Here is a 288,358-nt window from a genome sequence, read left to right on the forward strand (position 1 = left end):
CTAAAAAATGATCAGAAAAACTGAGGCTGATATATCTTTTTTTGTGATCTTTTTGAGAGAACTTTTCTGACAAATTCCAAGTTATTTGAGTCCTAAAAATTACCCTTGGGCTGGGAGTTTCTGAGCTTTTAAGCAGAAACTTTTTGTGGCAGATTCTTTATCTGGAAAATGGGTTTAATGATACTTTTTCTCTCCCTTTTCTTTCAGTTCTGCTATTTAAATGTTTACGTGATGGTTCATATTAAATCACTGGGACAGGATCAGCCTCTTGTGAGGCAAATAATAAGGCATGTCTTTACTAAGTGACCAGGTCAGAGTGTTATCTTTCCTCCTGAATGATCTTCTAATTATTATTTTTTTAAAAACGCGCTTAATGGAAAAGGGGAACAAATGTTTCAGCATTGGGAATCTCATCTCAAGGTTGCACATTGCACAAAAGTGCATTATGAAAACTCTTTTGTACCAACTGTAATTAGAGATAATTGCCAGCTGCCTGGCTGTTCATTTTCAGGAACTAGGCACAGGTTATCTCTGCTCAAAATGTCCATTTCATTGTGTCTGCTCTTGTATTTTCATAGCAAGGACCTCTCCAGTTTTACTTCAGGATGTGAAGGGATAATTTATAACCTGGCTGAACACAGGGCACTTAAAAATGTGCAATGTGGAGAGCCCACTCCAGCTCTGCTGCTCGGGAGGTGAGAGTGGTGCTGCTGCATAAAATTAGATTGTGCCTGATCAAATGAATCCAGCTATTGATTCTATTTCATGGGGTCTGTCCTGGGTTGTAGGATATGGTTTGGGGTGTGTATTCTATTGTGGGGCAGTTCTCTCTGTCCATGGGGCAGTTTTTTCTTTCTCTCTCCCACAGCCCATCCTCCCTCCAGCAGATCTCTGCTGTCCATGGCCAGTGAGTGTCCCTGCAGGGCTGATCAAATTCCATCATCCCATGGGGAGATGCTCTGCCCAGGGGAGGAGCCAAGCATTCCTACCTGGATACAATCTGCCCTGGAACAGCACAGCAGCCTTTGCCCCCTGCATTCCCAGAGGAGCAGCTTTCTCCTGCCCTGCATTCCCAGAGGGAGAGCAGGCCCATCTCCAGCAGCCCTGGAGCTGCAGAGGAAAACTCCCCCCTTGTGCAGGATCCTGCTGCAGCAGAGCCACAGCTGGCACTGCAGGAGGGCTGAGCCCCCCTGGGATGGGGCTGTGCCCCCACCCTGACACACTGGGGACAGGGCAGGGTCTGGCTCTGGCAGTGTTTGTTTTCTTTTTTGTACTATTGCATTTGTATTTTTAATTTTCCTATTAAAGAACTGTCATTCCTATTCTCATATCTTTTGGGAATAGGAATAACAGTTGCCTGAGAGCCCCTTAATTTCAAAATTATCGTAATTCAGAAGGAGGGGGTTTACATTTTCCATTTCAAGGGACACTCCTGCCTTCCTTAGCAGACACCTGTCTTTGCAGACCAAGACAGGACTGTTGCTCTGATTAGGAGAATGTCTTCACTGAGTCTGGAGCAGAAGTTCATATTCTGCATCTTCCCTGACCTTCAGGGAAGGAATTTTGGTACTGCTCACAACTCAACACTGCCTATTTATCCACAGAACCTGCGGAGATCCACAAAGTATCTTGGACTAATTAAACCACCCCGTTTGGGTAGTGCCCATCCCACTTACACACATCTCAAAGTCTCAGCAAAATATCTACCTCTCCCTTCTGTCACTAGCTGGTTTTGTTAAATTTCCTGTAAGCTGCTATAAATTATTAATTAGGAAAACAGCCTCGTGTCTGACAAGACTGGTTCTGCCATTTTGTCAGACACGTTAACCTTGTTAGAGGTGCATGTGTCTTCTGTCCCATTATCCAGCAAACTCTAACATCAAGATAAACCAGATTATCTGTCCCTTGCCTGCAGGAATATTTTACAGCTTTTTGCACTGCTGAGTGTTTCCTAAAACTCCTGTGAAAACAAGAAATGCAGATTTTGGCTGCCTCTGCCTGGTCCCTCCTTTCCCATGACACTGCTGTTTTGGGACCATATGATGGAAACAGTAGAACACAGAGAAAACCTTATTTGAAGATTATTTCATTTCTACAGCGGTTATTAGTCATTATTAAATATCAGTAGCAAGGCTAATGACCCCCAGCTGACCGGACTAACAAAATATTTGCAGGTGTCTGTGAAAAGAACATTTATGGCAAGATAACGAGATACTCTGGATCCTTACAAGAACTTTTTTCCAAGCACAACAGAGAGCCCAAGCAAAAGATCACAGGGGGAGGTCACTGTAAATCTTTATGAATATTCATCACTTCTGGGTGATGGCCTCCACATGTTAATTTTGGAGATCAAGTTCACTCTCTTTCTTCGAAAACCAGACTTTTGATTCCCTTTGCAGAATAAGTTGATGGATTTTAAGACCTTACTGTCCCAGAGGTTGGATTTATAATTATGACCATATAACAAGAGCTCCTGCTTATATTATTTCTCCTCTCCCTTTCTTCCTCTGTTTTTCCCTGGTCTAAAAAGAAAAAATAATTTTGGTCATACCTTTACAGAGTATTTTCAATTTATCAGACATCTTTCTCTCATGAAAAGTTCATACTATGGCTGTCAACACTATTTCCCTTTAAAAGGAACATTTACCTGAAAATATTTTCTGGTATTTAGGATTCTGTGCTTAAAAAAAGGTGACTTTTCAACCAGAGAAGTTTGTAAACCTCATCCAGAAGTGAGTGCTTTTATTCAGTCCATGCTGGGCACAACATTTTTATTGGGAACGAACAGGTGCAGAACAGATATCAAATCAAATGAGCTGGAAGTTTGTTGGAAGGAAATGGCTTTTGTGGTTTCATATTTGTTCATTAAAATGCCAATAACTTGACAGCACAGTGCTTAGTTATGGTCAGCACTCCAGACACCCCTGTGCTCTATAAATAACAATTATATTGCCAACTTCTTCACATGCACAGGAAGTTTTTATTGTCATCATCTTGGTTCCTGTCTCTACCTTCTGGCAGGTTGTTGCTGCTTTCCCTGAAGAACTTCCTCTTACTTCTGTCTTCTTTTCAAATTCTAGCCCTGTTCTGGAAGAAAATAAGATTTTCAAAAGGTTTGTCTAATACACAGAGCCCTTGAGCACACCCTCTTTAAATACAGTTTTCCAGTCTGCCCTAATTTTGAATTTTTAACTTGTCAATAATTTTCATTTTTATTATTTTTTTCTTAAGCCCTTCTGATCAGGCTCTTCATTAGACTAACAAACAATTTTTTTTCTAAAAGTTAAATACCTTTAACACACATTTAATTCCCAGAGCTTTATTCCTAATGCAATATTCCAATGGTTTTTCAGCACCCTGGGTTATTTGGGATGTACATCCTCACGGAATTTGGGATCATCATGATCATCATTACATTTTAAAAATAAAAAAAAAAATAAATAATATCATGACCCTTCTTGAAATAATTGAAGGATAAAGAATGAAAATCCAACTGTTTGGTAGAATTTATAGGGTCCTTAAGTAGAAGTGAATTTCAGTGTTGTCTATGGGATTTTTGTGCTTATCAGGGAACCTTGTTGAAATTGCCGGGAAGTTTGATTTAATCTTCCTATGAGGTTTTCCTAAGGTGTTCACTAAAGTAAATATCAGTATTTTAAGATGTTGCTTGAAAGTATTTTCTTGTAATGCACTTAATATCTCATTCCCATGACAAGCAAATGACTCAGTGTGTTATAAAAATATGAAATTATTATCTAGAAAGACAAAGAAACAAATAACTCCCCTCTCCCCCCATTTTATGGAAAAAAAAATGTTTCTAGGAAGGAAATGGAAGCTGGTTAGAATTGTACCACTGACTAATTTTTCACCAAGAATTCATTCAATTATTCAGATGAAAAAGTTTTTCCAATAGACAATAAAACTACCAGCTCTTCCAACATATTAATCACATTTGTCATTGTTAATTTTTAAGCTTATTTTCATTTAGGGAATGGAATAAAGTCATGTCTTGAACAAAGAGCAATTTTTTTGTCTCTTCTGACAAAACAGGAATTTTATTCCAATGCTGTGGGGACTGATCAGAAACACAGCCAGGAATGGGAATGAATGAGTGAGTCCATGTGGGTAAGATTTATCCTGACAGACTTTAGGGGAGAGATCCATTTATTTGCCTTTTTGGAAGTGCCTGTTGGCATTGGGGATGCTCACCTGTTGTGGGTACCAGATATCCACAGAGACCTGGCAAACCTGGCAGGACGTGGAGGAATTTTATGCCCTTCTGGAGCACAGCTGTGAAGCTGACAAGAAATTTGGTTTAGGAATGAGAAGCCTGTGCTAGGTCTGGTGCCCACCCCAGAGTGAAATGTCTCTAAGTGTTAATTTTTACTGAGCTGGATCCTGCTCATCCCCAACTTCCAACTGTGCAAAACATCATCTGAAGGTGATGGAGCAGATTCCTCTGTAGCTTTGGCCCTTTCAGGCTGCAGCTTTGGCACAGAGGATGAGGCCACTTCATCTGAGAATTCTTCACCTCAGGGAGGCAATTTTCTGGTGTGAAATAAATGTGCTGTGCTCCAATGCTTCTCTTTCCCTTCTTATCAGGAAAGAATGTTGTTGCTACTTTCTCCATGGTGTTCCAAACGGAAAAAGGTGAGATTTTGTAGAGTCAAAGGATTATTTAGGTTGGAAGGGACCTATAAAATCACTGAGTTCAAATGATAACCCAGCACTGCCAGGTCCACCACTAAACCCTGTCCCCAAGTGCCACATCCACACATCTTTTAAATCCCTCCAGGGATGGTGACTTCATCACTTCCATGGGCAGTCTGTTCCAATGTCTGACCACTCTTTCTGTGAAGAAATATTTCCTAAAATCCAATCTAAACCTCCCCTGGTGCAACTTGAGATCATTTCTTCTCGTTCTGTCTCTTGATACCTGGGGGGAAAAGATCAATCCCACATCATTCCAGCCTTCTTTCAGGAAGATGAGGAGCTCCCTTTCCAGGCTGAGCTGCACTTCATGACTTTTTTTTGGGTCTCCAACAGCCTTTGAGGGCTACATGCCAGCTGGGACTAGAAAGTTCCACAGAATCCTCCAATCTTCATCAACAGCAGCATCCACAACCCATGCTGGTTCTGAATAAATATTTGGACCGTGCAAGGTGAGTTAAGCATCAAGCCACACTGGGAGACAAAGCCACTTGTCACCATGAGCTGTTTTCTGTCAGGCACAGGTTTGGCTGCTCAGTAGGGACTAAAGAGATGAGCAAAATCAGCTTTTGTTGTGCTGTGTGCAATGTCAATCCATTTTCCATGCCCCACGGTGGTGACCTGGAGGTTTGCTGCACACAATTTTTTGTTCCATCTGGCTTGCTTGAAGGCTGGGAGGGGAAAAATGTGACTGGATGGGAGGGTTGGAGTGGATACATGCAGTCCTAAGTGTTTTCAATAGAGCATTAATTGAAATGTTGTAGATGCTGTTTGCCTCAGCTGTAGCTGTTCATAATAATTAGGTTGATGGATTCAGAGAGGAACAAAAAAAAAATGTCTCTCTTCTCAGAGAGAAGGACATTTAAGCACTGGGTTGGGGATCTGGGAGTCTAGTAAAACCCTGCTCCTGGTAAATTGGACATGTACAAGTGCTGCAGCTGGATGGGATGTATCCAGCAGGGAGCTGGCTGACACAATACTGCCACTTCCCATCTCCACTGAAAGTCTGCTGTGCTAAAGAGGTGTCACAAGTGTAAATAAAATTAAAAAAAAAAAAAAAAACCAAAAAACAAAGAGAGTTTAGAGAGCTGTGTGGCACTTGCCTTACTGCAATCCCTGGGAATGAAGCAAACACTCCCATGATCACTGCACAAGAAGAAGTTCTTCCTCATGTCCAGGGGGAACTGCCTGGGATCATTCCTGCCCATTCCTCTGGTGCCTCTGGAGCAGGGCCAGGTCTCTGCAGACAGAGACACACAGGGATGGCCCCTCTCAGTCATCTCTTCTTGAGGCTGAGCAGCCCCAGCTGTCTCAGCCTTTGCTCATCACTGGGATGCTCCAGCCCCTTCAGCATCTTCATAGTCCTCTTCTGGACCTGCTCCAGGAGATCCACAGTTCTAGTTTACCCCTCTCCTCCAGGGAAATCCTTGTTTCTCCAAGTTCTCCTGTCTTAAAATATGCACAGGCTACAAAACCCAGCTGTGATGAGAGGAAACACAGTCTGGCCACCTCATTTATGCTGTCTTAGACTGGACAATGCAGCACTGCAAACCTGTTTCTGTTTCTCATTGTTCTTGATTTCTTTCTCCTTGACTTTGCTTTGCTGAAGCTTTTGAGTGTTTTGTAATTAACCACCCCTTGCCTCCACTCTGCCAGACTTCCTTCAGCAGCTCAGGATGATGCCATCTGAAGGCTGCCCTAGAGCAGAGACTGGACAGAGCTAAAGAATAAAGCAGGGATTTATCCAAAGGATCTCCTCCATGGATGCACCTTGGGCAGCACCAGAGCCCAGCCAGGGCTGCACCCAAGATGAACCAAAATGGCCCCAAAATGCACATGGGGCACGGGGTCTCTCCCTGGGATCAGCTCTGCTCCATTTGCACCTTGCAGTTCATTGTCCCATCCCAGCTTTAGCCCCTGCAGTCCCACCCTGCTTGTTTTTCTCTCTCCAGCCCACGGGGTTTGTGCTCCTGGCCTGAGATTTGGCTCATTTGTCCTTGGTGCCCAGCTGGAGCAGGAATTGTTTTGTCTCCCTGCTCTGTGCACAGAGCTCAGCATCCCCTGATGTGAAGCTCAGACCCACACACTAAAGCAGCACAGAATGTGAAAATATAAAAGCCAAAACCTGAGGCATCAAGGAGAGGTGTGGCATTCTCAAGGGTCTTTTGCTTGGTCTGTCAAGCTCATGAATTTGGATGGAAACATGGATGGAAAGTTTGGGAGCTGAGAAATGAGCACAGCCCATTCTCTGAGGAGTGCCCACGGTCTCTGGTCCGCAGACCCACACAAAATCTGAACTGGGGAACCCCTTAACAGCCGAGAAGTGACGATGGGAGATGTGTCCAGCCTTAATTCCTGCAAATTCAAAGTAAAATGGGACATCTTTGGTCCTGAGGTGGCCGATTTGGGCTGCACATCCCTGGAGTGACAGCAAGCACAGCCAGCTGTGCCACAGAGTGTGGTAACTTCTCCAACCACAGGCAATTACAGTTAATTTTTTTTTTCTCTCTTCACATTGACACAGGAACTGGCACTTTAAGGAGAACAAATATATAATTTGGGCATTCATTTAAATTTAGTCCTTCATATTACAGGATAAATTTATATTATTTATAAGGTGTCTAGGTAAAATCACAACCTGGAGAAGCCTTTTTTCTTTTAGTCACTGTGGAGGGAGCTGAGGAAGGTGGTTTGGATGCTTTTGTGGAGTTCAGTGAAATGAATTTCACTCTCCTTTTTAGGACTTACAATAAATAACACAACAACTGGGAGCACTCTAGTTTCCTCACCCATGGCAAGCAGTATTTTTTCCTTCATTGTCATTCTGGTGAAATGTTAGAATGATATTTTTAAATTTTTTTATTAGACCTTTCATCTCTAATAAATGTTTGGCACCAACATCATAACTTACCCCTTCCAGACCATATCAGAAAATAAACTGGATTAAAAACATTCCATACTGATGGAGGATTATCCTTTGTTTTCCTGCTTATTTGAACAAGAAGCCCACCTTTAAATTTCAAGTTAATATTTTAGGATTTAAGAGGTTTTTTTTTTTTTTTCCAGAGTCTACTGAGTTATAGATTTTTAGTAGCAAGGATAAGTAAGAAAACATTTATTCACTCAGGCTGACACTGGAGTCATTCCTCTTGAATAAAACAGGACAAGGGATGCTCAAAAACTCTGAAAAGGAGAGCAGACTGTACCTCTGCTTCTGCTGCTGATTTTTCAGCTGAAATAACAACTCTTTGTTTGAGAATTTCCATTGGTTGCTGTGGAAATAATGATGAGTCCTGGAAAAAAAAAGGCATTTCTAGGTGGGGATATGGAAAAGAAAGAGAGAAATTCCCAAAGTAACAGGTCTTGTGTATAGTTTTTTAATAATAATTAAAAAAAAAAAAAAAAGAGGAAAAAATGGGGGAAAAAAGGCAAATAGAAGGTTCTGGCCTAAAAAGCTTATTTTGGGTATCTGTGTGATAAAAAAGGAGACAAGATCTATTACAAAGGATTTACTTTTAGTATGCATAAGCACCTGAATAAAATAGACATTTCTGCCTGAGCTGCTCCCATGGGGCTCCTTGAGAAGGTCTGATCAATTCAGTCAATGGGCAGTGAGATCCAATCCTCTCATCCTCAATTAGACATCCAGGGTAGGTGACATAAGCCAGGCTGAAAAACTGCCTGGGTTTGTCCACTGATGGTCAGGGAAGCCCTGGGGGATGAAATTCCCACCCACATCTGTGCCTCAGGCATCCCAGGAGAGGGGAGGAAAATCCCACCAGGGCAAAGAGGGCAGGGTCAGCCAATTAACACTTTATAAACCAGGGTTATCAGGGCCACTCTGCTGGAGCCCTGGCTGCTGAGAATTTCAGATTTCTGTGCTGCCAGGCACTGACCCCCCCAGAGAACACTGCATTGACCTGGGGCTGTGGAGAAGCTTCCAGAATGGAATGGCAGAACTGGGATTGTGGGTGTGGAGTTTGGATAGAAGTGTGTGATATCACAGGGTGGGAAACTCAGAGTTTAAGGGTTTAGAATATATAAAATATATATAAAGCCAGATGGAGGTTTTAGGGTGGAGGCTGGTCATTCTTCTTCACCTTCCTCTCCGTAGATTTGGGTGGTTTTGGGTAATTGGATAAAAAAGTCCCCATTGCGGCCACAGGCAGTTGGTTATTGAATTAAAAGTAAAAATAATTTAAGTATAATTTCTCATTTGGACAGATTTTCCTTAGAAGACCTTGTAAAGATAGACAGGAGGCCATCCTGTCTTGTAGCTTGTTAGTGAAATGCTTGTTAGTGAAATGCTGTAGAACTCAGGCTTGGTAAGACTGTGATATAGACAAGAATTCATAAACATCTGAGTCTGAACACAAAATATTGTCTCAAGTGCTTTAATCCCAACCCTGACCAGGCAGAAAAAGAAGATAAAAACGTGATACCACCTCTCCTCATGCCTCATGTTTCATGGAGTCCCAGAATGGTTTGGTTGGAAGGGACCTCCAGGACCATCCACTTCCACTCCTGCCATGGTCAGGGACACTTTCCCCTGGACCAGGCTGCTCCAAGCCCTGGCAAAGGTGTCTGGAAAGATGACCAGAATATGACCCTATCATAAAATTGCCTTGTTTTGAATGCTGCAACACACAGAAGTTGGCCCAAGGATGGAATTATTTCATTCCAAGACATTTGAGCTTTAGAGTGCTAAGCTCCAGATCAAATCTCAGCTGCTCAGGGAAGGGAAAGGAGGACTCTCCTCTCCCCTGACAGGACTGTCTCCTCCTCTCCTTCTTCTCCCCCTCAAAAAAGATATTTTTGACCTTTTCTTCTTGAATCAGGCTTTGTGATTTATTTTTCTCAGATTTATATTCACATTTTACAAGCTTCTCCTCTGGAAAATTTGTCTTTCTTGTAAAAGCAAAATTAAAACCAGTAATTTGGGTGTAATATACATCAATTAGCAAATGCTTCTGCATTTTCCCAACTCTTTATCAACCCAGCTGCCCTTTGCAGGATAAGGAGCTGGGAATTTTGAGGAAAACATTGATAACAGAGTTCCAGGAAAAAAGGTCAGGACCTCTTTGAACAATTGAAACTGTGCTACATTTGTCAGCTTCAGATTTTCTTGCACTTTTGTCTGAAATATTTGATTCTGAGCATTCCAGCACAGACAAAGCTGATCAGACTGGGTAAAACTATGAACCATTTTCATCTTCCAGCAGAGAGTGTGTTCAGGGCTTTTTTTATCAACCATTTGTTTCACCATGGGGATTTATTTGATATGTATTAGCTGAATTCTTCTGAAGTTATTAGGCTTTTTTCACAGAAACAATGAGCAATTTGTAGAAGTAATTCCCTGGTGTCCTTGGTCAAGCCTAAAGTGTTGTATCAGGAAGAAAAACCTGACACATTAACCTTTGTTGCCTTAAATGTTTGCAAAAAAAACCAAGAGGCTTTAATAAGCTGTGAAAGAACATATTTAATTAAAAAAAAAAAAAAAAAAAAAAGAGCCAAGGCAACAAGAGACCACAAACTGCTAAAGGAAGAAGAAGAAATCAGGGCAGGCCAAATTCTCAGAGTAAATTGGTGACATTCCACTCAAGTCAGTGGTGCTGGGTCAAACTAATCCGAGTTGAGGATCTGGACTGAAGAGGGTAAGTATGTGAGAGCACTGCTGAATCAAAGGCAGATGAAAACACTGCTGAACTGAACTAAGTATTCCCATTGCCCTCCAGAATAGAGAAGAAAAAGAAAACCAGGTCATGTTTCAGCTGTCTTTCCACAGCTCCCAAAATAATCACGGTTTACTCCTAATACTGCTGTAATTTAGCACTATGCACTGCTTTATTTACACACACAGCACCATTTTAATCCACGTTTTCCTCTTCTTTCCATTCTCCCAAATTAAATTATAGCCTTGATGGCTCTGGGTAATGCACAATGAAAATACTCTCCTTGAGCTGTGATTCTAAATCCCCAAATGGATTTGTATAAATAAACTGCTGAGGTATCATTCCTCTGTCATTTGATATATTAAAAATTAGGATGTATTTTTCCCTCCATGCTGCTCTGAAGCAGGAAATAATTTTCATTTTCCTTTGCTGTACCACAATCAAAGTTTGTAGGCAGCAGTTTAGCTTAATCATACTTATGCAATTACTGTCAGAGCCTGACATTTTCCTTTCACCTTTACTATTCCCAGGAGATTAAGCTATCAACCCTTCAAGATCATTACAGTTGTTTACATGCAGGTGGCAAAAGGAGTCTCAAACAGCAGGAAATCTTTATCTCTGCCTATGGCATGAACCAAATTCTTTGTATTTTGGTTTTTTTTTTATTTAGTGGAATGGAATGGAAACCATATCCACACGTGAGAAAGGGACTAAACAGGGAAACACAAACATTTTTTGAGACAGCAGTATAGGAATTCTAACAGAATGGCTGTTCCACAGACATCCCAGGATGTGTGCTTCCATGCTGAAATGATGGGAACCACCTGGATATCAGATAATCCTTTCCATTTTTCTTCTCCTCTTAAGCCAACCTGCCAAGGTCGACACGGCTGCTGCACTGAGAGGAAACTTTGCAGGAGCGTCGAGTAGCTGAGGAGGAGGAAGGAGCAGCAGATGTGTCTGACAGGTTTTGATTCTCCACTCCATTTTGTTTTGTGTTTTTTCCTTTTTTATGCCCGTTAAACAGAACCTTCTGCAGGTGTTCCTGCCCCTGGGGAGGCTGCTCACAGCAGCTGCTCTTGGGCTGCCCAGCACCGGGGCTGTGTGAGCTCTGAAATGTCAGGGCTTGAAAGCAGCAGCTGCTTCTGCAGGGCTCCTGTGGCTGAAAGGAGCTGGCAGAGACTTAAAAACCTGTCTGGCTTCTCAGCCATCCCCTCCCTTGGCCTTTAGGAAGCAGCTCTTGCTCAGGTGAGATGTTCTTGCAGGTGCACACACTCTAGACAGTCCCTGTAAGCAAAGCCATAGCATCAAAACAAAGACTGGTTGGGGTTGGAAGGGACCTCAAACACCACCCAGCTCCCTCCCCCTGCCCTGGGCAAGGACACTTTCCCCTAGACCAGGTTGCTGGCCTGCAGCTCTTCCACACAACTCTGGACACCTCTTCTCTCTCAGATGCCATAGCAAACTTTGCTCCCTGTCCCATTTTCACCTGCCCAGCGCCACCAGCACATAAAATGCAAGGCACAAACAAAGCCTTCATCATTTTTTAATTGATTTCCTAAGGGAAAGGAAGTTTCTGCAACCCTGCTGCACGTCTGCCAGTCCCCACTATTCATCAAATACCTTGGCTGGGTTCAGTCATCATTAGACAAGGGGTGAATGCTTCAAGGATATTAAAGTCTGCTAAGGATGGTTCTGAAGAAAGAGGAGATGGGCAACAGCTGGTGTTGCAATTATAAGAATTGGATATTCAGGATTTTAATCATAATATTTGACACCAGACAATCTTCAGAATGGAAAATAAACCAGATTTTGCAAGGCCTTCTGCTAACAAAGATCTTTATTCTTTTCTTTTTAAATCCCCTGGGCAACCAGCACAATCTGGCGAACATTTCTGTGGTTAAACTTGTTGTTGTTTTTCATTTTGTATAAATAAAGTTATTTGTTTAATTACTCTGTTCCCTCAAGTTGTTAAAACCACATCAAGATACTTTTAATTTCTCAGTATATTATATTCCTCATTTCATTAAACTGAAGCAGTTACTTAAGGCTCACAATGTTCACTCCTCCAGCATAGACAAAGAAATCAGAATTACCTCAAAGGCTCTCCTTATTTCTCCAGCTATATAATCTCCCCTTTCTTTAAAGGGTAGGTCTAAGTCTTCTATTATTGCTATGGAATATTTAAAACCCATTCAAAGTGCTATCAAGGTTGTTTCCAAAGACATTTGGAATGAAAATCATTAAGAAAGCCATTTTCAGTCATTTCATGAACTCCATTTCTTCCCTGAATTTATATTTTAGTGTGAAAGGTAATAGTATGGTCGTGTAAGTAAAAATTACCATAAATTTAATTAACTGCATTGCTTAGCACAATAAAAACTCCTATCTGTTTAGCAGAGGATTTCTTAATTTTAAAAGAAAAAAAGATGATTGTATATTTTTTTAACTGCTCTTTCCAGTGACAAGAATGCAGCAAATATTTCACTTGGCTGAATGAGGAAATTAAATGATGAAGGGATTGCTTTCCACATGGGATTCCTCAGGCCACCACAACCTGTGTGCAGCCTCAAGCCAATGCACAACCAGACTTTAGGCACTTGCTCAGTAGATTATCCTTCCTTTTGAGCCAGAGTCACAAATTCTGCTCTGTGCTGCAGTTTTCAACCTCCTCCTGCAGCTGAACTTCAAGCACAAGTTAGAAATCCAACTGGATAATTAGTGTCTTACTAAAGCTTTCATTAAGCAACCTTTTCATGTATCGAGGGTGGATGGGATTTCAAGATCTGATATTTCTCACAGAAAGGGGGCTAATGGACAAAAATAATCCTTTCCAAGCACAAATGAATAGCTGGGCTGACTGCAGAATAAAGCAGAGGAGCAGCAAAAGGTTCCCCATGTCACAGGAGAGGGAGGCAGACACAGATAATTTTGCTCTATCAGTATTTGCCATGTTAAATAAATGAGATTCTTCAGCTTCTTTGCACAAATGTTACTGATTCTCTCTGACTGCAAGGACTATAAATTTCAGGTTGCATTTCGCCCCGCGCTGTGCAACACCTTGCAAAAAACTGAATTATCCACTGTCAGTGTTGAACCAGCTTGAACCTCAAGGACATTCCCAGCAGAAGGCAGTTCATTTAAGGATCTTTAATTAATTAAAGACAGGAATCAGGACCTGTCTGTCTTATAAGCTTCCAGGAGTGTTGTACCCTGAAAGTCATGAATGCAAGAACTCTTGCACATCAATCTTGGGGCTTAATTTTTTAGGCTCTCACTTCTTAAACATCTTATGCAAAGAAATTCTAAATAATGTGCTCATTTTCTGTTTAATTACTGCTTTTTTTGGCTACTGTCCCTGTGCAATAATATGGTAAAGAATTTGTCCTGAGGACCAAGAACTGTTTCATAAAGAGATTAAAAAGCATGGACAAAATTATCATGAGCAATGTGTTGAGTGGACTCAGCCCAGCTCCCAAAGGGCTCTAACACCTCATTAGGCAAAATATTTGTACAACTTATAAAGCTGTGAGCATGAATAAAATTACATGAACTCCCTTTGATCTTTCCTAAGGGCAAAGATAAAAGGATACTTACAAAGGGATGTGAAATTTCACCTTTCTGTTGCCAATACCTTGTAAGTCGCAGGCTGTGTCTACATTTCTCATTCCAGTCACTGAGCTCTTCATTTCCTGAGCACTCATTTGTAATAGATTTTTTTTCTCAAGATAACATTATAACTTTTTTATTAATATGTTTTGATTTGTTATTAATTTTAGATTATTTTATTATTTTTAAGATTTTTTTATTTTTAAATTTTTAAATATTTTTTAGCTTAAAATAAAGCTCACAGGAAACAGTAGTTCCTCCTCCAAAGTAAAGCAAACAAATTTCAACCAGAATAAGGATTCCATGATTTGCCTGTTCAAGTTCTTTAAGGTTGCTACTTTTTTTTCATTTTTGCAACTGTAAGAGATTGATCTGAAATTTAATTACATTGAAGAGCCAGTGAAAGCAGAAAACCAAGGTGTAGTATTGTGTTTGTAAGTAGACATGGCCACATTTTTAGATGTGGTGCTTAGAGACATGGGTTAGTGGTAGGGCTTGGCAGGGCAAGGTTAATGCCTGGACTCAGTGATCCTGGAGGGTTTTTCCAACATTCATGACTCCAGGATTCAATGATTCTATACCCAGGTAGAGATGTAAAAAACAGGTAAAAATGTATTTTACATTTGCACTTTCAGGTTGTGTTAATGGTTTTGTTTTTATAGAGAGACTGGCAGGAAAAACAGCTAATATTCTGCTGGAGGTTGTTATGATAGTTATATATCACTATATAACTGTATGATTGTTATCTCCTAATCATCATAATCTCAAAATCCTCAATCACAATTATCCCCACAAGATGTCCAGGAGGTACAACCTGACTTTTCCATTGCATGCAAAGTAATACTGCCAGATTTGAATAGCTTTATTCAAGTTGCACAAAGAGCAAAGTTCCTTTCCTGAGACCCTGTCTTGGTTTGAAAAGGCAGGCGTCTGCTAAGGAAGGCAGGAGCCTTCTGTGAAATGGAAAATGTAAACCCCCTCCCTCTGAATTGTTATTATTTTAGAGTTAAGGGGCTCTCAGACAAAGATATGGGAATAGGAACAACAGTTCTTTAACAGGAAAATTAAAAATACAAATGCAATAGTACCAAAAAAAGAAAACAAACCCTGCCAGAGCCAGAGCAGTGCCTGTCCCCAGTGTGTCAGGGTGGGGGCACAGCCCCATCCCAGGGGGGCTCAGCCCTCCTGCAGTGCCAGCTGTGGCTCTGCTGCAGCAGGATCCTGCACAAGGGGGGAGTTTTCCTCTGCAGCTCCAGGGCTGCTGGAGATGGGCCTGCTCTCCCTCTGGGAATGCAGGGCAGGAGAAAGCTGCTCCTCTGGGAATGCAGGGGGCAAAGGCTGCTGTGCTGTTCCAGGGCAGATTGTATCCAGGTAGGAATGCTTGGCTCCTGCCCTGGGCGCAGCATCTCCCCATGGGATGGTGGAATTTGATCAGCCCTGCAGGGACACTCACTGGCCATGGACAGCAGAGATCTGCTGGAGGGAGGATGGGCTGTGGGAGAGACAAAGAAAACTGCCCCATGGACAGAGATAACTGCCCCAGCTCTGACAGATGGTGATAGAATGCACAGCCCCATTTCCAACCTAAGACGAATCCCTAAAGTTTTGGCAGATTTTGTGGCAACCACTAAATCTGCCAAATACACAGCATGTGAAGTTCATATTTCTTATTGTCCTTTTAAAATGTGTGATCTCTGAACTATGTAGAGAATAAGAGCCTGCTGAAGTGAAGGGATTCAGTTCTCTCTAAACCTACGCTATAAAGTCTTTTATTTGCTTTTAGTTTCTTCTGATTATTGTTACATCCCATGGTTTAATATATATATATATTAAAAAAATCCCCAAATCCAGAAATAAAACCAAAAATAAAACAACTATTCATGACAACTTCTTGTAAATTAAGAAAAGACATTTTCTATGAATAAGCAAAATGACCTGACCCATTTCTGTTACACACCATGTAAAGAAAGAGAGAAGAAGGATGAGGAAGAACAAAAGGTGGGAAAAAAACCTCAATCACCTTTATCTCAGGTAACAGTATTTGGCAAAGTTAGAGACAGATTAAAGAGGAAATGTAACACATTGATTTTTAACCTTGACCACAGGAGAACGACACAGAAGAAGGGACTCAAGGGGGACCTTCTGGCTCTGTGCAACTCCCTGACAGGAGGAGGCAGCCAGGGGTGGGTCTGGCTCTGCTCCCAGGGAACGAGTGATAAAACAAAAGCAAATGGCCCCAAGTTGCACCAGGGGAGGTTTAGTTTGAATATTAGGAAAAATTTCTCCCTGGAAAGAGTTGTCATGCATTGGAAGAGGCTGCTCAGGGCAATGGTGGTGATGCCTCAGGTTTCAGCTTTTATATTTTCACATTCTGTGCTGCTTTAGTGTGTGGGTCTGGGCTCACATCAGGGGATGGTGAGCTCTGTGCACAGAGCAGGGAGACAAAACAATTCCTGCTCCAGCTGGGCACCAAGGACAAATGAGCCAAATCTCAGGCCAGGAGCACAAACCCCGTGGGCTGGAGAGAGAAAAACAAGCAGGGTGGGACTGCAGGGGCTAAAGCTGGGATGGGACAATGAACTGCAAGGTGCAAATGGAGCAGAGCTGATCCCAGGGAGAGACCCCGTGCCCGGCCGTGCATTTTGGGGCCATTTTGGTTCATCCTGGGTGCAGCCCTGGCTGGGCTCTGCTGCTGCCCAAGGTGCATCCATGGAGGAGATCCTTTGGATAAATCCCTGTTTTATTCTCTGGCTCTGCCCAGTCTCTGTTCTAGGGCAGCCTGCTCAAGGCATCAGTTCAGTGACAATCCCTGCAGGGATTTGAGGAAGGTGTGGATGTGGCACGTGGGGACCTGGCTCAGTGATGGGCTTGGCACTCTTAAGTTCATGCCCAGCCTCAGAAATCTTGGGGGTCTTCTCAAAACTTAATAATTCTGTAATTCTTTGTCATTCCACCCACACTGAGCCTGTGCTCACTGTTTTGTCCTGGCTGAAGCATCTCGTTCAGAAAGACATTCTGTGTTTATTTGAAGGCATCAGAAAGGAAGAATATATGACTCAACTTGAAGTTGTTTACTGAGTACTAATCTAATGTGAACTAATCTGGCTTCAAGTTCCAGTCACTCTTCCTCTGTATTTTCCAATTAGGTTAAAGAGTTTATCAGGAGGCCTTATTTCCTTCCAAGATGTTATATTCATATATTATCTGACCATTATCAATCTGATCTATGTCATGTTGTGACAACCTAAATGGACTTCTTTTATTTTTTTTTCTTGTTTGTCTTTTAAACCATGATTTATACAACTAAATACGATTTTTTTTCAATAGAAATATCCCCACTGGAGTTACTCCCTCTTGGTTATTCCCTCTTGACTCTTTGCAGCCACTGAAGAGCCAGTGAAAAGAGTCAGTGGAAATCAGGACACGATTGATATATATACCTTAAAATAAATACCTGAAATATCTTCACACCTGAAAAGGGCCTATTCCTTCCCACTGACTGTAAAATGAGCTGGGTCTGACCTGTTCAGCAGCAAATGCCAGTTTTGCAGACAAATAGTGCTAAACATGTTCTGTATCTTTAGAATTTTTTTTTTTTTTCAGCAGCAGCATACAAGGACATGCAGTTTTCCTGGATGAATTCCACAGGAACAGTATAGAGAGCAAAAATAACACATTATTCTCCTCTTCACACAGCCAATAACCACTCCCACTCTTTTTTTTTTTTTTTTATGCACAGACAGACAAAGAGCATTACAATGAATCTTCTCTCTCTCTGCAACCTTTTTTAAATAACTGCTTGTCAAAATGCACACATACACAGAGTCTTCTTCCATTCCTGATTCTCAGGTGTTAAACTCTCCAAATTACAAGGAGCCATTGCACTGATCCTCTTGGATTCAAGTGCCTCATTTGCTGTTATTTGATTATTTGCTGGGAAAGAAACCACATTTAGAAGTAACTCTTCTTCCCTCTTTCCATGAAAGCACAGATTTAATAATGGCCAGCGTCATTGGTAATGCTGGTCATTAGAGTTATCTTGTTCCATCTGTCTCTGGGCCTGCACTTCATCTTCCATCAGCTCTTATCAGGATGCTGCAGCTGTCAATTAACCTCATTATCTGCCAGGGGAAGACAGACCCAGAACTGCTGGCTCATGAGATATCTGCAGTGGTGATTGAAAGAAGATTTGGCCATGTGAAAACAACTTTGTTTGCAAGTCAAGAGTCTGCATTTTGTATTGCAGTCCTGAGCTCCCTCCCTAATCAATCCTTTTGTGTGAGGCTGGGGATACCTCTGTGCTGTTTGAAATCATGTCCACATTTATCATCAGTGAGAGGAGAGGAGCTTTCCAACCCTCCCTCTTCAAGACCTTTTATTTGTTGGCTTATGAACTGAAATGCTTTCCACATCCTTAATCTCCTTTAATAGATTTTTAAGGCTGCCTGCTGCCAGTTAGGATAGACAGTTGCAATATTTTAATATTTATTATATTTAGAATAACATCCCCTTTTTGCTTTAATGGGAATGACGTCTTTGAGTCCTTCCAGACGTCACCCTTACATCACTGGACCTCTAAATACAGCAAATAAATGCTGCTACTATTCATGAATGATGTGAAAAAGGAAAAAAAAAACCACCAGAGCCACAAACTGAAACTATCTGGGGCTTGGGGGCCCCAGGCAGCATTTTTGTGCCATTGTTGCTCTGCCCTTCCTCACCCTGATCTGCACAAGCTCAGGATGGCCAGGTAGAGATAACAAGCCCAGCTTGAAACTGCCAGGAACCAGACAAGCAAAACCCTCTGTAACAAATCCCAGGTGCTCAGGGACAGCCCAGCTTCCATTTGCTGTGTGTCAGAGCTGTTGGCTGTTCCAGAGTGGCTGCAGAGATAATTCCCTGATTTTAGGGGTGATGTTTTTCACAGTGAGGGTGGGAAGACCCTGGAACAGAGTGCCCAGAGAAGCTGTGTCTGCCCTTGGATCCCTGGAAGTGTCCTAGGCCAGGTTAGAGCACCCTGGTCCAGTGGAGGTGGACCATACCCATGGCAAAGATTTGGATGAGATCATCCTCAAAGCCCAAATTCTTCCATGATTTCCATTATTCTTTCTCCATCCATCAGCTGCCTTATAGAAAAGAGGCTTTTGTGATATTGGAGACATTTACCAGGCCCTTGGAGGACAAGGGGATATTTTTCATATTCTCCTGATGCAGGTGCAGGTGCACATGTCCTTTGCTTACAGTCTCACCTCCACCCACCTCAGGAAGGGTTTAGCTGTGGGTGAGGAGTTACTGCCCAGCAAGGTACAGCTGGATGTCACAAATTGTTCTGTAAAATATCCTGGGAAGAGGTGAAGATTCTCAGGCTTGACTGGGAGACTGAAACACTCCTTGAAAAAGAAATTTGCCAGAATAAGAGGTTTAGAATCATAGAAACATTGGGGTTGGAAGAGATCTCTGAGATCATTGAGTCCAATGGCTAATCCAACACCATATCCAGCACTAAACCCTGTCCCCAAGTGCCACATCCATATGTCTTTTGAACACTTCCAGAGATGATGGTTCCACCACAGCCTTGTGCAGCCTGGTCCAATGCCTGACCATCCTTTCAGAGAGGTATTTTTTTGGAATATCCAATTTAAACCTCCCATGATGCAACTTGAGGCCATTTCCTCTCCTCCTGACACTTCTTACCTGGGAGAAGAGACTGACTCCCACCTTACTACAACCTCCTTTAGGTACTTTATTACATGGTAGGAAACTAAACCTATTTGATTGGCATTTCTTTGAGATCAGTACGTTCAGAATGCTCAGAAAAGAGAGGCTGTAGGAAAATATGTTTTGAAGGAGCTGTTTTTCCAATGAAGAGATGAAGTTGGGTCCCTAAGTTACACTACTGGGCAAATGTTACTTGATAAGACATATTTTTTCCCAGAGAAAATTTGCTATTCTCAAAAGCTGTCTCAAATGTTCTGTATCCCCTCAATGACTTGGGTTCTGGAGTTTTCTCTCCCCCCACCACCTTTTAATTAGCTAATGTTCAGATTATGCTGCTCTTTCCTCCCAGTCTGAATGTGATTAATTTGAAAATGCAACTTAATTGTCCCTTGGACACACCAGCCACAGCCATTACACTGAACAGTGCTTGAGCCCAGAGGATTTGCTAGCATTGAGCCAGAATGAAGGGAGGGATGCTCCTGATGCCTTCAGGGTCACCTCTGGTCCAGGAGATTATTGGAGTCCAGGTTTATGCATCTGGAGGAACCAAAGTCTCTTGGTAAATCCTTTCTGTTATCTGGAGGTGGCAAAGAAAAATGAAAAAAACCAACCAGACAGTCTTCCTCCCTCCTTTCCTGGTCTTCCTGATAATTTTTCCCTTGGGAAAAAATACTCAACTGTTTTGAAGGGGTGTTTTCCATGCACATGGACCTGAGAGACCTTTGAAGGGCTGGCACAGGGGCTGACACCATCATTTTCCGGTCTAGTCTTCATCCCTTCCCAATTTTCCACTTCTTAAATGACTGCTCCTTCCACTCTCCGTGCAGCCATGAATATACAGTTCCCAATTTCCACACAAAATGTGACTTTGAACAGAGTTAAATCCATCTCTGGTTTGTTGGCCTCCCTGTCCTGAAGGTGGGGTTGGTACCATTGCACTCTTCCTTTCCTGCCTCTGCAGTTTTCCAGTGGCCTGGAAAGTAATAATTTTGAATTACTCTAAAATTACTTCTCCCCCATTTTCCCTGATTGTGGCAATTACACAGCTGAGATGCTTTTTAGGCTTAAATTTGCCACATAGCACTGGAGAGGGAAAAAATGCCCAGGGGTTCACAGATGATCAGATGCTGAAAATCACTGTTGAAGGAACACACTGAAGGAAACAAGAAAATTGGCAAACTACTTTCTTGGGTTTTCTAGGCTCATTCCTGATGAAAATTAAACATGGGCAGCATTACTTCTGGTTTTCAAGGCTGGGCTACTTAGGAAATTCTAGGCCTCTAAATGCCTTTTCCAAAAGGAAATGGCCTTCAGCTGTTCCCTGGGAGGTTCAGGTGGGATTTCAAGGAGAATTTCTGCCTTGAAAAGGTGGCCAGGCACTGGAAGGGGCTGCCAGGGAAGGGGTGGAGTCCCCATCCCTGGAAGTGTTCAGGAAAAAATTAGACATGGCACTCTGCTAGGGTTTGGTTGGCAAAGGGGTGTTTGGTCAAAGACTGGATTTGATCTTGGAGGTCTTTTCCAACCTTAAAAATTCTATGAATCTTTAAAATCCTTTTCTGACCATCAGCAGTCTCAAATCCATAAAGCACTCCCTTCTCCTGCTGTTTTCATTCTCTACCACATTGACATTTATACTCATCTGTGCAGGAAAAGTGCTTTTGTATCTGGCATGAATCAAAGCACAAAGGAAAGAGGGTGTGGGGCTGTCAGAGCTCCACCTCGACCCTCTATCCCTTCTCTAACACTGAACCATCCCTCTGCTGAAGTGCTGCTTGCAGCTGCTGTGCTTCTCTTCCCAGACACAACCCTGCTCTGGCTGCCTGAGGCACTGCAGGGCTCTGTGCTGAACCATCTCCCAGGCACTCAGGGTAATAATTATTATTTCACCAACACTTTGTTTGCTATTCAGGAATCCCCAGGCTGTTTTGCTTCCCCCATAGAGCCAATTCCCACTCATATTGCAAATTTCTGCCTAGGATTTCTGAGGAGATGCTCTGAAGTGCTTCAAATGAGGATGATCACTGGCAATTTTACTAGGAGACAATTCCATGCAATCTAAATGATTGTGTTAAGCTAGCCTGCTTGCCTGTCATGATTTGGAAAGCTGTTTAAAAAAAAATAAACCTGAAAGAGATGCCTAGAAAAATTGCAGCTCTAAGGCTTATACTGGGTATTACCAGTGCTGACTTTTCTGATTGTTTTTTTTTTTTTCCTAGATTTCCAATCCTTGTTCATTCAGAGCACTTCATTATGGTCCTAAAGTGTAAAACAGCAGAATTGATAGAATGATGGTTTTTATTGCTCTTAAGAAAAGAACTAGAAATGAATAAAAGGAACATTCAGAGGCTCTGTAGCTGAGTTGAGTTTGTGTAGCTCATAGCTGAAAGCTGGCTCCATGGTTCATGGAAATGTCTTTCAGCAGAAAAGATCCTTCAGAATTATCTGGGATAGTCACAAACGTATAGAAAACCAACTTCAACTTTGGCTTCTCCATGCTCATGGCAAAGCCTTAATTAAATGTGGGTGACCCTGGGCTGGAGTGTCCTGGGAAAACATCTGTACCCAGGGATTGTGCAGTTAAAAGTTATCTGTGTGTCAGCATCTTCTTCCCAGAGATGGAGGAAAAACACTCTGGAGTTCAGAGTTGTGTTGTTGGTGCTCTCCAGGGGAGACCAGTTCCACCATTGCCATTTATAAATGGGGAAACTGAGGAAGAGAGGGAGAAATGACATCACACACCACCCCTGTCACACCTTCAGCTCAGCTTTTCTATTCATCAGCACAGCCACCACTTAGGAAAAGGAACAACCTCAGCTTTATTCTCGATGTATTTTCAGGATGTATATTTATTGCTTTAAAAAAAAAATCACATGGAGGAGTTGTTTTGAGAGATGAAATGGTGCTATAGCAATTTTGCAATATGTAAATTCCTGCTGCCTGTAGATCTAATGGTATTAAGTCTGCACGTACTTGGTGAAAAGCCAAGGATGTCATGGGAGACATCTGAGGGATGTACTTTATCTTTGGCTGTAAAAGCACTTAAAATCAGCATGAGCAATGTGTATTATTACAGGAATTATTGACCTTATTTGCACTGGGTGGATGTACATATGGAAGAGGAGGCTGTAGTGATAGTCCTTCCACATTTATAAATGTAAACATTTATATTGCAGACATCTTCACTTGGTGGAATAAACTCATATTTTTACTTTCAGCAGAGATGAGCTATTTTAAGAATCTCTTCACTAAGAGAAAATGGGTTGAATCCCAGACTTGTATCTTTGCCAACATCTCTAAACCTTTCATTCACCACTTGTAAGGAAGGAGTAAATTTGCTCCTGAGGGTTGTGAGGCACACAGTTACCATGGAATCATAGAAACACAGAATGGTTTGGGTTGGGAGGGACCTGAAAAAACATCCAGTGCCACCCTCTGCCATGGACAGGGACACCTTCCACTGTCCCAGGCTGCTCCCAGCCCCATCCAACCTGGCCTTGGGCACTTCCAGAATCCAGGGACAGCCACAGCTGCTCTGGGCACCTGTGCCAGGGCATCACCAACTCCCAGGGAAAAATTTATTCATAATATCCCATCTAAATCTATCCTATTTAAGTCCATTTTATCATTATTGCCCATGTAAAAAATCTGATTAAATTACAAAACCAGCATCTTCAAAACAGCAGCACAGGTGGGGAGAAGCCATAGAAATGAAAAAGAGAAATGGCAATGGCTGTGATTGGATGAAGTGCAAAGATCAGAGCTGACTTGAGAAATGATGCTGCAACCTTTGTACAAGGGTTTAGACTAAATTGGGTAGGAGAGGAATTAGGTTTTAAGTGAATTCGTGTTATGCTGATGGGATAAAATAAAAAGACAAAAAAGTTCTTGTCTTGGGTATAAGCAGATCTGACTCTTGCTAATCTTGCTAGTGCCGGGGGAAAAAAACAACAACTCATAAACCACCAATTTTTGAATGAGGATGTGTTATATCCACCTTCTGTCGTGTCAGCATCTTAGAATCAGACAATGCTTTGATTGAACAGAGAGCAGAAACCAAGCTGGTATTTAAAATAAGCAATGTGTGAGGAACTATTAATTTCAAATGTAAAATATGCGCGGAGTTGCTGTGAATTCTGAGACAGTCTTGCTGTGACAAAAGTACAAAAGAAGTTATATTAAACCCGTTGAATTTATTCACTGTTTATTGTAAGGCTATGTAAAGCAAGTATAAATGATTAATAGAAATGGAAGTGAGACAGTTCCAAGATAAAAGAAAGTGCTAAAGAATCATTTTTGGGGAGCTTTTCCCTGAAGTGACACTGCACCATGTCTTTCTGCCACGTGAAATACGAGGCCTTTTGTTCTGCATGACTTTGATTTTTGTAATTAACTCATTCTCTGATTTGCTTTCTGTAACAGGTATTTCTCTGTGTAACTCTTAATAATGATCCTTGTTCCTGTTGAAGAACTGCCAAAATCAGGTTATCTACCACCTGCTTAAAAAAAACATAAGAAACTCAAAAAGTGAAGTGATAAATTTCAGAATAGAGTGGAAATCCAGATCCAAATAAGAAGAGAGGGTGATGGTTTTGTTTATTTGCCTCTTTGAATATTATAAATTACCTCAAAAAATAGGATGAATGGATATTCTTTTTCATATTTTGAGAATAGAGGATATTGTTGGGAATATAGGAATGTACCTATATTCATCAGATCATTTTCTTGTCTAGTCCCATCTTCTCTTTGTCCAGAAAAGTTAAATTAGATGAAAAGATAAGAATCTTTTGTCTAGGGTAATTTATTTTGTTATTTTTGCCTTGACCTTCAGCAATTGCAGACTGATTAAAGCTGTCAAGTTGCAACATACCCTACTGAATTTATTTCAATATTATAAATGTTTCCTCTGGATAATCTTGACTTTTTTTTTTTTAATTTTCCTATTCCTTTGGTTTTAAACTGTACTCTTGCTCTCTGTCATTTTTTATGGAAATGCGTTCCATCACTGAGAATTGTCTCATGAAGTATTTCCCTTTATCAGGGTGAAGTTCCACACCTTCATGTTCATCTGGAATCATTATTCATATTACAATTTGTTCATTTATTGAAGTCAGTGATTTATTTTTGAATAAAGCATCTCCTTTAATTGGGAGACTTGTCTTGGAGACATCCAGAGTGGGATTCACCTCGCCCACCTTTAGATGTTGACAACACAGGTTCCTTTGAAGCCAGTGGAGACAAACAGCACTTTTAGGATATGATTTTTTCCCATTTATTTTGCATGCCTGCCTTAGGTTGCTGCCATTCCTGCTCCAGTTTCTGGTGACTAAAGGAGATTTCTGTGACCAGGAAGGGAAACAAGGATCAGCTCAGCTGCAGGAACCTCCACTGCAGATATATCCAGCCTTTGATTAGGTGAATCCCTTAGAAATTACAAACCTTCCTTTTTCTCTGGTACTTTATTGCAGTCGTTACTTTTCCTTCTTCTTTAAGAAGATTCTTCTTCTTCTTCTTCTTCTTCTTCTTCTTCTTCTTCTTCTTCTTCTTCTTCTTCTTCTTCTTCTTCTCCTTCTTCTTCTTCTTCTTCTTCTTCTCCTTCTTCTTCTTCTTCTTCTTCTTCTTCTTCTTCTTCTTCTTCTTCTTCTTCTTCTCCTTCTTCTTCTCCTTCTCCTTCTCCTTCTCCTTCTCCTTCTCCTTCTCCTTCTCCTTCTCCTTCTCCTTCTCCTTCTCCTTCTCCTTCTCCTTCTCCTTCTCCTTCTCCTTCTCCTTCTCCTTCTCCTTCTCCTTCTCCTTCTCCTTCTCCTTCTCCTTCTCCTTCTCCTTCTCCTCCTCCTTAAGATTTTTTATTTCTGTAATGCTTGGCCTTCACTTCCTAACTTAGGGCTTTTGCTTTTCTCTTCTAGGTTTGACAGAGCCAGAGGAGAAAGTGTTCTTCTGTTGGGAATATTTTCTCTAATTTCATGTTTTTGTTATGTTCATGTTAGAGGAGATGAAGACAGAGATTTTGGATGAACCTGCCTTTGGTTGTTTGCACAGAATTTTGTGGCTGCCCCATCCCTGGAAATGTCCAAGGTCAGGTTGGATAGGGCTTGGAGCAACCTAGGATAGTGAAAGGTGTCCCTGCTCATGGCAGGGACATGAATGATCTTTAATGTCCTTTCAAACCCCAAACATTCAGTAATGTTGTGATTTTCAGGCTCAGAGAAGGGAAGGGAGGCCACAGTCTGCTGTAGATCAGATTTTATATCAATGCAAAGGGGTTTGTGCAGCATGGGAACAGCAGAAGAGATTTCTACAAGAGAAGGAAAATGATTTTTAGCTTTGTCATATTACATTTAAGAAAGCTGGCTTTCAGCCAGGTGCAGGGGAAGAAAATTTGCACAAAAAATAAAAAATACACGGAAAAAGCAGGGAAAAAAAGAACATATCTGAATGCAATTAGCAGTTACACTCCAGTGACAAAGCATATTCCTTTTTTTGCAGTCTGGCTTACTAAATGATGATAAACTACCAGCAGCAGCAGACACAGCTACTCCCTTTCTGTAAGCACAAGTAGGAGATATTTTGTAATGGCTAAAGCTGCATTTTTAAACACTGACTTATCCTGGGAGTTTATATTTCACATATAAATTCTATATACATGCAGCACCCAGGACCCAAGACAATATATTAAGGAAAAAACATAAATAATAAAAGAAGTAAAAAATTGAGACAATGAAGTTCTGAGAGAAATAAGAAACAAAGAAAATTTTCTCTCTAGATAAAAGATTATTCCCTCATTCCACATAAAGAATTGCAGCAGGTAAAACAGCAGAGGCACCAGTTCCTCAAGAGAAAACACCATGAGTTGCATTTGCAAATGTAGCCATGAGTTCCTTCTATTAAAACCTCTTTGTGATGGTTTGGCTAACCCATACTTGATGCTCAGGCCAAGTCTGAGTATCAAGTCCTCACTGGAGAGTCATTTGCTTCCATTTGAAGGAAAAGAGATTTTTTTTTTTTTGTTCTTCTATAGCTGAAAATTTTCCCACTTCTCCTCCTACAGCAGTGGAGAATCTCCCTCCAAAGTTTTTTGTGCAAGAAGAGAAGACCAGATGTAAAACTGAAGGTGTTTTGAGAATCAAAGACTCTGAGCTGCTGGATAATCCTCACCTGGCAAGGAATGCAGCAAGGAATGAACTCAAGACATCCTGTCAGAGAAATTAAAAGAAAAACACTTGACTTCAGGGTTAAGGGAGCAATCTGTCTGTACCTGCAAATAAAGGAAGGTGGAACTGTCCCAAGGGGAAAAAACAGTTCATAAATCAAGGGAGTTCAGATGGGGAGAGTGACCTTTGAATTTAGCCAAAAGTTGGTCATTAGTAATTTTAGTGGGAACTGTCTAAGGAGGACATACTGCATCTTCCAGCTGCTGTAGACAAGCCTGGAGACCCTTTAATTTTGGTTACATTGCATTATATACTTTTCTTTGCTGAGCATCCTAATACAGTAGAACCAATCTATACCTTAATTTTTACCTATAGCCTGTCATAACTACTATAATTACCATATTCATGTTACCATTCTCCAGTCACTAAAAGTCAGTACATTACAGTTTAAGCTCAGTGGAAAATTCTGAGACATTTTTTCTACTTGCAACATTTGATGACTTGTTCACCTGTGGAATCGTTTTGCTTGGTAAAAACATCTTGTTTGGGGTGGGTTTATCCTTTGCTCTAAGTCATAAAAACCCCTTCTAACTCACACACTCTTTGCCTCCTTGGTTATCCACTAAGACTGGCTCAGCAATTCTTTTCTTCTGTATCAAAACTTGCTTCAAACTCTATTCCTTCATCAGACTCCACATTCAAAAATCTTTCAGCCAAGCAGACATATCTGTGAGACTTTGTCAAACTTTCATCCTTCCCAACAAGCTGCTGAAAAAGGTGGCTGGAAGATGAGGGAAGGCATGTGAGTGAGTTGGAGGTGGGAGCTGGAGAGATCAGTGACCCTTTCCTCAAATCTGCTTCATTCCTGTCTTTATCATGCTTTCATTGAGGAGAAATTGTCTCGGCCAGGACTTGGGCCACAAACCCTCAGAGATCAATCTGCAGCACAAGAATTCTCAGGTGGAATCCCCTTCAATCATCTTCAACATTTGAAAGTGAGTATTTTATTGGGTGGCTTTTAAAGTAAGATTTAATAGATTCTGATAGGCATCCACACTCTTTGGACAGATTAATGCACCTGAAAGGAGACTTCTGCTCATCAGTCACATTCAGATAATTATTCAGGAATGTCTGAATGCTTGGTGGAAGGATTTTTAAGGGAACCCCAAGACAGGAACCACAGACAATTGTCAGCCTTCAGAGAACATTTATTTCTTCAAAAATTTCTAGTTTAAGCTCCTTATCTCACAACAATCTATATCCATATCTCACTACAATCAATATCCATCATTCTAAGAACTGATAAGGAGTACTGCTTAGGCCTGTATTTATTTATGGTTTCTTTTCTTTAGAAACAATCAAAAATTCTTATTTGTAAAAGCTTTGTGTATATTGAGCTTCTTTATAGTTGTAGGGGGGAATTCAGAGTAATCAATCAATCCTTTTGAAGATCACTCATTACAGATATTTGGATTATCAGAGAAGGCACAGATTTACATTCCTTGATATTTTAATGCTGTTTTTTCCAATTCTTTCTACAGAGTGTCAACAACTTTGGTTGAGAAATAAATCTACGTAGTAAAATTTTTAGAGAAAAAAAGGTTTTGAAATTCTTTTCTGAGAAATAAAAAACAATATGTTGGTAAGTGTGGCACTTTTTAAGTTAAATATCTGTTTGTGAATTTGGAAACATCCCTGATCAAATCACTGACTTTTGGTGCTATTTAAGGACATGCCTCTCATTGGGCTATTTCACCACTCCTCCTGCAACCACCAGCCCCTAACAAACAAAACAAGGCAAGAACAACAAGAAGACAACAATATTTCACTGGAAATTTCAATTTTCTCTTTCAAACCTCCTGCTGACCCTTAGGGGGACATAAGTGACAGCTCAGAGCTTGTCCCTTAGAGCTTCTCAGCACTTTGTTGTGCTTTCCATTCCTGGCCACTGCTGCCAACACCCAGTCCATCTTCTCCTCTGTGTTCCTATAGATTGCCCAGAAAAGTGGTGGAGCCACCATTCCTGGAATTGTCCAAAAATCATGTGTATTGGCAATGGAGGACAAGGTTCAGTGGAGAACACGGTGTTGAGTTGGCAACTGTGATTGGTGATTTTGAAGGTCTTTTCCAACCTCAATGATTCCTAGAAGGCAGAAGGCTTCACTCAGCAGTGATTGTTTGTTCTTGGAGGTGAATGGTTGGAGAACTGGACTTCCAGGAACAAAGCAGCTGGAGAGAGAGCAGTGGGCTGGCTCTCACCTCAGCTGGGGGAGTAGTTGGTGTCTTCCATGTGAAATTTAATATCACTTCAGATATGAAAACAGGAGGTTCACAGGCCCCTCATGATAAATCCAGAGCCCCAGCATGAGCTTAAAGTGCAGTTTGAACAGCAGACTCCTTCCACACTCCCGTGGAACTGGAAGTTCTCATCGTCAGCTTTATTTTCTGTCAGACATAAAGAACCTTTTTGTGCTCTTTGAGACTCTGCACGTCTTTCCCTCCTGATAAAGAGGTGCTGTCAGATAACAATATACAATTCCTTCAATGAGTGCCAAGTATGTAAACACAGTGTAAACGTTGTTGGTCTCCCTTCCAATTTCAGTTTTATCCAGATTTTGGAAGGAGAGAAATTCCCAGATGTTTCTGAAATCCCCTGGTGGTCACAGGAGGCCTCAATCCTCAGAAACAGAGGACATAGAACACAGAAGCCCCTTGAAAATTCATCCATCTAAACATCTAAAGTGTGGTAAGATGAATCTTGGCCATGTAGCAATAGAGGAGTTATAAGCAGAACTGCAAGAATGCTGCAGATTTTGGCTCAGATCGAAATAAAAATTTATATAATAAATTACATAACACGTTTTTAAGGGTATATTCATAAAATATATTCCTTAAATTACTTATTTATCTGACAGTCAAGTGAAGTCCTTAGTGAATGGGAAGTCCCTTGGAATGGGAAAATGGGAAACTTGTAAGAATTCTTAAAAAAGGTAGAAAGTAGGATGCTGGGAACTCCTGACCTGTCAGCCTCACCTCTGTGCCTGGGAAGATCACAGAACAGATCCTCCTGGAAGCTGTGCTGAGGCTCCTGGAGAACATGGAAGTGATTCAGGACAGCTTCAGGACAGGCACATCCTGCCTGACCAGCCCAGTGTCCTTCTCTGATAGGGTGACTCAATCAGCGGACAAGGGGAGGGCTGCAGACATCATTTATCTGTAATTCTGTACAGCCTTTGGCACATCTTCTCCCCAACATCCTTCTCAATAAATTAGAAAGAGGCGGAATTGGTGAGTGGATAAGGAATTGACCACATCCAGAGGGTTGTGGTCAGTGGTTCAGTGTTCAAATGGACATCAGTGGTGTCCCCCAGTGGTTTTATTGGGGTCAGCACTGATTAAAATCTCCATTAATGACACAGACAGTGACACGGAGCACAACCCCAGCTAATTTGCAGCTGGCACCAAGCTGAGGCTGCAGTGACCTTCCTGAAGGATGGGGTGATCCAGGGGACCTGGACAAGCTCCAGAATCACAAGGTTGGAAGAGACCTTCAAGATCATCCAGTCCAACCTGTTCCCTGACACCTCAACTCAGCCCTGGCACCCAGCGCCACATCCAGGCTTTGTTAAACACACCCAGGGATGGGGACTGCACCACCTCCCTGGGCAGCCATTCCAGAACTTTATCACTCTTTCTGTGAAAAACTTTTCCCTGCTATCCAGCCTGTATTTCCCTTGGTGCAGCTGGAGGCTGTGTGCTCTGGTTGTGTCAGTGCTGCTGCAGACAGAGCCCAGCCCAGCTGAGCACAGGCACCTTTCAGGAGCTGTGAGAGTGATGAGGGCAGCCCTGAGTCTCCTTTTCTGCAGGCTGAGCACCCCCAGCTCCCTCAGGGCTCCTCTCAGGGTTTGTGTTCCCAGCCCCTCTCCAGCCTCGCTGTCCCCTCTGGATGGGCTCAGTGTCCCAAGGTCCTTCCCAAGCTGAGGGGCCAGAGCTGGGCACAGCACTCCAGGTGTGACCCCAGCAGTGCCCAGGGCAGGGCAGAGTGACCTCCCTGCTCCTGTGGCCGCTCCATTCCTGCCCCAGGTAAGGAGCCATCGCCTCCTTGGCCCCCAGGGCACACTGAGTGACCCACATGGACCTCATGAGGTCCAGCAAGGCCAAGTGTAAGGTCCTGCAGGTGTTTGAGGCAACCCCTGGTATCAACACAGGCTGGCAGGAGAATGGATTGGGAGCTGCCCTGTGGAGAAGGACCTGAAGGTGCTGGAGGGTGACAACACAAAATGTAAGAATGTCTGCTCTGAGTTGGACCAGAAATCAGCAAGTCTAGCAAGGTCCTATGGAGAATATTAGCAAGGGGAAAGAATTAAGATAGAACTGCCCTAAATTATCTCCCAGAATCTACTGAAGAGTGCTTCAGAAACTTTCTGAGCCAGAAGTGGTCTCGTGATACTTAATTGCCTTTATGGACTCTGTGAAGTAGCTTTGGAAGTTTATAACATCTGTCAGGTCAAGTCATATTTTTAGTTTAAGACTTTTTTGTTGCTTTGAACTAGTCCTCCCTGATTTTTTTTTTCTTTTCTGGCATCTTTCCATCTTTGCATTTGGAAGGACAGTGGATGCTTTTTTCCTTATTTGCCTTCTCAACACCATTTGTATATGTTCACACCATTTTCTGTCCCAGTTGTCCCCATTGAAAGTTGAAGGCTCCTAATCCAGAACAATTCCACAGGTATAATTCCCACAGTGACCTTCTGATGGGTCTTGTTGATCACTACTTTGCCTGTTTTTACCCTCTCAGAGGAGCTCACACACATTCTCTTCTGCTGACTCCCTTCAGTGGGGATGTGACTTCCATTGGAAGGATGATTCACACAATGTAATTTCTTTAAACAGCTGATCATGAATCACAGGGGGTTGTCAAAGGGCATCTGTAGCTTATTTACCTGAGGAGAGGAAAGAACAAATTCTGTCTTCATGCCAAGCTGGAGCTCCAGAAAGAGGAGGGAGGTCAGGTAGGGAAAAGAATCCTGAATTTATTCGTGACTGTACTCTTGACTTCAAGAGCAGTGGGACACTGGAGCCTTACACCTGAACTATTCACTCTTTCACTAGATTTTGTGGATCTAAAACATTCCTAGAGGAGCTGCAGGAGATGAATGATTGGATACAGGAATCAAGGGGGTTGTTTCAAATAAATTCCTTTTGAGGGTATTGAGTTCAAGAGCCTTCTGTCCAGTGAGCTAGGATGGAATTTCCAGCACTCAGCTCTCACTGGTGGCTGTTCTGACACCTTCCAGCGTCCTGAGGTGCACAGCTCTGTGGGATAAGCAACTTTATATTTGCTAAAAAGTAAAAGTAGTCACCCAATAGGTGGAGAATAGGATACCTGCTGCTCTTCAGGTTCAGGGTTTGAGTCACTGCCTTTTAACACAGTGGTGCAAACCTTTGTGTACCCACCAGAAATGTCCCAGGGGACCACAGCAGGTGAGGGATTTAGAATACTGCATCCCCTGGCTGTGGACACAGTTCCAGGAGCAGAAATGTCTTCAAAGAGTGCAGCTCGTTTACATGGCTGAACAGAGAACAAGTGACTGCACTGTGTGCATAATTCTCCCAGCAGCTCTTGTCCTCAGGAACCAGGAAATGTCTCTGACTGTTGGGAATCTTCTGTTTGGTGGAAAGTGACTGAAGAATATGCAGACCAGAGGGTCCCACCTGTCACGAGGTATTTTTCAACCTCACACTGCACAAGAGAATTTTACTTTCCTCCTTTGGATGCCCAGCACAGCTTGGCCATCCCAGCAGAGGATCTGTCAGGCCTGGCAGGAGGATCTCAGCGTGCGTGGGAGGCTGTGGCACTCTCTGGGGGCAGTTCTTGTCCAGCAGAGCAGAACAAACCACGTGGGTGAGCCTCAACATTCCAGGCTTGTCAAACCTGATAGTGAAAGAGGGATTAATCTCATTAACCCTTAGAGGTCTAGAGTGGAGAGAAACAGGCACATCTAGGACACAGTTCCTTGGAGCTGCTTCCAAGGATCTCCTTGGTATCTCCTTGGGATGGGATGGATTGTGCCTCATATTCCAGTGGCTGCACTGATAACACCTGACCTTTAAACAAAGGCAGAGGTGCTTGGCTAGCTCAGACCCGGTTGTCCAGTTAATTAAATCACAACTCAGCTGTCAAAATAAAAGAACAAGAACCTCAAATAATAAATAAAATATCTTTAACCCAGTCTCAGCAAATATTCCTGCAACCAATTACCTGTGTAGGAGGATGGATGGATGGATGATGGATGGATGGATGGATGGATGGATGGATGGATGGATGGATGGATGATGGATGGATGGATGGATGGATGGATGGATGGATGGATGGATGATGGATGGATGATGGATGGATGGATGGATGGATGGATGGATGGATGGATGGATGATGAATGGATGGATGGGTGATGGATGGATGGATGGATGGATGGATGGATGGATGATGGATGGATGGATGATGGATGGATGGATGGATGGATGGATGGATGGATGGATGGATGGATGGAAGGAAGGATGGATGGAAGGATGGATGGATGGATGGATGGATGGATGGATGGATGGATGGATGGATGGATGGAGGGATGGATGGATGGAGGGATGGATGGATGGATGGATGGATGGATGGATGGATGGATGGATGGATGATGGATGGATGATGGATGGATGGATGGATGGATGGATGGATGGATGGATGGATGGATGATGGATGGATGGATGGATAATGGATGGATGGATGGATGGATGGATGGATGGATGGATGGATGGATGTCAAGGTCATCATAGGAACTCGCACTTGCCCTCAGGAAGCCTCCTCCTGCCCCCTTCACTGCCTCACAACAGCCAAAACAGGTTATTTATACACACTTAAATAATAAAGACCTATTTAACAGACTGCTCAGGAGGATAACAATAAAACACCACTTGCCTGTGAGTGGCTTAATTGTTTTTCTACTCATAAAAATGAACTTCTTTGGGGAACAAAGTTCTTGGACAGCCTTTCCTCACTACTTCAGTCGGAAACCTGATACTAAAATCAGCTGAGATCATCTGAGGCAGTCCAACTGCTGCTGGATATGGGCCACTAGATGATTCTCTTGGCCCACTGCCCTTCTCCTGGGAAAGATAGGGAGCAGATGTTGGATCAGTACATAATAATTGAACACCTGGGAGTCTTCTTCCCTGCTTAGCAAGCTAAGGCAGCATCTCACTGCGGGGCTTTTGAGGTAGGACTGCCATAAATTCTGGAAGTTTGGAGAGAACACAGATAGGGTTTTGTTTTTGCTTTCTTGTGGGGTTTTTGGAGCAAGGGAAGACATTCTTTAGGCCTGCAGAATGAACACAGATGGCTTTTTGTGGGAAGAACAAACATTTTGCTGTGAAGTTTTTTCTGTCCTATATCATCTAATGCCCTCATAATTATAGAGTGCATCCTCAGGAATTTGGCCAGTGACAGTGAGCTGGTGGTGTGGTGGACATGTAGGAGGGAAGGGAAGTCCAAAGGACAAGCTGGAGAGGTGGGACTGTGCAAACCTCGTGGAGGGCAACAATGTCAAGTGCAGGGTGCTGTACCAGGATTGGGGCAATCCCAAACATAAAACAAAAGGTTGGGCAGGGAATGGATTGAAAGCAGCCCTGAGAAGACCTGAGAAGTGGTGAGAGGCTGGGCAGGACCCAGCACTGAGCACTCCCATCCCAGAAAGTCAGTTGTGCCCTGGCTGCATCAAAATAAGGGGAGACAGCAAGTCGAGGGAGGTAATTCTGTCCCTCCACTCTGCTCTGGAGAATCCCCACCTGCAGTGCTGGTTCCAGCCCTGGGATCTCCAGCTTAAGGAGGACATGGACCTGTTGGAGACAGTCCAGGGGAGCACACAAATTTGATCTAAGGGCTGGAGCCCCTCTGCTCTGGAAACAGGCTGGGAGAGCTGAGGATGTTCACTTGGAGAAGAGATGGATCCAGAGAGAGCTCAGAGCTCCTTCCAGGGCATAAAGGGGCTCCAGGAGAACTGGAGAGGGACTTTGGAAAACAACTGGAGTGACAGGACAGAGGGAATGGCTTTAAACTAAAAAAGGACAGGGTTAGAGGGGATATTAGGAAGAAATTTTTTACTATGGGGGTAGTGAGGCCCTGGCACATGTTGCCAACAGAAGCTGTGGCTATCCCTGAATCCCTGGAAGTGTCCAAGGCCAGGTTGGATGGGGCTTGGAGCAACCTGAGATAGTGGAAGTTGTCCCTGCTCATGGCAGGGGGTTGGAACTGGATGATTTCTAAGGTCTCTACCAACATAAATCATTCTATTATTCCATAATCTTTAATTTATTTTCTTTGTGAGATGCGACTAGAGAAGACTACAGACCTGCAGGAAAATCCACAAAGCAAAGCTTTGGAAGTTCTAGTTGATTTTTTAGCCTGCTGGAACAAAACCAGAGCTGAGTGCAGTCACAGCATGTCTGTACAAGGTTTTCCCCAGAGGAGGCATCTGTGCAGCCATGGGGCCGTGGCTGTGCCAAGGCTGGCTGGGCTGCTGCTCTGCTGTGGGGCTGTGCCCCCAGGCTCCTGCACGTGGGCTCAGAGCCATGGGACAGCAACTGGCACAGGCTTTTCATGCTGGACACACCATGGATTTAATTCATTTTATGACAAAATTGCCTTTTTTTTTCTCCTTTGTTTAAAGGAAGTAGGGTGTGTTGGTTTTCTTAGCTTTTACAGAGATGGGGTAACTGAGAGGCATTTTAAAAGATTTTATTCTATTATCAGTTTCGAGGAATAGTGAGACACAAGAGATGTAAAACAACACTATTGTATCAGAAGCTGATTAATTTCTTGGTTATAATACCTTATAAATGCTTTTCAGCCTCTTAGCTTTTGCTACACGATGCTGCTATTACTCCTAACACCAATTATTTATATTTTTTCTCCACATAGTCCTGCTTCAATGCATCTTTCACAGTTCTAATTCTCTAAAATATCTAATCTCTTTACAAAGTCATATTTTGAAACTTGTTGAAACTTATTTCTAGTTCAGTCTCTCTCTCAACAATGTCATCTCTATTCCACAGTCTTCTTAAGTCAACACACCTTATCCCAGTGTTTACATACAGATGTAAAAGGCTGTGTGAACTTTCCATCAAGTTTTAAAAATTCTTTACAAATCCATTTCTCACCAGGGTGAAGGCAAGGAGGATTTGAAATTAATTTACATGCCATGGGAAATAGAGGATGGGAGGTGAAGAAACTGAAGGAGAAGGGATAAAAACCTGGAGAAAAGGAGTCTCAGGAGAAACCTTATCACTCTCAACAACTCGCTGAATAAAGGTTGTAGCCAGGTGGAGATTGGTCTCTTCTCCCTAGCAACAAGCCCCTGGACAGGAGGAAAAGGCCTCAAGGTGTGCCAGGGGAGGTTCAGGTTGGAGATCAGAAAGAATTTCTTCACTGAAAGTGTGGTCAAGCACTGGAAGGGGTGCTCAGAGAAGTGGTGGACTCTCCTTCCCTGGAGGTGTCCAAGGAAGGACTGGATGTGGCACTCAGTTCTGTTTAGTTGACAGTGGGGTGTTTGGTCAGAAGTTGGCATCAACGATCTTGAGGTCTTTTCCAACTTTAATGATTCTGTGATCCTATGAAAAGATAAGCAGAGGAAAGGGCTTCCATAGCAGGAAGAGCCTATGCATACAGGTGTCATGGAATTTCAGGGTATTTAGAAGAACCTCGTTAGCAGGCAGCTGCTCTTTCAGCGCATCTCACAGGATTTGGGTAAGGATGTGGGCATTCAGCACCTCAAAACCTTGACACAGATTTGAGAGCAGCAAAATCAGTGTGGGGCCAAGTGTCTCCATGGGATATCCTGGCAGAGAACTCCTCTGGGCTTGCTGTGACTGCTCAGGCTCCTTGGGTGTCATTTTCCAGGTCAGGAGAGCCTTCTCTCGAGCCCTGTGCAGCAGGGAGCAGTGCCTAGGTGCTCTTGTGCAGGGGACAGAAGCCACCCTGCTCTTCTGCAGATACTGGACACAGAATCACAGAATGATCATGTTGGAAGAGACCTTCAAGATCATTGAGTCCAGCCCAGCCCCAACAGCTCAACTCAGCCCTGGCACCCAGTGCCACATCCAGGCTTTGTTAAACACACCCAGGATGGGGACTCCACCACCTCCCCGGGCAGCCATTCCAGAACTTTATCACTCTTTCTGGGAAAAACTTTCTCCTCATATCCAACTTGTATTTCCCTTGACTCAGCTTCAGACTGGACACCTTTTCCCCTCTCTCCAACCCCTCCCTACAGCTCCCTTCCAATCATTTTCCAGCAACAGGTGCCACTCCTGCATGGCTTTTCCAGGGATCCTGTGGATCTATGGCACTGCAGGACAGTGCAGATGCTGCTGTTCTGTGCTGTCATTTCCTTCCCTGGGTGTGCATCTCCTGTAGAAGATGAGAGAATCCTCTCTCGGGGCTCAAAGGGCTCAGCCTGGACATAGGACACCAGCCCATCTGCACACATCATCTGCAAAATGCTTTTTCCAGCTGAAATTCCTGCTTTGCTCCCCCTCAGTTCCCCTCCCTGACAACTCCAGCTACTTTATCGCTTCTCTTTTCAATCAACTCTGCAGGTCCGGGAGAAATTGGCTCCTTTCATCCTCCCTCGCACAGCCCCCGCTCGTTCCCAGCAGCGAGGCCATCCTCCTTCCCATCGCCGTGTGCTGCTGACCCTGCCACAGTAATGAAATAAGAAATAAAAATTTCTGGGACAACAAAAACGGGGCTAAGGCGACAGGGAGAAGGCAGATTTGGGGTACGTGGGAAAAGGAAAGAGAAAAAAGGGGGAAAGGGTGTTCGATTCGGGAAATTTGATTTGAATAAATCCCTCCTCCCGCTCCTCCCCATTGGTTTCTTTTTCTCCTCCATATTAATGAGAGCAGCCAAGGAGAAGCTATTGGTTCCATATCGCTTTCCCTTTGCTCAGGCACTCGGGGGAGGAGGTGTTTGCATTTCTCCGCAGGACCAGCTCGCTTTGCAGAGCATTGTCTGGGTATGAGAATCACACACAGGCACAGGGGCAGGGGCGAGCGCACCGGAGCATCTCAGCCCGGCACAGCATCTCAGCCAGCCTGAGCACCCCTCTCGTCCCCCGCCCCGAGCACAGACAGCCCCCTTAAAAAAAAGAAAATAAAAAATAGAGAGGGGGAAAAAGAAAGTTTTAAAATATCCCACCTCCCTTCTTGCTTTTATTTTGTTGTTGTTTTTGTTTGGGTTTTGTTTTTTTGGTTTGTTAGGGTTTTTTTTTTGTTGGTTTTTTTTTTCCGATTTAGCGATGGCAAATTCCTTCACGGCCAGGAGCTGGCCCATCCCCTGAGCAAAGGCAGCCTGGACATGACCGGCAGGCGAGGGAGGAGGAATTTGGATTCCCTTCGGAGGCGCCGACCCCTCCTGCGGCCGGGGGCAGCGCGGCCGCGGCCGCTCGGAGCCAGCGGGGCTGGACCGCTCCCCGCGGCCACTGTCCCCCCGCGGGGATGCGGCATCGCCAGCGCCGGGACGGAGCCCTGCTGCAATGGTGAGTCCTTCCCCGGCCTCCCCCAGCTCCTCCGGGGCAGCCCCATCCCCCGAGCCCGGGGATGCCGCGGCGGAACCGCCGGCTTGTCTGCCAGTGGCATTGATCACTGATTTACCGGCTCGTCCCTCCGCGTCCCCAGCTCCCGGGGACACTTCTCCAGGGCGGGATTGCATGCGGGCTTCCTGCCTCCGGCAGGCTCGGAGGATGCGTCCTCCAGACGGATTTGGTTCTCTGCAAACAAATCAATCTCCCTTTGCTGGCGGTGACAGGTTGAGGCGCTCGGTATGGGAATCACGTCTGGTTTTAACACAATATGGCTGGTAAATAAAACCTGATTGCTAACAGCCCCGCCGCTGCTGTCGGCGTTTCCCGATGCAGCTCTGCATCCTCACCTGCCGCAGAAACTCTGATTCACCCTCCGAGCAGTGCAGCAGGACTTGCTTGTTTTTCCTGTGGGGTAGTAGGGAGAAACTGCGGTTCGTGTGCCTTTGACCTCTGCTCGTGTGCCTCTGGGCACTTCTCCTTATCAGTGTTTGAGCAGCTGGCTCTAATAATACCATCTTCATGCCGAGCACATCTCCAGTCAGGGGGATGGCACGCAGGACGGGCTCTTTCCCGCTGTGCTCTGAATTTAGGATGGGAAGCCTTCAGGTATGTGTTGGAATCTGAGGAGTTTGCAGCCAGAACGTGATAATGCAGCTCGCTGTGCAGAACTGGAAAACGCATGGAAAAAAAGGGAGATTTGATTAGTGGCATACTGGTCTACATGATCATCCCACTTACACAGCAGCAGATCTGGAAGAACTCCCTGGAAGTCAGTGGATTTCTTCTGCATCTGATCTGCAGGTAAACAGAATCTGGCCTTTAGCTTGAAGGATGTATTGGAGTAGCACTGGAGGTAGCTATAATAAGGAGAAAATCTTAACTAAAGTGAATAAGGTAGCAAAGTGATGTGATTCTTTCTCAGGGAATTATCAATTACCATCCGTCTGGTGCATGTTAATTACAGTGTGTGTGGTGGACTGGTACAGCAATATGTAACTGAAGCAGCATGCTGGATTTTTCTATTTCATCTGTTGGAGTAAAAAAAAACCCAAAAACAAAAAAAAAAAAGGATTTGCACTTGCTGTTATCAACCCCCTCACTGCTCTGCCCAGCCTATGCAGCACTGGTCAGGTACAGCAGGGAAACGCTTCCGTGGCTAATCCAAGGGAATGTTTGATTGCTGGAGGTTAATGATAGCACAGAGGCAAACTCCTGAAAGTGCTCCTGGTGTAGCTGCAGAGAAAGAACGTGTTATACAAGCATCTCTCTTTGGCTAATGCCAAACACCCTGGAGCTGGCTTGGAGGAAGTTGTCCTGTAGGATGGGTAAGGCATCATCGGAATTTGGTGAATAATTAAGGAATGCTGGTCAGGGCAATAAGGGGAGTCAGATTAGAGTTGATGGATTAGACTTTATGTGTCTGCTTGTGTGTGGGTTGTGGTTTTCCACTTTTATTCCCACCTGTTTCCATGTGCTGTGGGCCAGGGTTGCTGCTTTGCTGTCATTCAGGACAGCTCCAACTGATCTTGTTTTGTCCCGGGCATTTATCTCAAGATTTCCGCTGTTTTGTTCTCTCCAACCAAAGACGTGTGAATGGCTGGGAGGAAAACCACAGCCTTCAAGGTCACGAGGAGGGGGCTTTTTGTGTCATAAATACACTTATTTCTCTTTAAACAGCCTTTGTGCTCGCTCCTGGGCTTTAGCTTTTCCACCATCCATAGGGATCCCTGCAGGAAACTGGAGGGCTCTTTCCTCCCTGTAGGTTTAGGAATTCTGCTGCTGGGGCTCTTTCCTCACTGTGGGTTTAGGAATTCTGCTGCTGGGGTTCTTTCCTCACTGTGGATTTAGGAATTCTGCTGCTGGGGCTCTTTCCTCACTGTGGGTTTAGGAATTCTGCTGCTGGGGCTCTTTCCTCCCTGTGGGTTTAGGAATTCTGCTGCTGGGGCTCTTTCCTCCCTGTGGGTTTAGGAATTCTGCTGCTGGCACGGTGGTGCCTCAGCCCCACGGAGCTGCCCAGACCTGCTGCTGCTGTTTGTGAGGCTCACAAACACAGAGGCAGGAGCTCTGTTGTGGGATGCTACCAGGGAGAGAAAACCTGAGATTTCTGAGCTTGTGGGCTGCGCTGCTGAGCACATTCAGACCTTTGTTCATCACATCTCTCCTTGTTTGGCTGACTGAGACAGCATCCTGGAGATATTTTTTTCCTGGGGTTGAGTTCCATATGTGCCTGTGCCTTTGCTAAGTTGAGCCCCGTGTCCCCGAGCTGATTCATTCCAATGTAGCAGATTTTGTTTGCCTTTCCTTCCTTCTGAGCACACTTAGTACAAACAGTCTAATTCCTAAATTAGCTCAGATTATCTTTTAATGAAAGCAGAGTATCTGAGTTAAGAAGTGCCGAGAAAAAGTGAACTCAGGGCAGAATCATGCTGCAGCTCATGCTTGGTGGAGAAACCTGCAGAAATATCAGGTCTTGCAGTTGGTCCTGATTTTAACAGAGAAGTTGCTTATTTGCCACTGCTCTCAGGAGAGGAAATCTGATCTGAGGATGTGGAAGTCAGTGGAGATGCTCAATTTTATTTCGCCCCTTTCCTTGGCCCAGAGAGTGCAGCCGCACTCTTTAAGTCGAAGAGGGAAATTTTTGTTGGCTTGTGTTTCCTTGTTTCCATTTCCTCTGCTCCTGTCACGTCCAGCCAATCCCATACCATCTGTGCTTCGGCACACACTGCAGTCAACAGGATTTTGGAGTGAATTTTCCACATCAGGACAGAAGTGGAACAGCTCTGCTGAAAGGGCTGTAAATGCAGCAGTGAGGAACTCCCTCTTTTTTTTTTTTTTGCTATCCTCAACTTGAAAGTCATCTTTGCTGACAGTGTCTGGTCAGGGTGAGCTGTGGCACCACTGAAAGAGGCTGCTCAGAGTATCCCTGAGGAGGCTTTCCCAGTTCCCTTGGTGCTGAACTTGTTCTGTTCTTAGGGAATGCTTTGCATACAGAAAGGTGTTTGGTACTTTTCCACAGCACTAACAAGTTCTAGAATTCCCTTGTCTGTCGTGGCTGCTGAAACGCTGTTTGGATTGTAATTGAGTGGGCACAAATATATGGGAAAAAAAGGCAGATTTTTTTGTTTTTTTTCAGAAGCTTCATGGCAGAATATCCACCCATCACCCCACTGCTTTGCTGGTGTTTTATCCTCTGACCATCTTTTGCTCTCTCAATTTATTATCTGTCTCCTTAGGCTTGCACTTTTAACTGCACAAGGCAAACTAGGAATGAGTATCAAACTCTCTGGGTTGTTCAAGCCTTGTTTATGTAACTCACTGCAAGCTCATCTCCAGAGTAGCCAGATTAATAATTTCAGGGCTGAACTTCTCAGCACAAGCTAAACCGTTCCATCTCCTAAAGAAAAGGTGGAAGCATCACCACACAGAGGATTTAAAGCCAGTGTGGCTGTGGTGCTGAGGAATATTTCCTCAGAAAGGGTCCTGCAGAAATAGGCAGCTGCAGGGACTCTTGTTTGTGCTCTATTAAATACAAATCCTTCAGTTTATCTGCCTTGGAGAGACCCTGACTGTCTCATCCCTGCTCATTCAGGTGTTATATCTTACTCCTTGATAGAGAGCTACAATCTGAAACTCCTTTGATCTATTTCACTGCCATAGTTTGTTTTTTTTTTTAAAGTTTTTCAAGGAGGAAAAACCTCTGCTTAATGCCATTGTTAAAAAAACCCAAACTAAAACAAGCAGCAAAATACCCAACAAATAACTTAATAATTCTAGTTTTTGTTAATGTAATTCATAATTCACTCTAAAACTGAGAGAAAAGAGGACGAGTATGTATATGGTCAAATTCTTCTTAATAATAATTATGGCAATAGCAATAATAATAATTATTTATTTTGTAACACATTTGGAGTATTGACATCTAAGAGCTCCTTACTGAACATACATTAAACATCTGCCAGGTCTGTTTTCAGGTTTGTCCATTCAGTTTGAGACATTTCACAAGAAATGTGCCTCAATCACCGTGGCTTTTGCACTCCGTTAGAGATGCTTGGGTCACGATTCTTGGGAGCTGCAAATGGAAGGATAATTATGGTCTGTTATCTATGATTTGTTGCTTTGCTAAATGGAGCTGAGGGTTAGGGCAGGAAAAGATGTTTTAATCTGCGTGGTGGGTTAATAGCCTGGGTTTTTTTTTTTTTTTTTTTAATTCATTTGTTGCTCAGAATCAGGCAAATTTTGCTACTTTCTGTCCCTGCATTGTCCAGTCTGATTCTGTGAGGATTCTTAAGGGGGGAAAAAAATAATTGGTTTGAATGGAAATGTGACTGAATTAAGTTCTTGGTTTCTGGGGAGCAGATTGATCATTAGGTCCATCTCTGAGAGCTAGAGGATGTATAAATTCACTCATTCTCAAGAGGAAACTTGTCCCCAAAGGATCCCCTGGCAAAACCATTGCTCATTTCATGTGGAAGGAAGGATTTCTCACTCGGAAATGTTTGGCTGCCTGGAGGATGCTCATCTACTCTCTGAAAGCATCTAAAGCCTGAATTCTCACATCCAAGCCAAGCACCCTAATTCAGTGTGTTAGGAATGAGCAGAGTGGTTCATGCCATCCTGGAGGGGGTCAGATGAATCAGCCCGTGGAGGTTCTTGCAGCAGCTGACTCAGACACACATCCACAATCAGCCAGATGGAGCCTTCCATGGTATCTCAGAGGCATCCCCAGGAAATTAAATGCCTTTTCCCCCCATCTTTCTTTGGAGGGGAAGGCTGGTGATGTTTTGCTAGCTTACAAATTTTGATAGCTGGCAAGTTTTATGAAAAGCCCAAGACTGCTGTGGTGGACCCCACATCTTCCTCACCTACATCTTCCCTTTATCCCATGAAGGGCAGACAGCTGCTGGAGAATTCATGCCCCATGTCCCAGACAATATCCTACCTAGTTGATTTTTTTTTTTAATTATTCCTTGATTTTTGAGATCTGATAGGCTTCCTTGGTGCATCAACACTTTCTTCCTTTGTCCAGTTACTCAGAGGGATTTTTCAGCCGAAGCTGGGATGTGATTTTGTGGATACACCAGCACAGGGACACATCTAGGACAGTGACATGATTTTCTGCCGGCACACACAAGCTGGCTCTGCCTGTTCCTTGAGCCAGGCAGGAGCTGTGAGAGCTCCAGATTCATCTCCTCCACCCTGCATGGGAATGGCTGCACTGGAAGCTGCACGGAGCTGGAGATGAATGCTGACCAGACCTCATTAGCTCAGGGTTGGCACCTTGTGAAATACATTTTGACCAGCTTGGAGCCCTTGTGCTCAGAACTAGGTGACCTAAAAGGCATCTTTTTGCCATGTATCAATAGCTCAGTGCTTTTTTATTCTAATGCTTTCACCCTCTGTCCTAAGCTAACAAAGTCCACTGATAAATAGATTTAACTATCTTCCTCCTTCGCTATTGCCTTTAAAATTATTCACTGAAAACCAAATAATGCAAAAAATAAAAACATAAACCTCTCAGAACACATTGATACATAGACTGGAGTTAAAGTTGTAGCAGTGAGGGATACATTTCTCCACAGCAGAAATAAATTATATATGTTTGGAAAGGGAGTTTAAAATAGCTAAGATATCTTTAACTCTGAATTCCTTTTCCTGGAATGGAAAGACTTTATTAAATCACAACATTTCTGTTTCTGCTCTTACTGTCACATTTTTGAAGCAGGTTTAGAGAAGGTACCTTTTATTTCTAGCAAAAACAGAAAGCGACATGGTCACGGTCAAAAGTAAAAAACATTTCCTTTTAAAACAAAATATTTGTAATAATGACATTTTACATGCAACTGCATTCTTAAGTTGATGCAATTAGTACCAAAAGCCAAACATGAGCTTGGGCTTAATTTGCATCTAAGATTTTGGACACACAACAGAACTTTCTCTTGGCCTAGAAACAACTTCTATAAAGAAGCCAGCACAAGTGCATTATTTAAAGACCCAAGTTAAAGTTAGTGAAGTTACTCATTTCCTGTGTTTTAGAGAGCTGGATCTTTGGATTCCTTCCAGGAGTTTTGTGCTCTAGCTTAAAATGCAGAGGAGATGAGAGAGCATCCGAAATACCGCAGATGCTTGAGCTCTTCATGACTAAGGCTGGGAATGTGTCACAGCTGTCACTGCAGCCTTGGATGGCACAAGCCACGCTCATTCATGGGGGTTTCGTGGCTTTTGACAGCCTGGATGGGGTTTTTGTGCTGCTGAATGGGTCTGTGAGCTGAGATGATTACGTACAGTGGGCGAACAGCTGGAACAAACTTCATTAGAGAATAGTTCTTGGTGGCTGCAGGGAGGGAGCGGAGGGGAAAGCCAATATCAGCCATGTGGAAGTTGTTTCTCTGCATCATCCAAGCCTCTGGATGCTGCTCTATGTTCTCCAGCTCTTTGTTCTCTGGCCTGTTGCTTGTTCCACAGCTGGATGTAGCAATGATTGTCATGGAAAAGAGATTTCACAAGCTACCAAAGTCTGAATTTCATTCAGAAGAGGGGAAGAAAAGCAAATCACAGCTTTTTTGGCGCCTCCAGCAAGTGTATCCCTGGTAGATTTTCACCTCCAGTACTCAACTCATTCCCTTTTCTCTGTACAGAACTTGCAGGTCCCTTTTGCTAAGATAATTTTTATGATGCTGACCCAAAATGGGATCCAGCTCTCAGATCGAGACAAGTGTGGGTTTTGAAGTGTCTGCTGTATCTGAGTGCAGAAACTCCCGTTAAAATAAAAGGAGATTTAGGACATGATTCAGCCAGTTAAACAGAGGTGTTAAGTGCCATTTGAGATCCCCTGGGGTATCTAACATCCATCAGGGATTTGTCAGTGTGGTGTTTATCTACAGCACATCATTTCCCCTCTTCCTGAGGGCAGGTTAAATACCCTGGGGTGTTGCTGCACCAAACATCAGCATTTCAGCTACTGATTCTGGCCTCTGGCCAGTGCCCAGTCAATGTGGATAAATACAATTATCTACTACAGACTGAGCTCTTTAGCCCCAAAAGTCTTCCATAAATGCCACTGAGATGGTTTCATTTGCTGTTTGAGACCTGTCCTGGCTTTCTGATCCCTCCTCCTGGTGGTGTCGAATGAGACTGATCAAATCTTGGCCTCAGTGCTCTCACCAAACACACAAAGAATGGGTTGATTTTCATATCATGCAGGGCTGGAAAATACCTTTTTGAATTTCTGTACTGAATCACAGTTAAGATACTGGGCCCCAAAAAAACCCAAAAAACCAAACCAAAAAAACCCAAACCAAAAAAACCAAAAAAAACCCAAACAAAAACCAAACCAACCAAACAAACAAAACCCCAAAAGACAAACAAACAACCCCCCCCCAAAAAAAAAATCTACATTTTAGGTGTATCTATTAGCTCCAAATCATCCCTGGAATCATTTTTTCGTGAGCCAACCTTGAGACTACATTTGACTTTCTCCAGATTCAGCTACCACTGACAGCTCCTGGCTTTTGTTGGCCAGGTTGCTCTCTCCATCTAGGGTGAGAAAGAACTTCTGGATTCTTTGAATGTTTGTCATTCACCAGCTCCACTCTGGAGTTTTTCCTTGCAGCTCCTTTTCCCAGCTGCCTTGAGATGTAGGTTCCATCTGCACCTAGTTTTGCATTTTTTAAGTGAAAAGACCTTTCTGTCCAGGTTCCAAAGTGCTGCTGGCTTTACTACCAGTTTGTTTCAGTTTCTCCAAAATCTCCTGTTTGGAATGAATAATGCCAACCTCACACTTTCTCTGGGGAAGGTTTGTGTGGCTTTTGCCTGCTTTCATTTTTCTGGCATGTTTTCTGTCTCCAGAAAACACAGAGGTGGGTCCAAGGTAATTAAAGCAAAACATAACCTATTTAGAGCAAAACTCTTCAAAGCACCAGGCTTTAATATTCTTCTGATAGACTCAGCATCTCCCAGGTCCTCTGGGAACTTTATGTGCATCAGTTTGGAAAACTTCTCATGATACTCTCCCTGAAAGAAAAATGTTTTTTTATCTTCCCAGGATCCATCTGGAAAAGTAAGTCTCACATCTTCATAGCAGAAACAAAAATGGTTTCTCCAAACTAAAAGTCTTCTTTTGACATAATATTATGTCAAATTATTAATATTTTTTCTCCTGATGGATCATTACATCGACCTCTTGCTTTCCTTCCCATTGTCCCTACTGAATTAGAGCAAGGACATAATTTAGTTACTCTGTTATTTCCAAAGAGCTTCTGAGGCAGACCTCAATAAATAGATTATGCATATTTTCATGTACTCTGTATTATGCAGTACAACGAGTGTGACCCTTTGCCAAATCCATTCACAGCCAGAAGAAGTTTAGTGTGCAAAATGTCATGAAAAATATGGATATGAAACCAGCAAGATGATATCTCAACCAGACCACTTAGGTAATTTGGAGCTCACAGTTATTTTCTAAAAGGGTGAGAAGGAAGTTCACCTGAACATTAACATGCAGTTCATTTCTTCACTGACTGCAGAAACTCTAACCTGATATTCTGCTTAATGAACTGACAGACTGTTCCATAATGAATGTCATTCACTGAAATGCTGAAGTTTAAAAATGCTTTCGTTTAAACCAAGGGTTGTCTGAATTTTCTGGCAATCATATATAATTTTATGTAATTTCCTTTTTGCTTCTTTTATAACTACTTGCTGTAAACTGCAACCTTTTTATGTGTGCAGATGTCTGGGTGGAACTAAATGATGTTTATTAAATGTTGTCTTTACAACAATGGAACCTGTGGAATACAGATTTAAATTATTTTGATCCTAAATCTGGGTTCTAAAATAATTTATTGGATTGGACATCCTTTTAACCTCCATTGACCATGGGGGAATACTGGGCAGTGAGTGCTGTGGAAGAGCCAGATAAGCCAGATACGATGATCTGAAAAAAGAAAAATTAGCAGATCTCCCCATTCCATGTAGATTGGCCAGGCTGGAAGGATACTGTGTCTGAGTGCATGGCCAGGATAATCCATATCACTCTCTTCAGCAGCATGTTCAGACTGGCATTTTATAAATCAGCTCTGAGAGCTTTAACCCAAAATATTACAGCTTCTGATTCACGGGCTGGTTTCAACATGCCAAATTTTTCTGTACTTGTGCCACGTCCTTGCCATTTCCAAAATGCATCCCTGTAATGTGCTGCTGCTCCTGTGGGACTGAAAAATCACCACCTCTAGTGGCTCTGTGTTTGCATTTAGCCTGCAACAGGCAGAAGATCAGACCACAAAGCAAGACCTGCATTTATCATTTTAGGGCATTTTTATCAGGAATGGCAAAGATAAAGAAGACAGACTTGAGAGTGGCTGAGTTCACCTTGTTCTTTCATGTCTCTGCAACTGCCTTCAACATAGAATCAAAGAATCAGTCACAGAATCAGAGATTCATGGAATGGTTTGGGATGGAAGGGAGCTCAAAGCCCATCCAATTTCACCCCTGTCATGGGCAGGGACACCTTCCACTGTCCCAGGTTGCTCCAAGCCCCATCCAACCTGGCCTTGGACACTTCCAGAGAAAGGGAAGCCACAACTTCTCTGGGCAGCCTGTTCCAGTGCCCCACTACCCTCTGAGTAAAGAAGGCAATTAATGTTTAGGGATTTCTTAACTTAAAGAAAGTAATAATTTCCATCTTTCCTCAAAATGCATCTCAGGACTTTGCTTCCTTTGCTGCTGGAGGAACATAGACCAACGTGCTGTCCCAACATCCTCCTGCCTTTATTTTCAGCCCTTCTAAATTAATCTTTGAGGTAATCTTTTTGTCCTCTAAGTTTAAGAAGGCTAAGAAAATCACTGATGCAAAGGAACATGAAGGAAGAAAAAATACTAATGTGCTCTAAATTGGACAGGTAGTATTGACACCATCTGAAGCTGGACTTAGCCTTCAACAAAGTTCTCATCTCTAAGACATAAACTCCTCCCCTCTCAGCAAAAGGAACCACACTGATTTGCCTGTCCATTTAATAATGAAATGTGCAAAAGAATAAAACAATGCACATCCCTCCCAGTGCCTTCCACTCCCCTCTGTGCCATCATCATCCTCCACCCTCTTCTGCTGTGTTCCCTCTTTGTCCAGCTGGGATTCAGGCTGTTCTTACCATGACTTCAGCCAGCATCACCAGGACCTCCATGGCTGGAAGCTCTGTATTTTCAAGCCTGGTTTTATAAAATCTTCTCTAGGATCCCACACTTTGTTCTTTATTGCCTCTCTCAGCAGACTGCTGCCTGCAGTGACCCATGAATTACAATACAAAGCAGGAGGAGCACAGTGTGACCTACACCTTTCTCCATCTGCTGTTTTGAGTTTTCCCCTCTGAGTTTCCTGTGAGCAGCTCTGGAAGAGCTCCTACTCGGTGTTGTGCAATGAGCTCAGGGAAGGAACCCATGTTATTAATGCCAGCAGTGCTGAAATGTTTGTCAGGTATATTTGTCCTGCTTGTTGCAACTTGGCCTTTCAACAATATCATGGGATAAAAAAGACATGACCCCAAGTTCTTAATATGTCTCTTAGCAAATATTCTACTGACGTTCCTTGAATTCTTTTAGAATAAATCATTTAGAGGAATCAGTCTAAGTAGTGAAACTTGTTTGTTCATTTGGGGATTTATTCAACGTGCTGCTCCAGTAGCAATGAAAGTCCACTGCAAAATCACAACAGCCTGCACGAGGACCCTGACCCTGGAGAGGCACACTTGGAGTAAATTCTACAATATATCACTGTCATGGAATCATAGAATGGTTTGGGTTGGAAGAAACCTTGAAGATCATCCCCTTACACCCCCTGCCATAGGCAGGGACACCTCCCGCTATCCCAGGTTGCTCTGAGCCCCATGCAACCTGGCTTTGGACACTTCTAGGAATGGGACATCCCCAATTTCTTTGAGAAACCTGTTCCAGCACCTCACCACCCTCGAGGGAACAATGTCTTCCTGATAGCCACTCTAAACCTGTCATTCCATATAAAATCATTCCCCCTTGTCCTAGCACTACATGCCCTTTGTAAATAGACTCTTTCCATCACAGCTACATAAACATAAATTCTAGACTATATCTACAGATCATAAGAATATAAAGTTCAATAAATTCCTTTTTTGCTGAAGCAAAAGTTTTAAATAAATCAGATGTCTTGTGCTGCATAATAGCTTCCCCTCCCCTTCCCCTTGCCACTGTCCATTACAGGAGTCTGGGATGACTTGGTTATCTATAAACATCCACAAAATACACATCTGAAACTACTGCAGGAAAATCCACTTTGATTTGTAAAGCACTCTCTTAACTCCCCTTATGGATTTACAAAACAAAGGCTTTCCATGTCAAGGATGGGACATAGGGTTAATAGATTTGAAGTAAAAAAGAGATATCAAAATATTTCCTTCAGGAGTTTATAGAATTTAAAAGCGTACACTTACTCTTCTCCCAAAAGATTTCTTAAAAGTGTCGCTGTCATTATCCTAAATTGGTAGTTAAGGAATTATCTGAGGAAAACTCACGTCAGAGTTCTTGTGTGCTCAGACAGGCACAGACTCGTCGTCAAACATTTTTCTATTGCTTGGGTTTTGCATTTGTGCCTTTTTTATCTCCACTCTGCACAGTGACAGAAATTTCTGTTGTCTTCTCGAGATGAAAGGAATCTCCCTAGATGAGGGGAAACTGTTTTCATTAAGATCTCTTCAGCAGAGGTGCTTTTGCTTGACAGCCCTGGCATGAATACCAATGAGACTGGAAATGGTGAGCGAGGCAGATAATCATTTGCAGGTCTCTGATGGGAGGGAAACAGCAAGAATCTGCAGTAGCCTGGGAGAATCTGATCTCTATGCAATATCTAAATAAGGTACTTAATGAAGGCATGAAGGTGTTTAAATGAAGGCAAATAGGAGTTGCAGACATTGTGGGCCAGAGAGTGTTTCCACAGGCACTTGGGATGAGGCTATTCTGGTTGGTGAAGCAGTTTGGCAGGGTGAGCAAGAGTGATGGCAAAGGCATTGCTTGACCTCAAGGCCAAGGAAGGTTCCAAACCCGGTGTATTTCACATTGTAGTTACAATATTAAAGCCAATCTCTTGCCTCTGATTTGAAACCACCGCTGGTGGTTGTTGGCTACACCTTGAGCTCCCTCTTGTTCACAAAGAGGCAGCTGAGAAATCACTTCTGGCCCAAAGGTGGGTGATGAGTTTAACATAAAAGCAAAGGCTCCTTGCTGGCTGCACAGAGATTTTTACCCTGGTAGGGGATTGCTCTGTGGTTATTGATTTGTTGCCATTGGCAGATGGATTCACTGAGGTCCAGCTGTTGGCTCAGACAGAAAAGCTTTGCTTTTACACCTTTTAAGCACTTTTGGTCTACATAGCTCAGAAAGGAGAGCTATAGAGGACCAGATTACCCTTTTACACAAGGAGAGGGGGAATAGATGACTAAAGACTGCAAGAAGATAAGGACACTCTAGAAATAAACTTGTCTACAAAGACATGTTCTGCTTCTTGGATAAAAGTGCTTTGGTCCTCCAAGGAGCCTTTGAAGTCAGATCTGACACGGACACCTGTCCATGGTAATGAGAAAATATTTTCAAACTTCAAAATGCTCTGAAATGATTTGATATTAGTGAAGCCTTTACACAGATTCTATTTAACCAGTTTTCTTTACATCTTGGCTTAGTCTCCAGTAATTAAAAAAAATATTCTGTTCCTTAGTTGCTGCCTGCTCTGTGCTGTCTCTTTTCAATTAATTTAGCCACTATTTGCTCCTTAGTCTGCAGCAGAACTGGTGACAGGAAATATCTGCTCTGCATCCCTTATTGGAATGTATTCCAGCAGAATTTGTTATCAAGCTTTTTGGGATATGAGGGACTCTACAACTCAGGAAAACATTGGCTGTGCTGATGCTGGGAAATGGAACACCACTAGGGAACATCCTAAACTCTGGGAATTTGGTCACGAAACTGTCATTAAATTATTATTAAATGAGTGATAAATAATTTGCATGTTGAATGGGTTTGCAGGTCAGCTGAGATTTTTCTTTACAATGCCTGTGCTCAAATCAGAGATGTTCTAATCTTGTCCATCATTCCCAACAGGCAGTGTGCAGATAGCCAGGCTGCTTGAAGGGCTGAAGAGGTTAAACAATTTCTACAAACCCATTTGCCTCAATCCAAACCCAGCACACATCTCAGTCACTTTGTGTGTGTGGGGGTGTGTGAAGCGTGGCTGAAAAAACCACCCCAAATGAACAGACAGAAAAAAATTCTGCCTTGTGCCTCCCACATTCCCCAGCTCCTGTGCTATTCTAGCTCTCCTGGCAGTGCTGTTGGATTGCAGAAGTATCTTAAGGCAAAATCCCCCAGTTTAGTCATGGCTCTGTGCTTTGATATTGTGTGTTGTGGCAAGTCTGGATTATGGCTTTTCTGGAGCATCAGTGTTCAAACCCTGCACAAAGTGAGGTCTCAGCTGAGACAGGGCAAGAGAAATCTCCCTTGGGTGGACAGACCTGATTCACCAGAGCTTGGGAAGTGTGCTGGAAGAGAGAGCTGGCTGCACATCAGAGAGCCTGTATACTCAACTTGCAGATTCCTGGGAAGTTGTTTCCTTAGTGACAATAACAAGAGCAATTTTAGAGCATTTTCTTCATGTCTGTTTTTAGTGCTTTGGAGGTGTTCAGAAGTCAGAGTACAACTGGCACTTCTCTTCAGAAGGGTTGTTTTTTTCACTCTGTTGTCTTTCTTTTCTCTTTTTGTAGCTCACATTGACATATCAGCATTTTTGTTTATCACAGGCATCTGTCTTAAAACTGTTGGCATTTTTAAATCCACAGACGCCCTGGGAGCTGAAGGAACAGACCTTGCAGGAGTTTTAATATGTCCAGTAAATGGTAGCAAGCTGCGAGGTTATTCCTGTCACATCAGTGCTGGGGGGGCGTGGAGGGTGGACACTCTTTAAAGCCAACCCCACTGCCATGGAAGGGAATCACCAACCCCCAAAACTAGACTTGTCAAAGGAAAAAATTAAGGCTGTGAAATGGAAAAAAAACCCCAACAGAAAATCATGCTTAAGACACAAATCTTGACAGAAGTCATCAACCTCCGTACTTGTCAACATCCACAGTAAATAAAAAGAAATTGTAACATCTGTCTGGGGGGTGGAGGGAAGAGAATTCCACAGAATCCCAGAATGGTTTGGGTTGAAAGGGACCTTAAAGTTCATCTCATGCCAAACCCCTGCCATGGGCAGGGACATCTCCCACTATCCCACTGTCTCCAAGCCCTGTCCAACATGGCCTTGGATGCTTCCAGGGATGGGCTGTCCTTGCAAGAGAATGACCTGGAATGAGCTGGAAAACGGGACTGTTGTAGCAATAAGACCAATTTTTCAGTCTTTCCTGAAGAAACTATGCAGAGTGAACACCACTCTTCATCCTGGCAATTAAAGGCCCTGAGCACACTCACAGGAATTTAGGTTTGATTTCCAAGAAACCAAGGCTGACTGAAACCCTCGTGAAAATACGCAATCTGGAAGCTGGGAGAACATTTAGAGGTCACGACGTGTTGCGAAACTGAGGCAGAACATGGGAAAAAAAAAGTACAAACTCTATTATTTCTGAATTAGAAGGGCAGTCAGTACAGGCTTCCTCTTTAACCAAAGAGACCAAAGAGTGACTGAAGTCAAAATATGATTCATGCCACGGAGGTGTCAGGCTCTTTTTATTAACAGCAGAAAGAGACTAAAATATCTCTGCTTATAATTTAAATGCTAATAATTAACTGGGAAGAACTCTTTGTCCAGGAGCAGTACAGTCAATTCACTAACACCACGATTCTTTCTTTGTTCAGAGCATCACATAATTCTCAATAAATTTCAATGTCATGAGCAACTTTGTTTTCCCTTCCTCATTCAGGGCAGGGAGGCTTAGAACATCGTGTGTGTGCATTTCCAAATGTGCTTTTAATTTCTTTTCAATTCTTAGACAGTGATTCTTAATTAAATTATGAATTGCTAAAAACTAAATCAGAATGAACCATATGGTATGGTCCAATATGGAAAAATCAATGAAAAAACAGAAATTAAAATGTATATCTACTTAAACTATTTCTGAAATACCTTCCCTAGTTATAAAAAAAAAAAAAAAAAGCCAAACTCTGTCTCCCAACTCAGTTATCATCAATCTTTTTTCAGAGTGGGGAAAATAAAAGCTAAAAATGTAAATGACAAACAGAAATAGCATTTATGGTTAAATATAGATTGTCCATTTGCTATTTTAACACTTTCATTTGGATCATTAATTTAAATGGAGATCCCTAATAATGAAGCTGCAAGGTTAATTAAGTTCTAAGTTCTGCTTTGGACAGCTTGTGCTGGTGTCCACATTTCACACCAGTGCTTTGGAGCCAAATTTCAGTCTCTCTTGTGAACTGCTCCTTGCTGTTATGCAACAGGATTTTCTTCAGTATCTCACCATTATTAAGTGGTTCTAGCCTAGACTTGAATCTTTATCCCTTCATCAAAAACCTGATCAGGTTTGACTCAGCTCTGCAACACGTGGCTGATAAAATCTGAGATCACAAACTGTGCACTGCATGTGTATTTTACATTAAACCACTCGATAGTATCTGAGAAAATGAAAGTGATTTTTCTTAGCTCCAGCCTTCCGGGCTCTTTTCACGGGTGAATCTATTAGAGCAGAATACTGAATTAGGAATTAAAAGATTTACTAGGTTAAAGCAGAGAAATCCCACACGGGATGCAAAATGATACGTTGGTTATGTACCGGGGAGGGGGGAAGCAAGGAGGGGTGAAAACAAGTAGCACAACAAGAGTTGAACAAATTAAACTGACAGTGCCCCATTTACTGAGCATGATGTGAACACGTCGATTAAATGGCAGATTAAAGAGCAGGAGAATCTGTTGCATATTTTATTACTGGAAAATGTTTCCAGTCAGAGAATTAGAATATATGCATTGCTAAGACCCAGCTTCACCTGCTCTGTTAAGAATGACAAAATGAATCTGCTGTTTGAGAGTTAAAATTGTAAACATCAAGAGTAAGAAATAGCACATACAAGAAAAAAGGGGGAAAAAAATCCCTCAGGATCATAGGCAGAACTTAGGTCCATGACTTTTGAAGTGGGAAGTCCATGAAGTTTTGCAGCTCCCTGAAGACACCAGGACCTCCAGCCAGCTGCACCATCTCATCATCACCTCTTGAACCTCCCCACTGAGCTGCTGAGGAGAGTTCCCTGACCTGATTGTATCTCACTGGCCTTGGCTGGCAAAGATTTATTATTTCATAGAATCACAAAATCACAGAATCACAGAATATTTTGGGTTGGAGGGGACCTCAAAGATCATCCAGTTCCAGCTTCTGCCATGGGCAGGGACATCTTCCACTATCCCGGTTTGTTCCAAGCCCCATCCAACCTGGCCTTGGGCACTTCCAGGGATCCAGGAGCAGCCACAGCTGCTCTGGGCACCTGTGCCAGAGCATCATCACCCTCTGAGTAAAGAATTTCTTCCTAATATCCAATCAAAATCAACCCAATATTTAAACCAACTTACCTGGAATAACCTGGGTATCTTGGTTGGAAAAGACAGGTGACTGCTAAGGAAGGCAGGAGCCTCCCTTGAAATGGAAAATGTAAACCCCCTCCTTCTGAAGGCTCTCAAGCAAAGATATGGGAATAGGAATAGTAGCTCCTTAATAGGAAAATTAAAAATACAAATGCAATGACACAAAAAAAAAAAAAGTCTGCCAGAGCCAGAGCAGTGCCTGTCCCCAGTGTGTCAGGGTGGGGGCACAGCCCCATCCCAGGGGGGCTCAGCCCTCCTGCAGTGCCAGCTGTGGCTCTGCTGCAGCAGGATCCTGCACAAGGGGGGAGTTTTCCTCTGCAGCTGCAGGGCTGCTGGAGATGGGCCTGCTCTCCCTCTGGGAATGCAGGGCAGGAGAAAGCTGCTCCTCTGGGAATGCAGGGGGCAAAGGCTGCTGTGCTGTTCCAGGGCAGATTGTATCCAGGTAGGAATGCTTGGCTCCTGCCCTGGGCGCAGCATCTCCCCATGGGATGGTGGAATTTGATCAGCCCTGCAGGGACACTGACTGGCCATGGACAGCAGAGATCTGCTGGAGGGAGGATGGGCTGTGGGAGAGAGAAAGAAAAAACTGCCCCATGGACAGAGATAACTGCCCCACCTCTGACAGATGGTGACAGAATATCCAGTCCCAGCTACTTCTTTCAACCCAGGACATTGGGTCAGGCAGTGATCCTACAGGGAGCTTGATGGGGTCAGGGAGCAGTGCTGCACAGATTGGTGCCTCTAGGCTGACTGGGGGTAATGTCATTTCTAGCACAGCCAGAGCTGGGGACAGGGGTGTGTATAGCCCCCTTGAGGTATTTGAAGCATTCCTATGGAATTTGTACCCAGTGGTGGACACCTCATTTCTACAGACGGTCAGCAGAAGGAAAGAATTCACATGTCTAACGAAGAAATTTCAGTTTTCTCTCAGCTAATGCAAGTAAACACCATTAACTTAAAAACAGTTGAAAAGAAAAACACTGTGAAAGAGTAAAAAATAGAATTTGGTGTTATTCCCTTTGCTGGGGATCAGAGGAGGTACAGCAGGTACTCAGAGCTAAATTAATCCTGTGTGGATCTGAAATACTGAGGTTCCCTAGGTGTGAAGTACTCAATGTCCTCCTTTCTCACTCAAGGCACTCTGCAGAAGTTGTTGCTTTTGTCTTCAGAGATGAAGATTGCCTTGAGGAGGCCTCTACATGTGGGAGCAAGCTGGGGCATTTGCCTTGCTTTGGGAAACACATTAAAAAGGCAGGAGAAAGAGAAAAACACATTAATTTCCATTTTAGAGAGATGCTAATCATGGTCTTTTGGACTGGAGCTGGATGACTGTCACTGAATAACTATTAGGTTTTATTCACCTGCCTATTCATGACCTGTAAGCCCTAATGTCCTGGTTTGGATTTGGGATTTGTTTATTAATTTGATTTGCTTTTTGGAAGGGTTGTTTTCAAGTTATCCTACGTTATTTTGATTTAAAAGCTGTCATTATTTTCATTGCTGACTTGAAGATAACACAGAATACCACACTCCTTTGCACAACATGAGCCAGAATTATTTTTATAAAACCTGTGATTATTGTCCATCAATGAGGATTTGGTGATCAATTAGAGTCAAGCAGTGCTAGACAGAATTAAACAATCCAAAAGACATCTAAATCCATGCCACAGCATTTCGGTTTCATCTAAGTGGGAGACCTACACACACCCAAAATGTGCAAGGTCTTACTGGAAAAATTACTCTCTGCCTCACACAGCCTTTCCATTTCGTGTCTGTTTCTGAATAAAAAAATCTTCAATAAAATACCCAATTCTCTGGACATGTCTAATGGCAGCCAAGCTGTGCCCTGGAGAGTCCTCTGTGCCCCATCCTATCCAGACTCCAGCACAAAATTTATTCTGCTTGTCCAAAAGAGGCTCCCACTGTGCTGACTCCAGGTTATCACACATTTCATTTTATTTGCTGAGAGAAGATCATTCTCTTCCTTTCCTTTCTGTGTCCCTACCCTGCTTTCCCCAGTGAGTTACATGTTCAGAAAAACATACAAACTCATCCCATGCCTCATTTGCTGCAGCTGGCAACAAGCTCCAGGGACAGAAGTGAACTCTGGGATATGAGGGAGGAAATAACATAAAATGCAGATTCACCTTTTCTGGGGTTTGCTTTGGGGTGGGGGTTTTTGGGGTTTTTGGTTGTTTGTGGGGGTTTTTTTTGGTGGTCTTTTTTTGTTGTTGTTGTTTGTTTTTTTCATTTGGTTGGTTGGTTTTGGGTGTTTTATTTGAGTGGTGCCTTAAAAGAAAAGCTGGTCTTTGGTGCAGAATAAATTCCCAGGGAACAACAAGAAAAGACTGAGATGCCTGAACCAGAAAATGTTGTGAAGATAACTACAAGTTATTCTGTGCTACTAGTACCTAATTCCTAGGATTGCTCCCATGTTTAAACACAAGGATATTACCAAGGTCAGTCAAAGCACGGATAAACCATTAAAATTTGCCCCAGGTTTTGCCAGCTGATTCTCACGTACCATTGGTGGTTTCTCCTGTATTTTCTGGTCCTGGTCCACCTTTTATCCTCTCTTTAATCCCCTATTTGGATGAGGAAGCCCAAGGAGGCACCTGAATGTAGCTCTGTGCAATCTGCAGCCATGAGGGTCATCAATAATGCAGCCTGCAGAAATGAGGGCTTTGGGACAGCTGGGTTTCTTGTCTTAATAAATTGCATCCTTTGGAGGCTGCTGAAGTGGATCTCCCAGTGCTGGAGATCAATTAAGCTCTCTCTTCCTTAGGTTGCAATTCTTTAGATTGGATATTAGGAAGTGTTTTGATAATTTTTAAAAGTTTTTGTCAAATGCTGGCCAGAGTGGTCCAGTCCTGTGTTTCCATGAGAAACCAGCCTGGGCAGTTATCCCTGCCTACAGCACTGCTCTCATAGTTATTCCAAGAGCTGAGAAGAAACTCTCTCCACAGAGTACCCAAGGAAATAGGGGAATAATGTGGAACTGATAAATTATACATCATGATGAAATTGTGAAATCCCTTGTCCTGAAGAGTTTCTAAAGGATCAAACCTTCATTACCTGACGTGCTGGAAAGGCACATGGTGATGATCACGTTTTTTTGGTCCCATTTCAGCTGAGCTTAAATTACATATTGAGCTCAAGGTGGGTGCAAATCAAGACCAGAACAGAATTTACGTTTTATCTGATGTGAGGAAAGAAAGGGAGGAGGTTGGAGCAACAAGAAAAAAACTTTTGCTAAACACATCATTTAACCTTAATTTGCTGCCCACTATAAGATGCTACTCATCAGCTGAGTGTAGCTTTGGCAACTTTTAATGTTTGGACTGAATCTTTTAATGTTGTTTGTCAAATCCTTCTCTTTCATTCCCTTGCTCCTGATAGAAAATATAGAGAAATAGGATGTAATTAATCTGTTACTTTGAAATACATAATTTAGGATAATCTAACATATGCTGTGAACTCTCTGGGATGTGCTGATTACATCTCAGGGACTATACAAGGAATGTGGGGAAATTATCTCGGATTTAGAGGTACACATTTTAATTGGATAACTCTCACCCAGGGTTCTGAAGGACCCCCCATGGGGAGGGAGGCATTTTCACTGAGTCTTTGAGATGTGAGTCAACCTATTTCAAACTGAGCAGTGGGCACGTTGGAGAAGAAGGGATTTCAGCTTGATTGGATTTACGTGTTTATATCCTGGGTTTTGCTGGGATGCGTGGCAATAAAATGACAAAGCTATCCAGTGGAAAGGAATAGCACTTTGATTGTTTTCTGGGCCACAGGGGACATTCCAGTTCCACATGGCACCTAACAGAAAATGTGAATCATAGCAAGCTGGGCTGAGTCTGATTCGATGGCCATCCTGTCAGTTTGTAAACTTCCTCATCAGACAGCTTAATATCTATAATCAGGATTTCCAGCTTTCACTACAAGAGGGGAAAATTACCCAGTTTTTTTTTTTTTGTTTCCCTTGTCTCCTGTTCACACAGGATCTGTAGATAAGATTGTTGCTGTAGTAGCTTTGAATTGGATGGAAGTATAAAGAATGCTGTAATGGATACAACTGACATCTTCTAGTTGTGTTTTGATGAGTTTTTTTGGGGGATTTATTGACACCTCTAGAATCGATAAAGTAAGGGAATACATCATTTATTGGCCAATGAGTTCTGCATGTACTGATGTCTGTGTGTGTGCATTCATATGAAATTGTTTTGGTCCTGCATTGTTCTGACCTTAGGGCCATATTCTGCCACCCTATAGAGCACCATAGGGCCAGCTCATCTTCTAGAACTCTCATATGGAGCTCCATGAGCAGATAATGAAGATGAATATAGAGGTAGTCTTAATCACTATCTGAAAAGATGGTTGCATGGAAATGAATCACTTCTGCTCATTTATATTTGCCTTTTTTTTTCTAGAAGTGGTAAAGCTGCTTTATTCATAATAATAGTGAAATGGTGGTGTATGAATTAAGCTGAATATTTATATTATCTAGAGGAAGGAAGGAAGGAAGGAAGGAAGGAAGGAAGGAAGGAAGGAAGGAAGGAAGGAAGGAAGGAAGGAAGGAAGGAAGGAAGGAAGGAAGGAAGGAAGGAAGGAAGGAAGGAAGGAAGGAAGGAAGGAAGGAAGGAAGGAAGGAAGGAAGGAAGGAAGGAAGGAAGGAAGGAAGGAAGGAAGGAAGGAAGGAAGGAAGGAAGGAAGGAAGGAAGGAAGGAAGGAAGGAAGGAAGGAAGGAAGGAAGGAAGGAAGGAAGGAAGGAAGGAAGGAAGGAAGGAAGGAAGGAAGGAAGGAAGGAAGGAAGGAAGGAAGGAAGGAAGGAAGGAAGGAAGGAAGGAAGGAGAAAAATTTTTCTCTGGACTCTTTTGTCTAGACAATATTTTCTCTAGACTCATTTCTTTCTGTTTCAGGCAATGACTGCCATTTGTGTCAGAGCTTTTAGACTTTTAATCTGGAAAAGACCTCCAAGATCATCCAGTCCAACCATTAACTCAGCATCACAGGTTCATCACTAAAATCTGTCCTCAAGTGCCACATCCATACACCCTTGAAACACCTCCAGGGATGCAATTTTCCTTATCAAAGTTTTCCTCATTGCAGAGACATGAGCTTACTCCGTGATTTCAGGTGAAAGGTGGAATCCAGCTCTGAGGCAGAGCCATGTGGTTGAGAATCTGTATCTATTAACACTGCAGTGTCTTCATATGTCAGAGAAATTGGTTTGCAAAGTATTCACATTATATGGAGTCCTGTCAAAATTGTAAGTTTATTTTAACTTTCCTTCTTCTCTCTGGAAGGCACTTTCAGCTCTCTTTTCTGCTGATGGTCAAAGTGTTCTTCCAATTCCCAGCTTAACCTCTTGACCCAACGGTGACTTTGATTTCAATCACTTTTCTTCCTCTTTAGTTTGATGCCTCTGCCATTCTCAGGGCTGTGCCTACTCCACACAGGCTCTCCTGAGCTAATCAAACTGATTTTGTGCTTTATTACCCCTGTTTGCCAAGATGAGCAGCACATTGTCCGGGAGCAAGGCAAAGCCATGTGCTGCTGAGGGCAATTACTCCTTTTCCATCTACTGTGGAATCAGGTCAGAGAAGCCAGCGTGGGTAGAGATGGTTCCCTTTCAGACAGCCACATTTATGTGCCTTGGATTCCATCCCTGGTGTTGCAAGAACACGTGCTGTGGAAGGTCCTAATAATGTCCAAATGTAATGAGTTTATTAAGCACAATATGGGACACAGCTGGGAGCCCGGGCTGTCAGAAATGCAATAGAAAAGGAAGACAATAGGAAATGTGGAGGGGAAAAAATTACAGTTTCCAAGTGCTCATGCAGTGTCTTAACCTTGTATTTCAGTGTAGTAGAAAAGAGTGAAACTGTTAAAACAAAAAAATGTAATTTTCACTTCCCTAAGAATGGAAAAGACAGGATTGTAGCCCCAGGCCTGCTCTGGGATACATTTCCTTCACAATATTTGCTTGAGGAATCACAATAGTAGAGGTATCTTTTTCCCTACCCAGTGAGAAGTTGGGAAATACATTTAATCTGTCCCTTTATCAAGGTGGGCTGGAGTCTGGCCCATGAAAGGTTTTGATGTTGATTAGAAGTGGATGAAGGAGCCTGGATGTTCATCTGGGCCCCCACCACAGATTGTCAGCTCAGAATGCTCAGTGAAGTCCGAGCTGTTGTGTTCAGAATGCCTCTGACTTTGCACTGGAAGATAACAAGGAATTGTACACCTGAGGCAAAGAAAGATCATTTGATCCTCCTCTCTGAACAACTTGGCAATTTCTCCACACTCCCAAGCACCCTTTTCTCAATACCAAGGTTGTATCAGACTGGTTTCTTCACACCATCTTGTATTTATTCCCTCGGCATCAGGAAATACAACCAGCTGCTCGTTGTATTCACCACCTTCCAATCCATTTCCTATTTTATTACTTTTTCCTGCTCTGAAACAGGAAGGGTAGTCTTGCTTCCCAGGGGTGGTAAGAGTTTGCTGTGCTGTTTCTGGAGCTCCAAGACTGGAGTCTTGCCCTTGGGTCCATCACCAGCTACAGGAACACTCCTATGGAGTCTGCCCATGCTAGAAAAAGAGTAAATAAAGTGTTTTGTTAAAGATACCCCTGGCATTTCCTCACAGCTGAGAGCACCTTGCATGGAGCCTGGCACAGGTCTGGGGAGCAATGGTGGCTTTATCATGGCAGTTTGATCTTAAGATAATCAGCTCAGCACATCAAGAGGGCTAATTGAGGGTGTTAACAGTGGCATCAGACTGTGATAAACAGAATATTTTGAGTTAAGGAATTGTTTTGAAGGTACTATCCAAGTACTGCACTTGGGGAGATCCTCAGAGACAATGGGAATAAAAGGCTTTGGTCCAGAGCTGCATTTTCTGCTCTGCTCTTACTCTTTTCTCTGCCTGTGAGAGATGTTTGCTCCACATATGATGGGCAGGTCCAAGGCAGAGCTTGATGGACAGGTTACATCAAAAACAATATTTACATCTACAACCAGGGAAGAAAACACAAACCACCAGCCAAGGAAAGCCAGTTAATCAGGGAGCTCTTGCAAAACATTGATATGCTGGGTAGAGAATGTGTTTTCCTGGTTGTGGAGCAATAATTCTGAATTCCTAGCCAAGCAGCACTTAAAGCCCTGCTGGAATGGAGCAGCACATCGTTATCTTTATGATCCCAGTATTAATTTCATATTAGCAATGAAGTATCACATGCACCACAGATGCTTATAAAGGATAATTGATCTGCTGTGAAAAGGGAATCTTCTCACATGATTTTTTTTTTCTTTGCCTAATGCCTCCTGAATGTGTGGTAGTTTGCAGTTATTTCCCTGCATTGGAGTGTCTGTGGTCTTTAGTTAAGAAGTTTTGCCATTTCACCAGGCCTCTGGGGACATCAATAGCATAAGGGCACAATAAATCTGATGGATAATGCAATAGGGAAAATAATGCCAATCAAGGCAAGAATTTTATTGATGGTGTTATGTAGGAGACCTGCCAAGAAAAGCAATTCTGTGCCCAGGGAGGGATGAATTGGGTTCCATAGCCTCTGCTATCATGAGTCTATCACTGCAAAGATAAGCTGGAAAATCTTGACCTCTGGATGTATGATGCACTCATGTCCACTTGAATTTTCAGAGAGCCTGAAGAAGCACCTCCATCAAACAGACATTCAAAGTGATTACAATGTCAAAATACCCCGATATCCAGAATTGAGATGTCATTAACCTTCAATGTTTCATCATATCTGTACTGGTGAAGCAGCATAATATCAAGGAGAAGAATTGGTATGTTGTGAGAATTTCTTTTATTTATAAAATTCAGGCATTTTAAATGGAGTTTGTTTTAAAAATATGTCAAGTCTTGTTTAGTTTTATACATATGTCCCAGAAAATCATAAACTTTCAAAGCTCAGGAAAGGCTGAGCTTTGTGACCACAACTAGGAAGGAATGAGATATTGAAGATTAGGACTTTCAAAGAGTTTTTGATAATCTGCAGATATTCAAGAAATTAATCAGATCTTGATATAGTGTAAATATGAATATCTTTCTTGAATTGGCTGAGCAATACTTACTAAAATCTGTTTTGGAATAGCTGTAGATAGTTTTTTTTATTTTATATGTTAGGAAAATTCTGTGAAACTAGAGCACTACGAAATGCAGGAGCTGTCAGGTTACACAGAAGTGATAAAGAGTGTACTTTGTAAGGACAAATTATAATGCTCATATCTTCAGGGAATTTCAATTTAATTGAAACCACTCAAAGGAAAATAATAAAAAAAACCAAAAACCAACACTCCAACAAAATTGTAATGGGGGACAGATGAAGTAAATCATAGGTGGGAGTTATTAGGCTGTGTTAATAAAAGGAAGCAAGATAATACTGAAAGTAAGAAAAGGCTGCAACATAGAGGGAAGTTAGGGCTCTGTTTTGCTTACCATTAATGCTTTGGTGTCTTGAACTTTGGGAATGGAATTTTCTCTGTTTGCCCTCATCAGGCCTGAACAAACAGAGGAAAAGAAAATTGGTTTTTGCAAAGCAGTAATTCACTTTGTCCACAATTAGATAGAATGTCACAGAACCATAGAATGGTTTGAGGTGGAGGGGATCTCTCAAAAGTCACCCAGTCCAAGCCCCTGCCATAGCAGGGGCACTTTCCACTAGACCAGGTCCCTCCTATCTATATTTAGGAGATAGAAATTGCTCCTTGAGGTCACCTGCATCTCCAATGACTGTAGAGAGAGCCTGGGCAGGCTGGGCTGAACTATAAAGATCTTTTTGATGTGGCAATGCTGGTTAATGCCTTCACTAATGATCAGGATGATGGGACAGAGTGCACCTGCAAGAAGGTTGAAGGTTACAGAAATTTAAGAAGAGTGGTTGATAGACCAAGAGGTTGATTGTGCTGCTGCTCAGAGGGAACCAGAGAGGTTTGAGAAACAGGCAGAAAGATGAAAAAGAACAAGACATGCAAAGTCCTGCACAGAGAGGTTTGAAAAATAGGCAGAAAGATGAAAAAGAACAAGACATGCAAAGTCCTGCATTGGGAGAGGAATAACTCCATGCACAAGGGCAGGCTGGGAATCAGCTGCTGGGAAGCAGTTCCACAGAGAAGGACCTAAAGCTCTGGGTGGACACAAAGTGGATCCTGAGCCAGCAAAGTGCCCTTGCAGCAGTGAAATCCAAAAGCATCATCAGCTGCATGAGGAAGAGCCTTGGCAGCACGTCAAGGGAGGTGATAATTCCTCTCTCTCAGCCCTGGAGTGCCTGGTCCAGGGCTGGGCTGCTGAGAGCACGAAGACAGTGGGTTCTGTGAGGAGCCACAAAGATGATTAAGGAATTACAGCATGAGATTTGGGGGGATTTTATCAGTATGTAGAAATCCCTGATGAGAGGGTGCAAAGGAGATGGACCCAGGCTCTTCTCAGTGCTGACAAGAGGCAACAAGCACAGACACACAGGAAGTTCAGCTGTAAGATAACACTTTGTTATTGTTAGAATGGTCAAATACTGAAAGAGGTTGATCAGATAAATTGTTGAGTCTCAACATTTGAGATATTCAGAAACTGATTGAGAATGGGTTTTGAATAACCTGCTGTTGGACTAGACAATCTGCAGAGGTCCTTCCTACTCCCAGTTCTGTGTATCCTCTTTAGCAGTCATTCTTCTTGCAAAACCACATTGATTTATTTCCCACACAAGTCCTCATGGAAGTAAATGAATTTGATAATTCTTCTTCATATAGAAGTATTTGGCCACCTAAGCTCTCGTTTGCATATGAGAGTCTCAGCGTCTGCAGTTTACAATTTTCTACTTTTGTAATCACGCCTTTATCTTCACTTTTAGAGAGTTCTAGTAAAATTCACAGGTGTTTTCTCAGTTTTATGCAAGGAAAAAATATATCAAAATCCTATTCCTCCGGGAAGTAAAAGGATTATTACTGAGTATTGCTAACAGACTTGGATATTCATTAACTAGGCATATTCTTATATGCCTAAGGCAGGCAGCAGCTGAATCTATTTCTTTCAAATATATCCATGCAAAATTGTTTTAGTGCTGTATCAGCTCCCTTTCAAATGTTGTTTTCTTAAGCAGCAATTTTCCTGCATAGTGAAAAAACTGGATACCAGCAGAGTCTACCTGAATATATCTGTCATGAATGGATATTTTTCAGCCTGTGATTCCCATACCAGCTCACATGTTAGAACAATGGGCAGCCTGCATCCTTCCTTGTGAGCCATTCTGTGAAAAAATTCCATGTTTTTTGTTGACAACTCTTCCAGGCAAAGGTGTGCCATTTTTGCCTGAGACCCTCAAGACATTCATGTGCAGCTGAAAAGGGTTTTGTCCTTTGTAGCAGTAAATCCTTTTTGGAAATCCACCTCTTAGACCTCCTGAAGTAATGACCTTTTGAGTCCTGTTTTGTCATTGACAACAGACTTGGTGGGTGTGAACAAGGACTTGAGGGACTTTCCCAGTGAAGTACATAAAGGGAGAATAAAAGTCTTCTTGGTTTACAAAAGAAAGTAGAGCCAGGCCCTTGGCTGCTGTGACCCCATGAAGAAGCTTTAATTTCAGCAAATTTAGAAAGTAGGCAAAAAAAAAAAAATCAACCCAAAATATTTAAACTTCAAGAAATAATAACTACTCTATTAAAGATAGTGGAAAGATCCTGATGTTCTTTTCCTTTGCCTTAGTAGGGTTGCTCTTTGTGGAGTGTTTTCCATGGAAAGCTTTAGAGCTCTTGCTGTCTGGTGTTAAATCTTCTTTTATCTTTTCTGTGGCCTTAAATATGTCAGCATCAATTTATTGACACCCAAAACAATCCAATTCCTTCTCAATCCTTGGTGGTAGGTGAAACTCCACTGTTTTGGGTTTCGTATTGCTGATCCCTATATTTCAGACTGGAGGTGGGATTATTCTGTCCAGAGTTAGATACCCACAGTGTAGATGTCAACAAACAAGCTGGCTGCTCAGAATTCCTTTGCACTCTGGGAGAGGAGCTAGAAGTTTAAAGGAGATGGTTAAAATAGGTCAGACAAAACACTTCCTTCACATGTCTGCTTCTCTCTGTTGATATAAAAAGAAACTTGACAATGAGCTCATGTGTGAGGATGTCTCTCCCAGGTTTCTAAAATTAGGAGACATGTCCTAGGTCACTGAGGGGTTGATTTCCCAATTCTGCTCATAGCTGGTGAGCAGGAACGTGAGGAAGGGGCACTGTGCCTTTTCAATAAATGATGTAGCTGGAATACCACAATTAGGGACTTTTGGGAGGGCAATCATAAAATGCAGTGTGTTATTGAGAGCCTAAAGGTAGAAAAATATTGGGTGCATAATGAAAAGTGTTCCAGCCCTCAGGAGAGCTGGTCAGGGGGCTGGAACAACTCTGCTGTGAATTCAGGCTGAGAGCTGGGACTGTTCATCCTGGAGAAGAGAAGGCTCCAGCGAGACCTTAGGGCCCCTTCCAGTGCCTAATGGGGGCTAAAAGAAGTGTGGAGAGGAACTTTTTGTGTCCTGAAAGTCCAAGGGGGAATGGCCTTAAATTGAAGGAAGGTTGATTGAGATTAGGAAGAAATTCTTTACTGTGGTGTTGGTGAGGCACTGAAACAGGCTCCAGAGAGGTTGTGGTGCCCAAGGCCAGAAGTCTGCTCTAGTGGAAGGTGGCACTGTGCGTGGCAGGAGGTTGGAATGGTGATCTTTGAGGTTCCTTCCAACCTCCAGCCATCCTAGGATTTCACAATAATTACCTGCTCATATATTTTGTATCCAGTAATTCTTCACCTGTGTCGATTTTTCATAGGGAAATGTTCTTCATGTCTCTAAGAAGCACTGGAGTAACTGTGCATGGGGTGCTTGACTTTTCTGAAATGTGTTCAGTCTGCAAAACCTCAGTTTCTCCTGCATGTTGTCAGAAGCTTTCAGATTTCCTCACCTGGGCAGGAGCTTGGTCATGGGGCGGGAAGAGGATGGGGTGGGAGGCTCAGCCTGGACACTGAAGTGAGATGAATTGAGTGATGAATTCCCATGTGATCATCACTGGTCTAAACCACTGTGGGTCAGCTTTGAAATCTGTTGGTTTCCTTTCAAACCACTGGCACACATCCCAGAGGACCACAGCCAGGAGCCCAGCAGATCAGGGGGTTTCTTTTGGGTGAGATCTCAGTAAGAGCTTGTAACTGCCTTGGAAAGCCACAAAAAAAATCCTCTTTCTTTCATCAAAAAAATTCCTCAACTTCATTCATCCAATGGGTGCACTCTGTGATGCTGTATAACAATTGCACCCATATTTGATCCTTTTGGACTTTTTATCCTTTTGAGCAGTGATTTATTACCTTTTTATGCCTCCTGGGAGTGCTCCCATTGTACACTCAGACAAAGCCACTGTGTGGTTTTGTTCATTATTGATATCAGGTTGTGCACTTGGCACTTGTGGGCTTCTCATGGAGGAATTGTCCTCAGCAGCCTCCAGAGACCTTTTTAGATGGAGAAAGAAGTGGGGACTTGCAGCAGAACAAGTTTTGACAGAGCTTTTCCAGCCTGCCCTTGAAGCAACTCATATGCTTTCATAAAGAATCTGCTGTGGCACTGAAAGTGTTTCCAGGGGACAAATTCACCTTCAGAGGGGATGAATTATTTTCTTAAGTCACTAGGTGAACAAAACAATGTTCTTTTTCTTTTTTCTTCTTCCTGTATATCAGCCATGCTTGAAATAAACCCCTGAAACCCGTTCTGTTTTAGCAACAATCAGCTGATTTTCAGAGTCTCAGACACTTCTACAGCCCTTCTGTTTCACCAGAGATAACTGAAGATTATTTTGAGGAACTGTTTATCCATAACTGAAAGGTGCAACCCCTCTGTTATTGGCTCTTCTGACTTCACTAATTTTAATTACAGTGGCAGATGCAGATAAAACAACCACATGAAGCATCAGTAATGAAATTATTGGATTTATCAGCCAGTGACATCAGAAGAAAATTTAATCATTCCAGCTTCCCTTCCAAATCCAATACTGATATAATTATTTCTTTTTCTCAATACTGAGTGGTAATGCTTTATCAGCTATATATTTTTTAAAAATGTTTATTTTTCTAGTATAACATAGGTGATAGTAGTTATTGGGGAAGTAGCTGGGCTTTAATTGGTGATAGAGATAATAAATCTCTACCTTTAAGAGATAATAGTGATAAGTAGCACTTAATAGGTAATAGGTGGAATGTGGCTGTATGTATAATATACATGCCAGGAACAGCTCAGCAGTGTAAAAGGTTCTGCTGCAGGTCCAGGGCAGAAGTTCTGGTAGCTGTTATTCCCTAAGAACCACTCCAGTTTCCCTGGATGACACGAAGGCCTCAGCCCAGTATTTGGTGCAGGTTTCCATGACTACCTTGAAGGCAAAAAATGAAGTAGAGTCTTTTATTTTTCCCTGCGATGTATGAGAGAAAAGCCATGGAATGGTTTGCAGATGTTCTTGTTGTCTGTTTAGAGGCTCCTTGGACACTCAGACAAGACAGAAAACAGCCACCCACCACTTTTCAAATCTAGGGATTGCCAGGTTAAAGTAAAAAGGTGTCCTAAAGGTCACTCCTTTTTCCTCAGGGCGTTTGTACGTGCCCATCTCTCAGTCAGGCATCTCCCACCCTTCCACTGCATTTTGATCATTTCCTGATGCCTTACAGGGACAGAATGAAAGGACAGAATCCAACCTCCACGCCCCTCTCTGGCTTTTCTGGACTGAGCTGCACACAGGAGTGCAAATGGTCAGGAAATAATTTCAAATCCAGGGGCTGCTAATGCGTCTGTCTGGTTTTGTCTCGCTGCTGTTAATGGAATTCCAAGTCCTCACGGCTGAATGTCACCAGGGATGTTTGCTGTCCTCCTCAGCTGAGATCTTATCAATTGCTCATTATTTGATAAGCCATCAGAAATACAGTTAAGTAATTAAATTCAGTGCCAGGACAGAGCGTGAGTGACTGATCAAGTGAGGACAGAAGAAAACAGATCAGTTTAGAGTGAATTTCATGAATCATTGTTCTCCCAAAATTTAGAGAGAGATTAATTTTCCTGTTTTATATTTTAATTGAAAGACTCTCTCCTTTCTAAATGCTGATGTCCTGGCAGTGTGTTGCAGTCAGTATAAAACCTAAGTGTCCTTTGGTTCTAAAAGTTATTTTACAAATCATTCCTTTACAAATCAAAGTAGGATAATGAGAAATAAATCCAAATCTTAAAAGATCTTCCCCCCTAGTCCTCAGTTCTTTCAGGGCAGAGGCCAAGCAATGGCAGTCACAGATATGGATGAAATTGTTGTTCATATAAATCATTCCTGATTATGTCCTGGGTGAATCCTTAGCCTGAGACTACAATTCATTCTTTTGTCCCCCCTGCTGCCAAGTTCTCAGAAAGGTTTTTAACAAGTTTATTAAAAGATTGCTAACAAGTCTGGGAATGGATTTTATTATCTGGACAAACTATATTGGGAACTAGACCCCTAAAAAGCCCCCAGACAGTTTTGTTTTTAAGGCACTACTGAAAATCATGAAGTGCAAACCACAACTTCAGAGATGAAGCAGAAAGTTCTTTTTTTCTTGTTCAAAATAATCCACCCTTTCTCCTCCTCTGGGTACAATTTAGGTGTTTGCAGCTACAGAACCTGTTCCAGCATTTGACACAAGTTACTGATCACACCAAGTCCTTTGCCTTTAAATTAGATATCCAAGACCACCTTTAACATCTGCAAAAGCCTGGTTGATCTCTAATAAGTGCCAGCTGCAGTTCAAGTGTTGGGTTCTTTGTTTTCTGTCTCTTTCTTTTTCATTTTCTCCGTGGTTTACATATGCATAATAATTTTTCTCTTTTGTTGCAGAGATCTTGATGTGAAGACCTCAAAATATCAGCAGAGCCTGTGCTTCAGCCCTAATCTCAGTGTTAATGAACAAAACTTGTCCAAACTTAGGAGAGAAGATGGCCATCAACTGGAAGATCTGCTTCTTCAGCCTTGTATTGCTTCCTGTGGTAAGGAAAAATGATTTTATTTGCATTGTTCTGATATAAATACATGTTCTCCAGGCCAGCACTTGCCAAGAGGGAAGGAATCTGCTGCTGACGCTGGTTCTGGATTTTTCTGGGGGGTCTCATAGTTTGGGTTAAGACTTTTCCAGCCTCCTTTGTTAATGAATTAGGACTGTGATCATTGCTCATCCTGAAAAGGGCAAGCCCATCCCTTGAGGGCATTTGTTCACTGTTTTTAACCGGGATTCAAAATAAAATAAAGTAATAATTAGGAAAAAAAAAATATTGTGTCTTCTGTTTCAAATCCATTGGTTTAAAAATATTTTTTTTTCCAGACAGAGGGATAAAATGAAATATCCCCTTTCATCCCCCCCTATGAAACATAAACCTTGAGATATTCCAGGCAGTGCTTTTGGAGGCCTCCCTTTTCAGAGGAGCAATTTTGAGAAACAGTAAAAGTGGGCCTCTAAAGATACTAAAGGCACTTAAAGTCATCCATCATCTTTCTGAAGATATTCAACTCTTTATGAAGATGACAGGGATTAATTTTCCCCACAAGCCTTTACTTACTAAACAACGTGCTCTTCCATTAATAACTCTGTGTTAACACATCTGGGCATTGTAGCTCTCCCTCTCCATTGTCCCCACACACAGTGACTGCACCTCTCCTCACACAACAGCCACAAAAACACTGAAAAAAGAGATTTTTGTTTCCCTTTGTAGCTGTGAGGAGTCGTGCACAAGCCCTGCAAGAACCTCTTGTTGCATTCAGCACAATTCTGAGTTAAACCATTGCTCACAAATGTGCTTTTCAGCTCTTCTCCAGGAGCAGTGACAAACAGCACCAGGATTTCAATCCCCCAGCTCATTCCCCTGAAGAGCCTTCTACAACTTCCACACAAATGCTTTACACTTGCTCAATACACAGAATATTTTCACATTAGTGAACTTTAATAGTCAGTGACTGAAAGAATTCATGACATTTAGTTAGTTTTATTTTTAAATGGCAGCTGTTGCTTGTGATGCTGGTGTGACCAGAGCATCTTTTAGCAGTTTTTGCAGAACTTTTTGCTTTTGTGTATCCATTATGTCTTCTACAATGCATAGCAGGCAGCACAGAGAACTTGGTTTTACTTTGGCACCCTAAAATATATTTTCTTTCCTTTTGGCTCTTACTTAGAGTCCATTTCACTGCACATCTGAAATCTGGCATAATTCAGCTAAATTCTGTAGAGTTGGGTTGGAACTGGTCCCATGGTTGTGTTCATCCAAAGAATTCAGTCCTTTACATATAAATATATGGTCTTGGGATTTTTACCTAGAGCATGGCTCCTGTGACTCTTCTTTAGATTTCCTGCTCAGGTAGAAATGATTACTTATTAAAAACTGAGTATGTTTGATTTTTATAACACATCTCTAAAATTACTCCTGTAAACTTCCTCTAAGCTAATGGGGAGGGGGAAAAAACCCCAAATTTAAACTGATTTAGGTACTGTGAGATTTCTGTCTGTAAAAAAAGTTTAGCTCAAACTCAGATGCTGGTTTTGGACATAGAAATGTTGATGACATGGATCCTGCCCTGGGAGAAACTGGAAAGCTGAATTCCTGGCCATGCAAGCATATTTTTCACACTGCAACCAAAATAATTAAATGATCAAAAGACAAAAGGAATTTCTGTTAAATGGCCAACAACCTTCAATATTTCAAGATTTTTGGTGCTCTGCTCGAGACCCTTGGAAGGTGTCTTGCTATTTAGAGGTGAACAGTTTTTAATTAAGGGAAATAAATGAACAAATTTCTTGATGGGTGACCTTCCTGGCAGATGGGGAAGGACAGCAAATTCCCAATTGCTCACGTTTCAGGACATAACTGTGGTTGCTGAGCTGGATAATTAGTGATCAGCTCCAGCTTGTGGAAAGAACAGTTCTTAATGAAATACCAAATAGCAAACCAGAGCTAATAAGAAAAAAACTGGTTTTTTTTTTTTTTTGCTGCTGCTTCTGTGAAGTTTGTGATCTTCTTTATGATTATAAGGTTTTACTGCAGTCTTTTGCAGGAATCCAGACACTGAAGTTACCCATTTAACACACATGAATTTGTGTGTTTGCACACACAGAGCCCACCACAGAGATTATACAATAATTTGTGTATAAGTATTCATTTCACATTAAATCCCTACATTTCTTTTCACAGATCAAATTTCAGGAATGATATAATGTTATTTATGTTTCTTCCCTCGCTGTCATTCTTTTGCAGTTCTTGTGGTAACACTGGGGCACACCCTTTCCCTGTGAGCCATCTGTAATCTGCTGCGCTCCTGACCTCAAATTGGCACTTTTCTGTCATGCAGATTTTCCAATTTTCTACCAAAGGGAGTGGATGTGACTTTTAAAATAATTAGAGTCATTGAAAGTCATCTTAGATTCCACAATGTTCCTGGAACAAAACTGTTTATATACTGCTTTCCTCCAAGCACATCTGGTCAGACCCTTTTACCCACAAAAGCCCCAAAATTGATGTCCACATTCATAAACAAATCAAGAAAAGACAAAAAGAGAACCAAATATGAATGGGAAATTCCAGGTGGCTTCCACTATAGGCTCCAGCCAGACAACAAGGAAAGAATATACTAAGAAATAATTAAAAAATGAGCATTTTAAGCCAGTTCTAACTGTCAGATACAAGGGTGGTTCAGTTTTTCATGTGTTTTACAGGCTGCTCTGCATTAACCTAACCTATGAACCCCTCAGGACTGAAGACACCACGATGCCTGCAAGGCCTTCAGAGGAATTCTTGAGCTCTATTTTGTTTCTGCCATTTAAGTGCTTTTCTAGATTTAGGTGCCTCTGTTGCTATTTCAGCTTGTTTTAACCCATTTTTTAAGGCTCAGCTCTTCTCAGTAATTTCCATTCTTTGCTTTGGATGAAACTCTGAACAGCCTGGGATAGTGGGAGGAATCCCTGTCCATGGCAGGGGGCTGGAACTGGATGGTCTTTGAGGTCCCTTCCAACCCAAACCTTTCCAGGGTTCCATTATGTCTTTTTTTTGGAATTTTAACTTTTCTGACTGGCATTTTGATTGACTTTGCATTCCATTCACCTGTGATAACATTGTGCTGTGTGTTGTCGTTTTTTGTTGTTTTTTTTTTTCTAAATGGAATTTATTAACAAAAGTCATCATAAAATTATGGAAAAGAAAGGATCCTAAACCATCATTCCTTTGTCTGGTTCCAAATGTGCTTGAGAAACAATGAGTTTCATGACTCACAAAGTTGGCTTGGTGTATGAACTGAATTTTAAATGTAACTGCAATGCAGGTGTTCTAACTGTCCAGAGTAATTCCATCTGATGCATTTCTTCACCCAATACTTGGAATTTCTCGTGAGCACATATTTAATATTGCTACACTTCAATGTTTCCAGTGGCAGAATATTCTGTGTAATGTTTGATCAGTTGGGAAGAATGTTCTCCTTTAAAAAAAAGAGAGAAATATGGGGAAGGGAAGGTGTAAGTGATGCCTCTTGTACAGCAACACTGAAGTGTGATCTCTGAGTGAGAGTCAGGTGGGAAAACACAGGTTGGGATGTGCAGGCAGCACCTCACAGAGCAGAGAATGAAACCTGGGTCTGATGATGGGTAATGAACTCATGAAGAGCTGAGAAGAGAAACTGAAGTGTTTGCTCAGCCCCTGTTTGCTTCAGGGGGGAATATTTCTCATTTTTCTCAGGGTGTGTAGAGGCTGCAGAGCAGAGAACCCTCTGTATGCTCCATTTTTCATCCCTGGCTGTCACTTCAGTGCCAGGCTGCCTTCAAATAGAACCATCCACCTTCCAGCCTCTGTTATTTTTAAAAGATGAGGCACAGTGTATTTCAGACAAAATATTCTGCAAGTTTCTCTCCCAGCCTGCAACGTTTTTAAGCACAGCCCAAAAATGAGGCTCCTCAGGCACAGACATGCAAGCTTGGATTGGTCCCTGCTCTTTAAGCAAACCAATTTTTTTCCATTCCAGAGCTTAATGAGAGAGCTTTTAATGAGTTTACCTTCCTGGTGATTTGTAGCATCTCATAACCCTGTTAGAGAAGTCGAGCTCTCTGTAGGACTGCAGGTTTCTCAAACACAGTGCACGGTTCCATGTGACTTCCCTGTTATTTATGTAATGAAAAGATAAATATTTTATATACAAACACAGCCTGGGGATTCTGGGAATGTTCTCCATAGGAGATAAAGGCTCAGCTCACCAAGGCATTAATGCTACTGGAGCTTTTCCATTTTAATAGGAGGAGCTGGTGCTGGGGGCAATCTGGAGAAAATAGCAACCTCTTAACAGTCTTGTTCAAAATAGAAAAAACAAAGTTTTGGATGTGCAATACTGGTTAAAGCAGTTCCAAAGAGCAGGTTCAGAATTCTGGTAACACCAAAAAATCATCTGAGAAAATCAGTGGGGTCAAACCACAGAGGTCTTGGTACCAACCAACTTCCAGGATATTCCAGAGGCACAAAAATTAGGATTCCAAGTCCCAGATGGTTGTTACCTTGTCAGTTAGGTGGGATAAGAGTTTCCAGAGAGTGCCAGAGTGAGAGAGGGATTTTCTCCTGACCCATCTCTAAGTCTCTGTGGGTTTTTTTCTGAGAAAATTCAGTGTTTTAACACTCCTGAAGGTGGTGGGAGCCCTTTGTGTTGGTGCTCTGTCTGCGCACTGGCACTTGGAACCTCACCTGGGCACCAGTCAGGGTTATTGCAGAAGCTAGAGAAGGACACCTGGTTAAAATGTAAAAATGTTTTTCATGGAATTATAGGATGGTTTCTGTTGGAATGGACCTTACAGGTCAGGTAATGTCAGGTGTCCTGGGCAGGGACCAAGATTTTCAGAGCCCTGTCCAGGCTGGCCTTGAAGATTTTTAAGCTCTTTAAGCTGATTTGCACAAAAGATGAATGACAGGGGGAGAAAAAAGTCTAAAAATACACATATTCTACCCAAATGTGGTTCACAACACTGTGAACAAACACAGGTGTCTACCACAACTTTCCTTTAGACAGACAAGATATCTCAGAAATGCAAAGCAGCAGGTAACAAAGCAAAAAATAGTTGCCCTATATTACATTAAAATGTTCTCTTTTTTTTGCCCTCTGGAAGTAGCAGTAATTTCTGTGAGAGGCAAATAAAATGATGACAATGCTGATTTAAAGGCATTCATTAATGTGATTTTTTTTTCCCTGCTGGTTTTGCATTCCTGAGCTTGCAGGATGGTTGGATGAGCAGTCAAATAACAAATTGGACATTAGAAAGAGTTCTTAAGAAAGGAGGCTGTAAAAAAAAAAAAAGAAAATCAGAGTCAGTGATTTTTCATGTTGCTCAGCTGTTAATAACCAGCTCCTGGAGAGATAGTTTTCAAGTCTCTAGACTTCAAGAGTGTTGCCTGCAATTCCTTGGGTTTACTGACTCAGCAGCCCAGGAGGATTTCCTGTGCAGGCAGCCTGAGGAGAGAGCTGTGATGCAGAACCAAAGCTGCATAGAGGGGAGGGGGAAATGGGAGAAAAAGATCAGGGAGAGAGGACAAAAATATGAAAAAAAATCACATTTACAGCACTATTCCTCCATTAGGGATTTGCCTCTTGTATTCCCTCCTGCCCCTCTCACCAGAGCTGGAAATAAAGAGGTTTTTCCCAGTCTGTGAAATGAACCCTGCTGCTTCTCAGAGTGAATGTGGGTCCTGTGGCAGGGACTGAGCCCTGCCTGGGGGACAGGGAATGATGCTGGAATCCTTCCTGGGGGAGCAGATGGGCTCAGTGGCTCCCACCCCACAAACCCTGCAGACCAAAATTCCAAAGATTGTCTGAGCCCAGCTGTGGGGTTGGGAAAGCAGAGTTTGCCAGGCTTGAGGGCGCTTCCAGGGCTTCTTTCCCGAAGCAAGAACAACCTGGCTGTTCAACCTGCCAGCTGTTTGACCTCTGTGAGGCCCCTCAGAAAGCCCTAAAGCCCCAAAGCCCCTGCAGTCCCCAGGGCCACAGAACCCAACCCCACAAACCCTTCTGTGCTCCCCTGGGCAAGGAGCGAATTGCTGACTGCAGAGAAACTTGCGCTCCTGAAAAGAAAGTTGTGTTTCTCTCAGGTTTATTCTCCCCATGTGGAAGGGCAGATTTTGGAGCTGTGGGTCCCACCTGTACCAAAATCTGATGATCTCTGTGATCCTTTTCTTCCATGCCAGTTTTGCCTAAAAGGACACCATGAATGAGTCAGAGCTGCCTCTGAACTTTCCTCTGTGTGTGTGTTAGGGCTGGGTTCTGCACCTAAATAAGTCAGGAAATTCACTTAGAGCAATAATTAGCCCCCTAAATGCTGGATATCTGGGTTAGAATCAGAGAATCCAGGAATGGTTGGGGTTGGAGGTGACCTTAAGCCCATCCAGTGCCACCCTTGCCATGGCAGGGACACCTTCCACCATCCCAGGCTGCTCCAAGCCCCATCCAGCCTGGCCTTGGGCACTGCCAGGGGTCCAGGAGCAGCCACAGCTTCTCTGGGCACCCTGGGCCAGGACCTCAGATGAAGATATTTATCTATCTTTATATATAATTTTGATTTTTCTATATTTAATATTATTCTCTACTTAGTGATTGACACCTCTAGATATTGGTAAAACCCATCCTAAAATCCCCCTGATGCTGCCTCTGCTGCAGGGCTCTCAAAACATTCTTTTAGACTAAACTTTGGTCTCTTTAGTTTTTAAAAATCTCATTTTTATTGGGCATGTATAATAAATGTTATGTGCATCAGGAATAGATGACAGTAACTCACCCTTGCCCAATTGATTGTCTTGAATTTTCAGTATGTTGTGACTCATCTTGGTAGGGAGGTTTGTAAGGTTATCACAAATGCTGTTTACTACTCTTGGTTCCAGGAACACATTTTTAAAATTCAATATTAAATGTATGTTCTTGTATGAGTGAGGGCAGATGCCAATGGATCTTTGTGTCTGTAGTAAAAAAAAAATACATTATAAATGCATCCATTAAATACTTCAGAATCATCATAAAAACACCCCAAACCCAAAGATCTATTTTAAATAAAACAGGAAAAATATTTTCTCCACAGAGCAACATTTAAAAAATATTCTGTAGTACTTTCACAGAATTATTGCTTCCAGTAGAGTTCAAAAATCCAATCTCAATTTAAACCACTTTTCCTCTTTTTTTGCATCTAAGATTTCTAAATACTTATTTTCTTCAAAGAAGAAACTATATAGAAATGAACACTTTTAACACTGCTCAGCTCTTTTAAAACGGAATAAATTCCAGATACTTGTGATTTTTTTTGGTTTTGGGTTTGTTTGTTTGGGTTTTTTAATGTTTTTTGTGGGGTTTTTTGGGGTTTTTTTTGAGTTTTTTTGCTATCAGTATGGATTTGACTGTAAATACAATCAACATGTTGAGGGAAAATCATCTCAAGGAACATCTTTGGGGCAGATTTAATTTGTGCTGGGGAATTTGATGGTTTCCCAACCTTTGTACATGCTCAGTGCCCGACCTCACTCTTCCACCCTCCTCTAGATCTGGATTTCTGTGGAGGATTTCAGGGTGATTTTTAGTAAAGGATTTTACTGTTCCTGCCCTTCCCAATAACACATTTCTGCAGTGCCCTTTTCTTGCTCTGTGGGCTCCTTTTGGAGTGCAAAATTCTCTAAGGGAATATTAATTCTCTAAGAGTTTTAGACAGAGGAAAACACTTTATCTGCTGTCTCCTCTTTCCAGATGATTTTGGCCCCACAGTCTCTCTCCAGCTCAGAATCTGTGACCAAAATTTGTTACTGAGGGGTTAAATCCAGGCTTTGCTTTTGTTTTGAAGACTTCTAAAACACTTTGTCAACAATTTCACCCACATTTGGGAAAGAGCAGCCCAGAGATTTTAATTTGGTTTTTTTTTTTCTTCCCTGATAGCCACATCTGAACATTTTTGATATTTGACATAAAAGTGTTTTTTAGACCTTTATGTTTTCTTGTTTGCTAAAGGCTTGCAAGATAACTGATAATACAAAATGGAGATTGGGTAGGATTAGAGATATGCTAAAGCTCAAGGGCAGCAAGTTGTTTTCACTTCCTCAGAGATATTAAAATGTTCTTTTCCCTGCTGCCTTCTGGCTGAGCTGGTTTTAGTTATTAGGTCTCTTAGCCACTTATGATAATTTTCTCCATTATTTAAAAAACATAAAAGAAATATCAGATTTGCTCTGCAACAGCAATTAAATTCTCATGTAATTTCAATCCAAGTCCATTTTAGCACCTCTTCCAGCAACATAAATATGTGAGCTCCAAACCTTTTGGGCATCATATGTTGTTTATTTTGTATGAACTCATTCAGAAACACCAGGTGAACAAACTGCACCTCATTTAAAATAACCATTTACTCTCACTGTGTATTTTCAGTTTAAAAGGTTTGCCTCCCAGAATGATGAATTTACTGTTCCTCCACAAGTGGCTGTAGCTCTGGGAATTCCCAGGAACTCTTCATTTGCAGAGCAGCTGTGGGAGAGCCAGGAATTTTGTACAGCATCAGTGGGAAAGGGTTGGAAGAGGCTGAAGGGCTTTTAAACCTTAGGAAAGCAAATTAATATGATCACCTATATGGAAATATATTGATTTTTCTATTCCTCCATGCATCCTTCAGACCCAAATGCTGTGGGTCAGTTCAACTGAATTTGACAGAAGAACCACATTCTCAGAAAAATTGAATTTCCAATGTTTAGGCAGAGATTTTTTCTTATTTCCTTACAGAAAGAGAAATTTTCTTCTTTACAGAAAGATAAATTTCATAAGAAACTGCAGCTGTGGGAGAGCCAGGAATTTTGTACAGCATCAGTGGGAATGGGTTGGAAGAGGCTGAAGGGCTTTTAAACCCTTAGGAAAGCAAATTAATATGATCACATATATGGAAATATATTGATTTTTCTATTCCTCCATGCATCCTTCAGACCTGAATGCTGTAGGTCAGTTCAACTGATTTTGACAGAAGAACCACATTCTCAGAAAAATTGAATTTCCAATGTTTAGGCAGAGATTTTTTCTTATTTCCTTACAGAAAGATAAATTTTCTTCTTTACAGAAAGATAACTTTCATAAGAAACTCAGAAAGCTGCAGCTCTGGGAGAGCCAGGAATTTTGTACAGCATCAGTGGGAATGGGTTGGAAGAGGCTGAAGGGCTTTTATACCCTAGGAACAGCAAATATGATCACATATATGGAAATATATTGATTTTTCTATTCCTCCATGTACCCTTCAAACCTGACTGCTTGGTTCAACTGAATTTGACAGAAGAACCACAATCTCAGAAAAATTGAATTTCTAACAGTTTCACACCAATGTTTAGGCAGAGATTTTTTCTTATTTCCTTACAGAAAGATAAATTTCATAAGAAACTCAATCAACTTGTTAGACAGAAGAGTGTCCAGACTGGAGCTCATCTTAGGACTAAGGGTTGATGGCTTTAAACTGAAAGAGGGGAGATTAAATGGGATACTGGGAAGAAATTTTCCTTTTTAGGGTGGTGAGGCCCATTTGTCTGGGGCTAAAGTGCTCTGGCTGGCTCTGGGCTTTCAGACGTTCTGAGCTTTGTATCTTCAATATCCTGAAATGAAATTTAAAAAATTAAAACAAAAAAAAAAAGAAAAAGAAAAGGGAATGTTGGGTTGTGTATTCCATCTCTTTTGTAGCTCAAACCCTTAAAAAATGTCGTCAGTTGGATGCCCTCAGGTCATTATTTCATTGCACATCCCTATTTTTCTGCCTTTCCTCACACATTTCTTTGCACATGGTCTGGTATCCGAATTATTCTAGCCCCAAAAATCCATGTCCATGGATAGCACTTGGCAGAGCAGCCTGGGGACACCCTGGGTGTTGTTGCAAAGAAATGCCTTCACTTTTGCATTTATATACTTTTTCCTTCTCCACAGAAGTTTATTTATTCTATTTATCCAGCTGTTTGCTGATTCTATTTTATTATTTAAGGGATTTTATTGTTTTTGTGAATTAAAGCAGAAGACAGGGACAAAAAATAATAAAAGTTTATTTTCCATTGGTTTTCACCTTCTGGTTATAACATGAATTCTGCAGCTATTTCATTTAGGGAATACAAAGATTGAAATGAAACTTCTTTTCCATTTTGTATCTCTGGATTTTTTTGCTACACCTCTGTTAACAAAATCCAAAATGATGCCTTGGGAATGACAATCAGTATTTTAGGGCAGCTCCCCTCTACATGGTGCTGCCTGCAAAGGGAAAATTTGGGGAAAAAAACCAAACACCAACCAGTGCAAAGCTGGTAGAAGCCATTGTAAAAGAGCTGTTGAAAGTGGGGAAGAATTCAATCCTATTTAATGTATTGCAAGGAAGAAAAATGGGAAGTTTGTCAGAGATGTGTAGAGGGATGTTTGACAGCAATAACATTAATCTAGAGAAAATTCTGTTCTCAGAACTGCTTTTGGAGCATTGTTTGTATTATTCAGTGCTTTGTGATTTTTTTTTTCCATGTGTGAAAATGTGAAATATTTATCTGTTATGAAAGGTGTAGTGTGGAAATTCTGAACACAGGAATCTTGAGGATCAAATGAATGAGTTAACATTGGAATCACCCAGAATAATCCACGAGGGACAATATGAAAGAGGTTCCACCAGTTTTGCTTTCAAATCTTTGTTTAGCTGAAATATGACAGCAATTTGCTCCCCTGGCAGAGGAATCCCTGCTCTGTTTCTCTCTTCAGCATGGATTATACAGAGAGTATTTACATGTGTTAATGTTTTCTTCTGAGAGCAGGGAAATCAGAGCAGCCAAAAGAGCTGCTCCCATTTCTGATCCTGTCATTCTTCCTGGAAAACAAAACTTTCTTCCTTCTATGAACTTCAATCTGAATAAATTAGAACATTACCACAATTTAGCATTACAATTTCAAGGACTTTGGAACTATATTTTATTTTTTTAATCATGTTGAAATTCAGAAATAAGTGGAGAAGTGCTCTGCTTGTCTTTATTCCATTGCCTGTCTGGCTGTAGGATGGACAATTATTTAGAAAATGAGAGAATCAGAGAATTATGGATTGGTTTGGGTTGGAATGGAATTTAAATCATCCAATTCCACCCCTGGCATGGGCAGGGACACCTTCCACTGTCCCAGGGTGCTCCAATCCCTGTCCAACCTGGCCTTGGGCACTTCCAGGGATACAGGGGCAGCCACAGCTTCTCTGGGCACCCTCCCAGGGTGGAATTTCCTCTCAATATCCCATCTAATCCTGCCCTCAGACAGCTTAAAATCCTTCCCCTGTGTCCTGTCCCTCCATCCCTTGTCCCCAGTCCCTCTCCAGCTCTCCCAGAGCCCCTTCAGGCAGTGGAAAGGGCTCCAAGGTCTCCTTGAAGCCTTCTCTTCTCCAGGTGAGCACCCCCAGCCCTCCCAGCCTGTGCTTAAACTCCCTGAGAAGTAAAATTGATGGACATGGTGGAAATTAGTTTTCTTTCTGTAACTGGAAATTCATCAGCAGAAGAGAAATTAGCAGCTGGGTATGAGCAGGGAGGTGAAGATGAAGCTGCTAGAGGTCAATAACTGAGAAATTCTGGGCACTTCAGGTCCTGGCCAGGAATTTATGTGGGGAAATCCAGCAGAAACGGAGCAACAACCTTTTCTGAGATTTTGGTTTACTAAGAACAAGACACAGGTACAAACTCAGGGCTGTCCTGCCAGGCAGGGAAGGTTTTCTGAGGTTGGGTTGCAGTTCTTGTGTGGCTCTCAGCAGCTACCTGAGAAAGAAGCAAACTTTGGCTTGTGCTGCTGGGGTGGGGAATAGGTCAAGACACATCTGGGGATGTGGGAATCAAGGGTGGCTGAGGATTCCAAATCCAGAATCAGTGAGGTTATGATGGGGTTGGATATCAGGAAAAGTTTCTGCCCCCCAGAGGTTTTTCAGGCACTGGAACAGGTTTCTCAGGGAAGTTGTTGTCACTGACATTTTTTATGAAAAATCCTTTTGCCAGGATCTTTTCTCCTGAGAAGCTGAGAAGCCTGAGCTTCTCCATGTTTTGCTGCTTTGGAATGTGATTTGGAGAATTGTTTACCCAACATGGGAAATTGTTCTTACTTGATGACCAATGACAGTCACTTGTGTCAAGGCTGTGAGCAGTCACAAGATTTTATTATCATTCCTTTCTATTCCTTTCCAGCTTTCTGATGAAATCCTTTGTTCTTTTAGTATTCTTTTAGTATAATGTATATCATAAAATGATAAATCAGCCTTCTGAAACATGGAGTCAAGATTCTCATCTCTTCCCCCATCCTGGGACCCCTGCGAACACCACCACAAGTTGTGTTGGCACCAAGCCCAGCAGAGCTCAAGGAACTTTTGGACAATTCTCTCACCTGGTGGGATTTTTGGGGTGTCCTGTGCAGGGTGAGGAGCTGGACTCAATGGTCCTTGTGAGTCCCTTCCAACTGAGGATATTCTGTCACAAACCAAGTAGGATCTGGAATTTTCAAGCTCAAATTTTCAAGCTCAAATCTGGAATTTTCAAGCTTAGATTGGGATCTCTTAGTCAACAGTCAGGGACCCCACTGATATGGCATGCACAAAAACCACAGCAGAACTGTCACCTCTTTCTCCAGGGTGCCAACTTATTGACATTTCTCACCTTTAGCACATTAAATTTAGGAAGAGTTGCTTCAATATATCAGCCAGCACTTCTTATCTGTCATGTAGAGCTGCAGCCATTTATACTTTGGCTCTAAACCCTATTTTTTTTTCCCCTTTCTTGAGGAAGAAAAATTGTCTCTTGTTTAAATATGCAAAAGGCTCTGATTTTCAAAGGCTGTGCACTGCAGTCAGCTGCAAACAGCACAGCTGAGGCTTCTGCTACCCTGGGCCAGAGCCACCAACTCTGCATCCACAATGTCCCAGTACCTGCCAACACTTCAGAAATGTCTTTTATTTAAAAAAAAAAAAACTTTTTATGTTTCATTATGTATTTTTTCATTGTTTTTTTTTATGAAATGCAGATTGAGTGCTGTAACAGTTGAGAACAACAGGACTTGTGCTGCCAGGTTAACAGAATCCACGCTGTTATTTAGTCACAAATCCCTTTTCTGGGGAGATTTCTGTGTGGCACAAAAGGCAGGAGAAGCTGGAGCAGAATCTGGGTCATGACAAGGCTCTGACAGGGAGACCTGTGGCTTATCTGTCAGGGTCTGAAAGGCAGCCAAGCCCTGCTGGTTTGTTTGGAATGAAGTCACCCTTTAAGGGGGAGATCTGGTGGTGACACCAGACCATCTCAATCCCTGCCTGTTGTCCCTCCTTAAATCAAACCCTACCCTGCAGTGATATAAGAGTAAACAAGGATTTGAGGGTGGGTATGCAATCTGGCACCGAGTTTGGTTTGGTTTGGTTTGGTTTCTAGTAATTCTGCAATGCTGTTTTGTGATATTCTGTAACATTTTGTAATTTTCGACTTTTTTATTGTAATATTTCTGAATTTACTTGTAATATTTCTGAACTTTTTTTCCTAGAGGTTCAGCTCAGGAAATGTTGTGTAGGGTTTTCTAAGGAGGCCTCATGAGCAGTGCATGGGTGATAAATTCATTTTTGCCTTTATGCTCTCATCCTGATGCCATGTGAAATAAAGCATTCAGAGAAGGAATCACACATGGATAGGAAATGCACTTTTTGCAGGATTAAGTAATAAAGTGCATTTTTACATCATGGTTCACAAGAACTTTGAGTTATAGTTTGTAATGGCAGAGTATTCTTGATACAGCAATAGTAAATAATTAGATTAACACATAAAATGTTAGGAAAAGGGAAAAGAAATAGGAAAAAAATTGGAAAGAAAGAGTGAGCTGGGTGTGTAACACACATGCAGCAAGAACTGCTCTCAAATATGTTGCTCCATGCTGGTCCAGATTTTTATATAGTAGCTTATCCTTCCAAAACCGTCAAATTTTGAGGATCTCATCCCATAGCAATGTGAATAAAATTAAAAAAAAAAAAATAAAAATCAGGAGTGTTCAGGGTTGACTTCAACCAGGGAAGATTTTCCAAGGTATAGGAAGGCTCCAGCTGTTCATAGGAAATATTTCTACATATTCTGCCAAGGCTGTGATGTGGACCAGAGGTTTCATCTGCTTTTTTCTAGTCTTTTGCTGTTCCATCTCTGCTCTCCTCCTGTATCTGCTGCTCTCAGCTCCTCAGAAAAGGAATTGAGGTGGATGTGTCTGAATTTTTTCATAATGTGTAAAAAGAAAAGCCCTCTAATTGTCACACCTTGTCTGAGATGTTCTGGAGTTCAGCTCTTGTGATTGAAGAATGGAACTGGGTGTGATTGTGTTTCCCTGTCTCTCAAGCTCCTGTGAAAATGTCAGTAATTAATTACTGCTTATTTTGGTTTTACTGTGGCTAATGCACAGGTCCCTGCTGACTGCGAGTCTGGGCCTCTCTTTAATGACTTCTCTAAAAGATTTTGTGGTTTTATTGTTCTTTTGAAGCATCAGAGATGGGTATTGAGGTCCAGAGTTATTTTTCATCACCTGTTCACTGCATGTCCTTGAGAGGGGCACATTTGTGCTGCATCCAGATCACAAGGCATGATCCTAATTCACAGCTGCATGTTCTTAGGCTCTAAAACATAATATATATAAAATATAAATAATATTACTATCGTATAGTTTGTAGGGCTAAAGACAAAGGCCAAATCTCCCATGGAAAGTCATTATTTGTTAATATGCATTAATGGAGACATTAAAAGATTTAATGAGTTAAATACTATAAAACAGGTAATGTGTCTTCTTACTCTCAGTGGTGTCCAGAGCATCATTAACTGACATCAAATTGTCATTTTTAGGCTTACAGATGCCCAAGACAGAAATGCTGCATGTGGTTAAACAACAATGAATTACAAACATCCCTTCTGTTTCATCAGTGGGGAGAATTGTGTTGGTGGAACTGATCACTCCTCTGGCAGGGATTTATTTGCCCAGAGCTTGGTTATTCACTGTCAGGAGACCACTGTGTGCACCATCAGAGAATTCCTGAGAATTGCATTGAAATGTTTCTGTTCAAGAGCTGTTTCCAGATATTTAACCACTGGTGCTCAACCACGTGCCCACTACTTCCACTATCCCAGTGATGCCTTGTGCAGGCTGCCCTGGAGCAGAGGCTGGACAGAGCTAAAGAATAAAGCAGGGATTTATCCAAAGGATCTCATCCATGGATGCACCTTGGGCAGCACCAGAGCCCAGCCAGGGCTGCACCCAAGATGAACCAAAATGGCCCCAAAATGCCCGGCCGGGCACGGGGTCTCTCCCTGGGATCAGCTCTGCTCCATTTGCACCTTGCAGTTCATTGTCCCATCCCAGCTTTAGCCCCTGCAGTCCCACCCTGCTTGTTTTTCTCTCTCCAGCCCACGGGGTTTGTGCTCCTGGCCTGAGATTTGGCTCATTTGTCCTTGGTGCCCAGCTGGAGCAGGAATTGTTTTGTCTCCCTGCTCTGTGCACAGAGCTCAGCATCCCCTGATGTGAAGCTCAGACCCACACACTAAAGCAGCTCAGAATCTGAAAATATAAAAGATAAAACCTGAGGCATCAGGCCTATACACTCAGGGGTGCTGAAGCTGGAAAAATAAAGCAAAAATCAGAGTTTCCAAGCAGGAGGATGGGGGTGGGATCCACCAGTGCTGGATCTGCAGCCACTGGTGTCACCTTGGGATCCCATTTTTGTTACCAGCAGGACAGGAACACTGACACTGCAAGTCTCCTTCTTTCTTTTTTTTCACCCTGATAGCTTAAGTCATAAATATTGATCAAAACCAACTGTCCAAAGCATTAACTGGCTGTGAGAAGTGTTTCCTGATGCTCCTCAGCAACACAGGACTGAGACAGCCCTAAAACCAGAGAGAAGGTGACTGTCAATAGTCAGAAAACCCTAAAAGCAGGAACTCTGCTTTGCTAGATGACCTAATAAAAGTGGCATTAGTAACATTCTCTGTGGTATAAACCCTGACTGAGGGATCATGGTGGATAATAATGTTAGAGGGAAAAAATTTGGAATTTGCTATTTTGTGAAAAATTAGTTGTTTTAATATCGTTTGTCATCCTGCAGGAGTGTGTAATATATCTCAACTTTTTTTCTTCCTTATTCTTTCTTTTTTTCCTCTATTTGTTTTCTTTTTTTTTGTTTGTTTGGTTGGTTTTTTTCTTTTAGGCTTTAGTTTGTGTGTTTGTTTGTCTTTTTTTTGGTTTGGTTTGGTTTGTTAGCTTAAATTTATTTTTCCCCCCATGGAGGAGATTGCATAAGCTTTTAAAACTCAAAGTAAAAATTTTCCTTGCCCTTAAAATGGATTACTTGAATGCCACCTCTAAGAGAGCTGAAGAGACACTTTTGACAAGGGCATAGAACAAGGAGGAATGGCTTCAAACTGCCAGAGGGCAGGGCTAGATGGGATATTGGGGAGAAATTCTTCCCTGTGAGGGTGGGGAGGCCCTGGCACAAGGGTGCCCAGAGAAGCTGGGGCTGCCACATCTTTTCCTTTCTGATCCCTTCAGCTGAGCTCCACGTCGGTGCTCTGTGGTGGTGTTCACAGGGGTCCCAGGATGAGGGAAGAGATGAGAATCTTGACTCTGTGTTTCAGAAGGCTGATTTATTATTTTATGATATATATTATATTAAAAGAAAATGATATATTAAAACTATACTAAAAGAATAGAAGAAAGGATTTCATCAGAAGGCTAGAAAAGAAAAAAATGGAATGATAATAAAATTTTGTGACTGACCAGAGTCCAAACACAGCTGGACCTGTGATTGGCCATTAATTAGAAACAACCACATGAGACCAATCACAGATGCCCCTCCCTGTTGCATCCCACAGCAGCAAACAATCATTGTTTACTTTTTGTTTCTGAGGCCTCTCAGCTTCTCAAGAGAAAAAATCCTAGGGAAAGGATTTTTCATAAAATATGTCTATGGCAGTGCTCTGACATCCCATTCAGCCTGCTCCCATTCTTTTCTTCAGAAATATGTACTCTAATCCCCTCCTTGAGTTTTTACAGCAAAATAGTGATGAAACCTTCCAGAAACAAGAAGGAGAAAGGAAGGCTGGCTGAGAACACAGCTCTAAGCACAACCTTTTGTTCAAAGATTTGATTCCTTTGGGATTTTTCCAGTTGTGATTTGTTTTTCATCCTCCACTTCAGCACAATGCCCAACCCAATGTCTCTGAGCACTGAAAGGAGAAGGAGGGAAGCTCAGAATAAACTCAAGCACTCCCAATTACCACTGCTATAATGAGCTTTTTGCCTTCCTTCTCCAGTGGTCTCCCCATTCCTGGAGTCCCTTTGGGGAATATTGGAGTCAGAGCTGCAGCACGAGGCATCCACTGGAGCTGCCTGCAGGGAGGAGAGAAAGGGAAGAACGTGTGTGCTAGCTGAGGGCAAACAGCTTTAATTAAATTAGCAGATTAATTAAAGCTTCCTCCCCTGGGCAGGGTATGTGTGTGTAGAAAGTGTTTCTGCAGCCTCCCGTAGCTGTTCCTCAGCACGTTCCTGTTCCAAGTGTGACTCAGATGGGGCTCCACGAACTTGCTGGGAGCCTCTACAAAACAAATTTCCTGTCAGGGACCTTTTCTCTTCAGGGTTTTGTTTAAATGCAGTGAAGTATAAACGGGCAAATAACAACAAGTAATGACAAGAGCTTGCTTTGCAAACGAACGCAGCATCCAGCGGCACGACGGCTGCAGAGCTCCTGGAAGCTTCTCTGTTTCCCAACACCCCCACAGTGAGAGAGCCCTGGTGTCAGCACAGATTCCCTCTGTGAAAGTCCTCGAGAGTTCTTTGCAGTGTGAGAAAAAAATATTCAAGAATTTTTGAGAGCCTTGAGTCTGCAGGCTTCGCTCAGGTCCTGGGGCAAGCAGAGAAGGCCAACAGTGTCCTGGGCTGGATTGAGAACAAAGGCAGTGGATACAAGGAAATGTTTATTACCATCTGTGCAGCACTCAATGGATCAGCTGTACATCACAGAATCACAGAAAGGTTTGCTTTGGAGGGGACCTTAAAGATCATCCACTGCCACCCCCTGTCCTGGGCAGGGACACCTTCCACCATCCCAGGTTGCTCCAAGCCCTGTCCAGCCTGGCCTTGGACAATTCCAGGGATCCAGGGGCAGCCACAGCTTCTCTGAGCACTGTGCCAGGGCCTGCCCACCCTCACAGGAGAGAATTTCTTTCAAATATCTCATCCAAATCTACTACTTCTGGAACATTGCATCCAGTTTTAGGCTCCTCAATACATAAAATATTGCAGTCACCTGAAGCAAAGTTCAAAGGAGGGACACGGAGATTTCCTGTGAGGAGAGGATATTGAAATTTGGCTTTTTTGCCAGGTGGAAGGAGAGAAAATGAGGGGGCAACCTTGTGGCAGCCTTGTGGTATTTATGAGGAGAGCATCAGGAGGAAAGAGCCAGGGTTCTCATCATGCTGTGTGGCAGGAGAAGAAAAGAATGTTGGTGTAACCTGAAACAAGGGAGGTTCACACTGGAGAGACTCCTTTTTACTCTGAGAATAAGTGAGCACTGGAGTGAGTTCCACCAAGGTTGTGCAGTCTTCAAAACTTCTTCAGAATTTTCAAAACTGCAGGTGGAATAAGCCAAATTAACCCTCTACTGGTTAATTGGAGTTAACTATTGCCATTGCTGCCCCTGCTTCCAGTGGAAGCTTGAGCTGGATTCCTCTGGAGGTGCCCTCCAACCTGAATTGTCCTGTGATTCCATGGCTCTCCCTGGAAGACACAGGTGATAGTTGACATATTCAGAGAAAGCCACCAGAGACAGGGATGTCTGGGGGAGGGCAAAGAGTAGGACAGACTGAAGATTTAAACATAAAATCTGTAGAGCAGAAAGAGAAGGGTAAAGCTCTAGGTTATCTTTTATATCCTATTGATTCTGGGCTGCTCTGGCAGCTGATGCAGACTCTGCTTTAAACAGGGGACATTCCTGCATTGCCAGTGCTGCCTAAAGAGTGAAAAAGGTGTGCTTTTCCTGAAAATCCTCTGGACAAAATAGGAGAGGAGGAGATGCCTTTCCATCTGTTGCTGTTGCTGACAGAAAATGCAGCTGTAAAAATGATGGTCCAGGACCTTCTTAAGGATCAACTGGAACCTCCTATTCAGAGTTTATGTGGCAATTTCAGGGTTCAGAGTAACCAGTTGTTTTGCCCAGGCAACAGATAGATGTGACAGAGAAAATCTGGGAGCTGAAAAATCATTATTGTAAACCTACAGGTTTAGCCCTCTGGATCAGCAGCTCCTCAGATTATATGAACAGCGTGTCCCAGATTGCTCAGAAATTAAAGTGTTTCTATTTCAGCTCCCTGGTTTCAGGTGTTCAGCTGAATCTGAACATCTCATCCCAGATTTATGCTGATAGAAATCCTAATTTCTTAGTCAGGCACAATGTGTTAAAAAAATATAGATCCCACCCTCTTCTACTCCAATAATTTTTATTAATCGATTAATCGGAACTTCTGTGCTAAATCTGAAATGGTTACCTGAGGCTGGAGTAGTAGAACCCCAGATAAAAAAACCTCATTATTTTTCCTCCTTTGTCAATCACAAATTCCAGCAATTTACACATGCACGACTTGCTTGTAACCCCCAGCCAGGAAACCTCTTGCTGTGACAGAGACTTGGCCAAACCCTGGATCCACGCTGGGCTGTTCCCTTGCCAGCAGCTCTGCCCTGTCACAACCTGTGTCAGGAGCTGGAAAGTGTCCTTGGAAGAGATTGTCTGTGATATTTGCAAGTCCTGCAGCCCTGATATCCTGCAGTCAGGCCATGCAACCCAATCCTGCTCCATGCTAAAAGCTCTCGAGGCAGTGAGAATCTTCCCATAAAGCTTTGTAAGGGAGTAGACCCTGATTTGAACACCTAAATTCCCTTTCTTTTGAACAATTTGAAAAATAAGTGGGAACTGCAATGCTGGCAGGAGGTCATCAGCTTTTCAGGCTCTCTGAGGAGTGAAGGGAAGATCCAAACTGTGCTGCAAACTGGGAGCTGTACTTCAGAATTTTATCTTTGGAGAGGAAATTCCCAGGAATTGCTGGACAAAGCCATTTTTATGCAATAGAAAATCAGCAATCAGAAGGGCTGCTAAACCCTTAGTTTCATCTCGAGCACACTATGTCTAGCAGGATTTTTAATCACTTTTCCAGTGAGTGGTTCAGCCTGCCAGTACAAGGTTTTGAGAAGCATCACCTGCTATTAGAGATAGGGTAAAGGGATATGTTGGTTTAATCCAAGATGACACTTCCCATGGAAGTCCTCAGCGATCCTGGGAATGCTCCACAATGCTCAAAGAGTGGATTTACAAATGGTTTCCAAGATAAGGGAGCTTGCAAAAAGATATAGAGAGGTTATTTCAAGAGCATGTGGTGACAGGACAAAGGGAAATGGCTTCAAACTGAAAGGGAGCAGGTTTAGATTGGATATTGGGAAGGAATTGTTCCCTGTGAGGGTGGGCAGGCCCTGGCACGGGGTGCCCAGAGAAGCTGTGGCTGCCCCTGGATCCCTGGCAGTGTCCAAGGCCAGGTTGGATGGGGCTTGGAGCATCCTAGGACAATGGAAGGTGTCCCTGCCCAAGGCAGGAAAACTGGGAAAATATCTCTAAGGTCCCTCCCAACCTAAGCCATCCCATAATTCTATGATAGTACAAAAAGCCAGTTCAGACAAACTCAAAAATAGTTTTACCTCATGTTGTGTAACACCTCTTTGTCCAGCATTCACTTCAGAAGGCATCCACTGAGAGAAGGGACCTGTGGATTGTGCTGCTGCTATTTTCTGACCTGCAGTGGGATGTGCATCTCTCCAGGAGGGTCAGAAGGTACCCAGATCTTAAATTTCCACCAGCCACTTGGAAAGGGATCGATGCCTTTTCCTGGCAGTGTGTTCTGCTGCTGGGTATTTTTTTTTTCCTTGCACAATTTGTTTAAAGTGTGGTGTCCAAGCTCTGCTGCAGATTGTACGTTTGTGGCTGGGACTGAAGGAGTTCCCAATGGCTTTTCCCTTTCACTCAGTGTGAAATGTTCTGAAATCACAGGAGTTTGGATGCCATTTACATATTGCTGGCATATTGGGGTTTATGTGCAAATCACCAGCAGGACAGGGCTGCTGGGAACGTGCCTTGAGCTGTTTTATTTTCCAGCATCAGTCTCATGACATGGTCATGACAATGGGAAGATGCCATCAACTCACATCCCAGGCAGCAGACCAAGAACTCAATGTTACAACTCACTTTAAAAGTTTTTGACCAATCACTCAAAGCAAAATCACATTGACAGTGGCTCCATCCAACCACTATAAGCACACGTGCCTTTGGTTAAACAATGCTTGATTATTTCAAATACAATACCTGCTTGTGAGCCTTCAAACACAATGCACAGAGCTCTGTTATTAAGCTTAGAACTTCCTAATATCTCACTAGATAAACTTGTCTGCAGCTTAGGCAGTTATTCTGGACAAGCATTAATACACAGATCATTGTTCTATTTGTCTTTACTTTTCTACTTCTTACATAATTTTTCTGCTGACCAATCTCATGGCTACTGCTCAGCTCTACTCACAGTTCTGCTGTCTCTAAGGCCTGTCTTTTACAACTTTCCCAAAACCCTCTGATTTTACAGATTCCCACATTTGCACAGGAAGGCAAAAAACGAAATCAAGTGGCAAACTTCAGACATTTATGGGGATAACAACTTGTTGCACTGCCAAGCCAGTGTTGTGGGGCCCAGCAATGATGCAAATCAGTTCTGGAAAAAAAATCGAGATAGTCAGAGCTCCTTCCCAAACCCCTCTATTTTTAACACAGCCCTTTGCAAGTCTTGGCCCTGATGTGACCAGTTGAATCATTGCTTGGTGGGAACAGGGACTCAGCAGTGGTGTTTCCATGACAAAGTGAGCCTCTTTTGGCAATGCTCACAGAACAATTTATCATTTTTGAAGCTACCTTTTCAATACTGGAAGTCATAATAGAATTAGTAAAATGTGTGTAATTCAGCTTGAAGTGAGTGATCTCATCTACCTTGTGGATTAAACTCCTCTCTTGCATTATTTTAGGAACAACACTTAGGCAAAAGTTGAATCACACTCTGTTGATGTAAAACCATGGCCGTGAAGGATTTAATGGAGATTTGCTGTTGTTGTTTTTGATTCTTATCTGTCCCCTCATTACCCCTTTCATTGTCACAGTGCCTGATATGGCATGTCTTGAATGGAGTAGAAATGTTCCCATTTACTTAAAAAAACAAAAGGAAAAAAATCAGGACTTCATGGAAAACACAAAAATGGAGAAGAGGAAAGAACAGCCCGTGGTACTGAATTGCCATATTTGATCTGGCCTTTATAGAAATGCCAAGTGAATTCCCATCTCACCATCACATTATTGCTAGGACTTCAAAGCAGATTTTTTATCCTGAAGGTTCTCAGGAATGCTGGGGACATCTCACTTCTGAGTAAACTCATGTAGAGAAATCAAGTTTTATAGCATTCTCATTGAGAACAAAATGAGCAAAATGGTGTTTTGTGAGTTACTGAATGTTGTCAAAGACCTGGTTGCTGAGAATTTCAGACTTTTGCGGAGAGAGACTGACCCCCAAGAGAGCACTGCATTTCACCTGAGGCTGTCAGGTCAAATGAGCAAAATGGGGTTTTGTGAATAACTAAATGTAGTCAAAGACAGTTCAGGTTTTTCTGCATGGTTGGTGTGTATACATAATTATATAGACCAAATGTATAATATATAAATATTTATAAAAAATATAATTATATCTACCAAATTTATTGTAATTACATAAGTTGTAATATAACATGACTGTTATTAATTTTACCATAAGTTCAAGGGACCAGCAAAGAGTTAAGTACTGTAATTTGCACAAAGCACATACCAGTTTATATTTGTAGTGGCCACCTTAATGGAAACCACGTGAGGGAAATGAAAGCTCTGAATTTGTTTTATCTCTATATGTCCTGCCAGCTTCTTGTGCTCTCTCAGAACCAAACAGATACTGACTGCCTTTTACTGTCTCTGTATCTAAATGAATATACACATTTTCTAAACTGATGTGAGTCAGAATCTTTCACTTCATTGAGAGTAATAAATTTTTCAAAGACCTGTGAGTTTCATGCACTATCGACTTGGATTCTTGATTTTTTTCTAGTATGTGTCAAAACACCCTTTAAGTGTACATATCACTGATCTCTGCTGGGAAACTGAGACCAGGCTGTCTCTGCTGAGCACAGGAAATTGCAAATGTCCTGGAGGCAGAAGAAATGGGATCACAAGGCCTGGAGTTCAGGCTTGCACTGCCACTGGAATCGGGCTCTGCCTTCACTTGTTGATGCCTGACTTGGCAAATTAAAGGTTCTGCCACTCCATGGTCAATGGAGAAACACCAAACCCCTGGGTCCTTTCAGGAAAATGTGATGACATTAAAACAGACAAGGTTCAACAGACAAACGATGTGATAACGTTCAACAGACAAACCTTTTTGTGGGAAATGGAAAAACAGAAACTTCCACAGACACGGGAGGGTTTGGTTTGCAGCCTTGGGAGAAGCTTGGATTGATGTAAAAATACAGTACAAAGATTTTAAGCAGGAAAATCATAAACTGATGTTTCTATGGCTGTAAGTAAGAATATGCCTTGAGTAAGTAAAAAACTGTATCAATAAGGTGGTGAAGGGTTTATAATGTAGTAATGTGGTTGTACAGAGTAAGCTAAGAGTTTAGAGGTTGTAATAAAAGCTGATGTGTGTAAGTGTGACAAAAGCCCATTGGATAAAAGTATCTGCAGTGCAGTAAAATTAAGTAAAGGTGATGGGTTAGAAAAGAAAAATAAACTTTGTGGCAACTGTCCATTGGGTTAGAAAGTTCTATATTGTCGTGTAACAAAGAACTTGTGACTACTTTGAGCTATGGCTGACTGCTTGTTCCTCTAAAATCTCACAGCATCTGAGACCGATGTTTATCTGAGCAATAAAACCGATTTTTGTGGTCCCATCCCTTCAATTAAAGCAGCAATAACAATGCCTTTTGTTCTGAACAATTCAAGCCCTTTTGATTTTCCCAGATATGGAATTGCTTGTTAGCAGGGATGCCAGGCAGCTCCTGTTCTCTCCTCTGACACTGAGGTTGATGCTTCCTCCTTATGTTTGCTTTCTGTTTCGGTTTCCACATTCCCCAAATTTTTTTTTTTTTTTGAATCTGTTGATGAAGTGCAACAAAATGGCACAAAAATGGTGATGGGAAGTCACATCAGAATATTTTGGCAACAGTGAAAGCTGGTGGAAAGCTGCAGGGACAGGTGGAGCACATGGCTCTGGTGCTCTCTCTGTCCACACCTGAGCCTCCTAAGCCACACTTACTGGGATACAGTTGACTAAAATTAATCAGTTTAGTCAGAGACCTCAGACTAGCTGTGCCAGTCTGCAGGAACAGCAAAGTTGAGCTTTTAACCTTTGGCTTTCTTTACAATCAATCATGTCCTGGCTTTGATACATCTCTAGAAAAGAAGATACCAAAATAAAGTAAAGATAAATCACATTCTTTTGTCTTTTCACTTGAAAAGTGAATCGAAATTTTCATATCAAATGTGCCTGAGAACAGGGCCATGGTGGATTTCTTCATATTCTAGAGTGGAATCATAGATTGGTTTGGGTTGGAAGGGACCTTAAAGCTCATCCAGTTCCACCCCTGTCATGGTGCAGGGACACCTTCCACCATCCCAGGTTGCTCCAAGGGCTTGGACACTTCCAGGGATCCAGGGGCAGCCTGGAATAACCTGGAATATCATGTTCTGGTGTCTCACAAACCTCCATCCTTTGACGGACTTTGAATAAATATATGCATCTATGTGTGGCATTGAATTGAACATTCACTATTTCAAGCTGAAGAGTTCTGCAACTTAACAGGAAGTGTGTGAAGAAATATTTCCTTTTGTTTAGTCACATCCTGCTTGCATAGACAATGCATTATTATTATTATTATTATTATTATTATTATTATTATTATTATTATTATTATTACTAAATGACAGCTTTTCTAATCTGTACCTGGTGAACTGCCCAGAAACTGCCACATTTCTGTGTGGGGACAACCCCTGAACACTCCTCTCAGACCTGGGCAACTGTGGAGAGTGAACCTGCACTGACAGCAGAACTCTGTTTTTCTCGCTATTTCCCTTTTACCTTTTTAAAAAATATATTCTAAGAACTTGAATGTCAGCCAATGCAATTTTCTCTATCTTTGGGGATGCTTAGGGGATGATGTAGCAAAAGCCCTTATGTTCTTGGGAGATCCTGGAGATCTGTGACAATTTATCTTTTCCAGGCACTTGGGAGCCCTTAAAACAGAACTGTGTGTTTTGAAGACAAACAAATCTAATATGGTTGTGCCTGGTGTGTCCCCCAGGGGAAAATAGCTGAAATTTATTACTGGGGTCTTGGAGATGATGAAACTGTGCAGCATTATGAGTTCCTACAAATGGTGAGGAAAGCTTTCCAGGAGAGTTCATCAGGAAACCCTCTCTGTCCTTGAAATAGCAGTGGTAGCTTTTAAAATTTACCAAAAAAAAAGTGTGCAGATGGTTCAGAGCATCATCACACAAACAAAAGCACAACAGCAGCACCATCAAACTGGAATATTACAGAGCCACTGAATGGTGTGGGTTAGAAAGGACCTTGCAGATAAATCTCATTCCCCCCCTGCCATGGGCAGGGACACCTTCCATTGTCCCAGGCTGCTCCAAGCCCTGTCCAGCCTGGCCTTGGACACTTCCAGGGATGGCACATCCACAGCTTCTCTGGGCACCCTGGGCCAGGGCCTGCCCACCCTCACAGGGAACAATTTCTTCCTAAATATTGATCTGAATTGTCAGGGTCTTTGGTGTCCAGATGACCCCAAGGTGTTGGAAAGTCACTTTTTTCCCAGCCCCATGACTGAAGAAGAAGTTGAGATTCCTCAGCTCTGCTTTTCAAGGCTGTTTATTTTCTCTTGTCTCATACATTCTCTCTCTGACCTGCTGAGATCTGTCCAGCAGGTCGGGTTGTGGCACAGTCCCTGCCCTTGGGGTGGTGTTGGCTTTTTATACTAAAATCTACGTGTACTTTATTGACAATAATTTTCCAATACCCATCACCTATGTTAGACAGTCTGTCTGTACTCTAAACCAATCCAGAAGTGTCACCATCACAGCAGAGGATGGAGGACAAGAAGAAGACGAAGAAGGAGAAGAAGAAGAAGAAGAAGAAGAAGAAGAAGAAGAAGAAGAAGAAGAAGAAGAAGGACACACCCAGATTCCTCCATCTTGCCTCTTGAACCCCCTTACTAAAAACCCCAAAATTCTCCTTTTTCACCCTGTGACAAATTCACTATCATTCTACTCAAACCCTTGTGGCTTGTAAATCCTCACTCAAAGTTGGTAATTGTTTTTTCCAAGGGTTAAAATCCAAGGCACAGGTGTGTTTGACTCCGTGCCAAGGTCTCTGAGCCCCCTGCCAGGGTCTGGAGTCCTCCAGGGCAGCCAGAGGAATGTCCTGGGTTCTGACACTGAATCTCCCCTGTTTTATTTTAAATCCATTCCTCTTGTCCTGTCACTATCTGCCTGTGCAGAAGTTCCTCTCCCTCTTTTTTAGAAGCCACTTCAGCGTCTGAAAGGATTTCACCTCCCTTGGGATTTGCTCTCAGGTTTTGTTGGTGCATCCCTGATCCACCCTGTCCACTCCATTCCCTGGGATGTGAGAGAAGGAAAGCTGAACTGTGCAGATGGGGCTCCAAAAGAACCCAGAGGGGATTGAATTTGGGGATTTCTGTCCCTGTTTCCTTGTCCCTGCTTAGCAGATAAGGGGAAGCATGGTCCCATAACACTTCCAATAAAAAATGTGGTTTTCCATTGCCAAGAGTGAAAGAAATGGAATGGGAAATAAAATAACAAAAGTGCTCCACTGTAATAACCACAGTTATTATAGTTTTTATTAAAAATCCACTTTTATTCTTGTTTTCTATTGGGATAGTAATTTTTTTTTTTAATATTGTGATGGGTTGTGATGGTATTAGGAAGGGATGGATGGTTGTGGGGTTTTTTGGGATTTACAACAGTAATTATGAATTTATTTTGTGGATATAAAGTAATTTTTTTGATTTTTGTGAGAGTATTTATGTGTGTTTCTAAATTTTAATTGTTTGAGAAACCATACTAATGTTAGTTTTTGTGTTTAGTATACTTGTAATATGAATTGTTTTACCAATGTGTGTTAGAATGTCTGCTAGCTCTGGTTGTTCATTGCTGATACATTTTTTCTAAAGGACATTAGGTATTGGGTTAAAGTTTTTACAAGGTTTTTTTTGTATATAACTTCTTTATTTACATTTATTGCTAATGTAATAGTATTAAGAAGGGATGGATGGTCGTTGGGGTTTTTTTGGGACTTTTAACAAAAATTATGAATTTCTAACAATAATTATGTAGCAATAATTATGAATTTATTCCATAGATATAAGGTAGTTTTTAAAATTTTTGTGAGAGCATTTATGTGTGTTTCTAAATTTAAATTGTTTGAGAAACCATACTAATGTTTGTTTTTGTGTTTAGTATACTTGTAATATGAATTGTTTTACTAAGATGTGTCAGACTGTTACCTTTGGTTGTTCATTGCTGATATGTTTTATCTAAAGGACATTAGGTATTTACAAGGTATTTTTTGGTATATAACTTGTTTATATTTATTGGTAATGCAATAGCAATAGTATTGTTGTATTTGGTGGAATTATTGTTGGAGTATTGTAAGTAAGAGCTGAAGTTATCAGTCTTCATTATAATTTGTTGAGATGACAATTGGAAAAATTGAAAGTCTAAGAATTTTATTACTGTCTTTGTTTATAATTCAAAAGTTGCTTTTGTTGTGAAGTATTAGTTATTCTCGTGGGAATGTATTTATGGTAAAAGTCTTTTAAAATATACATTAATTTGGAAGTTGTAATTTTTATTGGGATGGTGTGAATGGTAACATCTGTACTGTCTCACCCTTCTCATGAGACTGAAAATGGAATAAAAGTTTTTAAAACACCCTTCAGTTGCCCCAGCTGTGGGTCAGAGAAGGGCTTATCCAACAATTCACTTTCAGCCAGGACACTGATTTTCATGGGGTTTTTCACTGGGTGGGATTTGAAACTCAGCCATGTCCCTATAAAATGATCTCTTGAAATCTGAGGGTTTATTCTCCTTTAATTGATATTCCCTGGCCACAGTCTGCTATAGGAATGAAATCCTGTGTTGATTTCCAGAAATGGGTCACATCCTTATTTTGTTACTGTTTTGGGATTGCCTGGATTGTGTTGGCTGCAATGTTCCTGTCATAAACTAATTTTTTTATTCCCTTCTTTTTCCCCCCCTTTTACTTTTTTCTTGTAGTTGGCTGTACTAGAGAGTTAAAGATAGAAAACAGAAAAAAAGAAAGAAAATATATTGGTCAAGTCAACCTGATTTATTTGACATGATGTTATTTTTGATAAAAGAATTTGCCTTGAATTCTCTGGAAATAAATAAAGGCAACATTCAAAGGAATGAACAGGGTGACAGAATAAGAGAAACAGTTTTTAATTTGGTTTAGATTCCAGAGAGATTTTAATCAATTGTGCAAAGACTCATAAGAAACTGGTGGAAGATCAAACCAAGCTGAAATTTATCCCTAATTCTTCTCTAAATTATTTTTGTATTTAGACATACCTTTGTTCAGCTTTATGTTAAGAAGGGATTCAATAAAATAAAACAAACCTGTTAGAAATCACATTTTGACAGGGATAACAATATAAAACCCCCAAATAATTTATGAGGGTTTTAATTACTTAATTAGTCCTTAGACCTGCTGGAAGGAAAAAAAAAGGAGTAAAAGTAAAGAAGAAAAAAGGGAAAGAAAATGAAGTTTGTTACTTGTTTTTTCCCAACTTTAAATGATATTTTTCTTTCTTCTTTCCTTTTTTTTTTTCTTGCAATGGGTTCTAAAAACTTCCTGATCACCTCATAAACTATTTTATTTTTGTAACTGCTTTTTTTTTTTTTTCTCATTGTCCCCCATATTTCAGGTTGCAGCAACCCATTCCAACTGCATCATTAAAAAGGAGCAAGAGACTTGTCTGGAGAAGATCCGGAGGGCGACGGCCCTGAACCCCCTCAATGACTCTTCTCCAGGTGAGTCTCAGACCCTGCACCTTGAGCTGACAATTTAAAGTGCTTTTCATCATTTTCTGGCATGCCTGGAGGGGTTTTCAGCCCTGGTGAGAGGAGCATCATTGCTGCTGAATGAGCTTGGGGAAATGAAAAACAAAAATTCAATCAAGGGGGGTGCATAAGAACCATTCCTGGTTATTATCAGAGGTCAGGAATTTGTTTCTTTATTTAAGGTTATAATATATCTGCAAAAAGAATAATAAAAAAAGAGATTAAATTAAAAAGAAAGGATGGTTGGATGGTTTTTGCCTGGATGACAACAGCTTTGGGGACAGGATGTGACACAAAGTGCTGCTCTGGAGCAGCAGCTCGTTTTCCTTCCTCATCTCAGCAATAATTTGGGTATCTCTGCCATGATCCGAGGCCCTTTGCAGGGATTATCCTTGTGGTGTCTGTAATCTTGATGAAGGATACTCATGCTTTTGCTGAGATAAGAAACTGAGGCAGTGAGCAAAGAAATTTATAGTTTAATATCCTGTCCTATTTCCTCCTGACTGCAGCAGGAGCTGCCTGTGGCCAGCACCAGGGAGAGAAGGGCAAAGAATGACAAAGAAACTAATTGGAAATCAGAGTCCATTTACTGAGTCCCATCCAAAACTGCTTCTGCTGTGACTGGAATTGATAAAACCACAGAGAAAAGCTGATAGAACACGTTGTGTGTGATAAAAGAGCGGAGCTTTGTCTCCCCTTCTTCTCGCAGCACATTTCAGTGCAGAAGCACAGGAGGTCAGAATGCAGGTGTCTGTGTTATCAGTGTCCTCTAAAGCAACCCATTCCTGAATTTCAGCTGCTGGGAGCATTTCCATAAAGGAGGAGGGTTTCCATCAGGGTCCTGCTATTCATCTCATGCATCAATTCATTTCTGTTCTGCTGCCCAGCAGAAGAGCTGTGGGGTGTGGTGGAAGTGAGGAAAGCTCAGTGTACCTCAGGCAGTTCATTGCACCCCCAGGGATGTGGTTTTGAGACCCTCCTTGTGCTTTACAGGAAAGCTTTCCCAAGTTTTCCCTGGTCCAGAAGTGGCATGAAGGAAAAAAAGGGGAAAAAAGCCTGTTTCTTGCCTCCTACCCCAGAATGGGGCCAGAACCTGATCATGAGACCTGTTCCTTATGCTTTATGCTTTTGTCACTGACATGTTTTATGAAAAATCCTTTCCTTAGGATTTTTCCTCCTGAGAAGCTGAGAGGCCTCAGGAACAAAATGCAAACAATGATTGTTTGCTGCTGTGGGATGCAGCAGGTGGATCTGGGATTGGTCTCATGTGGCTGTTTCTAATTAATGGCCAATCCCAGTCCAGCTGTCCAGACTGTCTCAGTCAGAGACAAACCTTTGTTATTCATGCTTTTTTTATTCTCAGCCAGCCTTCTGATGAAATCCTTTCTTCTATTCTTTTAGTATAGTTTTAATATAATATATATCATAGAATAATAATTCAAGCCTTCTGAAACATGGAGTCAGATGCATCTTCTCTCTCTCCCCTTCATCACCTTTGATTTACCATAGGCTTTTGTTTGGATTCAGGAATTTCTAGAACTCCCCAGGTGAGAGGAAACCATGTCACCAGCCAGCTTTTATTTCTTTATCACCCAAATCCAGAATAACCCTGACAGCTGGGGACTAGTCACACTGAGCTCCTCCTCCTGCCTGTTCCAAATGGAAAGGACACAGCTCAGAGATGGAGGAAGCCCAGAGCCATTGGAAAAGGCTTTTGCATCTCAATGTGATGAAATTGTGTCACCCACTCAGGCAGGAAGGGACTGGATCCTCTCAGGCTCTCACTCTGAGCAGAACCCAGCTGCTCCCTATTCTGCTCCCCCAGTGTTTGCAGGCTGAATCACTGGGAGGATTTTCCCAGGCTCATTGAGCATCTTTTAGTTGTTCCCCACATCCTGTGGCAATGACTTCCACAGCTGACGTGGCTTAAAGTAAAAAAACCATATCCCCTCCAAGAGATTTAATTTTTCAGTGAAGGATTCTGGTGTACTTCTTGTTTGAAAGCCCTTTCATTCCATGGATACTGCTTGCTGGCCTTTTTCTTTACATTTTATATATTTTTTTTAGGTTTTTTGTAGACATGTTTTAAATTTATTTCATTTCACCTCTGGGACTACAGCATTTCACTCTAAGTGCTGACCTCACAATTCACCTTTCATTATTTCATGATACTTATTTCAAGCCAGATCCTGCCACCCTCATTCTCAACAAAGCTCGATCTCCTTAGATAAAGGATATCAACAAAATCCTACCACCTCCTTACTGGTTGAATTTGTGGGAGGTGTTTCACCACAAAACTCCCTGGAGATGCAGTAACTCTCCAGAAATTAAGCAGTCATAAGTGCAGGGTGTTGATTCCTCTTGAATTTCTCCTGCTGCACACATGCTGGTTTTTATTTGGGATAAATAAAAATTGTCCCATGTAATGTTTTTATATTCACTAAGATTTACTAATGATGACAGATAGTGGAGAAATGTTATCAGCTTGTTTCTTTCAAAGAAAGAGAAAGATAGGGAATAACTCCCCTGCTTTTCAGAAACAGCTGAAAGAAGGAAGAAATCCCTCCTGACTGGTGAACAAAATTCTGCCTGTTCAGAGGAGAAGCACACAATCGCCTCTTCGACTATTCCTGCCTGAAAATTACCATAGAAAAATTCAATATATAACATTTTTGAGAATTTATTTCTCCTCAGTGGGGCTGCAAGGTCTGAAATGGGATCATGAGCTTTTAGGAAGTCTGTAGGTGCTTGTGAACATGGTCAAGTTACTGTGACTTAAAAGAAAAATCCACCTTTTATGGCAGGTGACACAAAGAGGGTCTGGGACATGAACAGTCTCTGTGTTCTGTATTTCTGCAGTATCTAGAACAATATTATCAAATATTTCATGAATCCTTCTCCAAGGTGCCCACTTGGTGCAAAATGTGCCAATGGCAAAGTCTCTGCTCCTTAGGGCCCTTGTTTTCTGCACTGGTGATCCTCTGTATGGGAAGCCCCATCCTTGGGTGGCAAGAGAGGAACAGCAACTTCTGGTTCCTACATTTTGCAGGAATTCAGCTCTGCTGCCTTTGCTTTACCCCCTTGCTGTGTTCAGTGAACACAAACATCGACCAAATGGGGTTTCTGATGTTTCCTCCTTTCTCTCCCACTCCACCTCGCATGCCCAGATGTTCTGCTCATTATTTCTTTATTCTTCACAGCAGTTTTCTCTCCTTCTGCTGCTGGGCCATGCCTTTAATGCTTCAGAGGCAATGATTGCCTTGAGATTTTCTGTTTGGTTTATTTTTTTTTTCATTAGTTTTATGATGGATTCTTCCTCTTAAATGCTCTAAACTCTTTAGGAAACTTTATATGAGAAGAAATAGGGGGCATGTGCTGACCCTATGTGTCCATTCCTGTTCAGTCATCACTAACAACCCGAATGAAAAAGAGAATTTGAAGGAAATGAAATCTCAGCAGGACCCAGAATCTGACTCCCTTGCTCTGGAGGAGGAATTAAACTGATAAAGGGGAGTAATGAAAGCCAAAGGCAGACAAGAGAGGAAGGAGAGCAGTGATTACTTCATACTCAACTTCCCCAGGCAGTGGTGCCAGGCTATTTCTTACATCAGTGTTTCCAATTTCCTTTGTTGAGTTTCCATCCCTGTCCTACTGTGGAGCTGCACTGGTTTGTGCTGGACCCTCTTCTAGCTCTCACCAACCCTCCAGGTATTTTCTGCCAGATCAGAATTGATAAATCTCACTGCTGATCCACATGCATCCTTTTGTTTTTATTTCTATTTCTCCCATCCAGACTCTTCTGACCTGTTCCCAACCCTGGGGCTAGGAAAGACTGACACAGGAGTTACTCAGAATTAATGACAGTTTCCTGGGTTGGGTGCATTTAGCAGGGGATTTATCTAATTAAATGTTGATACCTGCAATTGCATCTGCACTATCAACAAGCAAGTCACCTCAGTTCCTCAGTTTGTAGCTCTGGATGTCTACCAAGCAGAGCCTGAGACATAATTGATTTCATCCTCAACATAGATTAGATTAGATGATGTCTATTTTTTATCTCTGGACACATGGAATAAAGGGTGACCATGTCAGCTCTAAATTTAGGTGTCTACATTTGATCAGACAACTCCCACCTTTCTTTTGTCTTTATTATATTGATTAGATTGTGCTGGAGGTCTGGACTACCCCAAAAATCTGAATTGTGATGGAAAGAACCCTGCTGATGAAATAGAGAACCATAGATTGGCCATGAAATACTTTTCCCAGCCTGTTCCCTGTCTTGCTTTCCACTGTTGGAACCAGATATTCCAGACTTGTCCCTTGAGTGTGACAGGAGAGTTCCTTGAGTGATTTGCAGATTTGTGTCTACAATTTAGTGTTCAAAGGGCTTAAAATGCTCTAACCTGGAACAAGCCAAGGTGTGACAGAAGTGAACTCAGCACAAGAATTTGAACAGAAGTGATGAGGCCTCCTTGGTGATTATGTGGTTCATGACTCATTGTCAAATCAATCTTTACCTTCAGAACTCCTTCATCTGTTGTTTTCCAGTCCCACTCCTCCTGCCCTTCCTCTGAGAAATGTAGAGAGGAAACGACAATCCCAAGCATGTCAAGGAATTAAAAGGAAATAAGGATTTGAAGGGATGTGATGATCCCTGCAAGGAATCACGTGGAATCCTTGTTAAAAGCTACCCTGTAAATCAACAGGAAAGAAACTGGTAAGGGCACCAGGGGGTAGGAGATGGGAATTAGGAGGCAGTGTGGTGATGCAAGGAGAGGTTTTGAATTATGTTTCCATCACACGAAGATGATGGAGCAGGTTTTTTTTTTCAGCTTCACATTTTTTATTGAGCGTCTCGTCAGCCTCTTGTTCTCTCAGAGCCTTTGAATTATCTGCTGTTATTTCCCCTGGCACCACTGGGAAGACATTACTTCACTGTGTCTCCCTCACTGAAGCAGCTGTGCCCAAGAACAACAGGGCTAGGATTGAATCCAAGCTAATGAATTCCTAGAGTTGGAAGGGCATAGGTAAGAAAATGTCTGTACAACCTGAAAGTTTTCTCTGTGGCTCCTTTTAAAGTAGAATGCAGACCTAGATAGCTTTGATCTCTATGGATACATCTCTCCTTGGTCAAAGGTGCTTTTTTTGAGCGCTGGTGGATTTATCCATGTGACACTGCATAAAGTGTCTTCTACTAAATTCATATTAGAGCTGGTAGGAACAAGGAAGAATTTCAAGGGAGAAGCCAGGGCCATGTGATGACAGACACGGGGTCTGTGCTTATTTCTGGTATCCATTCTGTAGAGTCTTTGTCTGAACAAGTCTCCTGTGCACCCTTTGGGACCCAAGCTGTGATCAAACTTTGCTTTTTCTCAGGCAAGTGCAAGGAAAAGTGCTTCACTTATCTCTGTGTTCCAAGTATTGATTCATTCTTTAACTCTTTGCTGAATTTCTCTGACTTTATTATCATGCCTTTTTGGATGTTTTGGGGAAAGGAGGAATGGTTTAAAGTGAAAAGGGGGAGATTTAGATTAAATATTGGGAGGAAATTCCTCCCTGGGAGGGTGGTGAGGCCCTGGCACAGGGCAGCCCCTGGATCCCTGGAAGTGTCCAAGGCCAGATTGGATAGGGATTTGAGCAGTTTGGGATAGTGGGAGGTGTCCCCATGGCAGGGGGTGGGAACTGGATGAACTTTAAGGTCCCTTCCAACCCAAACCATTCTAGGATTCTGTAAGTTTGTTCACCTAACAGAGTGGCTGAATTCATGTCACCTCAAAATGGGTTTATAAAGTAGAGAGATCTTTATCAGTGCTAGATACTGAAACTGCATTTGTAGTCAAGAGGTCAAAATCAGAACTTGGAACTCCCTGACACAAATACTTACAGAACTTACACTTGCCCTATTTTGGCATCCACCTTCTGCTAAGAAGGTTGTATGGTAAATGCCCATTTTTCTGCTTTGCCTATTGACACAATAGGCAAAATTGTGGAGGTCTGAAGTTGGATTGAGTGAATTCTGTTGGTGATAATGAACAAAATCTTCATTTTCCAGGCATAAGCCAAGCTTCTGGCTCGATAAAAAATCTTTTCCTCAAATGGAGCAGCTGAAGCTAAATTGGTTGATGCTGACCTACTCTGAATTCAGTCACATCAGTGAGGCTGAAAGTCTGGAAGTGCATTGCCATTGGAAGAGTTCAGGATCAGCTTAGCAAGGGGAAAGACAGGTATCACAGTCAAACTGCCATGGAATAATTTAAGGAAAGGTTTTTTCCTAGACATGGGTGCAGACGGGACAAACCTCAACTGCATGAACCACCAGATTTCTTGGAAAAGCCTCCAGGATGCTTCTTTCTCATCCCTCTTTAATACACAGTCAGGCTGTGTTTACCTAGATGCTCTGCCTGGGGAAGCAAACAGTACAAAAATATTTTTTCTGATGGAGAATTCCTGGAAAGAGGGATTCAAATGCCATCCACACTGCACCCTAGACATAATAATGATGGCAGATGAGCAGGGATATTCCTTTGGCAGTTTAACTCTATGGTGCTGGGAGGAGAAATAGAGTTTGTGTGATCCTACAGCTTTTTCTTCCAGGCCCACCTGGATTGCCACTAGATCAGGGATCACAGTGTGGTTGGAATTGTGTTGTTGGAGCCCTGGATGCTGAGAATTTCAGATTTCTGTGCTGCCAGGCACTGATTCTCCATAGAACACTGCATTGACCTGAGACCGTGGAGAAGCTTCCAGAATGGAATGACAGAACTGGGATTGTGGGTGTGGAGTTTGGATAGAAGTGTGTGATACCACAGGGTGGGAAACTCAGAGTTTAAGGGTTTAGAATACAGTAATGGATATAAAAAAAGAGGGAGGTTTTAGGGTGGAGGCTGCTCCTTCTTCTTCACCTTCTTCTTCACCTTCTTCTTCACCTTCTTCTCCATGGGTTTGGGTGGTTTTGTGTAATTGGATAAAAAAGTCCCCATTGTGGGGAACAGATGGTTCATTGTTAGGTCAAAAGTAAAAATAATTGAGGTGTCATTTCTTAATTGCACAGTTTATCCTTAAAAGGCCTTGTAGAGAGAGAAATGGGGCTCCATTTTTAGTTTGTTGGAATGAAGTGCTGTAGAACCCTGATGTAGAGTGATGTAGAACATCTGAGTCCCAACATGAAATACCTTCTTGCAATTTAATCCCGGCCCTGGCAAAAAGGAAGCAAAGTCTCCTTCATCGCGTGGGTTTCCTTTTCAAGAACATCACTCCTAAATATTGTGTCCCCTTGTCTTCAGAGCTGAGTGCTATCCATGGATAAGCTAAGCCATGGCAAAGAGGTGGAGTTTGCAGGGCCACAGGTGTGTCCTGCACCTGTGGCACAGCTCTGCCGTGGGTTTCCCACAGCACACAGGATAGATGTGGTTACTTCAGTCTCTGCCATAAGAATCTTCACCTCAAACCTTACAAGTCCTTTTCCACCACTTTGTCTCCAGGGATGGAATTTGTCTCTCTGGATTTTAGTGAATAATGCCTCAAATCTCTGACCTAAACCAAGTCTGAACCCTGTAGAGCTGTGGGTCCTTCCTTGGAGCTGTTCCTTTCCAGCTCTGAGTTCCTGAGTTTGTCTCTCTGGATTTTAGTGAATAACGCCTCAAATCTCTGACCTAAACCAATCTGAACCCTGTAGAGCTGTGGGTCCTTCCTTGGAGCTGTTCCTTTCCAGCTCTGGGTTCCTGAGTTTGTCTCTCTGGATTTCAGTGAATAACACCTCAAATCTCTGACCTAAACCAATCTGAACCCTGTAGAGCTGTGGGTCCTTCCTTGGAGCTGTTCCTTTCCAGCTCTGGGTTCCTGACATTTGGGGATAAATCCTTCTCTGTAATGGCCTTTTTCTCTCTCTCCTGATTCAAGAAGTCAATGAGTTGAGCCCTATGGATTCCCTAACCTGGTTAAAGCTTAGGCCAGGTGATCATCAGCCTGGGGATGGTCAGGGAAGATGACTCAGAGAAAAAGATGCAAAAATTGCTGAAATGGGGCAGAAATTTCTATTATCTCTTCCGGCAGCAGGAACACTCTTTGGTGGTTTAAACAAGGACTGCCACCTTTGCATGCCCTGCTGATAAATCTGAGTTTAGTCATCTTCTCAGCATTTGCTGGACTTCCATTCAGAAAAAAAAAGGGAAAGGAAAGTACTGGAATGTGATACTTACATCTCTGAAAACACCATTAGCTGTGAAACACGTGCATGAGCTACTGTTCCCATCCCATAGTGTATTCATTGTGATAATTCCCACCTGGCTCTTTCTAAGCCATTACTTTTGTCATCTCCAGAATTGCCAGGAAGTCCTACTGTAATAGGCAAGGAACATGAGTTAAAAGAAAATGAAAGGTGAATTAGAATTTATCCAGGCAGCTGGGTAAGATAATGACTCTGGATAAGATGAATTTCTGGGAACCAGATTGAATAAAAGTATTTCTCTGCAAGCAGCTCAGTCACTGAAAAATGCAGGTTCAGGTTACATGTTAAAATAATTAAGGCTGAAAAATAGCAGCCATTAACAAATTTGGAAAATGAAAACATATGGCCGTTTCATATTGTTGTGTTCAACAGAACATTGTTTCAGAGGTATTGGTACTTAAATTGAATTAGGGATAAGAAGTAAAGAAATGATAAAATTCAAGATAAAAAGCTAAAAATGAAATTTCCTCTCTGCCTGTCTGGCTCTTTGTTTTCATGTCAGACAAGATGAAGGAAAAACTCTCACTTAATTGAACAAAATGGGATTTTGTGCCTGGTGTGCTTAAAAATAAAATATGCATTGTTTACACAGTCCCACCTGTGAGTTTCTTGTTGCTATGGCGACATCCATATTTTTATGTTTATTAAATCCTCTTTTTTATTTAGTCCAGACTTAAAAATTATCAAGAAGACCACTCTGACCATCTAGTTCATGGTGTACATGATGATCTAGAGCAAAGGGAGCAGTTTCTTTCCAGCTTATGCAGAGATTATTAAAGCCTGAGGATTTTCCCTGTTGACTGTTTAATTTCAGTGGGGTTTTTCATTTGTGTTTTGTTTATTTTTGCTTGGTTGGTTGGTTTGGGGTTTTTAATGAACATTTTCAAATACACAGCATGGTAGATGCAGCCTGGTCTACTGTAAAGTGTCCCTGCCCATGGTGGGGTGGAATGAGGTGATCTTTAAGGTCCCTTCCAACCCAAACCATTCCATAATTCCTTGATTTTAGATGCCTTTGCAACTGATTTTACTTCTGGGACGTGGGTACTCTTCTAATTCATGTTGTCCCAAGCAATTGTGAGCAGCACATGTAATAGCAATCACATTCTACCAGGCCACTGCAGTTAGAAGATTAATGATGAGCAGCAATAAAACTGACCCAATTAATGAGTGATGACTTAATCTGTTAGTATCTGTAGTCATGAGCAGCTGGAAGCTGTGATAACATGCACTCATTGAATTTTTAATGTCTGTAGTACCATGGTTTAAAAAAATCCCCAAAAAACTGTTAAGGAGTCCTCTGAATTATAAGTGAGGGATAATTGATGAGTGAATTATGAGTGAGTGATAATTGATAAATGATCTGTGATGGTGAACTCCTTTTAAACCACTGCTCTATCCCAGCAGGCAGCTCCTGCATTCTTCCATACTGCTGGAAAACAAGAGTTTCCTTGCATGGAGACTGTGTTTTCCTAAAGGTCCTGCAAATGTGTTGTGCTTCTGTAAATGTTGTAGAGATGGAAGAAAAAACACACTGAGCAATGTGTCAAAGTCTTTTTTTATTGCTGCATGTTCTCCTTTTTTATACAGTTTTACAGGCTCCAGTTGGTTAGTAGATTTTTTGCCAATTACCCTGTTGGTTATTAAAATTTTTCTTGTCCATCAAATCTCTCTATTATTTTGTTTACATATTCTTCATAATTGTTTACATTTCTTCACTGATTCTCATGGCATAGATTTAATGTCTATGTAGGTGTAAGTTGTTTTTCACCCAGAAATAGATTGTTATGTTAATGAACTGTTCACACCAGGATTGTTTTCACATGGGAACTTGCAAAGTGCCAGCTTGACAAGACCAGCCACTGATCTAACAGAGCAGGCCTGATTTTGAGGCCTTTCTTTTATAATTTTTCTACCTTACTGCGACATGTACAAATGGGTGAGCCAGGTGTCAGACCACTGGATCTTCTTTACAAAGGCAATTCAGTGAAAATCTCATTTGTTCCTGCTCCCATGGCTTGTTCTGTGGCTGGCTGCTGGATTTTCTGATGTAGCCAGGCTTTATTGCTGCTCCAGACTGTGTCCCTGAGAAAACACAGCAGTGACAGAGAGAGCTCCATCCTTGCTGGAGGCAATGGCACAGTTTGATGGTTTCTAGGATCTGTATTTCCAGGGATGAGACATGGAGCCAGGCAGCACTGATGGACTTTGGGTTTCACCTCTCTGGCAGCGAGTACATTTCAGAGGAACCCTGGATGAACCCTAGACTTTGCCTGTAAATTGCTTTCTAGTGTCCAAAAAGCTCCTGAGGCAAGAGAAATAGAGAATTGCTGTGGAGATTTTTAGGACCAGATGCAGGTGCACATAAACAAGAATGTCTGTATTCCTTAGGGTATCCAGACATTCTGACATGGGGCCTTGAGAATATTTGTGTCTATCCAGACTGGAAACTCAGTCCCCTGAAAAATCTAGGGTTGCAGTAAAACCTTACCTTTGTTAAAAGAAATTAAATCCTCAAGAGTCAGAATACCTGACAGAGCTTCCTAGAAACCCCATGTGCAGTCACCCAGGCTCCCTGAATAACCAGAGATGGAAAATAGAGGACCTCAAAGTGCAGATCATTGTCCAGAGACATCTTCATTTTATCCCTGGAATTACTTTCAAATCTTCAGTAAATACATTAACTTCATGGACTGGAGTGGAAGGTGAGACACTGAAGATGTAGTTAAAGATGTTTCTGGTCATTGCAGCAGATTTGGACTAGATGATCTTTCAAGGTCCCTTCCAACCCAAACCAATTCATGATTCTCAGAATCTCAGTGAAAAGAGATAGGCATTTCCTGAGAAGCTGTCATGTTTTCTAAGAAAATCCTCAAAAAACAACAACAAAAAAAAGGCTTTATTCTTTTTTCTTTTTTTTTCTGGAGGATGTAAACCAAGCTAAGAAAAAAACCCACTGATTTTAGACACAAAGGAAAAAAAAATATTCCTAAAGTGAATAATTCTGAGCGCCTGTTGTTTGTAACAGAGAAAACACAGGATTACTGCACAGCACATCCAGGAAATTTGGTTGTTTTTGTCAAATTACCCAAAGGCAAGGAGAGGACAATAAGCAGGCAATAAAGGACTGTACAGCAAAAATTTATGATCCCTGCTTGAGCTTATAAAAGCCTAGAAGGATGTAAAAGATGCTGATATACACAATGATATAGACAAAATACAGATTTTGATCCTTTCCTTAATTCTTCACCTTTGGGCTTCTGCAGCTAATTAATTCATTAAATATGGCCAGTGAGTATAACAGGATCTACCAATACAGACTGAAATTAGGACTGGAATTAGAAATTAGTACTCTGGACTGTGTTAAGGGCGTGTTTATCCCCCTGGTGTGATGGTAAATCTGTAATATCTGCCCATTTCCATTGTGCCCTGCAAGGGCTGCCCATTTATGATGATGTTCCCTATTTCTGGTGATGACAATCAGGATCCCAGTTCCTCAGGCTTTGTGTTGGGCAGGAGCAGAGACAGGAGCAAAGTCACTGCAGCAGAGACTCAGTGTGTGACTCTGGTTTGTCAACAGCTGGCAGGGCCAGCAGCTGGACTCCATAATCATTCTAACTCAGGATATTCTGGGATTCTGTGAGTTTTCCTCACAGAACTTGAAGTTTCTGTGCCTTAGGTGTTTCCAGCTTGGCTATTGCCCCAAAGCTGCCTCCCCAGTCCAAGAACAAAAGCTACTTTTTGGGGGAGTGACTCATGGGATGCATTTTGAACATCTGCTTTCCAGTGAGGACAATGCTCTCCAGAGTTGCCTGTTCCTCGTAAAGAGGCTGACCTGGAACAGAGGCTGGACAGAGTTAAAGGAAGGAAGTAGGGATTTATTAAAAAAGCTTTCAAAGGATACACCTTGGGCAGCACAAGAGCCTGGCCATGGCTCTACCCAGGATGGACCCAGGATGGACTCCAGTCATGAGTTTTCACACTTTTATAAGTTTTGGTCCATTTCCATATTGGGGTTAATTGTCCAATTCCAGCTCCAGGTTATGCAGTCCCATCCTCCCAGATTGCTCTCCTCGGTTGCTGTTTACACTTTTTGGGCCTGAAGCTGCAGCAGTGTCCTTCATTCTCAAGCTGGAAAAGGATTGTTTTGTGTGACTGAGCTGTGAGGAGAACTTGCTAACACTATGTGAAGTTCAGAGTCACACCCTAAGGCAGTACAGGATCTGGAAAATACGAAAGCTAAAACTTAAGGCATCAGTATATCCCCACAGAAGTTTGAGGGCCATTCAAATGTGGATGTTGGCAATGGTCCATTAATTCCCCCTCTGGAAAGCACATTTGCCAGGTGCTGCTTCCTCTGTTGACAGGAATGGTTGCCTGTACTTAGACCACTGCTGGGAGAACAGTGAAAGGATGGGAGCAAGATAGGGTTGGAAGAAATTCCCATGGCATTCTGTTGATAATTTCGTGGCTTTCTTTTCATAACTTTGATTGGAAGATTTTTCTGTGCCCACTTAAGAATCACCTCTTCACCAGCATTGTGTTTCTGGAGGAACATTCTGACTTTTTATTTAAAATCACTTCTTTTTCTATTTGCCTGTACTTTAGGATCACTTGGAAAATTCTAGCTGTGAATAAAATGTCATTAGACCAATGACTCAAGAGAGTCTTCTTAGCCTGTCCTTACCATGAAATGTTTTTTTAAAAGAGATTTCACCACACACTGATATTCTCACAGAGTGGCTTAAAACTGCCCAACTGTACAATTTCATGTCTTGTGGCAGCTTCCACTACTTCTTAATATACCTCACAAACTTAAGCCAAGAACTTCATTACAGGGAACTGCCTACTCAATAATACATGCAGCTGAATAAGTGGAATAATTTGGACTCCTGACAGGCTTTGCATATTGATTTTTCCTCAGCAAAATAAAACTGAAGCCCAGTAAGTTAAATCATCTTCAGATGGACGAGCAAGTTACAGTGCTGTAACAAGTTTTTAACTGCTCTGTCTGCTAAGTGGTAGAAAAATCTCTGTATATACTTATCTCAGCATGGCAAAAATGAGATAATTCAGCCCTATTTGCCCTCAAAAGCAGCTGCACAAAGTCACATTCATATATTCTGTGCCCATGGCAGGGGAATTGGAATTAAATGCTCCTTAAGGTTCTTTCCAATCCAAATTATTCCATAAATATGAACTCCCCGAGCCCTTAGTAAGCTTTACTTTTTTTTCCAAAAAGTTCTTGGCCTTTTCCACCAGAAGAAAAAGGGAGGAGGGACTGCAGGTCCAATCTTCATTGTATTTTTTTGTGCAAAGGAGGACGAGGGTGGGGAAGGGAGATCCTTGGCTTTGCCCATGAGCTGCTATCCAGCACTGCTGGCTCAGAGTGGACCTGGTAATTTATTCCTGGAAAAAAGGCAGGGAATGAAAAATGTGCAATTCCTTCCCCAAATTCCTCACAAAGAAGGAGGGAAGAGGGAAGTACAAAGGGAAAACTCTGTCATCTGATTTTTCCTGTCCTTTGTAACAGAAATGAAGGAAAAAAAGAACTAATATTTCGTTTTGGGTGTCATAAAGCTTAATATGTGGCAATATTTCCTTCCAGAGAGGAGAATTTTGTATTCTGTGCAAGAAAACAAATTAACTTGGCCTGTGCTGTTCTGCTTCCCAGCTTGAGATTTCATTTTCTAATATGAGTTGCACCACAGAAACAAGTTATCCTCTGGTGCAGGAATTCTTCAGCAATGTCACTCTTGGGTTTAAAGGTGAAATTAATCTCACTTTATCTGGATGAAAGCAGAATATTTGTCTAAAGTGGATGTGTAGGTTCTGCTATGAAAAAATAAAAATTAAAAAATAAAAAGAGGAAAAAAAGTTGATTTGACCAGGCTAGGCTTTATAATTGTTTTAAGAAAACATATTAATTTAAGATACTTCAGGAGGAAGGTAGAAGACTTTCTGCCCTACTGATGTGTAGTCTAATTTTCCTTCATTCCTATCAACAGGAATGTTGAACATTGGAGTCCATTTTCTTCCCAGTATAACCATTATTCCTGCAAAATAGCTGGAAAGGAATAGAATTTAGAAACCTTGCCAACAGGAATTCAAATTGACCTGTTAAAATAAATGTTCTTTCCTCCTTTTTTTCCTTTGTGAGTTTTGCTCCCAGATGCCATGAAGGCTCACGATTTTGACAGCTCAATGAATGTATCATGTCTTATAAATTATTTACAGATGAATCAAAGCAATTACCTGTCTCTTGCACAACATTGTAAACACGGAGTTTAGAGGCATTTTTAGTTTTAACTTGAATATTTTTGAGCCTCAAGCCATGTGGAAATACCCAAAAAGCATCACTTCCCAGCTAATAAAATATTTATAACTATGATCAGCTTGTTTTTTTAAAAAGATCTTTTGACAAGTCACACCTTTAAAATTTTGATGATTCCCTAAGTAAACACATTTTTTACCAAAATGAGAGCAGTCAATCCCCAGCTGGCAATGGAAGGGTTCTGCTGTCAGCAAGAACAGGTGGAATTCTCCTGCTCTCAATCCCATCTCAACTCCCTCTGAATCCAACAGACTTTTTATTTGCTGTGTGTTTCAGTGATGGGACCTGTGCTGGGCTCTGTATTTAGGGAAAAAATGCCCCCCTTGGGGAAAAAATTGTATCACTGGATGCTAGACATCTAAATTATTGGCTAAATTAGCTGATGAGTCTCCCAAGACTCCTTTTAGAGTTGATAGATACAGAGATTTACATCCAGTTTGCATATTAAAAACCTAAATTAGGGTGCCTTAATAAGCAAGCTGAGTCCCACTGAAGGTGTATCCATAATCTCAGAGAGCTGAGCTGCCTATTGCACTTCCCAGTCCTGGAATTCCCCTTATTTTCAGTGTTCATAGAGATTATTTTGTTTTTCTGGCTGGTGTTTGGGTTGTTGGGTTGTTTGGGGTTTTTTGGGAATTTGTATTTTGGGATTTTTTTGTTTGTTTTTTTGGGGGGGTTGTTGTTTTGGATTTTTGGTGGGTTTTGTTTGGTTTTCTGTGTTTGTTTGTTTTTTTGGTTTTTGTTGTTGTTTTTCTTGGTCTTTTTGGTAAACCAAATGGGAACCTTACACAAATAGTTGGGTATTGGTTGAACAATATCATTTTCACCCTCCAAGAGCAGATAGTTGAGTGTTGAGGATAAGCACCTGCAGATGCTTTCCTTATTGATCCTTTTCCTTGCCTTTCTGATTATCCTAAAAGCCATTTCAGACTTCCATGGCAGCTTGCACTTTTGGCAATCAAGCCATACATTTCCTGCTCCCAGAGCTGCTGGAATCGATTGGTTTGTGTCCTTTTGCAGCAAAACAAATCAAAGGGAGCAAGAGTGAAATAACACAAGTGCAAATCACACCCAAACAAAAGGCAAGGCTGCAAGGATCCATCACTGCGTGACCAGCCAGGACCTGGCTGGAAAAATTACTGGACACAGAAGTCAATGCACAAGGAAATGCTTTAGAGGAAAAAAAAACCAATTATTGGAGTGTGTAATGAGTATGCCCAAGCCATATGCCAAGAGTGAAGCCAAATTGAAATAATGAACACAAACAATTAATAAAATGCTCTGAAGGATTGTTGGGCATATTTTAAGAACGTGCCTCAATCCCAGACAGGAAAGGACTTGAGTCTGTTCCAGGTTTTCAGCCATAAAAAATAAAGACTAATGGAATTCCACCCCTTCTCTGCTAACTTGCAAACTGCCCACAGCAGAACCAGTGTTATCACAACTGAATAATCCTGAACAGAATTAAACAGAGTGCTCCCAGTCAGCAAGACCATTTCATAATTGTCCTCATGCAGGACAGATCAGAGTCACTGATTTGTTTCCCATTATTCCACTGGATTGAGAACTGATAAAGAGATTTTCCACTGGTGTGGTTACAGCAGCTGAGCATTCCTGCTCACATGGGTGAGTTTTCCCACTTGGGTTATAAACTGAGTGGCTTTTGTGTGCTTTCTAATTTTTCTGCTGCCTGTATCTCAAATGTGGACAGAGTAATCTACCTGAAGATAAATATAAATACAAACCTATACTCTATACCTGCATAAATACACACCTACAGCTAGGAAAACTTACATCTAACTGAAGTTTACATCAGGATGTAATTGGAAATTTGCTACATAGCACAACATGTTCCTTCATTCATAGAGTATCAGAAAGAAATTTATTCTTGTCTTCATCCATGACACTGAAGTTATTGCTATCCCTGCAAGTCAAAAATTCCCAAGTGACTGAAACATAGAGAAGTTTCTGGATCTTTGTAACTCAAGCACACTGTCATACTTTTTTTTTTTTTCATGCTTAGTCCAGCTAATAAAAATGTCACAGACAATGAGAACTCCCCAAATTCCTTTTGTATACTTCAGTTATGGTTTATTTTGCCATAAAAGGTGGCAAGGAAGGATCACTGTGAACTCCATAGGTCCCTTTAGGATTATTTTCCATTTTTCCATGATGATTCCATATTCCAGTTAAAGATATTGATTAGATGTTTGCAAATTCTCATAGTCATTTATTACTTCATATGGCAGGGTAATTGCCTGCCCACACATATTTGTGAGAAAGACTACAGAACAATTTCCTTCCTACTTATCTTAAACTCTTTCTGATAGGAAGCGGGGGAGAAGGAACAATAAAATACTTATTTCATATTTCTGTTTTAACCCATCTATAAATTTCCTAAATCAACTTATCTCTGACTTATGGCAGCTTTAGACATGGAGAAAGTTATTAGATCTTTTGGAATTAACTCTTTATTTACAGGAGTAAGTCATAAAAAATTGAGGATGTGCAGACTTTTTTTTTTTTCCATGAATATTGTTAAAATCCATGTTATTTCCAAAATACTTCTTCCTTCAATGGAGATAGTGACTTCCTTTTAAGGAGGTACTGAAAAACCCAGCACTGTTGAAGACTTGGTCCATATCTCTGTATGTTCTTGGTGTTACTGCTCCTGTAAATTCACCAAAAATTCTCAAGTCCACTTCCCATTTCTTCCTGTATCCTGCCAGCTTTCAGATAAAGAAAGCCAGACCCGTCACACTCCTTCTGCTCCAAACACAAGCAAAGGGGAATCATCTTGTCTCTATTTATTCAGGTTTTGCATTAGCACAACTGTAATTTTGGGTCTTCCTGTGGTTTTCTGGGCATTTTCCCTTAATGTTTTCCCTGTACCTAAAAATCAGAAATCCTTGTGACACCTTCTGTGCTGTTCATACCATTTCCAATGAGGCTGGATCACATTGAATTTGCAGTATTATTATTTTTTTTTCCACTCTCTGAATATGTTGTGGGCGCTCAGAGAAGTTCAATATGGAAGAGGAGAGAGGCTTTGTTAAACTCTGTGTTAAATTGTGTTCCTGTTCAGGAGCATTAAATGCAGCATGTGCACATCCCCTTAACAGGGCTGGACTGATAATGGATTTATTTCCTTTGTTTCCTCCACTAGACCATGAGGTCCCACGAGCTCTAATAAGGAGTTGTTTGACTCACCACTAGAACAATTTCCAGGACAGATTATGGAATTTGCACGCTGGAAGAAATTAAGTTCTTTAATTCAGTCGTTTCTCATCCTCTGAAGGTTTGAAGGAGTAAACAAGGAACAAATGCCTCTCAGGGGTGTCCCCACTGGCGTCACTCTGCTGACATCAGGAGTGGGTTCTATCCAAGATTGGATAGAAGTTACCTTCTCCTACATTTTCCACTGAGATAATTCTATTTATAAACACCAGAAGAGCAAGAAAGTAGGGAGCAGGAGTCAGAATAGGAAGGGGCAGCTTGATTTTACAATTCTGGCTCTGGAGAGCCATTTAGATTTCAGTTTGTTGTGGTTTGTTTGGTTTTGTTTTCCAGCTGTAAAAAAGAGCAGAAAATCTTTTTAACACCCAGAACTACCCTGAAACAAACAAAAAAAAAAAGTAATAATTTGTTAATTCCTTTTGAGGGATCTTAATATATGTGTACCAAAATTTAATTTAATTTCTGAAATTATCAATCATAGACTTGAGGTCAGTTGCTCTTTTGAGTCATTTATTGCTTGCCTGTTTTCTTTGGTCTGTTTATCCTTTTAGAAACAAGTCAAAATTCCTGACAAATGTTATTGACTGGGCAATTATTAACCACAGGCTTTGCCTGAATAATTCCCATTGAAAATCCTGTTCTTGTGTGTTGGGATTTTTTTGAGACTCAGACTCAGAGACTGTTCAAGGTTTGTGTCCCATTTTAGTCCCACTCCAGTGCTGTTGTGGGATTAGTTAGAAATGAACAAATCAAAGAGAGATGTTATCATTCTTTTCTTTTGAGACAAAAAAGATTTGGAGCTGTGAATTTATTATTGTGAATAATAAAGGCTCAAGGCTCAAGAGACCTGCTGTTAAATTTTCTCCTCATCTCCCTCCATGCCATTAAATCCTGCCTCCATTTTCAAAGGAATGCAGACTCCAAATTACCAAAGAGACAGCCTGAAAAAAATTCTACTTTCTCTGTCTCCATGGCAACTGTTTATCCCAGAGATCTTTCCAGATGTCTTCTTCACAGGCCCATAAATCTCATAATGGGTCAAATATCACTTCAAGGGTGGCAAAACTGTCAGTGGACTGTTCAGCTCTCCAGGTTGGGAAGACCTTTTTACCTTTTTTGCCCTAGCTGAAAGCCAGGTTCACTGTGAGGCACATTAACAGTTGTGGGGACAATATATCAAATATATGTAATATTTTGTAGATATGTATTTATTTCTATCCAGCTACTTCAACACCACAATCAGTTACATGCTTAGATAATATTAATTAAACTATTAACAAAGACAGGCCACAGCTGACAGTGCTCCACCCTGTCAATCCCTTTTTATGGCCAGGTTGTGGCCATAGGATGTGACCAAGGAAAGATGGGGCTGTGTGGAAGAACAACACTTTTTTATGGTTATTAACCCATCTCCTCAAACTCTGCCTTGACTGTGCAACCTTCAGGCTGGGTTTTTTATGATGCTTTTCCCAGAAATTACTCTGATCCCAGCCGTGTAAGGATTAAAATTTGTGGCAGTGTGATGTATGGAGCTGCTCCCTCTCCCCATCTGTCTCAGCCTGGAGAAATAATGAAAGGCTGAGCTGGAAAAGTGCAGGATGCTGTCTCCTTCCCCTCAAAAGGGAGGGAAGTGAGTCAGAACCAATGCTGGGGGGAATGATGGTGTTCTGGCTGCCCCCAAAAATAAGGGAGGAGGACTGTTGGAACCCTGGATGCTGAGAATTTTTTAAACTTTCTGTGTTGAATGGCACAGACCCCCCCAGAGAACACTGCATTGACCTGAGGCCCTGGAGAAGCTTCCAGAATGGAATGACAGAACTGGGATTGTGGGTGTGGGGTTTGAATAGAAGTGTGTGATATCACAGAGTGGGGAACAGAGTTGAAGGGTTTAGAATATAGTAATGGATATAAAGCAGGATGGAGGTTTTAGGTCCTTCTTCTTCACCTTCTCCTCCATATGTTTGGGTGGTTTTGTGTAATTGGATAAAAAAGTCCACTTTGAGGACTTTGAGTGATTAGTTATTGGGTTAAAAGCTAAAATCATTGAGGTGTCATTTCTTAATTGGACAGTTTAGCCTTAAAAGGCCTTGCATAGAAAGATAGTGAGCCATTTTGTAGCTTGTTAGTAGAATACTGTAGAACTCAAGCTGTGCCAAGGGAAATACAGGTTGGACAGCAGGGAAAAGTTTTTCACAGAAAGAGTGATAAAGTTCTGGAATGTTCTGCCCGGGGAGGTGGTGCAGTCCCCATCCCTGGGTGTGTTTAACAAAGCCTGGATGTGGCACTGGGTGCCAGGGCTGAGTTGAGCTGTTGGGGCTGGGCTGGACTCGATGGCCTTGAAGGTCTCTCCCAACCTGGTCATTCTGGGAATTCTGGGAATTCTGTGAACTCAGGACTTGTAATATAGATAAGAAGTAATAAACATCTAAGCCTGAACGTGAAATATCATCTCAAGTGCCTTCAATGCCAACCTTGGCAGGGGCAGAAAAGAAGCTGAGAACCAGCAGGGGCCAGGTGGTCTCCCCGTGGTCCCCCACGTCCCATGTCCTGAGCAAGGCTGGATTGTCTGCAGCTGCTGAGCCTGGCACTGCCTCGGCTTCTGGCAGCTTGGAAGTGTCCTCCTGTCCTCCAGCAGTGATGGGAAAAGAAAAAAACCTGATTTTTTCCATAATTTCACAGTCTCCCTGCCTCCCAAACTGCAAAGCGGGGACTTTCTCAGAGAGCACCAGCCAATCCTTTGTATTATATTTAAAGCAGGTTTAAAAAAAAAAAAACAAAAACAACAACTCTGCTTGATTTCCCAGCTTATTGGCTTTTTACTCTGCTGCCTAATTAGACAAAGAAATGTCCCAGAGATTTTGCCAAATTGAAGTTCTCCTTTAAAACTCTTCAAAGCTCACCTAAGGCCAGTTGGCTGGCAGCACTTAAAAGATTCTGAAGATTTTCTTGGATGAGGTTTTCTTGGCAGGTATCAATGCAAGAGGAGCAATAAGTGTGACCTTAGAAATAAATATTCTCTGACTGCAAAGAACTAAACAGCTTTAAATGCAGAAAAAGAATTCTCTGATTGTAAATAACAGCTCCTGTGATTTAAAAGCTGAACTTTGCCATGTATGAAATCTTCAAGAAATAAAAAATGTATAAAATACAGCATATTTATTATATATTTTAAAAAATATTTCAAAATTTTTATAATATATAAATGATTAGATATATTATTATAAAATATTTACATCATATAATTAGGACAATAATATGCAATAAATGTGTATTTATAATTAAAATGTCTTGAATTTATCACAAAGTCATATTTTATAATAGTATTTTTAAATATAAAATTGCATGTTTTTATATTTTATATTTAAAAATATAAAATAGTATATTTTAAAATATAAAATATTTATAAATAATATTCATTTTATTAAAATAATGTGCTATAAAATCCAGTATTCCTATCAAAAACCTCAGTGTTTTAAGTGTTTCCCTTTTTGTTTTTAGTATAATCTATTACTAACACAGTACATTAGGAGTGATATATCTCAAACAATTTTTTCTAATGTTCTCTTTTATTAATTAAGGTGATATTTTTCAAAGTTCTCTGCAAGCAGTGCTGCACTTGAATCTCTGAGAATGTCATCCCATAAAACAAGTCACTTTACTGACAATGCTGCACCAGTAGAAATTGCTTTGCTGGTTTATAAGTCTCTTTACATAAAGAATGGATTCTAAATAATCCTAATATAGTTCTGAGAAACTTTATACTAAGGACAGCTGATGGAAAATATCAAGGTGGGTCAAGTGCTGGTGAGTTGGATCACGGTTTATTGTTCTTCGCATAACATTTTGGTAGAGAAACTTGGACTAAACCTTTGGAATTCCTCTGATTGCAGCTGATTTAAACTTAAAATTAGGCTTTCTCTCATTGCCTTTTCAAATTAGGGAAAGAAAATAAACATCTCCAGCTGATAATTTTAGAACAAGTTGCCCAGAGAAGTGGTGGAGGTCCCATCCCTGGAAGTGTTCAAGGCCAGGTTGGATGGGGCTTGGAGTGATCCCTCAGGTTTAGATTTTATATTTTCACATTCTGTGCTGCTTTAGTGTGTGGGTCTGAGCTTCACATCAGGGGATGCTGAGCTCTCTGTACAGAGCAGGGAGACAAAACAATTCCTGCTCCAGCTGGGCACCAAGGACAAATGAGCCAAATCTCAGGCCAGGAGCACAAACCCCGTGGGCTGCAGAGAGAAAAACAAGCAGGGTGGGACTGCAGGGGCTGAAGCTGGGATGGGACAATGAACTGCAAGGTGCAAATGGAGCAGAGCTGATCCCAGGGAGAGACCCCGTGCCCGGCCGGGCATTTTGGGGCCATTTTGGGTCATCTTGGGTGCAGCCCTGGCTGGGCTCTGGGGCTGCCCAAGGTGCATCCATGGAGGAGATCCTTTGGATAAATCCCTGCTTTATTCTTTAGCTCTGCCCAGCCTCTGTTCCAGGTCAGTCTGCACAAGGCATCAGGAGCAGCCTGGGATAGTGGGGGGTGTCCCTGCCCATGGCAGGGGTGGAATGAGATGATCTTGAAGTTGCCTCCCAACCCAAACCATTCCATGACTCTTTGATTCTGTGATGATTAGAAACTTTCTTTCTGTGCCTCCACAGTTGTCTGTTTTCTTTTGTTGTTTTTTTGGTTTTTTGGGTTTTTTTTGTGCACTGTAAAAGAAATGCAGAATTTCCCTTAGAGGCACACATAAAGCTTTTATGCTGGTGAGGTGAATGAACACCAGGTTAGACAGCACAAGGTGCTTCTCTGGGCAGCAACAGCACTACTTGGATAGAAAAAAATACTTCCTGATGTATTAACTGGGCTGAATGACCAGATGAAAGAACAGACCTGGTTCTCATAATTCCAAAATTTATCAGGAGCAGAACTGGGAAAGGAAAAAAACCAACTTTTTCTCTCTTATAACTTACTCTGAAATTCTGGTTGATGTTACATTTCTGTTCTGTTGTGGTCTGGACTTTCAAATGAAACTAAAGGATCTGAGAACTCCAGAATGGTTTGGGTTGGAAAGGAACTTAAAGATTGTCTCATCCCACCCCCTGCATGGGCAGGGACATCTCCCACTATCCCAGGCTGCTCCAAGCCCTGTCCAGGCTGGCCTTGGACACTTCCAGGGATCCAGGGGCAGCCACAGCTTCTCTGGGCACCTCTTCCAGTGTCCTACAGTAAAGAATGTCCAACACCTTATCTATCCCTGCCCTCTGGCAGTGGGAGCCATTCCCTGTGTCCTGTCCTTCCATGCCTTGTCCCCAGTCCCTCTCCAGCTCTCCTGGAGCCCCTTCAGGCCCTGCCAGGGGCTCTGAGCTCTCCCTGGAGCCTTCTCCTCTCCAGGTGAGCACCCCCAGCTCTCCCAGCCTGGCTCCAGAGGAGCTCCAGCCCCTGAGCATTTCTGTGACCTCCTCTGGGTCCATTCCAGCAGCTCCACATCTTTCTGTGCTGGAGGTGGGATCTCACCAGAGCAGAGCTGCAGAATCCCCTCCCTTGTCCTGCTGCCCACCTTGCTTCTGGCTCTCTGGGCTGGGAGTGCACGGTGCTGGGTCTGACAGAGTTCCAGGGTTGGTGCCCAACTCCAAGCACCTCCAGGAGCAGCATTTCTGTGACAGGAACTCCTCAAAGACACCTGCACTTTGAAATGTCAATTACTTTTGGAAATCATATCCCCATAGCCAGGCCACGCTCAAGCCCTTATTTATTTTGGTATTTTCCCAGATTTATGAAGGAACAGAGAGCTCCTATCTCATATTCCCCTCTCTCTGCAAGGCTTTATATGTAGTGTGCCCTTTAGAAGTTATTGTGCACCACATAATTCAGTTTAATATGCTGGTTTGCTACATTACCTTTCCTTTGATATTACTCTCCTGAAGGCAATACGACCTTGAAGGTGATATTTTAAACCAATAAAGGAGGAGAAGAACTGAAAATCAAACAGAATACTGTAAGCCAGAAGGGTGGATTTTCATCTCAGGCCTTTATTTCCCTACATGAAAAATACAGAAGTCTAACATTTATGTAATTACATTTTTTCTTGATTTGCCAAGGGAACAAATTTTATGCAAATTCTTGTCTATTACCTCCTGTCTGTGTATGAATCCATAAATTTCATTGCCCATTGCACTGTTATTGCTTTGTTCAGGCCCCCATTTTTGAAAAAAGGGGTGTTGGATGTAAGAAAAATGTCAAAATAATAATTTTGATAGAGAAGGAGACAGGCAGGAATTACCCACATTATTTAGAGGAGGGAATGAGTAAATTACTCATAGTGTAGTGAGTAACTACACAGGAATTTGCCATCCAAAAAAACACCTCTGTTTTGCACCTTCTCTTGCCAAAACGTTGTCAGGGATGAGAGGAAGTATTTTGCACTAGGGCAAGATGAGGACATGGGAGGGTGCTAAGAGGATGTAAAGAAGATTTTAGTATAGAGAATGTCCATAGGAGATTGAGGTATAGGCACCATAGGAAAACAGGACATAAATCTACAAAGAACCTAAGAAAACAGGACAGAAATCCACCAAAAAGAGAAGTTTTTACACAGTCCTGGTGACACAGTGACTCCATGGTGATGGAAGATAACAGGCATTGTTCTCAGGTGGTTCCAAATTGGGTCCATTCCTTCAGCTCAGTGAACTTCCCATAAGAGACTGTCTGTCCTGGTAACTCACCCTGCCCCACTGGAGTCCCTCCAAGGGGTTCCTAACCCTAAATCCTGTCAGGTCTCCCAAGTGCTGGTGCAAAACAGGGCAATTAACTCGTTAGAAATTCTTTTCTTCCAGAAATCCTGAAATTCTTTTCTCTAGAAATTCTAAAATTTGGCTTTCTCTCATCGCCTTTCCTAACCAGGGGAAGAAAACTTGCATCTCCAGCTGATAATTTATCTTAGAACAGGCTGCCCAGAGGAGAAGTGGATGTCTTCTTCCCTGAAAGAGTCCAAGGCTGGGTTGGATGGGGGAAATCTGATTTTATATCTACCCACTAGTGAACTGTGAGTCTCAAGGCAGTTCTAGACAGAGGAGAAAAGGAGTATAAGGGACTGATGCCTAAAGACTTTTAGCTTTTTTATGTATTTGTGGCTTTGTAGATGTTTAATATCTAGCTGTAGATTTTCTAGCACTTTCTTCCACTTTAGAAAAGTAGTTACCCTATCTCACACATTCTATCACCTTCCTAAAATTCTGTTTAGTATCAGGGACACCTTCCACTATCCCAGGGTGCTCCAAGCCCCATCCAACCTGGCCTTGGACTTTTCTAGATGAAATAATCTGGATGTAATTTCTAGATTATTATTCTAAATGTAATTTCCTAATTCATGAAACTCATAAAAATTGTGAAAATCCGATGCCATGCCCGCTCATAGCGATATTTTGTGCACCTGAAAGCTTTCATGAAAAGACTGCTATTGATGTTACCAATCCTAATATTGTTTTGAGGGTTTTTCTTCTGATTCTGAGCAACAAGACCATCAGCAACTTCAGAAGAGCTGTTTATCACTGCTCTCTTGCCAGCATGGCTTGCTTTGGGGACTTTTTTTTATTTTTTTCTCCCTCTTGGTGCTTGTCCAGAAATTTCAGGCGAGTGGGAGCCTTTCAGCTGCCAGGAGTAGCAGGTTAGGGAGAGTGTGAAATGAAAAATGGGAACAAGGTTTGTGAGGACCTCTGTGGAGGCAGGATGACTAGAATGGTTTTAATGCTGGGTAGGATTTTTAAAATGCATCAGAACGCTCTGCAATGATAAATAATTTTAGTTTCCTTGTTAATAAATGTTTCTTTCTTTTAAAGAGCTGCTCTTTCTCAGTGGCTGACAGGTCAGATCCATCCTTTGGTGCGTGAGGCACCTCCCTCAGCTTCAACAATGTGGAATTTAAACTTGGGTGTCATGGGCTTTGCATGAAATTTATATAAAATCCACACTCAGAAATTCACATAGAAATTCTTATAAAATTTACATAAACATTGTGCTTCAGCAGAAAGGACTCTGGTTTTGAAGTACAAGTACAAAGTGGATCCAGTCCCAGGGAGCTCACAGTCTGAACAAGAATTTTATTTCCCTTCTACAAGTAGAAGTTTGAGGCAGAGATGTAGGGACTGACCATGGGGGCTTTTAAAAGCAGCCTGTGGTTCAGGTTGCTCAGGGACATGTCCCAGCCCTCAGCTGGACTCCTTTTCCCAGGCTTGGGAAGTCTCTAAGGAGATTGTGGAGCCACTGGTGATGCCTCTAACCAGAGAACAGAGTTGGCTCATTTCTATCCCAAAAGACCACACAGCACCTGTAGGAAATACAGACATTTTAAAAAACCATTTCAAAGGCAGCTGTCTAAGCTTTTTCTTACCCTCTTTCTACTGAGTGTAGTCAGTGAGGAGATGCAAGCCCACTTCACAGGGTGATTCTCCACCAGGGCCACCTTAAAATGGGATTATTCCTGTCTGGAAAGTCTCTCTGTCTGAGCTACAGAGGAAACTTTGCTTTGCTGAGTAGGGCAAATGGGTAAGGAAAAAAAAGATTAGACATCTGAAGTTCAGCTAATCCAGATTTAACCTATAGTTGCATGATGTTGTGTTCCCTCAAAAGTCAGCAGCACAGAAGAGGGATCCCAAAGGATCACCCATCCCTCAGAGGAGAGGGATGAATGAGTGGAATACCTGAATAAGTGGAAGCACTTCTCTGCCCATCCTATGAAGCCCTTACCCAGGACCAGCTGCCAAGTTCTGCACCACTTCTGATACCTGGGCTGAATTCCACAGTGTTCCCCAAATTCCAGCTGCAGGTTGCAGTGCAGACACGGGAAGGCAGGATTTGTGCTTTCTGCAAACAGCCTTGGGTTGGGCCAGGGGAGGTTTAAGTTGGGTATTGGAGAAAATTTCTTCACTGGAAGGGTGGTCAGGCATTGGAACGTGCTGAACAGGGAAGTGGTGGAATCACCATCCCTAAAAGTGGTCCAAAAACATGTGAGTGTGGCACTTGGGGACAGGGTTTTGTGGTGGACTTGGCAGTGCTGGTTTGGCATTCTGAGAGGGCTTTTCCAACCTTAGTGCCTCTCTAAATCTGTGATTATTTTGATTCCAAGATGATCCATTAGCAAGACCACCATCTGCATTTTTTTTAATTCCGTCCCACATTAAATCTTGTTCTTTACAACTATTCCTTGTTATTGCTGATTTCCTAAGATGCTAAAAAGTTGGAAAATTTGTTCACCTTCAATTGGAGGTGTGTGAGCCACCTCTTTCCAAACCTTCTTGGGCATCCCTACGTCACTGGGCAGTGGGGAGACCCCGTCAGTGCCAGAGGAGACCCTGCTGGGCAGTTTCACACTCAAGTCACTTTGATTTCCGTGGGCAGATTTCTCCCAGCAGGAATTGCTGGCTGCAACATGGTTTACAAATGTAGGGAGATTGAGCATGCTGCCCTTTATTTCATTTAATTTATTTTTGTTGTTGTCATCCTTTCTTTGCTCTTTTAAATTATTTGTTTCAAGTACACTTTTCCAATGTTCTTATTGATGGGGAATTCTTTACAACCTCCATCTCTCCCCTATTTTAAGGCAAATTACTTGACTTGCTGCTTCTCTCTCCCCTCTCTCCCAGTGTCAGCACATCAGTGTTTTCTAACACAATGAACTTGTAATTTCTTTTTAAATGGGGCTGGTTTTTATCTCTGCATGGAATTACCACAAAATCAGCCACCTGCTATAACTGAATTTCATCCCCACTGCCATGGGATATTTATATTCTGGATGTTCCTATTCTGCAGCCTGAGGATATCCTTGCATTTCTCTGGTTTGCATTATCCTTTGCTGGATAATATTGGAAGATATCTATGTTGAATTAATAATAAGAAATAAGAAAGTTTTTTCCTATTCCCATTCAACACAGTTAACTCAAGCAAGACCAACAGGTGTTTCTCCAAAGATCTCATTAACCACTGATTATCTCCAGCATCCCTTGTAAGCAAATGTCTCATTAACGTGGATGTTCACACATAATTTACTTTTGTGCACAGTGCCACACTTCAGTGGGCTATAAACCTGCTGCTGCACATCCTCAGATTTACATGGAAAATGCATTTCCTGCTGCATGGACACACACAAGCTATCAAAGATCATAAAATCTAACAGCACTCGATGTGGTTGTGATTACCGTCCTTAGCGCATAAACAGTATCAAAAAATTGTAAAATCAGAATAACCTGAGCTGGAAGGAACCCACAAGGATCATTGAGTCAGCTTCTGGCCCTGCACAGGACACCCCAATGTCCCCACCGTGTGCTGAGAGAGCCCAAACCTTTCAAACCCCAGGTTTGGAGACTTTTAGAAATATTCTAGTGAATTACAGCATTCATGGGGGGAGATCCTCATCTGGCAAAGGAAACAATCTGGGATAGGAGTGGGAGAAGAGAGGTAGAGGAGCAAATGTAAAGGATTCCTTTATTTTATTGCCAGCTCCTGTGATGATTTAATGAGCATTTTTGCCACAATTTTGTATTTTGGTTGGTCTTGTTCTTATGATGTTGAACATCACAACAACGTTGTTTGACACTGACCTAATCCTTTAAACACAAATTTACTCAGAGCTGCTCTACTCACCACACATGGTACTCTCAGCCTTCTATTTTTATGAGAAAAATAAAACATAGGACTGGAAAAAAAAAATAGGAGTGGATTTGCTACCACTGAAGCTGATGGGGAAACAAAAGACACCAAATCCAGTGCTGAGAACATCCCTCCTCCACTGATGGGGACCTGCTGAATCACCAGAGCTGGTGGAGCCCACACAGCTTTTAGGAGCTCATCACCCACATCTCATTATATTGGATCCATGCCAGGCAGAAATACTTGGAAGTATGATCTGCTTTTCCTCAAGGTTTTCTTTCCCTTGGCACGCAGTCAAAGGGAGAGAATTTTGACAGAAAACCTCATAGAAAATCATGGAGCTGGAGGCTCTTTTTCAGTGGATAGGATTATTTGCTCAATCTCAACATCAAATGCAAAAATGCAGTGGAAATATTTAGGTGTGGTTCTTCTTTTTTTTCCTTCTGATGCAAAACATGATTTTTATTTGAGATCCGCTCATTAAGTATTTTTTAAAAAATATTAGTAGGAAATTGGAGATATTTCTCTGAGTTTTTGTGTACACTATATAAGCCTACTAAGTTAGTAAGCTGGTAAGATGGTGTTTGAAGAATTACAGGAAGATTTATTCTTCTTGAAAGCCAGTTTTTCACACCTCTGGCACAGAGACCAGAAAGAAGCAGGAGCTGGGTTCCTTTACTGTATTTACAAGAAATTTTAAATTAATTTTTCTTATATCTCAGGAGAAGACAGCTCCCACCCATAGTGACATCACCTCCTCTTCCTGCATCCATGTAGCAGGAAATTGGGATTTTTTACCACTCAGACCTTTGCTTCAAAGTTTGTTGCCTGAGGCATCATCTTTGAACTGTTATTAAAGACTTGCATCTATTTTTAGCTTATGCAAGAAATCATTAGAGGTCCAAAAAATCCTCTTTTGACATTGTGAGTTTATATTCTCTCGAGCAAAGACTGGAGTCAAAATAATGAATTATGTTAGGACAGTTCTATTTTTTTTTTAAGAAAATAAGTGGGATGGAAGAGTGAGTTTGTCTCACATATCCACAGAAATGGCAGCAGGATGAAGCAGAAACTGCTTTTCAGTTTTCAGACAAATTCCAAAATGAGTGAGTTCCCAAACCTTCACAAGGATTAAAGCCAACAGAAATTCATGGAATTTAATCAAAGATATGATCCATAAGGTTTTTGGGGTTTGTCTTTTTTAATTAACCCAGCCCTTCTGAAAGACAACTAAATGGCAGCAGGCTTCATACTCAAGGGAAAATTTGTTTCTGGCACATTGGAATGATTTAATTGGGACTAAGGAATGGCATCTTCTGGGAGAAAAAAGTCTGGCCATTACTGTGTGATGCCACTAAGGACTTTATGCTATTCCTATAAATTAAAAAAAAAAAAAACAACAAAAAAACCCAGGGAAATTGACACTCTGTTATTCTTAACAAGAATATTTTTACTTAGAGAAGGAAGAAGCAACCACGAAGCTCAGCAACAGTGTGAGGAAAGGGATGGATTTCCACCACTAACATATTTTAATTTATCCCTCCTTCTCCTCCACAGGTTGCCCAGGAATGTGGGACAATATCACATGCTGGAAACCTGCGAGCGTGGGAGAAATTGTCTTTGTCAAGTGTCCTGCACTCTTCAGATTTATCATCTCAGAGGATGGTAAAGTATTTTCTCTTTCTTCTTCATCTCTGCCTTGTAAAGCCTCGTGGCCAGCACGGGTGTAAAACCTCACTTAGATCCTGAGACATCAAAACCTCTCCAGCTGGGCTCCAGTTATAAATAAATCAGAGAAAACCAGGATATTTGTGTGTAGATACGTGAGTGTGCACGGGGTGGGAGGGAAGGTGTGAAAAAGACTACACAACATGAAAATATCACAAATTTGAGCTGCTAAAGGGAATATTCTGCCCTTGGGTCTCACTGAATTCAGTGGGGACCCAAATCTTTGTTTGGGTCTTGGGGATCACAGTTGGAATCAATTTTAGGAAATAATTAAAGTGTAGAGCAGGTTCTGCTTGTGCTGAAGGAGAGCAGGCTTGAGACGAGCAGTGAGGAGCTCCATGCTGGGGTTCAGGGGGGAATTAAAGATTTCTGGAGAGAGGCAGAAGTTCCATCACTTTTTTGTGTGTGATGATTTTTTTTTGATGTCTCATTAAACATAAACATAAACATAGACATAAACATCCTTCTGTCCCTGTGCTGGTAATTAACACAGATGGGTTCATTTGCTCCCAGCAGCCACTGCAGATCCCTTAATTAGCACTGTCCTTCGAGGAACAAGTTCATCACCGTGGATCCTTTTTCCCAAAGTTTATTTTACCAATTAATTATTCATTTACAGCCTTGAGTCTAAAATCTGCTTTTTTTTTTGCACTGCCACACACACAGAGAACCATTTTTAGGAGACAGTGTTTCATGCACAGCTCCAGGAATTCTGAAATCCTCACTTTTAGCACATCCATTCCAGCATGCCTGCAGGCACAGGCATCACCAATGTCATCTACACCATGACCCACTTTAGAAATAAGATTAACTCAATTTGACCTGTTCCAGGTCTTAAGTAAATGGTTACCTGTTAATGGATAAAATACTTTTAAATAGAAATATTTTTTTTTAATTTGAATTAAATTATTTAAATTAAAAATTAGTTTTTTATTATATTTATTTTATACTTACTGTAACCAAAATTTTATAGATTTAAATAAAATCAAGATTTTTATTGTATTTATTATATTCATGGCTTCTATTTATTTAAATAAAGATTTTATTTATTTACATAAAATTGTTTAAAGAAAAATAATGCAAATTGCTTGCATTAAAATATAATTTCTTTCAATAAAAATGATAGACCCTTTAGAAGAGCAAATAAATAAACATTATATTCGATGTTATATGATGTATTATATGTTATGTATATTTTATATTATTGTATAATATATAATATTATATATTATATATATTATCTGTAATATAAAGTTATAAATTTATATATATAAGCTCTATTTATTTATTTATTGCTCTATTTATTTTATCTATGTAAAATAAAGGGCTGAAATAATATTTTTAAATATTTTTCCCAGGATTTACAGATCTCCTCACGCACTTTACTTCTCATTTGGCCTGTGGCAGGGTGACAGTATGACCCTAAGGAAGGAATATTCCATCCAGTGGAAACATATGTCCCATTTCTTCATCTCCTCATGGGATCCCCAATAAAAGTGACAGCTGTCACCTCGTGTAGGGCTAGGTTTGAGGGGATTTTTGACATCTGTTCACCAGGAACACACCCAAGATTCACCATTCATTAGATAAACAAATAAACATTGAACCTGGAGTAGCTGGAAATCTCAGCAGATGTGGCTGGGATTGCACTGCTGACCCCAAGGTGGAATTATCAACATCCCCATTATCAACATCCCAATTATCAACATCCCATTCACTCTCCTGGGTGAATCAGCATCAGTTTTGCCATTATTGCTGCTAATTTTAATTAGCCAAGGGTATTTGTTCAATGAGGGTTTAATGAAAAAAGTCACATTTCATGATGGTTTTCTAAATAATGGGTTATTGCAGAACTATAATGTTTCTAAGGCAGGGATAATCACATTTTAGGGATTGTTACAGTGTCCTCTGGCTGCTGCTCTTTTTCTAGAATATGGAGCTAGGCTGGGCATGGACACTAATATTTATTAATAGCAAAATCATTCCTAGTACAGCAACATTTTTATATGGCCATAGATAATTTTTACAAATGCAGCAATAACTTCAAATTATACTTTTAAGAAGTTTTTGTTCTGAAGCCCCTGAAGGTACAACATAATCCCAGGACAATCATGGGGCGTCCTGATCTTAAAGAGTGGGTGGGAAATATCTCACTTGGCTTTGGATATTTAAATTTAGATGTGAATTTATGAAGTGATCACATGGATTTCTGGTTCAGTAAATAGAAATCAATGGGCTCTTGTAGAAGATGCTTTCTCTGAGCCCTCTCAAATGCTTGTCTGGAGGTGGACAAAGTCACTGCTTGTTTTGTGAATTTCAGAAAGGAATCTGCCTGCCTTGACTTGGATGTCTGATTTCCATATGGAGCAAAATGGGAAAAAAATAAATGAGACTGCAAAAGAAAAATAAGAAAAATTAACTAACTAAGCTGTCATCTAGAGAGATGCTTTTTGGAAAAATTAGCTGTGTATTTAGCTAAAAATACCAGCTGTTGCTGGTTTTAATCTGCTCTGCTTTAACCTTCACTGCAATTAAACCAAAGAGTAATTTTTGAGCTGCTGTCAACATCACGCAGAAAGTTCAAAGTGAAATTCTGTGTGCTTGGCAACCCTCCCTTCTAAAATTTCATTTCACCTCTCCAATCCTCCAGAATCAGAAAGAGTTTTTCATTCCTTTCAGATGCAGGCTGTGAACAAAAATATCATTCTCAAAATCTCTCCACTGGAGATTCCTTTCCTCCAATGGAAAAAATCTTATTAGTTCCTGAGTCTTTTCTCATCTTGTAAATTAGGGATTACAGTGCCTTTCCTTCTAGATAGTTCCCAAAAACTATTTTTTTTCCCCTCTTCCACATGGATTTCTGGGATTGATATCCATCAGTCATTATTTCCATCAGGAGCTGTCACTTCCATGACTTCTCTGCTGGATGTCATTATTTCTCCAGTGCCTTCCCAGCACTGGCTCCAGAAACACCCACTCCACAACAGGACATATTTAAAGCATTCTAAGGCATATTTGAAGAGGTAAAAAGAAGAAAACCAAGCCAAGCTGTGATGTTACCTTTAGGAAGGACACAGCAAGACCTGGAGATGGCCCTAACACAGTGATCTGCACTCCCAGCTGGAGAATTTTCTCTTCTTTGCCTTTTTTTTTTCCAGACAGATGCGATACTGCCTGGCAATGGAAATCTACAGAAGCAAAATCAGTGGCTTTTTCTGCTTGGCACTGTAAAGCTGAAATATTCTGGAATGCATAAACACACCCAAATGAAACTCAATAACCAGATCAGAAATGAACATATTTTCAGTCCCTTGATTTGCAGTAAGAAATAATACAAAGGATAATTGACAGTTTCTGAGCACTGCCATATGGTCCACATTTGGAAAATGCTTTCATTCACAAATCCAAATAATAAATATGAGCAGCTCTTACTGAATCTTCCAGCAATTCAGGTAGTTTATCTGGTGCTCAGTTTAGGATGCTCCCTGCTACATTTACCACAAAACATGGTTCATTGTGTACAACAGAGAAAGTTCTCCTAATTTTTACCAAAGGCATAAAACCTATCCTATGCTGACACCAGGATTAAGGGTTCCTAATTAAAATCCAGTAGAATAAAGAATGTAATCAGGTATTAGAGAGTTTAAGAGGGAATTACATCCTGTGCTCACATTTCAGAACCAAACTCTTTGGCTTGTTGCTTTTCTTGGTTGAACACAATCAGTGCTCAGGCAACGAGCTCTGTTATGCCAAGAAATTGGAAACTGTCACTGATCCCATTTAAAACACAGGGAAACACTCAAGTGCTTTGTTGTACTAATTAATTGATTAATTGATTGTGTAAGAAACCCAAGCCTCGTAAGTGCTGCACTAGAGATGCCAAGGGTGGACAGTGGGATTAATGAACACGGGGTTAATTGGATTTGGGAAGCAGTCTGTGCCTGAGTTTAGATCTATCCCCAGTCAATTAGAATAGGATGACAAGAGAAGAGTTAATGAGAAGTGGTGCTTTTTCTTCAAATCCTTTTGTGTCATTTCTGGGGAGACAGTCATGGTAAAGGGCTTTAAAAGGGAAAATGGTACAAACCCCCCAAACTGGGTGAAAAGACAATAAAAGTCATTGACTTCCCAAAGTGAAAGCTGGTAGAAATATTTGCAAGTCACAATTCCTATTAGTTTGGGTAGTGTATTGATAGTTTTTTGTTTAGACAGGTAGAAAAAGGTATTGGTAAAGATCAGGGGCCTCCTAAGCACCCAAATATCCCTGGAAGATTGTGTGCTTATTTTCTAGTGAAGTAAAAGATGCAGGGGTTTGTTGCTACTGCTGAAATTAAGGTCAGCATTGCAGCAGAGGGAAATTGAAAATCGCATTAGCCTGTCAAAAAGGCAAAAGATCAATGCAAAGGTCCAGATTTCTCTTCAAGGATGTTTTGCCTGATTGAGTATTCCAACGTCCTGCTTGGAAACTGAGGGAAGGAAAGCCCTGGAACCAAGTTTTCTCTGGAAAACATGTATGACCCATCCCAGCATTTTCATCATGAGAATAATAATGAGCCATTGGAGCTTAATTTATTTATTTATTTATCTATCTATTTATTAATCTATTTATTTATTTATTTAAGAAACCAGGACTCTGAAACCTTTGTTTCATCCCTAAATTTATATAACATCCTACATAGCAGTCATAATCAAGTTCAGTGCAAAGGTATCCATTTTATATATGAACTATTAAAAAATTTTAAAAAAAGAAAGAAAAAAATAAAATTGAACTCGATAGGTAACAAGTAATTTCCTGCTGGTTTTCATCCATGGGCTTTGCACAGGCAGTAAAGCCATGAGATTATTCCAGCTTTTCCAAAGAGAGGAGGACAAGCTATAATTAAGCCTCCATGGTCACAGCATCATGAAGTCCATCTGCAATGCAGAGAAAATGGGAGGAAAATGCTCTCATCAAAGAATAATAACTGGATCTACAATTCTATTCAAGTAGCTGAGCCTCTCAGATGCTTTTTAACAGAATAAAAGACATTTTATGGCCTCTCCCACCAAATTATGGGGACATGAGGCTCTGTGCCTCTGATACTCCAAGAGCTTTTCAGCTGAAGGTCAAGTCCCTGGTCCTCTGCATGGGGACATCCTGCAGTGGTCAGGGGAAAGCTGCAACACAGCTCAAGAACTTTGTCACTGATCTGAGAACTAATTTGCCTTGGTGGAAGAACAAAATCCTGCATCTTTGGGAAGATTGCAAGGGTGGAAGATGCTGAGAGCTGCTGAGTGGTTTGGAGAACACTTGGATGCAAGAGGTAATAGATTGAAGCATCACTGTAGGGGCAACATGAGCAGATCCTTCAGCCTTTCCTAATAATCTTTGTTCTGTTCATCTTTCTCCTCTTGACCCAAAGGATTGGGAAAAGAGTTCCAGGGGATTGCAGGATTTTAGGTGTGGTGGGCACACATTCATGCTTACCTTTGAGCAAGGCATTTAATTTGCTTTCTTCTCTAGGAATTATTTCAGAACTGACAATCTCTTTTGGGCAATGTTTCAAATTTTTTCATGGTTCTTGTTTGAAAAAACCTTTTGTTTTTCTCTCAGATATGATCCCTGCCCTCTTCAGAGCTGGGAGACACTTCAATAGTAATTGCATTGATCCTGCACTCTGATGGATGCTCCTGTGACAGCCAGACTCAAAGGAAGGACTCACATAATGTTTAGATGATGCTTAGTTGCTATGGTGACCTCAGTCCACTTCTAGTTTCACATCCTTTAACAGGAAAGAGGAAGAAAAGAATAAAGCCATGATTTCCCTTAACTGCTATTGATCATATCTGTGCATAATTCTGCCTCAGCCAGCCCTGTGTGCTCTGGCCTTTCTGTTCTCCATGTGGGACCTCACTGGAATTCTCCCATGATTTCTGGATCTTGTCCCTGTGCCCTGAAGGAAAACTGGGATATAGGAAGAAATTAATTATGTATCAGTTTGTCCCTACCTTTACTGCAATGTCTTACACAAACCCCTGGGTAACAAAGACTTTACAGAAGCTTTTTCCTCTCGTGGTAGGACAGATATCTAAACCCAACCATCCTCTGGAAATTCCAGTCTCTCTGCCCCTTATGGGAGAAGACTTAAAATCCAGGTGAACTTATTTTCAGTAGACAAACTGGATGGAATGAGTTTGCCCCACAGGATCAGTTTCTCAGATGTCCTTAGGCACCAGGTCTTATTCAAACACACAAATATGAAAAAGGCTTCCTAATCTTACCCTTGATTATCCTCTGCCCCAGTTTTCTTGTTTTCTGAAGAAAATGAACAATGAAAATGTTTTCTCTGTGTGAGCATTCTGTTCACAAATCCCTTTGTCAAGGCAAATGGAGATCTGCAGTAAATGATGGAATAACAGAATCCCAGAATATTTTGGGTAGGAAAGGACCTTAAAAGTCTCCTCAGTTGCCAAGGCAGGGACACCTTCCACTGTCCCAGGTGCTTCAAGCCCTGTCCAGCCTGGCCTTTGACACTTCCAGGGATCCAGGGACAGCCACAGCTTCTCTGGGCACCCTGTGCCAGGGCCTTTCCATCCTCACAGGAGAGAATTTCTTCCTAATATCCCATTTAACACTGCCTTCTGCCAGTCTGAAGGCATTGTCCCATGCCCTGTCACCTCCTGTTCTTGTATAAATGACTTTTAATCGGTAGTTTAAAGGATTGGCTATGGGGCATGAGGCTGGAGAGACCCCAACCCCTGGAAATTGTTGTGGGAAGCACTTAACACAGGGAAGAGTGTGTGAACTTGTAGGGCCGTGTACTCTGTGACCTTGCCTGCCTGCCAGCTCCTACAGGTCCTGTTAATGAAACTGTAAAGCCCAAGCAGGTAACCCTGGATTAATCAATCAATTATGGAATCACAGGATGGTTTCTGTTGCAAATGACCTTAAAGATCATCCAGTTCCTACCCTCTGCCATGGGCAGGGACACCTTCTACTATCCCAGTGATTCCTTGTGCAGGCTGCCCTAGAGCAGAGGCTGGACAGAGCTAAAGAACAAGACAGGGATTTATCCAAAGGATCTCCTCCATGGATGCACCTTGGGCAGCACCAGAGCCCAGCTAGGGCTGCACCCAAGATGAACCAAAATGGCCCCAAAATGCCCGGCCGGGCACGGGGTCTCTCCCTGGGATCAGCTCTGCTCCATTTGCACCTTGCAGTTCATTGTCCCATCCCAGCTTCAGCCCCTGCAGTCCCACCCTGCTTGTTTTTCTCTCTCCAGCCCACGGGGTTTGTGCTCCTGGCCTGAGATTTGGCTCATTTGTCCTTGGTGCCCAGCTGGAGCAGGAATTGTTTTGTCTCCCTGCTCTGTGCACAGAGCTCACCATCCCCTGATGTGAAGCTCAGAACTGCATGCTAAAGCAGCACAGAATGTGAAAAAATATAAAAGCTAAACCTGAGGGATTACCAGGTTGCTCCAAGGCCTGTCCAACCTGGCCTTGGACACTTCCAGGGATCCAGGGGCAGCCACAGCTGCTCTGGAAAACACAGAGAGCCATAACATTGGAGCTGGGATGGTTGGATAATGTGTGTGGGGTGGTGTGTGCAGGCACAGGACTGGCAGAGGGCTGATGTCCCTTCTAGGGACGCAGCAGGCAGGGTATGGAACCAGAACCCGTGTGGGGAGCTCAGAGAGGGCAGAAAAGCTGCTAAGTAGCCTGCTGCTCCTGACTGTGGCTTTGCCAGCCGGCTGAACAGATTGCTGGAGCAGGAGAGCAGCAGGCAGCCACGGGGAGGGCAGAGAGGATGCTCAGCGTGGTGGATGCCACGGAGTCGGGCGCGAGAGCTCGCTGGTTTATTTTGTATTTAGAAATTGCATGTAAAACTTCTAATCAGTGCTATATAAAGCAGGAAAGAAAAAAATTAAACTCCTGCCCACCCAGCTTGTTGTCCACATAGCTGGACAGCAGGATAACAAGGGGTTGTAAATGTTTTCCACAGCCTCTCCCTGCCCCAGTGGCTGCACTTGTGTAGGGACACAATGTGCAGCAAAAGCAGTGCAGGCTCTGCATGTTGACCTTAACGCTGTCAAAATCCAAAACCCTTTGGAGAATTACCTTTGTGGAGCAGCCCTCCAAGCCACAGTACAGAGATGAGAACAACAGGACTACGGCAGAAGTGTGGGCAAGCCAATTCAGGACTGAAGAGCTTTGGAAGCCTTTCCTCCCCTCCTGCCCCGCCACTAATAAGGGACAAACGCTGGAACAAAAGGGTTAAACGCGAGTTGTGTTCAGATAAACAAAGCCACAGGAGGCTGGGCAGGTGGAGAGCAGCCAGCACAGATTTGGCACCAAGGAGGAGATCTAAAAGGCTCTGAGGCTCATCGTGCACAGGCTGGTTCTTGGCTTCAGCTTCCCCATCTCTGTCCGCTTTAAATCAGGAGCAACTGCTGTCGTTGAGTTTCTCATCGGTTGTTGCATAGTGAGGGGTGAATTATGAGTTCTGGGTCTCAGTAAATAAAAATCAAAGAGGAAAGTGTGATAGATGTGCAAGAAAAGGGCAGGAAAGGTCTGGGTCTCTGCCACCAACTCTGTGGGGAGCTGTTGGCAAGTCCTTGGATTTTTTTTTTTTCTTCCCTCTCTTACCTCTTCCTGCAGAAAACAGAATTAAGGAGTATTTTCTGTACTTGGTCTTTAGAATTGGTAACTCAGCATTCTGATAGATCTTCTCTAGGATGTCTGAGCAGTGCTGCAAATAACATCTAATTAACAATGTCAATTAAAGCATTAATTGTAGATTTGCTTCCCAAAGGGTGACGCTTACTTAAGTCTGGTCAAACAGCAAATAATGCAACCTGTCAATATCCTGGATAAACCATCCTGAGTTGAGGGAAACAGCAGCTTCCTCAGGAGTTTATTAGCTGATAAGAGCAATTATTGATTGAATAAGTGCTGTTCTAAGGCACTCTTGTATCTGCTGTCATGTCCATATTTTATAGTTTGGGTTTAACTACATGTGAGAAGCACAGATGTCATTCAAATAAGCCATAAAATCGTGGTATTTTAAGATGTTGCCATCATGGAATAATTGAATTATGAAATGGTTTGTGTTGGAAAAGATCTTAAAGCTCATCCACTGCTACCCCCTGCCATGAGAGACATCTCCCACTGTCCCAGGGCGCTCCAAGCCCCATCCAGCCTGGTCTGGGACACTGCCAGGGATCCAGGGGCAGCCACAGCTTCTCTGAGCACCTGTGCCAGGGCCTCCCCAACCTCTGGGTAAAGAATTTCCTCCTAATACCCAGCCTAAACCTGCCCATTTTCAGTTTAAAGCCATTCCTCCTCATCTTGTCATGACATGCTCTCCTCTAAAGTCCCTTGTAAATGCAACCCTTGAATTAAACCCATGAAACTAACCCATGAAATTAAACCCAGTGGAAATGCAGATGAAAATCCTATTTTATTTATTCTTCCTTTCTGAGAGAGCAATGCATTTTATTAGACCGTTGCATAATCTTATCAATGGGCTTTCTCTTCTTCATCAGTGAAGTCAAACACGCCCATTTCTCATTGTTTGTGTCCTAAGAGTAGGAAAATAAGAAGGTTTGTGGGAAAGCCCACTGAGTGAGGGGTCCTGTAGTTCTGCCCACTCCACCACTGACAGCAGAGTAAATTTACTGAGGTCTCTCTAGAGTCTTAGAGGCACCTAGGTGAAAATATAACCCAGAAAAAACAATGTTTTGAGGTAATATTGTGAAAAATGAGAGTGTGTTTGGGACCCCTTACAACCCTTTAGATGCAAGGTCAGGTCTATGTAAACATGCTAAATGCTGTGCACAAAACAAATCCATTTAAACTCCATTTCATTCTCAGACATGCGAGGAAGCAGCACCAATGCCATGGATTCCTGTCTAACAAATATCCATATTTTTATATCTATCTATCTATCTATCTATCTATCTATCTATCTATCTATCTATCTATATCTATATCTATATCTATATCTATATCTATATCTATATATCTATTTATAAATATTTATAAATGTTTATATATAATATATCTATATTCATAAATATTTATATATAGTAAATTTTTATATATGTGTGTTTATATATTTTAATATACATATTATATGTATACATGTTTATAGATACATAAAATATCTGCATATATAATATATAAATGTATAAACATATACAATATATTATATGTGTGTTTATATATTAAAATTTAATAATATATATCTGTTTATATTATATATTTATATAGAAGATACAAATTAAAACATAAATAGATATATATTTTACAAATGTACATATACAGATATTTTATATGTATAAAAATACATATATTTAAATAATTGTATAGAAATACAAAAATATATCCATACACCCACAAATAAATTTCCATATATGTTTATTTTATCCCAATGCTCATTAGGTGAACTTTGACATTTTTGTTGTAAATCAGAGCATGATGTTCAATGTAAACCTAATTAACTTCTCAGTATCTTAACTTATTAGTAAAAATTGAGCTGATAAATCAAGCCTAAAAGCCTGTAAAGACAAATGTTGTACTGGAACTTTCTTCAGTACATTAGTTAGGACTCAGATATAGAAATATATGTTAATAAAAGACTTGCTTGCTCCTACAAATCAGAAAATTAATGTTGTTAGAAAAGTGAGTCCCTTCATAATGTCCAAACAGAGTGAAATGTAATAATAATTTCAGTATATATACAAAATATTTTTATAACAGGCCTATTCCTTTCGGAAAAACTGCATTAATGTGTTTTAACTGTTATTATGGATGTCATTAAATTAAAAATTAACTAAAATTTATAATTTTAATATCAATGAGACTGCTGTCTCTGTTTAAAATTAAATAATGATAATTTTTATGTCATGTTTTTTAGATTGTAGGGGAAAATAAAAGCTGCATTTTAAACATTTACATTTAAGAGAAAATGTCCTTTTCTGAGCCATCACTGTAATGAGCAGGATGTCAGGAACATCAGGCATCAATCTACATAATACTGGCCTGGTCTTTCTCCAGAAAGAATTCTGCACAGTTTTAAGGTCAAATTACAAATAATTAACTAAAACTGGCTTTTTATGAGTCAAAGAGGTTTTGGGGAGTTTTCCTTGCAGCTTTTTCTACCCTGCTTGTGTGGGTCAGTGTGAGGCACAGGCTGCTGTTTTAGGTGACCTCACTCAGGGGACAAGTTCCATCAGAGTTGCTGGTTGGAGTGGCAGATAAAAATTCCCACAGATAAAAATTCCCACACCACAACCTGACATCCATGTTCTGAATTCAGATTTTGGCAACACATCCTGATTTTAGCAACAAATTCCTAAAACTGAGCTACACAGCTGCCAATAAACCTGGGGCTGGGTGGATTCAGGAGGGAAAAAGGTCTCTCCAAACTATTCTGCAGAGCAGAATAGATAAAATATTCTATTATTTAATATTCTAATATTCTAATATTGACCATCACTGAACCCACCACACCATCCCTGATTTTCTGCCAGGAATGTGGAGCATGGGCTCAGCACTGCTGCAGCATCTTCCAGCTCAGCCCTGTACAGCAGCTGAACCCCCTTGGCTGCAGGAAAATGTTTGCTCAGAGCACTGGAAAAACCCCTCAGAATTTAGGGATCTGCAAAAACACCCAGGAATCAGAGTCACAGAATATCCTGAGTTGGAAGGGACCCACAAAATCATCCTGTCCCTGCACAAAATCCCAGCCTGTGCATCCCTGGGAGGGGTGTCCAATCTCTCCTGCAGCCCTGGCAGCCTTGGGAATTGTCCATTCCATGGGTCAGTGCCCCAGCACCCTCTGGGGAAAGATCCTTTTCCTAAAATCCAGGCTAAATTCTCCCTGTGGAGCCCTGGGAGCAGCTGGAGCAGGGCAGAGAAGGATGGAGACTGTGGGTGTTCGCACTGTGGCCTCCAGGATCAGCCCTCCAAACTCCCCCGTGGGTTGGGTGTGTAGGATTGAATTTCAGTAATCCATCCAAAGTCACAACACAGCCTGCCTGATGCTTCAGATGAGTTTTCTGTACTCTCACCATCATTTTCACATTAAATCCTAATTTTTCTGTCTTAAAAGCTATAAAAGCACATCAGGTTTACTTTAGTGACACAGAAATCAAGGAATTTTAAATTATAATGTGAATTATAAAATAAAACCCCCACACATTTTATGCCATGATGAAAAGCCTCCTGTTATTATTTGATTTCTTTAGATGCTTTCACCTTTCCCATGGAATCAAAATCAGCCTTTGTCTGGATTTCACTTTTAACAAAACCCTTCTCACACAATTTGGTGAAGGTTTTTCCAATCCCTAATTAACATTTGACCACCAGGGTTAAAAGGGGAACCACCTGAAGCCCTGCTGGGGCTCCAGAGGATGCAGAACTAAACTGAAGTGAATATTTCACCTGCTGTAGTGGTCAGAGAAGTGCTGGGGAGGTTTTTGGAGAGCGATTTGCAGCAGCTCCCTGAGGCTCCTCTGTGCACGGTGCAGCAGCTCCACTCCCTGGCTCCAGGCAGCTCCTCCTGCATCCCCAGCTGAGCCAGAACCCACCCATGATCCTGGAAAACCTGATTTCAGCCCAATTCGAATTAAACACTGAGCACAGGGGGTTGGGAGGTTGGTTTGGCATCATTCCAACAATTTTTAATTTTTTTTTTTTTTTAAGAACAAAAGAAAGGGAGATTTCTAATGTAAGCCCATCATTTTGTCATTTCCCATAGTTGTGTTTTAGGATATTGAGCATCATGGGTTTGGATGCAGTGTTTTGGAAATGTGTGAGTCTTTCTTACTTCAGAACATTCCCCTAAAAAAAAATTTTTCAAAAAATCCACAAAAAAGCTCCTACATCCATTTTTCTTATTCTTCCTAGAGTCTGATGAAACTTCATGAAACCAGATATTTAACAATATTCCATCTTCTGAAAACCCTTTTTCACTCATAAATATGCAGGACTAATACAAAAATAAAGATTTAAACCTGCAGTTCTCCTCTTTTATGGGAGTCAAACTTTTATCAAAATTAAATTGCAACCTATTATCCTTTTGAATTAATTATTTTCATTCTTTTAATTGCAGGTTGGGAAGTGGATAACTTGGGGCAAACCCATGCAGGTAAGGACCAGTTGTGCAGCCTCAGTATTTCTGTTTCCCAAAATGGTGTGCACATGTTTATTTCAGATTATTAAAAAGTTATCTGTGTATTAACAGTGATACATTGGTACTTCACTATAATACTTGCACAAAAAGTGAAATTAAAAATCTCATAAGTCTCTATAAATCAATGTGATTTTACCTAAAGCCACAAAATGTTATTATCTTAATTAAAGTAATTAAGTACTGCTCGTTGTCATTGACGGATGGAAATAATTTTTCATTAATTCTCTGAATGCTATTCATATTTAAATACCTGAGGATTATAAATGTAAATTTCTATAGAAATCATATTTGACTTCTCTATTTTTACAATAATCTTTTCGCCTCTATTTATTGTCTGTTTTTAATTCTAAATTTAGAGGTTCAGCTCTGATTTAAACTCTCAAGTAAAGCAGTGTTTGCGTCCTGAGAAGACAGCACCAAGTATTTATTGCCTTTGGGCCTGATCTAAACAAATGAAAATCAATTGCACTCCATTCACTGCTTTCCACTGAGACTAGTTTGGGCTCTAATAGAAAACACAATCAAAACAATTTCATACCCAATTTCCACTTTTCTAGGTGATTATGACCTGCTGGAAAGCACAGCCCAGTCTCTCCTAGGTAAGAAACAGACCCATGGAAATTTTTGTCTCTCTTTTTATTTATCACTCTGTTAAAAAGGAAGCTCTCAACCTTTTTTTTCCTGCATTTTTGGTATTATTTTCTAATCAGTTCTAATTGTTATGACATATTTTCTGCTCTGTTACTTCTAGCAATATTATGAAAATTTATTCCTCCTCTATTAAGCCTTGCAATCTAAGAAGTGTGCTGCTATAAATTATATCTACCTGCTTAACAGTAATTACTAAATGCTGTTAAAGGAAGTCAGCACCATGATTCAGTGCTTTTTTTTTTCCCATAGAAAACTGGGAATGAATGTGCAGGAGTAATTTAACAAAATTTGCCATGTAATGCAATGTTCTCAAACGAATGCTGTGAATAAAGAGATGTATTCTGCTGCATGGATGGCAAACAGATTGTCTTAAATAAGGTTAAAAATAAGGTTATGAGAGACTAAACTGCTCTAAGAATGCAAAGCAGCACAACTTTAATAGCAAAGAGCAAACACAAAACTTGGAAATTTCCATCAGTTTTGGTCAAGGTGCAACTGAAACTCCAAAAAGTGTGATAATTTGATAAATTGAGGCTGTTCCTTTGTGCTGGAGAGGAAGAAGTGCAGCAGCAGCCCATCCCTCATTTTTTTGGGAGAGCCATTGAGCTTTGGGAAGATTAATGGTGCTTCTAAAGAGCCCCACAGGGGCTGCCCTCCCTCAGGCAGCTTTGGAGGTAAATGAGTGTCAGGAGATTCTTCCTCTTCTGCCCCCAGCTCTTCATTCCCAGTATGGTTTTAAAGCCTAAGTTTATCAGTGAAACCATTTAGGAGCTGCTTCCTATGTGAGATTAGCCAAAAAATTATGGTATTTAAGCCAATATTTGCTTAAAATTAGGGTTATGAACCAGGACTGGATTAATTAATAGACCAACTGAGGCCACCTTGGACATCTGGAGATGGAGAAGAACACACTGCCATGAAGAGAGGGATGGGAGAGAGATTCCTAGTCCATGTTCCTTTTTTGCCAGATCCTTCCCACAAAGTCACTCTGAGATCAGAGCCTGGGCTTGGAGATAAACGAGTGGGATGTGTCTTATCTGCCTCCAGGAGAGCAATCCAGATATATATATCTCCATGGATATATAACCCATGATTATCTGAGATATCCCACAGCATCCTGACTGGCTTCCAGCACCTGGACCAAAAAAATCATGTTAGTCTGGTGTTTCTCACCAGTCCCATGCATGTGCCTCAGATGTAAACCATTAAAAATAGCACAAAGGGCCTGGTTTTAATCACTGGACTTCCCCTTGGGCCATGTGGAGTGGAGATATCTTCATCAAAGCTGGAGCCACCAGATGCCTTTTTGACAGAAATGGACATTTAGCTGACCCCTGGTTTAGGAGCCTTCTTGAGAATGAGATTTTTGGTGTCCTGGAGACACTGAATGTACTGATTAAATATTTTTGCTCTCTGGTGACCAACTGCAGTAGTAGCCATGCACAGGTGACTGTTGTAGGACTGGATCATTAAAGATCTCATTAAATTTCCAGAATTAAATCTATGCATAGGCAGATAAACAGAGCTTCCAGTAGAATTTTTGGGTTTTCTTTGCATCAGGGGGTAGGAAGGGATGTCCTGGGTTTTTTTTCTTGGGATGTGACATTCCCATCTGCCCTTGGCACAGGGGACATCAGCAGGAATTGCACTGAAGATGGCTGGTCTGAACCTTTCCCTCATTATTACGATGCCTGCGGCTTTGATGAGAACGAAACAGAGTCTGATAACCAGGTGGGAATTAATCTCATAATTAAAAACAAATGAAGGGGGGAGAGGGGAAGCAGCAGACTGCTCTCTGTCCAGCCCCTGGTCATGTTCTGATTTGATAGTGATTAGAAACAATAATCAGATGTACATGGGTATGGGAATAAATCACACAGACTCCATTTTCTTCATGGTGGAAAAAGTTCATTCTTTATCCACATAAGTCCTTTCTATACAGCTTTGCAGAACTCGTGTGGGACTCCAATTGGTCAGGAATTTTCTTGCCAATTACTTATTTGTTAGTAACAAGTTGTTATTCTGTATTAATTGGTCACTCAAAGCCCTGGGGTGTTTGTGCAGGGAAAGATGTTTATGAAAGACAGTTTTCATTTTTCTATCTAATGGTGTAAAAACCGTTTATACAGGTGCCAGTTGTTTTTCACCCAGGAATATGTTGAATATGTTGTTATTTGTTATGTTAACAAATTGCTCACACCAGGATTGCTTTCACATGGGAACTTGCAAAGTGCCAGCTTGCCTTAGAAGAACAGGCCAGCCAGAGCAGGCCTGACTTCATGAAGCCTTTCTTTATGATTTTTCTGGAACACATGGGTATAAAACTGTGAGAAGGGAGATCTGAATCCTTCCTGGGCCTGTATTGAACATTTATGGAAGATGAGCTTTTAGTGTTGATGTAGCTAGGAACTTCTAGAATCGCAGGCTAACCCTCAATTCCACCCCTGCCGATAAAGAATCTCTTAGCTGTTTTTTTTTCTACACATACTTATAAACAAATATAGATAGCTTTGGCTATCTCAGTGATAAATAACCTCAGGGCGTGCAGACCCAGCTGCAGAGCAGAGCTTGGTGCACGGTCAGATCTCAGAGGAAATGAGGAGAAACCAAAGACACAAATCCTGCCTCTGGTTTCCCCTGCACGTTGGCAGCTGTGTGGCTGTGGATGAACCCTTTAACCCTGTGGTTTTTTCCTCCCAAGGATTACTACTATCTCTCAGTGAAGGCTCTGTACACGGTGGGATACAGCACTTCCCTGGTTTCCCTCACCACTGCCATGGTCATCCTGTGTCGCTTCAGGTGAGTGGGGACACCAGCAGGGAGATGCTCAGACCCTGGAGGAAGGAAGCTGGAGCTCAGCTGCCCCAAACTGAGTTCAAGGTTTTATCTCACCAGAAGTAGAATGTGGTATTTGCTGGGTCCCCAGGATGAAGGAGGAATTGATGAATCTGACTCCATGTTCTTAGAAGGATGATATCATATGATATGATATGATATATGATATGATATGATATGATATGATATGATATGATATGATATGATATGATATGATGATATGATATGATATGATGCTATGCTAAAACTATACTAAAGAATAGGGAAAGGATACAGACAGAAGGCTCAACAAGATACCAATGAAAAACTCGTGCCTCCTTCCAGAGTCCCCACACAGCTGGATGGTAATTGGGCATGAAGTAAAAACAATTCACATGAAACCAATCCAACAGCTACCTGTTGGATAAACAATCTCTAACTACATTCTAAAGCAGCAAAGCACAGGAGAAGCAATCAAATAATTCTCTGAGGCTTCTCAACTTCCCAGGAGAAAAAAATCCTGGCAAAGGGATTTTACAGAAAATACCACAGTGACAGTAGAATAAGAAGGGGAAGATCCTTTAGTTGAATTGCTCCCCAGCCTGGACATGCTCCAGAAGTTGCATTTCAGCAGAGTGTAAATGCAGCAGGAAAAGCTGTGGGTCTGGTTTATGAAACTTCACAAGCTGCATTGGGCTTGTTCTGTAGTCTACTTTATGCTTCTCTACATCCTTTCACAAGAAAATCCCAAAATCCTCCTCTTTCTCAGGTTTAGGACCTGTACTCTTGGGTTCTGTGTTGCTGAAAAGGCTCCCAAGGTATTAAAGAGTCTTTTTTCCCAGCCCCATGACCGAAGAAGTCGGGATGCCTCAGTTCTGCTTTTCAAGGCTGTTTATTTTCTTTTATCTCATACATTCTCTCTCTGACCTGCTGAGATCTGTCCAGCAGGTCAGGTTGTGGCACAGTCCCTGCCCTTGGGGTGGTGTTGGCTTTTTATACTAAAAACTATGTGTCCTTTATTTACAATAATTTTCCAATACCTATCACCTGTGTTAGACAGTCTGTCTCTACTCTAAACCAACCCAGAAGTGTCACCATCACAGCAGAAGATGGAGGACAAGAAGAAAAAGAAGAAGAAGAAGAAGAAGAAGGACAGGACACACCCAGATTCCTCCATCTTGCCTCTTGAACCCCCATCCTAAATCCCCAAAATTCTCCTTTTCCAGCCTGTCACAAATTCACTGTCATTCTACTCAAACCCTTGTGGTTTGTAACTCCTCACACAAAGTTGGTGATTGTTTCCATGGGCTAAAATCCAAGGCACAGGTGTGTTTGACTCCGTGCCAAGGTCTTTGAGCCCCCTGCCAGGGTCTGGAGTTCTGACACTGTACTAACACAGTCTTGGCTTAGATGTTTCTGTTCTTAGTACCAAGGTGCTCTGCTAAAGTGTGTTCAGGCCCAGTGTGACCTTTCCACGAAATAAAACTATTTTATTCTATATTTCTCTTTTTTTCCCACCCACTCCCTTCCTCTTCCCTCTCCAGGAAGCTTCACTGCACTCGGAATTTCATCCACATGAACCTTTTTGTTTCATTCATCCTCCGTGCAATATCTGTGTTCATCAAGGACGGGGTTCTTTACGCCGAGCAGGACGGAAACCACTGCTTTATCTCCACGGTGAGTCCAACTGAAACCAAATCCTTTCCCTGGGCTTTTTTTCAGCTCAAGATAAAAAGCAGAGGGGCAGGCAGCAGTCTGTGGAGTATCATGAGTTATTAGGGGTGAAGGCAGCTGGTGTTTAACTTCCAGTTCTCAGCCAGACTGGATGTTTCATGTTGTGATGACACTGGTGTCCTTAAGAACAAACCTACAGGTTTTATGTTCTGACTCTGCCCTGATTGTTCCTCCCTTTCCCAGATCTGCTCAGTCACAGGTGGGAGGAGAGCAGCCACAAGCAATTTCCTTCATCTGAAGGTCTGGTTTTTCTCCAGAACCTCGTTTGTTCAGGATGTCAGGGAGAGTCATGTGTAAACAGGGTGACCATTCAGACACAGAGAATACACCTGATGGCCACACTCAGAAAATCATCAGTACTACCCACATCTTTGTCTCTTAAATATCTAGTTTCATGCAGAGCACTCTTTCACTGATGCATTTAGCATTTATTATGTGTAAATCCCAATTCCTTTCACATTTAAGGCTAGTATTTGATATGATAAATCAGCTCACTGGGTGTAATTATGATAGAATTACAAACTGAGCTCTCCTTTATCCATCCAGTTATGAGCTAAATTCCCTGTGAGTCACTTCCACAAGGCAAGTGCAGCTGTGGAGTTTCTTAGTCAGCCTTTTCTTTGTCATTGAAACTAGTTTTTGCTCTCAATTCTTCTCCACAAGAAAACTGAAGCCATGTTAGGTCTGTAGGCTGCTCCTGCCACTCTTCCAATGGTGGCATCTGCCTCTTTGTTTGGGAACACTTAAAGCATGAAACACATTAAAATCAGCCCTTTTATGACCAGAACTTCAGCCTGGGTAGAGCTTCCATGAAGAAACTCGAGATCTGATGGTTTAAACACCTTAATGGGAGATTTGGCCCAGAGGATGAAGTCAAAGTGGGAGCTAATCACTGCCTCCAGCAGGAGCTTCCATTTTATTCACAGATTCTGCTCAGATTTGTCAGATTGTGCCCTTTTTCCTCACACAAAGCACCAATGTATCAAATTATACACTTTTCTAACTCAAAAACAACTTAATGCATTTAAAAAACTTTTATGCTATTTTCAGTTTCATGTAAAAAATAAAACTATACAAATATTTTAATTCACACCATCACAATCAAAACCCAACTGTTTCCTAATTACATTATAAACATTTCTTAACCTAGCAACTTTTACCACACCATACTGTAAATACCTTAAAACAAATAATCTAAAATTACCCCTCATAAATCCTACCACATCTTTCAGAATTCTATTTCTCCAAAATATCTAATCTTATTTACAAAACCACCCTTTGAAACTCATTTCTGATTCCATTTTTCTCTCAACAATATCTGTCCCCTTCCAGAACATTTCTAAATCAGCATTTCATATCTCAAAATTTACATGCAAATACACACGATGTAAATCTTGTATCAAACTTTAAAAATTTTCTGCAAATTCATTTCCCACAGGATTTGTTGGAAAATCCTGCTTTTGTAGGACCAATGGCATCTCACTGGGGCACAGCACTGGAAAGACCAGTGTGTCCTACTCTCACAGGGTACAGCTTGGTTGCCACCTTAGGCCTTTGCCCCAGAATCATTTAGGTTGGAAAAGCCTCAGAAATTGAGGCCAACGATTCCCAAGCACTGCCAAATTCACCCCTAAGCCACATCCCCAAGTGCCACAATTCCACATCTGTTGAACACCTCCATGCATGGTGATTCCACCATTGACCTGGACACTGTTCGAGTGATTTGCAACGCTCTCGGGAGAGAAATTTTCCTTAATATCCAAACTAAACCTCCCCTGATGCAATTAAGGACAATTTCCTCTTTTCCTAGCATTTGTTACCTGGGAGAAGAGACTGACATTGTTACTATCTCCTGTCAGGGAGCTGTAGAGAGCAATAATGTCTTCCCTGAGCTTTTCTCAAGCTTAAACAAACTCAGTTCCTTTTTAATTTGTTTTAATATTCCATTTTTTTATTTCTATTTTAATTTTATTTTATTTCTATTTTAATTTTATTTTATTTCTATTTTAATAATATTTATGATTTTACAAAATTTTTATATTCCATATTAGTTTTTTTTCTAGCTTTCATTTTTCTTTAGTTTGCTGCTTCCCCCTCCTGTCCATGAATGAAAGCTGACATCTTTATTTTTTTACAGCTGATCACTCAGCCTCCTTTTCCCTCACACTTACTTCCATTTTCTGTCCTTGAGTGACAACTCTGATGATGGATGTGCAAGGAAGTGCAATTCCCAGCTGCACACAGGAGGGCTCATCCTTTCAGATCCCACTCTCAGGGCTTTCCACAGTCATCCAGCCATTTCACATCCTACTCTGGGCTTCTCAGTACACAATTGGATTTTTTCTTCCCTGCATTTAATCGTGGAAGGGGGTTTAAATGCAGCAATATTCAGTGGGGGTGTGAGCGCTCAGCAGCACAGGATGTGCTCAAGCTGCTCTGAACTGCTCCTTGACCTCTTCCCACTGGTAAAATTGGCTTCCTCCCCATCCAGGCTTTGCTGTCTAAGCGATATGTGCCATTCTTCACATTCCTTAAATCCTTTACCATTAAAGATGTGTAATACCGGCCCCAGCTCTTTCCACTGAGCGACCTGGAGAGGCTGTAAGCGTTTTTTCTGTGAGGCCTAAGCAATGCAGAAATAACTTTGTTCTCCTCCACGCCCTGCAGGTGGAATGCAAAGCAGTGATGGTGTTTTTCCACTACTGTGTCATGTCCAACTACTTCTGGCTGTTCATCGAGGGGTTGTACCTCTTCACTTTGTTGGTGGAGACCTTCTTCCCAGAGAGGAGATATTTCTACTGGTACACAATCATTGGCTGGGGTAGGTGGCACTGCTTGTCTCCAACGTGTCTCAGTGTGCAGGATGGCTCCACAGACCATTTGTGGAATTATTGTATTTGGGGGGTGCCCCGTGGCAGGGAGGAAAGATGGATCTGACTCCATGTGCTCAGAAGGCTAATTTATTATTTTATGATATGATATTATATTATATAAAAGAATACTATACTAAACTATACTAAAGAATACAGAAAGGATACAGACAGAAGGCAAAAAAGATAATAATGAAAAACTCATGACTCCTTCCAGAGCCCTGACACAGCTTGGCCCCAGTTGGCCAATAAGTCAAAACAATTCACATGAAACCAATGGAACAATCACCAGTTGGATAAACAATCTCCAAACACATTCCAAAGCTGCAAAACACAGGAGAAGCAAATGAGATAAGAATTGCTTTCCTTTTCCTCTGAGGCTTCTCAGCTTCCCAGGAGCAAAATCCTGGGCGAAGGGATTTTTAAAGGAAATATGACAGTGACATGGTATTTTCATGTCAGGTTTCAAACTATAATTTTAGTCTTGGTGACACTGAAATTATGTTGGAATGATGTTGGAGTCCAAAATGCAGGCAACTCACAGAACTTTGGGCCCGTAAGCCAAAGCTTAGAACTAAACACAGGATTTGATCTGAGACCTTGGAAAAGGCTTCCAAACTGAGGTGACAGAAGCGAGAATGTGGATTTATAGTTTAAAGCAGAGACATGTTAAGTTAAGTAAAAGAAAGTTTAGAGTTTTAGAAATATAAAAATTAAGCAGTTAAAAGGGTAAACAAGGAGTTTAGAATGCAGTACTGTAGGTTTGTGTGTCATAACATGATTGGCTAAGAAAGCTCACACTGCAGCATGAGTCCATAAGACAAAATATTTACGGATTGGGTCAAAAACATAAATATCCTACTGGCAGTGTTTTATTGGTCAATAACTCCTTAAAAGGTCATGTAACTGAGGGTCCAGTGCCCTTCTGAACCATGCAGTGAAGATGTGAGCCGAACTCGCCCTTCCTGCCTGTGTAGAGGATAAGAAAAATAAACTGCATCATCAGAAACAATTCCGAGGTCCCATCTCAAATTCCTTCGAAAATTCCCCACAAGTGAATTATCACGGCACAGAATTACCACTGCAGCCCAAGCTGTGTTGTGATTTTTTGTGTGAATAGAGTTGCACTGAAGTCTAGAGGACACCACATCTCTTGCAGAGGTGTAATCTACAACAGAAAATTGCCTCCTGCAAGATATGATCTAAACATCAACTTCTTCAGCATATTCAAATCTGCAAGGCTAAGTCCAGTCCATTTTCTAAGGCTTCATTTGTGCCTTTCTTTCAGATAATAACTAAATTGAAAATGTATCCAAAGGGATTCACATCTGCTTATCCTACCTGGATGTGAAATAAAAACTTGCACTGGGAAGGAACAATATTCATTTTAGAAAGGCCAGTTAAATGATTATAACCATGGTAATTATTTTTCATTCTGGCCTTCTGATTTGAATTGATTCCTGTGATGTGTTAATGTAAGCAATTCTTTGCAGATGTTTTTTGTGCAGAAGTCAGATGGTGAATGCAGAAGAATACATTCATTTAAAATGTTCCCTAGGAATGTTAAACTCGATTTTTATATCTACAGACACTTTTGAAAGAGAAATAATCCTGTATATTCATGTGTAAAATCTACACACAAACCGCATGCCTTAATCTGCTCTCATTTGAAAAAAAAATCCTTATATAGCCTGAACCTTCAAAATCAACAGATGGTCTTGTTTTTACCCTCCTGAAGCAGCTGTACACAAACCAAAATCTTCATCTCCTGGCAAAGACTCCTTACAGCAGGGAGAGAAAATCTTTCCAGAAGGTAGAGAGGTAAAGAAGGTATAGAGAGGAAGGAATCAACAAATTATCATAAATAATCTGCGCCATAAAAAGGCTGTTGGAAATGAATGGTTACTGGAAAAGGCCTTTGGGAAAGAAACTGTTGGAAAGGGTGTTCAGGGTGCCTTTGTACTCTCCACAGCTGTATAATCACATTATAGGTGAGTAAAAAGTGTGCTCCCAAGGAAAAATTGGGGGTTATGTACATGGAAGTCTGATAATTAGAAAAGAAAGCAGTGCAAAATTGCAATTTGTAAAACCTTTGTAATCTGAACATAAATCAGAGGTCGAGTTAGTTTAACTAAGTTTGCACAATTTTCATATCTGTGGATTTGTCTGAGTATGAGAATGTTGAAAACCGGCTTATATTAACTGACTTTTTAAAATCAGTCCTTGTAACAAATATACTGCCCAGATGGATTCGTTCTGTAATGCAACCTCAAAATATTTATTTTTTAGTTGAGTGCCATAGATGATGACTGGCATTGAGCTAAACACTGGACTTCACAGAATCCTGGAATGGTTTGGGTTTGAAGGGATATTAAAGAGCATCTATTGCCATGGGAAGGGGACACCTCCCACTGTCCCAGGCTGCTCCAAGCCCTGTCCAACCTGGCCTTGGGCACTTCCAGGGATCCAGGGGCAGCCACAGCTCCTCTGGGAATTCCATCCCAGCCCCTCCCCACCCTCCCAGCCAGGAATTTATTCCCAATATCCAATCCAAACATACTCCCTGTCAGTCTGAAGCCATTCCCCGTGTCCTGTCCCTCCATCCCTTGTCCCCAGTCCCTCTCCAGCTCTCCTGGAGCCCCTTCAGGCCCTGCCAGGGGCTCTGAGCTCTCCCTGGAGCCTTCTCCTCTCCAGGGGAACATTCCCAGCTCTCCCAGCTTTTCTCCCCAGTAAAGGGGCTCCAGCCCTTGGAGTATCCTCTGGGTTAATTTCAGCAGGTCCATGCCCAGCTTGTTATGGTGGGCAGAACACTCCAAATACTTCAGACTCAAAGCAGCATCATATTAATAATATCCATTAACAACTCCCCAAATTTGGATGGTTCTGGTCTTTTTTTTTTTTTTTTCAACACAATGATTTTCTCATCTCCCACATGTTTCAGCTGGATTCATAGTTCCCCTGATCTGGTGGGAACAACTGGCAATTTGCAAAGCTAACAGAGGTGCTTCCAGACTCTTGGATTCCATCCCTGGAGGGCAAAAGCAGCCCCTGCTCAGGGCTGGTGGGGAGGGAGATGAACTGAAGCAGTGAGAAAGAAGAGCTCAGCACTTTGCAGCATCTGGATGTTGATCTGTTTCTCCAAATGTGCTGAGACCTCAGTGTCCTCATCTTGAGGGATTAATGAGAACTACATATGGCTCTGTTGATCCAGGCAGTTTTTTCTTCCTAAATCTGCAACATGCTGGTGAATTCTCTGGATGGACTGCAGTCTTCCTGAGCTCTCTGCTAATGCCTGCTCCTAATAATGCCTCAAGTTTCAGCTTTTGTATTTTTCAGATTCTGTGTAGCTTTAGTGTGTGGGTCTGGGCTCACATCAGGGGATGCTGAGCTCTGTGCACAGAGCAGGGAGACAAAACAATTCCTGCTCCAGCTGGGCACCAAGGACAAATGAGCCAAATCTCAGGCCAGGAGCACAAACCCCGTGGGCTGGAGAGAGAAAAACAAGCAGGGTGGGACTGCAGGGGCTGAAGCTGGGATGGGACAATGAACTGCAAGGTGCAAATGGAGCAGAGCTGATCCCAGGGAGAGACCCCGTGCCCGGCCGGGCATTTTGGGGCCATTTTGGGTCATCTTGGGTGCAGCCCTGGCTGGGCTCTGGTGCTGCCCAAGGTGCATCCATGGAGGAGATCCTTTGGATAAATCCCTGCTTTATTCTTTACCTCTGTCCAGCCTCTGCTCCAGGTCAGCCTTCAGGAGACATCACTAACTCAGGGCAGCACAAATCAGCAAGAATAAATCTCAGCCTTCAGGGCTTGGCTGTTTCTTGACACTCCTGGGAAGCTGAAAAGGAGGAAATGGAGAGATAGAAATCTTTTGATGTAAAGAAAAGTAGTGTGAGGATTTGTATATTCATACAGCAGATGGTTCAAAGCTCCAAGCTGATCTGAAACATGGGGTTTTCAAATGCATTTTTATGACACATTTCGTTTTAATTCTGCCTTCCTGCACATTTTGCAGATTTGGAATGCTATTCATAGCATCAAAATTTATATAGAGGAAACTAAGTAAAACATGAGACCCATGTTTTATAGAATCAAAGAATGGTTTGGGTTGGAAGAGACCTTAAAACTCATCTCATTCCCACCCCCCTTCCCTGGACGCTTTCCACCATCCCAGGTTGCTGCAACCCGTATCCTTGGACACTTCCAAGGACAGGGCACCCACAGCTTCTCTGGGCGAATATTTGATATTTTAAGGTTCATTTGATACAACTAAAATTAAAGTTTGATATTTAAAAATTAATCTTAACTCCTTTAAGGGCAAAATGGTTTTTCTCAGTATTTTCTAGGTATTCACCTGTGAGAAAAGCAGACTTCAACTGAAATTTAATATGCATGATTTCTTCTCCCCAAAGCCTGTCATTTTATTTCTTTATATAATTTTCCTTTCAAATTCTTCTCTGTGTGGTTTTTTGAAGGAGGAGGGCTCCATCAGTCACCCGGGTCTAACAGGGATATTTTTATTTCTGATGGTGGGAATTTGATTAGACAGAGGTTCATCTAAGTGGTTCAAATGACTGATTAATTAATGTGACATCAACACAGCCTTGCAAAATGTATTAAATATAATTGTTCCTGTCAACTCACCACAGTCTTGTTCACTGCTGGGAGCTGGAGTTATCAAGGTCCTTGTTTTGTTTGGGTTTTAACATTTCATTTTTCCAGTGGTGCCTGAACAGATTTCAGCAGTTTCTTAGTCAGAGATTTTATTTACCATACAGTGGAGATCAAACTTGCCCAGGGTTGTCTTGCATAAATGCATTATTTTATGAAAATATTTTCACTGAAAAAAAAAATCACATTTCTATGATTTTCAGAAAGGAAAATAAGTCCCTGTTTCTCAGTGAGTTCTTACTGTTTCAATTAAATTTGCATTTTACATGCATTTTTTGGAAGTGAAGAAATGTCTGAAATAGGAATTAAATCCTTACTCCAATACTCTTTTTTTTGGAGTCTGTTGTTTTGTTCTGGTATTTTTTAATGGAAAAAAATAAATATTCCTGTGAGCAGAGGAAACTTCTCATCTGTGGATAAGTAAAGAAAAACTGGTTATTTAATAAGAGAAAATGCAACATATGCAAATCATTTACAACAAAACCACTGAAGAATACACAGAATCCATTAATGCCATTCCAGCTCAACATCTGGCACTGCAATTCTTGCATGATTCCAGTAGCTCTAAACATAGATGTGGTTGATTCTCTTCTGTCTAGACTTTGTTTCATTCTTCATGCAGCAAGATGCAGCAAAGCACTGAGCCACTGTGACCTAGCACAGCATCATTCTTTCCTGCTCCCAGTTCTGCTCCTACAACCCCACCCCTGGCTGACAGGGATGTTTCTGGAGCTCTGAATTAATTCAATAAATTGCTTTATCCCATGCACAAGTGCTGTCAGGAAACAAAACCCCAGTGGAGAGGTTGCCTAAATGATCATTGCTGAGTATCAAGTGTGTCTGGATTGTTCATGTGTCACTGTCTTGTCCTCTGCAGGTACCCCAACAATTTGTGTCACTGTCTGGGCAGTGCTGAGGCTCCACTTCGATGACACTGGGTAGGTGTTGCTGGGTGGGAAAGGGTTCCAGGTGCATCCAGCACCATGGCAGGGGTGCCACAGGAGTGTGGTGATTGGAGAAGAATCACAGAGTGAGAGGATCCTTGAGGCTGGGAAAGACCTCCAGGGTCACCGAGTCCAAGCAGTGACTGATCCCCACCTTGTCCCCAACCCAGAGCACTGAGTGTCACCTCCAGAGATGGTGTCTTGGTTTGAACAGACAGGTGTCTGCTCAGGAAGGCAGGAGCCTCCCTTGAAATGGAAAAAGTAAACCCCCTCCCTCTGAATTATTATAATTTTGAAATTAAGGGGCTCTCAGGCAAAAATATGGGAATACAAATAACAGTTCCTTAATAGGAAAATTAATAATACAAATCCAATACAAATAGGAAAATAGTTCCTTAATAGGAAAACTAAAAATACAAATCCAATAGTACAAACAAAAAAAAACCACTGCCAGAGCCAGAGCAGTGCCTGTCCCCAGTGTGTCAGGGTGGGGGCACAGCCCCATCCCAGGGGGGCTCAGCCCTCCTGCAGTGCCAGCTGTGGCTCTGCTGCAGCAGGATCCTGCACAAGGGGGGAGTTTTCCTCTGCAGCTCCAGGGCTGCTGGAGATGGGCCTGCTCTCCCTCTGGGAATGCAGGGCAGGAGAAAGCTGCTCCTCTGGGAATGCAGGGGGCAAAGGCTGCTGTGCTGTTCCAGGGCAGATTGTATCCAGGTAGGAATGCTTGGCTCCTGCCCTGGGCGCAGCATCTCCCCATGGGATGGTGGAATTTGATCAGCCCTGCAGGGACACTCACTGGCCATGGACAGCAGAGATCTGCTGGAGGGAGGATGGGCTGTGGGAGAGAGAAAGAAAACTGCCCCATGGACAGAGATAACTGCCCCAGCTCTGACAGATGGTGACAGAATACCCCTATTTCCAACCTAAGACAGATGGGCACTCTAAACATCCCTGGGCATCCCCATCCAAAGTTCAAAAACCCTTTTTGTGAAAAAATTCTTCCTGATGTCCAGCCTGAACCTTCTGTGACATTTGAGGCCATTGGCAAAACTTGAGGCTATTTCTTTTCGTTCTGTTTTATCCTTTCATTTGTCACATCCATTTGTGTACAAACGGAATTTAGGTCCAGAGGTTCAAGCACTTTTCTGTTCAGAGTTACAGTTTGATGTCTGTGCCACCACTGCAGTGGGGAATTCCTAAAAGATTCAGGCATCAAACCTGTAAAACTGCAAAGCTGACTCCATTCCCCTCTCCAAAAAATTACTGGAGTCCAAGATATTGTTTGTGTCATCTTAGAAGTTGAATCCCACATAATTCTCTGCTCTTTTCCCCACTGATTTTGGAGGAGGAATAAAGTGGTGAGCTCAGCTGTAGAAATTATTGGACATAAATCCAGTAAAATGAAGGAAATCTTCACAAGGCATTACACAAGGCTTTGATTTGCCAGGGCAATTAGGAGTTTAGCTTCCCACTGAGGAGGGTTTTCCATGAATTTTGCAGGGGAGATGAATAGAGATGAAACAGAAATCTGCATTCCGTCTTCTATGTGCAAAAATAAAAAAAAAAACACATAAAGAATTCAAAAGGGTAGGTCCTTTCCAAATTGTCTCCTTGGGTAGAGAAAAAAAAGATGCAAATATCCTCTTCTAAAGGACCAGAAGGAAAAGCTGCTCCCAGAGCAGGACCTGCACATTTTGGTAATCAGCCTCTGGTCCCATAGAGCAGCAGGTGTGGCAGGTAGGAATGGATGTGTATTTACACCCTGAAAAGACAAACTTGGCAATGCTTTTTCATGAGAGCTATGTTTGAACCTGGTGACATGTTAGACAAAATGAGGCAGACTGAGTAAAATTTCAAAAATCAGTCAGTGCTTCTTTGAAAACACAGAACTGAGGAAAAGGCACTTCATACCAAAATCCCATTTCCAAGTCACTGAGGCTTATGCTTTAATTTTGCCTAATTTGGAAATATGTTGATGAAAAATTTCCACAAAACTCATTGTTCTGTCACGTCGTCTTCTTCCTTGTTCTTTCAGAATCTCTCTGGAAAGCAAATCAAGCCTTTCCTCCACTGGGAATGCCAGTGCTGTGACCCAATGTTCTTTTTTGACATTAAGACAAATTAAATCATTTATTTCCATGCAAAACAGGCCAGAAACCCCTGTTGTGTCATTATTAGGATTACAGCACTGGCTCTGAATGCACTAATTTCTCTTACAAGTCCAAACAGCTCTTGCGTTTTTGCAGGTAGGGAGAATGTTTTGCAAAAGGAAAAAGAAACAAAAAACCAAAACAACAAAAAACATTTCTATTATTTAGAGAAGCTATTTAGCATGCAAGACATTTAGACAGGTTCTAGCTGAGAGTCTCAGTGGTTACTTTTTAAAAATCAGCCAGCATTGTTCTGGGAGTGGGGGAAAAGCCAGCATGAGCCCGAAAGCGTTGTGGAAATTACTGAGCTGGAAAGCCACAGTGGCAAAGGCATGGACTGAAATACAGGCTCAGAGCCTGAGCCCCCTCCTGCCTGTTCCTTATAAAACTGGCAGAGCTCCCTCAACTTCAGCTACTGACTTCCATCACTCTAAGTGGCAGGATTGAGGAGATAAATGCAGCTGTCTGTTGGTCCAGACCTCTGCTCCTGATTTAAGGGGAGTGATGCACCAGAGATCAGACTCTGGCCTCTGCAAATGGAAATCACATCCCTCCCCCAGCCCCCTGGCTCCCTTCCCTTCATCCATCCTGCAAGAGAATAATTTCTTTTCATCCTGCACTGTAGGGAAGCATTTGACAGAAATTAGGGAGCTTGTTTACATAGTGCAGAAAATTCCAAATGTTCTGTCAAGCATTCCCCCTTTTTTTATCTGAGGAGGAGACGGTGGTTCCTACCCCCACATTTATCCTGTAGGTGTCACAGGGACTGGACATCCTTGAGAGTCCTTGAAAATAAACCTCTGTGGGAGCTTGTTCTGATTCATTCTTGACATCTACAAGGTGGAAGTTGGGAATTGAGCTCCTGGAAAAACAGGGTTAAGTAGAGGAAAATAAGAAGAGGAGGAGAAAAAAAGCAGAGAGGTCTAAGAATAGGAATTTGTAGGGGATGATGTATCAGAGTGCACATTTAAAGTACCTCAGTGTGGGAAAAAGAAACCCAAAACAACCTCTAAGGTCCTCTTTGTCCCAGGCAGATTCTGGGATAATTAACTGGGCTGTTGGTCTCTACAGTCCAGATAACTGGAATTAGAGGTGGATTCCTATCCCTGTAATTCCTTATTCCTACACAGACAAATTGCCATACATCAATATCTACTTTTACAGCTAAATTAATAATTAATAATTTGCCCAGATCCTTCCAACATTGGTCAATTCACTAAAGACTTTAAAGGCAGATTTAATGTCCATCATAAGGAGGTTGAGCCCTGCAAATAATGGGTAATTTTCAGTAGACAGCCCCTAATTTATAAATGCATAAAAAGAATTTAAAAGATAATTGGTGATTTTAGGCCCATACCATTGTTGATCACTGACAAAAGGCCTGATTTCCACACTGGGGGTGAGGAGATCCCTCTGAGCATTTGCCCCCTTTCAAATATTTTAAGTTGGGCATCCAAAGTGAGATAATTAGGAAGTATTAATTTGCACTTGAAAATCTCAGTCATCAGCTCTTTAGATTTTGGGTGATCTCAGGTTTCCATGCCATGCAAACAGAAGTTAAAAGACATAATTCTGTGTAAATTTTCTCACTTCTCACCAGCTGTATCGTACAAATCCTTATTGTTGGTTTTAGGGGAATCCATCAAAATATCTGAAATGAATAAATATTGAAATGAATAAATATCTGAAAAAAAATCAGATCTATCCATCTGAAATGAATAAATATTGTTCAATTGAAAATAATGAATATTGTTCAAATGAGAATATAACTTTAAATGAAATTTCTAAACCAGGCATCACTAAGCCATTTGGGATTTCCCTCACACACACACTTTGATGATGGGATTTTAGCTCTGCCTCCTCACTTTTACACATGCATACAGTTTTGTTTGAAGATTTTCACTTTTCCCCCAGATGCTATCACGCAACCATTTAAATGAAACTGAAGTTGTAGTAAGCTCTCATGAGACCAGCAGTGTTTTATTCCTGTGTGTGCTTCCCAATTGTTTTTTGGCATTTGACAAATGCACCATGACAGCCTCCGCTGGGACTTTGGCTCATTTCCCAGTGGGAAGGAAAAACTCCTTCTCAGAACTGCAAGTACAATTTAGACAGATTTCCGTGATTTTGTGTTTTCTAGGGAGAAAATCAGGGGAATAAAGTGGAGGCAAATTTTTAGTTGACAAATTCTTGATGGCTTAAAAAAGTCACGAAGACATTTCTCAATAATAAACAGTACATATTATAATAGCATAGCAAGGCCTGGAAAATAAGTTTATTTTTGTTATTTTTTCTAGTTCTAAAAATGTTATCATTAAGACTCTCCATGAATATAAGCCATATATTTGAATGTCCAAGTGCACTGTGTGAAATAAACTTCCGCAGAATCTTTTGGTGATATCAGAAGAAGATTCTAAATTTCAGGGTAAAAATGTCATTTTATTTATGATCACTCACTAGCAACAGCTTGACAAAGGAGCTGACCCCAACTGTTGCCCAGTATTTGATCCTTCTCAGATGAATCTTGGATAGGACTTGCAACCCAATGACTGGAAAATCATTCCAAATGTGAATACAACCAGGATCCTGGTGTACTGGAAATGTGTAAAAATCCTTGTGTCAGGGCCAGAAACCAACATTCATATCTGTTAACCCTGGAAAAGTAAGTGAGACATCAAACTTTGGAATAACCATCAAAAAAAACCCCATCCATTGACTTATCTCTTTTATTTTTTTAAGGGACAACTTTACGGTTGTATTATAGATACAGAAACACATTTAAAGGGTTTTGCCAAAATATCTAAGCTGTTTAATGGGAATACCATCAAAACTGCCACAAAAATACTTCTTTTACTTCCAAATGATTGTGGAAAGGCTGTAAAAGAAAGCTGCAATAAGACAAAGTAAAGAACTATCACTTTTAAGTTAAATAAAATAATTCAGCTGCAAAACCAATCCCCCACATTCTGCCCTCTTAAAAAAAAAGGTGTAAATTCATTAATTTCATTGTTATGTCTTGTTTTCTTTCCTTCTCTTTCCCCATCCCATTCTTTCCTCAACAACTGCAGCTGCTGGGACATGAATGACAACACTGCCTTGTGGTGGGTGATCAAGGGTCCCGTGGTTGGGTCAATCATGGTGAGTAGCACCTGGAGAAGACACTTCCTCAGCTCTCCTGAGGACAAATTTAAACATCTTCAAATACTTTACAAACTGTGCTGCATCCCTATGCTGGACTGCTGGGAAAATTCTCTAAATTTCCATCTTTCACCACCCGCAAAACCAAGGAATTTAATCATTAGGAAGGATTAATACAAATTAAATGATGGAGCACTGCCTGTGAGCAAAGGAGTTATTCAGTTAAACACAGACACAAATGTTATAATTAAGAACCCCGAGCATGAGGAACATTTGTCTGGGGCTGGCAGGGGTGTCACAGCATGTGTGGAAATTCTGGGCCAATTGGGGTGGCAGCTGAAGGACAAGCGGGACAATCCATGGCACGTAAAACAATAGTAAATTTTAAATGGTAAATTTGGGAATTTAAATTTAATAAATTTAGTAAATTTAAATAGTAAGGTAGTAAATTTTTCCTGATCAGTGACCAGGGAAATGCACTCTGTCTCCTGAATGGGATTAATTTCACAGCTACATTTATTTATCTAATATTAGATTTAAAATAGTCCTTGGTCATAGTGTATATTGTCAGCAAGGTGTCTGAGCTCTCTTTAATCAATGGAACTCTTGGATTTGGCTCAAATTTTGTCACATGGAGGACTGAGAGGTTCTAAAGAGCCCTATTTGGGCTTCACAGAACAGCTAAAATTGGAAAGGATCGCTGGAAGTCATTTAGTCCAACCTCCCTGTTTGAACAGGATTCCCTAGAACATATAATTCAGGATGGTGTACAGATGGATTTGGAGTATCTGAAGAGAAGAAGATATTCTGGTGCTCCAAATAATATGAGAATTTGAACATGCTGTTGGGCTCCTGCATTTAGGAAAATAAATTGACAATATGGTCAGTGGCACCTGAAAATCTGCCAGGTTTGCCACATGTAAGTGTCTTATTCTGGGCATTCTAAGTTGCTCTCCACACTCCACAGACATAATTAAACAGGTGTTCAGTGGGTTTGGTGGGAATTCAGACATGCATCTCACAGGTAACCAATAAAACAGGAAGTTTTATCAGGTTTGGTGTTTCTCCTTTGAAATCTTTGGACAGCTCTGTAAAATCCAGCAACTGTCAGAGAAATGAAAGGAAGTTCAGCCAATTTCAGCACAAAACAGAGAGGGTTCAATGATCCAAGGTTTTTGTCCATGTGGGAATTTCCATGTTTTACAGGCACAGTCTCTGAAGGATCACGTTAAACCTGGTTTCTGTTAAAGGCATTAAGGAGCCCAACAACCAGCCAGGGACAGCTGGGCTTCTCCAGCCCTTTGCAGTCCTAGGATCAGACAGAAACTGCTGGAAAAGAATTCTAGATGCTGAGAACGTCAGACTTTCTGTACTGACAGACTCTAACTCCCAAGAAAGCACTACATTTAACCTGAAGCCATAGAAAAAGCTTCCAAAATTGATTGAAGACACTAGGATTACAAGTGTGTAGTTTAATTAGAAGTCTATAATATCACAAGATGGAAAACTTAGAGTTTGGGGTTTTAGAATATACTAATATATATAGAACAAGATGGAGGTTTTAAAACAGAGACTAGTCCTTCTTCTTCACCTTCTTCTTTATAAGTTTGAGGGGTATTTTGTAATTAAACAGAAAAGTCCACATTGCGGACTTTGAGTGATTAGTTATTAAGTTAAAAGTGAAAATAATTTAAATGTCATTTCCTAATTTGATAATTTAACCTTAAAAACCTTATAACAAAAAATTGTTAATCATTTTATACCTAGTTAGTAAAATAGCACTCCCTACCTGTGAGACTGTAACATAAATAAGAAAAAATGAATATTTGAATCAAATACCTTCAGGTGCCTTCAATCCCAATCCCAGACAATGAAAAAAAAAACCAAAACCAAAAGCAAAACCAAAAAAAAAACCCCAAACAAACAAAACCCAACATTATAATGGTGCCCCAATGTGAGGATCCAACTCACAGCCTTTAGATTATGAAACTGATGCTGATGCTCATGTTCAGTTCCTGGTCTCCCTATAGGAGGTTAAGATTTTATAATGGACCAACTTAAATTTCCACTGTTCAGGCTCTAAGAAGCTGTGGAGTTGGTGACAGCCACATCTCAAGCCAAAGCATTGAAATAAACTAATTTTTTCATTCTCCAGGTTTTTAAAACTGAGAGAAACTGTTAAAATGGGAAGTCTGTTGGTCAGAGAATAGGAGTTAAAAATGCCTTTACTCTCAAGGTTTTTGTTTATGATTTTTTTGTGCAGGGATCTTTCTTTTTGCTCTGCACAGGTTGATAATGAAAAATGTTGAAAGTTTTCCATTTATGTTTTTCTTCTCTTGTCTTGAAGCTGCAGAAATTTCTGCCTCATTTTAGCTGCAGCAAGAGAGATAAGACCCTTGTGAAATTTCCCCATTGCTCTTGACCATATAAAACTTTCAGACTGTGGTTTGGAGAGACAAAAAGGAATGTGACCAGCAAGTCACTGGGAATGTTTCATTTTCATACTATAGAAAAGTATGTCATTGTCACCCTTTTTTACTTTTTTTTCTTTCCCCCAGATAAACTTTGTGCTTTTTATTGGCATAATTGTGATACTTGTGCAGAAACTCCAGTCACCTGACATCGGGGGCAATGAATCCAGCATTTACTTGTAAGTACAAATAAAGCAGTAATCAATTTAAATTACTGATATACACATAGGAAAAACCCACAAAGTCAAAAAGAAACCTCCGTTGAATTAGGTTAATTTTTGAAAAGAGTTCCAAGGTCTACTAAATTATTTTGATTTTTACTTTAATTTTTCAATCCCTCAGCCATGAAAGTGCATTTTAATGCCAGCTTTCACCCTTCTTTAAAAGGCCCATTAAATAAGCATAAATACAAGATTTAAAACAAACCCAAACAAAATCTAATGTTTTTACATGTGAGTTATCTGAAAATTAACATATTGGTATAAAAATTGTTATCCTCATGGATGGTTTGCTGTGCTTCATAAGTTCCAGGACATGGTTCAAAGTTCACTGAAATCAATGAGGTTTGGTGAAAAGTTTTAATTAATTTTAGGCTGAATTATAGTGTAGGAGGATCCTCTAGACATACTTATGTCCATGCTTCTTGTAAACTTAAATGCATTCCACCTAGGCCAAACATTTCCCACACACCCCCTTAAAATTGTTTTAAAATGCTAAAAACACAAATCCTAAAATTTTCCTCTAGATGTTTGCAGCTTTGTGATTTATATGGGGGTTTTTTTGAGCTGGAATTCTTTTTATTAGTTTCTATCTCATAAGAGGGCAGAGGTTGGCCAGTTGAGGTGGTTGTCTTCATGATTTTGAGTGCATACAGTCATTCTCCATATAAAAATTATATAATCCTCTGGAATAATGAGGATATGGGGCAGCACCTCTGGGGCTGGCCTAAACACCACACACATTTGGTTTTGGGATTTTTTTGTGAGCTTGAAGGTTTTCTTGTACACATAGACATAGGTAGGGCTATTTAATTTATTACTAAACTTCTGATGAAAATAGGCAAGCTATGAACACCTTAAATAAAACTAAAAGATGTTAGGATAAAGTAAGAGATGCTTATTTGGTAGCAAATACAATTATCCAGTGATTAGTTTCACCCTAAGTAACCACAATCATAGAATGATGATGTCATCCATCTAAATGAGAATTTTCTGGGATAACTATGTCCTCCAGCTGCCTATTTTTCTTTCTTCCCCCATTATCTAGTTTAGATTTGCATTAAATAATATTTTCTACATCAATTTTCATGTCTGTAGCCAGACATCCACTTACTGAAAGCACTGCGTTTTTCATCTTCCTCTAAACTGTGTTTATACAGCTAAAAAAAAACAAACTAAATTGATTCTGTGGGTGGATTTACCTCAGAATTACAACTGAGGATGAGACTTAGAGCCTAGGTTAACTTGTGCATGGTCTGCTTAGGGCTTGCATGAAGGCTTGGATGTTCTGCTAGGAAGTCATCCCTGACTTCCTGGGATTTAATTAACACCTGAGATGTGCAGAGCTGGTTCTGAGTCTGAATTTTTCAGTGCATGTTTGGTGTCTGCTGCACATCTCACGTATGAAGCAAAGCATGCCACGGACCCCAAAAGATTTAACCGGATTGTCAAACATCCCTTGCCATCCTGGATCAATATGGTGACTGGGTTTTGCTGGTGTTTTTCCTATGTGTATAGTTAGCCACCAAAACCGAGAGAAAACATCATATTTTCTGTTCCATTCGCTGCCATTATTTTTTTTCTCATGTTTTTTTGCAATTTTTATAAGCGGGTGTGTATAAATCGATCTCGCATTGATGTATGTGTTATGGAGTGGAGTGTTGTTTATCCAAACAGATTTGACAGCAGAAAAGTTCACACAGGGATGATAAAAAAGAATGAAATTGATAATTCTGCGCAGATATACACCAGACAGAGTCAATATTTGTGCACACATGCCCGGTAAAAAGAGAGTTTGTAAGGGAGGAAGACAATAGATCATATTCTGGTTCTGTCACCATATTGAAATATCTCACATTTAGACTCATATTAAGCATTTTCCATGTTCTATTTTGCTGTTTCAACCTATTGAAGCATCATTCCATCAGACCAAATTCCTCATCCAGATCTTTATTCCAGAACATCTTTAAGCACTTCCCCTTTAGTAGGTGAGGAACAATGAGGTTGAGGAAGGATTTTTCAGCCTGTTTCTGAAGGTAATACCTCATGGATCTGCAGCAGGGATTGAGATTTATTCTAATATCAGTCTTCCATTTTTTGGAATAACCCTTTGGACAACTTGTGCTTCCATCATCAAAAAAAAAAAAAAAAAAGAAAGAAAGAAAGTGAAAGACCCCAAAAACTTGGCTACTGACTTTGAACAGGATTTCTTTTATTATATGTTTGGTACATGTTTAGGTTCAGGTCCTTTTAATGACTATTTTTGTGAGAAAAATCTACCTCTGGTTCTACTTCACAGACACTGTGGTGATGGTTCTGCAAAGCACTTAAGCCTGTATTTGATTTTTAAAGCCCCAGGGATGGGTTTAAATTCAAAGATTAATCATATATTGCTACCACTGTGCATTCATTATTAAAACCTCCCACTGAGAAGTTGGCTGGGAGCTATGACAGGACCATGGCAGAAGAGAGCACTGCAGGGGAACTGAGGCTTAATTAATGCAGTGTAGCCACTGGAGAATGTAAGATTTACCTTAAAATAAATCAAACAATCATTTGTATCATTTGCTATGCATTACCCGGGCTTTACTCCTATAAAAAAAAAATTCTAGATTTCCTCTCCAAACAACCTGATCATTGTGTGCAACAGCCTTTGCCTTTAGGCTGACAAAAACTTGGAAACACATTGTTAATTCCTCACAGTTTTCCTGGAGTGGCCAAGAGCTTCGGTGGTTATAAACTTCCATTTTACTCACCTGTGTGTTCAGTCATCCATCACCAGCCTCATGCCTCCCCAGCCTTTCCTCATGCCTTTAGTTCCCCTCAGAGCTGCCTGCATGCTGCTGGGACCCCAAAATCCCACCAGGTTCTGGGAGAGCAATCACTCCATCTTTCTTTTGATGATGTTTTTGAGAAAAACTCCTCTTTACTGCTGAAAATATTGGGGATCTCTAAAAGGCAGATTCATCAAAATGTCTACGCAGCTGAGGCAGGAATTCAAAAGAGACATCAAAGACACCCCTTTAATGATCATTTTAATTCTATTATTATTTTGGGCTATTTTTCTCAGAAAATTTCACACTTCCTCCCAATAATCATCACAACCATGAGTTACTTTTTAGTGTGAGGAATGCCAAAGATGGTAAAATTGTTTTCTTGAAACATGTTCTGGTTTCAGTTAATCTTGTGTCCGTCCTGAATAATTCTGCCGAATTAAGCAGTGAACCAAGGCAAAATCAGAAATGCAAATGGAATAGATTTTTAGCTGAGGGACAAGTTCTGAGATCCCCAGGAGGTGGGAAAGCATAAAGAGCTATTGATTGTATTGTTAGAGTAATTAAGACAGCTATTAATGAAGTCCAGGCAGGTTTCTCACCCCAGCTGGTGAAATAAAGAGCGGTAATGTCCCATGATTACAGACATAAAATGGTTTGGGTTGGAAGGGGCCTTAAAATCATCCAGTGCCACCCTCTGCCATGGCAGGGACACCTTCCACTGTCCCAGGCTGCTCCAAGCCCCATCCAGCCCGGCCTTGGACACTTCCAGGGATCCAGGGGCAGCCACAGCTGCTCTGGGCACCCTGTGCCAGGGCCTCCCCATCCTCACAGTAAATAAGTTTTTCCTAATACCCAGTACAAACCTGCTGTCTTTCCATTTAAAGCCATTTCCCCATGTGACATATCCTATTTAATCTCACAGAACAAATGACCCTGTCTTGAATTGGTGCCAGTAGTTTCCATGCAGTTATAAATTAATTAACATGACCCCAAACAGAAAGAACCCCCTGATTTCAGCAATCTTCAATTGCAGTTTGTAAATATCAGTGAAGGCTGCCCTAGAACAGAGACTGGACAGAGCTAAAGAATAAAGCAGGGATTTATCCAAAGGATCTCCTCCATGGATGCACCTTGGGCAGCACCAGAGCCCAGCCAGGGCTGCACCCAAGATGAACCAAAATGGCCCCAAAATGCCCGGCCGGGCACGGGGTCTCTCCCTGGGATCAGCTCTGCTCCATTTGCACCTTGCAGTTCATTGTCCCATCCCAGCTTTAGCCCCTGCAGTCCCACCCTGCTTGTTTTTCTCTCTGCAGCCCACGGGGTTTGTGCTCCTGGCCTGAGATTTGGCTCATTTGTCCTTGGTGCCCAGCTGGAGCAGGAATTGTTTTGTCTCCCTGCTCTGTGCACAGAGCTCACCATGCCCTGATGTGAAGCCCAGACCCACACACTAAAGCAGCACAGAATCTGAAAAATATAAAAGCCAAAACCGGAGGCATCAGAAGTAGCAGATTATTTAGGGATAGTTACCCCAATATTATGAGAGCCAAGTAGCACCATGTCAGGAGTCCATGAATTAAATGGGATCTCACAGTCCTGGGGAATACAAACACATATTCACACCCCTACAATGGCTGGTTCAGCACACAGAGCAGCCCATCAGGCCCACATTATTTGCATGGATTTGTCATCTTTCACTTTCTTCCCTAGAATTTTAGGAAATGGATAATAAACTGATCTGGCAAGACTTCACTGGTTTTACCATGAAAAATTCAGCCAACAGTGTGTAAACTGGTATATCAGAATCTCTTTTCAAACATCCTCGTTTTGGCCAAGTTGCTGTAGAGATAGTACATCACCCCCCCCAGAAACAAAACCCCATATTTCTACAGAAATGCCCACACGAAGCTTAAATTCACACTGTTATTTTCACAAGCATTGTTGCATTGCTGAAATATTCACTCTAGAGTGAAAATCATCAGCATCACTACCAAAAAACACCACTATTATATTTAGTAGGTGCATGATGTAGATGCATGCTGGAATAACCCTTAAGATTAAAAAGACCCACACATTTCCATCAAATCTTTGGTTTTTTTCATTCATTTTCAAGTATCAAGCACATAAAACTGAAAAAAAAAATCTTCTTTTTCATTTATGATGATTTCCAGTTTATCACGACTGGTATAATTTGGGAGGGGGAAGCTTGTTTCTGCTTTTGCTTTGACAGATTCTTCATAAATTTTGTATCACATGTTGAAAGCTCAATGAAAAGAAAACAAACCCCACATATATATCTAGCTAATTCAGGTCTACGTCATTCCTCCAATCAGCATCTTGCTGGAAAGAAAGGAGAATCATGGCATATATCATAGGTAGGTATGATTTTACCTATGGTGCAACCTAGAGGGTTTAGGGCAGCAAAAGCAATGTTGTAACCCAGATGTTTTGGTAAACAACACTCCTCTAAAATTCACCTCCAAAGTCACTGGACACGCAGTGATTCATTCTGCTACCGCTTTGTCTTGCTGCAAGTGCTCAGACTGCCAGAGTTGGTAATTATTGACAGGGTCTTGGTGCCAAAAGGCTGATTTTTTGACAAGCAAGTGGCAGCTGTTGGATGGACAGTGTGTTCTCTAGGAGGGCACTGCAGTTTCTGAGCCCCAGGTGCTGCCAGCTGGGTGCTGGGGCACCCAACGACCCATCAACAAAAGGAGCTTGTGTCCTTGGGTTAATCCTTTTCCACCACAGGAAAATCCACTGGGAAACACAGATGATGGTCATTTGAAGTCAGTGCCTGATCAGCAAGGACCTAGTGCTCATTTCTGAGGAATGCCAGGGGAGTGGATACTTGCTGCTTTGATTGACACTAATTCTTGATTTCTTTATTTAAAGTGCTAAAATATGTGCTCATTCCCTCCTATACTTTTCATGTGCATTGCTCAAGGCAAATTATTACTTTGGGTTCTGGTTTGATTTTCTTTTTTTGGTTGTTTTTAATTTGGAAGTTTGGGGTGGAAAGGATGGGGGTGTTCATTTGTGCCAATCTTTTCATGTAGGGATTGGAAAAAAAACCTGAGTGTACTCATTAGGAATGTAAGATCATGCAGGCTATGTACCATAATTAGCAGGAGTGCAATTAACAGGGATTTATTTATTTTCAGATAAAATAATCAAAAGCCCTATTCTGCTTTGATTGCCTATCTGTGGTTTCAATTGCTGGAAAATCAAACAGCACAGAATATTTAGTGTGTTTATAATGTCCCTTGGGGCTGTTATTGCTGCTGAACAACTGAGGGTAAAATGAACCTAAATCCCTCAGGTGCCTTTGGCAAGGATAGGAAGATGAATTTTTGGTTGTCAAATCTACTTTCCCAAGGTAAACACTGCCTTTCATCCAGTGCATCCTTTACATTCTTACATAAATGATGAGATTAGACCTAAAACTATTTCCACCTGGAGAAGGGTTTTGTCATCTTATGGGCCACCAGCCAGAGGAACATTCCAGAAGAGCAAATCAATATTTATAAAGGAAATTCCATTCCATTTCCAATCCTGTACAAGGACCTGGCCAGAGCTTTGGCGATTTTGAAATCATGGATCACAAGTCTTATTTCTTGTTCATGAAAAAGGGTTCTGCTTCCATTATTTGGAAATCTTTAGAAGGCAGATTTTAGGGTGCAAGGCCTTGGCCTGCACAGGTGGTGTCTGTGTGGTGGAGGCTGACTCCTGTGCTTTTTCCTCTTGCAGTAGTATTGAAAAATAGGCTGACTTTGTCTTTAAACACTATTCCTGTGGCTGTAAGACATTTTTATGGGAAACTTGATGGTTTAAATGGATATACAGACAGAGAAAAGGATACAATGGTGATTTTTGTTGTTGATGAACTCATGAGATTTTGAAATCTTCCTGGGTTTCACATGTAAGAATTCTCTAATGATGACTTAAAATTTCTCCATGGCTCCATGCTATGATCTGTGGCAGCCTTAAAGAACAAAGTTCTTTGTCCACAAGCTCATGCTAAAAGAGCAAAACACAGACCTTTTCTTTCCCCCACCTATCACAAGAGCAAGCCATGAACTGAAAAAGAGCAATTTTGTATTAGAAGAGAAGCCACTAAAAGATGTTCCATCTCTTGAAAGATCAAGGAGGTGTGAAGGTTAGAAGGTTAGTGAGGGAAAGAATAATGCCAGGTTTTATCCAACACTGCAATTCTCTTTATAGAAATGTTTTTTGTTTTTTTTTAAACATAGCACTCTCAACAGTTCTATCAAGGGCTGGATTAGTCCTAACAGCTCTGTTTCCACAGAGTTTGAGGCACCAAAAAAAGGCTAAACAATGTTTTATGAGTTCCCATTGAAATGTTGGCGTCATGGATCTGGAAATTTCACATATAAACACTTTTCAAAGATAGCACCAAAGCCATCATGGCTTGATTGCCATAACTGGTATGGAACAGAACTCAGAACACCCAGGGGCTCAAGCCAGAGGGATTTATACATAAGTGCTTGAATCTGTAGGGTGCCTGCGGAAATTTAGGATTTTGCCCACGCATGTGCTGTCTGAAACACTTTAGATATCTAAAATTGCTCCAGCCTTGCTGCTTAAAAGGCCACAAACACTTTAGCAATGTGCACATTATAAAGCTTCATATTGTAAAGGGAGAGTGGCTGCACTTCACTAAATTTGCTGTAACCTTGTAAATTTTGCCACACACTGAAGCTTCCTGATTAGCAAAAATGAGGTAGCTTTCAGGAAGAAAATGCAGAACAGATCTCAAATGTGCTTCTGAAGTCACTGCACTTGGTCAGAGTGAAAAACCTAATTTTGATGTGTATTGATATGCTTCAGTTGTCATGGAGATCAGCAGGATAGGGAACGTCCAGTGCCCAAGGCCACTCAGCTTTTTGAATTAGCCACGGATTTGGGTGCAGGACCTTTTATCAGAGCAGCTTGCTTACATCCTGGGAAAAATAATGGGTTTGGAGAATCAGAAAAAAATTCAGAAGTTTCAAATTGAGCACTTGTGGTATTTTTGAGGTCCCCAGGACGAAGGAGGAATTGAGAATCTGACTCCATGTTCTTAGAAGGCTAATTTATTATTTTATGTATTTATAGTATATTAAAGAATGCTATACTAAACTCTACTAAAGAATAGAGAAAGGATACAGACAGAAGGCTTAACAAGATACTAAAGAAAAACTCGTGACCTCTTCCAGAGTCCCGTCACAGCTGGCTGTGATTGGTTATTAAGTTAAAACAATTCATATGTTGGATAAACAATCTCCAACTACATTCCAAAGCAGCAAAACACAGGAGAAGCAATCAGATAATTATTGTTTTCATCTTTCTCTGAGGCTTCTCAGCTTCCCAGGAGAAGAAATCCTGGCAAAGGGACTTTTCCAGAAAATATGACAGTGACAAGCATTAAGTTGGGAATATCCAAAGCAGACCATCCTGGCTGTTTGTCTTTTTCCTCATGCATTGCTCATGTCTATGAGCTGGATTGAGTGCACTGTTAGACTGAAAGGGATAGATCTGAATTTTTCTTTGTCCCCAAATCAGTTTGCACCTCTGATTCTTTGAATCAGTTACTTAATGGTAAATGTGAAGGTGGAGCTGAAGCAACTGGTCGTTCAGCACTTAATGTGAGACTGCAGGAAATGGGGAATAATTCTGACATCTCTGATCCTAAACGTGCTTTCAATTTATACCAAGGCTTGATGCCCACCAGCAACCGTGGTTTTCCACTTAGTTTTTCCCACCATTCACACTTTTGCCTCTATCATATGAGGACAATAGGAATTTACTTTCCTCTCAGTGTCTCAATTTCTCCTTGCCATTGATTTATTGTGTCTCACTTCAGCAGCTGGCATTGTTTCACGTCCAGCAGGAGTAGTTTTACATCTGGAGAATTTTTAGGATGTACTCCAGGCAAGTACACAGCCTGAGGGAGGGAGGGGACAAAGAAGATGGTGCTGTCCCAATGCAGATGGTTTTTTGATCCAGAAAGACAAATTTCTTGTGAAGATCTTGTGGCTAACACTGTGTGCCCAAGGAACTGTGTGGTGCAGAGCAGGTAATCAGTTCTCTAAGAGCACACTCTGCCTGCCTTGGAGAGTAAAAGAACATCCTCAAAGGCCACCAGGCTACAGAGGCTTAATGCAGAATGAAGTCTCAATGAAGGTTGTTGAAACAAATGCAAACTAGCTCAAGATAGGACCAATCCAAAGCCATGTGTAAGGTTCACATCACAGTCTTAGTCCCACCTGTATCATTACTGAGGGATTTCCAAGCTGTAATTCCTCTTTATATTTCCAATGAAAACACTGGAGTTGTTCAGCTGATTAAGTGTCTGCAAGCCCAGGTTTTTTAAACAAAGGCAGTGCTCTCTTTTTTCATGGAGGAGAGTTGCAGAGATGGGTTGTACTGTGAATTTGCAGGGATGTTGTAGAACATGGAAGGCAGGTGAGTCAAAACAGTGTAACTGAAGCTTCAGAGCTGCAAATTACATAAACCCAGTGTAGTTACACTGATGCTGAGCTCTGCCAGCTGACAGGAATCAAAATCTGTCTGTAATGCTTGAAAATGCACTTCTTGTGTCAGCCTGGGACAGCAAACTCTCTGTGGGCTTTGCTCCTTTGCTTTCTTTTGAGGACAATGAGCTAAATCCCATTGTCAGATATTTATGCCTGGATTTGTATATTCATAACAGCATTCAAAATGTTAATTTATGCAAGAATCTCATTTGGCATGGTACATTTTTCTCAATGAACCTCCTTTTGTCTGCTGCACCTCAGTGATGTTACTGCACCTCCATCAGAATTATTCCACAGTGCTTGGGTCTGTGCTCTGCACTCAGAGACAATAACCCAGCTTGGGAGAACAGGAGCTCCAGAATTAATACAGGGCAAGAATCAGGACACAGAACATTGAAGCTACAGTTGTTTTTATTGGAAGAATTCTGCCCTCTGCCACAAGCTTTATTCTCTAGAGCACAGGCAAATATTGGGCTTAATCTCTTCATTATTTAACTCCAAGTATAGCAATGGTGTTCTCCTTCTTTTTAGTCCACTCTGTAGAAGTTAGAAAAGGCAAGAATGAGCACTGTAGATAGGATTTTTAGCTCTCTGACCATTCTGTTTCACCTTCAAGCCTCAGATCTACTCAAGGGTCAGATTTACTGGACAAAACATTCCAGTAAATTCACATTTGTTAAACATTTGTTTTTAACCACAGCATTAATCTGCAAGCAGTCATTCAGCTTCAGCTTCTTATTTTAGTGGCATTAGCAAGGAAAAATAGAACTCTAGGCAACAAGGCTAAGAGTTTGGGATTTGTTTGCCTTTAAAGGCTAGAGACACAGTTTTCTTACTTTTTTAAATTTTTTTTTTCCCCATGAAGAGCACAATATTTGTTGTACTTTTAGCAAGACAGCAGGGCATTTACCTGGTTTAATAAATCGATCCTGCTGGGCTCCTTCCACAGCCAGTAAAGATCTACCCAGTCCAGAGATTGAAATCTTTTAGTACAACTTATTTCACTTTAAACAAGTTCAGAATTGGTCAGGTAAATCTCACTTTATGGCCTGTTTTTCACCAAGCTGACAAGGAAAAAGGCATGCAGCTAAAAAGAATTAGAGGAGATACCGCAAAAAGGCAACTTTGCCCAGGAGCACCTGGGCTTACTCTGTCTGGGTGAGAGGGTGAATGGCTCTGCCTGCACAGCAGGGATGGAATTGTAGGATCTCTGCTCACAGAATGAGTTCTGTTTTCCAAACTGCTCCATCTGATGTGTACGGGTGAGGGGTTTGTAAATGGAGTTGGTGTTTCAAAGGGAAACAAGTGCAGCTTCAGGGAGTGCTCAGCTCCTGAGCAGCAAGGAGAAGATATCTCCCAGCCTAGAGGAGTATCAGCTGAGGGGAAGAGGGCATATGATATAAATTATATATTAGACAGATCTACTTTTCAGTTTTCTCCTCTCTCTCCCATACAGTCTCTCTGCTTCCACTTTGGTTAACTTTCTACTGTATTTTCAATGCTTTATTTCATTGATTTATTTCTGCATTCCTTCTCCTGCTACCACACAGCTGCCAATCCTCCTCATGGCGAGGTTACATAGCATTACTCGAGCAGGGTGCACAGAGACTCTCCACGAGGAGCAGTTTTAATTTGCATGAATCAAGGTCTACCTTTACTGCATTTCCCAAAGGATTCCCCTTCAGCACATTCAGGGACAAGGCACAAACCTCATCATTCCCCGTGTGTCGGTAGCCACCTAAATTCAGAACCCTGACCATTTTCATGATGGATGTACTTGGATAATGCAGCATAACCTCCTTCCCCTGGATCAGCATGCTCGTTTCCCTCCTCTTAAGCGCCTCTGAGACATCTAGAACCGAATTACAACTCCTTTTGCCTCCGATTTGTGTTCTCTCTCATTTGCATCGAGACGTCCAGGTGTTCGGTGGCCTTCAGCCACATCATCCATGGCTCATTCCACCCCGGGAGTGTTTAACTTTTTCTTTCCCCTTCCACCCTAGCACCCTCCCTCTTCCTCCCAGATGCAGCTGCAGTCCCTGCCCAGGACACTTGCGGTGAGACTCAGCTTGTTTGCCTTTAGCTGTCTAAAGTCTCGTGCTCGATCTGAGCAGTCCAGTCGTCGTCTGTGGTCACTCGGGGACGCCAGGGCACCTCCGTCAGACAGAGCATCCCCTGTGCCTTAGGTGTCTCTGTCACACAGGCCAGCTCAGCCTGGGAGTCCCTGTCCTTCCCCTGAGTGAGCTCAAGGTGATAGTTCAGTTTGGAATCTGTCTTTGGCGCGTAGAGTTAGATGTGACCAACTCCGTTCTCTGTGTGCCTACAGAGGTCTGAGGATCCCGCCCTGATTCGTGCAGTGTTTTCATAGCCATGCTCTCATTTTAATTCATTTTTCTTACATTTGTCTAATTTTTTTTCTCTTTCCTGTTTTTTTTTTTTTTTTTTCCCTGGTTCCTGCCTTTTCTGTCTCTTCTCTCTTTCTCCCTTTCCTTCCACCAATGTCTCTACTTTGATAATAAATAAAGTTTGTAAAATAAAAGGGGAGGGAGAAAGGAAAGAAAATGTCTATAAATTCTGTGCTCTAAAGATCTGGGACACTTAACACCATCTAAAATCAGAGAGGTGACTCTATCAAAATTAGAAATGGACAAAAAAAAGTGCTACCACCCCTAAAATATTCAGGTTTTCTAAGAAGTATTAGCATTGTTTTCCATCACAAACCCGTGTGTCAATGTCCCTTCTCTGGGTGTGGAGCAGCAGTTAATCCATAGATAATATTTTCAAAATCATGTCTGGTTTTTTCAATAATTCTAGTAAATACCAAGTGCTGTCACATTAGATCTCTTCACCAGGAAAACCTATAAAAAAATCAATCCCTGTCAAATGAAACAGGACATAAGCAGTAAAGGAAACATGGATGGGAATTTATTTCTAGGTTGCCATGGCAACATTAAGAATATCATTGAAGGCCACAAATCTCTACAACAACCCATGGCTAAAACTTTTCAAAGTGCTTATTGATTTTTAGATGTTTCCTTTTCAGGTTCTCTTCCTTAATATGCCTTGTAAGTGCTTCTTTTCAACACAGGCTGAGCAGCCCTCTTGTGGTAAAAATTGGTCTGAGAAATGTGCTTCAGATCAAGTGATCAAAAAAATGAGTGGCACTCAAAATCCATAGTCACTTCTGAAAGCCTCAGTCACAATAAAATGGAACTATCCCTTAAACCTCCTTGCTCATTTTTGATCAGCCTAAGTGGACAATTAATGCCCAACTCAGCTCTGTGAAAAGCAGGTGGTACAAAAATCTAGCACAGAAATTCTAGTGTAAAAGGAGCAGTCGTTTTCATGTTTACTGCCTCAGCAACATGCAAAAAATGAAATTCATTTTATGAGTTGAAACACAGTTACTATATCCATTTGCTGGATGTGTCCATGCCCCAAGACTATGTTCTTTCCAGCTCTTACACTGTAATATTTAATAACATCACCGTTACCAGGCTTTAAATATCCAAAAGGAAGCAAAACATAACTCCAGAAATGAGGATTGACTTAAAGGACTTAAAAGTAGGGAGAAATTTAGTATGTTTTCAATTCATCCTGGTTTACTGCTCAGATTATAAATTCCATGAGTTGTGAACACAGTTCTTAGACTGTGTAACAATAAATGAGTTGGGCTTGTTTGAACAAACTTAAATGTTTGCCTTGAAGGCAATTGCTTAAAAATCACATTTTATTATCCTTTATATTATTGGATATTTATTCTTTATTATCCTTTATATTAATGGATATTTATTCTTTATTATCTTTTGTATTAATGGAGATTTAGTCAGGGTACTCAGTGGTGTTTGGTGATCATCCCATCCTACTGTGGACGTCAAAAACAGGTCAGATGTACCTGAACAATAAATGTGTATTTCTCTCTCAACTGTTTATTCTGATGATTCTCGGGGTCCTAAGGATGTCAATTTTGCTTACACATCTGTTCTGTAAACATCCAGCCTCTCCTGAGGTGAATCCCACCAAAACAACCACATGTTGAAAACAAAACAAAAATTCTCCCCTTGAAAGTCTACAAGAAATCTATATTTTAAATTTTCATGTTTTACAGCCCAGATAGAAAATCTCTCATAGGATCCCTCTAAATTCCTGCATGTTACAGATTACCCTTCTTATTGATTGACTTGAATGAGCCTCTCCAGGCTGGTTGGAAAGGAACTATTTTGTTCTCTGTTCCTAGAATCCAACATGCAGGGATCAAGGTCCTGCTCCACAATGTATGAGCCTGCTGCTTTGATGAGCACACTGTCTCAAAAAAATAAGTGGTACCTCCAAAATTACCAGCCAGACATTCAGACTCCATACTGAGCTCCCTCCCCATCACCAAAGAAGATGGAAAACCAGCTTTGGTGTCTTTACTAGAACTCTTTGTTAAAAACAAGGGATCCACTCTACAATGAAAATGAGGAACGCCTGATCCAATTCCCCTTAGATTGATGCCCATCCTACAAGTTCATGTTACTCTCTGATTGTTCTCCATGAGCATGCAGTCAACTCTCATTTAATCTAGTGTTCTGTGGCCCCCTGTACAAAACCAGACCACGCAGGTCCTGTGTATTTTGGATGCATTAGCACTGCCCCCCTGCCCTCGGGGTGTTTGAGTTTTGTCCGTGAATCAGCACATCACAACGGCCAGCAACAGCCAGCGCACTTCAATTTTTATTTGATTTTTTGATTTCTGCTTCAGTCAAGCAGCTGGTTTGTGCCGTGAGTCCATCCTGTCGTGTCTGCTTTCCATCTTTGTGACGTGTCTCATGAAATGTGTTGAAAGTGACCTACCTTGGCCTGTTCACGATATGCTGAAAAAAATGCTAATCTTGTCATATTTAGCAGCTGCGTTCAGAAATGCTACTGTAAGCCTAAGAGGGCTAACCAGCACTCTTGCAAGATGTCAGAACTATCAACCATTACCCTGTAAGTGTACGCACTCCTGTGACATTACTGTGTGTGTATGACGCATGCTGCAGTTAAATGAGTGGATGAGAGCAGAGGGGAAGCAACCAGAGAGCAAAGCCTTCATTTAGTTCTTGTTGCATGTAGAATTTTTTCTTTGTTCTTGTTCTGTGCTTTTTGCTGGTGCGCCACGATCGAGGGTTTTAAGGTTGTTTTAATTTTTTTTTTTCTTTTTTTTGTAATTATGGCTGATGCAATTGATGGTTCTGGGTAGTGCCTGTACAGAATTAATAGATGCTCTTTATTGTACAGCAAAGAGGTGAAAACCTCCATACTGAGAGAAAATGTTTCACCTGAAAGTTTCCTAGAATGAACTGGGTGAGGTTGAGTCAATCAGACCCTCAGTGGGTATAAAACAACTTTTGTCCATTGAACTGAGTGAAGTTACCTTAATAAACACCCAGGGGTGAGGAAAGGCTAAAGATGGTCTCATATCAAATTAATTGTGTCCATGAGAAGTTATAGAATCACTGAGTTGGAAAAGACCTCTAAGATCACCAACTTCAGTCCAATATCGTCAAATATCATCAAATATAGAGTGAGGCCTCCAGAAGAGCGAATAAAAGCCATTGAGCCAAGAGTTGTGTGAATTAATCACTATGCCATAGTCCATCTGACCCCTTGCCCCTTGCACAGGAAGTCCACAGGTTTTCACAGATTAATGGAATCATAAAGGTTGGAAAAGAGCTCCAAGGTCATCCTCTCATTTTGTTTAGATGAGGTGCAATTTCAGACATCTATAATATGTTTTCTGATGATGTGTCTTCTGAATTTCGCAACAGTTCTAAGGATGTGAACCAACATTTGCCGAGGTGTCCTGACACACAGACTCCAAACTCCAGGATTTTGCTAAAGAATATTTAGTAGTTATCTTCAACACCATTAAGGAAAAAGATTGGTTTGTAACTTAACTGCATATATGGTTATGTTTTTAGTTAGGGAAAAAAACAATTTTTCTGTGAGATTTCATATATCTTTGAGGTATTTAAGAAATAGAACAATGAAGATGCTGAAAAATATTCAGTCAACAGACTGGAACCGTGCAAAAGCAGATAGAAATAGAGAAGACAAAAAGGAGCAGCTCCATCTTCTACACAGAGAGCAGCTGAAAACTAAGAACAGTTAGATAAAACTAGGAGTTAGGTTTAGGAGGAGATAATTTGAAATATAAAGTTCAGTGCCTAATGGACATCCTGATGCAGCACAGATGTCATATCGGGCCTTAGCAGAGAACACAATTTTACATTAAATGCAGTGTTTCTGAAAGATGGGAGACTGATAACTCTCTAAGGTGAAATTCTCTACCTAGTCAAGGGCAAGAAGAGTTCAGCCTAAACAGGAGGTATTTAAATCTATGGTGTTTTGTGTCTTGTTGAAGTATGAAAGTCTTGGTAAGCTCCCCTGTTTTTCAAGTCCTAGGTCTGAAGATGTGGTTTGTGCATGGGAAAATTAAAAATCTGGTATCATTCAGGTGTTACCTCAGGTGTTTTGGAAGTGATGCTGCAGACCTAATTAAATCTTGGAAAAGATCTGTCAGGGAAATTACTGAGGTTCCTGAAAGTCACATTAAAATGTTCAGCATTTTGCGATAAAACAGATCCTTCAGTTTATTAAATGTGAGCTGTGTTGAGCATTTCATTATAATGACATCCTGTGCCTTCATGGTTTGCTCTTTATCCTTCAATTTGAAATATTGTCACGATTCTTTTTTGCACAGATTTATCACAGAGATGAAGAATGAACCTTTATCCAGAGAAATTGGGTCCCTCTAATCTAAACCTCACAAATCTACAGGGCTGAAATTTGTGTGACAAACTCAGTCCAGGGTCCCTTTTAGGTCAATGGATAGATTTAGGATGTGATAAGAATTTCCTTAGGGGCAGGGGATTTGTCCTTTTGTGTCAGTGACTCTTGCTCTTCATTGACAATAAAGGGAGTTTAAGTTTGCATTTAATTTAACTAGAAATAGATGCCATCATTGCAGATATATCACAGCATTAAGTTAAGCAATATATACATAAATAGATGTACTCAATACCAACAGGAGTCACCTCTTGATAAAAAGACCTCTGTAGCACAGAAGAATTATGTTTTTAAAGTGTATTTTTCTCTGCATTGATTTTAAAGACACTTTAAAAATAATTTCATTATCAATATCTACACTATGTATGTCCAAACCTTGGTGAGGTGAATGTTGCTTTTCAGGACTACACACCTTGATGTCTTATTGCAGAAGTTCATATTTGATCAAAGTATTTCACTTAGGACAGCTTTTAAACTGAGCAAGTCTCTTACTTTAGAGTGGCAGGACTAAATGGCAGAACAACTATATGATCTTCCTTCAAAGTCTATGATTTGGAGATTTTTGCTTCTATTTTGATTTTTTTCTCTCGAAAAGGTTCAGAGGTTGAGACTTCAGCAGTTTCCTTAATAAATGTGGATGTGCAAAGGAAATATAAAAGCATGATTCTTTCACATACTGGTCAAATTAGACAACGTTCTTATTTAGGGTTTCTTTTAGCATAAAGTTCTAATTTCATTATTCCATAGAGGAGTGAGGGAGAAGAGAGGACACCATTATTTGTTTGTACTAACACTTAATGGAAATTCCACATTCATAGCCATGCTATTGGAGAAAGTCTTATGTTTGAAGTGATTTTAAGGAAAATAAAGCTGGAAAACAGAATGTTAGCCTTAACAAAATTTATATTCAAATTGCTTTTTTTTTTTTTTAAGTAACCTTAAGACTTTCCCCTCCCTGTGAGAATGTGAACAAGGCTTTTGCTTGACCTTTTGGAGAACAGTATCTTCCAAAGAGCCACTTGAACAATTATTGTCATCAGAACTTCTAGATCCACTCCCTCCAAGTTTCTTGCCTGTCTCAAAGAGTGGGGGAAGAAGAGAGGATTAATATTTTTGGCTGTTACACACCTGAGAATTCCACTGTATCATTTGAGATTTTCATTCCCTGTTGCAGATAAACTTAGACATCTCACAGTACCTGCTTTAAGTCTTCTCTCTTCCCAGTGTTGATGAAAAAAAGCCATTTATTATCATCCATATAGCCATTAATGTCTCTCAAGGTTCTTCTTATAATTAAAATCTTTTCCTCTTTATTGATCTTAATAATCTATAAACTTCTGAATATGTTATTTAACGCATTTTCCTCCTCATTTTTATGACAATAGAGAAGACAACACCTCAAATAAGTTGATGATGGCATTGTATTTCCAGATCCTACAAACTAATTGTGTGATTAATCAGGTGTGATTAACGCCAGAAAAATGACAATAAAAAAGACTTCCTCTGCATCTTCCCCTGAATTAATCTCCCAAGAGAGCAGTGAGACAGAACATGTTAATAGACAATTTTATTCTGACTTTTAGATCAAAACAACATTTTTCCTTTTGTTGTTGTTGTCATGAAGTCTAAATATAAATGATAGAAGATATGGAGAGATTATATTTTTTGTCCAGTTTATTACCTTTAACTTTAGTTTTTTTTAAGATTTCATGACTACTTTAAGACACTTATATTCTTTACATACCTTTTTTACAGAGATAACATTATTTTTTAGACTCCTCCTTAAAATTTCTGTTCTTTTTTATTAACCTGATTGCATAACCATGGAGAAAAAGGACTAGAAAGGACTCCAAAAGCTCTTTTACACTGCCTCACTCCTGTATAGATTACTTTTTTAGAGATCATCAAAGCTGGACACTCTGAATACTCTTTATCACCCTGTTCTGAGGTTGCTCCTCTCTTTTCAAAAGATTTTGGCCAATGTCTAATTTTATCACCACAAGAAGAGTGTTCTCTGTTTTGTGGGGTCTTCCACCAAGACCTGAGGTTTGGTGTCCATCGGATTTCTGGCTCAGGTGTGTTCAGTGCAGTCTCCAGGCAAGAGTTGGGATGAATTTATTCCCATTGGAATCCAAAGTCTGACTGAGAGACACCAGCACTGCACTCATGTCCCATTCCCAGATCACTACTGGAGATAACTGTGCTCACAAAATTCTTGAAAGTATGTTAATTAAATCTTCTAAAACAAACAAATCATTTTGGGTTATCACTGATCATGAATTAGCAAATTCAAACCTGTCTGCAATGTACCATATAGATAAAAGCAGAGGGGATGTTTGAGTTTGAACAAATATGCAGCTCTTTGAAAAATCTTTACAGTTTTTTACCTTCCTTTGTCCTCCGTCTGCCTTCTTCACTTACCTGAACATAACCAATTATATTCTTCCCCTCTGAAATTGTCCTGGAGGTTTTTTTGGTCATTTTGTTTGTAATAAAGCACTTGCCTTATTTTCAGAACATTTGCTTTCTCTTTCCTCTTTTTTTTTTGCTGCTCAATCAGACAGTGACACCAAAACATGCACAAGTCTTTGCTGCCCCTACCCTGGGGGAATTTTATCAGTAAAGGGCTCACATGTAAAGCATTAATTTCCAGCCCTTTTGTTTATATCAGCTGAGCTTAATTTCCCTCTGAAACCTCTTTATTTTGAAGCAGTGAAATAGTTAAACAGTGGAACTGCACTCAGGTTTCCAACAGTATAAACTGAGACCAAAATCAAACCTTCAGGAATAGTTGTGAGTACAGGAACATGCAGGGGGGTTAACTTTTACTTCTAAGGCTGTTGGTTTTGTAGCTTTATTTGTGTGGTTGTTTCGGAATTTTTTTGCTGTGCAGAAACATATTCACACAGACACACACGCACACATGCAGAAATCAACAAAAAGTGATTCAAAACTCCACTGGGATTAAGCAATTGGGTGAGAGGTTTATATTTGTACCATAGTAGCAGTCTGAATCCCTTAGCGAGATTCCCCTCATTTTTGGCATGGTGGGAGAAAATTCCTGCTTTATAAGAATGCAAATAAAAATAGCAGCAGCGAGCATTAAGCATAATTAATGTGCCATTACTGTAGCAGTGTGAAGAAGGGGGAGCAAACTGCAGTGTGTGTGCAAACAGTCTTTGGGAACAAACAGGAATGTTGCATATTTGTTTGTATAATTACGCGGTGTGCGTATTTCCCAAAAGTCTGTCAGCAAAATATTTTCTGTGCTTTCTTCTTTAATTAAAGTGCAGGTTGCTAATTGCAAGGCTGCATTAAAGTTCTTTCCCTCTGTTGTGACAGGAGACTGGCTCGCTCCACCCTGCTGCTGATCCCTTTGTTTGGAATTCACTACACGGTGTTTGCCTTTTCTCCTGAGAATGTCAGTAAGAGGGAGAGGCTGGTGTTTGAATTGGGGCTGGGATCCTTCCAGGTGATTACACACTGAATTCAGCTTTCCTTACAACCAAACCTCTGTTCTTTATAACTACTTTGCATGCACAGCTCTCATAGTGTGTCTCTGCTCATTTATGTGTGTGTTTTGTATACCAGGATTTTGGGTTTGTTTGTTTGCTTGTTGTGTTTTTTTAACTCCAGCTATTTTTTTATTGAATGCTTTATTAAAATAATATTATATTAATACTATATTATAACTATACTAAAAAGATACTATAATAAAGCGATACTATAAGATGCTAAAGAAAAACCTATGACTGTCTTCAGACAGTCAGGCACAGCTTTGAGTGATTGGTTAAGGAAACAAAACAATCCTCAACAGAATCCCATTGATAAATCACTTCAGGGAAACAATCTTCCTAACACATTCCACATGTGCAAAAACAACAGGAGAAGCAAGTAGAGATAAGTATTGTTTTCTCTTCTTCTCTCTTTGCTTCTCCAGGAAAAACCCTGGGAGAGTGAATTACATCTCTCTCAGTTCAGAGAATGTGAATACCACAATTTTCTGTCATTCCTTTAGGATTTTAATTACTTTTTTTTTTTTTCTCCCATTTCTCTAGGGTTTTGTTGTTGCTGTTCTCTACTGCTTCTTGAATGGGGAGGTAAGATTTTTAATATTAAATGTCCTTCACTTGTCATCCATATCCCATTTTCTTGTGGGAGTAACTGCTTTTCCAACTGTCCATTCTAACTCATCATCTACCATAATCCCTGATACTTTAGTCTGAACCTCACAATTCTCAGAAAAAAAAAGGAAAAAAAAAGAAAGGAAGAAAAAAAGGACTTCTTATGTCTTTATCAAACCAAAACATTGGCCTTACCAGAGATGATGGCTCAGATTAAGGCTTCCTGACAGGGGTAGGATATGGACAGGTCTCTCTTAAAATGTCATCCCAGGTACAAAATTTTGCCCTGGTTTTTTTGAATTTTGCCCTGTTCTTGCCAGCCCACTTTCCCTGCCTATTCAGCTCTCTCCAAGAGGTCTGACATGTCTCTGTCACTGGCCAGTTTGGAGCCATCAGCCAAATTCATGATGGTGCTTTCAGTCTGAGATTCATCAGAAGATGGTGAGGACCTGGCACAGGTTACCAGAGAAGCTGTGGCTGCCCTTGGATCCCTGGAAGTGTCCAGGGCCAGGTTGAACAGGGCTTGGAGCAACCTGGAGTATTGTATTTGCTGGGAAATGTCCTGATGAAGGCAGGAATGATGAATCTCAATCCACGTTTTCAGAAGGCCAATTTATTGCTTTATTATACTATATTCTATTAAAGAATGCTATACTAAACTATACTAAAGAATACAGAAAGGATACTTACAGAAGGTTTAAAAGATAATAATGAAAACTCCTGACTCTGTCCAGAGTCCTGACACAGCTTGGCCTTGATTGGCCAAAGAGTGAAAACAACTCCCAGCAGAATGCAATGGAACAATCACCTGTGGGTGAACAATCTCCAAACACATTCCACATGAGCACAACACTGGAGAAGCAAATGAGATAAGAATTGTTTTCCTTTTCTCTGAGGCTTCTCAGCTTCCCAGGAGAAAAATCCTGGGCGAAGGGATTTTTTTCTGAGAATGTGAATGCCAAACTGGGGTAGTGGAAGGTGTCCCTACACATAGCAGGGGGTGGAAGGAGATGACCTTTAAGGTCTCTTCCAACCCAAACCATTCCATGCTCTGTGTGGAACAGTGTGGGGTCCAATATCAATGCCTGGAGGGCACCATTAGTGATAAGATGCCAGGCTAAATAAAAAACCATTGCTCACCTCTCAGCGTGGTCTCCTTCTCCTCTGGATCATCCCCCCACCCTAAATCTTGCCAGCTTTCCTAGGAAAAGACTGAGGAGAGCAGCGTCAAACCCTCCACCGAAGGCTGAATTTTCTTGAGCACCACCCAACTGGTGCCAGCTTCTCCTGAGCCCTGCCACCTTCCCCCCTTCACACACACAGCCCAAGGGGTGTCAGGTGCCCAGAGCCATCCCCCAGACACCACCTGGGTGCCTTGCCAGCCTCACACTCCTCTCAGCACATGGCAACTGCTGCTGGCCACATCTGTGCTTCCCTCTGGTTCTCCTGTTCCAGTCTGCATTTCCCTGCCTGTTTATCTGACTGAATACCTGAAATAATTGTGTTCTGAGTTGATGGAAAAGGGTTCCCTGCTCAATGTTGCCTTAAGAGAAGCATGGAACATCTAGAGTTCATTCATTCTCTCCTCCACGTCTACACATCTCTTGTGCAGCCCAAGAGTTGGAGTCTTTTCCTAAAATCACCTTCTTTTCTTCTTTTCAAGGAGGCTGACTGCAGGTATAGCCTGGCATTGCTGATCTCTGGTACAAAGAGGTCTCAGACGTCTTAATTCAAGGGATTTCTTCTCAGATAAACCACAACAATCTCTAAGCTCATCAAACAAACTTATGGGTTATCTTTGCTCATGGGCATAGTCAAGATCTCCTGAAGCCCCTTGGGAGGAGTGGGGGACGGTTCTTAGCCAAACCAACACAACTAGGTTAATTAAAGCCATTTTCCCTCTCAAGATATCAGAAAATGGTAATTAGAGGATGTCTTGTGCCTTCCCTAAATTTCCTACAGCAGGAAAATGTTTGGAATATCACACTCTTCCAGGTGCAAACACTATTCCCTTTTTACAGAGAAAATTTAACTCCATTCTCTATCTAATCTATGAATATTTATGTGTTAGATAACTTTAATCCAAATAGGAATTTGTAGGTCTTAGAAGGAGAATGTAAGTTTTCCAGTTGGATTTTTCCCCCCTGTAGTTTTTGTCCATACAGTTGAAGCCCCTGTTTAGCATTTTTATCTTATCCTTTTTGTCAATGTTAATCCAGGGAAATCCAGCAATGACTGTTACAGACAAGACAAACATCTTTGGCACAGCACCTCATTGGAGACTAGGAAAAATATATTGGGAAAACATCTCTACATATTTCCTTGTTTCTACACTATTTCATTCAGAAACATGATACAGGAATGAGTAATCAAGTAAATGTTGGTCCAAGCTACTACAACTTTTCTTATATTAAATCTTTACTACTTTATCTATTTATTCACTTGTCCACCCCCAGCAGTGTTGCCAACAAACTGGTAATGAGTGAAAAATAGAAAAGCTGTGGGATGATTTACTTATTGCCTAATTGAACTTCTGACCTTGGATTGTTTTACTCTTGATGATTTACTGTGGGTGCCAATACAAAAATAACCTCTCAAGAAAAGGAGGGTGACACAGATGTGCATTAATCCCAGAGCTGGTCTGCTTGGAGATGATCTGAAAGCAAGAGGCAAAATTTTGTGTAAACATCCATCCATTAATGGCAGGTGAGAGAAGCTGCCTCTGTGGACAGGGTGTTTCAATACTATCCAGTATTTTTGATTGCTGGTTTCTTTGGCTCCTTGCTGTATCTTTGGTACTGGCCAATGATGAAAGCAGGTTTTTTTTTTCCTCCAGGTGTTGATCAGGTCTTCTATGCACCTCTGGGCTGATCCTAAATTATATGAAGTCAGACACAGAACCTGGGCTGGGCTGTAGTTCCCCACCGTATGCCCAGACCTCCTCCAGCCATGGAAAATTAAGTTCAGATTTTGCTGAATTGAGGAGTTTAATAATAAACAATGGCTTACTAAACCTTAAAATCAGTTCTGTCGAATTGTGGGGTTTTTTCTAATCTTGATAATTTGTCAGCATGTCCTCGAGCGGCTAAGTACATAAAAAATGACCTTTTGAAGTTTCTCCCTAAAGGTGCAATCAGAAATAAAGAGAAAATGGAGGAGCTGGAAAGTCAACCGGTATTTTGCTGTGGATTTCAAACATCGCCATCCTTCTCTAGCGAGCAGCGGAGTGAACGGGGGGACACAACTCTCCATTCTGAGCAAGAGCAGCTCTCAGATTCGGATGTCCAGCATAAATGCAGAGAACCTGGCGACATGAGCAGCTGAGGAGAGCAAAGCAACCAACGAGCAAACCAAAAACCATCCCTTGAAAAAGAAAAAAATGAAATAATAGTTTTGGTGGTGGTGCAGGTCTCGCTCCTTTCCTTTTCCCTTTCCTCTTTCCTTTCCCCTTTCCTTTCCTTTCCTTTCCTTTCCTTTCCTTTCCTTTCCTTTCCTTTCCTTTCCTTTCCTTTCCTTTCCTTTCCTTTCCTTTCCTTTCCTTTCCTTTCCCCTTTCCTTTCCCCTTTCCTTTCCCCTTTCCTTTCCCCTTTCCTTTCCCCTTTCCTTTCCCCTTTCCTTTCCCCTTTCCTTTCCCCTTTCCTTTCCCCTTTCCTTTCCCCTTTCCTTTCCCCTTTCCTTTCCCCTTTCCTTTCCCCTTTCCTTTCCCCTTTCCTTTCCCCTTCCCCTTCCCCTTCCCCTTCCCCTTCTCCTTTCCTTTTTCTTCCCCTTTCCCTTCCCTCCCCAGAGGTGAAAAAGCAAAGGAAAAGTGTAAATATCTCTTTTTAACAGTCACTGTAAATACCCAGCTGTACTCAAGGCCATTTAATGGAGAATGTTTAAAAGACAAACAAGAGGCCAAACCCACCCACTCAACTATTCCCATTTCAGAGCATCTGCGAGTAATCCGTGTCCGTCCAAAGTAACAAGTGATTGCTGTGCAGTTGTGATCCTTGGCTGCCAAACTGATCCTACTCTGTGAATGGAGTCCTTTTTCCACTCGGTTTCCATTTTGGGTTGGATTTGCCTATTTTTGTTTTTCCCTAGTCCAACATGTCTCAGCCTGTCCCTGTCTTTTGGCGCGTGAATTTCCGCAGTGTTTCTCTTCGGAGCCTTAGGATGGAGCTAACGTGCTTGGGCTGATCAATCCAGCTTGATTCAGGAGAATCTCCAGAAAATTGAGTTCATGGCTGGATTCAGACATCCCCAACGGATTTAGAGGAACAGCTGTGCCAACATGAGACTGTACATCAGTGCAGGAACTTCAGGCAAGAGCAGTGGGATCTGCTGTGCTTTCCATACCCAGGGACACTCCCAGGAATGCTTTCTGTACTAGCTAAGCTGTGAATTTTCTAAAAGGGCCATGCAGTTGAGATATAGCTCTATTTTTGGCATCAATTGATAGATTGATCATTTGGACTCTTTATAACACAAATAACTGTCCCTCCCCTCCCACCTTAAGAGCAAGAGGCAGTTCCAGGGTGGCCTTTCCCTCCAGATGACCTTGAACCCTCTACTCCAGTGGCCACACGTGGCATTGGTGGCTTGGGGCAGTGCTGTCACACAGAGTGCTGTGCCTTTGCAACCTGGTTGACTTCTGAGTGCTGACTCCTCCCTGCCAGAGCAAAGAGGCACGAGAAGGACCTGGTGGGATCACCCTGGAAGGTAAAAAAACATCACCTGCATTTGGTGAGGAAAAAACCAACTAAACTGAACACTAGGATGGCACGGAAGGAAAGGATAAAGACTTTGGATGACTTCCCACACCTGGCAGTTCTCTCTCTCTCTCTTGGGATATTCTGTTTGTTTCACCACCAATGGTCTTACTGCTTTTCTTGGAGAGGAACTCGAATGTTCTTTCAACCTTTGCCTTGTAGTTAAAGCCACGACTGCTACAAATCTACTTCAACCCAATGTCGATGATGTCAATTCTTAAGAGTCTTTATACAGCGCAAAAAAAAAGCCTCCAGGGCCGTCCAAGCGCTCCCTTCATCTTGGATTTATGAATTTATGAACTGAGAAAAAAAATATATATATATCAAATATATATATATGTGCGTGTATGTGTATGCATATATTACAAACAAAGAAGAAAATGGCATTTTAAATGTGAAGTTTTGAACTGAAACTAATAGTAACCAGGAAATTCAAAATTCAGGCTTGTTCTTCGGTGTTAGTTGACATGACCATAAACTAAAAACAGAAAAAAAAAAAAGTGAAATACTTGGAATTTTAGTGTCAGCTGAGTGTGAGCTTTTAATTTCACTGGTTTTTGTTAGTTGAAGTACAAAAGAAAAAAGAGTTTTGATGTCATTTTAAGCAGAGATTTTTAAAGATAATCCTAGTTTACTTATTTTTTAAAGGAGAAAAAAGAAAGGTCACAGAAAGTTGTGAAAGAAATAATAATTATAATAATACTTACCACTTATATAATCCTTTATGGGAATATTCTGCTCTTGGCTGGAGCCATCTAAATGAATGTAAATTTAATTCAAAACATTAAAAAAGTTGCTTGAGGTCATATTGGTACAGGATCACGCTCTTAAGAGATGGGGACAGCCCTGTCATCTGAAATCTGCCATGGCACAGAGGACCAGCAAATCTGTTTCAATCACTTCCATTGCACCCCACATCTGTAAATGGGATTTATATGATCCAAACACCTTTTTTTCCCCAAGTCTACAGCACTGATTTGCTCCTCTGAGAGCAGATTTTTTTCCCCTCTTCCCAGATGTTTGTAAAAGTCAAAGTGTTTTTAACTGATAGATTAGCTCTTGTCTTTCTTCAGATGTTTCTTAAAGCTATTTTAGAATGTTTCTCCAGGAATCAGGTACTTTGCTGTCCAGACAGAGTTGGGGAAAGGCAGATTTATCAGGTAAATTCATATTTGGCAATTTTCTGTAGGATGGGTTTTCACAAGGATTATACTGCCAACACTGTAAATGTATTCTTTAAAAAAAAAAAACAAACTGTTTTTTGCATGAATGGCTATTAGCCAGTTTTCAATCATTAATAAATTAAAACTGTGGAGAAAAAGATGTCAAATAACTGCCTCTATCAGGAGACTTTTTCTTGTTTCAGCCCAGAGCAAGAAGGTGTTTGGATCTTTTCCTTTTGGTTTGTTTGTTTTGTTTTTTTTTTTTTTTTTCAGTTGTTGGAAAAAAATTGCAGTTGTTTTGCAATTATTCTGAGCTTACTTCTGGGTTTTGTTGTTTTCCTGGCCATCCTAGAGTGCTCTGCAGTTTGAGTTGGTGGATCTCAGTCCAGTGCCTTGTGGGAAAATGTCCACATCACCAAAACCACCCTCTGACCGGGTCCTCAGCTAAATTAAATCAGTACAGAAAACTGCTGTTATTGTTAGAATAAACTGCTTGACCTGGAATTGGGATTTGGCCTCAGCACATTGGGATTACCATTAACTTTTGGTGGTCCCAGATAGAGAGTCCAAGGATGGAAAAGCTGTGAAAAGTTGGATGTGCTCCTTAATTTCTTGAGCCAATGCTCAGGAGTTTGGAGAGCAGTGAAGGGGAAAATTCTGCTGTTGTAGACATTGTGCTTCTTGTTCAGTAGAAAAATTGAATCTGTTCACCAGCACTGAATTTACCAGAAGGAAAAAAAAAAAAAAGGAAAACAAAACCTATTGTGATTTTATTTCTCTGAATAAAAGTGTCGATGCACTGGCAGATTTGGCTTTTCCTGAGTCACTGGAACTTTCCCAGTGTCCCTGGAAGGGACAGGTCACATCCAGACTCTGATGCCATGGCACCAATGAGCTCTCCACAAATCTCTCTGTTGAATGTAAGCTGCAGGTGCTGGCCAGGCGTGGCCACCCCACAGTGGCTGTTTTTCCATTTGTTTCAGGAGGGAAGAATCCAACAGGCAGTTTGCTTCTCTGTGTGTGTAAATATTAACTGAGTGTAACAGTGCTTTGTTTGATTTTTCACTGTGAAATATATTTTGGAGCTAGAAAGGCTGTGTTATTAAAAACAGTACATCATTAAAACAAACAAAAAAAAAAAGTGTGCAGTGCTCCTTGAGCCATTTTTTCTACCATGTCCATAATGTATTTCCTGTCTAATTTTCTTATTTTGCTTTTATAAATGTACAGAAAACTTTTTTGTGCTGCAGGTTTTGTGACTATTTACTGTATCTAACCACTGTTTTGATTATTGACTTGTCAGCGTGGAGTGCTGGTACTGCAGGACAATTCACATCCCAAAAATGAAAACTACAACCTAAATTGTAAAGGATGAGGCTGTTTCATGGCTGCATGGTGATGTCACCTCCTTTTGCTGTCACTTTTAGTATTTCTGGAACTCAGAGCCCAGGGAAAGAACCTTAAATGCTTAGTTCTGGGAAGTTTTGAACCATAGAGGAAAACCACTCAAGTTCCTCTGCATTATTTAACAATTTGCATTTGAAAACCAGGTGTTAAAATGGGGTGGTGGGTGAAGGGATGAAGGTAGGTGAGTCCAGAGGAAAATGCAGTTTGGAAGTTAAATCCAGACACTTTATTGGGTGTTTGGCTGCTCCCTTTCAGCATCTGTCTCTCACTGTAGCTTAAGGACAGTGCCCTGCAATTACAAGGCTAAATAACAACCAGAAGTGGCCATGAACTGATCATTTGAGTTTACCTTGGCAAACATGACTCTCCCTGGACTCCCTCCATCATCAATGGCAAGTGTGAGATACCTTCCAGAAGGGAATGAAGTTCACAGAATCAACAGCCAAGGCTGGAGGTGACCCTGAAAGACAAATTTGGTCCAACATTTCATGATAAAGGGAGCCAGGATGAGTTTATCCCACACCCTGTCTGGTCACCTCTTGAAAACCTCCCCTGGTAGGGACCACTCCACCCTCTGGGGAGGTTCTTCCCATGAATGGCTGTTCTCACTCAAAAGAAAATTCTTTCTTTCAAGATGATCCCTCTCCTGGTGCAACTTGTCACCCTTTTATTCTCCATGTGGATCCTTGTGGAAAAGAGAACCTTCATCCTCTTTCTGACTGAGGCTTCTCTTCTCCAGGGAAAAATTCCTTCAGCTTTTCTTCACTGCCCCCATTGTCCATCCCTCTGATAATCTTCATGGTCCTCCTTGTGACCTTCTTCAGTCTGGTCACTTTTTTCTTGCATTTTGAGGACCAGGATGGGACACAAGAATGAGTTTCTTGGACTCATCCTAAAAACCTGACTGTGAGTGAGACTCTGATCCTCCTCAGCAGTGACAGAAGGATTAGTTGCCATAATTTGCCTTGCCCATGTATTACAAAATTGTGGTTTTTCATAATATTTTCATATCAAAGGTGGATTAAATTCTGCTTCTGAATAGCAGGATTGATCCAGTGCTCCCACATGAAGGGACCTCTGGTCAGCTCAAAAATTCAAGTTTTTTTTCAAAAGTCCCACGGACAAAAGAACCCAGTAATTAAAAACAGGCAAAGCTAAAATGATCAAGAACAAAATATATTAACTCAATATGAAGGAAGCTCTTTCATTGCCATTATTTTCATATTATTTTGCTCCCATTCCTAAACTGATCACCTCTCCTTTTAAAATTCAGCATCTTTTTTTCCCCTTCTCTTCCCACTGGAAAGTTACTGTAAAACTTTTTTGGCAGTTAAAAACCTTTCTCTGAACCTGGAGTTGAAATAACTCCTGGCTCACTTGGATTCCTTGTCATACTGATCTTGCCTCCAGCTTCCTTCTCTTTTCCTGAGATATAAACAACTTTATTTCAGATGAAGTCTACAGCTTGTCTTTGATCATACAGCTGCAAGATAAGACTAAAAATAGTCATGCTATTAAGCTGCATTTCTCTCAGCTCTAATCCAAATTTGGAATTTGGGCAGCAAAACCAGCACAGAGAATCAAATACAGACAGAGATGGATTCGTTAAAAATAGCAGGAAAATTACCTGGAAGCAGCTGGCCAAGCATCCTGGGAGGAAATAAAGGAAATAAAAAAGGAACAATAAAAATGAAGAGAAAGATTTCCAGTTCTTGAAAGTGTATAAATGAGATTTGGGGGTTGAGCAATTTTTGTTCAGCCAAACCTAAAAGGAAAATAATTCCAACATTTAGTTTTTTGGTTTTCAGTTAAATCTTGCAGGGGAAACTTTTCCAATTAAATAGATGGAACACACATTCTGTCAAAATACTGCAGAAAATCATTATTAAAATAGGTTAAAATACACTGATGGTGTCAGTTTGGGAGGTTTCAGTGCTTTTGTCTGACACTACTACTAAATCTCTACTAAATGTGAACCATACAAATATCCAATTTTACACTATTTTTCCAGCCCAATCCAGACAGAAATTAGATATCAAAATTTCAGAGTTATACAAAAAAAAAAAAAAATTTTTTTTACAGTGACTTTAGCAACAAAAGAAATACAAACCCCATTAATTTAATTGGCTTCCTTTGCCTTGGTATTTGAACTTGGGTTTCAAGAGTGTTTCAGAAACAACTGCCCATGTCAGAAGTTTTCAGTCTGTGGCCTGTGGAGGCTTCAGAGCCCAGAGATGGTTTCTGAAATGTTCATGGATGATTATTAAGGAAATTAAATTTCTTCTTTGTATAGCAATAGATTCTTTAAGGCTATTGAAGAGCTTTAGTCCTTTCTGTATTTATGCAAAGGCCCCCACAGATCAAAAACCTAGAAAATTCAATAAATTAGGATTTTTCCCATAAGTCTATGTGATAACAGACCTTCTCTTTTGTTCTGAGATCTTTCTCACGTGGGCAAGGCTTCCAGAGCAAGGTGTGCTTATATTATGAATATTGTTCTTCTGTGACCTCAGCAGAGCTGCCACAGCATGGGAAGTCTAAAAGGTTGGAAAGAACAGGATGATGGACACCCCATGGGATCCTGCCTGACAGGATTAGTGTCTGCTGTATTTCCTAAGTCATATTTGTGGATACCTAGGAAATAGATAAACTCACAGAGTGGGATTCAGTCCAAAGTCAGACTTTAGCATCTCAGTTGAGGCAGTGTTCCTTGGGCTTTTTTTCTGCAACTGTGAAAACATACATAATGCAAAAATACAACCAAATATCTGTTCTTGAGTAGTTTTCTTCCTTAGGAGTTGAATGTGTAGGGCTGTATTAGATGTGTTCCTTTCAACATCTGGCACTACTGGCATGAGGTATTCTGGCTCAGAGCTAAACCTCTGGAAGAGATTTGAGCAGAAGGCTAAGGACACACCCACATCACTTAGACACCAAAAGGGAAGATTTCTTCCTTTAATTCTGGTTTCTCCATTTTGCCTTTTTGGTCACAAGAGAGAGATGAGCAATTTCAGAGGACAAGCATCAAACATTTTTGATGTCTGCTCCAGGGTGAGATGATTCACACTTTGCAAGTGGCTGTTTCTCTCCTCCAGGACATCTCCCAGATTAGAGACAGATGCTGACCCTGGGGAGGCCTTGATAGAAATTAATTTTCCTGGGCAACTTTGCCCAGTCACTATTGTTCTGTCTCATGCATGCTGAGAAATTATGGTCTTGAAAAGCTTTCAGCTGGCTCCTGTTGGGTATTACCAACCCAGTCTGGGGGAGGTGGATGTCTGGTATAGAGTTAGGAGCTCTCATGGAGAGTTTTCAGGATGCTTTGTTCTCCCTGTCAGATTGTGTCCACACAACCAGCACTTCTGTGTCCAGGGACAAACTATAGTAACAGTGCACATGCAGTAAAAAAAATTAAAAAAGAAAGGATTTTACCCTCTGATTTTTGCAGTCAGGCACATGCAACCAGTTCAGAATTGCATTTAAGAACCAGGTAGGAGGATATGGAGGATGCAGCAGCAGCTGAGGATGCTCTGATGTTGATGATGCTCCGTGTATATCTGTTCTAAAGAACTAAGTTCAGCTAAATACACATTGTACTTTGTGTATGAAAACACACCAGCAGAGCTTGAACAATGTTTTGAACCTCATGGTCTTTCACCTTCTTATGATTCAACTTGCAATTTCCCATTGGCTTTCTTTTGGGGAATTCATCCATGTGAAGAATTACTGTGTGATATGACACTGTGTGATACGACACTCTTCAGTGTCTGAAATTACTTAGGCTTCTGCATATGCCTTTCCCAATGGACTTTGTGCTTGCAGAGAAGTCTCAAGAGGCCTTTGTGTATCAGTATAATCTGTAAAAAAACAAATATTTGGTGTGTTCATTCTCTTTCCCTTCTACTTGTCAATTTAGTGGCAATGCAACCTGCTATAGCTCTGAGAAGAACCAAGTGTTTGGATGGAAAGCTATATTTTGGCTTTTGACTGTGTCAAGGTACAAAGTTACTGGCCTGTTTGGTCTAATACTGACCTTTTTTGGTCAAAACTGGTTTAACTGGTAATGGGATCTGGGGTTATTCAGCTTTGTTATGAGGTGGAAACACAGATATCAACTGCTGCTTTCTAACCTTTTTTGTGTTTTGAGAAATTGTTTTTAACATGTATACTGCTGTAGATGACACAATAAATGTATTATCATTTTGTAAAAGTCTGTTCTGATATAAAATTGCACCAAAGAGAACTTTTTGTCTGTGAACTTACAGGGTAGTGTATTCTTTTCCTGTAGCAGAAGCTCTTTGGGCCAAAAGGGTTCACTGGCTTCTTCATGGGAAGGAGACTCTGAAATCTGAAGTCAGTTCTGGACCATCCAGGGGTGAGATCTCTGCCTTGCAGTGTTCCTTCTGGTGTTTATCTCCCTGCATCAGTATCAGGCAGGACTGTGGGCCAGTATCACCAAACCAAATGTAACACACTCTCTAAAAACCCCTGTGCCTCTGGGTTTGATCCACAGGGGACTAAATATTATTCCTACAGAGTATAAATAGGAGCAGGAATTCTGTTGTCCTCAAACAAAGACATTGCCAGTGGCCAAAAGTGGAAATAGATTGGTCTCTGTAGCACCAGATGTGCTTCTAAGCTTCCTTTCTTTTATAGCCAAAGCAAACCTTTAAAAATTATCATCAGGGTAATTTTTAAAGCAGCAAGTAAACATTTTTAAAGCAGAACCACAGGACACAGTCTCAAGCTGTACCAAGGGAAGTTTAGGTTGGATATCAGGAAAAGGTTTTTTACAGAAAGAGTGATAAAGTTCTGGAATGTTCTGCCCAGGGAGGTGGTGCAGTCCCCATCCCTGGGTGTGTTTAACAAAGCCTGGATGTGGCACTGGGTGCCAGGGCTGAGTTGAGCTGTTGGGGCTGGGCTGGACTCGATGGCCTTGAAGGTGTCTCCCAACCTGGTCATTCTGGGAATTCTGTGAATTACATTCAAACTCCTGAAACAGAGGATTCCACAGAAGATGAACTATTTCTGATCTTTTCCCCATCTTCCTCCATCAGTTACCATCAGCCTTTGTCTGTCCCTTATGAATCCCCCACACAGGCTGCATGTGTTAATTCTCTGTTGGGCCAAAATCCAGGTGTTTGGTGCTCTGATGGGAACATGGACAGACCTGTAGTGAAATTGAGGTCAGAGATGTGTCAGGGAGCAGCAGGGCTGGAGATCACCACCCCACAGCATCACTGAGGCAGGACCCGGGAGCAAAAGCAGCTGTGGGCAGGTGGGGAATTGGGAAGGACAGGGCAGACCTGCATATTTTCATTTTTGCTACATCTCAAATCGCTGTAAATGCCCTTCACATGGATTTCCACCCTGACCTGAGGCAGGCTCAGACCTTTTGTTTTTTTGAGGGCTGGATAATGGGGCACAGGATGTGTCTCCCCTTCCCACCATGTGCAGAATGGCTGCACCAGTCAGTGTCTCCCTAATCACAGAAATCAAACTGAAAAAAAAACCAAGGTATCTGCAAAAACTCGAATTCCTAAACATTTTATGTAGCCTAAATGTTTTTGGTTTTTATGCAGAGAAAGAAAAGGCACCTCCAAAAGTATTTCAGCCACTCTACAAGCCCTGTGTAAATATTCACTATTTTAAAGACAAAATACCACACAAAAGCACATTTGTTCCCAACCCCAGACACCTGATTTCAATAAGGAAAAGTTCATTTAGTCAAGGAGCAACTACCTTGAATTCAGTTGTATTTTCTGCAATTGAACAAATCCTCCTCAGATACTCAAATAATTTTTGCTCTGGGTGTGTAAGGCAGCCTCAGGGAAGCTCTCAATGTGCAAAATAGATAAAGCTGCCTGCTGGAAGGATTTCTTTTAATTTAGAGCCCAATCAATCAAAATTTCTTAAAAAAACATGCTGACATTACCAGAGTTAGAAATCTACTCTCAGAAATTTCAGTTACCTCAACATCCTGTCTTTGCTGCACCACCATAAAAACAGCTGGGAAAAGTAGGTTTTGATTTTTTCAGGGTGTCATGTAGTTTGTAAAGGTATTTAAAAATAATTCCTGGAGAGTTAAACTCTGCACAAGACACCAGGGGATTAGGGGAGGAGAAAACAGCTGATGCAATTTCATTTTCTCTTGCAGCTGCCCCTTGGGAGTGGTTTAGAACTGGCTCAGGAGAGGTTTGGGAGCCCTGCCTGGCTTTGTGGCCGCGCACATCCAGCCCCAGGAGGTGGCAGTGGCTGCCCACGGAAGGCACAGCACAGCTGAACACGGCTTGGGACAATTCTGCTCCTTTCCAAATAGCAAAATATCCCTGCCTGAAGCGTTCCCGACTCATAAACACACCCACACTCCCCAAAAAGGGATCAGGGTTCTTTTTCACAGCCCAAATCAAATATTTCTGCAGGAAATTTTAGCACGCCCCAGGATTATTAACCTTTTATTTTATAAAGCCTCAAATGAAATATTCAAACTGACGCAAATTCAATGTACAAACTCAAATGAAATATCCAAACTGGCATAAAGTAAATGTACAAGCTCACAACAGCTGCAATTGCCACTTGCACTTTAGAAATGTACATGATACACTTTGTATACAAATTCTCATTACTATGCTCAGCAACAAAACACAGGAACAGAGGTTACTTTTACAAGTTGATAAGAAGGTCAGAATAGACAAAATTACTCATTACAACAAACACATGGCATTGTGGCAGGTGGGTTAAATGCCTAATTAATAAATAACTTATTAGAATCGTATTTATAGAAGCATGGAAAATTCACCTCTGCTTTAATAAAGTAGAGATGAAGCACTTAAAATCAGCAGAGAGATTTCCTGGGGTGTCAAATGTTTGCTGACCTGAATAATTAACCAAGAGCAGGGCAAACTGAGGGATTGGAATACTGGGGTTTTTTTAAAGCTGAATTGATGCTGGAACTCAGAGACTGAATGGATGGCTGTGCTCCCCAAGCCTGATGCAGGCTCTCCTGGGAATGAATACTCCTGTCTTGACCCACCTGATGTTCCTCCTGTGCCTTTTCTTTGCTTTTGGAGAGGCTGAGGTGGGGTCCAGCTCAGTCCTGATGAAAGAGGAAGGTCACCCAAAGAATGGGGCAAGCACAGCTCTGGCTCACAGCAGGGTGAGCATCCTGACCCTGAACCCAAGGTGAAATATTTACCTGCCATAGTCAGCAATCCCACTCTGGCCCGGATTATCATCTGAGCTGTCATCTCTAATGTGGTAAAAATTGTGTTTGGAGATCTTTAGGATAAGAAATCAATTTGACTCTCAGCAAAGGATCTCTCTTTGAGGTGTCCCATTGAAATATGAGACCACACAGTCGCATTTTTTTCCCAACACTGCAAGAAGAAATGGTTGTGACACCACAAAATTAATTGCTTGTCCTCATTGAAGGCCCTCAGCAACTTTCTCAAGGGCTTCTTGGGGAACTTTCTCAAGGGCTTCTTGGGGCTCTGGTGTGAGGGTTCTGGGAGATTTAATGTGGCAACTCTCAGTAAGCTGCAAAGTGGTGCAAGTTCACCATTGGTGATCCCCAAAATTGGCCTGATCCAACTGACTCCTCCCAAAAGCTGCTGTAAATCCCGTAAATTGCTGACATTGGTCCTCAGTTTTACATTGCTCTGTGATTCTCCATCCCAAGTACTTCCAAGGTGATATTTCTTAGACTTTTGATGCAGACACTTCCAGTCCTGCATTTTGAACATCTACAATCATGCTGTCAGGAGCCTCTTGCACTTCTTTGTGTTGGTACTGCAATGAGCAGATCATCCCTTCTTCAGTTCTGTCACTTCACTGGGTGTGGTGACAACGACCTGGGGAATACTGGGTGGAACTGAGACTTCATAAAGTCTAAAAGAACAAAATTACCCTTTGTTTGGGTGTCTCACTGATTCATCTTCAAGGTTTTGAAAGTTTCTCCCACAAAAAAAAAACAAACATCTGGGCACTAAGATTGGGTCTGTAAGTCATTCTGAGCACAAGGGAGCCCAGCCGGCACCTGGCATTGGGTTTGCTTTGATTTATTCCTTCCCACATCTTCTGCCTAATATTTGGCTGCTCTATTTTTTTATTTTCTTGGATCAGAAAGGGTTTGGGATGTTCTGGCCTAATTTAATCTCTGTTCTACAGTCTTAGATGAAAAAAAAAATCAAGCACGTGTTTTGTGTCACTTTTTTGTATCACTTTGAGTTTCCTTTTAAAGCAGATTACTGTTCTATAGGTAAGTGCTTGTCAGGTTTCTGTGCTTAATTTCCATTAGATTGTCTCAAAACATCTCAAAGCAAGTAGTAAAACATCAGGAATCATTATGACAAAGCTTGGCCAGCAAATAACTCTTTCATATGATGGTTAGGAGTGTGGTCTTGGAAACTGGAAATTTTGGGAAATGCTAACAAAGATATGACAAGCATTCTGGGCCTGGGCCTGGGAGGAGTTAATGTTTATGGTTTGGTCTTTTTGGGGTTTTTTGTTTGGTTGGTTTTTTGGTTTTGCTTTGTTTTGTGTTTTGGTTTTTTGTTTGTTTGTTTGCTAATCTCTTGATTCACTCTAGCTCAAAGTCTGCCTTTTCACAACAGAACAAGGGTGTTTTATGCTTCAGGAGAGGGAGAACCAGGGTTGTGATGCAGATCTTTGCCAGGTGAGAAAAGCAGCTCTTGTTCAGGACAGGGAATTTACAGAAGGCTCCTTGTGGGAAATGGGAAGACAGAAACTTCCACAGAGCCAGGAGGGTTTGATCTGCAGCCTTGGAAGGAGCTTGGATTGATGTAAAAATAAAGCATACAGACATTAACTAGAAAAATCATAAACTTGTGTTTCTGTAGTTGTAAGTAAGAATATGCCTTAAGATAAGGTGGTGAAGGGGTTATAATTCAGGGATGGGGTTGTATGGAATGAGCTAAGAGTTCAGAAGTTACAACAGAAGCTGATGTGTGTAAGTGTGACAGAAGCCCATTGGATAAAAGTAGTGCAGCAAAATTAAGTAAAGGTGATAGGTCAGAAAAGCAAAATAAAATTTGTAGCAAGTGTCTATTGGATTAGAAAGTTCTATATTGTCTTGTAACAAAGAACTTGCGACTACTTCGAGCTATGGCCAACTTCTTGCTTCTTTAAAATCTCACAGCCTCTGAGACTGCTGCTTATCTGACCAATAAATAATTTTTAGCCCCAAAATAGTCCCATCCCTTCATTTTTAGGGGTGGGAGCTCCTGACGCTATGGAAAAGCCACAAAGGACCCAGCTGGCCACCCCATGGGTGGAACAGTGCAGAGTCCCAGCACCACTCAGACAGTGGTGACCCCATCCTGGAGCACAGAGGTTCTCCTTTGGGGGCTGATCCTGTCCAGCAGGGAGAGCTGGGTGACGTAGTTGACTGGGCTGGCTTCTCTGGACAGAGCCCCGTGCTTGTGGCTGAAGGTCAGGTACTCCTGGTACTGCCACTTGCACAGCTGCTTCTTCAGCTCAGTTTGAACCTGCAGGAAGTTACAGACAAAGAGAAAATTAAGGTTTAATGAACACTGGATATGTCCAAAATTCTGCCTGAGTACTTAGCCCAGATAAGCCAGGATTAAGCCTTAACACATTTTTAGAAGAACTTGAACTCTGTCCTTGTTCCTTTTGAAAAGAAACAGATTTAATTTCAAAAAATCAGAGGACGGCATGCAGAAGTACATTTGGCCATCAGGGCAGGTCACTGGCAATATTTTCATTTTGGTGGCCTCTATTCTGCCTTAATTTTCCCTGTTAACCACACAGACAACCCCTGAGTACAACTTCATGGATGGGTCTCTGGATCTTCCAAGAATCCAATAAATAAGAGGCCATCAAAGGTCATCTATTCCAGAAATGTAATTTGAAAGTTTTGTTTGGGTGCAATCCCACAGTATGTCTTCTGAAAAATCATGATTTCCACCCTGTATTTTTGATATGATTTATTGTCAGGTTATAAGGTTTCAAAGTGGATCTCAGAACACAAAATGCTGAGAGTGGCTTGTGCTCACGGTGAAAGGCTTTTTGTAACCAGTTTTGGTTTTTTTTGAGGAAAAAAGGCTGGAAGTAAAGCAATAGGAATGCTTCAGGATCAAATGCTGGTCCTGTTGAAGTAGAAAAGGAGACTAAAGGCTGTGACAGCAGTAGGAATCCACTGAAGAATTTGTAAACATTTTCAAAGATAAGAAAGCAAAAACCTTGAAGATGGAAGTATTTACTGCATAATTATTGAATATTCATGAAATGTTGATCTGCTGCGGCATGTTGTGTGCAGATGCTAAAAATGTATGAATGTTGTGAGTTTATACTAGTAAGTGGTGAAAGAATACAATTCCAGTTGCATTATTTCCTCCTCCAATCCAGTATTCCAGCTCTATCCCAGCCAACTCAAGGCCCTCCAGCACTCCTCAGTTTCATCCTTTCTCACAACACCTCGCCTGGCAGCAGCACAGTCTCTCACACTGCCACAGACACTCAAAACTGAAGAAGCACACACACAGAGAAAATAATAATTAGTTTTTATGATTGCAAGGAACCACAACAGATGCACTGCCAAGTGGTAATGAGTGGCCAAGCTGCTCCAGGAGCAGTTATCCCTAAGAAATGTGGAAAAAAGCCAACCCAGCTTCATCCTGGGGCCAGAGATCAGGCTCTGCCTGTCCTTTTTTTTAACACCTACTGCATTTCTGTGTTGTGAGGTACAATATGCAAGCTATTAAAAGGCTGCTGAAGCAATTAAAAGGCTGCTGGCAAGGAGTCTGGGATACAGAAGGCAGGTTGGATGTAGAGCTTTCTGTATTCACAGCTAAGTCTTGAAGGCACTCTCTCAGAATGGCCATTATAAATTGTTTTCCAAACATAGTTTAGGAATTACTCATATTGTACTTACTCATAGGTAGGGCTACTTGCACCTTGCACCTCCTTTTAGGTGCTGGAGTGTGTCCAGGGAAGGGCAGTGGAGGGATTGGAGAGTAAATCCTGTGAGGAGCAGCTGAGGGGCTCAGCCTGGAGAAAAGGAGGCTCAAGGGGCACCTTCCTGGTCTCACATTCCCTGAGATGATGTTCCAAGTGGGAGCTGGCCTCTTCTCCCAGGGAACAGGGACAGGAGGAGAGGGAACAGCCTCAGGTTTTTCCAGGGGGGATCAGTTGGACACCAGCAGGAATTTCCCCATGGAGAGGGGGCTCAGACCTTGGCAGGGGCTGCCCAGGGAGCTTTGGAGTGCCCAGCCCTGGAGGAGTTCAGGGAAGGTCTGGAGGTGGCACTCAGTGCTCTGGGCTGGGATCAAGGTGGGCATTGGGCACAGCTGGGACTTGACAATCTTGGAGGGCTTTTCCAACATTAATAATTCCATGCTCTGTGAGAATTGTCCAAGTTTAAGCCACTGCAGAGACTGAGGCACCATTGGCGTGTCATTCTCAACTAATTTATTCACTTTTCGGAGGATGAGATGCAGTTTTAGGTTTTCTCATCAGGTTTGATTTGTTCTGCTCTTTTGGGGGGAAGCGCCAGCAAATTTAGTGAGGTTTTTAATTCTACTGCAGGGAGTTTAGCCAAATTCTACCAATGTTATAAAATGGGAAAGAAAGTGTTTGGACAAAAGTCCTGATTACATGAGCAGACCTGGGAAAGGGGAAAGGGGAAAAGGAAAGGGGAAGGGGAAAAGGGAAAGGAAAAAGGGAAATAGGAGAGGGAAATGAAAGGGGAAAGAGAAAGAAAGGGGGAAAGAGAAGGAAAGGGGGAAAGAGAAGGAAAGGGGGAAAGAGAAGGAAAGAAAGGGGGAAAGAGAAGGAAAGAGAAGGAAAGAAAGGGGGAAAGAGAAGGAAAGAAAGGGGGAAAGAGAAGGAAAGAAAGGGGGGAAAGAGAAAGAAAGAAAGGGGGAAAGAGAAAGAAAGAAAGGGGGAAAGAGAAAGAAAGAAAGGGGGAAAGAGAAAGAAAGAAAGGGGGAAAGAGAAAGAAAGAAAGGGGGAAAGAGAAAGAAAGAAAGAAAGAAAGAAAGAAAGAAAGAAAGAAAGGGGAAAGAGAAAGAAAGAAAGGGGGAAAGAGAAAGAAAGAAAGAAAGGGGGAAAGAGAAAGAAAGAAAGAAAGGGGGAAAGAGAAAGAAAGAAAGAAAGGGGGAAAGAGAAAGAAAGAAAGAAAGAAAGAAAGAAAGAAAGAAAGAAAGAAAGAAGAAAGAAAGAAGAAAGAAAGAAAGAAAGAAAGAAAGAAAGAAAGAAAGAAAGAAAGAAAGAAAGAAAGAAGAAAGAAAGAAAGAAAGAAAGAAAGAAGAAAGAAAGAAAGAAAGAAAGAAAGAAAGAAAGAAAGAAAGAAAGAAAGAAAGAAGAAAGAAAGAAAGAAGAAGAAAGAAAGAAAGAAAGAAAGAAAGAAAGAAAGAAAAGAAAGAAAGAAAGAAAGAAAGAAAGAAAGAAAGAAAGAAAGAAAGAAAGAAAGAAAGAAAGAAAGAAAGAAAGAAAGAAAGAAAGAAAGAAGAAAGAAAGAAAGAAAGAAAGAAAGAAAGAAAGAAAGAGGGAAAGAGAAAGAAAGAAAGAAAGGGGGAAAGAGAAAGAAAGAAAGGGGGAAAGAGAAAGAAAGAAAGGGGGAAAGAGAAAGAAAGAAAGGGGGAAAGGAGAAAAAGAAAGAGGAAAGGAGGAAAAGTAAGAGGAAAGGGGCAAAGAAAGGAAAGGGGGAAATGAAGAAAGTCAACAGGAGTAAATAAACCTAGAGAAAGTGAGGAGCTCTACAAGCTTTCCATATCAAACCTAAATCAGGTGAAAAGTCCCCTGACAGGAAATTCAGCAGCCATTTTTAAAGGGTCGTTGCTTCAAAGTTTTTGTGTCCTCCTGCCAGAACTGTATGAATACAAATAAAGTCAACAAAGCTACCAAGGGACAAAAAGAGATATGGGGATGTCATGGTTTCAGGAGCAGATCAAAGACAGGAAAAGAAATTAAAAACCAAGAGGGAACTGTGAGTTTTAAAGGTTTTGATAATCTCATGTACTTGTTACTCACCTCTGCATTTGAGAAGCAATACAGGAGAGCAACAACAAAACCCTAGGACAGGGAGGGTAGGGAGAGAAAAAACATGGGTTTAAGATCTGGAATCAATAACAGACATTGAGTTTCATTCCCAGAGTGTGTAAGACAACAAAGAATGCATATTTCCCAGTTTTCTATTGGAGTTCAGGCAGTGTGACACTATTTATTGAGTTTTCATAATAGAATTAAATTTCTCAGTGGACTGGTGACATTTTATATTTATTATTGCCCTTGTGCAGAGACAGAAAGGATTAACTTGCTGTTTACTGTACCTACAAACAAATTCTCCCTTTAGATAAGGCAAGCATGGAAGAGGGATCATTTGCAACACATGTCAATGTGAACAAGTTGTGGTGGGGTACAGGGGAAAGGGGATGTGAAAAGAAATCAGCTGTTCAGTACAAAATGTACCACACACAGGCCCTGACCCTCTCAAATCCATGTTCTGAGTAGTGGGAAAGCAAAATAAACAATGAGCTATTAACATGGTTCACTACACCTAAAGGGTAAGGGCAGAGCAGGTGGTTATGTACTCTTATTTACCACCCCTCTTATTCTTAGTACATGTGAAATTATTTTCAGTCAGTTAACCTTAATCCACAGACTGGTCTTCAAGGTGTTCTGTCATTGTTATTCCATAAACATAGATATTTTATTTCTTTTGTGATTATTCATATGAAGTCTCACCCAGAGATTTCAAACAATAAGGGAGCAAGAAGCAACAGAAGAGCTCGTGAAGGAGTGAGATGGGATGTGTGCATAGAATTTGGATGCATTAATAAATCCTGCTCTAATAACCAGCCTGAAGTGGGGTGGTGTCACTGGGATATTTTATGAAAAATCCTTTTGCCAGGATTTGTTCTCCTGGGAAGCTGGGAAGCTTCAGCTTCTCCATGTTTTGCTCCTCCATTCTGGAACATGATTTGGAGAATTGTTTACCCAGCACGTGAATTGTTTTTACTTGATGAGCAATCCCATCCAGCTGTGTCAGACTCTGTTCAGTCACAGGTTTTTACTATTCATTCCTTTCGAGCTTTCTGATGTCTCCTCTCCCTTTCATTAGTATAGTTTTAGTAGATCATTTTAATATACTATATATCATAAAATAATAAATCAGCCTTCTGAAACATGGAGTCAAGATTCTCATCTCTTCCCTTCTCCTGGGGACCCTCAAACACCACCACAGGGTGGTACAGACCAAACATGTCAGGGCTGTGAAATTTTTGTTCATCTTACCTGAAATGAGCCCAGGCCCAGCTCGATGTAAAGCCGAGCCTCCAGCCCAGTGCTCTCTGGGAAAAATGCAAACACAATGTAGTGCACCCCAAAGAGGGGGATCAACAGCAACGTGGACTTAGCCAGTCTCCTGAAAAAGCAAGAATTAAAGAACACTGTTAGAAACGGGGAATGAGTGACAGCAATTGTATGTAGGAATATTTTAAAATTCAGAGAACAGCTCCAAATGGAGGCAGCTGCATCCATGTGGATGAAGAAATTTGGAGAAGTTATGGAAAGGTCCTGTGACTGCACTGATGGGATCCCCAATAATTGTGAGGGGCTTGTAAACAGCCAGGATCAGGCTTAGTCCTGTTACTACATCTTTCTCTATTTATTTATATCTATTCTATTTTATTTTATTTATATGTATTTTATTTTCTTTTTTCTCTATTTAATTTATCCTGTTACTGCATCTTTCTCTATGTTTGTGTGGAAAGGACTGGGAGTGAGCTGGATTAATCACCTGACATTTAGTGTTTACACTTTCAAGCTTTTGAAGTTTCATACTTTGTTATTTTGCATTTCTCTTTGTCCCTGACATATGCACCCCACCCTTTTTGCTCTGAAATAAAAATGACATGTGATATTTGGGCAGAAAAAGAAAGTTCACATTGTCATTTCTTCTCTTTCTATTAGAAGAGGAGTAGAACATTCTGTTCTCCTACCCATAAAAAATTTCTTGCAGCAGTTAGAACAGGTCAGTCCTAAGAGACCCAGAAATACTCACACAAAGTGGCTCGAATGGCTCCCTCCTCCCTCCTGGGATTTCAGTTTATGGACTAGAATCCTGATCACATTAATGAATATAATAAAGTTAATCTGGAAAGACAAGACAAAATCTGTAAATTTACTACAACCCAGGACATGCCTTCAGTTGATACAAATAACTAAAAATCCCCACTTTTAGGAGCTGCACTGCTATAAACCAATGCTCATCCCTTCTCAGCTCAGATCAATAGCTTTACAAATAATAATTATATTTCCCACCAATATATAGTTGTACATAAAATATGGTGAAAGTTATGTTGAATTATTGTAGACCAACATATCTTAATATCATTTTATGTCTGATATTAATGCCTTGTATTTCTGGTCAGAACTTTAGATTTTAGATTTAGATTTTAAATGGTTTAAAAAAGTTCCCCCTATTCTCATTGTTTATGACAGGGATTATACCAGTTACAGACCTAAAAACCAGACTGCTCCCTCCCTAAATTCAGGTGGTGTAAATTTGTGGACAAGAGAGATGTTTTTGTCTTAAGTAACAATCATAAAAACTCATTTTAAAAGCACGCTAGATAAAATTATCTATATGCAGAAACTCGAGGGAAAATGAAAAACCTTACTAATACAGTCAGCAGGATGGGGCCTTTGATGATCCATAACACCACTCCATTTTCATCATCATCCCAACATCTGGAACAACAAACAAAACCAGGCTTTTTATCTGTGCCCTGGAGCTTCCCAAAACACACAAAAGCATTTCTGCCACAGGAAAGGAAAGGGGTAGACACGAAGTTTATATCACTGTCTAAATGTCCCTGGTTTCCCTGTGGTCTAATCTAAAGAAAATTTAATCACCAAGAATCACAGATTGAAGAACCAAAGCAAAGTAAGAAAAACCACATTTGTATTTTCAGGCTTTTTTCCTGCTCTTCTTACTACTCTTAGGTCAACTTCTTATTCAATTCTCCTGAGTTTTGAGCAGGTGGGTATAAAATAGAATCTTTTCCAGCTGATATGAAATGATCTGAAAGACTTCAGGATAGTTTACAGCAAACAGTATTTCTGTCTGGGGCTCATGTTAAAAGATACAGATAAAAATAAAATAAAATAATTGGAAACAAAAGAAGAAACTGCTGAAGACAATGTTGATTGTTTGGGAAGTTCTTATTTGAAGAGATTATGGTTATTTATTTATGGTTGAATTTATACAGAAACAGCAATTTTCTTGAAATACAATTATTTCAAGGACTGGGCATTAGGGAACTTAAATTAAATTTCAGTAGTTAATATGATATTATCAGGTTTTCTCAGCCCACGTTAGACACAAAAATCACAAGACTTAAGGTATTTTTTCATTTATGTACAAACTGTAAAAATTAGAAGTACAACTGAATTATGAGAGCTTTTCCCTTACCTTTTTCTGTACACATCTTTTTTCCCCCTCAGAAAAACAGGACACTATAAAAACCAGGATTTTCTGTGTTCCTTATCCCAGCTCTGACTTACCCAGTGTTCTGTTGATGGATTCGGGTGAGGACCCAAGCAAACATCACAGCAGTGGGAGCTCCTGTGCAAACCAACAAGAACACAAGAATTGGTTTGAAAATCCTGTCCCATGCAGTCTTTCTTTATTCCCATAGGTTCATGGCATGGACATATTTTCTGAAAGATCCTTTGGCTAGGATTTTTTCCCTTGAGAAGCTGAGAGGCCTCAGAAATGAAATGTAAACAATGATTATTTGCTGCTGTGGAATGCAACAGATGGATCTGGGATTGGTCCATGTGAAATTGTTTTTACTTGATGACCAATGACAGCCACCTGTGTCGAGGCTGTGAGCAGCAACAAGATTTTATTATCATTCTTTTCCTTTCCTTTGCTAGCTTTCTGATGAAATCCTTTGTTCTTTTAGTATAGTTTTAGTATATAATTTTCCTTTAATATAATATATATTATAAAATAATAAATCAGCCTTCTGAAACACAGAGTCAAGATTCTCATCTCTTCCCCCATCCTGGGACCCTGCAAACACCACCACAGGTTCACAGTGCAGCAAGGTTGGATTAAAGGCCAATTTATGGGTCAGACAATTTTCAATAACTTTATGAAAGAATTTAATTTGCAGTTCGGGGAAAGGAAAAAAAAAAAAAAAAGGAATAAAAGGGCAGGAGAATGAAATCATAACAAAGGAGAATAGGGGATGTTGTGAAACATTTTCAGAAATAAATGTAAAGAATTACTTGAAGGTTGGGATAGGAATTACAAGCACTTATGAAGCTGGAGTAAGCATTTATTTAGCTGGAGCTCTTTTTTCTTGTGGATTGTGGCCCACAAACACCCTTTGTACAGCAGCTGGAAGAGTTCATAATTTTGTCCTAAAGACTCTAATCACCCCAGACCAGTCAGTTGATAAGAATTCCATGAAAATTTATCTGAATCCAATGATTTCTAGCCTTGCTTTATCACTGCTTATCCTTCTGTCCTACATTTTTGACTGGAGTTTTTTAAGGCCTATACAGCAGAAATTGCTTTTTCTCTCCTCCTGTGGAATTGAATTTCCAAAGACTAAGTGACTTTCAAAGCTGCCACAAAAGGGACTCTAGTGTGAAACACGTGACATTTTCACTGATTATTCTATAGAAATATAGGGAATTTCTTTCTAACTATAATTTGAGATGTGTGGGAGGGGCTCAGAATTTGTCCTTCCAAAATTCTGCCCTCTGCTCAACTCCTTTAAGCTGGGACCTGTTAAATTCAAGTTGGCTTTTTAATTAATGAAAATAAATATTTCCCTCCACATCACCTAAGATGAGAGTTACCCCTGAGGTATCTCTCACCTTCCACTGATTGCAGAAGGAGATGAGGATTATCACCTTATTAATTGAGTTGTTTGCTTTCTTATCTCAAGTTGGCCATGATTAATCAAGGGCTGAGAGTCTACTTTCAGACAACCCTATTTGAATTAGCTCCAAAAAAAAAAATTAATTACATTAAATAAAGTCTAAAAATCTAAAGGTGAAGGATAAATTAATATTTATTCAGGGTAATTTGGATTTCACTTCTAAGTCAAAAAATGTTCTTGTAACTACTCAGTTTGGGTGCCTGCATTTTAGATCAGCCAAGGTGAGACATGGAAATATCTGAGAGTCACAATCAACAATTCTGAGCAGTGAAAGAAATCCTATTTATTTCACATTCCCATTCTGAGTATCAGAGATAACTTCAATTGCTGTATCACCTCAAAAGATTCCTTAAAGTCAGGAGATCTCTGAAAATAAAAGAAAAATAGAACTGTTTGATTCCTAGGCCTGGACTGACATGATTTAAGATTAATCTGTCAAATTCTGCTTGCTAAAAACAAAAGGCAACTTAGTCCCCCAAACTTCTTTAGTCAGTGGAGGAATTCAACATGTTTTTAGGATATTATCCAGCCATATGTCCTTTAGTCAGTGGAGGAATTCAACATATTTTTAGGGTATTATCCAGCCATATCACTCATCCTCTTGAGGCCTGGATTATTCACCACCATGGTGCAAATAACCGAGATATAAAAGGGAATACAATGATGCGACTTTGATGCAACAGCACTGGATGAAAGGGCAACTTCTCTCAGAAAAGTGTCACCTTTGACAGGCTCCTTTCACCTCGAAACACAGATTTTATCCAGTTCTGCAAACAACCAGAAATACTGAGGGGCACAAAGAGGAAAGAGTACTAACCCCAGCCAGTGAATATGAACCACCACACAAACTTCTTGTTGGAAACAAAGGTCAGCAGCAGCAGGGTTTGCAGGTAGATCCCTTCGATGAGAAGCCAGAAGAAATTGGCTAAAATACTGAATTGGAAGAAGGCCACAGCAGCCTTACAAGCAACCTGGAAGTGCAGAGGAAGAAAAACCTTTTAGGTTTACTCTTGTTATGGCTGGTTTCTACAGAACCGTAGGCAAAATTCAACGTTGCCACACGAGAATGAAGAAACAACAAAATTTCTGTATGTTTGGAGCTCTGTAATTCAAATTAACTTTATTTAAGATTTTTGAAAGGGAAATATTGGGGGTTTTATCTCATATATTAAATTCTATACTGGCAGAAATTGTTAGAGCTTTATCAGAGTCAACAGACCTAAATATCAAAGCTGAGTGCAGCCTTAGCACTTGGTCTTTGGGTTTGCATAATATTGTTTGTTTAAAGATTTCGGTTTTAGCAATAGGAGAAATAGGATGAAAATATCTCCCTGTTGCCTTCAGGTGAAGAATTAAATTAAATGTTCAGTCAAGGGTGAGAGAGAGGGGAGGTTCAGTACCGTGGACATGAGGCAGTGGTCCATGGTTTCATCTGCAAACAAAACAGCATCTTTGGTGAAAACAGCCACTGCTCTCAAGATGAAGGAGACAAACAGGTGCATGTGGATGTAATTCCGTGTGCAGTGGAATTTTCTGGCACGGAAAGAGAAAATAAAAATTGCTCTTTGAGAGAAGTTTCTCAGGGTCTCATCAAAAGCCAAACAGGAGCACACGAGGCTGCAGACACCTTGCAAAGCAATAAATGATCTGTTGCTGTTTGAGAGGCAGCAGGACAGGAGGGAGCAGAGAAGCTGTTACCTTTTTCAGCTAATTAAAAATAGCAGGCTAATTGCCCTTGGATCACCACACATTTAAAGGAGATGCCAGAAGCAGAGAGTAACTACGGGAGTCTTGGGCTGGATTATGACAATACCTCTTAATTATCTTTAATAACATTTTTGTTAAACAGCTTGCACCAGGCTTTTCAGCCCCTTTTGGGTCAAAGAAAGGATTGAATTGGTGTCAGTCACATGGTATGGGATGGCTGCCAGAGCTGCCCTAAGCTGCATTAATCTGATGAGGGAGCTGGGAAGGGGCTCAGCCTGGAGAAAAGGAGGCTCAGGAGAACCTTCTGGCCCTGCACAGCTCCTGACAGGAGGGCACAGCCAGGTGGAGCTGGGCTCTTCCCCCAGGTAACAAGGACAGGACAAGAGGAGAAGGCCCCAGGTTGTGGCAGAGGAGGTTGACATTGGATATTAGGGAAAATGTCTTTATGGAAAGGGTTGTCAATGCTGGCACAGGCTGCCAGGGAAATGGTTGTGATGCCCAAAGTTCTAGCTTTTGTGCTTTCCAGATCCTGTACTGCACTGGTATATAACTCTGAACATCATATCAAGTGTTAGCAAGTTCTCCTCACAGCTCAGTCACACAAAACAATCCTTTTCCAGCCCCAGAACCAAGGACACTGCTGCAGCTTCAGGCCCAAAAAGTGCAAACAGCAGCAAACTGAGGAGAGCAAACTGGGAGGATGGGACTGCATAACCTGGAGCTGGAATTGGACAATTAACCCAATATGGAAATGGACCAAAACTTATAAAAAGTTGAAAACTTGTGACTTGGAGTCCCTCTTGGGTCCATCCTGGCTAGAGCCATGGCCAGGCTCTTGTGCTGCCCAGGGTGTATCCTTTGAAGGCCTTTTAATAAACCCCTGCTTTATTCCTTTAACTCTGTCCAGCCTCTGTTCCAGGTCAGCCTCTTTAGGCATCAGTTGAGTCCCCAACTCTCTGGGAATTTAAAATGCACGTAGCTGTGGTGCTTGGCGTCCTGGGTTAGTGATGGACTCAGCAGTGCTGAGTGAATGGTTGGGCTTGATCTTAAATGTCTTTTCCAGCCCGATATTCCTGTGATTCCCTCTCCCTAGACTGCCCTGTGCCCATTTTGCCTTGAGCTGAAGGAATCTCCCTCAAGCTTTGGGCACATCAGCCTCGTGCTCCCGGGTCCCTCTGTAAGGGCCACGACCTTTGAGTCTGCCAACCCGCCCCAGTCAGGGAGCTGCTCTGTGCTCTGCCCCAACCAAACCCCAGATCCACTTCCTAACAACAAACATCATCAAATGAGGCACTGGAATTTAATTAAATCTCTTTTTTAATAGCTCTCAGTTATGGAAGCAATGGCCTTTCACAGAAGGAATGGACAATTTAGGAAACTCTGGTTCTGGGACATGGGGCAATGTTTATGCAGAGTCTGTCCTGACGTGCACAGTAGGAATGATCAAAAAATGTTAAAAATTATCTAAAGTTTGGACATTTCCACTGTGTGGTGTCATTAAGGAGATTAACAGAGACTGCCCAGTGTGATTGTTTTAACATTTGAAACACTGCAGCACAAGCAGAGAAGGACCCATCACCATCAAAGGAGCTATGTTTCAGAATGATTAGAAAATAACCATAAAAAAAAATCCCACAAAACAAAAGCACAGAGGATCTGAGAGAAATTGTCTTAAGGCCTGCTGAGAAAAAGCCCATTTATATTTACCTGAAGGCAGCAAAGACAATTAGAGCTGTAATGAGCGAAGTCACGGATGCTGCATAGCCAGCGGTGTAGACACGCCAAAATGCAGAATAATAGGATTTCTGGGGGGAAAAGAGACACAGCCAAATGCAGGTGGTGGTGCTGGATGCATCCTGGGGTGCTCATTCCACTGGGACACATTTCCCTCACTCAGTCCCACAATCTTTGTTTTTCATGCTCGAGATCTGTTTCAGGATTTTCCCTCCACCACAAACAAAAGTTTTTCTGTGAGTCCTGCTTAACCCTAGACAGAAGAGAAGTTTCACACTCCACAGGCTCATCTGACCCCTCTGAGCATGTTCTGCAGGAGAATAATAACTTTGATATGTAAACACCTTTTCTCATGTCAGTACATAACAACTCTGGAGCACTGAAACGTTCTGGTGGGAGATTTGTGAAGCTGTTGCTTTAGACCTGGGCCAAATTCAATAAGTATTGATTTTCATAAACAGCTACAGCTGCAAGAGAAATAAAACTCTCAATTTGCAGGTGAGGAAGCTGAAACATTGATAAAGAGTTACATCAGGCTGTGAAGGTAATTAAAAGCCAAGGAAATCACCTCACACTCCTTAATTCTCTGGACAAACAGTTCATTCCTTGCTGTGTATTTTAGCACTGCAAATACTTTATAATTCACTTGTTTCCAATTAAGATCCATATCCTAAGAAATCATAATACAATGTCCAAAAAAAATAAAGCTTGTTTACATGGCTTTAACTATGCAAATTTTATTGTGATTCACTACAAGATCACCTAATTATTTAAAATCCCAAGACACTAAATTCTCTGAACCCAGGCAAATTTCCTCCTTATAAACCCAGTGGACACTTTGTTCTCTAATTGATCCCAAATCTGTTTATCCAAAAAGCTGCAGTTCTAGGTTGAGACAAAAAATTTGCAATTTTAAACAGATCCATAAAGAGATCTTGTAACCCTGACATGATAGGAACCATCCTGGTGTTTCTGCAGTAGTCCTGATCTTTTATACAGTATTTCCAAAACACAGATGAAAATTAGAAAAGAGGTTATTTAATTTAATAATAAAGTGTTTCAATTATTTTATCTGGTTTTGTAGGATGGATTAAGAAACAACACCAAGTACAAGACATCATAAGTGCTCACTGCACATACAAAATACAAAGCAAGTGGTTCTATTAGGAAACGATTGAGATTTTTACTCACTTCCCTGTGTGTGCAGTGCAGCAGAGATTGCTGATCTTATCTTCCTTTTGTAGTCAAACATTGTGGATTTGACTGGAATAATAAGCTAAACACAGGCAGAGCACAGACAGCAGCTCTGTGCAGAAATCTGCTGTCATTGTGAAATATAAATATAGCTCCTTGCTTGATTTTAGCCTAGACCAGCCACAAATTATGCCTGGCTTAGCCTGAAATTATGCCTGGTTTAGCATAATCCAGGGACTGCTTGGAGAAAGCCACCTGGACAATGAGTTTAGCCCTGTGGGAGAACCCCAGGGGTCTGGAGATGTGTGCTCCAGAATACACCTCCTTTTATGAATTTACATCCCTCTGAACTGCTTAGATTATTTCCAACATCTGTCTAGAAGGGTTTGAAGCAGTTACTTAAATTTTCTAAGCATTTATTTAAGCTTTAAAAACATTCCTCTTTTTCTCTTTGCAAAGCACAAATATTCTTATTTATAGAAGGTAATCGTGCTCCAGATATGAACTCCAGTAGGATGAGGAGGAATGTGGAAATTTAAATCATATCAAGATGTGGATGTGAAAGGAATTCAGAAGCTTAATTAAGCATGAATGACGATTTTCAGAGAGGAAAAATATTCACTTCCTTCTCCACTGAATACCTGAGATAAAGTGGGGAAATACTCAGTGGCATCCAAAAGTTCTAAGGGTGTGTGTTGACCACCAGGCTATAAAGTTAAGAAATATTTTTTCTATGACTAAAAGAAAATCTGGAAAAAAATACAAATAGGAGGGATACAAAGGAATTTTCCCTGAAAAAAACCCCTGAGGACTGGTGGGTAGGCTTTCCCTGGGAGATGTGTGCATGATGAGGATTTTCATCACCTCTGTCAGGGAACCAAATCTTAGTTTGGACAGCTGAACTAAGCCTGATATTAACCAAGAGGAGACTTTTGGATGAAGAGGAAAGTGCTGACTGCTGCTCACTTGCTTTATATTAAACCTAATTTGTTATACAAGTTCTAAGTATACCTAAAAGCTTTGGGTTCAGCACTGAAAATGGGCAATTTTCAGAGGTGTGGAGAATCCAGCTACTCTGGAGATGTTCAGAAGCAGGAAACGAAACTCCCACCTGATCCTCAGGACCTTTGCTGGAACCTTCATCAAAGCCACAGGCAATGGTGTATGGTGGGAATGGCTCTGACCAATATTCCTCCTGTGTACAGTTCCTCTGAAGGAAACCTTCCATGGGAAAACACAGCAGAAAATTAAATTGGGGTGCTGGTGCTGCTGCACTTTAAGTTTATATGAGTAGCAACAATTTCTTATTACCCCTTTGATTCCTAAGTTAGGGACTTACAGGTTGAGTCATGTTCAGAGAGATTAGCTATAAGAATGACAATATTCTCTATATCTATCCTTTAAAAAAATGGAGGGACAAGTTCCCAGTCATTTCAAGATGCAGTGGGACTGGTGCATTTTATATGGGAAATCAACCCTGCAAATTCATTCCTTCCGCAGAGGAAATCAAATTATATATTCACAACATATTTTGGGATTTTGGGCAAAGCCCTGAGCCATCTTTTCCAGGCTGGAAGCTCCATACAAGTTTTAATCTTGGTCCTGCTCTGACTGGAGGATTCCACTGGCTGACCTTAGGAGGATCTTTGTAATATTAATTAATGTATAGTTTTATAAATCAGTGATTCTAGGACATATTCCTTTATAAATTTAGCAGCATGGTGCACTTGCCCATTGTGTTTACATCACCAAAGGGATTAAGTAATTCAGTAGAACACAACACAAAACATAAAGAGTGTCAATATTGACCCCAAGCCAAGATGTCTATCTGGATAATTACTGAATGCTGACTGACATAAGAACATTGTAAATTAGGAAAATATGGAGGAATCCTCAACTACTAGAATTCATTTTTTAAAAAATTTAAAAAAACCAAATAGGGATAAGAAGAATAGGAAAAAAATCTTGCCATGGGTACTGGTGAATTCTTCAAAAAATCGTGGGCAGGGAATTTTAACCACTTCCCCAAAAGTGGCTCTGGGCCAGCAGGTTAGACCATCCCAATCTCTGGCACATCCTGTGGAGAAAAAAAAAAATAGTGCCTCTAAATAAAGAAAATCCCAGAGAACATCACACATTTGTTTTTCCATAATGAGACTGTCTGTGGCTTTCCCACTCATTCACATGCAGGAAGAGCCACAGCAGGATGTGCAGCTCTGCAAATGGAGTGGAGTGCTTTCCTTTTCTCCTTGAATGCATCCTTGCTCACACTTGGTATTCCAGCTGGACCTTCCCCCTCCTTATCTCATGAGAGAATGTAATTCAAGCAGACACAGTCCCAAAGTCAAATCAACAGGAGCTCTCTTCTGTTGTCAAAACAAAAGCCACTGAAATAAAAGTATTGAATAATGATTAGCACTTGAGATTTCTCATTACTTCTTTCTCATTCCTTGAGATTCCTCATTACAGAGTCTAACTGAAATGCATCAGACTTAAAAATCACCATTAACCTCTTTATTTCATGTTTAAAAATCTACCTATTTCACCTGGCTTAAAGCAAATAAGGGCTGAAGTCCCAGTCTTAGGCAATCAGTGGCATTTTTGTGATGGATTTCCAAAGGGATTAAATTCATCCCAAACTAGAACATCTCAGCATTACAATAAACGACCATTACTGGGAACAGGTCTGACTGTGGAATTCATGAGGTTCCCTAAAGCAGAGACTGCTGGCTGATGACACAGAGTGTGCCACCAGCTCTGAGTTCCCCAAAAAGGACTTTCAGAAGTTTCAGTGAATCACAGCTTTGTCACAGCTGCATCACACTGAGACTTCAAGCTGTTGGCAAGTGGGTGTGAGGGCAGCGCAGAAAAATTGCCAGCATGGAAATGTGCCTGCAACAATAAAAAAAACCCATCAGGTTCTAAGCAAAACTAATCTCTAGGTAGTCATAAGGGGGACATAAAGCAGGGGGTTGGGCTGGGAGATGTTATTTCCTTCCATGATTCTTCTCTACGATGGATGATGAGGCAAATCCGAAGTCGTCAAGTTGAAATGTGGAAGCAATACTTGGCTGTAGCTGAGCAAAGTTACTGACTGACTTTCAAAAGGATAGTCCTGAGAATCTCCCACAGCATTATCCTCACATCACCCTGGGGAGGATGAAATTCCTGGCATACACAATTTTCCAGGGAAAACAGAGGCCCTCATTCATTAGCTGTAATTTTAATTCCCTGAAATAAGTCAGCTAATCTCCGTTATGTTCCTTTTGTGAACAACAGAAAGAGACAGAGCCTTCCAGAGCTGATTCATCCCAAATATTGGTGCCTTCTTCCTGAGGACAGGATGAATCACACTCTGCAGATACCTAGCTCCCACTGATGATTGCAGCCTAAACTCAGCTGCTAATTGTCAAATTAATGAAGCCAGGTAATATCAGCCCCACTTAGACATGCAGTGGCCCCCACACTTACACTTAGCAGCTGAAGTGTTTTTTTCTTAGAAAAGCTTGGCAGATTTGAGGGGCTGGGTCTAAAAATCTATTTTATTTGGCAATGTGGAGTTAAAAATTCTATTTGTGTGACCTTGTGTAGGAACAGAACCTGCATGTCTTAAGTCTTAGGAATTATTTATTTCCAGTGACTTCTACAGGTTATAGCAAAGAAACTGCTGAGTGCAGAGGCTGAAAGGGAATTTTTCACCCAAGGTTTTCAAGAGCCTGGTGGTGTCCAAATCACCCAAGGCTCCACAAAGAAAAGTGCAGTAGGAGTTGTAGCTATGGAGGTTGACACCATGGATGTTTAAGTCTTGTTCAGTAATCCAGAAATTTTTAGACAGTGAAGGAAAAAAAAAAAAAAAAAAAGTGGAGTTAGGACTTGATTCATTTGACCTATTTTACACATCTGCTCCAAAATTAGAGGAATTTCACCCTGGGTTCTGCTGGTGGCACTCACTGGACACTGCTCTGTAGAAGAATAATGTGGAATTACTTCAGAGTAAAATCTCTGCCACACAGACTGATTGCAGCACAGATTCTCTGTGACTGCTGAGGTTTGACTCTACAAACTGTGGTCCCTCTGTCTTGCTGAGTTCCTGAAAACTGAAACAGAAGCAATGGACTTGTACCTATCTTAGTGCAGTTTTATCCCCCAGATAAAATACTTGGGATAAATTAAATTTAAATTAAACTGAAATGATGTTCACAGTTTTTGGATCTTCACATATTTACCAACAGTCCAAAATTTACAAATTTTTTCCAGCTCTCATATTTAATCCCAAACTACACTGAGAAATGTAAATACCAGAACAGAGTTTTCATTAAAGTCTTTCCTTATCTGAAAAATAAAAGGTGGAAAGGGGAGCTTTGAGAAGCTCAGAGAGGACAAGGTTGAATATTTTTCAAAAAGTATAACAGAACTCTCAGAGATTTTTATTTCTTTTGCTACAAAGAGGATTCTAAAACCGTGTCATTATTTTTGTTATGAAGAGGAAGCTGGCTGGAATGACACCCTGTAAAGCAGGTAACAAATAATTTTTGAAAATGCCTAATTCATACCAGAATTTTTTTGTGGTGGGTTACTATGCGTTCTAAGTGCAAAATGCGTCCAAGAGGTATTTTGGAATTTATTAAAGTGTGTGTGAGAAATAGCACCAAAATAAATTAGGAAACTAGAAGAGGAACATGAAGCCTGGGAGTGATTGGAAATTCTGCAGAATAACATGAAAGACAAAGGAAATATTGTGGGGTTAGACTCTGATTTTCACCAGGGTGCTAAAGGCAGACTTCCAAGTGGCTCCAATAATTCTACCCCAACCAAATGCATCTTTGTCTCACAATTCTTCTGCAGAGAACAAAAATCCTAAAATTCATGGAATTGAAAAATCTCACTGACCTGGATTCAAGTTTTTGACCAGAATAAAATATGGCTGAATTTCTGAAAGGGTCTGAACATTTTGAAATTCCATATTGAGTTATTTCAAGCATGTTTCCAAAACCTCAGGAGGGAACACCTTACACAGCATTCTAAATATATTTTACAGGCTTTGTTTTGAGTTCATTTTAGTTTTCAAAATTTAGATCACATGGCAGACTTCTGAACACCACCACAATAAATCTTACAAGCAAACAAATAATCTCTAAAATTGTAAAAATGTAATACTTTGAAGAACTTGGGATTTTCTTTAACTTTTTTCCCCCTCAAAGACTATTTTCACCAGATTGGAATGATTCCTAACGTGATACAATTTCAGTAGGGTCTTCAGTACCTTCTGGGGGAGTTTCTTTGGAGTTTTGGATGTAAATAAAGAACACTTCAGTAATGTGAGACATTCCAAGCCAGGGGATGCCCGTCAGGACCTTTACCTTTAAGATCAGGTGAGGCAGATTCGTTGTGCTCTGAGCAGAGAGCCTCCTCTTTGACCACCTGCTGGAAAATTTTGCATTCTGGGTGGATTCCTGTAACCTTGGCAAGAGAAAGACAAGAAAAGAAAAAAACAACAACAACAAAAACCCCAACCAACCAAACAAAAACAAGCAAAACCACCAAAATGAACAAAAAACCCACAAAAGAACTCAAAAAAGCCCAAACCCAACCAAACAAACAAAACCAAAAGGAAAATAAATATATATTAAAAAAAAAAAAGAAGAAGAAGAAGAAAAACTTCTGTGATTATCAGAATGAGAAAAGCCAGTTTGTACCTCATGGTTTATATCTTGAGGTCTATGAATATAAAAACTCCAGTTGAATTTGGGTTTCTTTTTTTACAAATAAAACAGATACAGCACCTCTTCTCTAATCTGGATATTTTTATCCCCTTTCCTTTCCAGTTGTTTTCCACAAAACTTAAATGTTCACAGTTTTTGGATGTTCATATATTTACCAACTAGCCAAAATTGGATGAATCCACCAGCTGTGGGATTATTCACATCAAGTTCTCCAAACTTAAATACAGCCTGACCACAGAAATGTTTCCTCTCTCACAAACCAACTAAAATAAATAAATTTATCTAAAGAATTCTAGTCTTGATCCTAGTTTAATCTGAATGATTGAAAACTTCTATAAATGTGTTATCTGAGGATGTTGCACACACCTTAGACTGAGGAGCTGTTTCCATTTTAACAGATGAAGAAATGAGAAAAAAATTAATGATTTGACTGGGAATCTTAAGGATTTTTTTTTCTCTCACTGATAAGGGTACACTTAAACAGCTAAATGGATTTCTAGACAGCAGTTGTTGAACAGGGTCTAAATTCATCCTCTTAGTTACAGATATTTAGTCCCATTTATTGCCATGTATTTTGCTTGCCTTCCATCTCCCCCTCCAGAAGGTTTCATGTCCCCTGTGCTCCTGTGTCATCACTCCTGTGGCTGTGAGATGTTCTTAATGTTCTCAATTACATTATCATTAATGTTCTTAATTAATGTTCTCAGTAACCCGCACAACCCCAAAACAGCTTCCTCTGCAAAGGGAAAGAAATTCTGAGAAAGAACTACATGCCAGCGTCTACACTTGATTTGTTATCTCATCTTTTGCAGTCCTTGGGAACTTCAAGGATGTCTCAGCCCCCCAGTTAATCTCCAGGATGGAAACCATCCCTCAGATGTAACCCACAGCCCAGAAATGGCTGGGATGTTTGAAGGTATCTCAGCCCTCTTGTGTAGACTCTGCATTAATTTTTAACCCCTCTGCAGAAGTCCCAAATGCATTCTTTGAAATCTCAAATGTGTTATTTGGTGTCTCAAATGCTTCTACACCTTTAGGAAACTGAATTAAACTGAGTAAAGAAAGCCACTGAACTGTAATCAGAGAACTGGATACTGGAGCAAATATTGGGATATTGGGATCTTCAAGACACAAGGAGGTGTATATTGGGTTTTTTTTCATTTTGTTTCTTGCTTCTTTCTGACCTATGCTATTTAAGACAAAGCCAAGGGCTCAGTTAGCAGGGATTTTAATGGAAAATTATGAAGACTTTCCAATATATTTTTGAGGAAGACTGTAGGCCCTTTTAACCTCTAATGACTTTAAAAAGTCAGTGCAGATGTAAACATCACTTCCATATTGCCTTTTCAATCTCAGAAAACTGATTTATTGGCTTTCAAAATGTTTTCAATGAGCAGAGCAACCAAGATTTCTTTTAGCTTCCACAGAAATGTTACTGAGGTTATGCAGACTATTCCATCTCAGCAATAATATCTGCCAGGGGGCAAAAATTAGAGCACAACTTCATCTTTAAAAACCTCTAAAAATTCTGCCTACATTTGGGTTTTAAAGTAGCATAGACAGACTTGTCTTAATTATGAGGCCCCAGAGATGGTTCATCCATGCTAATATTAGAACAGAAAGAGGATTAGGGGCACTGTTTGAAAAGAAGTTAAGACATTGTGCTTTTTTATGGCTTATATTACTCCAGTGGGTAATTCAAAATACATTTTATAAATCAGCATGAGTGACTCTTAAAATAGTACTTTTTGCTTTTCAACTATAGCAACTCAATTCTGAAATGAAATTTTTCAGGTATTAAGAGGATCCCCGCTCATCACTTTACATTTAAACAGACATTTCACTTTGCAGTTTGCCCACATAACAAATGAATTCTCTGAGTAGAAGTAACAAAATAATTGCTCCATAAATCTCCCAGTATTTCAGTTCATAAAGGTGGATTCAGCTGGACAGGAAAAATGCCATTCCTCTACTTCCTGGAATTCCTGGATTCTGTTACGGTGATAATTTTGTATTTGGAATATTCTTAGGTTTGGAGTTTAAAAGTCATGGCAATTTGAGATGATGCTCTACCATCTACTCTGAGTCCTCTGCTAAAAGTTTATCCTAAAAGGCATAACCCAAAATGCAAAACAAACCACAAAATTTGAAATGTCTTAAAAAAAAAGCACCGAGGAGTGGTGGGTTAAATTAACTCCCACCTCATGTCAGAAAAGTTGGGAATCCTAGAAACACACAGGATCAGTTCTGAAAAAATTCAAAGAAGAGTTATCTGTTCTCCAGAAGTCAGTCTGAGAGAAACAGGCAGGGGGAATGAGGGATGCTGAGGGAGTGTGCCAGACTCCAGTTGCTCAAAGCAGGCTGCATCTCCTGTCTACTCTCCCTGGTAAATCCACACCTGCTGAACCAGAGCTTCAGTCACCATTATTCATCAGAGCTGTTGGAAAAATGGAGTTCTTCATTTGCAATGGCTGGGGAAGCTCATACCCCACCCCTGGGGAGGTGGTACTGCCTTGGTTTCACACACACAACAGAGGAATCGCTGAAATAGGTCCAGGTAGTCCTGCCTCTGAAGTTTATCTGGTGATAAATCATCAGAAAAAAAAAATGTTTGATGATTTCTTTTGGAAATCCTGATCCACTGGTAGCGATACCCAGAGGTTGGGGAGGTGCTGGCACAGGGTGCCCAGAGAAGCTGTGGCTGCCCCTGGAAGTGTCCAAGGCCAGGCTGGACAGGGCTTGGAGCACCCTGGGATAGTGGAAAATGTTGGGGTTGGAACTGGCTGATCATTAAGGTCCCTTCTGAAGAGAGTGGTAAAGAGAAAGAAGGCAAGAGTGTGGTAAAGAGGATGAGAGAGGTTCCTGTTACAATACCACAAATCTTCTGTGCTGAACATTCTAATTCTCACTAACCAATCTAGTACAAGATACAAATCCTACAGCATTTACATACAGCCCATAAGAATCATTACATTGCCATACTGTGCTACATTTTAAACCCTGAAAACTCCTCTTTGGGCCCCTTCTGCCAAGCTAGCAGGGTCTGCTCTGCCCCTTGGAGCTGCCTGCAAGCAGAGGGTGTTGTTTGTTCCATCAGATGGGATTACCTTCAGCCAGCCACACCATTGCTTTCCACTTGTTCAGTAACTAAGGTATCTCAAAGCTTGACTTCATTGCAATCTTGCTTAGTTTCCATATTCTCAAAATCTTTTGCCAATCCTGTTTATAAGGCTTTCCTGTTTCATCTTCCCCAACCCCTTCCAACCCAGCCCATTCTGGGATTCTTTGATACCCACAGTGGTACTGCAGTAAATCCCACTGACACTAGAGCAATCAATCATTGGCTCAGATTTGTTTCCTTCTGGGTTCTGGATTTGGGGTGGGCAGGGCTACAACCACATGAGCCCAGATATGTTATCACAGACCAGTGACATCAAATATTAAATGTGCAAACCCAGGGCACTGGGAATATTTCTGTGTCTGCTCTGGGGTGCCCTGACCCCAGGGCAGCACTGACTCTGACCCTCACTCATGGAGAAAGTTCCCCAGACTTCAAGACAGACTGGAAGCCACAAAAGTGTGCAATAGATTACAGAGAGCAGTGTGGGTGTGTCACTGGGTGAGAAATTGAGGGTTTGGGGTTTTTAGTGTGTTGTGGCTGGCAGCAGGATGGAGGGCACAGGGTGTCATCCTGGGTTTCTTCCTCATGCTTCTTCTTCCTCCTTCTCCATGGGTTTGGGTGGCATTTTGTAATTGGGCAGAAGAGTCTGCACTGGGGCTCTGTGGGATCAGTTATTGGGTTAAAAGGGAAAATAATGCAGGTGTCAGTTCTTAATTGGATAGTTTAGTCTTAAAAGGCCTTGGATCAAGAGATTGTTGGGCATTTTGTGCCTTCTAATGAAAAGCTGCTGAACTCATGGTTGTGAGACTGTTCCACTGATCAGAAATAATAAACACCTGAGTCCAAACATGAAACTGCTGTCTCAAGTGCCTTCAGTCCAGACCCAGAGAAACCCAGAACTGGGACCACCACAATTAAATATTAAATACCACTGACACTTCAGGGTTTGAAAATCAACATCAAGCCCTATTTTAGATGTAAGCTATAGACTATCCCAGCAGAAGCCAAGACAGGGCTGGTATTATTAATTTATAAACATACAGCCTCACTCAAAGTAATCCTACTGTTGGACAGAAAAAAAAAAGAAAAAAAATGACACATATACAAGGAATCAAGAGCAGTGATGATGCTTCAATTCATTGGTTTTCCTCAGGCTTTGAGAAAAAGAAAGACATAAAACCATTGTACAGTTAAAGAAAAGCCTTGTGGGCAGAGCATTACTTGTGATTTGCTGTCTATGGCTTATATTCTGTTATTAATCTCACAGTGCCTTGAGTGAAAAGTTTTTGTTCTGATCTGCCTGCAAGTGTTGTGTGATGGGGCTTTCTAAAAAGCAGGAGCTCTGCATTTGCTGCAGGGGCATTTTATGGCAATTTGGGAGGCATCGGCTGAAAAGCTGGCTTTTGTAAGGAAAGGGTAGCTCCTGCTCACCACAAAAAAAGGAAAATTTAGGAACCAAAGCAGAGCAGAGCTTTCTGAGGCAGACAAGTCCAACGTGGCACAGTGTTCCCTGCCACAACAAGAAGTGTAAGAGGCTGATTTAAGATGTTATTCCATGGATCAATGTTCCCCAGTATCTCAGCAGTAAACTGGTCAGACTCTCACTCAAAATCACAGTGGGGTGCTTTCATTCCCAGATTCACACATAAAACTTTGAAATTTTAGGAAATGGTGTGGACAGTCCTCAAGGAATTGAGCTTTGCATTCCTGAGCATCACAACACAAAGGGGTTTTTTGACTGGATTGAATGTTGTGATGCTGACCAGTGTGAGTCAAAGTTCACAGGGGTGTTTTCACTCCCAGTCCTTACCATGAAAATAATCTTACCTGGAACACAGTGAGCACTAAAATACCACCTATGACAACCATGAGCCTGCTAAAAACCTGAGACAGTTTACAGAGACAGTTTGCATTTAATTTTAGACTTAATTTTCTTCACATCTTGTAAGGTATTGCACTGAAACCTTACGTGGTTTATCCACTGAGAGTAGTATAACATTGTTTTCTATTTCCTCTGTTTCATGAGAGTTTATTTATTTCCCCAAATCTGCACAGAAAAATCAAAGTAATGGCACTTTGGGCTTTGATATACTTCTGTTGAACAACAGGAAATTTAGCAAGCACTGGGAGGAGAGTTTCTAGCAACATCTTCATGCCACACTTAGTGCAATTTAATTAAAAGCAATCTTTCCTGAGAGTCCATTCAAAAATGGTGCCCCTAAGCTGCCGTGGGGGTAGAAAAACTGTAATTTAGATGTCACACAAAAGACAGATCTTCACTCATTAACAAGTCCATTAGCCCACTTGGGGAAAAGTAGGGACATTTTCTATGCTCTCTGAAAATTAGGGAAGTGCTTCAAAGCTGGGCACTGAATATATTATTCACCTTTGAAAAAGCAATTCCAGGGGATCAAAGAGCCAGCAGTAACACTCAGTCTTTTTTGAAAATTAATCAAAGCTCCAAGAATTGGCTGAATCCATTGACAAGATGAGAAGGCTTCAAGAACTTGAAGGCTCTTTCCAGTGATCTGTTTCAGCTTCCCATGCCCTGCAATCCTGAAGCCTCACAAATAGGTTTTACGTCAAGTACATAAATCACTGACCGAGAATATTCATCACTGCTCTTTCTGCCTCTGCCTCCTCAGCTCGCTTTCACCCAGATCCCATCTCAGATATGCTCTGAAATTAATCCTGTACTCCCAGTTCCCTCTGTCTGTGCTTCCCCAGTTCCTCTGATATGACTCTGATGCCTGAATATTTTAGTTCTCCCTCACACAGAGTTGTCTGCCATTCATGTCACACACAGAATCCCACCTTGGAGGATTAAAATTCACCTGGTATTTTAGAATACAGAACAGCACAGCAAGGACAACTCCTGCATCCCCATTTTTAAGTGTGGAATGAAGTGTTCTGCCAGTCCTGAAAGTTGGTCAGGATTGCCAAAGACATCAGGCAGGAGAATCAGGAGATGCTTTGAAATACACACATTTTTTCAGTGAAATTTTAATGGGCAGGAAAGGCTTTTAGGATGGAGGAAGATTCATGGTAAAAAAGAAGTTGAAGACAGGTTGAATAACAGACAAAGAAAACCTCAGCTTTTTTCATAAACTTCTCAGTCTGTTGAATGTGTCTCATCTAAACCTTCCATCTGCTTAATTCCCCAAATTGCCAAGTGCTAATTAAAATCTTTGAGACTGGGGAGTGCAGGACACTGAAGCCAATTTTCACATGTGCTTTGGAGGGATCTGGGGCCCACCCCGAGCTCCATGAGCTCCTGTCCATTTCACAGCCACATTCCCAGGCACTGCCCTAAAAACCTTCCTGTCCAAGCCCTGGCCTGTGAGTAATTCTGGGATATTTATAATGCCATGTGTGTAGTGCTGTGCTCTGTCAGAAAACAAGAAATTATAAAAAATAAAGATTCCTTCTGCAGTAAAAACAGTCAGCTCAACTCTTACAAGCTCAATTGCACCCATCTAGGTTTTTTGCACCATCCCCAAGCCATGTTTGCCACTTTGGGCTCTGGAAAGCCCCAGGTGACCCCAGCAGGGACAGAACTCCAGTGCCCAGCTGTGAATTCAGCTCTCACACACAAAGTCCTGCCCTCAGCCTCCAGCTCTGACACCATCCTGAAGCCAGGAGCTTCCAACCCCCAAGCAAAAGGCTCTTTTCTAATCCTTCCCTTCAGTCAGTTAAATAGATTATTTCACGAGTCTTTTTGGCTGAAAATGACTACCTAGAGGATATTTGCTGTGTTTGTTTTCCCTCTCTAACTCGATTACCTATGGAAGAAGGGAAGCTGAGACACTGATTGCCTCACAGTCGTTTAGAGGAACATATTTACATATTTTCAATATTGTTTTCAAGACATTGAAGCAATTCTTGAATGCTCCTCTGTGGATTGGACTGTATTTATATGACTGTGTTTAACTGCATGACCTTACAGGGAACAGCACTTGCTATACATATTTAACCATGATATCATAAAGGCAGTCACTCATAGGTATTCTTTATGAGACAACACAGCCATCCTAATTTATTTTGTTTATGAATGCTGTGTAATTAGTATTACCTTGAGAAAAATTAATTTATCAGTGCTCTGCTAAATTGGGTAGAGCATTTAATTATTACTAATGCTTGAAGAATAACAGAACACTGAGGATCTCCATTTTCTGCTATGGCAAGTGTTCCTGTAAATGAAAGAGAAATTTCTCCTTTTCAGTATAATTTTTTTGCCTGCAGGTGGGATTCATGTCATCTAATCCCAAAGTCCTGGAACCTGGAAGTCAGAGTCCTACAGCAAGTTCATTTAATTGATCTGTATTCTTGGAGTGTTTCCACCTCTTCCCAGCAATACTGAAGAAGGCTCAATGAGCAGCTTTGGACCAGATTCCTAATTTTAGACAGTTAATTGTAGATGATTAATCTAAATTCCCCCATCAAGGCTCCCTTAATGATCAGGGAAAGCAGACAAGCAGTTCCAGGGAAGGATTCCTCCTACTTTGCTCAGACACCTGTTTGAGGACAGTGATTGCCTGTACAGGAGCCTGTCTCCCTTCATTAACTCCCTCCAGGCTTAAAAAAACCTAAAAACAGATTATTCCACACATCCAGCTCCCCATGGAGAGAAATTGAAGGTCTGCAGGGACCAGGCACAAATTAAACACAGAAATGGAGACTCCCAGGTTTGTTTTACTGGGAGCTCAGCATCTTGCCATGGGTTTGGATCCCCATGTCCATGAGCAGAAGAAATGCTTTGCTGAAGGGATTGTACAGCTCACTGGTGACCCATCTGTGCTTCCATTCATTAGATCAGAGCAAAGCCCTTCCCAGAAATGGGAAATGTAGGTGTTTGGAGAGGAAAGCAGTTTAGCACAGCAGGGAGAGAAGGGAAGGTAGAGTCTTTTCTGCTCTTTGTCCTCTGCTTCCTGACACTCTGAACTCTTTAAGGCATAAAAAGTCATTTTTAGGCATTTCAGCCTCCTCTGCTCTCTGTTCCTTGTCACTTACCAGTGAATGGTAATTTTTTTGAGTGTCAAGGACTCTATTCTGCAAGGCACAAATACGCCCCTGTGGAGCTGACAGGAGGTAGCAGTGCCCAGCTCCACAGAGGAAGTTTTCAGGATTAGCCTTCTGCTTTATTTTCATATCTGATTAATGACTTATTTGCAGAATCCATACAGGAATTATTTCTCTGCTCAGACATGATCCTTTGAAACAGGAAAGGATTATTCCTTCATCCTAGGGGTCTCAGACCTTCCCTGACTTTCAGTGAACATGCAAGGAGACCTAGACTGAGACAAAAACCCCACTGACATTCAGAGCACTGCCTCTCACCAGACATGGAGTTGATGTTCATATTTTGAGGCCAAAAGCTGTGTAGATCAGCCAGTTTATAGAATTTCACTTGTTATGCTGCAATATGCTGCAATATTAAAATGATGTACGGCAGCCCCCAGATGTGCACAATCCATCACTTTGGATCAGCTCCACTCTGCTGACAGCAGCAACAATGAGCTGTGCCTCCTTTAGGTGTAAAAAAGGCTGGCCCAGATGCCAAAATCACTTTACCTGCAGCAGTCTAAGCCTTTAGGCTGCCTGGTTTTGCAGGGAAGAACAGTATTGCACATGAAAATAGCTGCACTTGGTGAGGTTTGCATTGCAAGGACCCACAAGCTATCCCTTGTACATAAATCTGTGCAAATACAGAGGAAAATACAAGATCCAGGAGTTGTGCAGGTGTTAAAATTTACATCCCATCTCCCATGTTTGGAAATGAAAGGTCAGGAACAGTCTGTCATTTAGGCTCTCACAGTTACCCACAGAGGAAAGCAGGCCCTAGAGAAGCACCCACTCCATCTGGATTTCCCAGGACAAGATGGAATGTTTCCTGGGAAGGTGACTCTCTCCTTCCTGACTCCTGCTGAATCCCAGCCCACGCAGAACATTGCACTGTGAAATGAGTAAAGTCTGAATTAACAAGTCCCCGGTAATCACACCCAGAGGGAAGGTTCCAAACTCTGCCCCGAGGCTGAGCATTGAGGGCAAAGAAGAGAAATTCCTGAGCTTGGATTTGCACTAATTTTTGTTAAGCATCCCAGGCAGGGGCAGAGGTGGAGTGTGGAGATCAGGGAGGGATGGCTGTGCCTGGATTGTGTCGCTGATGCCCAGTGGCACAGGCTCACCTGCTGCCCTCGGTGCACACAGACACGAGACAGTCCATGCTCCTGCCCGGTGATTTTAGAAACCTCCAGCTCTGAAAACATCCCTGCCCTCTCAGAGGGGTAAATGCACCCATCCATCAGGAGGAACTATTCCTTTCTAGCTATCCTCCTCGTCCTGCAAAGTTGCCTTTCTCAGGACAGCTGGGACAGCGACCTGTCCCCTTCTGTCTGTCTGAAGCCCTGCTACAGCCATTCTGATTTGGGGATGCTCTTCTGTCCTCTGCAAACTGCAGTTCTAAAGAATGGAAAAGTCATTTATTGACAGCATCTTGAGGCTGGAAAATTTTAATCAAAGGAGCTCAACACATTAACTCAGGGGTATTTTTTTATTTCCTTCCCTCTAACATCTCTGTCTCATTTTATATTTTTCTTCTGAATCCTTTCCTTGTTTTTCTTTCTTTCTGCCCACTCACCATTAGAAGAAAAGTTACCCAGCTCCTCTGGACTTTCCCCCACCCCGGCTGCAGCGGGGCAGCTGCGGAGCCATCCAGCTGTGGCCGGGCTCCAGATGTGCGCTCCCCCCGCCCCAGCGGTTCTCACTCACCAGCGGCAGCAGCAGCCAGCGCAAAGTTCGCATCCTCCGCAGCAGCCGCCGGCTCCTGCCGCTGCCTCTGCCTGTTGTGATGCTGCCAAAAGCCGAGGCTCTGCCCGCCCCCACCTGCCCAAGGCCCGCCCCGAGAGCCTCGAAGCTCCCTGAGCATCCCTCCGCAGGATGGGAGCGGAGGGAAAAGGATTCTCCTGTGTGAAAACCCAGAGCACAGGGAATATTTCTGTGTCTGCTCTGGGGTGCCCTGACCCACAGGGCAGCACTGACTCTGACCCTCACTCGTGGAGAAAGTTTCCCAGACTTCAAGATAGACTGGAAGCCACAAAAGTGTGAAATAGATTATAGAGAGCAGTGTGGGTGTGTCACTGGGTGAGAAATTGAGGGTTTGGGGTTTTTAGTGTGCTGTGGATGGCAGCAGGATGGAGGGCACAGGGTGTCATCCTGGGTTTCTTCCTCATGCTGCTTCTTCCTCCTTCTCCATGGGTTTGGGTGGCATTTTGTAATTGGGCAGAAGAGTCTGCACTGGGGCTCTGTGGGATCAGTTCTTGGGTTAAAAGGGAAAATAATCCAGGTGTCAGTTCTTAATTGGACAGTTCAGTCTTAAAAGGCCTTGGATCAAGAGATTGTTGGGCATTTTGTGCCTTGTAATGGACAGCTGCCAAACTCATGGATGTGACACTGTTCCACTGATCAGAAATAATAAACACCTGAGTGTGAACATGAAACACCATCTCAAGTGCTTTCAATCCAGACCCAGAGAAACCAATACTCCAGGGATGTTGGTTTCACCTCCATGCACCTGGCCAGTGCAAAAGGATGAACATGTCCCAGAAAAAAGCAAAGCAGGCAGTTGGGACACCAGTGTGGGTCTTGGGGTGGTTTTGGAAGCAGAAATTCTCTGTGCTGCATTCACCTCTCCTGCCTTTCCAAGGATTTGGAAAAAAAGATTACGTCTGATTTTGACTTTTTCCCTGTCTGTAATGGATAACATAAAACTGTGGCCACTTTCTGAGTGGGTCTGGCAGGGTGGGATTCCCTTTGGGACTCTTAGAGATGGATTTTCTGGGTTTTGGCATCCCCCTCCTTTCAGATGGGAAATTTTGTGTAATGAAAGAATTTCCTCCACAACTTGAACAAGATCTTGTGTCACAAAGATGTCTTGGACTCAGGCTTATTTCTTGGTGCTAAGAAAGTTCAAACTTTTCTTGCCTACAGATTAGATTTGTTTTGGGAAAAAAAAATTCAGTGTCAGGTTCTTAGGGCTCAGGCATCAGCTCTGTCTTTTGCCTCACTGAATTTTTCACCAAGATATTTTCAGGACCCGGGAGAACCAAAATGATGAACATGGCAAAAGCAGTTTTCTTTGATAAGTCTGAAGTGCTGTTTCATATTCTGTTGATCATTCATTAGTTCCCAGTGGTCTTAAGCACACAAATTCTGTACAGTCAAGGGAGATTCAGGGCTTGCTTAAGTTACCCCAAAATAAGCATTCAATGCCATTGAAATAAATATCTATTTCTGCAGCTTTGTCCATAGGTGTGCAGCTCTTCTACAAGTCCTGTGTCTGGTTTTCCAGCTCCACCTAAATATTTCAGATATACAATACATAACATTTGTAACCAAATTCTCATTTAATCTGCTCTTCTCTATATGTTTGTCTTTCATTACTGCAAAATGGCACCTGATCCCTGACCTGCACAGCCTCAGATATTACTCCAAAAATCAGATTTGTGAGAAAATAAAGAGATTAAAACTTTGGGAAAAAAAATAAGTCTGATTTTGCCTTTTTCTCTATTTGTAATGGAGAAGTTAAGACTGTGGCCACTTTCACTAGTCAGCAAGGTGGCTCCTGTCACACTGGAATAATTTTTAGGATCCCATTACGAGGCAGGCAACACATGCTGCCAGGCAGTTCCTACTTCTAATGAAAAGAAAAATGCAAAGTACAGAGCTGTCAAACACCCCCAGGACAGGAACAATTCATAATCTCTGCTGAACTTCATTTAACCAACTCAAATATCCAAGATCAGAGAACAACAGAATAATTTGGGTCAGGGGATGGAGCTCTGGCCCCAGCCTCTCCCCTCACAACTCAAATTTCACAGTCAGGAATTTGTGTTTCAAAGGGAATTGCTCTCAGGAGCCACACTGTAAACCCAAAAACTGCCACTGAAAGAACACGTGTGGCATTCCAGCCTCCAAGATTTCACCTGGATTCTATTATTTAATACCTTGAAGGCCACTTAAATGAGGGTTTTTAGGTCATCAAAACCAGCTTGGAGCAAACCCAAGTGTGAACCACCTTTTTTTGTAATTTTTTTTACATAGGTTTTTGGCATGAGTATTTGCAGGCAGTTTTGTGCCTTCTAATGGAGCAGACCTGGTCTCTCAATATTTGCTTTCTCATAAATTTTCTCTCCTCCATCTGCTTTTCCTATCTCATCTCCAGCTGATCAAAAAAGCAGCCCATGTTCCCATCCTTGAGATTTAAATTAATTACCTGGGAATTCCTCTTGTAAGAATATTTTTCCATCCTAATAAGGAAATCAAGCCTTTTTATTGGGCTTTTGTAATATCTCACTCTATTTAATGTTATAAACCTCACCTACATTAAAGTCTCTGATTTCCTCAGTCTTCTCACATGCCTTCATTACTTCAAACACATCTTCAAAACCTTATTTAGTCTAAAAACTAATTTATATTCATCATATTAGTTGCTTTATTCATTTTATTATTTGCTGTTTCTCTGTATGTACCCAAAGCTCCAATAATGAAAAAAATGCAGGAAAAAAAATCATACTTATTTCTCATAATATTTTCATATGCTCTGATGCTTTTTGCTACTTTTTGTCACAAAATAGGTCCTGGCCTGATAAACTCCCTCTAACTAAGCATTATTATTTAATTTTCCCCAAGAATTACAGGATAACTCATCAAAGATAAGAACCACATTTGTTTTCCTGCTGCTCCACAACATCAACCTGGGCTCAGAATTCAACAGATGTGCATAAAAACCTCCTCTGGTTAACAACAACAAGCCATTGTGTTGGTATGAAACTTAATCAATGAGGCAACAGACCTGAGATTCCTCCTAATCCCCCTCATGGATATCCTGGATCAATTGATGCCATTTCATGAAAATTACTTGACATTTGCTGAGCTGCTGAGCACCTTTGTGGAAGCTGGAGAATGGGGTTTCGATGCCATATGCTACCTGAAAATGGGTTTTTCATAATAAAAATCTTCCTAAAATCACCTGAGTTTCCTCCAGCAGCACTTCAGGCTGGAAAATTGGGTGCCCCACCCTGCAGCATGAGCCATCAGCCAGGGCATAAAGGTGAATTTATTGACATTTCTAAACAATCTTTTGACAAATCTGCCTAAAGATGCAAAACAAAAAGCCCTGGGATTATGAGAAGGAGGCTGCAATTACAGAGAGTACATAATTCAGTGCTCAGGCAGAACATGGTGTTACTGAGAAACATATTGTGACTTTAATTAACAGCAAAACTTCACGGTCTTTAGAAAAAGGAGGGTATAAAAAAAGGCTGGAGGTTTTATTCCTGACAGTGATCTCTGTGGGGTGTTTGAGACAGAGGGGTGAGAGCAGAAAAATCAAACAACTGAAGGCAAAAGGCTGGGTTTGAGGTACTAAAAAGGGAAGGCACTAAATATCAGACAAGTGCCTGGAGCTGCATCAGGATAATTTGTCCAGCTGATGTTCTCTGTAAGCCCTCCCTGTGTTATCTCCTCGCTGTTTTCCTTGGATAAAATTGACTCCTGCCATGTCCTGGGGCTCTGACTCCATGTGCACCCATATTCTGTTACTGTTCCTTGGCCTGGCCCCCAGGACACCTGGGACACAAAATAGAGACAAAAATTACAGACCCTTGGATTATGTGGACTCTGTCCTACCTGTTTGATCTGTAAACTTAATTTCACCCAAGCCTCTAAAGCTCTTTGTGAGTTAGAAAAACATCTGACTTGTACTTGTCTTCCACAAACATATCATTTAACTCTTTTAAAAATAAACTCCTTTAATCTTTTCAGCACTACAAAAAAAAAAAATCTGTCAGCGATCCCTTCCCTACTTCCATTGTATTTTATTCAACAATAAGCAAGTTATTTTTCCCAACCTAAGGGAAGTTGCTTTTCCCAGTGACACACAATGAAATCTTCATTCCTATTAATAGTCTCTAAAGAGTTGACAGACCAGCTGTTCCTGTCTCAGAAATTGTTCTATGCATTGTATTATTCATTGGTTTTCTTGCTTTCCTCTAGCCACTTCAACTCGATTTCAATTCTGTTTCTCTTCCAAGAGGAGGAGAACAACCCTGATTTTTATTCACTAAAATGCAGGTTTAAAGACTAAGCTTGCTCCCTTCCTAAGGTCCAAGAAAATATTCATGTTTCTCCTAGGTATAGACTGAGCCTATAAAATTGAATTTGGGTAAACAGGAATAACCTATTTTTAACAACACAGAAATCTGCAGGAGGAATGGGCAGGAACTAATGCCCAAGAAGTTCCACCTGAACATGATGAAGAACATCCCTGCACAGTGACCGAGCCCTGGATTGTCCAGACAGGGCATGGAGTGTCCCTCCCTGGAGATACTCAGAAGCAATCTGGACACAACCCTGAGTGACCTGCTCTGGGGGGCCCTTCCAGCCTTCCCCAGACTGGGATTCCCTGGTTCAACACTCAGGAGCTGCCAGCTGTGACACAGGGACACTGAAGGCATGGCAGGTGGAGGCTGCTGGGCAAAGGGAACCAGATTCCTTTGAGTGGAGAAATGAATCAAGCCCTGAAATCAAGTAAGATACATCCAAGCCACACCAGATATCTGATTTTGGCTGACTTTTCTCATTTATCATCAGTAACAGGAATCCCTTGCCATGTGTTTCTCAAAGATGAATTGAATTGCAAAGCCTGGCTTCCTTTATCAAAACCTATTTTCCTTTTTACCTAAACTCCTTACCTAAACCTATTGTCCTCACCATCCCAGGCTGTTTTTCCTCAGGACATGGAGCTCCTTGTGTAGTTGTATCATCTGGTGGAAGATTTCACTTCCTCTATTTAAAGTCAATTCTTTAATTTCACATAGAGAAAAAAAAATATTTTTCTGAGGGGAGATTATGGTAAAATCTTTGTTTCTTGCTTGTTGTATTTCTGCATATTGCATTGAACCCCACAACTAAATCTTCCATTAAATATGGTTGGACTCACAATAAGAAAGGATTTATGCCTGTGACTTTACAAGCACTTTGGGACTCCCTTATTAAAGAGCTCAGAACATGTAAAGAATCAAAGAATCACAATGTTTATCCTTGAGTTTTCTGGGTGTGGTAAAATACCCACTATTAAAAGAAAGCAGTTTCTGTTGTGATTTTAAAGATGGATGTCAATACAAAACCAATTTGAAACTACTCTGGGAGTGAAGGTGATAAAAAAGCAGATTTGTGACAAGAGCTTGTTCAGAAGATCTGTGGGATCTCCAGAACTTTCCTGATGGTGGGAAGCCAGATTGATGTGCTGTCAAAAATTATGGGAGATCACCTTAACCAAAGGAAATGTGCTCAGCTCTGTGACTGATGAGACAAACCTTTCTCTGAGCAATGAACAGAAGCCTCTTGCCACCACTGTCCTCTCTAAAAAACAACAACAAAGTTCTTGGCGGGTTCCAGTTCTTCCTGTCATTCAACACAACTTTTTAATGTCATTTCTCCCTAGAGTCTCAGCTTTGTGGGAACATCCCAGTTTGCTCAGTTTAACCCAAACCCCAAACTGTTGGGAAGGGCCAATTTCTTAATGGACATGGGACAGTGTGAATGGAGCCATCTAGGAGGGCAATCAGCTAAGAATTGACTGCCTTTGATTAGCTAAAGATTGCAAAGAGAGCAAGACTGCAAGATGTAAATATTCAATTTTTTTAAAAATACCTGTTGTTTAGTGGTTTTATTACCTGTTATTAGTGGTTTTGGTTTGTTAATTTGAGATTTTGTTAATTTTGAAAGTTCTTGGTTAATGTCGTAAAGAGTGTGGTGGGTTTGTTTGGTGTTGCTGAATTACTAATGTATTTATTTTTTGCTGTGAGATAGGATTAGGAGAAAGGTAAAGTAGGCTTAAAATTTTAAAAGGGCATAAAGAAAAAATTTATTAATAGTAACAAAAATAGAGAGTATTAAGAATTAGAATAAAACTTTTAGAATACTTCTCTTTTTTATTTTTTTTCTCGCTGATAATGTAAAGAAACAGACCTAAAATTTTAGTAAGTTTAATTTTTTTTAGACTAGTCTTCTCTTTAGTTTACTTATGGAGAGAAGTTTAGTTTACTTAGGAAGAGAATTTGTTATGAATAATAGTAAAGCCATGACATTTGAAAAATAATATAAAATATCTAAATAGAAGTAAATACAGACACAAGTCTGATGTATCATCAACCATCATTCCTCACTGATTAATTCATTCATCCATTCATCCCTGATCCTAGAAAGAGTGAGGTTCTTCTCTCCTTCTTCAAGTTTTTTGTTGTATATATATGTACACCTGAAATTCTCAAGCCATACATTTATTTATAGTACAAGAAGAAAAGAAGATATGCTTAAGCATCTCTTTTTCATGACTATTTCCTGATTTTTATTTTACCAACTTTAATTTTACCATTAGTCCAACCAGATCCTTTATGCAACTGCATTCCTTATAAAAGGGATTCAGCAAATAAATCCTTTATGTGATCCGCTCACTGGAGAACTCATTATTCTGAGTGTTTGTGAAAGGAGAATGAAAGAAAAAGGAAATCATCACAGGAACCAAAACCTTTCCCACAAAGAAAACTTTGTGAGCTCCAGGCCAAGCACTGCAAGTTGTACATAGGGGAAAATAATTGATTCAATTTCTGAGAGGGCAAAATGTTGTAACTAAAGATTTCTGAGTCAGAACCCTCAAATGAGACAGAATCTCGTCTTACAGGGATGAAACTTTCTTGTGGGTCTTCCAGCTCCAGCAGTGGTCATCAGAGCACTGGTAGTTGCCCAGAAATGTAATTACCTCAGGGAAACAGGAGGTCCATCAGTCTCTGGCAATAAAATCAAAACCAAACCAGGGAATTCAACCACAAAGTGGTTCCGGTTTTGTTTTTTAGAGAACAGTGCAATAGCAAGTCCATTACACAATTATAATCAGACTTCATACAATATTGTGTTGAATAATGTGAGAAAGTTCTTATTGCAAAACCCCAATAAAAACAGCTGGGTGAAAACCACATCAGCCTTAGGACTGATCTGTACTGAAAAACTTACAAACAGAATGTACATAAAAACTAGCTCAGGGTTACACCTGATTTATACCCAGGAGAGCAGGAATAAATAAATAAATGTTCCATGAACAAGGGAAGCTTTGAGATTTAGAGCCTCTGTCTATACAAAGATCCTGTTGTGTTAAATTATTGTCTTTGTCAAAAATTCCTTTTATTTTTAAAGACAGTTTTGTTTGCTTTCCTCTTCTTTCTCCACCAGTATGTCAAAAACTATAAGAAAAACTCTGGAGTTATAGGAGTCAGGCCAGAAAACATAAACTCATAAATTTCCTCTTGAAAAGGGATAATTCCATTTATATTTTTAACAGAGAGTTTTCTGTGCTGAGCAGTTTGTCATTTCAACACATTCACTGATCTCCTTTTCCTGGTAGTTGATTTTGTATAAAGAGATTTTCATTCTCCCAGATTAATTATTTGGAAAATTGGTGAATAATTCTTGCATACTGACCAAAAAACTGTGACTTGAAGCTTCAGGCACATGATACCTTTACATGCTCTGATCATACCAACTTTGCTTATGCATTTGGTTTGCTGGTGCAAAAATTATAGTGATTATTTCAATATTTGGCCTTTTTTTGAGTGTGCGTGAGATCATGAAAGTGGCTATTTCCCTGAGTTTTCTTCTCTCCCAGGGAAAATAATTCTGAAAAATGAAATCCAAAACAAAATGCCTGCAATAGTGGTGGTGAAAAAAATCTTCTAATCTGTGAGGAGAGTCAAGATTTACACACAGGGCAACTGAAATATCAGAAATTCACGATGGTGATGGTGCAAACAGATTAAAGATTGAAATCAGCCACCATCCTTTACAAATACCTCCTTTCAGCAGCAGTCAGTATCAATTTCTAGGGCCAAATGGATCAACAAATGTGGCACCCAAATGTGACCAGCTGAGCCTAAACCATTGTGCTGAAAGTGACTGACCAATGGAAAAAGTCACAAACCCATTCTCAATTTGGCCCAGAATATTTTTCAGGAGCTGCTGAGCTGCAGATTTTCTGGAAATCAACCAGGTATTCTTGGAAAGATCCCTGCATGTTTGTGGTGCTCTTTTACCTTTTTGCTGCAGCCACTCTCAGAGTGGTTTTAATGTTCCAAAGCTTTAAAAAGCAGGAAATAAACAAAAAACCCCCTCATCCAACAACCAACAAACCAATGTATGTTCTCATTTTAAACATTTCAGGACTGGAAGGCTGATTCTGCTATTGAAATAAAAGCTCTTGGAGCAATAATGTTTTAGTGTAATGATTGCCATTATGAGACCCTGATTTTTTCTCCGAGATGTTATTAAGGGAATAACAACATAACAACACTCCTATTTACACTTGCTGCTGGATCTAATTCTGGCTGGAAATACTAACAGCAAATCAAATTACACAGAGGTAGAAGGTGGGCGAGGATGAAGGAAGAAAGCAACGTGGAGTTTTCCACATCGGCAGTTTATTCCTGGAATTGCTTTTCGGGCAGGGAGATGAATCCTGAAAAGAGCCATGATTACATCCTTGCCCTGAGCACACATCCCCAGAGCTCTTCCTGGAAGCTTCAGCACCTCAATTCAGGTTGAAACGAGGTGATTGGAGGGTTATTTCTGCAGCTCCTATTACAAGAGCTATAAACTATCAGCTGCAAATAAAATTCTCTTCCCAGAGGGACAAAAACAGCTCCCGTGGCCTCTGCTAATTAATAGATGGCAGCAAGCTTGGCATGGAGGGCTCAAATGTTTCCTCCTAATGCAGGGCTTGTTGTTATTATTGTTTCTCCTCCTGACAGGGAAGGCTTATTATAGTGGAAAAGCTACCAAGGTAGAATCACCATAATTAAAAAGACATTTCATGGAACACGAGGCAGCAAAAGCGAGATTGTCTTTTTTTTTCTGCTGGCTAAATGTGAAAATACTTCGTGGCCTGAGGTTCTTTCATACTGGAGGTGAGACAGTGCTGTTGGCTGGGAAGAAAAAGGAAAAGAGTATGGAAGTCTAGGCACCACAGAACTGAGATTTTTGAAGTGGAGGAGCAGAATTTATTGTTTTTCTATCTTGCTGTTGTTTCTTAAAAATGGAAAAGACATTCAGGATGGCCTGGTTGGGTTTTTTCCCTTCCAACACACCACGGAACTAAAACCTCCCCAAACCTCAAACAAGTAGGAATAGTTGGGCTTAGGTTTTATGAAATCTCCATTTTTTAAGTGAAATTCATGGAAAATCCCAAATTGCCTGAGGTAACATGGTAAATATCAATACTGTAAAAAAGAAACCATCCCCAAAACCCTCTGTGATGTTTTTGTCACCTTCATTTATCTCCTAATTTCTCTCCAAAGCTAGGACAGGTAAAGAGGGACCAAACATTGAAAAGTGTTAGAACATAAATGCCACACTTATATCAAAACAGAGGCAAATCAGGCCCTTGGAAAGGTGTTTGGAGCTAATAAAAGTGCAAGAAAATCAATGATTTATTGGCACACAGACATTAACAGAAACCACGTGGACAGATTTTAAATCTTCATTAAAATCTTCCCCTTCATTATGGAACTCATACAGAAATGTGGGTACAGTGAGAAATGTCTGTGTACTGCACATTTATAAACTTGGCAAATGTTTGTACAAAGCCAACTCTTTAAAGGACTGCTGCTGCATCAATTTAAATGAGAATCCCATGACAAATTTTAAAAAAACAGACAAAATTAAGTCAGAAATAAAAGAATTCTAAACAAGGTTTGGGTTTTGTTCTTGGGTTTTTTGGTTTTTTTTTTTTCTTGTTGGTTTTTTTCTTTTGTTTTGGGTTGGGGTTTTCTTTGAGCAGAGCCAATTACCTTATTAAAAAAAAAAATTATCAGGTTTTATTGTTGTCTGGGCTTCTGAGAAAGGGTAGAGCATCCCCAAAAGTGTCTGCTCCTACTTTGAATCCAACATTTGCAACCAGACCAACAAGGTGATATTTGGGGAGACACTCTGTGATCTCTGCATTGCTCATAACTGTGCCCTAAAGTATTAATGCCATTCCCATGGAATATCCAAAGCTGGACGTGAAGGCAGTGGAAATTGGTTATTTTCTCATGGAATCACAAATTCTGGAAGCAGAATGCCACCAGATGAAGGCAATCTGTAATTAAAAATTAAGTGTCCTTTCATTCTCATCCCACTTCCAAAAAAATCCTAATCTGGTTTTAAAATTTGTTCAAAAATTTTCCAAGAGGTATTTTTTTTCTCCCCAAAATACCATGATTTTATGTGTGTGATTTTTATGAGTTTTTTTTAATGCAAAAAGTTTAAATGCTTTACTGAAACCCTCCAAGTCAAAACAAAAAATAAATTATTTCTACAGTGAATCTGATAAAATAATCCTTTTTTCTTTTCCCCAGGCAGCTACTTCAAGAATAATTCAAGTGCCTAAGGATGCACATCTGGCCTCATTTGAGATTTTTGGGGACATTCTGCCTGGTCTCCAGCTGCTGCTCCAGGCAGACAAAATCTATGAGCAAAATACAGCTCTGGGAATAGTGATATGGAGTATCTGAAAATGAAATCCTTCTGTGAACACTACAGTGGCTTCATGGAGGATGAAATGTGTGATTTCTGTATATCTCCGTGCCCTGAATGGTTTTCCTCTCCAAAAAGTTGAAATCCAATGTCCCACTTCAGTCACTCTTGAGAAAGTGACAGTCTAGATGAAATGATAAAAATAAGGTTTTATAGAGTGGAGCATGAACTCTTCATCACTTTTTATTGTGCATGAGCAGTGCATGACACCAACACTCAGAAAACACAGAAATCACAAGAAAGTTCAAATTTTCTGGCTCATTTTCATAAAAAATAAAAAAAAAATCCTTTACTGTTTCCACAAATCACAGATCCATCTTCATTACTCTGGATCTAAAAGATCTGAACACTGAGTAAAAGGTGAATTTTTTTATGCCTTGCTGGCACAGAAAAAGATCACATAGCACTGTTATATATGTCAGTGAATAAAACTTTGTCTGTCAACAGTAATTTAGAGTTTGGTCCTCACATTTTTATAGTTTTGCTTTGAAAAGCAACTCTCTGGAATATATTAATATTCTTATGAGCATCTCTAGCCCTTGGAGACATCAGTGATCCCTTAGAAAAGAAAAGAAAAGAAAAGAAAAGAAAAGAAAAGAAAAGAAAAGAAAAGAAAAGAAAAGAAAAGAAAAGAAAAGAAAAGAAAAGAAAAGAAAAGAAAAGAAAAGAAAAGAAAAGAAAAGAAAAGAAAAGAAAAGAAAAGAAAAGAATGACAATACCACCCTTCCCAAAAGACCAAACTCTTCTCTACCCTTGCTAGCTTCACATCCTGTTGGTTCTTGGCTTCTTTTCCTCTGTCAGGGTTGGGATTGAAAGTATTTGAGACTGTATTTCATGTTTAGACTCAGGTGTTTATTATTTCTTATCGATATTAAAGTCTTACAAACTGTGAGTTTTGTAGTATTTCACTAATAAGGTATAACAAGTTATAACAACTACTTACCACCCTAAAACTTCTATCTTGTTCTATATATACTACTATATTCTAAAATCTTAAACTCTGTAAGTTTTTTAGTACATGATATTACACACTTCTAACTAAACTACACACCTACAATCCTAGTTTTATCATTCAATTTTAAAAGCTTCCTGTACAACCTCAGATCAACTATAGTAGTCTCTTATATGTCTATATCTTTCATCACAGAAAATTTAAAATTCTCAGTATCCAAAATTCTAACATCCCAAAGATTTTCCTGGTGGTATTTCCAACTTTTTTCTCCCTCTCTCCCTGGCTGTGTGGCACTAGATGGAGCTGCAGACCTGCTGGAGGCTCCATGCTCCATCCTTCTCCTGCTGCCCGCAGAGGGACCCCGAGCTCTTCGCATCTCCCACCAGCCCATCCAAGCCAAAATTCCCTTTGGGATTTGGAGGCATGGCACAGGCAGTGGCTTTGATTCAGTCCCTCTGATTTATGGCTGTCTCAAAGGGGAATTTTATTTATTTATTTTGACTGAGTTTTGAGAAATGTGAATTTTTGGAAGTAGGTAGAGATGGGACGGTCAAAGGTGCGCAGCGAAGAATTTGGGAATGTTTTTGTGCCATGGTTTAACCAAGCTGGCCAATAAGGACCAGACAGGTCCTCATCCCCTCCTTCCCCTGAGATGGGGGAGAAGAATCAGGAGAGTACAAGCAAGAAAACTCATGTGTGGAAAAAATTATGGTTTAATACCAGGGAAAACAAAAGTCTCACACACAAGCAAAGCCAAACAAGGAATTCATTCCCTGCTCCCCATGGGCAGGCAGGGGTTCAGCCACTCCTGGAAATCAGGGATCCATCAGGTGCAACAGCGACTTGAAGGCAAACACTATCACTCCAAATTCCCTTTCTCCTTCTCCCCCAGGTCTATATGCTGAGCATGTTATGAGGTGTGAATATCCCTCATTTCAATTTAGATCAGCTTTCTCTTCTGTATCACCTTAAACCTCTTGTGGACCCGATGTCTCCTCACTGGGATAGACACAAGAAAAGGCCTTGCTGGTGTCCAACTCAGCCAAAACAAAAATATCCCAGTGTTACCACAGTCCCACAGCAGAAAGAAAATGAAATGTATTTCAACCAGACCCTGTGGAAACCCAAGAGCCTGTTGAGGAGAAGGAAATGGCAATGCCCTGGAGAGATGCCTGGTAGGTTCTGGGCGTTCCCCAGAGGATAGGGTGAGGAGAGAGGCTTCTCCCATGGGGCTCTGCAGCACGAGGTTAATCAAGTTACTTAAGAGGCTTCTCCCATGAAGTTCTGCAGCACTCTGTTACTTTGTCCCTGTTCTGTCATCTCCATTGGCCTCCCCTGCCCCTTTTACCCTAATATGTTCATGTTCTAGTAAGTTCTCCCTTCCCTGTTTTCCCATTGGTTCCCCCGCCCATCCACCCTGCATTCCCTATTGGTTCCTTCCCTGTGCAATACCCCTGAGCCCTAAAACCATTGGATCCCTGATGCTCTGCTCCACCCCCTCTTTCCTTGATTTATACTTTGGACCTCCTGTGTCTCTGTTTTTGGCCCATGGACGTCTTCAATGTTAGACCTCAATAAACCCTGTTGGACTCCAATAAACCCTTGCTGGAACCCCATACCTGGAACCTCCCATTCTTCCCAGCCAAGCTTCTGTGTGTCTGTCTGTCTGTGTCCGTGTCTGTGTTTGTGTGTGCTGGTGCTCTGGTGGCTCCCACCAGTTGGCACATCATGCTGTCAGGGAAGGTTGCAGGTTGTTCCACCACCACCATGGAACACAAAAAGCCCCAACACTCTGTGCTGACCATGGTTTGGGAAGCTTTCCCCAGCTCAGGAATGCAGATGGGAATGCAAAGACAGGATTGCTGAGGTTCACAAAATAACAGAATGACCAGATTGGAAGAGAGCTTTAAGATCATCCAGTCCAACCCAGCCCCAACACCTCAGCTCAACCCTGGCACCCAGTGCCACATCCAGGCTTTGTTAAACACACCCAGGGATGGGGACTCCACCACCTCCCTGGGCAGCCATTCCAGAACTTTATCACCCTTTCCATGCAAAACTTTTCTCTAATACATACATACATATATATACATATATATATATAAAACTTTTATTAAAATTATATATATAATTTTTTTCTAACTTGTATTTCCCTTGGTGCAGCTGGAGGCTGTGTGCTCTGGTTGTGTCAGTGCTGCTGCAGACAGAGCCCAGCCCAGCTGAGCACAGGCACCTTTCAGGAGCTGTGAGAGTGATGAGGGCAGCCCTGAGTCTCCTTTTCTCCAGGCTGAGCACCCCCAGCTCCTTCAGGGGCTCCTCACTGGGCTTGAGAAGCTGCATTTTGCAGAAGCAGAGGAGACAGATGGATCCCTCCTCACTGCTTCCCAGCACCAATGTGGCTGTGGGGACAGCCCTGAGATCCCATCCCAACATCCCTGATATTCCATTCTCTCTTCTCCCTCATTTTTCACCAAGTTACTGACGCAGCCCATGTGGTCTAACACTCGCCCTGAGCTCCTTTGCCTGTGCTCATGGTCTCCTGAAATTCCAGATGCTCTCCCAGACTAATACTGAGCCATCCCAGAACTGTCTCATTCCAAACCAAAATGTTTTGTTGATAGTGGCTGCTCATCATTTCTAGATTTCCTGGCATGTAGCTAAGGGAACTTGATAGGAGATGGAGCAGCTTCAACAAGAGACTCACAAGGTGATCAAAGCTGCCAGGTACCATCCTAATAACACCATGCATGATGATAATAGTATCCAAAATGGTGATTTTACAGCAATTTTAAAAGTATATTTCCTATTTCCAAGGTAAATTAGGCAGATGCACTTTCTCCTTATCAGCATGGGATTAGATTTAACGCCCCTAGCATGCCATATACCTTGTATAGATCATTATCTAGAATTAAAGTTATATAAAATATGTCTGTGTGCATTTTTATCCAAGTTTAGACAGACATTGGTTCATATTTGCCTTCCCTTGAAGATAAACTCTGCCATGTTTGCTGTCTATTCGGTCACTAATTAGTTAAGAGAATTAATTGACTCTACTGCTCTATCACTCTCCAAAGCCAGACAAATATGACCACTCTTGGGGAAAAACTGGTTTTCTTTTGATCTTTATTTAGAGTGATTCCAGTTTAATTTTTGGATTAATGTGTAGGAATCCTCCTTCTGTAGCACTCAGGCCATTTTTTTTTCCTCTGCATTCATCTGCAACAGGTGCCTGCCTTGATGAGGTGTGGCTTTGAAAAGGGCAGATTTGTGAGCAGCTGCCTCACATGCCCATGGTCTGTTTTGTGGCTGATGGCAACATGAAAACCTGACCTTGGCCAGCAGCAGGATTGCTTCTGGATTTAATGGAGCAAAGCCTGGAAAGGGAGGTGGCACCTTTCATTAGAGTGGCAGACACGAGGGGAAAAAGCAAAGCAGTCTTTTCTTCATGTCTGAGAAAGCAGAAGCCACAATGCTCCGCCTAATCTGAGTTTGGGGAACTGCTCCATGTTTAATTTTGTGCTGATCAGACAGAACATAACTAGAAGAAGACCCTGGAGAACGGGAAAAAAAGTCATTATTTGATGTGTAAATATTTCTTTATTTACTTGCTGATTAATTAAATGTCTGGAATTTTATTTCCCCCCTGAAAAGCTATATTTTTGTTATCTATTTGGGACAGATGATGTCATTAATCTATTTAAATCAGCTCAACTTTGGTCTCCAGGCTGGGCCACCAGGGCTGGTTTGTACCGATCCAAGTGGTATAAAAACTCCTGGGATGGAAAGTCCTTTGGACAAGGAAATAATGAATCCTAGAAACAAAATTTCTGTAGGAAAAGGGAAGCAAAAGGAAAATGGAAAGTCTGTGTGTGTGAGTATTTTGTGGTTTTTTTCTGTTTGTGTGTGGATGGAGATCTTGTCTGTCTTTGGGACCCTTCACCAAATCCTTTAACCTAATAATCCTGGCTAATATCTGGAGGCTCTTTGATCTCCCTTAAACAGGAGGGAACTTTATTTCCTTGGGAGCAGTTTTTCTGTTGGAGCTGTCTGAACACTGAGCAGCAAACCCCAACTCTGAGCAGTCAGTCCAGCAGCGAGTTCGTTTTATCAGGCTAATTAAAGGAACAATTTAATAAGCTCACACAGGACATGCTCAGAATGCAAGGATGCTGCAGTCTGTGGGGAGAAGAGTCCATCAAAGGAATTCTTCAGGAGGGAATACAGCTTGGTTTGTTAAAACTCTGATGGCACATTTCTGCCCTGAGTGCTGACTCTTTCCTTTAAACCTTCCTTCAGAATGCTCTGGGTATCTTTCATTTAGCTGCTCAGTGCTGAAGTAGGAAAATGTCCTGTGTCAGGAGCCTTTCCTCTCATTAAAAAGTGATTTTTGCTTTAATGCAGGGTGACCACTGATGGCAGAGGGAGCAGAATTCAGGCCCTAATTACAAGAATCCCATGCTGTGACAAGCAGTGGTTTTGCTTGCAAGCAAGCAGGGATGTTTCAGTCCTGGGGGGAGGAGGGGGCTGGCAGAGCTGGTGCTGAGACAGAGCTCAAGCTGATGAGCTGAATCCATAAACCAGCACAGCTGATTAAAAACAGACTTTAAGTCTTGATTTGTAATTTTCTTTTAATTTTGTAGAGCTTGCTATGAGATGTTTCTGCTCAGCCATTATCATTTTAATGCTTCTTTTTCTGAAGTGAAAGAAAGCAATTTTGAAATTTTGCTGGTTTTTTTTCTTCTGCCTTCACATCCCCCTCATGTTTTCAGAAAGCTGATATTTTTTATGGAGATGTAATACTTTTTAACATAGAATCACTGAATGGTTTGAGTTGAGTTAAAGCTCATCTTGTTCCATCCCATGAGCAGGGACTCCTTTCACTATCCCGGGCTGCTCATAATTAGGGATTATTTAGAATTTTTTTTTTTTCCCAAACTAATCCTAAATACACTTTAAATTTGAGAGGTAGAATGGGAAGGCAGAATTAATGCACAGGTCAGCCCTTACTGACAGGGAAAGGGCTGATCTCCTCAGCCCCAGGCTGTATATTTGTCCTTCTCAGGGCTTTGATGCTTCTTTCACAGGAACTGACAATTATTTTATTTCCAGATGTTGACAGACCTCGAGTCCAGCATGTGAGGTGGACACCAAGCAGCTTTTTGCTGCTGTTACAGAACAAGATATGAATTTCTTCAGTCCTGCAGAATAAATCTCAAAGAAAGACACAAAGCAGCATCAGATATGTTTTTAGAACAACGCTGAATGTGCCCTACACATTAAAGCTGGGCATTTAAAATCATTCCCTTTTGTCCTGTGATTATCAGCCCTTGTAAGAAGTCATTCCTCCTGTTTGTAAGCCATTTTTATTTACTAGAAAGCCAAAATGAGATCTCCCTGGATCCTTCTCTTCTCCAGGCTGAGCAGTGGCAGCTCTCTCTGTCTCCATAGCAGAGGTTCTTATTACTCTTGCCCTGACAATAAACAGCCCACACTGTTTCTGTTTTGCACAGTGTTATTCTCCTAAACATCTGTTGCTTAAAAACCAACATAAGTCAACTGCAGATTTTTCTCTGCCATCCCCACTCGTTAGGAAACACTAGAGCTGCTGCTAATGGCTCTGCCCTTTTGTTTTGCTCTCATTCAGAGAATTCGGGCTCCTGTGCCTTTTGCTGTGCAGCATCCCAGCTGGTGACCCAGATTAGCTGGCTTGCTCCCAGCCCTATCTCATTTCTACCTCCTTGGGATAAAACACCCACTTCTGTTAAGGGCATCCTGCACCATGATCAGGCTTCTGCTGGGAGCTGCAGGAACTTCCCAGAATTAGCAACGATTTTTTTTGCCCCAAATGAAATCTTGGGGTGTTGGAACCCTGATTACTGAGAATTTCAGACTTTCTGTGCTGCCAGGCACTGACCCCCCAGAGAACACTGCATTGAGCTGAGGCCATGGAGAAGCTTCCAGAATGGAATGACAGAACTGGGATTGTGGGTGTGGAGTTTGGATAGAAGTGTGTGATACCACAGGGTGGGAAACTCAGAGTTTAAGGGTTTAGAATATAGGAATGGATATAAAGCAAGATGGAGGTTTTAGGATGGAGAATGCTGCTGCTTCTTCTTCTTCTTCTTCTTCTTCTTCTTCTTCTTCTTCTTCTTCTTCTTCTTCTCCTTCTTCTCCTCCTTCTCCTCCTTCTCCTCCTTCTCCTTCTCCTTCTCCTTCTCCTTCTCCTTCTCCTTCTCCTTCTCCTTCTCCTTCTCCTTCTCCTTCTCCTTCTCCTTCTCCTTCTCCTTCTCCTTCTCCTTCTCCTTCTCCTTCTCCTTCTCCTTCTCCTTCTCCTTCTCCTTCTCCTTCTCCTTCTCCTTCTCCTTCTCCTCCTCCTTCTCCTCCTCCTCCTCCTCCTTCTCCTCCTCCTCCTCCTTCTCCTCCTTCTCCTCCTCCTTCTCCTCCTCCTTCTCCTTCTCCTCCTCCTTCTCCTCCTTCTCCTCCTTCTTCTCCTTCTTCACTTTCTTCTCCATGGGTTTGGGTGGTTTTGTGTAATTGGATAAAAAAGCCCCCATTGCAGCCATGGGTGGTTGGTTATTGGGTTAAAAGTGAAAATAATTGAGGTGTCATTTCTTAATTGGACAGTTGATCCTTCAAAGGCCTTGTAGAGAGAGAGATGGGGCTCCATTTTTAGTTTGTGAGAGTGAAGTGCTGCAGAGCTCAGGGTTTGTGAGACTGGGACAGAGATAAGAACTGATAAACATCTGAGTCCCAACAAGAAACACCATCTCACACATTTAATCCTGACCCTGGCAAAAAGAAGATAAGACTCAACACTGGGGAATTTTCAGAATAATCATTTTCATCCCTGGAAGTGTCCAAGGCCAGGCTGGATGGGGCTTGGAGAAACCTAGGATAGTAGAAGGTGTCCCTGCCCAGGGCAGGGGGTGGAACAAAATTATCTTTAAGGTCCTTTCCAACCCAAACCATTCTATAATTCTGTGATATTAAAGAATTATTATGCCTGGTAATTTGTGCCTGTCTCCCAGTAAGGCTGATGGTGGGACAGCAATGATTTCCATCCCGTCACTGCAGTGTGGACACTGTTTAATTCAGTAGATTCAAACCAAACAGCCTTTAGCAGACATCCACCACTCCACTGCTGCAGCTCAGCCCCACATCCAGCTTTGGCATTTAGATCCCTCAGCCTGCTCATTTAGCCAAGGAAGTGGTCTTTGCTCTCCAGGGACTTCTAAATCTGCTATAGTCTCTTTTATTTTTAATTTTTATTTAATTAACTTGCTCCATTTCCAGTTTTTCATGAGTGTTTTTTTCCCCTCAAGTTGTGTTTACATCTCTGATCCAGGGATCTCCCACTTGCAGCCCTCCTCAAACATTTCTGTTTTGCCCTAGCCAGAGGTTGTTCTCCTTCCCTTTCAGGTTTGAATAAGAGTCAGGGATGATTAGCATGTTGCAGTCCCAAGAATGAATTAATTATTGTCTTTTCCCCTTTACCTCCTGAACAATAGTGCCAAGATATTTCTTTACATGCAGACCTTTGCTGTAGTCAGGTTTTTGAGTGTTTGCTTAGTTATTCTTTGCCTTTCCACCCCCCAGAGTATCTGCTATAATAAATACTGGATAGGAGAGCAAAACCTTCATGAGTCTCAGGAAGATCCCTGAGGACACTCAGGATTCTGACCTTGGACAGGTAAAATTTAGAGGAACCAGTTGGGAGCTTGGATTTGACTTTGACATCTCTCCTAAAGGACTTTCTTAGCCCTGCTAAGACCACAGCACATTATTTACTTGTTTTTTCCTATATTTTGTGTCCCTTTTCTGGGAAAAAAAAAAAGTAACTGCAGGATTTAAACTGTTGATGATGAAAAACTCCTGCAGCTGAATTGTTCCAGCCACAGGGTCACAGGGCACATAGAAATAAGGCTGAGCAATGTTCTGTTTTCATCAAATGGTGTTTTCCTGACATCTTCTGCAGAGAAAACCAAGCCTGAAGGAAGCTTTTCTGAGGCTGAGAGCAATTAATAAAGGATACAAAGCTGGCATTAAGGTCCCTGGAATGATGGGCACATTTCCTGTTAAGCTGGCATGTTAAATATCCTTCCTTGCACTCTAAATTGAGCCCCACGTGAGGGCCTCACCTGTCCTGCAAGTCCTTGTGGCTTGCCTTTAAAACTCTGAATTTTAAAACTCTGAAACCTCTCCTCTAAATTTTATTCAACTTTTTTTCTATTTATTTCTGCCATTTCTTATATATTTGAATAAATAAATGCTTAAATGGGATAGTGGGAAGGGCAGCAAGGGTTTGGAATGAGGTAGTCTTTAAAATCCCTTCCAACCCAGACCCAGACCTTCAAGCCTGGCTTTTCTTTTAACCCAGTCAGTTTTTTCCTTTAGTTTTAACTTTTAATGTTACAAATCAGAAGCTGCATGTCCTTTCCTATTCCACTTTGTCTTTCTTTTTAATATTGCTACTGATATTGGCATTCACTCAATTAACCCAAACTCAATTTGGTCTTACTAGATTGATTTTTCTGTTAACTGAGTGGAACACTGGGAAAATATTTGTAGAGCTAAAATAGATCTACAGGGACTTGCTGGAATATCCATACAATCTTCATGTAGTTCATCAGAACTGTCAGTTCCTCTTATCTAATTCTGACACTTACATGACCTCATTATTGAGAGATCTGAGCATTTCAGGCTTTTTTTTATTTATCTTGACAGCTTCTTTAAGGGGTGGGGACATAATATAATCCCTCTTCTACAGTTGGCTGAAACCCATGAGATCAAGCCTGGATTTATTAATGTCTTTTTAGGAATGTTGAACCTGCTGTGTTTCTCTGACTCAGCTATTTAGGGACCACAGGGCAATTAAGAAGCAGATTCTTGAAGGTGACCAGGTTTTTAAAATATACAATACTGAAAGATACAGAATTTGTTGGAAATAAGTTGATAATCCTGGGGATTCTTAGAAAAGGGTATTCTGGAAATGGGGTTTAATCATTCTAGTCATTTTGACTCAGGTCTTATAAAACTGCATAAGGAAGCCCTGCATATCCACTGATTTTCACAGAATATTATCTGCAGTAACTTCAAAACTTCAATCCATAAAAATTAAACAAAATTATGAGAACACCTGAAACAGGTATTACAGTTTTTAGGGTAATTAGGCTGCTTCCAACAAATTAAAAAAAAAAAAAAAAAAAAAAAAGAGGCAGCTGTCTTGTCTTTCTCTCCTAAACTGTAATTTTGTGGCAAACAGCAATGAGGTGACACATGGATGAGGAGGAAGCTTTCATTGCTATTTCTGTTTTGAGAGTGGACATCAGACCCTTCTCTCTGTGCCTGTTTCACCCACGTGCAGCCATGGCTGTTCAGTTCTTGATAAAACAGAAACAAGATTTACGGCAGTGCCTGTCTCACCAAAACTCTGATTTTTAACTATTTAAAGCTGTTTATTGCTGCCCCTATCGTGCTCAGTACATTTTTTTTTCTAATATCTCACCTCAATCAGTGTTTTTCACCCTGAAAATTCCTCTTCCTTGCTGTGTTTGCAGTAGCTGCACAGTGAAGTGCAAATTAAATTTAAATGCCTCCTGCAAGTTGTCGGCATTTCGGGGTTAATGGTGGAGGTTTAATCAGCTCTTTTATTCCTAAAAAGAAACTTTTCTACACATCACTCTTTTTTACTCTGTTACAAAAATGGCTTAGGGGGAACCTTATAATTTTGAGAAAATTGAGCCTCTGCAGCTGCTGGAGCTGACAGTGTCTGACAAATCCTTTTCCTCTGGGGTTGTGTCAATTATGTTGTTACAGAACATGCTGAGCCTGGATCCATCCCAGGTTTTTTTGCCTTTTTTTTTTTTTTTGACATGTTTCTAGGAGTTGTCATTTGCAATGATGGATGGAATGGTTGCATTCAGGCAGCACTTTCTATAGAAAGTTGTGCTTTTTGGAGAAAGATCAGTGTTTAATTGCAGGTTGGAACCATTGAAGATTTTTCTATTAAGTGTTCTAATAATGGGATAAAGAGGCCTCTTAAAATCTCTAACTCTTGGGGTTGCTGCATTAAATAAAGTTTCAGAAAGCTACAGTGATTTTTCCAGTCTGAACAGACTTAATTCTTCTGGTTTTGTCTCTCTTTGATTTTTTATTTATTTTGATGCCTTATGAAGGCTGACCCAGAACAGAGACTGGACAGAGCTAAAGAATAAAGCAGGGATTTATCCAAAGGATCTCCTCCATGGATGCACCTGGGGCAGCCCCAGAGCCCAGCCAGGGCTGCGCCCAAGATGACCCAAAATGGCCCCAAAATGCCCGGCCGGGCACGGGGTCTCTCCCTGGGATCAGCTCTGCTCCATTTGCACCTTGCAGTTCATTGTCCCATCCCAGCTTTAGCCCCTGCAGTCCCACCCTGCTTGTTTTTCTCTCTGCAGCCCACAGGGTTTGTGCTCCTGGCTGAGATTTGGCTCATTTGTCCTTGGTGCCCAGCTGGAGCAGGAATTGTTTTGTCTCCCTGCTCTGTGCACAGAGCTCACCATCCCCTGATGTGAGCCCAGACCCACACACTAAAGCAGCATGGAATCTGAAAATATAAAAGCTAAAACCTGAGGCATCAATTTTATTTTTCTTAATGGTTTCTTTTTCTATCACACTTGAGTGTTTTGCCATTTGGATTTCTGTAACTGATAATATTCTGATTAAAAATATTGTGTCTAATACTCTGAGTATTCTGTGTAAATGCACAGGGCTTGATCCCATCAATACCTTTAATTTCATTTGGCTTCCTCTGGTTTTTGTGGGGACTTGGAGGTTGGGATCAAAAATACCCATCAGCTCTTAAATCAAATGTCACATTTTCAGCCCAGCAAACTCTTCAGCACCAGGGCAGATTTGATTACACACACAGCTGAATTATTACATTTTTAACATGGTTTTGGCCACACATTTGAATCAATTCCTGGATTTGTTCACATCAATTAGCACAAGGCATTGGTGATTTTCAAGAAGCAGTTTGGATGATTTCCTGATGGGAGGGAATGGATTTATCCCATTTTAGGTACAATACAAAAGGGGCCACAGAGTCTGAGATGCAGCAGCTCAGCACAGACTCCAGGAACCGCCAGAGAAGAGAAGAGATTTTTAGGACTGATGATTTCAGGCTGTCACAGGTGTCTCCACCAAGGCTCATGCTGACTTCACAGTCCATGGGGAGAAAAAAGCATTTTTTCCTCCCTTTGCTGACTTATTTTGAACTTCTAAAGTAGGATGAGTGGGGGAAAAAAACCACATGTGAGAAGTTCTGCAGCTCAGGAAAGAGTTGGAAGGGACCCATCAGAGATGCTGCAGTGGAGACTCACACTTCCCACTAAGGGTCTGGAGTTGTTTGTGTGACAAAAATTACAGCCAAAAAAGTTTGTTTCTCAACACCATTTGGGAAGTTAAGGAGAACTTTGGGAATTGTGACTGTTCCTTGGTGCTGCCTTCTGCTTGGAATTGACACTGGTGTGTTTTAGAAAGGTATTTCCTCAAAAGCTGCTCCATCCAAAACATCAACCAGTTTGGATTGGGAAGAAGTAAGGACACCCACCTTTGTTAAAGGGATTTTCTGAGCCTCTGCTTTAAGCTTAGAAACAGTCTAAGGTATTTTATTCCTTCTTCAGCTCTAATTGTTATAAAGCATACACACAACACTGGACCCCAGGCCACCAGAGCGAAGACAATTCTTCAACAAAGCCTCAGGAAACAAATAAAAATTCTTGCAAAGTGTGCTGTTGTTGGATACAATCTTCCACTGCAGTTATTTGTCATCTCTGCATGCAGTTGCATTTTTCCTGTGACCTTTTCTATTCACTGAGAACTAAAATTTCCTTAGCTTGCTCCCTTTAAAATTCCTGTTAAGTGCAGAAATATTAAATTCAAAATCCAATTTCTTGGCACCTTTTCTAACCACTGCTGTGAGAGCTCTGCAACTTCTCATGGTGTTTCCAGTTGGACTTTTTCTTGTCTCTATCAGGTCTCTCCTCTTGGATTTTTCAATTGCTTTGTGATTTCATGATGGCATTTAAACCTTCCCAAAACATTAAAGTTGTTAAGAAGGAGCACTTCTGCTTTGATTTTGGTTTGGAAACGTTACAGTGGTTCCTGAGGTAAAAAAAACCCAAACAAACAGTGATTTTCAAGCACAAAATTTTCCCTCCTTGGTCCAAGGAAAAAACCACAAAAATTAAGTGCTTCTACTCACAGTTAATATTTGGAATGCTAAAGCATGACAAATTGGAGAGAAAACTGAATATCACATTCATCTAAAATCCTGTCAATCAAACAAAAAGCCAGGTGTTTCTAAAAAGCAACATTTTATGGTCCTGTTTCCATGGAAAAAGGAACTTCCATCTTAAAAGTAACAGTCCAGGACTCTTGAGAAATTTCATACTAATTTTTCTTGGCTTACAGCAATTTTTCCTGTGACATTTGCAGTATTGCAAACCTCGGTGAACCTGACTCAGTGTTTTACTTCTGGTTTTAAACCTTCTTCATCAGGAAAGGCTTTAACACAAAGATCTCTTCAGCTCCTCTGTTACCTTACCAAGGACACAACAAATTATCTGCGCCAAAAATTACCCCAGGAATTTTTATAAAGGTCCCCATCCTGCTGTGGATTGGGATACAAAGCTGGGAAAGTTTAATTAAGGCACAGGATGTGCCTTTAACCATATAAACACACACCCTTCTGATCTCTGGGGACACCCATAAAGGGAGGATATTCAGGCTGGATTATCCACTAAATCCCATAATCAGTGCTGCACATCCTGTCTCCTGGTGCTCTTGCACAGGCATCTCTTGGAGTCCTGGAACACAAGACATTGCAAAGAAAGAATTAGAAGAAACATACTTAATTATTTTTTTTTTCCCCACAGTCATATTTTTTTAAAGAGTAGGTAAACAGATAAGGGTTGCCCAAAATTTTCCACAATCTTGCATCCAACAGCAAACTGGAACCCTGCAGGGAAATAATTTTATGTTACCAATTTATCTAGCAATAAGATAAGAAATGTAAGATTCAGTCGCTGATAGGAGCCAGGAAACTGCACATGACTTGAATGGGCCAAAAAGGGCCATTTCAAGTAAAACTGGATAAATTATATCCCACCTCTCTGGTGGAGGGAGTTTATAAATCTGTAGTGGGAATTGGCTCATGGTAAGCCTGTTTGCCTCCTAGGATCCATCAATGCAAGATAATTCCAGGTATGGGTGAGGAAAGCTCTGGTTTTCTCTGAGTTTACTCCAGGCAGAGTTAGAACCAAGGTTCTCCCTTCTCCCTGAGAAATTTGTCATCAGTAAATGCCAGTAAATGTTCATTAACTCCTTAATTCCTGCTGGCATGCTTAGTCTTCATGTTCTGGGCATGTTAGGGCATTGTAGATTTGAACATGGTCTATAAATGTTCATAATTTATAGATCTGGTGAGGGAAGCTCATGGATGAAGTAAATTGGATTGAAATGTTGAGATTCCTCTCATTTGACTTCAGGGATCTGCAGTTGGTAGCTCAGTTGTTCCCCCTGGGAAATTGATGGAAAGAAAGGAGAACTTCCAGGATGGTTCATCGTGGCTTTTGGATGCTCTGGTCTCAAGAATTGTGCCAGAGACTTCACTGATGGGGCTGATTCAATCTCAGGAAAAGAGCACAGGGTCAAAAGTTAAATTTATTTGTATTTAGTCAAATTATTCACTTTTTAATTCTTCATTTTACTTTTTAATTCTTCATATCCATGTAAAAATGAAGGGAAATGATGATGCTGCTGCATCCATGCTGATGGACATGATGGTTCAACCACCTTGGAACTCAGAGAACACAATTTCAGCTCTTTTCACTCAGAATTTGATTTTAGTTTTGCTTCCCAAGTGAATGCTATGATTATAAGGCTGGAAGTGATTCTCTAGGATGAGGTTTTGAAAAGAAAATTCAGGCTGCATCTTGAAAACTCTATATTTTTTGGTGTGGAAATACTTTTAGATAATTCTGCCTTTACCAAAAGAGACGTCTGGGAAGGGCATGGGGGACCCTGGTTATCTTACTCAGTAATTGCTTTTATAGAGTTTCAATTGAGATATTCTGAGTATTTATCTGTGCATTAGCCTGCTGTGCTTTTGGACACCACAGGGAACAGAGCTGATCCATTCAAGATTTTTATTTTGCTTCAATGCTGGAAGTGTCTCAGACTCTGGGCTGTCAGGGAGCTGATGTTGATTGTTTCATAGTACAGAAATATTAAACGAGCATTAGAACCCCCAAGTTACCACTGCTGGCATTTGTTTGGCTGATATTTGCTCTGTAGGAGACTTAGAGCCAGACCTTGAGTAACCACAAATTGGTGTTTCTCCATTTAATTCTTAATTCTGTTTGCAAATTGACAGGACCATTTAGCCTGTTAATTGATTCTTCCCTACATCAGTTGCTGCTTAAACCAATGTTTATGTAGCAACACTGAGTCAGCCAGGCTTCATTTAGAGCTGAAATGTTGGTTTAATTAAGTTTTTTCTACTTTTTTTTTTCATAGTTGTAGTTCACATATTTGAATAAATAATAAAAGCTCCATGTGGCCTTTTTTCCATCACTTAATTCATGCACCTAACCTGTCTTAGAAAATATTAATACCTACAGGTGTGACAGATGCTGAGGCAAAAATCCATTCCTGAAGAACCTTTGGAAATATTGCCGGGAATCAGTGCTGATCCTTGTGGATCCCTTCTGATCATATTCTATGATTCCTATTTCTCAGGCAATGACTGGCCAATTAACTGACTAAAACCCCAAATTAATCCCTGTAAGTAGCTAGTAGATTTTGCATCATCAAAAAAAAAGCTGATTGGCAATAATTTAGTGTTTTGGAAAAGACAGAAAAGAGGAGAGAGGATATAAGAGATTTATTATTCCTTATCAAGCTTGCAGCCTAATTTTACTGATCAGAAGATGTTGCAAATCATCTGATTGCAGTTTCTGCCCTTAAATGAGTACCAGACTTTAGAAACTTACTAATAGCATGTTTCTGATGACCTGGGACTAGAAAATTTTCCCAGAAGTTGCAACGACAGCAGTCTTAAGGAAAATGTGCATGGCTCCATCTGATAGTTCTTGTGTCTCATTGCTGATGTCAAGACCAGAGCAGGGGGTTCTGTAAATCTGAAAAACTGAACACAGCTGCTTATAAGACATTGCTCTGCTCTAATTCTTACAGGCAGCCTGGTTTAATGGTTGTCACTCCACTGCCCAGAGGAAAAAGAAAATCAGATATCACAAAACAGCCCAGGGAATGCCCCCCTCTGCCTAAGGCAGTGTGGCCAGTTGTAACCTCTGATGCCGTGTGCAGGCTGCCCTAAAACAGAGACTGGACAGAGCTAAAGAATAAAGCAGGGATTTATCCAAAGGATCTCCTCCATGGATGCACCTTGGGCAGCACCAGAGCCCAGCCAGGGCTGCACCCAAGATGAACCAAAATGGCCCCAAAATGCCCGGCCGGGCACGGGGTCTGTCCCTGGGATCAGCTCTGCTCCATTTGCACCTTGCAGTTCATTGTCCCATCCCAGCTTCAGCCCCTGCAGTCCCACCCTGCTTGTTTTTCTCTCTCCAGCCCACGGGGTTTGTGCTCCTGGCCTGAGATTTGGCTCATTTGTCCTTGGTGCCCAGCTGGAGCAGGAATTGTTTTGTCTCCCTGCTCTGTGCACAGAGCTCAGCATCCCCTGATGTGAAGCCCAGACCCACACACTAAAGCAGCACAGAACCTGAAAAATATAAAAACTAAAACTTGAGGCATCAGCTGTAATTAACTCTGGCTCCCAGAAACCCTCAGAGCCTGAGGCAATAAAACACCTCATACCTGGGAACTCCACTCAGTGGTTATTTTCCTCTGTAATTGAAATTTTGTTCCATGGCCACTCCACTCATCTGCCTTTTGGAGGGAAAAGTGGTTTTAAAACCCCTCTGAGAGTGTGTCAGGACTCTGGGCTCCTTTGGCCATGTGCTTGCAGTGTGTCAGATGAGCCATTTCCATTCTTCTTCACAATCAGCCTGGAGAGGAAAAACATCCATTAGGGATGAGCCACCTCCTGATTTCTCCCTGTGATGGAGACAAACTTGGAAATTGCTGCGCATTAAATCAGGATTGTGAGAGTGGTGCTGTCAGGGAGCAGGCAGCATCATTTCCCCAACAATGATCCCCCTCTCCTATGGGGTGTGGGAATGAAGCTGAGGGGCCAATTTAATCCTTGCAGAGCTCTGACTTTATCAGTCTACACTTTGTTATCCCTTTCAGTGCTGGCTAGAGCCTGCATTATGGGCTTGGCACTCCAGCAAGGACTTGGAAGGATTTTATTAAATCTTGGGCTGCTTCCAGGCTTCCCACTGATCTGGGAAACCTCAGCCAGGTTGGGTTTTCAGCTTCCCTTCCTTCTGCAGGTGTAAAGGCAGGCTCTGAGGTGGCTGAGGACACTGTGGTTCCAGATGTCTCCTTTCTGTTAGGGATCAGATTCCAGTGTTGGAGCAGGGATTGGATTCCAATGTGAAATACAGTTTCTAATCCCCACATTTCGACATCAGAAAATTGCTTTCTATTTGCAGCAACTTGTTGAATGCTGAGAGCTGAAGTTGTGCAGCTCTCTTGGTGCTGGTTTCCATCAGCTTTTCCTGGTGGAAAACACCAGCTTTAGCTGTTCCTATTGGTGTCTTAGGTTGGATGTGGCTGGGGGTGTGTGTTCTGTCACCATCTGTCAGAGCTGGGGCAGTTATCTCTGTCCATAGGGCAGTTTTTTCTTTCTCTCTCCCACAGCCCATCCTCCCTCCAGCAGATCTCTGCTGTCCATGGCCACTGAGTGTCCCTGCAGGGCTGATCAAATTCCACCATCCCATGGGGAGATGCTGTGCCCAGGGCAGGAGCCAAGCATTCCTACCTGGATACAATCTGCCCTGGAACAGCACAGCAGCCTTTGCCCCCTGCATTCCCAGAGGAGCAGCTTTCTCCTGCCCTGCATTCCCAGAGGGAGAGCAGGCCCATCTCCAGCAGCCCTGCAGCTGCAGAGGAAAACTCCCCCCTTGTGCAGGATCCTGCTGCAGCAGAGCCACAGCTGGCACTGCAGGAGGGCTGAGCCCCCCTGGGATGGGGCTGTGCCCCCACCCTGACACACTGGGGACAGGCACTGCTCTGGCTCTGGCAGTTCTTTTTTTGGTATTATTGCATTTTTATTTTTAATTTTCCTGTTAAAGAACTGTTAATTCTATTCCCATATCCTTGCCTGAGATCCCCTTAATGTCAAAATTATAACAATTCAGAAGGAGGGGGTTTACAATTTCCATTTCAAGGGAGGCTCCTGCCTTCCTTAGCAGACACCTGTCTGTTCAAACCAAGACAGGAATGCAGAGACCAGCAAATGGCTGAGGGACAGCTCTCTGCAGGGCTCTGCTGATGACATTATATGGCTGCGGCCAAAAGATAAATCTTCATTTCTTGGCTTTCTGGAAAGCCCTGTGAGCCACATTACAGGAGGAGCAGCACAAAGGTTTGGTGCCAGGTTCCTTCCCATGAAGGGATGCAGAGGTGTACGGCCAGGAATGTCATTTGTTGTGTCCTCAGGGATCTGATCTCTCTCTGCCCCATGTTTTTGGGGGGTTCCTTTATACCCATGCTGTGTAAGGGGCTCTGACAAGAACCACAGAATGTCCCAAACTGGAAGGGACCCACAGGGACCATTGAGTCCAGCTCCAGTCCCTGCACAGACCCATCCCCAATGAAGTTGCTGCTCCTTCTGCTCTCATACTCAGCCTTCATCTGAGCATTTTTAAAATTTTCTTAGTCCCATTCAAAAGAGAAGATTCTTCCACTATCTTTGCTTGATGGATTCCACAAACTGAGTTGATGTGACCACTCCCCTTGGTACCTTTGAACTCCTTTCCTTCCCCTTCTCACCCCCTTTTTGTTACAGGGAAACAAGAAAAGGGACAAAAGATGAAGTCAGAAAGCCACTGAAAGTCCTGCTTTTTGCATCACCTGAGTCTTTAATAATTCCTGGTAATATTTGATTTATATGGCACCTTTTATGCTGAAGTGTATCCCAAATTCCATAAATAAGTGCAGATAAGCTGTGCTAACGAGGTCTCAGCTCTGCCAAGGATGCAGCCCCAGGCTCTGTAATTGCAGGTATTTCTCATCAAAATCTCTTTGGTTTTTCTCTCCCCTTCATCCTGCAAGCAAGAGCTTACAAGGCTGCCTTGAGGAAAGGTGGATCTCTGGCTGGGTCAGTCACAGAGCGGTTTGGGTTGGAAGAGACCCTAAAAATCCCCCAGTTCCAAGCCCCTTCCATGGGCAGGGACACCTTCCACTAGAAAAGGTTGCTCAGAGCTTGTTGCTTGCCTGAGATGGAGGAAAAAGGCTGAGTTGAACTGAAGGATTGAGGACAGATGTTAGAGTGAGAAAAAAATGCCTCAATCAACCCTTGGGATTAAATTGTGCCTGACAGAGTCGGTGGAAGCAGAAGGGACCAAAAAACCAGGGCTGGCCTCTATGAACAGGGAAAATGAGAAAAAAAGGGGCTGAGAAGATGGGGGAGGTCCCTGAGGGTGATGATGGGATGGACAGGCAGAGTCATTAACTTTTTCTATTTATAGATGTAAATTTATCAGCCCCAGATCCAGAGAAGGGGAACAGGTTGCCCTTCCAAGGAAGCTGGAGCTGCTCCATCCCTGGAAATGTCCAGGTTGGACAGGGCTTGGAGCACTCTGGGATAGTGGAAGGTGTCCCTGCCCATGGCAGGGGGTGGCACTGGATTCTCTTTAAGGTCACTCCAAACCTTTCTGGGATTTGATGATGTGGGAAGTGGGCATTTCCCTCTCTGGGTCATTTTAGGGATCAGTTCCCATGGACCATCACAGGCCCCAGTGATGGGACCACCTGCAAATTGTCATAAAGGGCAAAGGAACGGCAGAGGCTGAGCTGCAGCAGCGAGAGTTTCTCATTTAAAATAATGGTGGATTAGAAATCAAAATGTTAGTGCTGCTGTAAAGCTGATACATCTCCCTTGCAGTTTAGTCTCTCTTTTAAAGGCTGACATTCACAGGAGCTGGAGTGGTAATAGCAGCAGCTTCCCACTTATTAGGAGCTCTCAGAAGAATCTCAGTGAGCCAAGCAACCGTGGTTTTTATTAGCACTGATGGTGTGTGGCAGTGGTTGGCCTCTCTTTGTGCCAGCATTAACAAGAGTTGGGAGAAAATTGTGTTGTCAAGCGCAAGCCAAGCAGAAATAATGGCACTTGAATTCTTTCTCTGCACCCACCAAGTGACAGCTTTTGTGGTCTTTAGCATCTATTTCATGTTCATGTGTCACAGGCAAAGCCAAGCCTTGCAATATCCTGAGTTCTCTAGTATAGGTTCAATTTTGTCCTCTGTTAAGTTGTTTCTGGTGTTAAGAGCTCGTTGTTTGCAACCTCTTTCCCATAATGTAAAATCTGCCCCCCAAGCCACATCTGGAGTGCAGAGAGCTCACACAAGTTTCTCTGTCCTGCTCTTCCAGGGGAGTCCCACCCTGTTAGAGAGACTCAGCTGATGTGCAGCTGCGTTTTCCAAGCAGGGATGTTCATGTTTCCTGCCTCTGCTGTGACTGCAAAGAGGGATTTACTGCAGGTCTCAGGAGCTCAGCACATTTCAGGAGGTCTTGAATTACTCCCCTGTCCTGGCAAACCTCCCTAAGTGACCCTGGGGAAATTGTCCACTCCACCTGTGCCTCACTTCCCAGTCTATAAAAGAACACGTTCCTCTCAATTTTTCTGTATTATTTTAGGATTTGGAGACTTTTGCAGCAGGAATTGTCTGTTTCTTTGTGCAGTTTGTACCTGCATCAGCAGGACCTGCTCCAGAGTCTGCAGGCAAGTGTCAGTGCCTGGGGGATCTGCCTGGGGATCACAGAGGTTCTGGAGGAGCTGGTGGCTCCCTTCAGGAGGAGCTGGTGGCTTTGAGGCCCTTTTCTGACAAAAGGATCCACACCAGCACAGCAGCATCCCTGGTAATGCTGACTTCCAGGAAAACATCCTTCAGGATGAAATTGCAGAGGCCACAATCAACTTCTGTCCCTAATCAATGACCCCAAGAAGCACAGACTTTTTAGTTCCTTTAATTTGTCTTGGCTCGTTATTTAACTTGAAAAACCAAGGTGTTCCTGAAGCTCTCCTCAGTTATTCACCCCTTGCTGTCATTCTCTGGAGAATGAACACAGCAGAGCCCTGACTTCAGTTCTGAGTGTGTTTGAAATCCATCATGACCAAGCTCTAAAACCTCTTTTTCTTGTCCAGCTGCCTGGCTGTGTGTCTGCCCAGACAGCTTGTACCTCCCACTGCATTTGTCTGGTGAGTTAAAGGCCCTCAGCACAAAAGATTATTCATGCCCAGGAAATCAGAGCTCAATCCATCCTGCTGAACGAGGAAAATTCATCACAGAGGGAGAATCCATTGAGGTCTGTTAATAAATACCTGATGCCTTATGAAGGCTGCCCTAGAGCAGAGGCTGGACAGAGCTAAAGAATAAAGCAGGGATTTATCCAAAGGATCTCCTCCATGGATGCACCTTGGGCAGCACTAGAGCCCAGCCAGGGCTGCACCCAAGATGACCCAAAATGGCCCCAAAATGCCCGGCCGGGCACGGGGTCTCTCCCTGGGATCAGCTCTGCTCCATTTGCACCTTGCAGTTCATTGTCCCATCCCAGCTTTAGCCCCTGCAGTCCCACCCTGCTTGTTTTTCTCTCTCCAGCCCACGGGGTTTGTGCTCCTGGCCTGAGATTTGGCTCATTTGTCCTTGGTGCCCAGCTGGAGCAGGAATTGTTTTGTCTCCCTGCTCTGTGCACAGAGCTCACCATGCCCTGATGTGAAGCTCAGACCCACACACTAAAGCAGCACAGAATCTGAAAAATAGAAAAGCCAAAACCTGAGGCATCAATTCCCTAAGGATTTTTCAGATGCCTCACCAGGCTCAGTGCTGGGCTAAGGCAGCTCCCAGGAGAGCAGGTGGTGGCCAGGGCACAGCACAGCAGTAGAGTCTGTTCTGTGTTCTCTACAGAAATCACTCTAAAATCTGTCCCACCCCAACCTGGTTAATACCTGTGTGTTTCTGTTACAGAGCTGTCTGGTGGCATCCTGTGTTTGGAAGGATTTTTGAGACTTGCTCAATTAATGGGTAAAATCACAGAATTACAGAATGGTTTGCGTAGGAACGGACCTTAAATTTCATCTACTTTCACCCCCTGCCATGTGCATGGACACCTTCCACTGTCCCAGGTTGCTCCAAGCTCCATCCAGCCTGGTCTTGGGCACTTCCAGGGATCCAGGGGCAGCCACAGCTTCTCTGGTCACTCTGTGCCAGGGCCTCCCAACCCTCTCAGGGAAGAACTTCTTCCTCACATCTACTCCAAATCAATCTCCTCTCAGTTTAGAGCCATTCCTCCTCATCCTATCACCACAAACCCTTGTAAAATATCACACCTCAGTCAACAGCCTGAGATGGAGGAGTGACATTTAAATTTGCACTTCTGGATTTAAAATGATTCATCTCAATCATGCTGCCATCATTAGGGCTCAGAAGAATAAGCTACTTTACATGCTCATAGCTACATTCCTGTGCCTGAACAGGCAGAAGGAAGGGGATTAATTAAGGGTATTTAATTACTTTCAACGCCCATTGCCCAACAATTGTGCTGGACCCATGGAAAAGTTGCCATCTCTCAGCTGAGTGGCAGTGAGTTGTCACAGGGGAGCTGTCAGCAGCAGGAAATTGTAGAGCAAGGAAAGAGAGGAAGGACAACTCACACTGGCCCAAGCCAAGAACACATCCATTAGCCAGGGACTGATGGCTCGTTCCATAACTTGTCACCCATTAAAATATTGCAGCTATATTGATGCTGATGTACTGCCAGCTGCACTAAAAATAGGCCAAGTGTGCAGCTTTTAGTCCCTCATAAAAAAAAAAAAAAAGGTTTTGTGCATTTAAAACATTTCACCATGAGTCACATTCCTTGCTTGGCTTTTCTGTGCCCTCGGAACATTTTGCCAGAGGTGTCTGGTGCACCCTGAAAACAGACTCTGAAAAATAAAATTAAAAAGCACTGTTCATCAAAGCTTTGAGATGTGTGATCCCATCAGCCAGGGAGTCTCAGGAGGAGAGGGCAGCTTGGGATGGTGTCCTGGGTTGAAAGAAGTAGCTGGGACTGTGTGTTCTGTCACCATCTGTCAGAGGTGGGGCAGTTATCTCTGTCCATGGGGCAGTTTTCTTTCTCTCTCCCACAGCCCATCCTCCCTCCAGCAGATCTCTGCTGTCCATGGCCAGTGAGTGTCCCTGCAGGGCTGATCCAATTCCACCATCCCATGGGGAGATGCTGTGCCCAGGGCAGGAGCCAAGCATTCCTACCTGGATACAATCTGCCCTGGAACAGCACAGCAGCCTTTGCCCCCTGCATTCCCAGAGGAGCAGCTTTCTCCTGCCCTGCATTCCCAGAGGGAGAGCAGGCCCATCTCCAGCAGCCCTGCAGCTGCAGAGGAAAACTCCCCCCTTGTGCAGGATCCTGCTGCAGCAGAGCCACAGCTGGCACTGCAGGAGGGCTGAGCCCCCCTGGGATGGGGCTGTGCCCCCACCCTGACACACTGGGGACAGGCACTGCTCTGGCTCTGGCAGTGATTTGTTTTCTTTTTTGTACTATTGCATTTGTATTTTTAATTTTCCTAATAAAGATCTGTTACTCCTATTCCCATATCTTTGCCTTAGAGCCCCTTAATTTCAAAACTATAACAATTCAGAGGGAGGGGATTTACATTTTCCATTTCAAGGGAGGCTCCTGCCTTCCTTAGCAGACACCTGTCTGTTTAAACCAAGGCAGAGGTTGTTGTCAGCCTGATGCTGAGGAGCCTTGGGGACAGCAGTGCCATCGTGGGCTGCTCCTGTGGCGCTGGGAGGGTGACTGGGGCTGGCAGCAGGTTTGGATGGAGTGGACATCCTGTGGAATTGGCAGCTTGAGCAGCTGGAGTTGATTTGGTGCCTGCTGGGGAGGGTCAGGCTGGGAGAAAGATGATTTTTCTCCTCCTTTTAACCCATTTATTGGCAACAAAAGAAGTAAAGGATTCTTGAAATGCACTTGCATTGGAGAAGAGCGCTCTCATCAGTCCTGCAAACACAGAGGAAAGACCTGTCTGCTGAGGGAGGGCTTGATTGGGAAGCCAAATCACAGAACCATGGAAGAGTCTGGGTTGGAAGGGATCTCTAAAGGTCACCCAGCCCAACGCCCTTGCAGTGAGCAGGCACACCTTCAAATGTGCAATGTTTCATGAAGACAAACACAAACACCATGTCAAATGGTGCCCATCCTGCTCAGCTCAGGCAGTCCAAGCAGCAGCCTCTGTAACAGGGCCATCATTTCCTCTGCCCATCCTGTTTTACCTACTGAAACAAGAGGGAAAAACAGTTTTTGTCTAATGTCAGATGTTTAAAAGATAACACACCATTTCTAATTAGTCACCCAGGCTCTTTCTACATCAGACACAAGAAGCAGAACCTTCCAGAGGCCAGCTCATTTTCTGATGACATTTTTTAGGCAGTTGTGTGGCATTCAGTCATGAATCAGTAGGTTTATGACCTTCACATAGAATTTGAAGTGATAAACTGAATATTTTGCACAACACTGACCCTTTATTCTACATCTTCATTTTTAAATTTTCTCCTTTTTTTCTTTTCAGAGCAGCAAACTCTGTTTGCTCCTCTGCTCCCAAGGTGCTGCTGCAGATCCCTCATTCCTTGGTGACATTTGCCACCTGTACCCTGCTAAATGGTGCCCTGATGCATCCCAGGAGCTCATTTATTCCCCTCACCAAGCTCTTTGCCTGGTTCATTAACATAATTACTTCCCTGCATTAGCTTATGCTGGTAATAAAATCTCTGCTCCTCCTGTTTGAAGCCACAGAGGTTGAAAGCTTGGTAATAAAGACAATCAGTAACTTAACTGATTTGGCTGGTTTGGCAGAGCTCCCTTTCCCTGTGCTGAGTTTTTCCCACTGCAGAGGCACTAAAAATCTCCTTTATTAGTGAGCTCACCTTGGTTGTGATGGCCAAGAGCAGATATGAGGAAAAAGGAAATTCCTATTGCATGGATTAATATATATTCCTAAATGCAAGAGCAACACTCACTTCTGGAAATGCTGCTAGAAAGAACCAGAAATTGGTTTTTAAGAAGACTTTTTGTACAATTCCTGTGAGTTCTGTGCTTTGCCTGGGATTGAATTCTCATTAAGAAACAGCTTCTGTTCAAGTTTATTTTTGCCCTGCTCTGCCTCTTTCTGCCTACCATGGGAATTATTTCACAATCTTGCAGTAAGACCTCCCAAACACTCTGTCCAGAGGGGGAATGACTGCTGCCTTTAAGAGGACATCACTGACAGGGAGGGTTGGATGTTAAATGGGCTCTTTAATCTAGACAAAAACACAACAAAGAAGGGAGAAAAACATGAAAACTGAGAGCAGTTCACTTATTAGAGCAAACTCCTCAAAGAATTACAGTTTTCTCTGTCTCTTGAAGTTTGTGATTAGCTCTAAACAGGTGTTTGGGACCTTTTCACACAATCTGGGGTATTTTAAATATGTGTATGGGACAGGAAGGATGCACAAGGTGCCCAGTGCCTGCTGAAGGGGCAGCTGAACACACAGTGGAGTCCCATGGCTCTCAAATAACATTAAAAACCTGATTTGGGGCAAATAAACATCCCTGGGCTGTGATAATGGATTTAGGGAAGAAGCTGGTGCTTTTAGGGAGCAAAATGCTTGACCTATTTATGTGTTCTGTTAAAGAGGACAAGGTGAATTGTCCCCTTGGCTGATTTCACGTGGGCTGAGGAGCTCAGGAGAGGCATCCAAACCTCAGGGAAAGCCCAGGGGAAGAGCTGGAATCAACCCCTGACTCTCAAGCCCATCTCCATTGCCTGCCTCTCAAGAGCAGCCAAAACAGAACCAGAATTTTGGGTTTATCCAGGCTGGGAAGTCGTGGTGACTCTGTGCCTCAGCTGTGACTCGGCCATTTGTCACCTCCTGTGCCAGGCAGGCTAATTGCCCTGACTCTGCAATCAGGGTAATTAGGGAAAGCAGTGTTTTGAGCTACTGCAACCCTCAGAATAAAACATTCCATTTGAATCAAAGTGCTCTGATCAAAGTTGGAGAATTAAGATAACAAAAGAGCAATTAGGGAAATTTTCCAAATGAACAACTTGTGTGGGTGGAAATAGGTTCTTTCAAAAATGTCATCAAAACATCTGAACTCTTTAAGAATGCTCCTTTTTCTTTTGTTTGGAAATTGCTCATTTAGGAGAACAACACAGGAGCAGGGGTGTGTCATAGGCTGGTGTCACCTGTTCTTCTCCACTTTTCTTCTCCTGAGAAGGAGTGTCCCACATCCCAGGGTGATGGGGACAGCTGTGGGACCCAGACCAGGGTCTGGCTGCTGAAATGTTTACACAAATGCCCAGAGCACTTCTAGGGACAGATGCACACCAGCTGTTGTACAGCAAAGATTGTTCCCTCAGGCTCTCACTCCTTTCTGAGGATCAGGGGGTGCTGGAGGTTGGGGGTGATGCCTCAGGTCTCAGCTTTTATATTTTCAGATTCTGTGCTGCTTTAGTGTGTGGGTCTGAGCTTCACATCAGGGGATGGTGAGCTCTGTGGAATGGTGCAGCAGGAAGCAGCTCTTTGGATAGAAAGTGATTCAGCCAAGATAACTTTCGTGTGCACCTGAGATATCTTACATACCTGTTCCTGAGGGAAGGAAAAGCACACCTGGAACGTCCAGGAAACCCTGGATTCTGTCCTCTGTTCTGTGAGCAGCCTTGGGAAGCCCCAGTTGCTTCAGTGGGGTGAACTGGTGGGATAATCAGGCCCAGATTTCCCAGGAAGATAATTTTCTCCCAAAAAACCCTGACATTGTGCTTTCCTTGCTGTAGCTGAGCACTCATCCTCAGCACACAGATGCTGTTTTTTCCCTTAGCCCCAATGAGTGGGAGAAGGCCTGATCTTCCCTTCAGAGATGAAAAAGGAGGGTTCCTTTCCCCCCATCCCTGTCCTGAGGTTTGGGTGGGGGCTGTGATGTGGAAGAGGAGGGTCTGGTCCCTTCACGTGGTGTGGTGGGGAGGAACAGGGATCCAGGGCAAGGGTTTTATCTTCATTTCTTGCATCTGGAGGTCAGATGAGTACCTGCACCTGGATTCCTCATCCTGGGATCCCTTTCTAACCCACAGCTCTGCCAAAGGCTCTTGGTCAGACTGACCCTGGTTTCTTATCTTAGGGTGAGGTGAATTCACCTCTGGATGGGACCATTTCTCTCTCTTGACTACAGAAGGAAAATGGGGGAGAAATCTCAGGCTTAAATATCTGCATTTTAGCCAGCCTCACCTTCCCTACTGCCATCAGAGCTGCACCTCCCTCAGGCTTTCAGGAGAGCCACAACTGCAGAGAATTTGGTCCACAGGATGCAAAATACCAACTGCATCTTTAATCTTTTGTATGCTAATACACGTCTAGACAAACCAGGGCAGCTTGTGCTGAGCTCAGCTCCCTGCTGCTCCTCTGGGATACTGAAAATTACATCAGCAGCAGTGAAGAGGATTTTATTTTGTTTTATTTTGTGCTGGGAAGTTTTCTGAATTTTCAACACCAGGCTTTTGACTTGGCAAATGAAAATATACCTGGAATAGGTGAGGGACTCCTCTGAGAGAGTCTCTGTCATGTTTGGTTATGTACAAACACATTCTACATCTGCAAAAAATAAAAAGTAAAGTAGCCAAAACAAAATGAGTGAGCAATGAGTGCTCACCCACCTTGGGATGGAGGTGCAAGGTTCATATTCTTTCTGCCCTGTCCTCCTTTTATCCTTATTTTCCCATTGGTGGAGATAAAATGGGAAAAGAAAAAAGTAAGAGGAAACCAAATGTTCAAACTGCTGAATAAGCTGCAAGCAGTTCCCCTCTGAGACCTGTAATCAAAAAAGGGATTTAATAGTCCCCATCCAGTCCTTCTCTGCCTGCATTTGGAAATTGTGGTTATACCACCAGAGGCACATGTCACAGTGAGGCATATCAATCCTAAAATGCCCTCCTCTGCTGGGAATGCAGGATGGGCTTATCCATCTTCATCAAAATAAATCAAGAGCCTTTGTAAAGAAGATTTCCAGCCATCGGTCACCACATTGCCTGGAAGCTGCAATTTAGGAAGAAAAATGTGATTAAACTTCTCTCAGTTTCTGATATGGGGGTATGTGGCAGAGTGTTTAAAGCTGTAGAGTTACACACGGCCTGACAATGCCTGGAGGGAATGCTGTGTGCTCCCACAGGAGAGGCTATAAAGCCAATTCAGCTACTCCCCTGCTCATTGTATTAGCATTTGGTGAATTTAACTGAGCCAACGTCACTAACAGGGATCAGAGGCTACTCAGCAGTGGTAGCCAGGACCTGGGAAGGCTGGGAAAGCTGGGAAAGCCTCCTGGGCTGTTCCTTTCATGGCATCAGGGTGAGATGTCAGGGTGGAAGAGGAGCTGAAGGAGACATCACAGCTCTGATCCATTATTGAGATGTTGTGACTTTGGAGATGAAACTGCCCAGAGAAAATAAGGTTTCCTTGGATTAGGGCAGCTCTCTGGAGCTGTCTGGAGCAGCTGTTTGAGCACCACTAAGAGAAAAGGAACAAACTCCTGTAGGGCACTGTGGAGGCTGAGACCAAGCAAGGAAAAGCTGTGATGTTCCTGCCAGGAAAAAGAGCTTGAGTCTGGCTGCCAGCTCCTCACCCAGGAAACATCTGGCTCACACCAACCTGGCTGAATCCTGTCCAGTGATGAGAGATGCTTCATCCGGGTTTGAACAGACAGGTGTCTGCTGAGGGAAGCAGGAGCTGCTCTTGAAATGGAAAATGTAAACCCCCTCCTTCCAAATTAATGTAGTTTTGGAATTAAGGGGTTCTCAGGGATAGATGTGGGAGTAGGAATAACAGTTCTTTACAGGAAAATTAAAAATACAAATGGAATAGGACCAAAAAAAGAAAACAACCCTGCCAGAGTGAGAGCAGTGCCTGTCCCCTGTGTGTCAGGGTGGGGGCACAGCCCCATCCCAGGGGGGCTCAGCCCTCCTGCAGTGCCAGCTGTGGCTCTGCTGCAGCAGGATCCTGCACAAGGGGGGAGTGTCCCTGCAGGGCTGATCCAATTCCACCATCCCATGGGGAGATGCTGCGCCCAGGGCAGGAGCCAAGCATTCCTACCTGGATACAATCTGCCCTGGAACAGCACAGCAGCCTTTGCCCCCTGCATTCCCAGAGGAGCAGCTTTCTCCTGCCCTGCATTCCCAGAGGGAGAGCAGGCCCATCTCCAGCAGCCCTGGAGCTGCAGAGGAAAACTCCCCCCTTGTGCAGGATCCTGCTGCAGCAGAGCCACAGCTGGCACTGCAGGAGGGCTGAGCCCCCATGGGATGGGGCTGTGCCCCCAGCCTGACACACAGGGACAGGCACTGCTCTGGCTCTGGCAGTAGGTTTTTTTTTTTTTTTGTACTATTGCATTTATATTTTTAATTTTCCTACTAAAGAACTGTTATTCCTATTCCCATATCTTTTCCTGAGAGCCCCTAAATTTCAAAATCCTAATAATTCAGAGCTGGGGGTTTACATTCTCTATTTCTAGGGAGGCTCCTGCCTTCCTCAGCAGACACCTGTCTGTTCAAACCAAGACAACAGGACATTCATTTATCTCTGTTTTCTCACCAAGAGGGTTGAGGGGAAAGTGTAGATACAAAGCTGAGCAGTGTTCTGCAGATTCTAGGGACAGGTACTATGACAAATGCACGAGGCTCATTCAGATGGAAAGTGCTGCCTGTAGAGATGCTGTCACAGCGATGGATGAGTGCATTGCCTGATCCTCTTTCCCACTTGTTGTGGAGTGCCAGGGTTATCACACTTCCAGTCACAAGGTTTGGGCTTTTTTCCATCTCTGCTACCCCTTTTTGGCTATGTTAGCAACCCTGGGGCCCCTCTGAATTTCCCCACATTTCCAGGAATCACTAAAGATCAAAATCTCAGTGCCAGTTTTGGCATTTTGGGGGCAGCTGAAGACTGAAAGTAGATGAAAAGATGAAATCTGAATGTGCTAAGTGGCACCATGGAACCAACCTGGTGTCTTGTCCTTCTCAGAAGTTTGCTGTGGGTAAATTTGAGTGGGATTTTGAGGAGGAATTCTTCCCTGTGAGGCCCTGGCACAGGGTGCCCAGAGAAGCTGTGGCTGCCCCTGGATCCCTGGAAGTGTCCAAGGCCAGGCTGGATGGGGATTGGAGCACCCTGGGACAGTGGAAGGTGTCCCTGCCATGGCAAGAGGTAGAATCAGATTTTAAAGGTCCCTTCCAACCCAAACTCCTTGAGGGCTCTATGATTTCCCTCAATGGATCTGAGTGCAGACTGCACTAAAATGTGCTTGAAAACAATTTAAATTTGCAGCCCAAGTTCAGCCATCGCTGCTGAAAACACCAGGGAAGCAGCAGATGCAGCAGTGGATTTTTCAGGCTTCTGGATCTTACTGCATTCCCCAGATTGGCACAGCAGCACAGAGAGTTCAAGCAATCCCTCGGAGAAAAAAGAGTCTCTCAAACAAAGAGGGGAAAAGCGAATGTTTGCTTAAAATGCTAAACATATCCTAATTAGTAAATAAAGTGTAATTCAATTACGGCTTAAAAATTCCTGCCTGACACTGTTATGCCACTTGTGATATTTGTGTAGTAGGAGAGATGAAAAAGCCCCATGAAAATCAATGCAAAAGGAAATAAAGATTTAGATTAAAAATGGAGATTCAGATTCAACTCTTTCTTTGAAGATCCTTTGCAATCAGCAGAAATTAAATCTCCCCAAATGTAATAAAATTCAGTTTCCCAAAAGCAGGGTTTTTTTACAGGTAGGAGCTTAAGCATGGACACAGAGCAACAAACCCTCTTTTATTAAAACAAATATAAAATGACATGAATTTATTGAAGACAATTGTGGGAACAGCACCCAACCTTCACCTCTGGAAAGCAGATCCCCAGAACTCTTCACAGCACTGACTTATCTCAGTTTGTATAAGCCAGGCTGTTAATCATTTATTTGATTCCGTTTTCTGATCTGTGTCCAAGGAAAGTCTGTGGCTCAGTTTTCACTCCTGAACCTTTTACCCCTTGCTGACCATTTTTTCTGCTGACACTATTGAAGCCAAGGGGAGGTGTCTATTTTCTCTTATTTGTGCTCCAGTGTGTCGCTCTCTGAAGCTCTGGTGAATTAATAAATGTACTGCCAATCTTAAGATACCCCATGGTGGTCATGGGGCACAGCATGGCCTTGGTGAGAGCTTCTCCTCCACAGACAACATAAAGTCCATTTATATCTCTCCAGGTAAATTTTTGCCCCTCATTGCTGGGAGGAAAATCAGAATCCTTATTGTCTCAGGTTAGATGTGGCTGGGGATTTGTATTCTATTTTCCATCTGTCAGAGGTGGGGCAGTTATCTCTGTCCATGGGGCAGTTTTCTTTCTCTCTCCCACAGCCCATCCTCCCTCCAGCAGATCTCTGCTGTCCATGGCCAGTGAGTGTCCCTGCAGGGCTGATCAAATTCCACCATCCCATGGGGAGATGCTGCGCCCAGGGCAGGAGCCAAGCATTCCTACCTGGATACAATCTGCCCTGGAACAGCACAGCAGCCTTTGCCCCCTGCATTCCCAGAGGAGCAGCTTTCTCCTGCCCTGCATTCCCAGAGGGAGAGCAGGCCCATCTCCAGCAGCCCTGCAGCTGCAGAGGAAAACTCCCCCCTTGTGCAGGATCCTGCTGCAGCAGAGCCACAGCTGGCACTGCAGGAGGGCTGAGCCCCCCTGGGATGGGGCTGTGCCCCCACCCTGACACACTGGGGACAGGCACTGCTCTCCCTCTGGCAGGGTTTTTGGGGTTTTTTTTGGTCCTATTGCATTTATATTTTTGATTTTCCTACTAAAGAACTGTTATTCCTATTCCCATATCTTTGCCTGAGAGCTCCTTAATTTCAAAATCATAATAATGTTACCTGTCTTTTCAAACCAAGACATTTGTGGTTATTGGAAATAGGTCATGCTGGAAGGAGTGGTCAGAGGACATTGATTGTGTGTGACCTGAAAGAGGGGAAATTTAGGGTAAATGTTAGAAAGTAGTTCTCCCCTGTGAGTGTGGTGAGGCCTTAGCAGAGGTTGCCCAGAGAAGTTATGTCAGTTCCATCCCTGGAAGTGTCCAAGGCCAGGTTGGATGGGGCTTGGAGCAACCCGGGAGAGTGGAGGGTGCCCTGTAGATTAAAAGTGAATTAAGTTCTCTCCTAATCCAAACCATTCCCTTCTGTAACTTCATGACCAGGGTTAGGCAGTGCTTTCCTCCATGGATTCTCAGCCTGTGGGAGTGTGAGAGTCTGTCTGAAATATCCCTCATCTGCCTCACAACTCTCATTGAGGGACCTCTAAAGAAAAGACCCCCCTTGTCCAAAGGCCTCTGGCTCTGTAAGCCAAAGGGCTCAGAGACCTGAGAGCATCGCTAAGCTGCTGCTGTCACAGGTGTGTGTGTTCTGCTGCATGCTACACTGCGCTCCAGGAGAAGAAAAAGGACATTCTGACCTTTTTGCAACAATAGCTCTGGGATTTTCCTCCCCCAGTTCTTGGCCTGGCTGGACTTCTCCTGAGTTTTAGGGGTGGTCCCTCAAAGAAGACCCCTCTTGTCTGTTTGCACCCACCGTGACAGACAAACTGAGATGTAGGAAGCCAGCTCACCAGAGAAAAAGCCAAGACATGAAATCCCCATGTGAAAGGCCTTTTTCACACTCTCCAAGGACTGGGACTGAAGCCCCCAGCCCGGGGGAGGTGTGTGGGGGAAAGTGAGCCAACCAAAGCGAGATGGATGTTGCAGGTGCGGGCAATGAACCACAAAAACAATGGCTCTCACCCACTGAGATATGGACTGTGTGTGCCCTTCTTCCAAATACCATTTTTTCCCCCAATACAATAGATTCAGTTTCAAAATCATTCCCTTCCCCCATGGAAAAGGTGTGTCATTGGAATCCAGATGAGCTGCACCTCTGAGATCTCCCCAGACATGAACTGGTGAACCTCATCGGCTGGACACCGAAGGACTGCACGGTTCCACTTTTGGCAGCTATATACCCTTTTCCTATTCCTCCCTCTTTTCCTTGTTTTTCTCTCTTTTCCCAATCCTTCCCCAACACATTTTTGCTGTGGTCATTTCAATAAAAGTGCATTTGTGTTGATTATCCCTGCAAACCCCCTCGTACCGTGTCGGTTCTTTGCACCCTGAGATCCCCCACAAACCATCACAAAACCCATCTGAAAGGAGGGTTCGTGACAGGGAGGCACTCCTGAAGGTTTCTCCCACACCTGCACTTCCCCATCTGTGTACAACAAATTGCTGTGACACCATTCTGACAGTGTGGCACTTGTTCTGCAACACCACAGGCTGGGCAGGACTGGCAGGACAGGCAGGAGGAGCACATCCAGCCCTGGATTTGTGTGCTGCCATTTATTTGGGCCACATCTCCTCCCCAAGGGGTCCTGATGCCTCAGGTGATGCTTTGTGCTGCAGTGGGAAGGGAAGCACTGAACAAACCACAGGAGTTCCTAAATTAACTTCTCTCACATCCTTTCCAGGGGTTTTTCTCCTCCTGTTTCAGTCCACGTTGGACTCCACGTCTTAAGGGTTTTATTATTTATGAGTTGTTCTCAGCTGAAGGGAGGCAGATCATGTTTTATTGATGTCCTTTCAGATTGAACACAGGCTGGGTGGCTCTTGGAGCATTTCTAGTCCCTCCACTTTGGCAGGGCTTGCAAGGCTTGTACCAGCCCTCCCCATTGCAGAAAATCCTGCAGATTTCCAGAGTTTTACGTGGAAGTTACAATCAAGACATTTGGTTTTTAAGGAAAAGAAGCCCAAAAACCACAAAAACCAAAGACATTTTTCCCTCCTTTTTTTTTTTTTTTTTTATAGAAGCTGATAAATACACAGACATAAAAAAGGAAGATTAAAAAATGACAAAAATAAGTGACCTCAATTTGTCACAGATCCTTTTGACTCCCCAATTTTTGTGTGTGTGCTGTTACACCACACGTGATCTTTGACTTTGCATGTCTAATGTGTTACTCCCCCACCTTTAACCAAAGGAACAATTGGCAAATCGGGGGGAAAAAGCACTGGGAGATTCCCTTGGGCATTTTGGGCTTTAAGAACATTTTGTAAAAGCAGTTGTAAACTCAGGTACTTGCTTTGTACCTTGTCTTTATAAAAGTGGGGCCACTGCTCTGGCTGTCTTAAGCAAGAAATGGTGAAATGTGTAATAGAACAGCTCCAAAATATTCCAACTGCTCCAGTTTCTTTGAGGCTGCTGCATGGCTGATACACAGAATTACAGGCATATATTTTGTGCTTATTAACATGCAGAAAGCAGCAGCTTCTGCTCTTTTCCTTGGAATCCTGCTCTCCAAGCAAACCAAGCAAGCTGCACACACCTGCAGTGGGAAGCTCCAGGCTCCCAGAATTCCCAGGCAGGAGCAGCAGGATCTGGTGGCACACAGGGAATTCCTGTGCTGCAGATGCTGTCCTTGGGGACAGGCACTGCCTGCAAACCCACAGTGCTAAGGGGAGAATAAATCCCATTTCCTGGGAAATTTGCAGCACTGGGAGCTGCCTTCCTGGTTTGTTTTTTTGCAGACTGACAGCAGAAGTTGAGCATGCAGATGGTGTGCCTGTAGCTGCCCTAGGTTTTGGCAGGGAAGTCTGGACAAGAGAGGAGAATTATCCATCCCAGGGCTGGATAATTCCCAGTGGCTGGATGTGTGGGATGACCCTAGGACAGTGGGCACCTCCAGGGTTTTGGAATTTCACCTCTGAACAGGGGAAGAATGTGGCCAAAACTATCATCCTGGAAGAACAGAAGGGGGAATCTCATTAATGTCTTTTTTCCTGGTTTTGCTGTGCCTCATCCCAGCCCTGCTTTTTACGGAGTCAAGGATGGGATTGCTCAGCATGGGCTCACATCTAGGGAAGGTCCCCAAAGTCTTTGCAGTGCATGGATGAGAGAGTAAGAGCTGTGGGCAGCAGATTTTTGCTCAGGGTTATTCCCTGGGGAAGGTGACAAAATTCCTGGCAGGTCCTGATGCCTTGTGCAGGCTGAGCTAGAACAGAGGCTGGGCAGAGCTAAAGAATAAAGCAGGGATTTATCCAAAGGATCTCCTCCATGGATCCACCTTGGGCAGTACCAGAGCCCAGCCAGGGCTGCACCCAAGATGAACCAAAATGGCCCCAAAATGCCCGGCCGGGCACGGGGTCTCTCCCTGGGATCAGCTCTGCTCCATTTGCACCTTGCAGTTCATTGTCCCATCCCAGCTTCAGCCCCTGCAGTCCCACCCTGCTTGTTTTTCTCTCTGCAGCCCACGGGGTTTGTGCTCCTGGCCTGAGATTTGGCTCATTTGTCCTTGGTGCCCAGCTGGAGCAGGAATTGTTTTGTCTCCCTGCTCTGTGCACAGAGCTCAGCATCCCCTGATGTGAAGCTCAGACCCACACACTAAAGCAGCACAGAATCTGAAAAATATAAAATCTGAAACCTGAGGCATCATTTCCCACCAGCCTGGAGCAGCTGGAGGTCAGTGTTAGAGGGAGTGGAAAGGTGGTGCAGTACAGCCAGATATCAGACCTTCCTCCAGATGCTCTGCCTGACCCAAAATATCAGCTCTGTGGGGCAAAGCAGATTAAAAAAGTCTCCATCCAGAGCTTGGCCTCATCCTGGGCACAGCTCCAGCAGAAGGAACTGTTCAGGGAGCTGGGAGTGCCTCAGGAGGGCTGGTGTTTCTCCAAACCAAGCTTCCCCTCTTGGCTCCTGCAAGGACAAAGCTCTCTGGTCCCTGCTGCTGTGGATCTGTCCAGTCCCAGGTGTTGAAGGAGAACTGGTCTGACCCTGGCCCTCAGAGAGGGTGGCACCTCAGCCTGGCCCCTGGGCCACCAGAGCCACAGCTGAGCTGCCCACGGTGCCAGCAGTGCTGGGAAGGGCACAGAGGAGCTTGAGAAAGTGGGACTGAATCACGGAATCATGGAATATTCAGGATGGAAAGAACCTTAAAGCCCATCCAGTTCCATAGGCAGGGACACCTCCCACTGTCCCAGGCTGCTCCAAGCCCCGTCCAGCCTGGCCTTGGGCACTTCCAGGGATCCAGGGGCAGCCACAGCTGCTCTGGGCACTCTGTGTCAGCCCTCCCCACCCTCACAGAGAAGATTTTCTCCCTAATATCCCCTCTAAATCTCCTTCCTTCAGCTTAAATTCATCGTGGTTAAAACTGAGCAATGGTGCTTACAGCTCCTCCCTCTCCCTATGGCCACCTGTCCTTCATCCCAAAATACATCTTGGAAGACACATCCTCTTGGAAGACACATTAGAAGATCTTCTAATCTCAGGTCAGGAGGGTTTCACGCTCACTGCTGAGAAACCAGCTCTGGGATTAGGAAGATAACCCACCTGCCCAACTCCCTGCCTGTTTCTGTGGCTCTCTAAGCTCCTCGTGCCTCCAGGAGGTCCCTCCTTAGAAGGAGTTTGCAGTTCCAACCCGAGGCTCCTCTGACACTCTCCAGTCCAGGGAAGGTTGATCTCCTGGAGGGGAGCCTGCCTTTGTGCTGAGCTGTGGAGAAAATCCCTGGCTGTGTTAAAAGCTGGAGTTTGTATGAAGCAAGCCCAGCTCTGGGATTTTCCCAAACACACCCAGCACTCGCTCTGACTTTGATCAGACAAGTCATCTCAGGAGGGTGTTTACTCTTTTTTATCTTGGGTTAGGGCTCAAATGTCTTTGGTGGGCATCTTCAAAAGCTGGCCTGGCCCCAGCTGCCGTGCAGATAACAACGAGCTGCTCTTTGAAGCTGGGATCTGTGTGCCTGGTGTGTCCTTTGTGGCACTGAGCATCCTTGCTTTGGCATCAAGGACCCCTCTGCCTCTGTTAAATTTCCTGTCAGACGTGAAGCTGTATCCCTCTGACTGGAAACAAGAGAGACTGAACAGCTCGGACAAGGAAAGCCCACAAAAAGGAAGAGGAAACTGGGGCTCATTATTTTGTGTCCTGATTTTTGGCTGGGACAGAGTGAATTTTCTCCCTGGCAGCTGCTACAGAGCTGTGTTTTGGATTGAGCATGAGGATAATGTTGATACCACACTGATTTTCTGGTTGTTGCTAAACTGTGCTCACCATAACTCAAGGAATTTTCAGTGTCTGCCTGGAAGGACAATAAGCCATTAGAACGTATTTGGTGTAAATATTTGTTGTATGTCTCGGGGTCTCTAGCTGCTCACAGTGACCCTGAGATGTGCTAGAGAGTCTCTTTTCCCAGCCTGGCCCTCAAAGAAGGAGTCAGGGCTCTTCATTTCTCGGTCTCAAGGTTGTTTATTGTTCCTTATCTATAAAATTCTTTCTCCTGACCTGCCGAGATCCACTCAGTAACACAGTCCAGGGCATTCTGCCTGCCCCCAGGGCAGTGTTATCTCTTTATACTAAAAATCTACATGTACAATATTTGCAATTACTTCCCAAAACCTATCACCTATGTCAGACAGTGAGCTTCTACTCTAAACCAATCCAAAAGTACCAACATCACCCAGAAGATGGATGCTAGGAAGAAGAAGGAGAAAGGCAGGACACACCCAGATTCCTCCATCTTGCCCCCGGACCCCCATTCTAAAAACCCCAAAAATCTGTTTTTCACCCTGTGATAAATTTACTATCATTTTACTTAACTGTCATGGCTTGCAGATCTTCATATAAAGGTTGAAATTGTTTTTTCCAAGGGCTAAATCAAAGGCACAGGTGTCTGTGCCAAGGTGTCTGAGCCCCCTGGGCAGGGTCTCGAGCCCTCCAGGGCAGCCAGAGGGATTTCCTGAGTTCCCACAATTATATAAATTGAAAAATTGCTGGTCCCCAAGTTTATTAGTCTGCTCTCAGAGGTGTTGTGCTGGATCTTGGAGCTGTGCTGTGTGACACTTGCAGGGTGTGTTCCCTGTTGTGCTGTTTGTCACCTCTGGGAAATGGGATAAGGTTATCCCATCATTGACTTTGTAGCACTGACAGGATGGAATTGCTGGTTGTGGAAATAATCTGGTGTTTGTGCTCATTATTCCCATCCAGACTTTGTGAGCCATCTGTTGGTACTTACTGATTCTTATGTGTTGAATATTCAAGCCATCATGTTCCCATTGCTGTAACTTCTGAATGTGATCCAGGCCTTCAGCTTGAGCAACCATTTCAGAATTCCAGGCAGAGATCTGCCCCAGGGCTGGATAATTCCCAGTGGCAGGATGTGTGGGATGGGTCTAGAACAGCGGGCACCTCCAGGGTTTTGGAATTTCACCTCTGAACGAGTGCAAAATCCGGCCAAAATTATTATCCTGCAAGAATAGAAGGGGCTACCCCATTAATGCCTTTTTCCTGAGGTATTTTGGTGTCTCTCTGGGGTGGGATAAATGGCCAGGCTTCCTGTTTGCATAATTTTAAGGTTCTGCAGAGCTCTTACCAGGAACAGCTGTGACCTGCTTCCCCACACCTCCTTCCAAACAATTTCTGGTTTTCCAGAGCCCTTTTCACACTTGTTCTTTCTCCACAGACGGAGCTGGATTAAGAAAAAACATCTCCTGGATGCCCTTTATCCATTCCTGATGGTGCAGGCCATGCCCTTATCCTGCCAGAGCTCATCCAGCCCATCCTGTAGTAGTTCTGTGGCACCAGTGCCACCCCCTGTAGTTGTGGGGCAGCACCTCGTAGGATTTTGGATCCTCTGTATGTGGAAAGAAGGAAAAGTGTGAGCATCGTGTGAAGAGCTCCGTGTTCAAGTATGGCCAGCAGAAATGTCCATCATCCCAACCTGAAAATGCTTCAGTTCTGAAGAATCCAGGCCTAAACCCCTGCAGGCATCAGCCAGCACAGCTCCAGGGGTTCCTCCCTGAGGTTCTTAGTGGTGCCCCCACGTTTTCACTGAAGGAGGTGCTCCAGTTTCAGTTTTGGAGAAGGATGAAGGGTGTGGAGAGTGGATGACGTGGCAGAGGGAAATCACAGACTCATGGAGTTGCAGGATGGTTTGGGTTGGAAGGGACCTTTCAGATCATCTTATTCCAAATCCATGCAGGAGTACCTTCCACCGTCCCAGGTTGCTCCAAGCCCCATCCAGGCTGGCCTTGGACACTTCCAGGGATCCAGGGGCAGCCACAGCTTCTCTGTGCCAGGGCCTCAGGGAGGAATTTCTTCCTAATATCTCATCCAAACCTTCCTTCCTTCAGCTTAAAGTCATTTCCCTAGTCCTGTTAACTCCCTATTAGAGTTAATTACAAGTTAAGTCCCATCCCAGCTTTAGCCCCTGCAGTCCCACCCTGCTTGTTTTTCTCTCTCCAGCCCACGGGGTTTGTGCTCCTGGCCTGAGATTTGGCTCATTTGTCCTTGGTGCCCAGCTGGAGCAGGAATTGTTTTGTCTCCCTGCTCTGTGCACAGAGCTCACCATCCCCTGATGTGAAGCTCAGACCCACACACTAAAGCAGCACAGAGTCTGAAAAAGTGATTTTTCCAAACCTGCCTTCCTTCAGCTTAAAGTTATTTCCCCTGTCCTATCTCTCCACACCCTTGTAAAATGTCCTTCTCCATCAGTCCTACCATGATGGGGTTAATAACTTATTTGTGATCCTTCAGCCATGCAAAAAGGGCAATTTTTTTTTTTTTTTACCAGCCAGATATTGGAAGATTTTGAACAAATCCTCATAAATCTTAAATGCTGATAAAGAACTCTACTCAAGCACTCTTAGAGCTGCGAGGAGCTGAGCTGGGTCCTCGTTCTCTGTGAGATTCTCTGCTCCTCCTGTGCCAGAGCTGCAGGCAAGGCACCATGCATTGGTGATTCTGAGCATCTGGGAGGGTGACCCAGTTACTGCACAGGATCTGTCAGTGGAGAGCTGCACACAGCTCAGACCTGCCTGCAGCTAATTAGTATTTCCTTTGTAACTTCCTAAGGAGCTGGGCAGAGGGGGATATGTTGAAGAATGTATTGAAAAAATAAGTGTTTATGCAGCTTGCAGTAGTTTTAATTTCAAGCCTGGCCAGGGTCCTTTCTGCCTGCACTTTGGGGCTGAACTTGTAAAACCCAAAACATATCTGTCTCTCTAACTATCCACACATAGAAAAAGGCAGGAATACATCTGGAAAATACATCTGGAAAATCTGTCAAGCTTGGAGTGCCAGCATGTAATTAACAAAGCAATCAATCTGGAGCATAACAGACTGAGCTGCTCTGACTGTCAGTGAAGAGAGCTGTTCAACCTTTTGTGGGCTAGAAAAGTAGTGGATATTTATATGTCTATATCTATATCTATATCTATATCTATATCTATATCTATATCTATATCTATATCTATATCATCTATATAAATACATATCTTTATATATCTATATATACATATTAAATTGCAATTATATAATATATGTTATAGTAATTCTAGAATTAATTTATGTGTGTTTGTATGTGTATATGTGTGTGTGGGTGTGGGGTGTGTGTATATATATGTGTGTGTATATATATGTGTACATATAAAAAAATATTTCCAGTGGTGGAAATATATATATATATGTGTGTAAATAAATATAAATATAAATATAAATATAAATATAAATATAAATATAAATATAAATATAAATATAAATATAAATATAAATATAAATATAAATATAAATATAAATATAAATATAAATATAAATATAAATATAAATATTTCCAGTGGTGGAAATATCCACTGTCAAGCTGATTTGTACTAAGGAATGCATGAATTTTAAGCCCAGGCTTGACAGACCAGTTCTGGGAAGAGCCAAGAGCTGTGAGTTCCCATATTGTTGATGTCAGTGCTGTGCACAGCTGGTTTCTCCTGCTGCAGTTGAACTGTCAGGGCCAGGGTGCACCATGAAGGAGGATTTGTAGATCTGCTGTTTGAAAATAAGAGGAGTGAGAGTTTATCTACCCAACCCCTTGGTTCTGCACCCCAGAAGGGATTTGCTCATGGAGAAGGTCCTGGGAGGGGGTCAGGGTTGAGCAGCTGAACGTAAGCCCAGGTGTGCCCAGGTGTGCCCAGGTGTGCCCAGGTGGCCAAGAAGGCCACTGGCACCTGGCTTGGATGGCCAGTAGGGCCAGGGCAGGGATGGTCCCTCTGTGCTGGGCACTGCTGGGGTTTGGAGCAGCCTGGGATGGTGGGAGGTGTCCCTGCCCATGGCATGGGGTGGGAATGAGGGCATCCTTAGGGTCCCTTCCTACCCAAACCACTCTGGGATTCTGTGATTTATCCAGGATTTCTGTCCAGTTTGGGTAACCAGCAAAGAGGAGCTGATAATTCTGCACTTGGATGGGTGGTTGTTGGTTTTTCTGGGTCTGGACCGAAGGCACTTGAGACAGCAGTTCATGCTCACACTCAGGTGTTTATTATTCCTTATCAGTGAAACAGTCTCACTGCTGGGAGTTCAGCAGCTTTTCATTAGAAGGCACAAAATGCCCAACAATCTCTTGTTCCAAGGCCTTTTAAGACTAAACTGTCCAATTAAGAACTGACACCTGGATTATTTTCCCTTTTAACCCAATAACTGATCCCACAGAGCTGCAATGTGGATTTTTCTGTCCAATTACAAAACATCACCCAAACCCATGGAGAAGAAGAAGGTAAAGAAGAACAACCTGCCTCCCCCCTAAAACCTCCATCTTTCTTCATATTTATTTCTATATTCTAAGACCCCAAACTCTAAGTTTTCCACCCTGTGATATCACACACTTCTAACCAACTCCACACCCACAATCCCAGGGCTATCCATCAATTTTGGAAGCCTTCTCCACATCCTCAGGTCAAATGCAGTGTTCTCTTGTGGGTCTGTGCCTTTAATCACAGAAAGTTTAAAATTCTCAGCATCCAGGATTCCTACAGGTGATGTTAATTAATGGTGTCTTCCCTGGAAGGATCAAAAAAGACACAAAAAGGTGCAAGGAGCACAGCCCAGGAGAAATTCTGCCTCTCAGAGGAGACACCACCCCAGAGACTGAATTTCTAACAGCCATTGCCACCAAAAAGCTATTTCTCAGAAGGAAAATGGGCATTTGGCTGAATTCTCCCTCAAAAAAATTACACTAAGGGCCACAAGAGTCTTGACACAGACTTCTGGCTGCTGCAACTTTTGCTGCAGTGTGGAAATTCTCGCTGCTAAATAGAGATAAAATTGAAAACACCTTTCTGTGGAAATGTCAAGATTTTAGTGATTTATTTCTGTGGAGTATATTTGTGCTCCATTTCCGGTTTTGAATCATCCAGTTTGCTCAGAAAAACTCTTCTCCTCTTCTGGATACTGGATCTTAGGGAAAAGAGTCTCCTCTGCAATTTTTTCTAGGCTGAAAAGAGTGTGATGAAAAACTAGGCAACATTTTACAGTTAAAACTTCTTTTTTCCATGGGAGACATTCAGATTTAGAGGCCAGAAGGTTTATTCTTCTGGTTTAATAATAAAACAGAATGTTTATTGCTGGTATTTTCAATTCATTTGTGTAGAAATGGGACAAACAACAATTTTGAAACACACTTGTATTGCTTCTTTTCCTGCTTTTCAGAACTAAATTTTTCACCTTGTGGATTTGAATGGAATTTTGAATTTTTAATGGTGCCATTTGAGGAAAAAGCCCTTCACTTTACTTTACTTTAATCCCTTAAAGAAAACATTTGAAGCCGACACTGAGATTATTATTTACCTCCAAACTATGCTTTTGCACCATTTATTACTTTTTGTTCTTTTTTATTTTTTTCCCTAAAGAATGGGGTTTGTTTTATCCTGAAATTATTTTTTTTTCTCTCTGATTTATGCACAAGCTGAGAAAGCAACGCTCTTGGAGCTCTATTAATAAGTGCTGTGAGAGGCCGTGGGCTGCAGCTGATGAAAAGCTACAGCATAAGTACAAATCTATATTATTCTATATATTTATTAAATAAAAGGGATGTTTTTTTTCCCCCTCTTCTGACTTGTGCTGCTGCATTTACATGGGAAAGTGGCATATTTTTCTTTAGGTGCTAGAAACTTCTGTCTGAAGACACAACCATAAACTTGCTTTTCCCTGCTGAAAACTGAATTTCCTCCTGCTGGAGTTAAGAGGGAAAATAAGTCTGGGAGGGGTTTTGCCTGCCAAAGATACATGCAAACCTTTTTTAAGGTTCTGCATTCCCTGGAGTTTCTGGGGTGAAGGGATTTTAGGACATAAAATGGAATTTTGCTGATGTCACTGTGTTTGTAGTTGGGTCTGGAATGTTTCGTTTTTTGGGGTTTTTTTTTTTTAGCCATGATGTCAACATGGACAAAACCCTAATTTGGGCAGCTGGGGCTGTTAATTTTCCTGATGGGCATAAGGGACATCCTTTAGGGGAACAGGAAATGGTCCCTGTCCTATGGTGACTCCTAAGGACACCTGGGCAAAGACTGGGAAGGCGCTGGTGGGATGCCAAAACTGTAACAAAAGCTTTTCTAAGGGCTTAAAGAGTTTGGGTGAGCCTGGGACAGTGCTTGGTTGCTGGTGAAGATGTTTCTGGAGAGTTTCCCCTTTTATTTTATTTTTTTTTCCCCTCAGGTCAGACTTCTGCAATGCACTAACCTGTTTTGGAGGACTTTGTAGCTTGGAAAAGAAGGGTTTGCTTCCAGTGACAGCACAGACCATATTTGGAGAGAGATCTGGTGTTAACCCCCTTTTTCAGAGTGTAAAGTATTCCATGGTTCCAAGGTGGTGGCCATGCCCATGAGGATGCTGCCTGCAGGTGAGAACCAGGTGTGAATTAAAACCCTCCCAGGTTTTCCAAGGCTTGGAAGGCTGGGTTGTCAAACCATCAATGGATTCACTCTGAGGATTATTTCCAATGGTGCTGATTCCCTGAATTCAAGGAGCAGTAGATTGCTCTGTACCTTTTTCCCTACCAAAAAAATCACTTGCAAAATTCAGCCCAATTCCATAGCAGCTGGATTGGTTATTTCATCACAAAAGAGTCATGACAATGCTTAATCATGGACAGCAGGATATTTACAAAAACATAAAAAATGAGACTTTTTTCAGTGAATAATAGAGGGCAAGGATACATAGGAAATTATTCTGCCTTTCTTTAAATATGTACTTGAAAGAATCAGCTTTATCCCAGCTCCTTCAGCGTTCATTTTTTTAGGGGGAAATCAGGGTTTTGCTCAGGTTTCTTGACTACAGAACTGTTTCTAACACTTGCATATTGATGCCTGCAGCACTGCAAATTTAATAGATGCACCTCATTTGCATAAATCATTTAAGAGCACAGCTCCATGGGGGAACAGAGAAAAAATTAGCCTCAATATTTGATCCAAATCCTAATGAGGCCAATGGAGAGACTCAGCAGGGCCCTCCCACACCATTCCTGCCTCAGCTGGGAAGCCCAGTGGCTGCTGTGGCTGCATTGGGGTGGCAAAAGTGCAGTTTTTTATTCTCACCTCTGACTTTTGGGTGACCTTTAATTATCTGAGCTGTTTCTCCATGTCTGTCATTCCTCTGTCTGATAAAAGAGAAAACTCTTAAAGAGATTCTTGGAAAATGATTTGGGGTTGGTCCCCAATACATCAGATTTGTTAATTTATCCTGAAACTGGGGTTTTCAAAATTAATGCTTAACCCTTGCTGGCTGCAGTCAGGTGCTGATAAAAGCCCAGACTATTTCAGGCAGAGGTATTTCAGCTGCCTCATTCCAAATTAATTTTGAGGCCTGCAGGACACAGTAATCTGCCATAGAAATTTGCTCCCAATTTCATGGAGAAGGTCTTTGTAAAGGCACTTGTTCTGCTGTTGGCAACATGTTCAACCTACAAGACAAACACAGATCTTCTGGATTTGATCTCTGGGATCTTTTCTGACCTTAGAAATTATGTGATTCTCTGTAGGTTTCCATTCAGCTCCCATCCTTGCCCAGCCTGGTAAATTTGCCATGCTGGGGAACTGTTTGCTGGCTTGGGGTCCCTGTGAACAGCCAGGAAGAATCTGGGAAGTGTCTCTGTGGGAAAAGCCCTCATGAGGCTGAAACCTTGATCCCAGGCTAAAACCTTGATCCCAGGCTAAAACCTTGATCCCAGGCTGAAACCTTGATCCCAGGCTAAAACCTTCATTCCAGGCTAAAACCTTGATCCCACTCTAAAACCTGCAGGCTACAACTTGAATGCCCTGGTGTGATTTAACTGCCAGGCTTGGAACTTGACAGCTGGATGGAAGTTGATTAATGATTACAAATATTTGAGTAAAAACATATCAAGAGAGGTTTTAGACATTTTTTTTTCTTTTGAGTGAGCACTTTTTTGAGGTCAAGACAAGTATTTCCATTCATTTTTCTGACTGCTGGATGGAGCCCTCACCGTGCTGACCCAACCTTTAAGGCATATCCAAGACAGAAGTGCAGTTTCGTGAAAACCATCTGCTGGAGTTAAAAGTAACTGGATGGGGGCAGTCTCATGCTGCTTCATTGTTGATCAGCACCTAAACCAGCCCAAAAAAATCTCATTTAGAGGTCCAGTCATAGAGCACAGAGTATTTATTTGGAGTAGAGACACTCAGCTGAGTGGTTTTGAAGCACAGGAGAAAATAAACCTTGCTCTTTCCCCAGGCACACGTTATTCCACTTTCACCACCACAGTTAAAATCCCATTCCTCCCCTCTGCCAAAATTTTTTTTTGGCCATGAAAGTCTGAGAAAAGAAAAGGGGCAGTACAGGAAACACTGCAGAGATCCCAAATTATTCCTGTTCTGGACCACTTCCTGGACATGGATCTGTTGTTTTCCCCTGAGTGGAGGTTAGAAACTGGCCCCACAAATCTGCCTGAAGTTTCAGCCTGCAAATATGCCCCAAACATTTTTATAAATATAAAAATGTACATTATGCTCGCCTCATTTCCCTGTTTTCCTCACAAACAGAACAATTTGGGCTGGGCATGCCTTTCCACCCTGTTTTTCCTCTCAGGATTGTTTTGATAGGGAGTGTGTTTCTGGAATGGTTGAGCAGGTTCTAGTGGCAGGGGCATTTCCCTTCCTTCATCTTGCAATCTGTTGGAAAGATTCCAGCCCCGTTCCCCAATTTTTATGGGTAATTGCCCACTGCAGTTGCATTTCAAAAGCACTTTTAAAACTGCAGAGCCAAACCTTCAGAAGTTGGGCAACACTGGTGGGGCTTGGGCAATCCCAAAGAGAAGGATAAGGGGAAAAATCCTCTCCCACCTGCCTGCTCATGCTGCCCCCGAGGTGAAACCTCAATAAACAAGTTACAAACCAGACCAATTCATTCACATGGCTTGTCTGCCTTGAGGAGAGACTCACAGAAAAGAGGAATTACAGAGGGCTGGAATGAGTCACTGCACTGCCTGCAAGGCTGAAGGGAGCTGGCATCACTGAGCCTGTGAAATATTTGCTGCTAAAAGTAGATAATAGGAATATAAATATCTAAGCATCAATTTAAATATAAGCATAAATATGAAATAAGCATAAATATAGATATATTTCTTATAAATAAAACATAGAAATAGAAATATCCTATAAATTCAAAGCTGTACCACAAGGAGAACCTCCACGGTCACCTCATCAATCCTACATGGAGCAAAACATGAATTTTAATGCCCATTTCTGAAAAGTTTGGGGAGAGGAGAAAGAGAATCATGATCCATGGAGAGCAGGGGTTGCCCTGAGGTCAGGTTTGTTCCCTCATGACTGGTTTTGGTGGCACTTCAGACACCCTAAAGCCAGCTCAGAGATGCTGTTCATGCCATCCTGCTGCCCTAGCAATGCCCTTAAGACCTGTAAGGTCTGACAGTGCAAAGGGACCCAGAAAAAATGTGGAATAAATCCTAAGAATACAGCCAGCTACTGCAGTGGGTGAAATAGGTTTGGGATCCTTCTCTGCTGTTGAGGCATGCTGGAATGGCCCATTTCTATTTTATTAAACTCTGACTTTACAAAATGTTTATCAGCAATAACCCACACCACCTTCCCCCGTGAGACACTCCCAGAAATCCTTTGGGAATGTGCATTTATCCTCAGCACAAGGAGCATTGGAGCAGCATCACTACAGGATTGATCAATTTGAATGTCTGGAAATGTTCCCTAGCACTCTGTGTCCATAATTTCAATTGTTAACAGGACTGTCTATGTGGTTTAATCCAATTTGCAAACCTGGTATTAAGGTAGCAGGGTCACAGGGCAATGCACCAATGTCACTGTGGTCCTTCATGGAGACACAGAGTGG

General features: G+C 41.8%; 2 protein-coding genes across 4 annotated transcripts; one reads left to right on the forward strand and one right to left on the reverse strand.

Annotated features, from left to right (window-relative positions):
- Positions 1–70,085: 70,085 nt before the first annotated feature.
- On the forward strand, positions 70,086–187,979 carry ADCYAP1R1 (ADCYAP receptor type I; the record flags this gene model as incomplete). Of its 3 annotated transcripts, XM_084204682.1 has the most annotated exons (16): positions 70,086–70,136; positions 99,274–99,379; positions 129,398–129,505; positions 142,665–142,700; positions 143,303–143,344; positions 145,024–145,127; positions 146,098–146,195; positions 147,755–147,887; positions 150,612–150,765; positions 156,365–156,425; positions 161,647–161,716; positions 164,275–164,366; positions 178,606–178,689; positions 183,874–184,003; positions 184,590–184,631; positions 187,783–187,971. In XM_084204682.1, 16 exons carry the CDS (start codon positions 70,086–70,088, stop codon positions 187,969–187,971), a joined length of 1,500 nt encoding a protein of 499 aa, XP_084060808.1. The 3 variants fall into 3 exon arrangements, with proteins under 3 accessions (XP_084060808.1, XP_084060809.1, XP_084060810.1); XM_084204683.1 differs by lacking the exon at positions 178,606–178,689 and having other exon boundaries at positions 187,770–187,979; XM_084204684.1 differs by lacking the exon at positions 178,606–178,689.
- A 13,314-nt stretch (positions 187,980–201,293) lies between these two features.
- Positions 201,294–230,201, reverse strand: LOC311155813 (vasoactive intestinal polypeptide receptor 1-like; the record flags this gene model as incomplete). The annotated part of the gene is made up of 13 exons (XM_084209246.1): positions 230,166–230,201; positions 219,914–220,013; positions 216,523–216,630; positions 215,665–215,774; positions 213,333–213,430; positions 211,319–211,451; positions 210,736–210,889; positions 208,525–208,585; positions 207,639–207,708; positions 207,020–207,111; positions 206,251–206,380; positions 204,988–205,029; positions 201,294–201,482 (listed from the first exon to the last, which is right to left on the reverse strand). The coding sequence occupies exons 1-13, from the start codon at positions 230,196–230,198 to the stop codon at positions 201,294–201,296; spliced, it is 1,320 nt and encodes a 439-aa protein (XP_084065372.1). The 5' UTR covers positions 230,199–230,201.
- Positions 230,202–288,358: the final 58,157 nt, after the last annotated feature.

Source organism: Fringilla coelebs (assembly GCF_963513975.1).
Source record: "Fringilla coelebs genome assembly, chromosome: 1".
NCBI lineage: Eukaryota > Metazoa > Chordata > Aves > Passeriformes > Fringillidae > Fringilla > Fringilla coelebs.